Source organism: Stegostoma tigrinum, chromosome 5, assembly GCF_030684315.1.
Source record: "Stegostoma tigrinum isolate sSteTig4 chromosome 5, sSteTig4.hap1, whole genome shotgun sequence".
NCBI lineage: Eukaryota > Metazoa > Chordata > Chondrichthyes > Orectolobiformes > Stegostomatidae > Stegostoma > Stegostoma tigrinum.
Window position 1 is genome coordinate 125,093,882 of NC_081358.1, and position 288,358 is coordinate 125,382,239.

The following is a 288,358-nucleotide window of genomic DNA, read 5'->3' on the forward strand; positions in this document are numbered from 1 at the left end:
TCTATGTACATGGACACCGAGATCTCTCTGCTCATTCACACTACCAAGAATCTTACCATTGGCCCAGTACTCTGTATTCCCGTTACTCCTTCCAAAGTGAATCACCTCACACTTTTCTGCATTCAACTCCATTTGCCACCTCTCAGCCCATCTCTGCAGCTTATCTATATCCCTCTGCAACCTGCAAGATCCTTCGTCACTATCCACAACTCCACTGACTTTAGTGTCATCTGCAAATTTACTAACCCATCCTTCTATGCCCTCATCCAGGTCATTTATAAAAATGACAAACAGCGGTAGCCCCAAACCAGACCCTTGCGGTACACCACTAGTAACTGAACTCCAGGATGAACATTTCCCATCAACCACCACCCTCTGTCTTCTTCCAACTAACCAATTTCTGACCCAAACCACTAAATTACCCTTAATCCCATGACTCCGTATTTTCTGCAATAACCTACCATGGGGAACCTTATCAAACGCTTTATTGAAATCCATATACACCACATCAACCGCTTTACCCTCATCCACCTGTTTAGCCACCTTCTCAAAGAACTCAATAATGGCAGAAAGTGCAAAATATCCATAGCAAGCAGTACAGAGATGCAGTATAGCTATTTAATAGAATATAAACCTTTAAAACAAGTGGAATACAACAGCATCCACATAAAACAAAATCAGAAGCTTTACTTTATCTTTTGTCCGGATAATAAACATATAAAGCCCTGACACCGAACCCTGCAGAACTTCAGCTGTATCCTGAAGGGGAGTCTTTATCCCCCCTCTGTGCCAGTCAGCTAATCCTCTATCCTTGCCACCTTCAGGTTAAACTCACCACTAACCATCTCTTTTTCTCTCTATGGTCTGGTAAGATTATGGAAACTTTATCTTCCAACTGGTTACACTTTTTCTTTTATTTATTTATTCATTCACAGGATGAGAGTCTTGCTGGCCAGGCAACATTTATTACCCACCCCTAATTACCCAGAGGGCAGTTAAGAGTCAACCACATTGCTGTGGGCCTGGAGTCACATGTAGGCCAGACCAGGTAAGGATGGCAGTTTCCTTCCCTAAAGGACATTAGTGAACCAGATGGGTTTTTCCAACAATCAAAAATGGATTCACTGACATCAATAGATTGTTAACTCCAGGTAATTATTGATTTCAAATTCCACCAGCTGCCGTGGCGGGACTCGAACCTGGATCCCCAGAATGTTATCTGGGTCTCTGGATTAACAGTCCAGCTATATCAGTAGACCATTGCTTCCCCTCCCCTTGATGATTAGTATTATTCTCCTTGTTACACAATACTTTTGGGTCTTGTGCCGTCTGAAAATGTTGAATTGTGCCCTACATAGACACACGGGCACACACACGGGCACACACACACACACACACACACACACACACACACAATTTCACTCTCTCACACACACAGACTGATGTTGCTAATATTGACCACTGGTGAATTCCTCTGTATACCCTCTCCCAGTCCAACATCGGGACAGGGCATATCCCACGGATGGTGATGGTAGTGGCTGAGATAGCATGCCTAAAGTATGATTCTGTGAGTATGTTGATGTCACACTGTTGCTTGACTAGTCTGTGGGACAGCTCTCCCAATCTCAGTACAAGTCCCCAGATGTTGGTGAGGAGGACTTTGCAGGACAGGTTGACCGGGGTGTGCCTCAAGTTGATGCTAGGTAGTCTTTCCAGTTGAGGGCGCGGGCACCAGCCTAGATAACTAGTCAAACTGTACAAGTAAGGAACAAGAATAGGCCATTCAGCCCTTCATATCTACAACACAATTTAATAAAACTATGGTTGATTTGACTTGACTTTAACTTCAACTCCACATTCTTACGTATCTCCAATAATCTTTCATCCCTTTGGAAACCAAGATTCTATCTCCCTCTGCCTTAAAAGATATTCAAAGATTCTGCATCCGCTGCTTTTTGAGGAAGGGAATTCCAAAGACTCATAACAGGAAAAGATGTTTCCTCATTGCTGTTTTAAATGAGTGACCTCTTATTTGTAAACAGTGACCACCAGTTCTTGATTCTCCCACAACAGGAAGCATTCCTTTCCACATCCACCTGGTCTAGTCCCCCAGGATTTTGTATGTTTCAATGAAGTCACCTCTGACTCTCCTAAACTCTAGACGATACCGGCCCAGCACGTCTAACCTCTCATCAGACAAGAATTTGTTGCACAAGGCACTAGTCAGACTCCGGCTGGAATATTCCAAACAGTGTTAGAATCGGGCTCCTTATCTAAGGAATGATCAAACTGCCTCCAATGCCAGTCTGAGAAAGTCCGCTAGACTGATCGCAGGTACGGTGGATTGTTTTAGCAGGAGAGATTGAGTAGATTAGGCCTGTACTTGTTGGAGTTTAGGAGAAAGTTTAAGGGGTGCTACAGTGACTCAGTGGCTAGCACTGGTGCCTCACAGTGCCAAGGACCTGGGTTTGATTCCAGCCTTGAGGGATGGCTTGTGTGGAGTTTCTATAAGCTCTTCATGTCTGTGTGGATTTCCTCCAGGTGCTCTGGTTTCCTCTCACAGTCCAAAGATGTGCAGGTTAGGTGGATTGGCCATGCTCAATTGCCCATAGCGTTCAGGGAGGGACGTAGCCATGGGAAATGCAGGCTTATGGAAATAGGGTGGGGGGGGTGGTGTCTATCTTGGTAGGATGCTTTTCAGAGGGCCAGTGTGGACTTGATAGGCTGAATGGCCTGCTCCCACACTGAAATCCTATAACTAATGGCAAGAGATGAGCGTCATATTTCAATTGCCACGTGCTTAGCCGTTCCATTAGGCTGTCTGTGCTCTTCTGAAATCTATCACTATCCTCCCGCTTCACTGTGATGCCACCTTTTGCAGCACGAACACCCAATTCTAAGCCATTAAAATATATATTTTTTTATTCATGCACAGGGTAGCAAGGTGGGTCAGCATTTAGACCTGTCCCTAACTGGGTGAATAATCAACCACATTGTTGTGGGTCTGGAATTACATTAAGTCAGAAAACAGGTTTTGTTCCCTAAAAGATGTTAGTGAATCTCGTGATCAGAGATAATGGGAACTGCAGATGCTGGAGAATGCGAGATAACAAAGTGTGGAGCTGGATGAACACAGCAGGCCAAGCTCCTAAGATATCGCATGGCCTGCTGTGTTGATCACACTTTGTTATTTACTGAATCTCGTGTGTTTTTTTCTTCACAATAAATGACAATTGTTATTTTTAAAAATTTAATTCACATTTTGCCACCTAGCTGGACTGGATTTGAACCCATATCTTCTGGCTTGCTAGCCTAGTGGCCGTACGAGCATGCTACTGTCTCAGTAAACATCGAGGAGCCAGCATCTGCAACTAATGTGCCATTACTGTTTTTCTCTCACCAGCAAACAGCGAGCTCCTTCCCTAAGGGCATTGTGGGTCAACCTACAGCACATGGAATGCAGAGGTTCAAGAAGGCAGCTCACCCCCACCTTCTCAAGGGGCAACTAGGAATGAGTTGTAAACGCTGCACCAGCCAGCGACACCCATGTCCCACAAATGAATAAAATGAAAAGTAATGACAAACTCACTGACTTCAAGGATTTAGGACAAGATGCAGCTGTTTTTTCTCCCCCGCATTTGTATTCAGTTGAGATCCTCTGATGCTGATTTTATCAGAATACAATATCTATTGTAACAGAACACTTGCCCAGGGGATTGTGTGTGGTTGAGAGTCTTTCATATGCATCTGCTTCTCTTCAGGGAGGGAATATTTTCCAAATTAGATTCTGTGGAATTGAGAGCTGTTGCACATCCAAAAACATTCCAGCTACAGAGCTCCTAAAACTTCTCCCTCCTTCACAGCACTCCTTAAAATGGATACCCTTTGAGTATAGAAGCTGGGGCATCATGCTGGCATTGTAAGGGGCATTGGTGAGATCTTTTCTGCAATACAGTGTCCAGTTGTGGCTGCCCTGTTTATAGGAAGGATATTATTAAGCTGAAGAGGGTGCAGAAGAGATTTGCCAGGAATGAAGGATTTGAGTTATAAAGGAGAATTTGGATAGGCACGACTGTTTTTTTGGATAACAAAGTGTGGAGCTGGATGAACACAGCAGGCCAAGCAGCATCTCAGGAGCACAAAAGCTGACGTTTCGGGCCTAGACCCTTCAGAGAGCAGGATGGGGAGAGGGCTCTGAAACAAATGGTGGGGGGGGCGGGGGGGGGGGGGGAGGGAGGCGGATCGAAGATGGATAGAGGAGAAGATAGGTGGAGAGGAGAGTATAGATGGGGAGGGAATAGGTCAGTCCAGGGAGGACGGACAGGTCAAAGAGGTGGGATGAGGTTGGTAGGTGGGAAATGGAGGTGCGGCTTGAGGTGGGAGGAGGGGATAGGTGAGAGGAAGAACAGGTTAGGGAGGTGGGGACGAGCTGGGCTTTGAACTTGCCCCCTCTCACCTTAAATACATGCCCCCTAGCATTAGACATTTCAGCTCCAGGAAAGAGATTCTGATCAACTCTATCTATGTATCTCATAATTTTATAGACTTCTATCAAGTCTCCCCTCAGCCTCCACCTTTCCAGAGAGAAAAATCCCAGAGTTTTTCAGGCCTCTGCTTATCGCTCATACCCTCTAATCCAGGCAACATTCTGGTAAACCTCTTCTGCACCCTCTTCAAAGCCTCCACGCCCTTCCTGTGGCGACCAGAACTGAACATAATCCTCTAAGTGTGGCCCAAGCAAAGTCTTATAAAGCTGCAACATGACATCCTGACTCCCGACCAATAAAGGCAATTTCTGAAGAAGGATCTAGGCCCGAAATGTCAGCCTTCCTGCTCCTCTGATGCTGCTTGGCCTGCTGTGTTCATCCAGCTCCACACCTTGTTATCTCGGATTCTCCAGCATCTGCAGTTCCTATTCTCTGATACGCCTTCCTTATCACCCCGTCTACTTATGTGGCCAATTTCAGGGAGCTATGGACTTGAAGATCTGAGCATCAATGCTGTTCAGGATCCTGCCATTAACTGTATACTTTTCCTTAAAATTTGATCTCCCATAGTGCAACACCTCACACTTACCCGTATTAAACTCCATCTGCCATTTTACTGCCCAGATCTGCAACTGATATATATCCTGCTGTATCATTTGAGAATCTTCTACACTATGCACAACTCCACCAATCTGTGTGTCATCTGACTAGACCCACAGGTAATGATCTGGAGAAGTGGATTCAAATCCCACCATAGCTGGTGGGGTAATCTGAATTAACTTTAAAAATCATATGGAAAGAACGCTCAGTCTAATGCTAATGAGCAGATTATGGAAGAATTCCCGCAATTTGGACCCTGATTCACAAGACCGATTCCTTGGCTCGAGGGAAATGATTGAACAGATTAGGACTTAATTTATTAGCATTTAAAATAACAAGGGGTTATACAGCTACCAGTGATGGAGCAAGGGAAAGTGAGGGCCTGGGGAGTGCAAACGAGGGTAGAACTGGGGGCTTGAGGAAATTTCACCCAGAGGGTGGTGAGTGTCTGGGAAGCACAGCCTGGGAGGGCAACTGAAATGAGAAACCTCAACATTTAAAATGTACTTGGATAATCAGTACTTTGAATGTCATAACATTCAAAGCTGTGGGGGTAGTGTGGGAAAGTGGGACTAGTGTGGATTTAGAGTAGCTTTTGTCAGTGCAGACTTGATGGGCCAAAGGCCCTCTTCCGCACTGTATAGCTGTACGAGTCATGTTAAGAGATTGGAGCATCCTGAAATGAGGTGGTGTTCAAGTAATTAATAGAAGTAAGAGAAACGAGCAGGAACAGGTCATTTTGGATCAGGTTTGACCCACCATTCTATATGGTCACGGTTGATTTAATTCCTCTCTCATGCCAGTTCCTCGTAGCCCTTAGCTCCCGGATATTTCAAACCTCCATCAACCTTCTCTTCAAATACTTTCAGAGATCTAGCCTCTAATTCAGGGCTACGGAATTCCAGACATACACTACCCTCTGGGAGAAGAAATTCCTTTGCATCTCAGGTTTAAATGCGTATCCCCTTATTCTGCAACTGTATTCCCTAGCTCAAGATTCCCACACTGGTGTAAACAGCTTCACAGCATTGACTGTCGAGCATCCTCAGAATCTTCTATGTTTCAATAAGTTCACCCTTGAATTTTTAAAATTTTAACGAATTAAAGTCCTGACCTGGTTAGTGTTCTCGATAACAGCCCTTGATTGCAGAAATCAGCCTAGTGAATCTGCAATACCAAAAACCATTCCTGAAATGCGGGAATCAGAACTATACACTGTGCTCCAATGGAGAGCGCAGAACCAGCACCAGGCATAGCTGAAGATGGGGTACCAACCTGGTGAAGCTGCCAAACAGGACTAATTGCATGCCCAAGCAGCAACTTGATGGGCAGACCTCAGTGATCCCACAACTAATAGGTCAGATCTCAGCTTTGCAGTTCTAACACAGTCAATGTGAATGGTGGTGGACAATTAAACAGCTCATTGGGAATATTTGTGGAGCAGCTTCCTCCAGTGATGTCAGCAGTCAAGTGATCCCAGGTTACAGTCCAACACGTTTGTTGCTGAAGTGAAGGGAAGCACACAGGCACAGAATTTATAGACAGAGAGATCAGAAGATTGTACGAATGGTGTGAGTGGAGTGTTGACAGGCTGAATAGCAAGTCTCTGCAGGTGATCAAAAGTGACAGATTGTAAGAGTAAAGTGTCAACAGCTGAATAACAAATGAAGGGAGGACCTCCAATCTGACTAATTGAGGCAGAGAGATAATTACAAAAAAAAAGTGTTGCTGGAGACAGACCAAATGGCTGGAATAATATGATAGTTATAAAAGTTGCATGATGAGGCTCTAATCAAAGTGACAAATAACCCAAAACTATAAAAACTAATCAAGCTAAACTATAAAATTAAACTAAAACTAAAAGCGTGAAGTGATTCATTTTGGAAGGTCGAATTTGAATGCAGAATACAGGGTTAATGGCAGGATTCTCAGCAGTGTAGAAGAACAGAGGGATCTTGGGGCCCATGTCCGTAGATCGCTCAAAGTTGCTACCCAAGTTGATAGGGCTGTAAAGAAGGCATATGGTGTGTTGGCTTTCATTGGCAGGGGAATTGAGTTTAACAGCCATGAGGTTATGCTGCAGCTCAATGAAACCCTGGTTAGACCACACTTGGAATATTGCGTCCAGTTCTGGTCACTTCATTACAGGAAAGATGTGGAAGCTTTACAGACAGTGCAGAGGAGATTTACCAGGATACTGCCTGGACTGGAGGGCAGGTCTTATGAGGAAAGGTTGAGGGAGCTAGGGCTTTCTCCAGTGGAGCGAAGAAGGATGAGAGATGGCTTGATAGATGTGTACAAGATGATGAGAGGCAAAGATAGATTGGATAGCCAGAGACATTTTCCCAGGGTGGAAATGACTATTACGAGAGGGCATAACTTTAAGGTGATTGGAGGGCGGTATAGGGGAGATGTCAGAGATAGGTTCTTTACACAGAGAGTGGTGGGTGTGTGGAATGCACTGCCAGCAGTCGTAGTGGGGTCAGATACATTAGGAACAATCGTGTGACTCTTGGATAGGTGCATGAAGGGTTGTAAAATGAAGGGTATGCAGGGTTAACGAAGTGTGGAGCTGGCTGAACACAGCAGGACGAGCAGCATCTTAGGAGCACAAAAGCTGATGTTTCGGGCCTAGACCCTCCGTCAGAATGTTAGAGTACGGTAATAGGTCAGCACAACATCATGAACCGCAGGGCCTGTACTGTGCTGTATTGTTCTATGTTCTAATTCAGGTGGAGAGGTCATTAGCTATCATGGTGGTAGTGTCAAATTAGGACAGTAAGGAAGATTTTACAGATACAGAATTGTAGTGGGTCATATCTAGCGGTTGAGGCCATCTTCATGGGTATAGAATTTGGCTATCAGTTTCTGCTCGGCAATTCTATCTTGTCGTGTATCTCAAAAACTTGAGATTTTGAATAAACTGACGAGAATCTGGTGTTCTGTGACTTCTGACCTTGTCCACCCGAGTCCAACACTGGCACTTCCACATCATGGCTACCATCCTCAATGACGGAACAGCTCAGCTGGACTAGCCACATACATGGTGGCTAAAACAGCAGGTCAGAGGCTGTGGCAAGTCACTCACCTCCTGACTTCCCAAAGCCTGTCCCACCATCTACAAGGCACAAGTCAGGAGTGTGATGAAACATTGCCCACGTGCCATGAAAAATGCAGCTCCAGCACTCAAGAAGCTCGACTTCATCCAGCACAAAACAACCCACTTAATTTCCACCACACCCACAAACATTGCTTATCCCCACCACTGATGCTCAGTAGCAGCAGTCTGTACTATCTAAAAGATGCACTGCAGAAATTCACCGAAGATCCTCAGGCAGAATCTTCTAAACCTGTGGCCACTTCCATCTAGAAAGGACAAGAGCAACAGATACATGGTAACACCAGCCCCTCCAAGCCACTCACCACTCTCACTTGGAAATATATCGCTGTTCCTTCAGTGTCACTGGGTCAAAATCCTGGAATTCCCTCCCTAAGGGCATTGTGGGTCTACCAACAGCAGGTGGACTGCAGCGGTTCAAGGCAGCTCACCTCCACCTTCTCAAAGGACAACTAGGGATGGGCAGTAAATGCTGATCCAGCCAGACACCCACTTCCCACAAGTGAATTAAAATTCCAGACGTGCCTTTACTAACACCCTCTATAGTTGTAACAAGACTTGAGGTTTTAACCACTCACTATCAATAAAGAACGGAATTCCATTTGCCTTTTCAATTATTTCATGTAGCTGCAGCTCACCCATTGTGTTGTATGCACAAGACCATTGCAATCACACCGTGCTGCATATTTCGATGTCTCACTTTATTTAAATAGCAGTGTTCTTGAGGATTCTTCCTACAAATGACCTCACACTTCCTTATATTAAACTCCAAGTTTTTGTCCATTTGACATGTCTATAGCTCCTTTCAGGCTCCTTATGTGCTCGGCATAACATGCCTTCTCTGCTATTTTGTATCACCAGTAAATGCAAATACATTACACTCTGCCCCTCCTCCAAGTCATTAATATAGACAGTAAATAATTGAGGTCCCTTGGACTGATCCTTGTGGCACTCCACTAATTAAATCTTCCCAATGTGAAAAAGGCACATTAATCCTAACTCTGTCTTCTCTGTGTTAACCAATCCTCAATCCATGCTAATACATGACCTCAATACCGTGAGCTTCCAGCTTGTGCAATAAGCTTTTACATGACACCTCATCCAATGCCTCCTGGACACAATGAATCACAAATGGCTAGCTTGCAGTTAACAGCAAATAATTAGGAAAGTTAATAGAAAGTTATCATTTATCACAAGGGAGATTACAAACACACGTAGGGAGGTTATGCTTCAATTACACTAGCAAAACCACTTCCTGCGTATGATACACAATACTGGTCAACTTATTTAGGAAGGATCTAAATCCATTCGAAGTAGCCGAGAGAACTGATTTACCAAACTAATATCTGCAACTGGTGGATTGAACAGGAGAACCTGAGGGGTTTTGACAAGGAAGACCTAGCCATTTGCCAGATCATTGCCCACTCAACCTACTGCCCTCTGTAGTCTCGTGTTCTCTTCTTAACATAAAGACAGGTAGAAATTGCTTTTCTGCAAATTTACCAACCATAATCTACGATCCTTTCACCCAAGTCACTTATAAAACTGAGGCCCAGCACTGATCCCTGTGGTACACACCACTTGCTCCATCTTGAGGAAAAAAGACTCACTAATGGCTACTTTGTTTCCTGAAGGACGGCCAATGTTCTATCCACATTGATATGTTTTAGCAATATCCCTGCTGACAGTAATAACAGCCAAGTCAAATCTCTGAATGCAACCTGGCTTGACACATCGTAAGTTCTACTTTTTGCAGTTTGGTTACTATGGTGGTCAGTCATTCACAAGAGGCCACCAATGCACTATTAAAGAAAGGAATGTAGTTGTTTTAACAGGAATGAAAGAAAAAAAAATCCATACACCAATTTAGGAAGAGATCCGCATAAAGTAAGAAAAAGAAACTTTCAGTGCTTTCACAGCAATATTCTTTCCAGATACTGCAATCTTAGTTGAAGGGAGGCATTGTCCTAATGGTATTACTGATAGGCTATTAATCCTGAGACCTTAAATGGAATCCCATCATGTCAGATTGTGAAGCTTGGCTCCAATTAAAATCTGGAACTAAGGGGTGTAAAGATGGCCACGAAAACATTGTTGATTGATAGAAAAGCCCCTCTGCTTCACAAATGTCATTTAGGGAAGGAAACAGCCATTCTTACCTGGTCTGGCTACAGTTTTTGTCCAGTGTGTGCAGGAGGGCTTCCTGACACAGTATGTAGATAGGCCAACAAGGGGCGAAGCCACATTAGATTTGGTACTAGGTAATGACCCCGGCCAGGTGATAGATTTGGAAGTAGGTGAGCACTTTGGTGATAGCGATCACAATTCTGTTATGTTTACTTTAGTGATGGAAAGGGATAGGTGTATACCACTGGGCAAGAGTTATAGCTGGGGGAAAGGCAATTACGATGAGATTAGGCAAGATTTAGGGAGCATAGGATGGGGAAGGAAACTGCAGGGGATGGGCACATTAGAAATGTGGAGCCGATTCAAGGAAAAGCTCCTGTGGGTCCTAGCTAAGTATGTACCTATCAGGCAGGGAGGAAGCTGTAGAGCGCGGGAGCCGTGGTTTACGAAGGAAGTGGAATCTCTGGTCAAGAAGAAGAAGAAGGCTTATGTTAGGATGAAATGTGAATGTTCAGTTAGGGCACTTGAGGGCCACAAGGTAGCTAGGAAAGACCTAAAGAGAGAGCTCAGAAGAGCCAGGAAGAGACGAGAAGTTGTTGGCGGATAGGATCAGGGTAAACCTAAGGCTTTCTATAGGTATTTAAGGAATAAAAGAATGATGAAAGTAAGATGAGGGCCAATCAAGGATAATAGTGTTAAGTTGTGTGTGGAGTCAGAGGAGATAGGGGAAGCATTAAACGAATATTTTTCGACAGTATTCACGCTAGAAAACAACAATGTTGTCGAGGAGAATACTGAGATACAGGCTACTAGACTAGGTGGGATTGAGGTTCATAAGGAAGAGGCATTAGAAATCCTACAGAGAGTGAAGATAGATAAGTCCCCTGGGCTGGATGGGATTTATCCTAGGATCCTCTGGGAAGCCAGGGAGGAGATTGCCGAGCCTTTGGCATTGATCTTTAACTCGTCATTGTCTACAGGAATAGTGCCAGATGACTGGAGGATAGCAAATGTGGTTCCCCTGTTCAAGAAGGGGAGTAGAGACAACCCTGGTAATTATAGACCAGTGAGCCTTACCTCAGTTGTTGGTAAAGTGTTGGAAAAGGTTATAAGAGATAGGATTTATAATCATCTAGAAAAGAATAAATTAATTAGGGATAGTCAGCACGGTTTTGTGAAGGGAAGGTCATGCCTCACAAACCTTATTGAGTTCTTTGAGAAGGTGACCAAACAGGTAGATGAGAGTAAACCGGTTGATGTGGTGTATATGGATTTCAGCAAGGCGTTTAATAAGGTTCCCCACAGTAGGCTATTGTACAAAATGCAGAGGAATGGAATTGTGGGAGATATAGCAGTTTGGATCGGAAATTGGCTTGCTGAAAGAAGACAGAGGGTGGTAGTTGATGGGAAATGTTCATCCTGGAGGCCAGTTACTAGTGGTGTACTGCAAGGGTCGGTGTTGGGTCCACTGCTGTTTGTCATTTTTATAAACGACCTGGATGAGGGCGTAGAAGGATGGGTTAGTAAATTTGCAGACGACACTAAGGTCGGTGGAGTTGTGGATAGTGACAAAGGATGCTGTAGGTTGCAGAGAGACATAGATAAGCTGCAGAGCTGGGCTGAGAGGTGGCAAATGGAGTTTAATGCAGACAAGTGTGAGGTGATGCACTTTGGTAGGAGTAACCAGAAGGCAAAGTACAGGGCTAATGGTAAGATTCTTAGTAGTGTAGATGAGCAGAGAGATCTTGGTGTCCATGTACACAGATCCTTGAAAGTTGCCACCCAGGTTGACAGGGCTGTTAAGAAGGCATACAGTGTTTTAGTTTTTATTAATAGAGGGATCGAGTTCCGGAACCAAGAGGTTATGCTGCAGCTGTACTAAACTCTGGTGCGGCCGCACTTGGAGTATTGCGTACAGTTCTGGTCACCGCATTATAAGAAGGATGTGGAAGCTTTGGAAAGGGTGCAGAGGAGATTTACTCGGATGTCGCCTGGTATGGAGGGAAGGTCTTACGAGGAAAGGCTGAGGGACTTGAGGCTGTTTTCGTTAGAGAGAAGAAGGTTGAGAGGTGACTTAATTGAGACATATAAAATAATCAGAGAGTTACATAGGGTGGATAGGGAGAGCCTTTTTCCTAGGATGGTGATGGCGAGCACGAGGGGGCGTAGTTTTACATTGAGGGATGAAAGATATAGGACAGATGTCAGAGGTAGTTTCTTTACTCAGAGAGTAGTAAGGGAATGGAACGCTTTGCCTGCAACGGTTGTAGATTCGCCAACTTTAGGTACATTTAAGGCGTCATTGGATAAGCATATGGACATACATGGAATAGTGTAGGTTAGATGGGCTTCAGATCGGTATGACAGGTCGGCACAACATCAAGTGCCGAAGGGCCTGTACTGTGCTGTAATGTTCTATGTTCAATGAATCCAGATCCATAGCAATGTGGTTGATTCATAACTGCTCTCTGGGCAATTAGGAATGGACAATAAATGCTGATCTAGCCAATGATGCTCATAATTCCTTGAATGAATAATAAAAAGTTAAAATATTACCTCTTTCTTAAATCTGTAGTTTCTTGTCGGACAACTGAAGTTTCTTTCAGCCTTGCTGGATGTCCCATCAAATGTGATTCTCTCCATTGTCTTCCTTGGAGATACAAATCTACAGGCTAACTCATCGATTCCCTCCACTGAATCTTAAGAGAATCTTCAGTTCTTGTAGCAGCCCAAGGAAAAAGAGCTCTTACCAGTCTAAAAAATTCTCAAACCAACTGGCCTTCTGCTGATATGAAACTGCTTCTAAAACAAAGCCTCATTCTGGTCTCTGACCATCTGTCATAAAATGGTTGTTAAAGTTCCACTGAAAACATTTATCATTTAACTCCCCATGTAGGGTGCTAGTCATTCAAGTTAAGTTAAAAACCAAACGAACTGTGAATCAGAAATTAAAACAAAGTTGCTGGAAAAGCTCAGGAGATCTGGCAGCTTCTGTGAAGGGGAAAAACAGAGTTAACGTTTCGGGTCCGGTGACCCTTCCTCAGAGCTGGAGGTGGCTGCGAAAACAACTATCCATCCTCCCAGCCTGATCGTCATTAACTCTTCGTCTGTCCAACTGCTCCTCTCTCTTTCGGCTCCATCCTATTGTTTACCCCCTACCCCATCCCCCTTCCTATTTTCTGTATATAAACTGGCATTTCTCCAGCCACCATCAGTTCTGAGGAAGGGTCACCGGACCCGAAACATTAACTCTCTCTTTCCTTCACAGATGCCGCTGATCTTTTCCAGCAATTTGGTTTTTATTCAACTTAAGTTACCTGCTTTTTGAAGATGATGGCTGAACTGACTGCTCAAAAATTACTTTGGACTCTTTTTAAAAAAAAGTCACCTTCACACAACGAAACTAAAATCCATCCCGTCATCCACTTTTAGCTCCAAGAAAATAAATACACTACAAAGAAACATTATGGTTACCATAAGCTTTTCTGTAATGACACTTAATATTAAACATTAAAAATCTAATAATTCACTCGCCATTATCCACATACTATTGCTACAGAAAGACTCCAATGAATTGGTTCAACATGATTTCATTTTCAGAAAATCATATTGACTCTGCCTGATTATCTTCGACATAATCAAATTGCCCTGCTGTAACTTCTCCAGTAATACATTCTCCCTATGAATGGTGTTCAGCTAATTGGTCATTGTTTGCTGATTTCTGTCTCCCTCCTTTGATGGGAAAAAAATGTTACATCTCTTATCTTACAATCTAATGGAGGCTTCCCTGAATCTAGAGAATTTTGCCAATTATAATGAATGCATCAACTACCTTACTTGCCACTTCTTTTATGACCTTGGGATGACATCTATCAGGGCTTGTTAGGGACCTGTCAGACATACAGATCCAAACAATTACATTGGCGTCAAGTGTCACACAATCCTGATGACTCTGATCAGAGCACCTTCTTAGTTCTGAAGATCCAAAGCATTAGCTCTTCTTTTTCTCCACAGATGCTGCCAGACCTAGCATTTCTCTCGTAATTTCTGTTTTTGTTACATATTGCTCAATATTGTTAACCTGCGTTGTATTTGGTAATTTGAACACTTCCTTAAAATTAATAATGTCAAATGCATGCACTTCCTTACCCAATGTTAGAGATGTACAGCATGGAAACAGACCCTTTGGTCCAACTCTTCCACGCTAACTAGATATCCCAAATTAATGTAGTTCCATTTGTCAGCATTTGGCCCCTATCCCTCCCTAATTATAAACCCAAGAAGATGCCTTTTAAATGTTACATTTGTACCAGCCTCCACTACCTCCTCTGGCAGCTTATTCCGTACACACGACACGCTTTGCATGAAAAAGTTGCCTTTAGGTCGCTTTTAAATCTTTACCCTCTCACCTTAAACCGTGCCCTTCAGTTCTGGGTACTCATGCCCTGGGGCAAAGGCTTTGGCTATTCACCCTATCCATACCCCTCATGATTTTATAAGCCTCCAGAAGGTCATCTCTCGGCATCCAACACTCCAGGGGGGAAAAAAAAGAGCCCCAGCCTATTGAGCCTCTCCCTATATATCCTTTATGTCTATTAAGGCCCTCTCTATTTCTGACTAGCTGCTTATTATTTACAAGCCAGTTGATATCTTCCCTTTCCATTTACTGCATTCAACACGCACATTCCTTTCCCAAGATTGATTGGAACCTCCATCGAGCAGAAGATTTGAATGGAGCTGTTTTTGTAAGGTGTGTTCAGGAGGGTTTCCTAACTCAGTACGTTGACAGGCCAACGAAGGGAGAGGCCATTCTAGACTTGGTGCTCGGAAACGAGCCGGGGCAGGTATCAGATCTTGTGGTGGGAGAGCATTTTGGTGATAGTGACCATAACTGCCTCACATTCTACATAGCTATGGAGAAGGAGAGGATTAGGCAAAATGGGAGGATATTTAATTGGGGAAGAGGAAACTATGACGCGATTAGACATGAGTTAGGAAGCATGGACTGGGAGCAATTGTTCCATGGTCAAGGCACTATAGACATGTGGAGACTGTTTAAGGAACAGTTGTTGCGAGTGATGAATAAATATGTCCCTCTGAGACAGGCAAGAAGGGGTAAGGTAAAGGAACCTTGGATGACGATAGCGGTGGAGCTTCTCGTCAAAAGGAAGAAGGCAGCTTACATAGGTGGAGGAAGCTAGGGTCAAGCTCAGCTCTAGAGGATTAAGGGCAGGCGAGGAAGGAGCTCAAAAATGGTCTGAGGAGAGCCAGGAGGGGGCACGAGAAAGGCTTGGCAGAACGGATTAGGGAGAACACAAAGGCATTTTACACTTATGTGAGGAATAAGAGAATGGTCAAAGAAAGAGTAGGGCCGATCAGGGACAGCATAGGGAACTTGTGTGTGGAGTCTGAGGAGGTAGGGGAAGCCCTAAATGAGTTTTTTGCTTCTGTCTTTTCGAAAGCAACAAACTTCGTAGTGAATGAAACCTTTGAAGTGCAGGTGTGCATGCTGGAATGGATAGAGATAGAGGAAGCTGATGTGCTGAAAATCTTGTCAAACATTAAGATTGACAAGTCGCCAGGCCTGGACCAGATTTGTCCTCGGCTGCTTTGGGAAACGAGAAATGCAATTGCTTCGCCACTTGCGAAGATCTTTGCATCCTCGCTCTCCACTGGAGTCGTACCTGAGGACTGGAGAGAGGCAAATGTAATTTCTCTCTTCAAGAAAGGAAATAGGGAAATCCCCGGCAATTACAGACCAGTAAGTTTCACGTCTGTCATCTGCAAGGTGTTAGAAAGGATTCTGAGGGATAGGATTTATGAACATCTGAAAGAACATGGCTTGATTAAATGCAGTCAACACGGCTTTGAGGGGGGCAGGTCATGCCTCACAAACCTTATCGAGTTCTTTGAGGATGTGACTAGAAAAGTTGATGAGGATCGAGCTGTGGATGTGGTGTATATGGACTTCAGTAAGGCATTTGATAAGGTTCCCCATAGTAGGCTCATTCAGAAGGTCAGGAGGAATGGGATACAGGGGAACTTAGCTGTCTGGATACAGAATTGGCTGGCCAACAGAAGACAGCGAGTGGTAGTAGAAGGAAAATATTCTGCCTGGAGGTCAGTGGTGAGTGGGGTTCCACAGGGCTCTGTCCTTGGGCCTCTACTATTTGTAATTTTTATTAATGACTTGGATGAGGGGATTGAAGGATGGGTCAGCAAGTTTGCAGACGACACAAAGGTCGGAGGTGTCGTTGACAGTATAGAGGGCTGTTGTAGGCTGCAGCAGGACATTGATAGGATGCAGAGATGGGCTGAGAGGTGGCAGATGGAGTTCACCCTGGATAAATGTGAGGTGATGCATTTTGGAAGGTCGAATTTGAAAGCTGAGTACAGGATTAAGGATAGGATTCTTGGCAGTGTGGAGGAACAGAGGGATCTTGGTGTGCAGATACATAGATCCCTTAAAATGGCCACCCAAGTGGACAGGGTTGTTAAGAAAGCATATGGTGTTTTGGCTTTCATTAGCAGGGGGATTGAGTTTAAGAGTCGTGAGATCTTTTTGCAGCTCTATAAAACTTTGGTTAGACCGCACTTGGAATACTGCGTCCAGTTCTGGTCGCCCTATTATAGAAAAGACGTGGATGCTTTGGAGAGGGTTCAGAGGAGGTTTACCAAGATGGTGCCTGGACTGGAGGGCTTATCTTATGAAGAGAGGTTGACTGAGCTCGCACTCTTATCATTGGAGAAAAGGAGGAGGAGGGGACCTAATTGGGGTATACAAGATAATGAGGCGCATAGGTAGAGTTGATAGCCAGAGACTATTTCCCATGGCAGAAATGGCAAACATGAGGGGTCATAGTTTTAGGCTGGTTGGAGGGAAGTATAGAGGGGATGTCAGAGGCGGGTTCTTTACACAGAGAGTTGTGAGAGCATGGAATGCATTGCCAGCAGCATTTGTGGAAGCAAGGTCAGTGGGGACATTTGAGAGACTGCTGGACATGCATAGGGTCACAGAAATTTGAAGGTGCATACATGAGGATCAACGGTCGGCACAACATCGTGGGCTGAAGGGCCTGTTCTGTGCTGTACTGTTCTATGCTGTACTGTTCTATGTTCTAAACCTTACTTTCCTCACGTTGCTTCTCCATTTCTTGTATTTGGCATGACATTGCTCAAGGAATTCACTTGACTTACATCGTACTCTCATCCAAGATCATTAGGTTTATTCCTTGACTTGGTGGTAATGAATTGAATTGGAAGCTTCTCCTCAAAGATCGCAGTGTTCCACTAATTTCTCAATTTAGTTTTTGATTGTATTTTAGCTTTGATAGATGACTTATCTTTTTCAATTCAGCAATGTTAGAGGTCTCAAATCAGACACATTGTTAACTTAAATAGAAACCGAAGGGACTGCAGATGCCATAAATCAGGAACAAAGACAGAAGTTGCTGGAAAAGCTGGGACTATCAGTGAAGAAGACTGGTTTTGATGAAGGGTCACTGGACCTGAAACGATAACTCTGATATTTTCCTTCACAGATGCTGCCAGACCTGCTGAGCTTTTCCAGCAACTTCTGTTTTTTGAACATTGTTAACTTGTCAGCCAATCAGAAACCTTCAGGATTACTGTTATTGCTCAAAATTTGGCATTCTTGATGAAAAAAAGGAATAGGTTTAGAACTTGAAGTGACCTTTTGAAATGCTCAAGATCTGTACAAACATGTGACAATTCAGACATTGCACTTCCCATTGTTGACTGCTCTTCTGTGTTATTTGTTTAAGCCTTGATACAATGATCTCCTGTTCAGTGTTCCTACAAACACTTAGACCACTTTAATTGCCAGCACCAGATCCAGCAATGTCTCCTTCCTAGTTCGGGTTAGGTGAGTTGACCATGCTAGCAGACAGAAAAAAAAACACCCATAGCATCTAGGGATGTGTAGGTTAGCCATGGTAAAATCCCCAAGCTGTGTTATGGGAATTGGGTGTGATGGTCCAAATGACCTCCTTCCCAACTTTATGTAAGCAATTAAAATGCCACCATTTCTTCATTGTTCCACATTTTTGATTTCCTCTTTTACTTGCTTCTCTATGTTTCTTGTAATTGGGAAGTGTAGAGAATACTATTTGCAAAAAATATCCTGGAAACTCAAGATGTGATACATTGCATTGGTGGTGATAACAGCATCCCTTGGCCTTTCTTTTAAAAAAAAAAGCCAAGGGCTGTTCTGAAGAATCATACTGGTCTCGAAATGTTAACTCTGCTTCTGTCAGCTCAGACACATCCAGATCTGCTGAGTTTCTCTACCACTTTGGTTTTTATTTCAATATCCTTTATTCCTATGGTATAAATTCTTGTGATGATTTAAAATTCAGTCTTCTTGGATTTGTTCTGATGAGTCCAAGTTGGAAAACTTACGCAAAACGAGTTTTCAGCAAGATTCAAAGCTCCTGCTTGATTCTGTGACATTCTACAAAACACAGTTTGGTGTAAAAGGGAAAAAGAAAACCAGTGAGACCTACAGGAGAATTCTTTCCTAATGTCAACATAAGCGTAATAGACAGAATGGCCTCAAATTCTGCAGTGATTCACCACATGCATACACATTACATGAAAGAAACAAGGCTTCTTCAGCTGAGCTAGCAGTGAGGCGAGATTGAAAGGTCAGATATTTTGTTCAATAAATGCAGCATGGCAGGAGCAAGGGTAAAATTAATGTCAACTTGCAGTGGTTTTCAAGGTTCAATAAACGACTCAAACATTGCAGAGTCTGTAGTCTCTGCAAAAGGACTGACACACGCCAAGTAGGACATCTTTCTATGTACATAAATAATGCAATTCTATTTCAGAAGAATGCTTTGCTTTGACAAAGTTTCTAACTGGGGAAAAAAATTACACAGTTACAATCACTCAAAATATTCATTTTTAAAAAAATTATATGACTGCAACATAAACCGTAATCACTTATAATCACAGCCACTCAGACCTTATGGTATTATGTACAGTACAAAGGATTTTATTTTCTTTAAATAAAAACCAAAAGAACTGCAGATGCTGTAAATCAGGAACCAGAACAAAGTTGCTGGAAAAGCTCAGCAGGTCTGATAGCATCTGAAGTAGAAAACAGTTAACGTTTCGGGACCCTTCCTCAGAGCACAGTTTTTTCCTTCACTGATGCCGCCAGACCTGCTAAGCTTTTCCAGCAACTTTGTTTTTGTTGTTGTCATATTTTATTTTCATTGTTTTCTTTCAAAGGTGTGGGAGTCTCTAACCAGGCCAACATTTGCTGCCCATTCTCAAATTGTTCACCTTAATTTTTCCACAACCCCTTGTGTGGCCCAAAGTACCTTAACCAATGAAGTGCTTGGTCCTGCAGTGCAGTTGCCATTGAAACATACAGAAAAGCAGCAGCTAATTTACACACAGCAAGACCCCACCAACTCAGCAAAAAAAAGTAAAACAGGATGTGTAGATTAGGTGGAATATAGGAGGATGGGTCTGGATGGGATGCTCTGAGGTTCGGTGTGGGTTTGTTGGGCTGAAGGGCCTGTTTCCACACTGTAGGGTTTCTATGATCTATGCAAGATCAAGTGCTCTGAAGTTGATCAAGGAACACGATCCATGCATGTCAAGGAACTAGTCAGTGCCTCTCCACAAATTGTACTGGAGAAGGTCTGACAAGAGCCTGAATGGCCACTATTGATCCCTTGAGCCTGCTTGGTCATTCAATAAGATCAGCCAACTACATCGTATCACACTCTTGTTCTTGTGATGCAAGATTTTAAATTTATACATATTAACATTATTTATTTTTGAATTTGGATTTTGAACTGGTGTGGCATGTGGGTTTTGGTCTACATCTATGAGCAGATTTAATTATTAACATGCCAGGGCATCTGAAATAATTTTAAAGTGGTATGTATTAGAGCTAGGGCTCACCAAAATGGATAAGGCAAGATTTTTTTGCATTGGGAGATTGCAGTCACTGAAAGGCATTAACTTGGTTTTGGTTTACAACAATCACAATTTGATAGTTTGCTTAGGAAAAACCCCACAGATTGAAAACTTTTAGTTCAGCTCATAGAAGATCTGGCTGGGGTCAGATGCAAGAAAGGAGTTCGTTTACAAATTAGAAAACAGATTTGCTCAGTGTAAGGGTATTTGAAAATTTCAGATCGGAAGTGTTTGGTTAAGAACACTAAGGGCTTATTTGAAGGTTAGAAAGATTAAGCTCAGTTGTGTGACTAATCAAAACTTTTTTGTTAAATCTTGGAACTGCAAAATCTAGAGTAGAGAATTCTCTCTGGCATGGAAGAACAATGAAATGATTTTCCATAGACTTCCTGCAGTGTGAAAACAGGCTATTCGGCCCAACAAGTCTACAGCAACCTTTTGGAGAGCATCCGGCCCAGACCCAACTCTACCCTCTCCAAGTAACCCTGTGTTTCCCATGGCTAACACACCTAACCTACACACCCCTGAACACTATGGGCAATTTAGCATGGCCAATCCACCTAACTTGCACATCTGTAGAAACAGATATGATTTGCACAGCTGCTTTGAAATCTTTCAAATTGTGTTGTGTGTAAAAAGCTTTTGTGTTTTAGCTTCATTTTTGATCAATCAACTTCTACCTTATTGTTAAAGGCAAATCTGCAATATTGCACTTCAGTGAAAGACCACTTTAAATGAAACAAAAATATGATTTATCAAACTAGATTTTAATCTGGGTCCAATGACCATGGGATTGTAACACTAAACTCACATTCCTCAACTTCCTTAATGTCCAGAAGCCTTTAAGCACACATGAATTGAACATTCTCACTACTCAGAGGGTGAATTCCAAAGTGTCATCACCTCCAAATGAAGGAACTTTTCTTCACTCCAGTGCTCAATGGCCAAATCTGATCTTGAGATGGAGACTCCTAGTTCTACAGCCAGGGGAAAGCATCATCTTAAAAACCGAAAGAACTGTGGATGTTATAAATCAGAAACTAAGACAGAAGTTGCTGGAAAATCTCAGCAGCTCTGGCAGCATCTGTGAAGAGAAATCAGAATTAATGTTTCAGGTCTGGTGACCCCTCCTCAGAGAGTGTCTTGACAGAGCTTATCAAGTTCTTGTCACATTTCAATGACATTCTTCAGCTATTAACCAACTTTCAGTATGAAATGTATTTTACCCTCCCCTTAAAGGGGAACCTTCCCTCTTTTCCTGAATATTAATAGCAATTTGTCACAAATTTATGAAAATACAGTAAAATGAGTTGCCATAAGCTGGCACAATTTTGATTAAATTATAAAAAGAAATAAACTATACAAAGTTAGAACAGATTTCATCTTTTTTCCATGTGACTTTAAGCGACTATGGGGCGTTGCCACACTGACTGCCGAAACCACACCCCCCCCAAGGCCATAAAGGAGAAAGCTTGCTGAAGCAGGTGTGGTCGTAGACTCTGCCAAAGCTGCGTCACCACTGATACTCCAATGACCGTAACTAGGAGACTGTCCCAACTCTCGAGGATTGAGGTCCCAAGAACTGATTGACTGCCCAAATTAACTCCTGAAGACCAAGGGATCATTCACTCCATCACCATTGCAGACACCGCCAAAACATCGGTTGGGGGGGGGGGGGGGTGAAAAAAAAGCAGACCCCAATTCATGCTGGAAGAGTTGCCATGGCCTCAAGGAACAAACCGGATCCACCACAACCTCTCCACCACCGCAGCTGCAGAAAGGCGAAAAATGAATTTGCTTCAAAAGGTCAAATGAAGGAAAATAAAATAAAAAGGATGCAGTTGGTCATGTGAGAAGGAGCAGCTGGACTGGGAGCTTGAATATCACGTACCCAGCTGCCTCTGCCATCTAGAACCCTAAATCCTCTTGTGCCCAAAATCAAACTAGTGAGCCTTCGCTGCACAAACACCGAAGAAAGGAGAACACAAGAACATAATAACTAGGAGCACAGAGTAAGCAATTCAGTCCCTTGAGCCTGCTGCTCCATTTAATGCCATCATGGCTCATCGCATCTTGGCCTCAGTTGCACTTTCCTGTTCCCTTTAAGTCATTAGTGCTTAAAAATCTCTCTCTTCAAATTTACTGTGTCCCAGCATCCACAGATTCATCACCCTTTGTTTAAGTAATTTTAACTTGTGTCTTAAAGCTGTCCCCCTTACCCCAAAACTCTGACCTCTTATTCTAGATTGCCCCACCTTCTCTCCATGTCTACTGCTGTCAATCCCGCTTAGCGTTTTACAGACCTCAATCAGATCTCATCTAAACTCTAGTGAGTATAGGCCTAAAACTGCTCAATTTCTCCTCACTTTTGTAATTAACCTAGTGAACCCTCTCTGTAGGAGGAGAAGGTTGACTGAATGAATGAACCATTTGATTATCATGTATATTTGACAGTGAAAAATACAGTGTAAAGCTTCCATTACCATCACGGATCTGGCACCATTTTAAATAATTTTTTTATTATTGTTTTTAAAATAAAAGAAAGTCCATAACCCTTCCATCACAGCTAGCACCGGACTCAATGAACGAAGTTGCTGCTCCTCAGCTGCCTCCTTTCGCTGCTGGGCCTATCTCACCAATGTTACCTCTGCCAACGCAGCAGCCAATGCTGGGTCCCGTGCTGCCCCTCCACCAGCTGCCAGGGACCCGCCATCACACACCAGACTCCAAAGCCACCTTCCACATCGATGCCGGTGCCACCACGAACTCTGCCCAGAAGGTAAGCAGAAGCATAAAGTTGACAAACAGAACAGAAAGACAGAAAGAAAGAAAAGCAGACAGAGTGGGTGAACCCGAGCTCTGGAGCTTGTCGACTTTGCTGCCGCTATCTTGATTTGAATAAGCGGAAAATATTTGGGAGCTTGGTTTAATGTTGCTTCTTAAAGACTGTGCCTCAGACAGTGCAGCACTCCCTCAGTTGCTGGGAATATTAGCCCTGAATACTTGCTCAACTTTCTGAAGCAGATGAACTCTCAACCTTCTGAACCCAAACATTATGAGCTGAACCACTACCTGCTTTATGCAGGGCTTTATAGCAAATAAACTTAAAAAGTAGGTTTTTCTTTTTGGAGTTCATGTTGTTTATAATGCAAGTATAACTTCATTATGCTTGCTTTCATTTTTAAACTTTATGCAAAGCCAATAAATCTCTCAAATATTTAACAAAGATCCACTTTACTGTAGGGCATCTGAAAATAAAGTAAGTTTTATACAAAATAAGTTGAAAGAATCAACATAAACTACATTTCTTTAACTATAGTTATGTACATCACAATAAAAATAATTTTACTGCCTGTAGGATTATGTACAAATAAAGGAACCTGATACTAGTAATAATGCACACGGGTCAAAACATTCTTTTATATATAACTTAGGTTTGCATCTCATTTTACTATTTACTGAGCCAGTTTTAATTGGCTCAGAGGTGCTCCAGAAATTCCAAAAGGACAGCAAGTGGCATAAGGAACATCATTCTCTTTTCTGTACCTCCAACTTCCAAAACATTGGAGGCAACTATGAAGCAGCGGAGACATGAAAACTATTTCACATTTCATGTCATTACCCACCTTTACATTATGAAAAATAAAAATCACATTCTATATATTACTCAAAATGGCATCAAAATTACATTTCTATTGCAGAATATCCCCAAGGAACTGAGCTGCTTAATATACACACACATTAAAAAAATTCCATCTATCCTTAATGGGGGAAAAAAAAAACACACTAAACATCACACTGGATGTGTTAAAGTGGCTGAATAATGTTGTGAACATCATGTTGCCACTGTGCTTTAACATGATGGCCACAACTATACTTTCTACACCTTGTCTGCTCGAATCTAACAATGGGGTGGGAGGAGCAGTGAGAGAAATTCACAAGAACGCAAAAAAAAAAAGGCCATGCCTGAATCGACACCATGCAGGAATGAGGCAAATCTCTACACGGAGAGGTAGGGGCACCGGCAGGAGAGATAACAGCCGAGAAGAACCCAGTTGTTCTGGCCTTCGTGCACTCATCTCACTCTCTCGACATGATGCCTGACATCACTGCTCGCTGAGGCTTTGCTGACACACGAATGATCGAACAGGCTGGAAGCTCATTCTAAGACCACATTCGGCCTTGTGCCTGCTAAAGCAATTCTGCCGAGTTTCCTCACTTGCTTTTCAAAGAGGGCAGCTGCAAAAAAATAGAAATCCTAGGATTGGAGTTGGTCTCCAGAGACACACCCCATAAAGCGTGGGTCTTTGGCTGATGGAGGGGACCAACCAGGAAACCACAGACCCCTCTCACAAGTGCAGCAACTCATAACTTGCTCACGCATCTAACATGTGGGGAGGAGCAGAGGTTAGATGAGAATTACAAGGATTCTTTCAGATGTTCAGATAACCATTCCCATCCCTACATACAAACGTGCACCTGCTCAGCAAGGTGTCAGTTGGCAGACAATATTAAAAAGGAATGTATTGGAGGTGACCATAGTCGGTAGTGCGAAAGTAATTAATACAACAGATCAAGAACATTCTTTTGTAAGGGAAGAAGCCATGTCCAGAGTGGAAGACCTGAAATTGTAGATGGAGGAGTGCAGCTTTTCACAGAATGATTATTGAATGTCGAGCTAAGTCACCTCAAATTTGTTTCCATTTGTTATGTTCCCAGGACAAGGAATAAATAATGTCAGACACTTAGAGGATCAACAGAAAATGCAAATGAAACCCCAATTCCCTGCTTTCTTCAGAGGCAGATAGGACAGGTACCCCAAGTAAGGAACAGAATGGCTTGTTACACTACTTTGCAAGTTCAACTACTTTGCAAGTGTGGCCAAATCTGGCTCTTTGGGCAAAGGCAATAACCTGGTTTCACACAGTAAATAAATGGCTGGTTAATATCAGTTTTGGTCACATTGATTGGTCTACATGCTGGACAGGGGTTCAGGGGAACAACATCTTCAGACATTGATCCCTTTAGTCCACTTTACTTAAGAGGTAGCATGTCCAGCTCTCCCACAGTACAGCTCTGGGTGCTAAGCTACAGCGTATGCACTGAAACCCACAAAGCCGCTGGGTAAAACCTTAAACGATTACAGTTCAACAGAATCTACATGCAGTTTAGGCATATCTGTGACTCAACTTCATCTCAGATATTTACAAAAAAAGCAAAATCAGGAATTCTGAATATAATAATCAAAACACTGGGAACAGTTATCAATAGTGGGCCTCAGTTCAACTCCACACTTTTGCTAAACACGAACTGAATTACTGTAGTTTTATTTCAGCACGATTAGTAACTGACTTAGTTAAATACTCATCCAGGCTTTGTCAAAGCTAATAGTTAAATAGTCAGTGCAGTGACAGGAGCGGCATTGCTTTCTTAGGTATTAATTTTTGAATGTCTGCTGGAATGTGATTGGCTTCTTATAATGCCACACACTTCTGAAAGCCCACAGTAGATTGGTAAGCAGGCAAAGTTACAACTGAAACCCTGAAAAAGGCATATTAATTAAAGTGAAAGGGCTGGAAAATGGGAGATATTCCCTTTTCCTGCAGTCAGTGCTTAGAAAATCAAGAAAAAGGGCACTACGTCACCAGGGAATGGTTCAATTGGGCACAAAATTATTGCTCGGAAGTGGTTTAAGAAGACAGGCAAAACTAACTGGTTCAAGTCTGATATGCAAAACCAAGTCTGTGATGCAGTAATGGTTAAAACTCACTGATGGAGGGGTGCAATGTGCAAGCAGTACTGGAGGAACAGCAGACATACCCACCCTGCACAATTGGCAGCTCCAAAATCTCAAAAAAAATTGCAGGCAGGGATTTATCCTGACAGGGCAACATGTCCCAGGACAAAAACAGAGAAAGCACACCTGAGGGGAAGACGACATTGCAAGCTCTTTAACAACAAGGCGTATCACAGTTATCAGTAGGGAAGTTCAACTTAGAACAATTACAATCATACATATAAATAATATATACCTGCTCCATCTCAGTTCTCTCAATCTTTCAACAGGAGGGAACTAAATTTCACAAGTGATGCCAGAAAATTATACATAATCCACATCTTGCCTTTCAAGAATTCAGCTTCATCCTTGAAACTAAATCAGTTATACCCGTCAGTTTTCTTTAAAAATGAAATGTCATGAGTAAACAAGGGCGACCCAAGGTTCAGCGTCTCAGTTTCTAGAAGCAACATGTAGAAATCATTCAGAACTGTGTGCAACCAGCATAAATCCAACATGTACATTTTCTTCACTTGAGATAGGCTCGGTACAGGAGCAGTGAGTGTTTCCTTGCTTGGTCCTGCTCCAAGCAGAGGATGAGATCCCTGAGATTGACTCGTGTTACCCTCTGCCGTAAGTAGGGTCGGGCCTGTGTCACTCGAAGGCCACCAGCCGTATTGCCACTTCCGCTCAATCCCTGCAGGGGAAGGAAGAAGCATGTGCTTAGCTGTTGAGAGGAGAGGTGGACTGAACAGATATATAAAATGCAGTCTTAGGCTACAGTTGAAGTTGAATGCAAACACTCTAGCCCAGATCTAGAGTGCAGCTCAGACCAAAAGGACAAAGTAATCCTTTTCTGTGCTATCTTACATAAAATAAAGGTTTTTAAACAGTTCTCAATCGAGCTCCAGTGGAGATTGGTAATCAACAAAGCTTGAGAGAAATTCCTATAATTAAGGACAGTTAGTCTAACTTTAATTGGTATCAAATGCCAACATCGATATTTTAGATATTAGCTCACACCTGACACACCTGATTGAACTTTTTGGACTCAGGCTAAAGTAGTCATCCAAGAAATATCTTTGGATGTTAACTGCATCAATTTTGAGGAGGCATATGACAATGCCCTGCCCCAGTAATGATTCCGATCATTACTGGCAATTGCCTGCATCAGAGATGGAGTTTAGCAGAGCTATCATATTGGCTGTAGGTTTGTTGCGCGTTTTTGATTCATAACCTGTCCTCATTATGGAGCCTGAGGGGCTATCAGTTGTCAGCCAGTAAAGGAGGTGGCAGATTCTGGCTTGAGAGGTTGCCCTCTTGCTGATACCATTTTGGTTGTGATTAGGCAATGGGTCCCCCACATGTTGCTTTGATGGTCTTCAAAGCCTTTATGAAGATCCATCAGGTCTCTGACATTTTTCCATTGATCCATGTGAATGAGCTGCCTGATGTATGAGCACCTGATCACCCAACTCAAGTCTGACTAATCTCATGACGTTCTGCTCCATCTCAGCTGATGTGGGATTATTATACTCTCTATATTCGGCACCTATGCATCTTGGATGTTCTCACTGTTTCGTCTTTTGTTTTCCCATTCGATTCAAATTCTAAAATAATGTTGTTATTCTAGGAATTTGAAATGCAGTCTTAAAGTGTCAGTCTTGGAGAGGAGCATGGGGAGAACTAGAGCCTTGACTAAGTTTAATGTCTCAAAAACAAAGACTGAGCCCTGAACGAGAGAATTCAGTGAGTGAGGCAACACTTTTATCGATGATGTCCAAACCAGTCAAGTGTTGTTTCAATTTGTATTTAAGAACTTTAATATTCAGCCCATGCAATGAACTAAGGCTGGATGCATGCACTGTCACTCTAGTTCTACTACTCTTGTGGGTCACATCAAATAAAAATATTTTTTCCACCAGGTAACAAGATGGCCAATTAAAAACTATAGTCGTAACATGTTTTAAACAACAAGATTGATCAATTAAGTTTCTTAAACACAATTATTGGCTTATCAACAAACCCAGACATATTGAATGAAACTGCAATAACTGGATTAACAGAGACACACAGTAACATACAAGAAGTGGCATCCTAAAAATCAAACATCCGATGCGATGACTAACAAGTGGGATAGCTATCAATGACAAATCTAAGGCTGAGTGAGATTATACATTAGAACATGCATATTATGAACTGGTCTCCACGCACATGTTAACAGTCCATAACCAATGCTTATTCAAAAAACTGAGTCCATCAACTGGTGCTTTTTAGATTAGATTAGATTCCCTACACTGTGGAAATAGGCCTTTTGGCCCAGCAAGTCCACAGTGCCTCTTAAAGCATCCCACCCAGACCCATCCCCCCCATAACCCACACACCCCTGAACACTACAGGCAATTTTGCACAACCGATCCACCTAGTCTGCACATCTTCGGACTGTGGGAGGAAATCGGAGCACCCGGAGGAAATCCACACAGACACGGGGAGAATGTGGAAACTCCACACAGACAGTCCCCAGAGGCTGGAATCGAACCCGGGTTCCCGGCACTGTGAGGCTGCAGTGCTAACCACTGAGCCACCGTGCCGCCCCTAGCACTGGTGAAGTCCCAGCTTTGGGCTGAATGCAGCTTCTCTTGGTAACAAGGCAGGATGTTTTGGGTGATGACAGAACATACATAACCACCAGCTACAAAACAGATGGTATGGTCCACTTGTAACCAGAAGAACAACTCCCAGGATCTCTCAGTCAGGCTTTCGTTTTGTGGCAGTATGTGGGGAAGGCTCACGAGATTCAAATCACTGGAGCTCTTTGTTGATTCCACACTTGCGAAACCAAGGCTGGCTGGTGTTTGCAATGTGGGAGTCTTCAGGTAAAGCATGCAAGTGCACACTGACAAGAAAAAAAGGTCAGCGTTTGAGCTGCACACGACTAACTGGTACACCATCAAAAGAAAACTCTGCTCTGTGCAACTGTCTGTGAAGGGTTGAAAAGATGGTCGATAAAACAGGATGGAGCAAATGGCCCAAGGCCATATTGTAAGTGAAATGCAACCATCGGGGATCCTCTATAACCCAGCAGCGCTGTCCTTTAACGATTCACGATCATCGGCCAAATGGCATGATACTGACAACAGTACTTTCATTTCAACACAGCCATCAACTCCGGTAACAAATTTCTCAAAAATTAACCTTGAGTGAGTGAAAGTAATGACTGTCAATTCTATCCAACTCACTGACTTTTTTTGTTCAAGGAAATCTTTTGTTTTTTTTTAAAATGAGGAAGCACGTCAATCTCATTAAACATTGTTCCATCATTAGTGACTCTTAATGACCAATACTTTCACACATCTTAGACTGGGGGAAAGAGGACAGCAAAAATGAAACCAATCAAAGTTGACTGAAGCCATTTAAAGCTTCAGACTGTGAAGCTTATTAAAAACTCACAGCTCAAACCACAAGGAATTTCATTAACAGGTTCAGCATCAATTGTTCAGCAAGAAAGGTTTCAATCCACTCATGTACAAAGAACCTCAAATTAAGGATTCTCTTTAACAATTCACAGACTACAAGGTTGAATGAATTAAATCAAATGATGGCCTCCCCCTCCAACCATCAGCACAGTAATGCTTGCAAGGTCTATTTAGGAGGATTAACAAAGAGATGCCGGTGACATTCTGTCAGCCTTTGCAGCCAAACAAAACACAAGGACACACAGTCACAATTTGAAGCATTCTGAAGACTGGACTCTCAGAATGCCACTTTTCATACTCTGTTATGACCCTCCTTTTAAGAGATACATGGCTGTACCGAACATTAGTGTATTACATATCCCCTCCTAGTAAAAGAATTGCAGCTCCTGGAAGAGAAAGGGTACATAACATAGCACATATTTGCACCTGTCATAGAACATAGAACAGTACAGCACAGGACAGGCCCTTCAGCCCACGATGCTGTGCTGAACTTTTACCCTAAACCTGAGGTCTATCTAACCTCCACCCATACATACAATCATCCATTTGCCTAATAGCCGCTTAAATACCCCTATTGAGGCCGACTCCACTACCCTCTAGGGCAATGCATTCCATGTCCCCCTACCACTCTGAGTAAAGAACCCAACTCTGACGTCTCCCCTGTATCTACCTCCACTCACTTTAAAACTGTGCCCCCTCATAATAGCTACCTCCATCCTAGGAAAAAGTCTCTGGCTGTCTACTTTATCGATAACTCTGTACACTTCTATCAAGTCACCTCTCATCCTTCATCGTTCTAAAGAGAAAAGCCCTAGCGCTCTCAACCTTTCCTCGTAAGACCTTCCCTCCATTCCAGGCAAATCATGTTACAGCCAACAAAGCACCTTTTCAAGTGTAGTTTCTGCTGTAAGGCAGAAAACATGGCACAAGATGATCCCAATAAACTGCGAATCGATCACAAGCTGATAGCTTGCACTGTTTGCCATGGGTTTCATGCTGCCTACAACACCAAGGATAATGCCCCATTCTTCTTGGAGATAGTGCCATGGAATTGTTTAGCACCCACCAGAGGAGCTCTTGTTAATCTCTTATCCAACAATTAACATTGTTACCAAGCTGGAGTGTCAGCCTGTTTTTGTGATTGAGTCTGGCCCCATGGTTTGAGAGTTGCAAAGTAACAAAGTTCTGGCTCAGAAATGAGTACTTGAATTTTCATTATCGGGTAGGTGCCAATGTCACTGATGTATTGGAACAGCTCACGCAGAACTCACTGCCTGAATGTGTGGTTGAGTCAGAAATTCTACATTTAAACCGGTATTCAGATAGTCACTTACATTGCCATAGATCTCAGAGCAATGGGTCGAAAGGGGTTAGTATAGTCAGATCCTTCCAAATGTAGCCAGGCTCAGATGTTTAAAGCACAGAAGGAGGCCAATGAGCTTATCTAGGGGTGGAGAAGGTCTGGAACACATCTTTGGTACTTTTGCTGGAACTTTGCCAGGGCCCATGGCCTTTTTAGTATCCAGTACCTCAGCCATTCCTTGATATGACATGGAATGAATTGAATTGGCTGAAGACTGGCACCTGAAATGCTGGAAACGTCTGGAAGAGGCCAAGTTGGATCACATGCTTGGTACCTTTAGATCAAAACTGGTGTAAATACTTCAGCCTCATCTTTTGCACTAATGCACTGGGCTCCATCATTATCGAGTTGTGGAATGTTGGATACGGAGCCTTCTAATCCATAAAGTTGTTTAATTGTCCACCACCGTTCCTGACTTTATGAGGCAAGACTACAGAGCTTACACCTGATCCACTGCTGTGATACCACTTAGCCCTGTCCATCACCTGCTATTTATGCCAAAGTGCCAGGCAGCCCTACGTTAAAGCTTCACCAGGTTAAGCCTTTTAACCTTATTCAATTACTCTTGAACTGAGTGTTGTGCTCAACCATTTCAGAGGGCAGGTCGAAGAGTTGACGATATTGCTGTGGGTCTTTATGGAAGGAAATCTGACATCCTTGCACGTGGCCATCTCTTAACTACCCTCTGAAATTACCAGTAAATTACTCAATTCAGGGGAATTCAGGGATGTGCATCCCTTTAAACAATAAAGGAAATATCTTGAAAAATGAGAATATGTAATTTGAATTGGAAAAATGTTCCACGTTATTCCCATATTTGGTGAAAACTATTTCATGCAATAATGATGAAGATGAGAGATTAAAGGGGTACTGCACACAATAATACATTTGAATATGTTTTAACCTGCCTTGAAGTTCATGTGTGTCAGAAATATATTTGACTTCATGGAAATTCACTAAGGCTGCTGAACAGCAGCCTTCCATCCGTTCTATGCGGCCAAGGCATCACTGATTCCCCCCCATCTGACTGCCTTTGTCGGGGTGGCAGTGGGTTAATTTTTGACTTCAACTGAATTGCTTCACTGAGGAAGTTAAGTGTCAACTGAACTGTTGCATATCTGGAGTGACAGGTAGGCCTGTATAAGGACATTAGTTTCCTCAAATGACATTAGTCAACCAGGTTTTACTTTTAAATCAAATGCTCTTCCAGTTATCATAGAAATTATACTACTTCTTCCAAATATATTTAATTACTCGAAATGAAATTCACCAGCTACAGTTCCCAGTTCTGACCATGAGCAAATTAGTCCTAGCTTTTGGCTTATGGTTCCAGTGACATACCTACACCGTCACTGTGCCCACAATGATTTGGTACTGACTCAGACTGAATCAACAGCATTTCACCAGCCAATATTAATATGTACACTGAGTTACGAAACTTGAATAAAGGTTTCCATTTAAGTTTAAAGAAAATAATGAAAAGTTCACATCTGGTGGTCATTTGGTGTATTTACAGAACTTGATGCATTTTGTTGAAGCTTTTCACTTTGTACGCAGACAATTTTGCAGGAAAATATTAACGTAAAAGGGAATATAAAATATATACTATGAGATGAGTGGGCTGATTGTGCATTAGAGAGAGACCACTTTTTAAAATTTTGAATTGTGGCCCAAAACAGGAAAAAGATACTGTTCTAAACCAAAGGACTAAGGAATGTGCTACTATACTTGAAAACAAGTTAGTTGCGATTATACTGCTGACTTGCTCAAAACAGTGGGGGAAGATGTCAAAGATACGATGGAAGTGCAGGTGTGTGTACAGCAATCTTCGCCCAGTGACTGCTGACTGCTTTGTGGAAATCAGGATCAGTTGTAGAGGCCAGGAGTCAGCAATATGATAATTCCCCCAAGACTATGCCCCAAAAGGTGAACTGAGAGTTTGAGAATAATGCAGGGAAAGAAGCCTTTATACTATAGTTTTGAAAGTCTAGGTCTCTCTGCAACAAAGTAAGCAAAACTTGAAATATAGATACCTAGCTGCTTTCTCCCATCATTTACTGGAAGCTGTTAAATCAAACTAGTGACTGAAAGAGTGAACAATTGGTGTGCTAATTTCCCTGTGTCTGCAGGTAAGAATTGAATATAGAGTCATAGCACTATACAGCACAGAAATAGATCCTTTGATCTGACTTATCTATGCTGACCAGATATCCTAAACTAATCTATTCCCATTTGCCAGCATTTGGCCCCTATCCCTCTAAACCCTTCCTATTCATGACCCCATCCAGATGCCTTTTAAATGTTGTAATTGTACCAGCCTCCACCACTTCCTCTGGCAGATCATTCCATACATGTACCACCCTCTGCGTGAACAAGTTACCCCTTAGATCCCTTTAAAAATGTTTCCCCTCTCACCTTAAACCTATGCCCTCTAGTTTTGAACTCCCTTATCCTGGGGAGAAGACTTTGACTATTCACCCCATCCATGCCCCTGTGATTTTTTTTACACCTCTATGTCACCACTCAGCATCCAATACTCCAGGGAAAATAGCCCAGCCCATTCAGCCTCTCCCTGCAGCTTAAACCCTCCAATGCTGGCAACATCCTCGTAAATCTTTTCCGAACCCTTTCAAGTTTCACAGCACCCTGATAGCAGGGAGACCAGAATTCAACTCAGTATTCTAAAAGTGCCCTAACCAATATCCTGTACAGTTGCAACATGACCTCCCAACTCCTACACTCAATACACTGAGCGATAAAGACAAGTGTACTAAATGCCTTAGAGATAATAGGAACTGAAGATGTTGGAGAATCCGAGATAACAAGGTGTATTTCATTTCTGAAGAAGGGTCTAGGCCTGAAACGTCAGCTTTCCTGCTTCTAAGATGCTGCTTGGCCTGCTGTGTATCAAATGCCTTCTTCACTATCCTGTCTCCCTGCAACTCCACTTTCAAGGAACTATGAACCTGCACTCCAAGGTCTCTATTTGGCTACACTCCCCAGGACCTTACAATTAAGTGTACAAGTCCTGCCCTGATTTGCCTTTCCAAAATGCAGCGCCTCACACTTATCTAAATTAAACTCTGAAAGATGCAGCTCAGAGATCAGCAGACTTGGGAAGCAAAAGGTACACTTCATTGAATTCTGTGGATTGATGCTAATGAATTGTTTCAAAAATATCACTTCCTCTACCCTTACTATTGAGATTTATTTGCATCTGTAGGCTTGAAGAGTGGGTTGGAGATTATTAGTAGAATTGCATGTTTCATAGTTTTGTTTGCCTGTGGTTGGAATTGATTTCTTTGCAATAAATGACAGTTTTGTGTTATGTACAGAAACCTAACACAAGTTAATCAGAAAGCACAGATTCGCGTAGATCATGTGCATTTTTGTGACAGGTAGTGGGGCTCAGGTATCAATGTAATTTCCTAGGAGGGCTGTGACAACTTTGTCGACCCCACTTGCCAACCAAATCAATGTTTTCCTCTCATGTGGAATAGATATTGGGCTTCCCCTCAAATTGGTATACTTGTGAATTGTCCTGATGAGCACAAGACCAAAAGCTTTGACAACATGCCTAATTTGAGCAATACATAGTTCAGCTCTGGCTCCCATCTGCTACACAAAATTTTACATACATTCTTGATGTTTGTCCCATGTTACATGAATTACGTACCAGGAGGGTAAGTCAAACACCCACTTCAAAAGTTACATGCTACAAAAGTTACAAGTTACTTCTACTCAAGTAACCAGCATCCTTATAAATTTGGATAAAAGATTTTATTAACCTTATAATACAAGGTTATTACAATTGACAGCCATGGTGGCATTCAATCTAAATACGAAGTTCTCATCTACATAACAAAGACCAAAGATACAATGAACATGCAAACGAAAAGCAGGAGTTGGTCATTTGGCCACTGAGCCTGCTTCATTACCTGACAAGATCTGACTGCAACCTCAAATCCACATTCCCACCAACCCTTGTAACCTTTCAACACTTTGCTTACTAAGGGATCTATTCAGCACCCCCGTAGAAATGTTGAAAATTTGTACCATCTTATCATTTCATACGTTTGAGCCGATAATCAAGCATTGATGGCATTTCAGAAGAACAGCAAATTAGGAAAAGCTGAAGGGATAGTTCTGCTAATTAAGGATGACATTAGTACAACAAAAATTGATCTCTGTTCTAAAGATCAAGACGTAAAACATGATTGCAAAAAGATAGGTGACAGTAAAAGGCAAGATGTCACTTGTGGGAGCGGTTTGAAAGGTCACTTAATAGTAACCATGCTGCAGGACAATAATCATAGAGGGTTTTAATCTTATAGAAAGATTGAATAAATCAGATTGGCAAAGGTAAACTAGAATGAATTCAATGCATTTTAGGATCAGTTGTCTTTTAAAGCAAAGCAGAGAGCAGGCCTGGTAATGAGCAATGAAACACAATTAACTCATGACCTCAGTGAAGGTGTTGCTGAGCTGCAGAGTTTACAACAGGACTGAATTTCACATTCAAATTTGCTGGAGAAGTGTGTTTTAAATGAGTGTTATAAACTGAAATGAGGGCCATTATGAAAGAATAAAGACAGAGCTAGCTAAAATGGATGGGGAAATTAGCTGCAGAGCCAGATCAAGAGAGATACTGGGACATACATTTAAGGAGGTATTTTAACACTCAGCAGAGGTACATTCCAGTGAGAAAGACTGACTCTGGGGGCAGGATGCAGCATCCTTGGCTCACGAAGAAAGTTAAAGATGGGATCAAACTGAAGGGTAGAGCATATCATTTTGGAAAGGGTAACGTCAGGTCAAAAGAATAGACAGAATAGAAAAACAAAACTAAAGCAAAGAATGACTAATAGAATAAGGAGGGAGAAATTAGAGCTTCGAAAAGGAAGCAAGTAAGAAATATGCTTCTATTCTTTAGTAAGAATAAGGCTGGAAAACTCAGCTAAAACTTATTTTAAATGACAATGTTTTTGGCAAGTACGCCAAACTCGCACAGCATCTTGAAACAGCAGGCTCAACCCCTGGTGTTTTGAATACGTACAAGTATTTCAGTCAAATGTGGAAGAAAGGCAACTGGGATTTCCCTGGATCTGCTAGTAAGAGTGAAGATACACGATTTGGAGTTTGCATCGCAGTGATGTGCCATTTAGGTAGCCCCATTGAAATAAGTGGAAGCCTGAAACCTTAAAGTGAATACTAGCTAAAGACAACAAAGTGTGGAGCTGGATGAAGACAGCAGGCCAAGCAGCATCTCAGGAGCACAAAATCTGACGTTTCAGGCCGAGACCCTTCATCAGAAAAGTGGGTGGGGGAAGAGGGTTCTGAAATAAATAGGGAGAGAGGGGGAGGCAGATCAAAGATGGATAGAAGAGAAGACAGGTGGAGAGGAGACAGACAAATTAAAGGGGCAGGGATGCGGCTAGGAGAGGTGAGTATAGGTGGGGAGGTAGGGAGGGGATAGGTCAGTCCGGGGAGGATGGACAGGTCGAGGGGGCGGGATGAGGTTAGTAGGTAGGAAATGGGGGTGCGGCTTGAGGTGGGAGGAGGGGATAGGTGAGAGGAAGAACAGGTTAGGGAGGCGGGGATGAGCTGGGATGGTTTTGGGATGCAGTAGGGGGAGAGAAGATTTTGAAGCTTGTGAAATCCTTCCCCTCCTCCCACCTCAAGCTGCACCTCCATTTCCTACCTCCTACCTCATCCCGCCCCCTTGACCTGTTCATCCTTCCTGGACTGACCTATCCCCACCCAACCTCCCCACCTATACTCACCTCTACAGGCTCCATCCCCACCCCTTTAACTTGTCTGTCTCCTCTCCACCTATCCTCTCCTCTATCCACCTTTGATCCGCCTCTCCCTCTGTCCCTATTTATTTCAGAACCCACTTCCCCTCCACCATTTCTGATGAAGGGTCTATAATTTGCTTAGATTCCCTACAGTGTGGAAACAGGCCCTTCGGCCCAACAAGTCCACACCACCCTCTGGAGCATCCCACCCAGACCCATCCCACTTTAACCCACACAGCCCTGAACACTGCAGACAATTTAGCATGGCCAATCCACCTAGCCTACACATCTTTAGACTGTGGGAGGAAACCCATGCAGACATGGGGAGAATGTGCAAACTCCGCACAGACAGTTACCCGAGGCTGGAATCGAACTTGGGTCCCTGGCACTGTGAAGCTGCAGTGCTAACCACTGAGCCACCATGCCGCCCCCGTCTAGGGCTGAAACATCAGCTTTTGTGCTCCTAAGATGCCGCTTGGCCTGCTGTGTTCATCCAGCTCCATACTTTGTTATCTCAGATTCTCCAGCATCTGCAGTTCCTATTATCTCCGTGAATACTGGCAAGTATCCGGAAACCCAGAATTCACAAAAACAACGCAGTTGTCAGTTAACGATTGCTAGGTCAACCATTATTGCCTATCACCACTTGCCATGCAGACATAGTTTTAACTTTCTTGCAAAATGTGATTTAGGGATAACCACAATGCTACTGTAAGGGAGTTCCAGGTGGAAAATTTTTTTGACATGCTGTTGGCTGTAGGGTGACAGTCATTCTTAGATTCAATGGTTGATCAGGTAAACTATAATCTCAAATTTAGTTGGTTTTGTTGTATTTTCCCTGCACAGTGTAACACGGAGATGTTTTTGCTTTCTGTTTGCGGCCACTGAATTTCATTTCCCCATTCTCTGCTTTTTTTTTGCACTTGCAGCTTTTTTAAAAACACTGTACAGCTCAACAGATGGCTTCAGAGATAGTAGAAACTGCAGATGCTGGAGAATCTGAGATAACAAGGTATAGAGCTGGATGAACACAGCAGGCCAAGCAGCAGAGGAGCACGAAAGCTGACGTTTTGGACGCAGACCCTTCTTCAGAAATGGGGGAGGGGGAGGGGCTTCTGAAATAAATAGGGAGACGGGGGAGGCGGATCCAAGTTGGATAGAGGAGAAGATAGGTGGAGGGGAGACAGACGGGTCAAAGAGGCGGGGATGGAGTCAGTAAAGGTGAGTGCAGGTGGGGAGTTAGGGAGGAGATAGGTCAGTCCAGGGAGGACGGACAGGTCAAGGGGGCGGGATGAGGCTAGTAGGTAGAAGATGGGGACGGGGCTTGAGGTAAGAGGAGGAGATGGGTGGGAGGAAGTCAGGTTAGGGAGGCAGGGACAAGCTGGTCTAGTTTTGGGATGCGGTAGGGGAAGGGGAGATTTTGAAGTTTGTGAAGTCCACATTGGTATCATTGGGCTGCAGGGTTCCCAAGCGGAAGATGAGTTGCTGTTCCTGCAAACTTCGGGTGGCATCATTATGGCACTTCAGGAGGCCCAGGATGGACACATTATCTGAGGAATGAGAGGGGGAGTTGAAATCGTTCGCGACCAGGAGGTGAAGTTGTTTAGTGCAAACCAAGTGTCAGTGTTCTGCAAAGCAGTCCCCAAGCCTCCGCTTGGTTTCCCCGATGTACGGGAGCCACAACAGAACAGTGGATACAGTATACCACATTAGCAGATGTGCAGGTGAACATCTGCTTGATGTGGAAAGTCGTCTTGGGACCTGGGATGGGGGTGAGGGAGGTGGTGTGGGGGCAGGTGTAGCACTTCCTGCAGATGCAGGAAGAAGTGCCGGGTGTGGTGGGGCTGGATGGGCCTGTGGAGTGGACAAGGGAATCACAGAGAGCGTGGTCCCTCCGGAAAGCAGACAAGGGTGGGGATGGGAAAGTGTCTTTGGTGGTGGAGTCGGATTGCAGCTGGCGGAAGTGTCGGACGATGATGCGTTGGATCTGGAGGTTGGTGGGGTGGTACGTGAGGACGAGGGGGATTCTGTAATTTTCCTGATATTTCAGTTGTAGCAATTCAACTCCTAAAAATGGAAGCTGTGTCTCTTATACTTTTTAAGAGTTGGTTATTGTCTGCATTTGCGTGTCACTCAGCTCCAGGTCTTGTTGGATGTGGACTCTTCAACAGTCAAGAGTCAAATAGTGCTGAATGTTTCTCAATCGTCAGCAAGCAATACCACCGTGAGGAACACTCCTGAAAATATCTAAGATAATCACCTCAAACACCTCACCCACCCCCTTGCAGAAAAGTCCATATTTTCACCACCCACTGAAAACACAACTTGTCAGATACCAACCAAATACAGCAAGACCTGGACAATATCCAGATTGAAAAAAATGTCAAATAATACTTTTGTCACACATACCAGGCAATAACCATCTCTAATGGGAAACAGACAGAGCGATAATTAGATTGTCTTCGACATTTGGCAGCATTACCAACACCAAATCCCCTCTCATCATCCTAGTATTTACCATGAACAAGAACTGGGCCAGGTCAGAAGCCAGGAGTACCGCAGAGAGTAACGCTGACTGACTCTCCAAAGCCAGTCCAACATCTAAGGCACAAGATGGAAAATATTCTATCTGCCTAGTGTTGGATGCAGCTCCAACGACATTCAAGAAACTTGATACCATCCAGGACAAAGCAGCCTACTTAATTGGCACCACATCCACAAGCATCCACTCCCTCCGCCACCAACACTCAGTAGCAACAGTGTGTACTAGCTACAAGATGCACTGCAGGAATTCATCAAGACCCCTCATACAGCACCTTCCAAACCTACAACTACCACAATCCATAAAAGGATAAAAGCAGCAAAAACAAGGGAACACCATCAGCAAGTTCCCTTCCGAGTTATTCACCATGCTGACTTAGAAATATACTTGCGTTCCTTCAGTATTTCTGGGTCACAATCCTTGAAAACGCTCCTCAACAGCATTGATGTCTACCTACAGCACATGGGCTGCAGTAGTTCAAGAAGGCAGCTCACCCCCATCTTCTTAAGGGGCAACTAGGGACAGGTAATAACTGCTGCCCCAGCCAGTGACACCCACATCCCGTAACAGGTCAAAAAATAGAAACAGATCTTTAGGTTAAAGAAGTTTCTCCCCTGTATTTACATAGGACCTTTGTAACCTCAGGATGTCACAAAGGCCCTCACAGCGCAGGGTTTTGAAGCATTGTTATTGTAGTAATTAGGAAAACGTGATAGCCCACGAACACGTAATAAAGTACCTCAAACAGATAATGTGGTTTAGATTAGTTCATCATTTCTCTCCTTCCACCGCTCGTGTAGATGTTGCAATAGATGTAGTCTGAGACATCAGGAAGAGTAGCATGGTGCCTTCCACTTAACATATTATCAGATTGTTATGGCTGCAGAAGAATACTGCTTTGAAAATTCATTACAATCCATCAAAACTGTAGATATCTTTAAAATTGGCACTCTTGAGCACACCTAGCCAGTTCAGGGTTTATGATATACAGGTGTTAGACTGAACTGACAAAGTCAGAAGTCAAATGACACCAGGGACACCTCACCTGATGATGGAGCAGTGCTCCAAAAGCTTGTGATTTCAAATAAGCCTGTTGAATTATAACCTGCTGTCAGGTAACTTCTGATTTAGTTCAGGGCTTAGAATTTGAAGGATTCTAAAGCTGCAAAGACATCGAAAATTAAGTTTGTCAGAGATCAACAAAGCTTATATTTGTAAGTGAATGTATTTGTTCAGAAAAACCTTTATTGCTTTGTCTCCAGGGTGTGAAAGGAAAGCCCTTTACTTTCAAACAAGAACCCACCAAAGGAAAACAGAGACATTTATTGAAAAAAAATGATAACAATGGCTGTAATTGGAGACATTGCAGGATCCTGTGAGAGACAATATCTTGCCACGCAGCATACTCACCCATGGATTTTGTTTTAAAATGAAAGATTAATAAAATCTGATTATTGAACAGATTTAATTGAGACACTAGGATCTTGCATTCAAGCCCATTTTACAATGATTCTTAGTAGTCTTTGATAATGTATTACAAACTAAATAATAACTGAAGGTGTCAACTCTAATGTGTGCACTCCACCCTTTAAACAGGATAACTTGATGAACTCAGCAGTCTACACTGTACTATAACAATGCAAAGCCACATTTTATGCCTCCCTGGCATCAAGGTACAAATCCTATATCTGTGGGAATTGAAACTCTACAACTCCCTACCAAGGAGGGGAAAAAAACTAAGCTATCGGCTTCACTTCCCAAGGGAGCTACTCCATGCTGTATACTGCTTAAACCCACAGGTCAGAGACACAAAACAATAAACAACAGCAAGCAAAAAGAACAAAAATGTGACCTCATGGCAATGACACCATACTCATCTACCCTGTGAAAGTATTTTTCATTAAAAAAAACCGAGGCCTCTTGTGCCATGATGTAGCAGTGCTAATCACTGTGCCACTCCAAAGTGAGATCAGGCAGCTGATTAAGGCTCCTCAAGCTGATTCAGCTGAAAGAAAAGCCCACAGACTGATTTGTACTTATATGATGTTTTAATCCTACTTTATGAACCAAATCTAAGCTGCCTGTCTAATGATTTGAGCCCCAATATTTTTCTGTTGCAACCTCATCCACCAGGTAAGTATTATTTCAGGGCACCAGGGCATTCCAAAACAAAATATGTAGTCAGGTGACCAAAAGGTTTCCCCAACAGACAAGTTTTAATGACGGTCTTGAAAGGGAAAGATAGCAGTTTAGAAAAGAAGTCCCATGCTTGATGCCCAGATGATGGTGGGCAGTTATAATTGGTGCAAAAGGCCAGAATTAGCACATATATTTCACGGGTCTTGGAGAACACAAGAGATAGGTATGGGGCAGGCACAGATGGATTTGTAATCGTGGCGGGAATTTTGAAGTTAAGGTGCTGTTTGACAGGGAATAGCAGTAATTCATCAAGGACAAAGCAAAATGAGGGAAACAGCAAAATCGTACAAAACACAGGCAGCAGAGCTTTGGATGCCAGCAAATGTACACAGTAGAGTGAGAGAGAATAGCCATGAAACTATTGGTATAGTTGAGCTGATCGGTGTCAAAGACTTGGGCAAATGTTTCAGCAACAGGTGAGCTGAGACAAGAACAAGGTCAAGTGGTTACAGATCTGAAAGTAAACCATCTTAAATAACACAACTATGAAATCAGAAGCTCATCTTGGAACAAGCACAATTCCAAGATTCCGAAAAGACTGGCTTAATCTCAGACTCTTGCAAGGGAGAGGCATGGAGTCAGCTGCAAGGGAACAGAGTTTGGACAGGGGTCCAAAGAAATGGTCTCCATCTTGCAAAAATTTCAATACTTAATATTTTAAGACACACCTTAGAACATACCTCCATGCTAAAGTTTTTATGAGGATACAAATCAGGAACACGTGGTGGCTGTTTAGCCCCTCAAGCCTGCTCTGTTAGTCAATAAGATTTGTCTTTATAAATTCCACAATTCCTTCTACTACTCTGGTTCCTCTACCCTAAAAATATTCCACTGTATCTGATTTCCAGAGCTCTCTGATGCACAGTCCCAAATTTGCACAATACAAAATAAAAACTGCTCTAAACCTTGTCCAAAAGAGCAACTCCTCATTTTACAATAACATCCCCTCACTCTAGACTCGAACACAAAAGGAACTTCCTTTTCACGTCCACCTTGTCAAGCTAATTTAGGTTCAATATATTTGAGTTTATTTTGTCTTAGTATTTCAAGCAAGCCACTCCTCACTCTTCTAAACACCAGTGGATAAAAACACAGATAACAAGGTGGAGCGCTGGACGATCACAGCAGGCCAAGCAGCATCAGAGGAGCAGGAAGGCTGACGTTTCGGTTCTAGACCCATCTTCAGAAAAACACAGCTGGTCCAACCTATCATAAGACAACCCATTTATTTTAAGCATCAATCTAGTAAATATCCTCTGAACCACATCAAATGCATCTGTATCCATCTTGAAACAGCATAACCAAAATTGCACACGATTCAAGATGTGCTCTAACTAATCCCCTGTAAAACTTTGACGCTCAGTTGCCCTTATAATAAAGGATAGCATTCCATTAGCTTTCTTGATTTATGCTGTACCTAGCTGCAGACTGATTTCTTTTTTAAAAACAGGACTCATGCACAAGAACACTCATATCCCTCTGCATCTCAAAATTTTGCAGTCGTCATTTGCTACTTAAATAATATTGCTCTTTTATTCTCTTCACACATGACACTATCTGCCAGATTTTTGACAACTCACTCAACTAATCCAGATCCTTTTGCAAACTCCTTCCATCTTCTTCACAACACATTCTCCTACTGTTCTGTGCACCCCCTACTTTTATCTAAATTGGAGGTAAATTGGGGAACCCCGAGGCCCTGGTACAGACCCCTCTTAGTAAATCCTGCCACTTAGACAAAGACCCAATTATATATAGTTTGTTTCCTTCCAGCCAATCTTCTAGTCACGCTAACATGGGCTTGAATTTTCTATGATAATAAAATGTGAGGCTGGATGAACACAGCAGGCCAAGCAGCATCTCAGGAGCACAAAAGCTGACGTTTTGGGCCTAGACCCTCTCTGATGAAGGGTCTAGGCCCGAAACGTCAGCTTTTGTGCTCCTGAGATGCTGCTTGGCCTGCTGTGTTCATCCAGCCTCACATTTTATTATCTTGGAATCTCCAGCATCTGCAGTTCCCATTACCTCTGATACCCTTTAATTTTCTATAATTAGCTTTTATGTGGCACCTTATCAAATGCTTTCTGGAAATCCAAAGCCACAGTACATGGTACTCCTTCAAAGTTAGCGAATAAATTGGTGAAACTTGACTTACTTTTCACAAACTGTGCTATTTTGTTTAGCAGTTCTGATATCTCACACAGCTTGGTTCTTGGCTTCAAGCATTCTGATGATGATGCTTGAAGCACTGTCTTTCACTTGACGGTTATAGTAATTACGTGATGTCTTTAACAGTACATACCCAGTATCGGGCTTATATTTAAAAAAAAACAAATTTCAGATCATAGGATATAGGAGCAGAATTAAGCCATTCAGCCCAATGAGATTGCTCTCGCGTTCAATCATGGCTGAAATGCATCTCAATCCCAACTTTCCAGCTTTCATCCTCTTCCTAATCAGGAAACTATCTGTCTTAAATACACTCGATGACTTGGCCTCCACAGCCCTCTGCAGCAATGCGTTCCACAGATTAATCGCCCCAGTTGAAAAAATTCAGTGATCACATTCATTGGCTCTCCTTTGTCTACGTTTCTCATTACTTCCTCAAAGAAATTTTAAGACTTGTCAGGAACGACCTCCCCCTTGACAAAGCCATGTTGACTCGACCCTATTTTACCATGCACTTCCAACACACTGCAATTTCATCCTTAATAACCAACCTAAAGTCTCATGAACAACTGAGGTCAGGCTAATAGGTCTACAACTTCCTGTCTTTTGTCTCCCTCCCTTCTTAAAATGAGGGTGTTACATTAACAATTTTCTAGTCCTCTGGGACCGTCCCTGACTCTGGTGTTTCCTGAAAGATCACCACTAACACCCCCACTATCTCCTCAACTACATCCTTCAGAACTCAGGGATGTAGTCCATCTTGTCCCAGTGATTTGTTTGCCTTGAGAACTTCCAGCTTCCCCAGCATCTTCTCTTTCGTGATGGCCCCTGCACTCAACTCTATCCTCTCACTTCTGAAATTCTGGTATACTACTATGCAAAATACCCATTCAGTTCCTTAGCCACTTCTTTGTTGCCTATTATTATTTTGCCAGCCTCATTTTCTTGAGGTCCAAAGTCCACTCTTACTTTATATATAATCACCAAAACATTCGTACTTTTATTTTATCTTACTAGCTGGCTTACTCTTATTATTTCATCTTCTACTCTTAATGTTTTATTAGTCATCCTCTGCTGGTTTCTAAAAGCTTCCCACCAATCTTCAACATTTTGTATGCTTCTTCTTTTGCGCCCATGCTGTTCCTAACTTCTTCAGCCATGGCTGCCGTATCGTCCCTTTAGTACGTTTCTCCTTTGTTAGGATGGATTTCGGCTGTGCCTCCTGATTTCGCCCCAGAGACGCCTGCAATTGCTGCTCCACTTTCTTCCCCACAAAGTCCTTCCAATCAACTCTGGTTAGCTCCTCCCTCATGTCTTTGTAGTTACTTTAACTCAACTGTAATACCGTGACATCTGATTCCATCTTCTCCTCCTCAAATTGTGGGATGAATTCTATCATACCATGGTCACTGTTCCCTAAGGATTCCTTTATATCAAGGTTCCTCAGCAAGTGAGTGTCACAACACATCAAACCCAGAATTGCCTACACCCAGTGGGTCTACCACAAGCTGCTCTAAAAACAAATCTCAACCACTTTATGATTGTGTTGGTAAATGAACCGCAGTTGAGGCAATCTTTCTGGGGTCTTGTGGTGCAATGATAACGTCTCCTTACCTTTGAACCAGAAGACCTAGGTCAGGTCCCACCTGATGTACATCTCTGAACAGGTCAATATAGAAAATAACCACAACTGTAATTGACTTGTTTTAAAGTGCACCTCAAAATCAGGGCTATTGTGACCTAGTGATAGGTCATACCCCTAACCTGGGCGAGAAGAACTGGGTGCAAACCCCAATTTCTCCAGAGATTTATAATCAAATTGCAGAACAGATTGATTAGAAAAATACCTAAGACGAACTTTGGTGAACTGCACCAATAACAAAGCTGCTTAACAATCACATTATACAGCAGGACCAGGATGAAAACATTGTTTAGATTATGGAATTGCACCCAAAATTATGCCTTGCACATTTTTAGGCTGCAAATGACAGGATTTTCCAAACTGGGGTTTTTTTTAGTGGTAGTGACAATCACTTCATCCTGCTCTCTCAAGTTATATTTAGCAGCCTCTTACCACCTCCCACCTCCTCCCACCCCACTCCAGGTCTCTGATCTTAACAAGGGATCAATTCTTCGTAACATTTGCCAAACATCTCTAATTGCCCAAAATGGCATGACTGGTTTTCACCAAACAGTAACAGCTTCACAGCACTGTTGTGAAGTTGAGTAGAGTACTTGTGGATTGGGAAGCTGCAAGTTAGAATTTAGTGTTTATAAAGGCCAGGGGAGAAAAGCACTGACTGGTCCCTTTAAGAGATCAGGTGCTTTTTCTACGCTAAGAGATTTAAAATGGATGTCTGTGAGCAGCAGCTTGAAAGTTTGCAAGTACACAGAGAGTAACCAAATTGAAACATCTGCATCAAAAGCCTATTCGGTTAGCAGGCCAAACAGCAGTTTTCACCAAGAAAACAAGGTTTTGAATTTAGCCAATCAATTTGAACCAGGCACCTAGAAAAAACCTATTAAATTTAAATTCAATGGTTTTGACAACATAGGACCAATTTTATTGTGAGGAATATTGACAGCTCAGAGGGTATAAAAGAAGGGGGCAGTTGGACAAATCCCCAGAGCTAACTGCCATCCACCAGTGCAAACAGTCCTCAGCTCTCTCAAGAGAGGATACTGGCTCTCAGTCTCCTCTATGTCTTAGAGAAAGCACAATCTAAATAACAATATACCAACAGCACAACTAGTTAATATTCCTCACAGATGGATCAACGGAGAAGGCATTCCTAACAGCAAAATCATCCGAGAAGGCACAAAAGTTTCCAGAGACATGTAACCTGGCTATAATTTTGAGATTAAAAACTTTCCTTTTTATAAAAGTGGGACTTTTATGGAACAGCATATCATTCAAATCTTGCTTGATTTGGAAATAGATAGGTAGAAGGAATGTTTTAAGTTTGTTAATAGTTTAGTTAATTTGCTCACTGTTAGAGTTAGGTAAGTAAATTATTACTTCTTTATTTTAAAGTGAGCGTCAGGGATTTATTTTGTTTAACTGCCAGAAGTTGCTGAAAAGCAGGTTACACCACTTTCCACATTCCTTTACAGATTATAGGGAGAGGTGTTCTTCTTTGGGTGTTTCAGCTTTAGTTCTCAGAAGGGGGCCATCCTCCGCTTTAAAACTGCACTATTACCAAGACTAGGTTTCACTTCCAGTTTGATCAAGTAAATTTTAATTTCACCAGCTACTATTGAGGGATTTGAATCCATGATCCTAGAGCCTGGGCTCTGAGTTACTAAGCTCCTACTAATACTACTGCTCCACCAAATAGAATGCAAGAGAATACTAGCCACCGAGGAGCACCATGGAGAAAGCTACAATACGAGTAGTTAATTTCTCAAATTAACGTAGTGGTTAACTTGTTCAGATTAACATGAGGAAGAAATGGACAGAAGGATATATCAACAGGACAGGAACAGGGTGGAGCATAATCTTCAGAACAGTCCAGTTGAGCTGAATCACCTGTTTCTATGCTGTAAGTGTAATACTTTATAACATTACCAAAAGAGGAAATATAGGAGCAGGCAGTGGAATATGGAGTTTTGATTGGGTGCAGGGGGAAGCAGCTTTAAATAAAAAGGGTGCATTTTCCAGTTAGAAAGTAAGCCCTTCGAAAAAGTACACAGGAAACTGATGAATAAATTTATCACCAAATGACCGACTGCTTTGTTTTGCTCATATTCCCCAATTAGAGATATTAAACACATGATTTATAACCGACTCCAGATTGCCAGCAATTTTATTTAATAAATGTTATTACACTGTGAGGAGGAGCAGCAGTAATTTGCTCTTAAATGGCCATGAGAGGTAAAAGGGAAAGATGGTGTGGAATGGTTCATCGACAATTATATTTTACATTGAGAAGCGGTCTACATAAAACATTGCTTTACTATCAGACAAGTTAATCTTAAGAGGGCCCAGGTGCTTGGGTTAACATTCCCATCCAGGAACTTCCATTGAACAAATCAGTCATAAAGACAATGTCCAGGCACTTGCTCTGAAATATGTGCAGAATTGCTCCAGAGATTTATTCAGTTATTCAGCAGCTTCCTTATAGAAAACATTACAAGTTAGATTTATAAATTCTAGAACAAGAGCAGATGCAATAACTGGTTATTCAAAGGCCAGTTTCTGTTTCATTTTAAGAAAAGACAGTATTTGCGTTACTCATTGGCTCAAAGCATTCATAGGATAAGGGCATTGCTGACTTGCCCAGCATCTGCTGCTCATGCCTAACTGACCAATGGACAGTTAAATGGCAACCAACACTGCTGTGGGTCTGGAGTCACATCGGTCTGACAAGAATTCCTTCTCAATAGTGAGTCAGATGGAGTTTTATAACAATTGACGAAAGGTTACACAGTTGCTATTAGGTTAACGTGAATTCCAGATTATGAATTGGATTCAAATTTTATCGTCTGCTATTGTGGGATATGAGGCCTTTGCCTTGTGGCATGACTCCAATATCACCACTTCCACCTTGTGATGATAACTTCGAACAGGAAACCAGGAATAACTTAAACAAAAGCAAAATCCTGGGGACATGGAAAATTCAAAATAGAAACCAAAAGAACACTGGAAATACTGAGCAACTTGGGCAATGCCTGCAGGGGACAAAGCAGGGTAAGCATTTCAAGTCGACAACTTTTCATCAGAACAGAGGAAAGACAGAAAATGGAATTTTCATCTTTCTTCAGTTCTGATGAAATGTAAAAAATGTGAAACATCAACAGTTTCTCTCTCCACAGATACTGTCTGACCTGCTGAGAATGTTGCTTCCAGCATGCTGTTTTCAAACCATGAAAAACTCCCTCACTCATTTTTGAAATAACATCAGGAGATACTTTATGTCCCTTTTAGATGGGCAGAGATTAGTTTTAATGTTTCACCCCAAAGATAGACAACAGATAGCATAGCACTCTGTCAGTGCAGCAACAGAATGGCAGCCTTGAACTGGTGTGTTCAGGGTCTGGAGTGGGAATTTGACCCGAAACATTACAATAGCGACTACATTCAAAAGAAGCCTTTACTGGGTTGTCACATACTTAGGGATGCGCAGGTACCATGAAAGTTGCTTTATTAAATACATGCCCCCTGTTTTCATCCCAGCTCATCAGTTTAAGTTTCTGTTCCTTTCTCTCTAGTGTTCTTATTTGGTCTCATCTTCCATTCAGGGCAAGTAATCTGCTTCTCAGTTTGAGTTCAGAGGAAGGGTCCCTGAACCCAAAACGTTAACTCTGTTTTTCCCCTCACAGGTACTGCCAGACCTGCTGAACTTTTCCAGCAACTTTGTTTTTGTCTCAGTTTTCTGGCCTGATTTACTTTCAGACACCAGAAGGACTGCCTGCTCTGCTTTTTGAATGATGACTTCCTACTATGAGAGAAACTTAACAATAAATTCGGCACAACAGCATACAACATAGTCTCGCCCCAGTTGCTGTCAAGGAGGCGATGGTGAGCTGCTGCCTTAAACCAATGCAGCCCATCTGGTGTAAGGTACATCCCTTGCAGATCATCAAGGTGAAAGCTAACTAAAATTAAGTCACTGTTGTGAAAAGTTATAGATGGAATCCTTCATATTTAATTAAAATCAAGGCAATTTACAGCAGAAGGTCTTTTGACCCATTTCTCCTGTGAGATCTGAGGTCACGCGTGGCCCCACATTGCTGCTGTTAGCCTGTGACGTGCTCAAGTTCCTCATTCTCAAGTATTTGGCGAACTACCTGTTAAAATTATTTATGCAATGAGATTCCATCACTTGATCAATGCAGCATTTCAGAGCTCAAAATATCAGTGAAAGAACTCATCTCTCACCTAGAACTTTTGTCAATGCGTTACAATCCAATACCTTTGGTACTATACAGGGTCACTGGACTAGACAGCCAGATGCAGGCACATTGGTGCAACTCAGTCTGGAATTTTAAACAAAGCTGGTCTCAGTGATGGCGACAATGAAGCTAACATCGATTGTTACAAAAACTTAGCTGGTTCACTTATGTCTCTGGGACAGAAATCTATTGTCTTTACCCAGTTGGTCTACATGTGACTCCAGACCAATAATAAAGTGGTTGACCCTTCAGAGCCCACTTAAATTTCCTAGCAAGCTGCTCAGTTCATAGCAATTACAATCGGCAACAAATATCAGTTTTGCCAGCATCATTGAAATCCTAAAGATTTTTAAAAACTCTCTCTGCCCAAATGGAAATGAATCAAGTCATCTCCTAGCCCTTTGTTGCAAAACAGAACAGCCCAATTTTTCACACTTCTCCTCATAACTGATGTCTCTCATCTTGTTAACATCTCTGCACTTCAAACAGTAATCTGACTTGCTTTCCTTCCATAGCCCTTTTATGAAAACCATCAATTTGGAAAGCAGAGAAGCAGCGACAATGGAGAAAGGAAGTGGTTGGGACTAAAGTTAAGAGATGGGGAACGTATGACGAAGGATCAACTGCACTTCTCTGAAGGAAGGATGTAACATCATGCCATGTTTACACACAACTCAGACAAGGTTCATGAGCATGATCCATGATACGCAGGGGTTGTCTTAACAGCAAACAGTAAATAGACTGGGACTCTACCCACTGGATTTTCAAAGATTGAGAGGTGATCTCATCAACACAGAGAATTTGTAAGAGGCTTGACAGAATAAATGCTGAGATGATGTTTCCCTTCACGGAAGAGTCGAGGATCAGACCGCACAGCTTCAGAGTAAAAGTGCCCCAATTTAAGACTGAGATGAGGAGGAATTTCTTCTGACAGAGGGTCGAGTGTCTTTGGAATTCCGTGCTGCAGAGAGCTGTGGAGACAAGTACTTGTGTATATTTAAGACTGAGACAGTCAGGGAAAAGGTTTTTTTTGCTGGGGGTGATGGAGCCAGGGGGGGGGGGGGGGAGAGAGAGAGAGAAAATTGGGAGAAGAGAAACACTCATCAAGAATGTCAGATCAGTTGACGATCTTATTGAATGGTGGAGTAGGCTCAAGGCCCTGAATGGCCTCCTATATATTCTGGTTATGGTCTTAATTTAGTTACCAGTACCAACACAAATTTAGATTGAGAAACAGTTTACGCAGCAAGGTGCCACTGCTTTATTAGCAGCTACAAATCACTCATTGCTAACCAATTTATGTCAAGTTGACCGATTTAACGATAAAAAGATGTTCCAAGGGACTTCATAGGAGCGTAGTATCAGGCAATAAAAGGATATTTGACAGAGCAATTATAAGCTTTGCATGAGGTTTAAGTTTTAAAGAGGGTCTTAAAAGGGGAAAAACAGCAATTGCGAAATTTAGAAAGGGAATTCATTGGGGTTTCGGATTGTCTTTCTAAAGCTAGCTTAAACAAAGGGGATGACATGCTAGCAGTATTCCATTGAATCCAGTGAACAGGATAAAAATCAGTACCAGTCTCAGAGGCACTACATTATTTGAACCAGTCAAATCCAAACAGCTGTTAGTAGTACTCTGGGTAAATGAATATTCTAAGTAAGTTCAAGAAGAACTAGGAGCTAGTGTTGAAAATTATAGAGAGGTTCAAAAGAACTGAACATATTTTAACTAATAGCATAATAAAGAAAATCAAACATCATTTTATTTCTAAATGATGAGGTGCACATCTGAGGTGGACACAAGTCGGGAAAGCTACGCAAAGAGCTGAGTAAAACACAGGACAGGAATGAATTTAAAAATGTGCACTTCTACAGCATCTAAGACACTGCTGCACACCAAAGCCAATTAAGTACATACAAACTGTTACTACTGTCACAATGTTCAAAATGCAGTGCGCATTCAAACAGCACTTAAATAATGGAAACAGATTACCTGCTCATTTAAGTGCTATTATTTGAAGGATAAATAGGGGCTAGGTCACCAGGGCAATTAGAGGAAGAAGTCCGTTCTTGCTCCTCTTTCAATAGTGCTGTGGTCTTCAACCGATCTCTTCTTCAAAGACATAATTATTAAAAATCCCGAACTGTAAACATAACGAAGGGCAGTCAGAACGGATTTGAAGAGGAAAGGTCATGCAGAACTCACCATAAGAAACAAAGAGTGGATAGGGGTAAATCAGATATGTGCATAAAGGAAGCAATAAATCCAATCAGAAGTCAGATGAAATGTCTTTGTCTTGAGCAGTCTGCCATGTCACAGAATAGGTGGGGGCAAACAGTATAGATGTATTTAGGGGGAACCCAGATGAGCCAGTAATGAACAAAATGACAGTTTTGCGGTTTCCAAATGAGGATAGGAGAGACGAGGGTTGTGTGGGGCATTAACACTGGTACAATCCTTTTGAACTGAATGGTCTCTTTTAATGCTGTAAATTCTGAGCAATGATTTGCTAAGAATCTTTCTCGACAACACCCCCGCCAACCCACTACAAATAAGATGACAGATCAGGATGTTTGGAATTCCCTAGGATTGATAACATTTGGGGGAATTCATGCTCCCAGTTCATATTACTAATTGAAGAGCCACTTACTAAGACAGCGACAAATTTGCATCTCTGCTTACTTTTTCTTTACTGACATCTTTTTCTAATCAATCTGTTCAAAGATGTTGTTCTATACCTTGGGAGCAGGTGGAGTTTGAACGTAGGCTGCCTGGCTCAGGGGGAGGGACAGTACCACTACAACACAAGGGCTCTTACCGCAGTTTACTGAAGCTAGTTATCGATCAGTTTCAGACGTTTGCATTAATCAGATCGCTTCGGTTCTTAGCCAATATAAAACTTTACTAATAAAGTAAAATCAGTCAGTGCTCTCTGCCATTCTTTTTGAAGTAATGAGATTTACTTCCTCAATAAAAGCAAGCAAATAAGAGTGACAGATTTTAAACCGTTCCACATTGCAATGGCGGCTGTACGCTTAAGTGCCACGGTGACGGTGACGCACTCAGGCATTTCTTGCGATCAAAGATAAAGAAATGAAGGCAAGTCTTCCATCTGTTAAAAACATAGACCTTTAAATGCAATTTATAATGCAGCACTTGACACCACACACCACAAGCAAAATGAAGGGAACCAGTTATAAATGGCTTACAAGTCTAAAAAAGCTCTGGGGATCCATGCTCAAAACCTCCCAAGGAAGATGGTGGAATTTGAAATTTGAAATTTAAGAAGTTTTCAATTAAAAGTCAAATTATGACTGCGTAAACATTATCAATTGCTATAAAAACCTATTTGGTTCAGTCATGTCATTTAGGAATGGAAATCTGCTGTTCTTATCTGTTCTGGCCTACACCTGAGCCAGATATGACTGACGTTTAAGTGCCTTCTCGAGCTGCCTAGTAAGCCATTCAGTTGCATCAAATCAAAAAAGCCTCAAAAGCATGAAGCCAGACAGACCATCCAGACATTGGCCTAGGAACTGGAAATGACAATGTTAACCTCAGCGTTGTCAATCATGTTAAGACCTCCTTACTAACATCTAGGGACTAATGCCAAAATTGGGAGAGCTGATTCAAACTCTCCACGTAACAGCCTGACAGTTATTCTTATGGAATCACACTTTACAGACATCTCATCATCAGAGAGGGCAGCAAAGTGAGAGTCAGAAGGGACCTGTGCTAGAGTATGCAACACTGATGCTGGACCCCATGAAGACTCATGGCATCAGGACAACGTGGTCAAAAAAAGAAAGCTCCTAATGATTAACGTGCAACAGACACCTGTCATCAGTGAGGGTGGTTCAGCAGCACTACTGACCAAGCTGGCTTTGTTGTAAAGGATATTGCTGCTAGACTGAGTATGCAGCATATGGTGAGGGAACCAAGAGTTAAAAATAGATACTTGGCCTCATCTTCATCAATACGTCTGCTTCAGATGGTTTCTGACCATGATAGTTATTGGGGGGAGTAACGGCTTCAAATTTGTTGGGAACTTATGGATTTATGGGAATTAGAATATGGACAAGTTTGGACAACACTCGATCGCAAAGGACTGGAACTGGAATGTCTTAAAGCTAAATATGACGACAACCTATTTGCTGTTTATAAAAATAAAGGCCAGCAAACAGAGTGACAACGGTGAAATTTATCATTAATTGGTGAACAAGTGAACCAGGAAAATGCTAGTGGATCCATGCTGCTGACACTTGGGAACCATCCTCTCAAAAGTAACAGGCATTATTTTCAGTTCTACCATTTGCAAGAGGCAGTACTTGCTCACTCTCTCCAGCAGTAAGAGTCAGAGCTTGGATGTTATTTATATAGGAGTACTGTTTTATGTCTGTTTGCAAAAGAAAGCTTAAAATATCAGGACTCCAAACTAGATCTTTGCTGCATCAGACATCTAGTTTGAAGATTTTTCAATATTCTGCAACTGGATCTCTTTGACAGGAATTCAAAGGAACTTTCAGAAGCCAAGCTATTTTTATCATCCAAGATTGACCCTCAAAGATAGGAGAGTTGTGTTTTTTTCTGTTCCCCTTTCCTCCCAATTACTTCCCCCCACCTGTAATACTTCTACAGAGGGGTGTGTTGTCCTGTACATGCACCAACAGGTGTGTGTGTTTGGGATTAAGCAGGATCTAGTTTAATTCACATTGATATCCAGTTTTCCACTTGGCTGAAGTTTATATTTGTCTGTAATAAGTATTTGAGTTTATCAAAAAACCTGATGCAAATCTCTTCTGTTCTAGTTAATGGTTGAAAAAAAAACGTAAGTTCTCTCTTTGGCGAGTGAACAAGACATTACATTTTTGGTACTGGTCATGGAGTCGTGGGATGTGAATTTCATTTAAGATTGGGCATTCATGAAGAGGTATGGGTCATCAGCACCAGAATTGTACTTAAACACCCAAATAAAAGCAAAGTATCACAGATGCTGGAGATCTGAAATAAAAACAAGTGCTAGAAAAATTCAACAGGCCTATCAGCACCTTTGGAAAACCTGTTAATGTTTCTAGCCAAATAACTCTTTGGAACAGAAATTGAAACATATGATCATTTTTATGCTAGCAGAAGGGGCTGGGGGGTGGTGCTTGCAAGTGAAACAGACGGCGAGGGTGACCAGCGCAAAGGCAAAAGGGTGTGCCAAAGTATGAGTGGAGATATACATACTTTATATTGAGGAGAAGATTAGGTATTATGTAGGTGCTAACAGCAGAAAACAGGTCAGCTCTACTGACAGCGAACCCAATGCGAACAAGAAAGAAAAAGAAATTGCAGGAAAGGCTCTGCAGGTCTGACAACATCTGTGGAGAGAAAGCAGAGTTAACGAGCCAGGTTCAGTGACCAATTCCTCAGAATTGACAATAACGAGGGAAAGGTTGGTTTTTAAATGCAGAAAATAGGGTAGGGGAGGGGGTAAGGAGTAAATGACAGGTGGGGATAGAGCTCAAAGAGACAGAACAGATGGACAAAGGAGCGTAAAAGAAACAGCCAAGAGAACAAATAACTATTAATGAAAAATTAGTGGCTAACAATAGGTGGTGTAGTAGTAGCAGATAACGTGACAAGAAGGTCTGGGTGTATGGGGTTTGGGGTAAGCATATGCCTCAAGTCCTAACAATGAAGAACTCCAATGAGTTCAGAAGACTGTACTGTAGAGTTCCCAGATGTTGACCAGGATGCAAACATGACACTAGGAGAAGCAGGGAACCAAAATGGAAGAACATATTCACGGTCTGAAGCTGACATACTTGATGCCGAGTTCTGAGGGCCGTAACGTTTAAGAGGAAAATAAGATGCTGTTCCGACAGCTTGCAATGGGTGTTGCTGGAACATTGAGCACTCCCAGTACAAAAGAAATGTTAGCAAAGCAAGATGAGGCTTTGGAATGGCAAGTGACTGGAAGGTTGAAGTCATTCTTGCAAACAGAATGGGGTTGTTCTGAAAGTAGGCACGCACTCTGCGTTTGACCTCACCAATTTAAAGTAAACAGCATTGTGATCAACTAATGAATTGGACTAGACTGAAGCAACAAAAAACACAATGTGCAAGCTTGTGGATACAAGACAATAAGAAATTGGAATAGCAGTAGGACTTTTGGCCTCGAGCACATTGATCCAACAAGTCTCGTCCTCTTTCCTGAACTCTTTATCCTCCTCGATTTCTTTTGATTTATTGTGGTCACGTGCTCTTTAGTACAGTGAAAAGCTTTGTCTGTCTGCAGGTAGCATAGGCAGATCATAGTAAGCAAGGACGTACAGATCATAGGATGCTTAGACAAATGAGGTATACAGGTTAAACGGCACAGGTGGTGTGAGAAACAACAAAATAAAGATTGTTTGAAGTTAGAGTCCATTCATCAGTCTGATAATGGCAGGGAAGTAGTAGTTCTTCATATAACCTATGCCACGCAACCAGTTCCATTAATTCTGATTCTAACTCTGATTCAATGAAGATCACAGAGGTGCTTGCTTGGAGCAGCACCAGGCATGCTTGAAAATGAGGGATCAACAGGGTAAGCTGCACAAGATTACTTGCATATCAAACAGCATAAGCAGCAAGTGAGAGTGAGCCAAGTAATCCCATAACCAACAGATTAGATCCAAGTTCCGCAGTACTGCAACATCCAATCATCTGGTGGTGCACAATTCACTGGAGGATGCAGTGCAAATATCCCCACCAAACAACAGGCATCCCAACAGTGTAAAAGCCACGGCTGAGGGGGCCTGCAGCTCTCTTCAGTTAGAACGGCCAAACGGATGATCATTTCGGCTTCCTGTGGGGATTCCAAGCATCACAGGAAGCAGACTTCAGCCTCACTCAGTACACTCGATGAACTATCAAGAAATTGGTGATGAAACTAGATACTGCCAAAGTTACAGGTCAGGTCAATATTTGAGCATTAGTACTGAGGACCTGGCCTGCAACACATGCTGCTTCCCTAATTGTTCCATACAGCTACAATGTGGCAACATGGAGAATTGTCTGTTTTTCCAATACACAGAAAGCTGGATGAATTGAACTGAGCTAATTACTGCCTCAATAAAGTGTTGACGCATAGCAGAAACCTGTTCTCTGACAGTCAGTTTAGGTTCTTTTCAGGACATTCAGCTACTGACCTCAGTACAACTTTTGTTAAAACATCAACAAGAGGTCGATATAGATTAAGTGAGTAACCATCCCTTGACATCAACACATGTGACAGATCAAGGGATCAAGGAACTCTTACAAACCTTGTTGACTTCTGAAAGCATTCAATTTACACGAAAATTTTCAAGGTTAACTAAACCACAGAGGTCATTTTGTGAAATCTCGAAATTTATTAAATTCAAACGAACTTGCATCTTTATTCTTTCCTGGGATGTGGCTGTCATTGGAAAGACCAACATTTGTTGACCATCCTGAGTTACCTTGAACAGAGTGGTTGCTTGATTACTTCAGAAGCAAGTTAGAGTCAAGCACACTGGGTCTGGAGTCATGCATGGGCCAGACCAGTAAGGATAGCAGATATTCTTCCCTAAAAGGACATCAGTGAACCAGATACTTAAAAAAAAATTAACCAAAGCTAGCTCACATGATCACGATGAAGACTGGTTTGATAACTGCTTATTAACTAAATTTAAATTCACTAGCTGTTGGGGTGAGATTTGAATCCATGGCATTAGCCTCGGTGCCTAGATTACTAATCAAATGATATTACCACCATACCCAATTTTCACATTATTTATATAGCCTCTTGAACATAATAAGCATTTCAAGGTTCTTCAAAGGGTGTTATAGATTAAGAGCATATACTAATAACACACTATTAGAGCAAAAGACTGGTCAAAGTTAGAAGTGTCATGTGATCTAAAAGAAGAGGTAGATACACAGAGGATAGGAATTCCAGAGCTTGTGACCTTGGCAACTGAAGACAGGATCACCAATAGTGCAGTGAAGAATGTCAAAGACACTCAAGGGATCAAAACTAAATGAGCACAGAGCTCGGAGGGTTGTGGGGTTTGAATGTTACAGAGATAAGGAGGAGAAAGGCCAAGGAGGAATTTGTAAAGAAGCAGAATTGTATAATCACTGCCCAGAAGTAGGACATTCTTCAATTTCAGAAAGGTATTTTACTGTCAATATGCAATATCTTCAGAGTTAAGTTATATACTTGCTGTTTGATTCGAAACATCTGTACTAAGGTCTATAATTCTACATTAAATGCCCACCCCTCCAACTGAAATAGATTTAGAGCTAAATGAGTTAAAAATATTCTAAGATGGAGGTTTCACTTTATTAAGAATTGACTCAGAACTAAACTTTTTCTTCCCATTGGAGAAGCAATGGCTGGAGGGGGAGGGGACAGTTGATCTAGGTCTTTTAAATGCTGAGAGGCACAGATAATGTAGATGTAAGCAGGTTATTTAATTTGGACTGCGAGCGCAGAACTAGAGGACGAATATAAAATTAGGCAGCCTCAGGCAAGACTCAAGATTAGAAAAAAAATATTTTTCCCACACAGCAGTAGATATGTGGAACAGGCTCCCATAAAACCACTTAATATTTTCTTGATTAACTCTTTCATGATCATAAGGGAACTGGAGAAATAGCTGGCTAGTAATAGGAATGAATGGAGCTGGAGACAGATAACTGAACCTGTAGAACAGGTTAGTTCCCAAACGGATGAATGCAGAAATATCATACAATAGAAGACATGAGCGCATGGTCCTAAGGCCGTTCACAGGAGCAAACAACATTTGACAACCAGCCAGGGATAGATATTAGCAATGTCATAGAGATGGATGTTAAGCTGTGCCTTGAAGGAGAGAGGGTTTAATATGCAACAAGGACCAAGCAGGGAGTTACTGGACAGCTGAAGGAATGAATATCTGTCAGTGATGGAGTAATGAGAACCACAGACACTCAGAAGCCAGAATCTGATGAGCACAGCAGATGCATAGTGCTGGCTGGGAGACGTTACAGAGAAGGGTAGGGAGCGAGGCCCTGCAGGATCAGAGAACAATGAGTATTTTAAAATTTAAGGCATTGTTTAACCAGACATCAGCAAGCACAGCAGTGTTCGGTGAACAGGATGTAGCAGGACTGTTAAGACTTCAGGAAGAATTAAATATTAATCATCTGGACACTGACCATAAGATGTAGGAGCAGAAGCTGCTCATTCAACCCATCAAATCTGCACTGCCATCTAACAAGATGATGGCTGATTAGACATTCCTTACATCCACTTTCCTACCCTTTCCCCACAACCCTTGACTTCCCCACTGATCAAGAATCTATCTCAGTTTGAAATATCCACAAGGACTCTGCCCCCGCATCTCTGTGGCAAGCAGTTTCAAAGGCACTCAACCCTCAGAAAAAAGTCCTCACGTAGACTTAAACTGGATCCTTTTATTCTGAGATTATGCCCTCTGGTCCTAGACTCTCCCATGAGTAGAAGTCCCTGTCAGGTCCTTAAGAATCCATTGCCTTTCGTTCATTTAAATTCCAACGAATAGATCCCAACCTGTTTATTCTTTGTTCGTAGGGCACTCTCTCTCCATTCCCAGGATCATCCTAGTGAATCTTTTCTGAGCTGCCTCCAATCAAATGTTTACATAAATAGGAGGACCAAAACTGCTCACAGCAGGGTGATTAACAAAGCACAGAACACAAAAACAGAGCAGACTGTGATAGAACTTAAATCAGCCTGTTGAAACCGTGCAGGAAATTCTGGGTCTTAATAATTTATCCTTTTTAAAAAAGGTCTTTGAGAGGTTACAGAAGAGGCTTCACATGATGTTTCCAGAAATGAGGGTGCTCAATTGTGAATGAAGTTCAGAATTGCTCTCCTTGGTACAAAGAAGATCAGAGGTGGCCTAATAGAGTTTTTTGATTGACTAAAGAACGTTATTCCTTCTCCTGACTTGAAGGATTAACTGGCATCATTGCTTTAAAAATCACTGACAAAAGACCAAAGCTGAACAGGTATCACAGAATCACAACAGCACAAAAGGAGTCTCCTACCCTATCCCCGTAACACCGTATTTACCACAGCTAATCCACCTGACCTGCACATCCCTGGGACACTGGGAGGAAACCAAAGGACCTGACACAAACCTACAGACATGGGGAGGATATGCAAACTCCACACAGACAGTCATACAAGGCTGAAATCAAAGCTAGATCCCTGGTGCTGTGAAGCAGCAGTGCTAACCATTGAGATATGGTGCTGCTCCCAAAAGGTACTAGAAGAGGACAACCTTGGAGATATGGATAAAGGCACAGGATGGGTGATCAAGTACAAATGCCTTCCAAAGAGGTACTTTCTAGTGAAAAGAAACAGTGCATAAACTGGGTGAAGTTGCAGGCCTAGTCAGGACTGAGTATACAACCAAATTACTACCCTTTGTATAGCATAGGGTCTCTTTTGTCCCGTAATTTAGGGTCACACTTTAGACTTTGGGCTCAATGTATAATGGTCAAAATAAAAGCAACATTGTAGATAGTGGACCAGCTTTGGCCTCATGTTGTGTTATCCTTTACACGTAGGAGAGAGTAGCTCTGAATAAGAGTCAGGCCGCATGGCAAATTTAAATATTGTTTGCACTGAATTTTGGTTATGTAACTGTGACAAGCATGGAACCATCTTAATCAAAAAAGAAAATCAAGCTGAACTTTCACATTGAGAAACTGCAATGTAAATACCAAGATGTTCTTTCAAAGAAAAAAAGGACCATAGCAAAGTTAGTTATTTTTAGAAAAATGCCTTGGAAGTAAACGAGAAATCAGAGACTGTGAAATAGACCAGACTGCAAAAAAAAGAAAGAGTAGTGGTACAAAGAAAGCATAAAATGAAAAAGGATTGCCATCATGTGTTTGCAGCCACTATCCATTCCTACAGGTTAAATCAAATAGATTGTGTTTAAGATTGATTGCTGCTGAAGCACATTTTAAATAATCTTTCATTGTTCTTTGTTTTAAGAGAGATAACATCTTGCTAAAGAACGGCTGAGCAATAACATTTATCAAAAACAGCGCAGTTGAAATATTTCCATTTTGCTGTGAATATTTTAACTAATAGCAGATACAGTAAAAATGGGAAATCAGCATTTAAGCACTTAAAATATTCAGGAGGGTCAACCAGACATTCACACGAAAATCCTGTAGGATGCCTGAAATGTCAACTGGTGTAATCCAAGATAAGCATTCCTGAAATGCACTTTTTGCCATTCCTATTCAGAAAAAGATTATTATTCTACCTTCCAAGAGGGCTCAAACACTGGAATCAAGTGTGTTATGAAAGCCACCCTAAGCACAGCAGTGAAATACCAGCAATGTCTTTGCTACAATTTGAAACACAATACATTACATAAAGGTGCTTACCTGCTGATCCTAAACTGCTTTTTTGTGTTGATTGTTATTTAGCAAGACTTAAAACAAAACAATTTCTTTCACTTGGTTCAAAGATTCAATTGCTGGTCTCTGCCAAGCAAATTGGCTTCAGCTAGGGTACGAAGTAGCTATTCCATATCTTTCTAAATCATTAAAAGTAGCAAAATGTTCCAAGGTCACACACCATGAAAGGAGCGAAAGCAAGGTAGAAGATAACAATGGGGATTCACAATTAGAGGAATTAGATTAGATGAGGGCAGGTGTCAAGCAGATAAACAGTCACTTTACAGTTCATAACATTTATTTTGCTGAAGAGTGCCATGTTGCCATAGCTTTTAATATTGCACTCATCAGGACAAATGCAAAAGCGCCTTATTTCAAACGATCATGATTTATACTGCAGGAGACGAGGATGCCGAACGATTAGAAGGGTCAAGTGGTCAACTAGTCAACATCTTTTTCTCCACTGGTATGAACTATTTTCTAATCAATCAATCAATCTGTGCTAAGATGTTATTAGACACTTCTGGAGTAGGTGGGGACTTGAACCTGGATCACCTGGCTCAGAGGTATGGATGCTACCACAGTGCCACAAGAGTTCCTCTCCTCCAGTATAAATGGTGGAAGTTAAAGGTAGGACAGATGTGGCAAAATTAGGGAGTTTAAGAAGAACGGTCAGTCAGTGCTCCACAGACCCTACTTCTAGGCCAAGAGGTCCAGAATATGTCATACCTGCTCCAGGAGGTCTGTGAAAACATTTGTGAGCCCTATTGTGGTGCAGTGATAGTGTTCCTGCCCTGGACGAGGGAGGCCCAGGTTCAAGTGCCACCTGCTCCAGAAGCGTACAACATCATCTGAGCAAGTTGATTAGAAAAATAAATTTTTAAAAAATGGTCAGTCAATAAGTAATCCAACAGCTTTAATAAAGTACTCCCCAGAACATTGGCCTATGCCTCTGGTTTACTGGCCCAATGACATTATCACTATGTCACCATCTCCCCTCATTTCTTACACGAGGACAGTGACTGAAACTTACCTCATTTCCTGTTCGGAGACCTGGCGAATCAGGCATTTTTCTTTTCCTTGGTCCAATGGCAGCCAGTGCTGCTAGATTTGCTTCCTGTTGCTGCAGCTGTGCAAGTTCTAATTGTTGCATCTGTTCAAAAATTGGGAAAGCAATATTATTTTCTGTAACTGGATAAAGAACAGGGCATTAAGCCCTTTGAGCCTGCCCTGCCATTATTGATTACAGTTGATCTACTTCAATGCCACTTACCTACACAAGCTGCATATCCCTTTATGTCAGTAGGATCAAACTCACTGCTGAAGACAGCGATGACTGAGTTCCACAGCTCCCATACAGAACAAAGAGGAATTTCAACCCTCTGGGTGAAGAAATTCCTACTCATCTCAGCCCTAACTAGCTTGCTGTGATCCTTAAGATTACAGCCTTGGTTCTGGAGTCACTAGCCAAGCGAAATATATTATATCCTTGAATAAACTTTTTGTAAGCTTATCGGAGATCAATCGCCTCAAACTTAGAGGTGATCAGAGAATACAGGCCAAGATATCGCAATTTCTCCGAATAGGACACAGTCTCATCACCCTGGAAATTCCCTTATTAAACCTCCACTCTACTCACTACATGATGCTTACAGCATAGATGCAGGCCATTCAGCCCAATAAGGTGAAGATGGCATTGCTATCCACGTAAGCCTCTTCCCATCCAGCTTTGCTCAATCCCATTAATAAACCCTTCTACTGCTTTCTCTCTCTCATGTTGAGTTGGTTTAGTCTTAAATACTTCGCAGGTTTCAACTGCACACTCTGGCTTTGAGTGTCACGTTCTCATTGCCTTTTGAATAAAGAGGTTTCTCCTGAATCTCACCATTAGATTTATTAGCAGCCATGCTGTGTTTATTATCCCAGCTTTGGGCACATTTTTAAGTGAAAAATCTTCTCTATATCTGTTGAATGCATGTTATTATTTCAAAGGTCTCTATTCGACCAGCACACAGCATTCTCTTTACTCAAAAGAGCATTGGTTTGATCAACATTTCCTGTTAATAGCAGTAGTTAGTAAAGATGGAAGGAATGAGAGTCATAGCCCTGCAGGCTCTTGTCAATAAAAGTGCCGGGTGACACTGACGAGGAAATGCAACCTCCTAGCCATAAGACAGCAGAATACTAAAGCTTGTAGGAACATAATCTGGGTCATTTGTTCATGATGCCCTATTTAGGGTGTGGGGGGTGGTTTCTACAGGTTAAAGTAAAACCAAAATTTAAGAGCAAATGAATTTGTTACAGGAGAACTTCTGTCTAAGTTTGAATAACTAGGGTATATTACTCTACTTTAAAGGCCTCACTATAGTAAATCTCTTGAAAATGATTACTTGTATGCAGCTGCTGAGAATTAACTGAAGATTCACTTGTCCTGTCTGACATTGGAACAAACGGAACATGCTCACTGAAGCAGGCTCAATGGGCACGTTCAGATATAAAATGTTTACAGGCATGTGAGGCTCTGTTAAGTTCCAGTTCCATCTTTTATTGCCTGACTATATGGAACAAAAGATTTCTCTCACAGGTGAAGCACACATCAGATCAACATTTAGGGAAATAATCAATTGAAAGTAAATTTGGGATTCAGGACGGGGCAGAAAGCACACATGGACATTGGATATTGCTACTGTTTCGGAGACGGAGTTCCAACAGCTGTGCAAGTTGCATCAAAGGATACAACATGAATTGTTTAGACAAAGCTGCAACTCCCGAGCTTGAACAGTGTCACTAAGCCAGAGATAACCACTCGCTTACAACAATAAGGTGGAACGAGGAAGATAAAAGAAACACAGCCTCTCTCTCTCTCTGATACACACAGTACAAAGCAGCCATTTGGCCCTTCAAATCTTTTCTGCCATTCAATAAAATTGTGGTTACTGGTTGTGAATTCAATTCCACTTCCCTGTCTGATCCTCCACAATCCCAAACATTATTCGAGGAAAAAGCCCAACTCGGCCTTGAACATACTCAATAAACCAAGTCTCTACTACTTTCAGACTCTCAGAATTCCATATATTTATGACTCTCAGGAAAATAAAATCTTTTCACCTCAGTCGTAAAAGAAAGACTTCATTCTTGAGCTGCATCTCAGATATAGTCTTCCTTTCCCATGAATAGGAAAATATGCCAACCAACATCCAGTCCATAAATCCCCTCAGGATTCTGTTTCAACCAGATCAATTCTTTTAAACTCCAGTGGGTACAGGACCAACCTTCTCAATCTTGGTTCATGAAATAACCCCGACACCTTAGGGATGAGCCAAGGGAACTTTCTCTGAAATACTTCCAATGCAATTATATCTACTTTTCCCCCCTTAATAAAGGGGGCCAAGAAATACATGCTGCAGCTGAACAAACTGGGAGTTAACAAAGCCTGAGTTTAAGACCAGGATTATTGGCATGAAGTTGTCACAAGCTATTTTAAAAAAAACAATTCCAGGACACCACCACCAACTTCTAACAGCATGCAACTCATTATTGGGTTGCATCGCTACCAGGTTGGAGTTGTGACAAGCAGTGGCTAATAAGTTAAGAAGCAAACCTTTCCAGACAACTCCTAACCAGCAGTAGCAGCACAAGGAAAGACAAACAGGCAGGAGTCCTGAATGCAGGAAAAGGCATGGGTAAGCAGCCCATAAGTAAAAGGGGAAAGTTTGTCTGTTCAGGAATAAAACCTCAGCGCAAAAAAGCTATCCACCTTTTCTTCCCATGGACGATGTTAACAAAAAAGGCTACTTCCAAAAAGTATTAGTTTAAGCCACAGTTGTTTTAGTAGCTGGGAGGCTACTGGGAAGGGGTGACCATGGAAACTAATTCCTCCAGCTCCACAGCCTTCATCAGACACTAGCATTGTCTTTATCAGCATCTGTCATCAAAAATCTTTAATCATGAAACGCGAACAGGCTTGATGATTTATTCAGCGGGGAACAGAATCTGTAGGTCAAGTGAAAAATTTCACACACACAGCACGAACATTGGGCACTTTCATTTGCTTCCATTCCCCAAGTGCCAGGGGCAAGCACTAGTGAGCTCCAATATTAAGGCTCAATTAAAATAAGGTCCAATTAGTCGAGGCTTTCCTCTCAGGCAACAAGAGTCAGGAAATGGATATTGAGAAAATGTAAAAGTGAGCTATTGCGAGGCAGCAGAAGCAGCAGACATAAATGAACTTATTTGTTGGTTTCTACAGTTGCTACGCAGGACCCTCTGGGAGGAAAAGCTTAAACCAGTCTAAGCTATAAAATAAAAAACCCTTGAGCTAAACATGAACTGTGTGAAACAAGGGCTCCATCACAGAACAGAAAATTAAAAGCCACAGGCACTTTCCATTTACAACTAAATCCTAGTTCCGCCTCTGAGCCGAGGAATTATAAGCAGTAACAGATTTACAAAATGAACATTTATTCTGAAATATGTAACCCATTGTGATATCCCTAAATAACAAATCCTGAACTCAAATGCAAGAATTTTGCTCAGTTCTCAATTATCGAATTACAGCTGGGATACTTCAAATAACTTTTCTTAAAGAAAAGAGATGCCACCCCTCCTCCACATGGTGACCTTGTTTGACGTGTTGCCCTTGCCTGCAGCAGTTCCTGTCCTTGCTGCAGGCTCCACACAGAAAATGGCATGCAATGACTGCACAATTCCTGACCTAAATACTAGGAGACTGCTGCCAAAAAAAAAATCAAACCCCTTTTGCAAAAACAAGCAACAGAGAAAACAAATGGAGCAAGGAGAAAAGGTAAAAGCCACAACAGACTCACCTCTTTGGCTTTTTGCTTTAACCTAAGTTGTTCTGGGTCTTCGTGTTTGGTTCGACTCTGGGGATGATTAAGACACAGAAAGAGCAGAATGAAAGACAAATCAAATTTTCAAAATGCGCTGCCTTTGTATTTGGTTCAGTTCGATATTTCATAACTATGGTTTCTATAACTAGAATTCTGCAGTAAATTTGTCAAAATTGTTTGAAGTGAAATCAAAATGATCCTCAAGTCAATAGCCTGACTGTATTGGTATGGTCAATATCCATCTACATTTACATCCAAGAATTAATACATGCCCATTTAATTTTCTTAAAATTTTGCAGAAATAAGAATGCCACAAAAATGGAACAGATCGTTTAATAAAAAGGAAAGAAATCAGAACATAAGTTGGTTTTAAAAAATTGCTGTCAAACTGATGTCAACCATTTTAACATTCTGGCTGTGGCTAACTTTTCCACAATGTGCAACTGATAATTTCATGCCAAATTATACAATTTGTCCAGAATTTGCACTTCAATATTGCAACCATCTGGACATGAAAACACATAGCTACAATCCTGAACACAACAGAATATTGAGTGTTAACAGTTCAGTGCATGTTAAATCTGAAAGGGTCAACTCCTTGCAAGTTCGGCAACACATTTTCGGATAGTGGACATTCTGAGATTGCTACTTCAGATGCAAAAATACCTTAACTGGATGCGTGCATGGTCAAAGACCCCAACAAAGTTAAGCAATGGAAAAATGGAATTTTCAAAAAAAATTGGGAGTTCAGGCAGTCACAATAAAGGCTTTCATGTGCATTCGCAAGTGTTTGATCCACAAGTAGTTATTACTACTGGATCTAGTGTCAACATTTGCTGTGGTAGGAGCTGGGCTCCACAGCCTGTGCAATACATCTAAACTACTTCAACCACTAGGGTACTGTGCTGCTGCCCTTCGTTTTGCTGCCTTTAGCCTAGGACACAGCAACCAGCCAGTGGTTCTGTCCAATTTTCTTTTCCTACATGAAGAACTGTCATGAAACTTGGGACTGAAGTGGGTTAGCCCTCTTAACAAACCAGCACAAGCACAACTGGCAGAATGTAGTCTTTCCAATGTCTCGCAATTCCTGCTAGAATACAGATCCTGCCTACCTTGCAAGCTCCTTTAACAAAAGTTATAATTTCCTTTTAGTATTTACTGCATGATTTCTCTTCTTCCCCTACCCTCTAAACCAAATAACTTCGCTTTCAGTCAAAATTAGAACTCCTGTACCATAGACAAGAGGCTATTGGTTCCACGTGCGGAATGTGAGATTTCATGTGCGTTTTATGCAAGGTAAAACACAGCTGTAGTAATTACAACTGCACCATTTGGTACTTAACTGTATCGCCTGAACTAACACTTAAACAGATAAAATGTAATTTTTGGAACACAGCACTGACTAACAAAAGGGGAACTGAAGGCACCTTGCATTGTCTTGTAAACACGTTTCCACATGATCTCAAGAATTAATGAAAACCGAAACAAAAGTTATCTGAATTCGGTATCCCAACGTCTGCGGGTGCTCCTTTGCTCAATGCATTTAAGACTGGGATTGACAGATGTTTGGTTTCTTGGGGAAAATGAGGGATATTGGGAGTAGGAGAAGAAGTGGTAGTTGAAGCTCAAGGTCAGTCATGACAGCACCTGGGCTGAGCAGACTTGCCGAGCGACAGGTACTCCTCTTGTGTCATGCATTTTCTTTCCCCACATTCTTCTTAAAGTAACTCTTACACTGAGTAATAATACTACAGAAACCAGTCCAATGACCCAACTGGTTCTTGCTAGCACTTATGCTCTGTATGCCTATCCGTGAGCACCTCTTAGATCAGGTTGTTGACTTGCTCACTGAGCTGGCGTGGTTTTGTTCAGATGTTTCATCACCATGCTAGGTGACATCATCAGCGGAGCCTCCAATGAAGTCAGGTTATTCTACTACTCTTACAATTTATACGGTCCCCTCCGTTATGCCAAGTCATTTCCGGTTTTGATCGGTATGGGTTTATATATGGGGTCCAATTCTATACGCTTGTTGATTGAAGCATGGGTGGAGAAACGTGCTTCTAGGAATTCCTGTACATGTCCATGTTTGGCTTGGGCTAGTAAAGTTACTTTGTCCCAGTTAAACTGATGGCTTTGATTGTCTGAATGTACCGATACTAAGGTAAGCTCTTTGTGCCGTTTTGCTGCTAGCTGATATTCGTGTGTTCTGATGGCTAGTTTCCTTCCTGTCTGTCTGATGTAATGTTTGTGGCAGTCATTGCATGGTATTTTGTAAACAACGTTCATTCTGGGTATTGTGGGAATGGCATCATTAATCCTTCTAAGTGTTTGTCATAGAGTGATTGTGGGCCACCGTGATTCCTAGTGGTCTTAGGAGTCTTGTTGTCAGTACCAATATGTTCTTGATATAGTGCTGTGTGGCCAGTGTTAGGTTGTACTGTGTCCTTCTGTTGCTGTCTGTTTTGTAGGCATCAGTGAATGAAGTTGCGGGGATATCCGTTTAAAGGGAGGATCTTGTACAAGTGTTCTTCTTCTTCCTGGCTTGGTTCCAGAGCGTTGCACTGTGTCATGGCTGCAGCATCTTAGGAGCACAAAAGCTGACATTTCGGGCCAAGAACCTTCACCAGAAAAGTGGGGTGGGGAGAGAATTCTGAAATAAACAGGGGGTGGGGGCGGGGAGGAGGAGGAGGCGGCGGACTGAAGGTGGATAGAGAAGATAGGTGGAGAGGAGAGTATAGGTGGGGATTGGTCAGTCCAGAGAGGATGGACAGGTCAAGGTGGCGGGCTGAGGTTAGGAGGGAGGAAATGGAGGTGCAGCTTGAGGTGGGAGGGGGGAGGAGGGGGTAGGTGAGAGGAAGAACAGGTTAGGGAGGCGGGGACGAGCTGGGCTGGTTTTGGGATGCAGTCGGGGGAGGGGAGATTTTGATGCTATCGTCTCCCCCTGCTCCTGCCCCACCAAACTCATCTCCACCTATCTGGGCTCCACTTTCTCCCCCTTGGTCCAAGAACTCCCTACCTACATCCGTCACACCACACAGGCCCTCCACCTCCTCCAGAACTTCCAATTCCCCAGTCCCTATACACCTGCAATCCTCACGCAGATGGCCTAAAGGCCCTCCGCTTCTTCCTGTCCCGCAGACTGAACAGTCCCACTTCACCAACACCCTCATCCGCCTGGCCAAACTCATCTTCACCCTCAACAACTTCTCTTTCGATTCCTCCCACTTCCTACAGACAAAAGGGGGTGGTCATGGGTACCTGCATGGGCCCAAGCTATGCCTGCCTCTTTGTAGGTTACGTGGAACAGTCCCTCTTCAGCAAGTGCACAGGCCCCAAACCCCACCTCTTCCTCCGTTACATTGGTGACTGTATCGGCGCTGCCTGTTGCTCCCCAGAGGAGCTTGAACAGTTCATCCACTTTACCAACACCTTCCACCCCAACCTCAAGTTCACCTGGGCCATCTCCAACACCTCCCTCACTTTCCTGGGCGCCTCTGTCTCCATCTCAGACAACCACCTAGAACCCGATGTCCATTTCAAGACCATCGACTCCCACCGCTACCTAGAATACACCTCCTCCCACCCACCCTCCTTCAAAAATTCCATCCCCTATTCCCAATTCCTTCCCCTCTGCCGTATCTGCTCCCAGGATGAGGCATTTCACTCCCGTATATGCCAGATGTCCTTGTTCTGCCAGGACTGCAACTTCCCACCCGCCCCACAGTGATCGAGAACGCCCTCGAACCAGTCTCCCATATTTCGCGCAACTCATCTTCACACCCTGCCCCCACAATAACTGACAAAAGAGAATCCCCCTCGTCCTCACATACCACCCCACCAACCTCCGGATACAACACATCATCCTCCGACACTTCCGCCATTTACAATCCGACCCCACCACCAAAGACATTTTTTCCATCCCCACCCTTGTCTGTCTTCCGGAGAGATCACTCTCTCCGGGACTCCCTTGTCCGCTCCACACTCCCCTCCAACCCCACCACACCCGGCACTTTCCCCTGGAACCGCAGGAAGTGCTACACCTGCCCCCACACCTTCTCCCTCACCCCCATCCCATAGCCCAAGATGACTTTCCACATCTAGCAGACGTTCACCTGCACATCCGCCAATGTGGTATACTGTACCTGTTGTGGCTTCCTCTACATTGGGGAAACCAACTGGAGGCTTGGGGACCGCTTTGCAGAACACCTACGCCCGGTTTGCAATAAACAAATGCACCTCCCAGTCACAAACCATTTTAACTCCCCCTCCTATTCCTTAGATGACATGTCCATCCTGGGCCTCCTGCAGTGCCGTAATGACGTCACCCGTAGGTTACAGGAACAGCAACTCATATGCTGCTTGGGAACCCTGCAGCCCAATGTTATCAATGTGGACTTCACCAGCTTCAAAATCTTCCCTCCCCCGACTGCATCCCAAAACCAGCCCAGCTCGTCCCCAACTCCTGAACCTGTTCTTCCTCTCATCTATCCCCTCCTCCCACCTCAAGCCACACCTCCATTTCCTACCTATAAACCTTATCCCGCCCTCTTGACTTGTCCGTCCTCCCTACCTCCCCACCCATACTCTCCTCTCCACCTATCTTCTCCTCTATCCATCTTTGGTCCGCCTCCCCCTCTCTCCCTATTTATTTCAGAATCCTCACCCCATCCCCATTTTCTGATGAAGGTTCTCAGCCCGAAATGTCAGCTTTTGTGCTCCTAAGATGCTGCTTGGCCTGCTGTGTTCATCCAGCTCCACGCTTTATTATCTCGTATTCTCCAGCATCTGCAGTTCCCATTGCTTCTAAACAGTGGCCTAATGCAGCTTTGTTTGTGGACCTTGGGGTGGTTGCTGTGCAAGTTGAGGATTTGACCTATATGGGTTGATTTTCTGTTTACTGAGGTTTGGAACTCCCCATGTGTCAATCGTTCTACTAAAGAACCCATTCCCACAACATGCAGAACAAACGTTCAGGAGTTGAGAGGACTACCCACTCAGCTAGAGCTGACAATTACTACAAGACAATTGCTTGTTATCATCCTAGCTGATCATGATGAACAACACAGATCCTCTAAGTCTTTTTGAATTGTACATCCTTTGCTTGCTATGATCTGCCTGCACCACTTGTAAACAAAGCTTTTCATTGTGTTTCTGTAGACGCAACAACAAACTCAATCACAAAATCAAACCTGCACCAAGATTGATGGACTGCAAGTTTTATTTTTGTAATTTGTTTACGGCGATGGTCAGTTGTTCAAAATAATCATGAGTCTATAATCACAATGTACTTCTAACAGAGTTGATCCCACACAAAGTGGGGGGGGGGGGGGGAAAGAACTATTTCACTGATCAAGAACTAATCAAGGTCTATTATAAATACTAAAAATAAAGATTGAATTCTTCTATCCTCAACAGCCTTCTATAGATAGAAAAAACAACTGAAAGAACTGCAGATGCTGGAAATCAATCAAAAACAGAAATTGCTGGAAAAAAACTCAGGTCTGACAGCATCTGTGGAGAGAAATCAGTATTAAAGCATTGGGTCCAGTGACGCCTCTTCAGAACCTTATATAGATATTCAAATCCAGCAGAAAGTTACTACTTCCACATTGAAGTTTTTTCTACAACAGGAACAGTTGTCCTTTGTAACAAAAAACCAAGTTGCTGGCAGCATCTGTGAAGGAAAAAACAGAGTTAACGTTTCGGGTCCGGTGACCCTTCCTGAAAACAGTTGTTCTTTGCTTCTTTCTACAAAATTCTGCATTCACTAGATACTAGCTTCTTCACTTCACATCATTTCACTTTATCTTGAAACAAATTGCTAACACAGCTCACTTACTACTTAAAACAGATTCCTTAAACTCTTCTTCCACAGCTCCTGAAATAGAAGGCCCTCTCTTACAGACATCAAGTCACTCAGCACTTCTTTGCAGCTCAAACTGCTTTGGAAACTAAATTAGCAGTGTGTTTGTGACCACAGAGCTATCCTCTCCAACAGAAATTTGCACACTGTCTGGCCTTCTGGATTATTTTCTTTTCAGAAGGAAACTGTTTCAGTCTCAATCCTCTTGCTTTATAGGACTCCTGGTCACTAGGTAATAGGACAACATTGTACCCGCTTTTCTAAAATACTAGATTAATAATTTTTTTTAAAAGCAAGCATCATTTCCATATACCCCAGGGTCACACACAGAACTCAAAAATGAAACAGTGAGCTTCCCTTTAAATCTACACAATATGGGGTGGTGTGGAAATCAAACTTAAAAGGTTACACACAATCTTGTCCATTTTAGAACCCAAATTTTCAAATGTATATTATGAACCTTCATCAGACTTTGGATGCAACACTAAATTTTGTCACTGTGGCAAACTAGTGTTTTGGACTCATTCCAGACTTAAAATCTTCAGGCATTTTGAAGGAAAAGATGCAAAGTGGTAATTTACCACTTACAATGCCTAGAATCAGTCTTGATCTCAAGCACTGTTGACTTATCTTTCTATTCTCAATGCAGTTAGGAAATAATAATTGAAAAAATGCTATGCAACTGCCAATGACAATTCTGTATTCAATGTATTCTCTCCAGATCAGATGAGCAACCAAATGTGAAAGCAGTGATACCTTACGATTGCAATGCAAGGGTTTGTAGGATTGGTGTTAACTGCCCAGGCTTTTGGATAACTGACCATCACTGGGGTTGAGTGGGTGAATAGTCTCCTTCTGTGGTGTAAGAGAATGATAATAACTGGCCCTGTGAATGCTGCTGGTTATGAACGCAAAGTCATATTTAGAAAGCTTTCTACTGAGATTGCTAAGTGCAGAAATAAGACTAGCTGGCATGTAGCACTCAGGTTTCTCGCTCTCTCTATTAAGAGCTGGTTAGAACTAGCATGGGTGAGTATAACTCAGCATGACAAACAAAATAAGTAACACCAGTGCAGGAAGACACACAACAACCAGTAATGTTAGATTTACTAACTTCTAATCCACTGGGGCTGTTAAAGAATATTGGAAATTTTGGATCATGAGTTCACCCAGTGCCTGGTGCTAGAAGCTGGCACAGCAGCTTCTCTGCCGGTATTAACTGGTTTTATATCCTCAGTCTCAAAAGCCCCTGACTGGATACAAATAGCAGCCACTGCCACTTTGCCAGGATCCTGCAGCAAAGTGCAAGTTTGCTGAAGTTGCCAGCAGTCCTCCGAGGCTTTTAAGATGAGTCGACACTTGGAGAAATTGGTTGTGTGTCTTCCCGCACCGGTGTTACTCGTTTTGTTTGTCCTGTGGAGTTATATTCACCCATGCTAGTTCTAAGCAGCTCTTAATAGCCTGCAGCACACACCCTATACATAAAAACACCTACTTTTTGCTTGAAAACCAGAAAGAGAAAGTCAAAAGGAGCGAAAGAAAATTTAATGAGGTCTTTGTGGCACAATTCTAAAAACGCTGGTGACAGTAGCCCTTCCAAGTTACTCTGCAGTTATTTTTATTCAAGACTAATTGAATCGGTTTGTACCCACCAGACAGAAAGCCTCAAGGGTGAAGAGGAGAAAAACTACAGATACATTTTTGATTCAGACTGAGCAAAGACAATGCAGCAGTGAACAGGAGCTCGTAATGAGCTGCAGAGCCCATGGGCTTCTCTGACTGCGGTGTCCCAAACCAAGTCAGGACATTAATGGGACAAGCCAGATCTCTCACTCAAGACAGGAACAGGGACTGATCACATACTACAAAAATATATTTAGGCCTGCGCTCACTTTAATTCAGAGAGTTGCAGAAGAAATTTTAAGATGATACAAGCAGATTCCCACCCACACTACAGTTGCGATAGGGGAAAGGGACAGAAAACGAAAAGTGGGCTCATCCCAAAGCTAGATTTCAAACATAAATCAGCAAAGCATAGAATCATTCAGTACAGAAGAGGCCCTTCAGTTATGCACCAAAGTTAGTTTAAATTTAAACCATCACGTTCCAGCATTAAAGCTATAGCCTTGAATATTATTACCCTGCTATAGGAAGGATGTTGTGAAACTTGAAAGGGTTCAGACAAAATTTACAATAAGGTTGCCAGGGTTGGAGGGTTTGAGCTTTTGGGAGAGGCTGAATAGGCTGGGGCTATTTTCCGTGGAGTGGAGACTGAGGGGTGACCTTATAAAGATTGATTTTAAAAAGAACATGAAAGGCATAAACAGGGTAAATAGACAGACAATGTCTTTTTCCAAAGATGGGAGAGTCCAAAACCCAAGGGCATAGGTTCAAGGTGAGAGCGGGAAGATATGCACAGGACCCAGGGGACAACTTTTTCCACAGAGGATAGCGAGTGTGTGGAATGAGCTGCCAGAGGTAGTGCTAGAAGCTGGCACAGCTCTAACACTTAAAAGACATCTGGATGAATGTGTGAATAAGAAGGATCTAGAGGGGTATGGGACAAATGGGACTCAAAAAATTTCGGAATTCTGTTCAGCATGGACCAGTTGGGCCGAAAGAACGAAAACTGAAGTTGCTGGAAAAGGTCAGCAAGTCTGGCAGCATCTTTGAAGGGAAAAAAATAGAGTTAACGTTTCAGGGCTGGCGACCCTTCCTCAGAATTGGACTGAAAGGGCTGTTTCTGTGCTTACAACTTTACATCAGCTGCTCATCTAAGGATTCTTCAAAAGGTTGAAAGCACTACCCTGTGGGTAGAATAAATAAAAATTCCTCAAATGCCCTCTAGATGTCCTGCCCCCACATTATTGATCCTGGGAGAGAGAGCCAGAGAAGGAGCATGTGATGATACTGCAGAGCTGAAGTCAAAGCAGTTCAAGCCAAACAGGTTTGAGAAACCCGAAGCCCATTCTTATTTTGTTATTTGAGACTGCTCAATTTTCGTCAGCAATACTGGTTTGTCAGTTTATAAGAATAATACCATAAATAAAATTTGTCAGCTTAAGACTCCAGCACGATTAAAGTTCCTGTCTGCACAATGAAAGGCTGAAGTCTGATGAGAAGACATTAATTACCTGGGTGGATGATGATCAGAATTCTGGAAAAAAAAACAGTAGGTTTCTATTCAAGAGATAGTAGGAACTGCAGATGCTGGAGAAACTGAGATAACAAGGTGTAGAGCTGGATGAACACAACAGGCCAAGCAGGATCAGAGGAGCAAGAAAGCTGACGTTCTGGGCCTAGACCCTTTTCTGGAGACGGGTCTAGGCCCGAAACGTCAGCTTTCCTGGTACTCTGATGCTGCCTGGCCTGCTGTGTTCATCTAGCTCTACACCTTGTTATCTCAAGTTTCTATTCAATATTCTTTTGAAATCCATGAGGGTCACGCCACTACACAATCCTCATCAAATTCCCAGTTCTTTTGAAATGCTCAGTTTTGGTGGTTAAAAACTATTTGACTTTCTCAAACCACTATTCGTTTTCCTTACTCAGTTGACCTTTATCCAAATGATAGAAATAATCCAAGAGAAACTTAACCAAAAGATTTCAAACTCGCTAGCTTGAGGAAGGGAGTTATCCTTCAACACTTTGAAGGGTGGCATTTGCATTTCTCAGGTCCTACATGGAAAGACAACTGGGAAATCATTGCCAGTGCTCTTGTGATGATCGTGCTGACTTTGCTCAGAATCTGATCCTGTTGACTTATCAATTTTCTAAGTACAGGCAGCCCACCTAATACACCAACCAACATTTAGCTCTGTGCGGGTCACATTGCGGATGAAAGTGGCAGCATCTTCTTCCACAGTGAAGACAGATGCAAGTATACATTCAGCAGTTCAGTCAAGCTCTCTGTTTCTTGAAATTTGAAGAAGGACCAGAGGCTAATTTTGAAATCTCAGACTGAATTAGGGCATCTATTTGGCTCACCATTATAAGAGGCAGCTCCTGGAAGTTTTTCAATGGGAAGTGGGGGTAAACAGTTGCAGTCTACACAGCTGCCCTTCATGTTTGGCCCTAACAGCCTGGCCAAAAAAAAGTCCAGAGTGTGATTTAAAAGCATCAAATGTATCATACAACTGGTAATCGGTTTAAAAAGACAGACTTGAAGCAGCATGCTGGAATCTCAGCTTGCTTCCCTCCTACTACACTGTAAAATCAACAAACCTGCACCACGACCTCAACACAACACGGACACACTTCTGTATCTGCACTCCATCTGCATGGAGCTTCAGATGATGTCACCGCGATGGACTTAATGTCACTTTTGATGACACAAGAACACCAACTGTTGAAAATTTTTGGACAGGTCAAAATCTTCCTTGAACTTCCTGTCTGACAGCACTGTGGATGCGCCTTTACAGTCTACAGTGTTTCAGAGGGAGGCTCACCATCACCTTCAGGCCAGTCAGAAATAAATGCTAAGTGAACTTACAGAAACCAAATGAAACTCTCCATAGCCCTCTGTGGCAATGAGTTCCACAGATTCACCACTCTCTGGCTGAAGAGATTCCTCATCTCAGTTGAGAAGGGCTGTCTCTTCACTCTGAGGCTATGACCTTGGATCCTAGTCTCTCCTACTACTAGAAACACATCTCCATGTCCACTCTATTCAAGCATCTCAGTATTCTTTAAGTTTAATCAGATTCTCCCTCATCCTTCCAAACTCCAAGTACAGATTCAGAGTTCTCAAGTACTGCTATGATGAAGTTCTTCATTCCCAGGATAATTTTTGTAACCTTCCTTTGGCCCCTGCTTCCAAGGCCAGCATATCCATCCTTAGTTATGCAGTCTAAAGTCGCTCACAATATTCCAAATGCTGTCTGATCGGAGCCTTATACAGCTTCAGCTGTGCATTTCTTCTCTTGTATTGTAATCCTCTCAAAATGAATACTAACATTGCATTTGCCTTCCTACATGCCAACTGAATCTGCATGTTAACCTTACCAGGTTCCTGAACGAGGACGCCCAAGTCCTCCTGCGCTTCAGACTTTCCCCATTTAGAAAACGCCTTTGTTCTTCATACCTAACTGCATAACCATACATTTCCCCATTCTTTATTCCATCTGCTACTTCTTTGCACATGCTCAGCTGTCCAAAGACTTAGAACATATAACATTACAGCACAGTACAGGCCCTTCGGCCCTCCATGTTGTGCCGAGCTGTCATACCGATCTCAAGCCCATCTAACCTACACTATTCCATGTACGTCCATATGTTTATCCAATGACGGCTTAAATGTACCTAAAGTTGGCGAATCTACAACCGTTGCAGGCAAAGCGTTCCATTCCCTTACTACTGAGTAAAGAAACTTCCTCTGACATCTGTCCTATATCTTTCACCCCTCAATTTAAAGCTATGCTCCCTTGTGCTCGCCATCACCATCCGAGGAAAAAGGCTCTCCCTATCCACCCTATCTAACCCTCTGATTATTTTATATGTTTCAGTTAAGACTTGTGCAACCTCCTGCTTCAACACAACGTCTCCCTCCGCCTATCTGTGTGTCATCTGTAAATGTAGCAACAATGCCCAAGTTTCTTTGTTCACATCATGAATTCTGGTCCCAAAACTACACTGGTCACTGGCTGGCATTCTGTAAATGACACCTTTATCCTCACTCCATGCCTTTTGCCAGTCAGCCAATCCTTTATCCATGCCGGTACATTGTCTCTAATACCATGGCCTCTTGGCTTATTTAGCAGCCTCATGTGCAGCACCTTTTCAAGGGCTTTCTGCAAATTCAAACAGACCACATCCACTGGCTCTCCTTTGCCTAACTTTCTGATTACCTGCTCAAATAATTCTAAAAGATTTTTCAGGCATGGCCACACCTTCACGAAGCTGTGCTAACTCTGCCCTATTTCACAATGCACTTCCAAGTATTCTACAATGTCATTCCTAATAACGGACTCTAAAATCTTACTAACAACCAAGGTCAGGCTAACCAGCTTACAGTTTCCTGTCTTCTGCCTGCCTCCCTCCCTTCTTAAAAGCTACCTCCTTCAGAGCTCTGGGGTGTAGTAAGTCAATCTGGGCCAGGTGACTTATCTGCCTTCATACCTTTCAATCTCCCTGACACTCACCTTTGCCACTGACCTTTTTGAAGCTCTGGTGCTTTCCACTATGAACATGGATACCAAGTATCTGTTTGGTTTCTCTGCCATTTCTTGGTTCCCTAGTACTACTTCTTCAGCGGTCCAATATCCACTTTTGTCTCTCCATTCTTATACATCTAAAAAATTCTTGTAATTTATTTTTATATTACTAGCTAACTTACCTTGACATTTCATTTTCGTACTTCCATTGCTTTTTTAGTTGCCTTCTGCTGGCTTTTCAAAGGTTTCTCAATTTGTCAGCATACTGTAATCTTTCTCTTTTGCTTTTAATGTTGTCCCTGACTTCCCTTGTCAACATGTGTCAATCATTGTTGCCTCATCCTCTCCATAATATGTATCTTCTTCCTTGGGATGAATTTCTGCTGCGCCTGCAGAAGTACCCCCAGGAATACCTGCCATTGCTGCTCTGTGTTCCCTATTAGGCTCCCATTCCAATCAACTCTGGTCAGCTCCTCCCTCATGTCTTTTTAGTTACCTTTACTCAATTGTAATACCACTACATTGGATTTCAGCATCTCTTTCTCAAACTGCAGGATGAATTCTATCATGTGTTCACTGCCCCTTTGGAGTTCCTTCAACTTCAGCTACATAATCAAGACTGCCTCATTACACATCACCAAATCTACAACTGCCGACTTCCCTGTGGGATCTGCCACAAACCACTCCAAAGGGAAAAAAAACGATAGTGACATTGCTGGGATTTAATCTCAAAACACAAAGTCATACTCTTCGAAGATTGTTCCTTTTCGTAATGGAAGCAACACATCATGAACAAAAGCTGCGTAATAAGACTTGCAGAAATTAAGATAATGGCCTTTGACAAGGTTCTGCATTGGAGACTAATTAGTAAAGTTAGGTCACATGGGATTCAGGGTAAGCTTACCAACTGGATAGATAATTGGCTTAATGGCAGGAAGCAGAGTAATGGTGGAGGGCTGCTTTTTGAACTGGAGGCCTGTGACCAGCAGTGTTACAGAGGGATCAGTTCTGGGTCCTCTTTTTCGTTGTCATTTATATAAATGACTTTGACGGGAACATAGCCACCATGGTTAGTAGATTTGCAGATGACACCAAAATTGGTGGCACTGTGGACCATGAAGCTTTCCAAGATTACGAAGGAATCTTGATTAAATGGGTCAATGGGTCAAAAATTGGCTGATGGAGTTCAACTGAGATACAAGCAAGGTATTGTATTTTGGTACAATAAACAAGGGTTGGGCTTATACAATTAATGGTCAGGCACTGGGTAGTGTTGGAGAACAGAGGGAACTAGGGGTATAGTACATAATTCTTTAAAGTTTGCGTCACATATAGATAGAATGGCTAAAAAGGCATTTGGCACGCTTGCTTTCATTGCTCAGTCCTTTGAGTATAGGAGTTGGGACGTCATGTTGGAGGCTGTATAGGACATTGGTGAGGCCTCTTCTGGAATATTGTGTCCAGTTCTGGTCGCCCTGCTATAGGAAGGATATTAATAAGCTCGAGAGGGGGGTTCAGAAGAAATTTAACAGGATATTGCTGGATATGGAAGGTTTGAGTTATAAAGAAAGGCTGGATAGACTGGGACTTTTTTTTCCACTGAGGCTTACAAGGTTGAGATGTGACCTGACAGAAGTCTGTAAAAGAATGAGGGGCATATAGAGAGTTGATGGCAGCTGTCTTTTCCCTAAGTTAGGAATTTCAGGACAAGGGGGCACATTTTTGATTGTGAATGGAGAGAGATTAAAAAAGACATTCAAGGCAACTTTTTTCTTTTCTTTTAAATACAGAGTGGTTCGCATGTGGAATGAACTTCCTGAGAAAGTGTTGGATGCAGGTACCATTAGAATATTTAAAAGACATTTGGAAAGATACAGGAAAGGTTGGGAAAACATGGGCTAGGAGCTGGCAGGCAGGACTTCTACAGTTTGGGATTATGTTCAGCCTGAAGGGACCGAAGTGGACCTGAAGTTGGACCGAAGGGTCTGTTTCTGTACGACATGGCTCTTATAATGTGACTCTGTAACATGGTTTCAGAATGTTCTTGGTACTGATGGATTAGCGTCCTTTGGAAGGTTATGATCAACTCAAAATAACAGAACATAGAACATTACAGTGGAGTACAGGCCCTTCGGCCCTCGATGTTGCACTGACCTGTGAAACCAATCTGGAGACCATCTAACCTACCCTATTCCATTATCATCCATATGTTTATCCAATGACCATTTAAATGCCCTTGAAGTTGGCGAGTCTACTAATGTTGCAGGCAGGGCATTCCACACCCTTACTACTTTGAGTAAAGAACCTACCTCTGACATCTGACCTATATCTATCACCCCTCAATTTAAAGATATGTCCCCTCGTGCGAGCCATCATCATGCAAGGAAAAGGGCTCGCTGTCCACCCTATCTAATCCTCTCATCAACTTGTATGTCTCTACTAAGTTGCCTGTTAGTCTTCTTTTTTCTAATAAAAACAGCCTCGAGTTGCTCAGCATTTCTTCACAAGACCTCCATCCAGACCAGGCAACATCCTGGTAAATCTCCTCTGCACCCTTTCCAATGCTTCCACATCCTTCCTATAGTGCAACGACCAGAACTGTACACAATACTCCAAATGCGGCCGCAGAGTTTTGTACAGCTGCAACATGACCTCATGGCTCTGAAACTCAATCCCTCTACCAATAAAATCCAACACACCATACGCCTTCTTAACAACCCCGTCAACCTGGGTGGCAACTTTTAAGGATCTATGCACATGGACACCGAGATCTCTCTGCTCATTCACACGACCAAGAATCTTACCATTGGTCCAGTACTCTGTATTCCTGTTACTCCTTCCAAAGTGAATCACCTAACACTTTTCTGCATTCAACTCCATTTGCCACCTCTCAGCCCAACTCTGCAGCTTATCTATATCCCTCTGCAACCTGCAACATCCTTCCGCACTATCTACAACTCCAGTGACTTTAGTGTCATCTGCAAATTTACTAACCCATCCTTCTACACCCTCATTCAGGTCACTTTTATAAATGACAAACAGCAGTAGCTCCAAAACAGATCCTTGCGGTACACCACAAGTAACTGAACTCCAGGATGAACACTCCCCATCCACCACCACCCTCTGTCTTCTTACAGCTAGCCAATTTCTGATCCAAACCGCTAAATCACTCTCAATCCCACAATTCCGTATTTTATGCAATAGCCTACCATGGGGAACCTTATCAAACATGTTACTGAAATCCATATACACCATATCAACTGCTTTATCCTGATCCACTTGTTGGTCACCTTCTCAAAGAGCTCAATAAGGTTTGAGATGCACGACCTACCCTTCACAAAACTCTGTTCACTATCCCTAATCAAATTATTCCTTTCTAGATGATTATAAATCCTATCTCTTATATTCCTCTCAACACGTTACCCACAACTGAAGTTAGGCTCACTGGTCGATAATTATCAGGGTTGCCTCTACTACCCTTCTTGAACAAGGAGACAGCATTTGCTATCCTCCAGTCTTCTGGCACGATTCCTGTAAACAACGACAACAAAGATCAAAGCCAAAGGCTCTACAATCTCCTCCCTGGCTTCCCAGGGAATCCTAGGATACCTCCCATCCGGCCCAGGGCACTTATCTATTTTCACACTTTCCAGAATTACTAACACCACCTCCTTATTAACCTCAATCCCATCTAGCCTAATAGCCTGTATCTCAGTATTCTCCTCGACAACACTGCCTTTTTCCTGCGTGAATACTGACCAAAAATATTCATTTAGCACCTTTCCTATCTCTTCAGACTCCAGGCACAACTTCCCGCTACTGTCCTTAACTGACTCTAATCTTACTAGTCATTCTTTTGTTCCTGACATACCTATAGAAAGCTTTAGGGGTTTCCTTGATCCTACCTGCCAAAGACTTCTCATGTCCCCTCCTGGATCTTCTTAGCTCTCTCTTTAGATCCTTCCTGGCTAACTTGTAATTCTCAAGCACCCCAACTGAGCCTTCACTCCTCATCTTTACATAAGCCTCCCTCTTCCTCTTGACAAGAGTTTCAACCTCTTTAGTAAACCACGGTTCCCTCGCTCAACCACGTCCTCTCTGCCTGACAGGTACATACTGATCAAGGACACACAGTAGCTGTTCCTTGAACAAGCTCCACATTTCAATTGTGCCCAGCCCCAGCAATTTCCTTCCCTATTCCGTGCATCTTAAATCTTGCCTAATTGCCTCATAATTGCTTTTCCCCCAGCAATAACTCTTGCCCTGTGGTATACACCTATCCCTCTCCATCGCTAAAGTAAATGTAATCGTAGCCAAATTATGGTCACTATCACCAAAGTGCACACCTACCTCCAAATCTAACACCTGGCCTGGTTCATTACCCAGTACCAAATCCGACGTGGCCTAGCCTCTGGTTGGCCTATCTACTTACTGTGTCAGGAAACCCTCCTGCACACATTGGACAGAAACTGGCCCATCTAAAGTACTCGAACTATAGCTTTTCCAGTCAATATTTGCAAAGTTAAAGCCCCCATAACAACTACCCTGTTACTTTCGCTCCTATCCAAAATCTTTGAAATCCTTTCCTCTACATCTCTGGAACTTTTCAGAGGCCTATAGAAAACTCCCAACAGGGTGACCTCTCCTTTCCTGTTTCTAACTTCAGCCCGTACTACCTCAGTAGACGAGTCCTCAACAAACGTCCTTTCTGCCACCATAATACTGTCCTTGACTAACAGTGCCACACCTCCCCCTCTTTTACCATCTTCCCAGTTTAGACAACCTCTCCCAAAGTCTTCAGCAGACAGCTTTTCCCAATGCAGGCAGCCACATGACCATGCGTGCATCTTAGAGGGACAATGAACATGGTGGGCAAACTTGTCTCCCTGCACAGTTAGATGTACAGCAAGGCAGAAAACCAGCCAGCATCCCACATATCGAGCAGCCCCAGGTTATCAAGTGGGAGCTATCCTTACCTTTGCTAATCTTAGCAGTGTTTCTCTTTCATCTTCATCTTTCCGCTGTTTCTCCAGTCGATCCAACTGCTCGAAAAACTTCAGTTGTGACCGGGTATCATTCATTAGGCTGTATCGGTCATCATCCTACACGAGTACAGAGGAAAAAAAACAAAGAAAACCTGTGAAATGTTGCTCTCTTCACTTATAGCCTGTTTCTTAATTTTACCATACATTTTTAATATTCAATTGGAGGGGTGACTTATTGACCATTTCAAAATACCCCCAAGGGCACACTGCTGTTGGACAGAAGTCAGAGGACGACAAATCAGGCACGGACAGACTTCATTTTCAAAGAGATGTCAAAGAGGTTTTTTTTCCTCCTGTGTCAATGAGGTATTTGTTATGACCACCATTACTGATGAGCTTTTTATTCCAGGTACATTTAATTATTTAAATTTTAATTTCCCTTGCTGCTGTGGTGGGATTTGAACTCACAAATCGAGTTCATTAGTCCAGACTTCTTAATGACTGATGTTTTCTTATAATTAACTGTAAAGCAAGAAATTTAACCTCTACTTGTTGTCTTCCAATCCATTAATGCCTCTGAAAAATAGACAAAATTGCTGCAATACTTAATGGAGATTCAACACATTTGATCAAAATCCACCTGCATCATTTTGGGACGTAATGTCTATTGCAAACTCCAATTTTCAATCCTGGTTTCACAACAAAGTGTCAGTGACTTCAACTTGAAGTATGAGTTGCCCACACAAGGAAGGTATGCAAAATTCAAAGTTGCAACAGGGCTGACAAAAAAACAACAATATTGGCACAACATCATGGGAGATGCCAATGAGATCAACTGTTTAAAATTAAATAATTAAAAATGGCAGCTAATATGGATTGTTGGAAAAACCCATGGGATTAGTCATGTCTTCTGGCCGAAGGAGATCAGCGACCCTTACTCAGTCTGGCTGACACGTTACTGTAGACTGACATTAAATGTGGTTGACTCAACAGTTCTCTCAAACGGCTGAGCAATCCACTCAGTTCAAGGACAACTTTTGTTTTGAAAAGTTTATTCATGGTTATGTGGGCAATGTCTAGGTGTCTTTGAAAAGATGGTGGTGAGCTGCCACCTTGAATCACTGCAGTCTATGTACTGTGGGCAGATTCATAATGCAGTTAGAGGGCATCAGAACATAGAACACAACAGTACAGGCCCTTCAGGCCATGATGTTGTGCTGACCTATTATCCTACTACAAGATAAAACTACCCTGCATACTAGTACTTTGACCCAGCAACTCTAAAGGAACGGTGATATCTTTCCAAGTCGGGGTGGCAAGTGAACGCTGGCTATTGTTTTATTTCTGAAAAGTACAGATCAGGGAGCCAGCACAATCAGCGTCCACAGCTCTGCTCCCCTTTGACCTTTTCAAGTATGTACCCATACCTCTTCTAAAACTCATTAAATGTTTTCCTCCACGCACTCAGTCAGTAAATTGCTGATTATAACTCAGTGTTGAAAAATGTCACCACCCTCTGGCATTTTTGCCCATGAACTTCAATTTGTGCCTCCTACTTCTGGTTTTCAGTTGAAGTCAGAATTGGTTGTGTCTGGAAGATTTCCGGATATTCTTTACATCAGAAAACCCCCCAAGCAAATTGCATTAGTTACTCCCAAAGGCTGTAATTAGAATAGAAGAAATACAAATCTGTCCCAATGGTTGTAGGTAAATAGAATAGCTAGTGTAAAAAAAGCCAAGACCAGAAGACAAGACTTCCCAATTACTTTAATCATCTGTGGGAGATGTGATGATTTATCCAAATCCAGGAAAGGATGCTCACATACCTGATGCTGTGATTCTAAAATACAGCGACAGCCAGTGAGGATAAAGAGTAAAAGTGATGTTCACGAATATTATGTTCACTGGCAGGGGAGGGGGAACTGTGAGGGAAGGCAGTAAAAACAGATTCAACAGTGAGCCTCAAATAGAAATAGGATAAACATTAATAATTAAGAGGTTGCAGGGCATTGGGAAGGACAGAGGTTGTTGCAGCTAATTAGGCAGCTCCTTCAGAGCCTCAGCACAGGCACAAAGGGCTGAATGACACAGTAGTAATCTGGACAGTCAATTTTAAAGGAGGAAGGATTGGTGGGTGCAGAGTAGGGAAACAAAATCAGACAGCCTCCTCTTCTTGCATGATAGCTAACATGATTTGTTGTCGGTCAGCCTGCGTGACACTGGGAAAAGCCAGAACTGAGATGTACAGGATGTGCTCAGATTCAAGGATGGGCATTTGGCAATCTCTGCTCAAATATGCTTCAACTTGAATCTCAGCCTTCAGTCAAGGTAAGTTGCAGCTAATTAGGCAGCTCCTTCAGAGCCTCAGCACAGGCACAAAGGGCTGGATGACACAGTATAAGGTAAAAAATGCCTGTACAAAATCAGCATGGAATAAAAAAACATGTGCAACTTCTGTACATCTCACGTGGGAGAAAAGATTGATCATTGGTCAAACTAATTCAGGCTGATGCTCACCTTCCACATAAGCAGACAGTCTTCCATCTCACTGAGGCAATTTCTTCCCATATAATTTCAATCATTGTTGCACGTCATCCCTCAAACAATCAAACAGAAAACGAACCGTCAACTTGTGAACAAAAACAGAAACCGCTGGAAAAACTCAGCCGGTCTGGCAGCATCTGTGGAGGAATGGAAAGCTCAAATTCTGCAGGTTCATTTGACCAGAAATGTTAACTCTAGCTTCTCTCCGCAGATGCTACCAGACCTGCTGAGTTTTTCCAGCAATTCCTGTTTCTGATTTCTAGCATCTGCAGTTTTTGGTGTTTGTATCAACTCAAATTTCTCTACTGTTCCAAATATTCGCATTTAATATTCTGCCTATGTCCCTTTGTCTCAATTCCACTGCCCAAGTACTTCAGACTATTTTTGAATGATCCATCCTTTCATGACTTCAATCAAGAGTGAAAGAAAAACATCCCACTTAGCTGCGCTGACTTTTCTTTCTGCCACAGGTTAATTACATTCACTTCTTGTGAGGAGAGCAAAGACCATGAGATTTACAGAACTTGTGCTTCCCACTATGACAGGAACCCCCAAATTCCACCATAAATACAAACCAAATCATGACATCTCTAAATCAGATGAAGTAGTGCAGGAATATCACTCATCAAATGGTGGATCTCACAACCGAAAACTCAAAATTACACAACTTTACTATCTAGAAAAGGCCACTTTGCCCATCAGTTATAACCCATACTTAGGTTGCACACAAGCTTCCTCCCAACCTGCACCAGCATTCTTCCATTCTTGTTACATTCACATTTCCCTCTAATATACTCATGTTGGTCTTCTTGATCACTGTACATGGCAGCGAATTTGACATTCTCGCAGGTCTCTGGACCAATGTGTTACTCCTCTAATTTTTGTTGGATTTATCAGCGACCGTCATCTCGTCATGGCCACTAGTTTTAGAATATCCTAAGTGGAAATGTATGTCCCCCATGCCTATTAAACCTCTCCTTTATTTTGACAACAAATTAGTCAAGCTATTGTAATGTAACAAGAGATCAGATTTATTTATTTTCTCCAGCCAAGCTCAGTCAACACAGCAGCACATCAAATATACATTATCAAGTTCTGGTAGCAGATGTGATAGAATTCACAAGATGCTCAAAGGCAATTAACATAAATAACCCTCCTTTGGAAATTACTTAATTTTACTAATCTTTCTCTTTATAAAAATTATTTCAGCAGGATGTCGGCCCGAAACACATAATTGTCTGTGTGGTTTCGGAGCTGAATGGAAAAGCGCATTATTCTGGATTTGGGAATTGCAGTCTGTGGTTGAAGATGATATGTAATGTTCAGTCAGCTGCACATTAATTAAAAATAAACTTCAGTGAAGAAGTTTGAAGCCACACAGATATAGTTTTCAAAGACACAGGGAAAATTTTTGAAATAACTGACAAAAAGCATCTTAGCCAGAGAAATTCAATTTAAGACTGCATTAAAAGCAGCAGGCTTCCGTCAGCTCAATCACGTGTGGAAGGAAGCATGGGACACCCCAACCAATTCATAGTATAGCAACTTAAGTTCAGTATCTCTGGCCTCCAGCAAATTCACCATTTTCCCCTCGGCTGACAGGGACTGATATTTCTTCAGTTGCCTGTGTCGGAAGTTTCAAAAGACCCCCATTTCCTCTGGCAGCTCATTCCTTACACGCACCACCCTCTGCGTGAAGTTGCCGCCATTTAGGACATTTTTAAATCTTTTGCCTCTCCCCTTAAACCTATGCCCCTCTAGTTTTGGACTCCCCCACCCCAGGGAAAAAGACCTTGTCTATTTCCTTATCCATGCCCCTCATGATTTTATAAACCTCTAATTGGTCACCCCCCAACCTCTGATGCTCCAGGGAAAATAGCCCCAGCCTATTCAGCCTCTCCCTACAGCTCAAATCCCCCAACTTGGCAACATCCTTGTAAATCTTTTCTGAACCCTTTCAGGTTTCACAGCACCCTTCCTATAGCAGGGAGACCAGAACTGCACACAGTATTCCAAAAGCGACCGAACCAATGTCCTGTACAGCCGCAACGTGACCTTCCAACTCCTGTACTCAATGCACTGGCCAATAAAGGCAAGTATGCCAAAGACCTTCTTCACTATCTACCTGTGACTCCACTTTCAAAGAACTATGAACCTGCACTCCAAGGTTTCTTTGTTCAGCAACATCCCCCAGGACCTTACCAATAACGGTGCCTAATTCCTGCCCTGATTTCCCTTTCCAAAATACAGCACCTCATTTCTTAGAATTCACCTCTTCAAGCAAGCTTTGTCACCTTTACTGGCATTACCTTAAGTGGGTCAGTATCAAATTTTGTCAGATTTCCTGCTGTGAAACACCTTGGGGCATTTGATACATAAACATAAACTCAAAATATTGTTATGAATGCTTGGAGCCCTTTCAAAGCAGTATACAAAGCTAGGAGAGCATTTATAATTCCCTGCTCCAGAAGGTTGAGGATACACCTGTGAAACACAAGTTAGAAGGAACAGCCCTTCATTTTCAGTTTCGGCAGTTCAAGGCCATTTTATTCACAATATGGAATTCAACAACTTCAAACAACAAACTCCAATATCTAGCCCCATCTCAAATATTTCTTCCCAATTGTCAGCCCATGCCTGCATAATGTCCTGATCGTTCTACATTTGGACATGGACAACTTCGGGATCTGACAGCAAATCACTCTCTCAGTGCTGGCATTGGAGTGTCAATCTTGACTTCCTGTGAATTTCAAAAACACTATTGCTGATGGTTAAACAGGTGGTCTCTATAGATTTCATTTAAACTGCCCAGCTTTTGTATTCTGCACATCAAGTTGTAAAAGTTGAGGAACCCACAATCAATTACTGGTGGTTTTCCTAAGTGCACTGGTTATCATCAAAAGAAATGGTAAGCAAAGTGACTTACCTTGTATGTCATCATCCGGTGCTGTGCAATTACCGTGAGCTTTTCCACTAGCTCCCGTAAATGCTCTTGCGTTGCATGAGATATGGTGCTCAAAACGTCAGAGCTCACCTCTGTCACACCATGTGTTTTCCCTGCAGGAGCAGCAGCAATGCATCATTTATTACAAGATTCAAAAGTACATGCAACACTTCCCATCATGCCCAAAATACAACACCCACTCACAAATTCAACGCCTCCCATTCCTAATGAGAAGCAACTCTCACTTAGGCATCTTCCAACTGTGCAATCTCTACCAGAGGGCAGCAGAGAAATAGAAATATCACCACCCGCAAGTTCCCCTTCATGCCACAAGCCACCCTGACTTTGAACTATCTCCCTCACGGTCACTGAATCAAAACCTTGGAACCCACTTCCCAATATTACACTGGATGCAAACAAGATGGCAAAGAAAGAAAGACAGACAGATCTTATCTTCCAGAGTAGGCTTATTCATTCATGCAATCTTTCAGATCTCTGCCTCCTAGCAATTCCCCTCCGTGTTACAGCACTCTTTTCATACATACATGTACATTCATATGCTTGTAACCAAATCAACTCCAGGGAACTTAACTGAAGTTTGAACTTGTCTTGATAAAACTTAAATTTAAAACCAAGTAGGATCGGAGGCCATCAACACCCACTCCATTCACTCTGACTCTGGATTCTAACCGACATGGCATTAACACTAAAGTAATGGTATACCTACTTAAGGTTGCAGTGGTTCAAAATAACAGCTCTTCAAAGGCAATTTTTCTTTAATTCATTCACTTATCGGGTAGCCCAGCGGTTAGCAATGCCTCAGCGCCAGGGACTCTGGTTCGACTCCACCCTCAGGCAACTGTGTGCGGAGTTTGCACATTCTCCTTGTGTCTGTGTGGGCTTTCTCTCATAGTCCAAAGATGTGCAGGCTAAGTACTTTGGCTCCACTAAACTGCCCAGTGTTCAGGGATGTGTAGGTTATATGTGTTAGCCTTGGCAAATGCAGGGTTACAGGGCAAGGGTAGGGAGATTGGTCTGGGTGAAATACTATGCAGATGGTCAGTGTGGACTTGTTGGGCCGAAAAGCCTGTTTCTGCACTGCAGGGATTCTAACGGTTCATGGGACATGGGTGCTGCTGGCTGCATCACACGGCATTTTAGCATCAACTACATCACTGTGATTCCTGAGTCACATGTAGGCCAGGACAGGCAAGGATGGGATATTTTCTCCACCAAAGGGAATTGGTTAAGCGGTTATGACAACCAACACAGTCGTCATTAGGCTAACCTTCTATTTCAGAATTTTATTGAATTCAAATTTCACCATCTGCCATGCTGAGATTTACACCCCAGAACATTACCTTGTGGTTCTGGATTATAATCCACCAACATCACCACTATGCCACTCCCTGCCACAATTAGGAATGAGCATCAAATAAATCAACCAAACCAGCAATGTCTTCATCTTGTGAAAGAAAATGATTAACTGCTATGTAAATAGCAACTGTTTACGTATCTCAAGGTGCTTTACAGGAGCACAGCAACAAAATCCACTGATCACTAGAAAAATATGACAGGTGGCCAAAAGCTTGGTCCAAAAAGGTTTTAATGGAGTGTGTCTTAAAACCAGGAGAATGGTAGACAGACGGAGGATTGAGACAAAACTCCCGAGTTAAAGGCACAGCTTCCAAAATGGTGCAATTAAAATCTGAGATGCAGAAAAAGCAGTCCTCAATCAGAACCATAACATACTACATTCTGATTCAAATAGATCACAGGTCAAAATGACAGATGATGAGAGTTCTTATGCTCCACCTTCAAATAACTATTCATCTCACAACCAAAAGGCTGCTCGGAGCACTGGGAAATATACATATTTTATTTTGCCTCAAGCATTCCATTTTGAGGTCATTTGGAAGACAAGTACCGTATTAAACTGAGCACAAAATGAAAAGCATGCATTTGGGTTGAAATAGAGAAAGGAAATCAGAAACAAGTATTTATATGAAGTAATCTGTAGCCATTTTAAAACACAGGCAGAAATACACTCCTTGTTACTAACATGGAGATGACTTTTTTTAAAATAAAACAAAACAGTTAAAACAGCTCCTGAAATGGAAATGATCTAAAACAAGCTAATTTTGAAGTGTGGAATTTTAGTTTAATATAATAAATTGACAAGATGACAAAAATAGCCAAAATAAAAAGATACCACAATTGACAAGTTCGCTCTAGGCATCAAATCGCTGACCTAATGCTTAAAGTTATTTTTAGCCTTATTTACTGTTGTTGAAGCTGGTGTATTTACAGCAACAACTTGTGTTTATGTAATTTTCTTAAAGTCATCCATGGCCCTGCATAGAATGGTCATCAGCTAAAATTTGACACAATGCTACACAGGGAGATATTTGGGCAGGTGGTCAAAATACTCCAAGTTAGATTTGTCAGAAAATCTGAAGGATGTGGAAAGGTGGAGCAGTTTAGGGAGGGAATTCAGGAGCTTAGGGTCCTGGTAGCTGAAGGCACAATCACCAATGAGTAATGAAAGACAGAATGCACAGAAAGCAGGTATTGGCAGAGTGCAGAGAACTTGAAGGGCAGCAGTTTAGAGAAACAGGGAGACAAAGGAGCTGCAGAGGAGGATGGGAACTTTTCTTATGAGCTTGTAGTCTGGCAAATCTGCATGTGTCTCAGTTAACATTGGGTACTTGCTGAATGGTACTTACTGCAAATTAAGATGAGGAGACAAGTTCAAGCTACAAAATGCTGCTGAAATGAAGGACCTGGGTGTCCTTCAGTTAATAGGCAGAAAAAGGTTAGGCAGGCAATTGGAATGTTCACTTTACAGCAAGAGTAGTGAAGTATCAAAGTAATGAATACTTGCCACAAACTAAATTGGTGACACTGCACTTGAAGCATTGAATACAGTTTAATGGCTCCTTAATCAAGAATAGACAGTTATGTTGGAAGCAATTCAGGAGATTATTTATAAGATCGATTGCTGAAAAAAGAATTGTCTTGTATGGAAGATTGATCAGGCAGCGCTTATACCCACTGATGTTCAGAAAATAAAAAAAGAGTTGATGTTACTAAGGGGTGTGAGCAGGTAGATATTCAGCAGATGATTCCCCAAGTGAGGAAGTCTAAAACTTGGGGTTACACTTTTCAAAGTAAGGGTGACCCATTTAACACAGCTGAGGGAAAAGTGTGCCTACCTTCCCACCCATCTCCTGTTCACTAAACCAGATACTGAAGGAACTGAAATATATTTCCAAGTCAAGGTGGTGAGTGCCTTGGAAGTATCTGGTTTAGTGACCAGTGATGAGATTTTCTCTTTTTGATAATGGTCATTACCTCGCATTCTGTGGTGCAAATGTTACGTGCCGCTTTTTAGCCCAAGCCTAGATATTATCCAGATAATGTTGCATTTGCACACGGACTGCTTCAGAATGAGTCATTGCGAATGCTGTTGAACATGGTTGCACAGTGGGTTGAGCACTTTTAGGACAGTGGTGAGAATTTTGTTTAAAAATATTAGATAGTTGCACTACTTCATAAGTTGAAATCAGAAAGCGGTGGAGATGGCATCATCGAGAACTTTAAAGCACAGGTAGATTGATTCCCTAGTGAGAGTCTGTCCTGGAAGAGGGCTATACTTTTACCAGCAACAGCTGGTAATACCTACATCCCCAAGCTAGTTCCAGTGATTCAAGCACCATGTTTCATGATCATCTATTCCATTTCTTATACTCCAGTGTGGGTGGAAATTTTGACTTCAAAATACAAACATATCTGCTACTATTTTAACAAATGACAGAGCCAGCTCAAAAGGCTGATTGACCTACTTTTGCTCCTCATTTCATATCCTTAACACAAGTACATTAATCAAGATCAGACAGTACAGTAATCCAGAATTGACTGAAACCCGAAACTAGAGGGTGAATGGCCATCTCCACCTGTGCTCTCACCAGCAGTTGAAGCTTTATTGAGCACTTAGCTGTTTCCAAGAGTCTCCAGAGTGACTTGAATTTCTTGACAAAAGCAAAAATTGACTGCAATTTTTTTCTGTTGATAAATGACTGAGATGAGTGCGCGCTGGCTAAGAGGAATAAAGGGTCATGAAATATTGTGCTTGAACCACTGGAACTAGCTCGGGGATGTAGGCTGTTTCTGGTAAAAGTATAGCCATGTTCCAGAATGGACTTTATTTATACATTTAGGCAAAGATGTGTTAAACATGCAACAAACAACATCTCCGAATACTTGGGCAGATTGTGGTGTAGCTGTTCTATCACTGAACTAGTAATCCACAGGCCCAAGTTTTCTAGCAGATTGGGTTCAAATCACACCACAAATAATAAGTATGGACATGAAAACAAAACTCATTCATGGGACGTGGGAGTCACTGGCTGGGTGAGCATTTATTGCCAGTCCCTAGTTGCCCCTTGAGAAGGTGGTGGTGGGCTGCCGCCTTGAACTGCTGCAGTCCACATGCTGTAGGTTGACCCACAATGTGCCTAGGGAACTCCAGATTATCAAGTGCCATTCTACATCTGCTAATGAACTAGTACTCCATACCGAACAACATTTGGAGAATGCACTGGAGGTGGCAAGGATGCAAAATGCACTCCAGGTGGGGGATCTCACTGTCTACCGCCAAGAGTGGCTCGGCAGCAGTACTACTGATTGAATTGGTCAAGTGCTACATGACATGGCTGCTAAACTGGACCTGTAGCAGGTAGTGAGGGAACCAGCAACATACATCTCTCCATTACAGTATCAGTGACAGTGACCACAGCACAATTATTGTAGAGAAAAAGTCCAGTCTTCACACTGAGAAAACCCTCCATTGTGTCGTATGGCACTATCACCTTGCTAGATGGGGTAGATTTTGAACAGATCTACTATCTCAAACCCGAGCATCCTTGAGGCACCGGGCACCATCAACAGCAACAGAACTGTACTCTAGTACAATCTGCAACCTCATTGTCTAGCTTATCCCCACAGAGGCACTGCCATCCAACCAGGAGATCAACATTGGTTCAATGGAGTGCAGGAGGGCATGCTAGGAGCAGCACCACGTATACGTGACACTTCATTTTTCATGTGGTGAAGCCACCAAGATCATTTGTGTTCCTAACAGCACAAGCAGCAAATGATAGATAGAGCTAAGTGAACACATATCCAACAAATCAGATCCAGGCTCTGCAGTCCTGTCACATCCAGTTGTGAATGAAGGTAGACAATTAACAAGTCACTGAAGGATGATAGCAATTCATCTGTCAGGCCTACATACCATGGAACCAGGACACTTAACTACGCCGATTGACTTGCATGCCACTCAGGTCTAGAACAGCTAAGCATGGTCAAGGCTTTTGAGAAGATTTGTAGCTCAGGTTGTTGATGCAGTTGACTTCTTGCCGAGCTAGTAAGTTTGTTTGTAGGCGTTTCAACGCCATGCTAGATAACACCATAAGGGTGCCTCCAGCAAAGCACTGGTCCTCTAGAACATAGAATAGAGAACAGTACAGCACAGTACAGGCCCTTCGGCCCAAGATGTTGTGCCGACCTTTTACCCTAATCCTAAGGTCCATCTAACCTCCACCGCTACCATATACTATCATCCGTAAGCCTCTAATAGCTGCTTAAATGCCCCTAAATGAGGCCGACTCAATTACCCTCTCTGGCAATGCTTTCCACGCCCCAACCACTTAGAGTAAAGAACTACCTCTGACATCTCCCCTATATCTACCTCCACTCACTTTAAATCTATGCCCCCTCGTAAAGTCTCTGGCTGCCCACTCTATCTATACCTCTGATCAATTTGTACACCTCTATCAAGTCACCTCTCATCCTTCGTCGTTCTAAAGAGAAAAGCCCCAGCTCTCTCAACCTGTCCTCGTAAGACCTTCCCTGCATTCCAGGCAAACATCCTGGTAAATCTCCTCTGCACCTTTTCCAACACTTCCACATCTTTCCTGTAATTCGGTGACCAGAACTGGACACAATGCTCCAGGAGGTGGCTGAACCAGGCTTTTGTATAGCTGGACCATAAACTTCACAGCTGTTGAACTCAATCCCTCCATTCATAAAAGCTAACACACAATACGCCTTCTTAACAACTCTGTCTAACTGGGTGGCAGCTTGCAGGGAACTGTGGATATGAACCCCAAGATCGCTCTGCTCCTCCACACTGCCAAGAATCTTTCCGTTAACCCTGTATGCTGCTTTCAATTTTGTCCTTCCAAAATGAATCACCTCACACTTTTCAGGGTTGAACTACATCTGCCACTTCTCAGCCCAGCACTGCATCTTATCAATGTCCCTGTGTAACCTACGACAGCCCTCCGCATTGTCTACAACACGACACACCTCCGTATTGTCTGCGAGCTTACTAATCCATCCTTCCACTTTTTCATTCAAATCATTTACAAAAATCACAAATAGAAGAGGACACAGAACAGATCCTTGTGGTACACCACTCGTAACTGAGCACCATGTTGAATATTTTCCGTCCACTACCACCCTTTGTCTTCTCAAGAGTCAGCCAATTCTGAATCCAATCTGCCACATTTCCCCCTATCCCATGCCTCCTCACGTTCTGTATGAGCCTACCGTAGGGAACCTTATCAAAGGCCTTATTTAAATCCATGTATACCGCATCCACTGCTCTGTCTTCATCCATGTGTTTGCTCACCTCTTCAAAGAATTAAATAAGGTTTGTGAGGCATGATCTACCCCTCACAAATCCATGCTGACTCTCACGAATCAAACTGTGCCCTTCCAAGTGATCAAAAATCCTGTCTTCGAGCCCTTTCCAATAATGTGCCCACCACTGATGTAAGACTAAGTGGCCTGTAATTTCTGGAATTATTCTTGTTCCATTTTTTGAACAAGGGAATGAGGCTTGCCTCAAGTTCTGCCTGTTATTTGTGTGTCTCGGTTTGCCGGGGTGGGTGGCATCACTTCCATTAAAACATTACATAGGGCAAACTAGGAGGAAACTAGCCATCAGAATTCATGAACACTAACTATCTATCAAGTGATAGCTGGTGAAATCTCCTTATTTCAATACACATGGGCAAAGAGGGGCAACAATTTGACTGGGGATATGTAGCCACCCTAGGACAGGCCAAAGACATGCATGAGAGTTCCTGGAGGTCTGGCACTCAAGCCGGAACTCTTAATACGTACAGCTAGACCCATATATCAACCCCCAAGACATAAATCTGTAAGTGATGCCACCCTCCCCAGAAAACTGAGACACAAATAACAAGCGGGACAGAGGCACATTGATCATGTTACAGGGATGGTGATGAAATGTCTGCAAACAAATTTACCAGCTTAGCTAGCAAGTAACAACCGCAGGTTGGAGAGTCAGTGACACCCGCAACCCATGGAAGAATAAAAAGCTCAAGGTACTTTAAACAGATGGGAAAGCTACAGGTGGAGAGGGGAAAATAGAAGGACACACATATGATCTGAGATAGGAGGTGGACTTAGATAGACTATGAACTCTACAAAATATTACAGGTAATAATTTGAGGTGATTTTAAGAGAGTGGAAATACTTGGCAGGTCTGGTAGCACATGTGGGGAGAGAAACAGTGAATGCTTCTGATGGGGGGAGCACTCCCTGACAACCGACTGATTCAACAGGGTGAATGTCCTGTTTCCGTGTGCAGAACAATTGGCAACCACAGGAAGGAAAACCAATAACAAACAAAATATGAGAAAGGTAAGACAGCACATTTACAACAAAATCATTGCAATGGTAGATAAATGCTGATGGATTTCCCAGGGTGTTACTCATAAATTATACAAGGGTAGGAATGCTATGCTGTGTGATGCATAATGCATTATCCTGTTGCTGAGAAACTTGAAAAGGTTCTAAGAGCAACCTTCAAGACTGCAAGTCCACCTAGTAGTTAAGTTAACGTTGTTGAGTTCACAGTTCAATTGAGCCAAAGTATTCACTTTAATTTTTTATGCACACACAAAGTTTGACCGGCATTGAGGTAGTGGCAGATAGTCAGACTCTGGCATATCCTGTTCCATGGAGAAAAGTACAGAGGGATGTAGGGATTTTAAAAAAAAAGGATAGAAGCACACACTCTCTGATCTCTGTCAGTACAGTTTGACATTACAAATGCCAAATTACAAATGGCTTTTCTCTTTAGAACGACGAAGGATGAGAGGTGACTTGATAGAGGTGTACAAATTGATCAGAGGTATAGATAGAGTGGGCAGCCAGAGACTTTACGAGGGGGCATAGATTTAAAGTGAGTGGAGGTAGATATAGGGGAGATGTCAGAGGTAGTTCTTTACTCTAAGTGGTTGGGGCGTGGAAAGCATTGCCAGAGAGGGTAATTGAGGGTAATTACAAATGCCAAAAATTCACAGGAGAGAGATTGGCAGTGCAAGGTCAGCTAGGTGTGCAGACTAGTTGACCATAAAGGGCATCAAAAAGGTGCAATTACATAATGGAGCGATTACACTGTCAGCCAAGAGGCTTTCAATTGAGGGGCCAGGAGCAGAGCTTAGCTGAACCTGGTAAAAGGGACAAGAAAACAAACACCTCAATGGCAAAGATGCAAAGCAGGATAATTGGAGAAACAGAACACCCCAAGAAGAGGGAAGAGAACAGAATTCTAGGAAATACTTTGTTTAAAAAAATTGAGATATGAAAAAAGGTGAAATCTCATTCTTAGCATCCTTGGGTTTCATCTTTTCATAGACAGACCAAGTCTGCCCATTAGTGCAAAGTGCAGAAGCACACGCCATCTCTGACGTTACAGTGGATTGAGCCTTCTCAATTGTTCCCAGTGTAATTTCATTCTGCAAGACTTTCCTTGGCTCCAGTAATGATACATATGCATGGTCTGCTTTCTCACACTGATCTTCAACCAGGTAATCCAGAACAGAGCACTGTGCCAATCGGCAAGGCGCATGTGCTGAAAGGATGTTAACCCTCATGGATGAGTCTGGAACTAACAGCCATAGCTCAAAAACAAGGGATGTCTTATTTAAGATGGAGGCGAGAACAAATTTCACCTGAGGAGCATTCATGTTTGGAATTTTCTTCACCAGGGTGCAGGGAAGGCTGGTCATTGAACAAATTAGAAGGCTGAGAAAGATAAATTTTTGCTCACAAGGTTATGGAAGACAGGCAGGAAAGTAGAGCTCAATCAAAGCAATGATCTTACTGAATAGCCGAATAGGCTCAAAAGAACCAAATTATCTACTCCTCCTTCATTAATTCTTATCAATGTCTCCAGTGGGATACCTCTTTCCCCACAACACCAAGTACCTGGGGAATGGTCAGCAAGTACGAGGACCTTCACAGCAAAAAAAAACAGCCATTTGGGGCAACTGGTCAATGGACAACATGAGGCTCCTCTCAGCACAGAGACATCTCCATTTATTCTCAGCATTCCAACGCGCTGAAGATTGGTAAGTGACCACGAAGAGAAGTGACAAAATTCATTAAGTCCTATGAGCAGACAACACAGAAAAGCTCATCCTGATCATTCTTGTGACTAACAGTTTAGTGAAAACACTAAGTGCACTAACAGAAAGCAGCAACTTAAGCAAAAGAAGGGCTGTGAGTATGACAGGCTCACGTAACAATTTGCCGCAAGATGTGCAGGCAGGCAGGACAGACAAATGACTCAGACGGACACGGCTTCAGTGATAAGGAATTTGGAAAAAACCCGTTTATCCAGAGAATGCCAAAGGCCCTGGGAGTGGATGAGGTGGATAGTGTAGGTAAGTAGACTAGCAAAAAAAGACAGACACAAGCAGAAGCTGGGGGAAAGACAAAGGAGGTTATTGTTGATAATGAGGTGCAATAGGATGGGACCAATATCAGGATCATTCTGCATATCATGCACTGACAATTCAAAAGATAGAGTTTGGAGATTGTCCAAATTGGGACGCATCTTTACTCAAGATAAAAAAAGACAGCCACACCTTTAAAAAAAATCTTCATTCTGACTGTTCAAGCCTGAAGAGCTAAATAACAGTGAATTGAATTTTTTTTAAAAATTGTTTTTGTACAGATAGCTCATGGCATTGAGAAAGATGGGGAAAACTCAGTCATCAAGCAGTGTGTGAAAACACACACACACACCCCAGCAACAGGTACACACATTTTAGTCATGAGAAGCATCACTTCGGATCAAACAAGTGCCCTTTGGGGATCTCCACAAACTCAAGACCCCTCAAGCAGTGGAGGAATGGAATACAATTTACAATGAGAAAAAAAACACGAAATTTGTACACGTTATGCTGAAATAACCTTTTAAACTACTGTTTCAGGATATACAAGAAGCTGATGCCTACAGATGAAGAGAGTTTGCTCCTTCTGTCCAGAACACTGTTACACAGTTAAGCAATTACATGAAAAGCAGTGCGAAAATAAGAGAGGACCTAAAGAAACACCAACAGAATATAAGAGGGTGCTGGGGGAGGGAGGAAGAAAGAAACAACTCATTAAACCAGTACCTTGGGCGTTTGCTGTTTTTCCACAGAATCTACAAACTTGCTCAAGGCACAAGACAGATCAAGCTACAGCCAAAGAAAGCCGCCATGCATACCAGAACAAAATCAGACTTCCCTCTTCAGCTCCTTCTTTCTTGAAAACCAACAGCCTAACTTAAAAAAAACAGTAACAGTTTGCACATTTAGGACACATAATATACTTCCAAGCCAGCCTTACTTAGTTTTAATTGAAAGAGAAATCATGAAAGAAATTCAATTTAGAAAAAAATTGACTTTTGAAAAGCAAGGCCTCATTTTTACAATAGCCCTCTTTTCTCTGTGCAAGTAGGTGGGACACAAACCATTCCAATATCACACTTATAAACAAAAATTCAAAGTGAATTAACTATGTACTCAAAACTACCGCCTATAATACAAGGGCAATTTTAATCAATAAATTACCCGCACTGAAAATTTTACTCGAATCCAATTAGCCCCTGTTATAGGGGCCACTTTCTACAATGTATTCACTCTAGGCTTTAAATAGGGAAATGGAGGATTTTGCAGTCATACCCATAGGCTGAGTTTGGGATGAAGCTGAAATAAAGGCGATAATAACACCTGCTATCTATTATCAGGATTGTTAACTTAAGCTAAAGGCATCAAAGCTTCAGCATTTTCATATGCAGTAACTCAAAAACAATTGTATATTCCTCACCCGTTTAATCAACACTTTTTGAAAATGGGAAAACATATTGCAAACACTGGAAACAGAACAAAAAGCAACTTTCTGGGTTATTTTTGCATGGGATGACTGTGTCGCTGGCAAGGTCCCCCATCCCCAATTACCCTTCAACTGACTGATTCATAACTGTCCTCTGAAATGGTTTTAAAGATTCAATTAAATTGCTGTAGGTCTGGAGTAACATGTAGGTCAGACCAGGTGAGGGTACCAGATTTCCTTCCCTAAAAGGACATTAGTTACCCAAGTAGGCATTTAATGAGAAAATTGCTGCAAACATTCAGCATACCGAGCATGTAGTGGGAGAGGAAACAATTAACAGTTAAGCCAATGACCTTGTATCTGAACTAGATAGGGTTAGAAATGTAACAGATTATAAAAAAAAGTACATGGAGAAGCTTGGGGGACAAAACTAAATAGTATATTATTCTATGGGAAACAGAAGACAGTGACAAAATGTTTTACTGTGCAAGGCTGAAGTGAATGATAATGGGACAAGTAAAGAAACTTGGTTCTTTCTTTGCTCTCAAACATGAAAAGAATATTACTGAAACTTGTCAAAAAAGAGAAATGGGAGCCAGAGCTCCTTGTCTAAATTTGTAAGCTCAGTGCTGAGTCCAGGAGGCCGTAAAATATCAAATGGGGTGATGAGATGCTGTTCCTCAACTAAATAGTCAGCTGTACTGCAACACAAACAGCAAGGTAGAGAATTAAAACGGGCAGCTGGAAACTCAGGATCACACTTGCAGTCTCCAGCCATTGTTTGGCCTGTCCAGTGTACGTCCACTGTTTGTGGGCAGCAAATATATTGACTGCTGTATATTGATTTCAATATTGAAATCACTCTTCCACTTTGTAACGGGGTGTTTGAGGCCTTGGATGGTAGGAAGGGAGCAGGCACAAGGACAGGTCTTAGACTGCCTGCACTTTCATGGAGGGGTGCCTTGGGAAGGAGAGGATACAGTATTGGGGTAAATAACTCCATGATGGTTCTGAACAGAACACAGAGAGGGGAATAAGGCAGCAAATTGTTTGGACATAATCCACAAGCCCATCAAACTAAAACAGTAATTATGCTTCTCTCCATAAATGTTACAGACTCACTGAGCTTTTGCTTTTCATTTTGGAAAACAGGTATTTCATTTCATGAAGAACAAGCACAAAGAGGCACTGAATTAAATGAGAACAATGCTGGAACTGAAGCCATAGGAGAAGGCTATACAGCGCAGGGCCCTCTTCTCTCCAGGTAAAGAAAAAACAACAAAACAAGACTCAAGGCAGTGACACAGACAAGGCAAGGATTATGAAAATGTTTGATCAGCATCTATTTCAGCCTTAAATATATGGAACAACTCTGTCCCTCTCAGCTCTCCCTGGTAAGGAGTGCCAAAGACTGTCAACCTTCAGAGAAGAAATGCCTCACCTCAGTCTTAAATTGGGATCCTTTTATTCTGAGACTGTACTCTCTGGTCCTGGGCTCACCCATGCAGGGAAACATTCTCAGCATTTATCCTATCAAGCCCCTTAAAAATAAATGACATTTCAGGTTTCAATGAGATCACCTCTCATTCTTCTAATCTCACCTGCTTGGCTTTTGCTCATAAGCCAAAGCCTCCATCACAGGGATTATCCTGGTGAACTTTCTCTGCACAGTGTCCAGTAAAATATCTTCCCTAAAATAAAGGGATCAGACCTGCTCACATCATGTGGTCTCACCAGCACTATGTACAGCTGCAGTAAAACTTCCCTACCCTTATTTCAAAGGGGTTAGAGTCTAAGAGCCATTCCATTATCCATCCTGCTGCCCCTGTGTACTAGCCAGGGCAGAAATCAGCATAGCTCAGCAAGCACATGGGACTTAGCATAAAGTTTGGATTGAGTAGCTGGTTTTATACAGAAGCTCAGGCTTTCAAGAACTGCATGGCCAGATGCCAGCCAGGAGTATCACAGATGAGTCAAGACTAAAGGTGACCAAGGTATATCGCAGTCAGCCCCATCCCCTGTCTGTTGAAGCCAACTGTCTAAAGGGTAGCTGATTTGACATCAACTGTCTAAAGGGTAGCTGATTTGACATCAACTGCTCTTACCAGCCATACCTTTTGAAAATTTTGAGCTGTGGTTTTCCAATCCACTGGAACTCTCCCTTGAAAGGAATGAATGCTGGAATATTTTGACTAATGACTGCATGATTTCTGCCGCCACTTCCCTTGAAACACATGTACACAGGCATCAGACTCTGGAAAACTTGTCTGTCTTCAGTCCCATAAATACCTCTTCAAAAAGAGCATTCCTTTTATTAGCACCTTGTTTATCAGCTTTCTTTAGGATGTTTACAGTTTTGTCCACCATGAATACCGATGCAAAATATTGTTTTTAATAATCTGCCATTTCTTTGCTCCCTGATAATTAACCAATTGCATACTCCAAGGGGCCTCACACACACTTCAGCCAATCTCTTTTATATAGCCAAACTCTTGCTGTTTGTTTTCAGTATTCCTTGCCAATTGGCTATCAATCAATTTTCTCCCTCTATTAGCCTTTTAGTCATCCACTACTCATTCCAAAAAAAAAATTACTCAAACTGTAGTTTGTCACATTGTAGGCCTTTTGATTGGGTACTGACCGTAACCAGTGGTTCATCCTTCTCACTGATTTCTTTTTGACTGGAATAAATTTTGCTGAATGTTACAAAATATTTCTTAAATGCTTGCCACTGTTCGACTACTGACCTTCCCCATGGTCTATTTACCCAGCACATTTTAGATAACTATTCATATCTCTAATTGCCCTTGTTTAAATTGAGGGCACTATTTTGAGATCAGAGCTGCTCTCCTTCAAACTGAATTTAAAATTCAATCATGTCATGATCATTATTCCCAAGTGGATCCTTAACTATAAGATCTATTATTAATCCTACCTGACTTTACGTTATTAGATCTAAAATAATCTACTGCCAGAGAGGGGGTGCACTGAAATGAAATGAAGCAATCCCCTGATGTCTTTCATGTTGCCCTTGCCCATCTGATTTTTTCAGTCAATATGTAGATTAGTATCACCCATGACAATGGTTCTATCTTTCTGACATGGATCCAGTGTATTGTGCTGTGCTGGGACGTGGTTACCTACCTATTTCCAAAGCTTTTTTCTGCAGGGACGCAGAGGAGAGAAATGCTTCATCTTTACAGGACCGGATGATAGTGCCCACCAATTCGGAATTTGTTGCAAGAATGCGTGCACTCTCTTCGTTGACATTAACCCCAGCCATGGAGGCCACATCATTGATGTCATCCTCCTCCCTGCAGAATTGAAATAAACATTCATGTAGTAGAGAAAGGCAGCTATTCAAAGGAAGCAAACATTTCCAACAACCAACGGCCCCATGACAGAAGAAAAACAGCATTAAAGAGAACATACAGTACAGAAACGGGCCACTTGGCCCAATTAATTTGTGATGTTCAACACCACACTCTCAACTGACACTGCCACATCCAAGTCTTTCAACAACACTTCCTAATTCATTTCTCATGTCGACTCTTGCTTCTTTCATTTGCAACACTTACTTGTCTCAACCACTTTGCAGAAATGATATTCACATTCTAACCACTTTCAATAAAGACAAATCTTCTCATTGCCCGACTGAATTTATGACCATCTTGGATTTGCTTTTGTTTAATTCTTCAGCATAGGGAAACACTCTCTCATATCCACCCTTCAATTTATAAAGGTTTAAAAAGTCAATGATTTATACTTCTAGAATGAGAAGCTCCTTGAATCAATTAAATACTTTTTCAGATGCAGTCACTTAAAAGAACAAGTGTGGCAGCTACTTTGAAAAGAGCAAGCTCCCATAAACAGCAAATTGATAATGGCTAGATAATCTGTTTTAAGTCAATTGAAGGATGACTCTTAGAGTAAGGGCTTGTTTCCAAAGGAGAGCTGCTCTTCCTCAAAACCACTCAGAAGGCAAAAAGGGCCTTAGTTTAACACCCCATCCGAAAGATGATCGCGCCTCTAGTGCATGATCCGAGATTTTGTTTGTTTTCAAGATACTGCATTGAAATGCATAACTTTTCTGACTCACAAGTGTTACCCACTGAACCAAATCAGTACTTATTCTTGCAGGGAATGTGGGTATTGCCGCTGACCAGCATTCATTACCAAGATAATAAGGGATGGGCAAAGGTGAAGGCAAATTGCCTTCCTGTGGGGGTTCAGTGCACAGGCATGCAGCTTTCCCATCACTTCAGGATATCCCAACCACTACTTAGTCAATTACATTTATTTTGAAACCTATCACCAGCTGCTGTAATTCTGATACCCCAAACAGCAACAGGATACTGAATGGTGACCATGGTTCTTATACATCCATATGTGAAAGAACACATGTTCTTGGGACACTCATGTGGAAAGGCTAAAATTAGAATCTCCATATATATGTGCATAAGTGTGTGTATTAGCATCACATATGCTGGAGTGGAACTGTATAGTTAATAAACTAAAACCTGTATCACAGTTATTCCTGATCAGGTGCCCCTATACAGCACCTTGTGAAAAAAATCAAATACTTGCAACATTTTCAGATTTTACAATGATGTGAACAAAACTAATACTCTTACAGAAAAGCTATGAATAGGTTCCATTTGAGTACTTTCCTAAGTTGAAATGTACGGAAGTCAGAACACAATACAATAAAATAAAGTATGGTGCAAAATACCTGGTGATAAGTACAAGAGAATATTTACATACTAGATCTTGAATGCTTACATTAAACAGGATCTCATTTGCAAATACAAGCATTTGTAAATCAGGGACTGCCTTGAACTCAAACTGGACTTGAAATCAGGAGAAGTAGCAGTTCAGACCCTGTAGAACTGTACAGGTCAGGTCATTTGCTGTTTTATTCTCGCTGTTTAAATAAGCTTTCCCATCCATCTCATTCTATCCTGCTCTTTCTCGGCAAATTTTATCTTTGTGTAATAATTAGACTCCCTTCTCAAAATTACTACCACACCTGCTTCCAGTACCCTTTGAGGGAAACTGCTCCAAATCATAACATCCATACACTTCCCGCCTTCTAAATAGGCCTTCAGAATTCATGCTCTAAAACAGCTGAGTCGCCCCCTACAGCTTCATGAATGCTATGTTAGAGAAATAAAATCACTGTATACCGTAGCACCTCTTAGTGGTTAATTACAGCACAGCATGATTCTTCAGTAGTCACACTTGCTGCAAAAAACCCTGCATCCCAGTTTGCAGAATACTTCAAAAGGACATTGAGGGAATTGAAGGAGAAAATACATCCATTAGCTACCTTCTGGCCCGCATGATAGCGCCATGGCAGCTGGTAGCCGTGAGAATTGAGTCACGTCATTCATTACATTTCAAATCAAACCAAGCAAATATAAGGCAACGTAGGTGTATTGTTGCGCAGAAATGTCTACGAAGAACTTTAACGACAAACAGACCATTCAGCCCAATATGGTCCATGTCTGCTAGTATTCATCTCACAGTATTAACATATTCCTTTCTGTCATAGGTTTATGCAGTCCTGAAATCTATCTAGATGGTTTACCTCAACTACTCTTGTACTGGCAAGTTTCACATTCTCACGCTCAGTATAATATCTGAAAAGATACAGCAGGCTGCACAAGTTTTAAACAAAACTTGCCTCCCATAAGCTCCAATGGCAAATCACCAACATTCCAAGGCTTGCTCAGTTGACATGTGAATTCAAGTGCTTGTCGGCTGTGTCAACATGATGAAGCCAAATGCTTCTTCAAAAACACTCCAACTATGGCATGCATTGGAGGCACAGCACAACTAAGGGAACTGAAGGAAATCAACCATCTATCAACTAGCGACTTATTCAATCCCCGAAGCATTAAGTAATTCAGAGTAACAGCTGCTCAGCTTATATTTCATCATTTACTTCTGTTATTAATGGCAAGTTCAACTTTCCAGAATAGGTGGGGACCATTCAGCTGACTCTTTGAAAGAGCTGCCCAATTCATCCTAATGCCCATTCTCTTTTCCCATAGCTCGTTTTTCAAGGATGTGCCCAATTTCTTTTTCCTGATTGTGACCATTCTGCCTCAGCTACTCTTTCAGGAAGCCCATCCCAGACCAGAACATACAGTGTACAAGAGAGAAAGAATTCTCATCTCCAACCCCCTAGGAAACTTTTTCTCCTTTACACTCAATAAGCTGTTCATAATTCTCAATACCTGTTAAATCTCCCCTTAAATTTCTTTTCTCCAGCAAAAACCAAGCTCTCCACATTAAGTGAAGATCCTCATTCCTGCAGAAATTCTATTAGATCTCCTCTGCAGCCTAGAACCACCGAAATAGCACAGCATAGAAGAGGCCATTCTGCCCACCAGATCTCTAACAGTTGAGCAAAACAAAATCTATTCCAATCCCACTTTCCAGCGCCTGGTATGTAACCATGTAGATTATAGCATTGTAGGTATAGCTCCAAGTCCCTTTTAAATGGATCAAAGAGATCTCCTTCCCTAAAGCCTTGACTTCCTTCCTAAATTGGTCAGAGAACTTCAGCTAATGCATAACTTGAGATCCATATAGCCTTAGTATCATCAGCTGTGGCTCTGTTGGTAGCACTCTTCAGTTACGAAGACCCTAGTTCACCCTCAACAACTAAAGGCTTTAAGAACAAAGACCAAGGCTAACAATCCACTGCATCAAGCGTTGGAGGTTCGGTTTTTCAGACAAATCACTAATTTTCCAGCTTGCATGAATCTAAAAGGCCCAGGGAATTATTTTTAACAAATACAGTCTGTCAGCCCTGGTGACCTAACCAATATCCCTTAGTCACACAGCAAAAAAAACCGTAACATTATTAGGCTGCTGTTTCAGAGCATGCAGTATTTCCAACATTAGAAAGACTACCCTTTGAAAACCCTTCATTGGCAAAGAACTTTGAGATGTCCAGTGGTTGTGGAGTGTTATATAAAATAGCAAAATAAATACAGAATGCTGAAGAAACTCAGGTCTGGCAGAATCTGCAAAGAGAGAAAGTTAACATTGCAAGTCTGGTATGACTCTTCGGAACCATGTAAATGCAAAGCAATTTTTGGTTCATTCTGCCTCTGCTTATAAAACCCAGGTGCCTAACACAGTCCTAGATATGATAAATAAAAAAGTTCTTGACACAATTACCTTTGAAGAACTTAGAATGGTGAGACTATAGCCTGAGAACATCCCAACATAATTTTTACCATAACTGTAATTAATCAACCAATTCTGAAAAGTCACTCAAAATTACAGCATTATGACACTTATGCTTGCAATGCACACGTTTAGAAATAATACTTGCCTTGCAAACTGGCATTATAGCCGATTTCCAAATTTACTAAATACAATCTTGCATTTTACTAATTTTCCTAACATTGTTCAGTTACCTCAAGAACTTCAAAAAATGCTTAACACTGATGTCAGAACAGCACAAAGCCATTATTGCAGAATTTGAATTTACATAAATTACTGTGCTTTCCATGTCCTTAGGATGCCCCACGGTGATTTACAGCTGGTTTACTTTGGTATAGTCACTGCTGTAATTTAGGAAACAGCAGCCAACTTGCACGCAGCAAGATCCCACAAATTCAAATGATTCGACAATGCTTGAGAACGTTAAATCGCAGCATAAACAGGTGTCGGGATAACAAATGCCAGGGCTTCAAACAATTTGATTCACTACATTTGATGTTCAAAATAGTTGAAGACACTGAACACAGCATGGAAACAGAACCTTTGCTCCAACTTGTCAATGCTTACCAGACATCCTAAATAAATCTATTCCCATTTGCCAACATTGGCCCATATCCCTCTAAATGCTTCCTATTCATGTCCCTATCCATGTCCCAGGTGTCTTTTAAATGTTGAAATTGTACCAGCCTCCACCACTTCCTCTGGCAGCTCGTTCATACGAAAGCCTTACCCCTCAGGTCCCTTTTAAATCTTTTCCTTCTCACCTTAAACCCATGCCCTCTAGTTTTGGGCTCCCCTACCCTGGGAAAAACAGACTTATTTACCCTATCGATGCCCATTATGACTTTACAAACTTCTATAAGGTCACCCCTCAGCCTCTGACGCTCCAGGGAAAATAACCCCAGCCTATACAGTCTCTCCCTACAGCTCAAACCCTCTGATCCTGGCAAAATCCTTGTAAATCTGTTGACCCTTTCAAGTTTTGTAACTTTCTTCCACTAGCAGGGAGATCAGAACTACTCAACTACTCAGTATTCCGATAGTCGCCTAACCAACGTCCTGTAGAGTCACATGACCTCCCAACTCTTATATTCAATGCACTGACAAATACAGGTTCGCATACCAAATGCCTTCTTCACTATCCTGTTCACCTGCAACTCCACTTTCGAGGAACTATGAACCTGTACTCCAAGGTCTCTTTGTTCAACACCACTCCCCAGGACCTTACCATTAAGTGTATAAATCCTGCCCTGATATGCCTTTCCAATATGCAGCACCTCACATTTATCTAAATTAAACTCCATTTGCCACTCCTCAACCCATTGGCCCATCGATCCTTGTGGAACATCGCCGATTAGAGGCCTCTAGTCAGGGGAGCCCACCACCCTGTCTTCTACCTTCGAGCCAGTTCTGTATCCAAATGCCTAGTTCTCCCTGTATTCCATGTGATCTAACCTTGCTAACCAGTCTACCATGAGGAACCTTGTCAAATGCTTTACTGAAGATAGGTCACATCCATTGCTCTGTCATCAGTCTTCTTTGTTACCCATGGTCCTCAACAAAATGAGTAAGATTGATAAAGGCAGAGTGATTGTCTGTATGGACTTCAGCAAAGTGCTCAACAAGTCTCTGCATGGTAGACTATTTGGTCAGGTTAGAACACACGGGATCCTAGCGGGCGACAGCAGGGTTGGTGGGGGGGCGTTGCCTAGGTAGCCAATTGGATACAAAATTGACTTACAGGTAGGAGACAGCAGGTGGTGGAGTGTTGTTTTTCACAGTGAAGGCCTGTGACCTACAGTCTGCCACAAGATTCGGTGCTGGGTCCGCTGCTTTTTGTCATATATATAAAATGATTTTGCAGACGACATTAAAATAAGTGTAGTGGACAGTCAAGATTATCTCAGATTACAGCAGGGCCTTGATCAGATGGGCCAATGGGTTGCGGAGTGGTAGATGAAGTTAATTTAGAAATGGGAGATGTTGTTTTTCAGTAAGGCAACCTAGGCAAGACTTAGACATTTAATGATAGGGCCCTGGGAGTGTTGTCAAACAAAGAGACCTAGAGGTGCAGGTGCATAGTTCCTTGAAGGTGGAGTCGCAGATAGACATGGTGGTGAAGGAGATATCTGGCACGTTGGTCTTCGTTGGTCAGTACATCGAATATAGGAAGTGGGATGTCATGCTGTGGCTGAACAAGACCTTGATGATGTTGCTTTTAGAATACTGCATACAATTTTGGTCACACTTCTATAGGGTGGATGTTGTTAAATGCAAGAGGGTGTAATAAAAACAAAACAAAATTTATAAGGGTATTGCCAGGACAGGAAGATTTGAATTACAGGGAGAGGCTGAACAGGCTGGGACTTTTTAACCCCTGGAAATTCAGGGGATGAGGGTTGATCTTATTGAGGTTTATAAAATCATGAGGGGCGTGGACAGGGCAAATGGCTAATTTCTTTATTTTCATGTGTGGGAGTCAAGACTAGAGGGCATAGGTTTAAAGAGAGAGGGGCAAGATCTCACAAAGGACCTAAGGGGTGACATTTTCACTGAGGGTGGTGTGTGCATGGAACGAGCGGCCAAAGGAAGTGGAGGAGGCTGGTACAATTAGAACTTATAAAAGACAATTGGATGGGTACATGAATAGGAGGGGTTGAGGGGGATATGGAGTAAATGCTGGAAAGAGAGACTAGGTCAGACAGGGATGCTTGATTGGCACAGACTGGCTGGTCAGAAGGGTCTCTGAACTGTATCACTATGCGACTCTAAATTTTAAATTTGCAGTACTGGGAAATACTCCAAGGTTATGTCCTAAGCGAACTATGGAGCAACCAGAGTGAACTTTCAATACACAAGGAGTGTGGGATTTACTCACCAGTGTTAGTGACATCAGTGAACCAGAAGGGAATGTCACATATACAATTACTAAGAACTAGGAATGCTGTGCTGTTTGCCTGCTCCATCTTCTGAATTGACAGTACAAGGTCTGCAACGGTAGTAGAAGGCAAATCACCACCACTATGGCAAGGGCAAATACAGGCAAGAAATAAATGCCAGCCCAGCCAGTGACACCCACAATCCAACAGAACTAAGAAAAAATGCCCCTTAATTCCATGCATTTTATTATTTCTCCCTGGGCTCAGATTTAAAAGAGCCAATACAGTTTCAGGTGATCATAAACACATGCAAAGTTGAACATCAGATTGTATTAACTCTTTGAAGATCCAATACACACTACTTCAAACACAGCTGGTTAGAAGTCCTGTTTTCATTAAGGAAAAGACCTATGCCGGTCTAAGATTTTGCCCTCCAGCTGTAACGTGTCACGGCTGAGGGAGACACAGGTGCTCTAACCATCATCCCCAACAATTCCACATGTTGGGAATAATTTCTCATTCAATTGAGCTCAACATGGTAATTACACACAGCACATCACAAAACACTTTCATTCTGAGAGTTATCCTCAAGATTCTCTTATTTACCACATGAAGATGAGTCATGTATATGTACATACATAAGAGATCTGAACTACAGACTACGATATTAACTTTGAAATGGTGATAAAAACACAGAAAATAGGAGAAGTCGTCCATTTGGCCCTTTGAGAATGCTTCATCATCCAACAGGATGGCCGCTGATCATCCACTCAGTTCCCTGTTCCCATTAATTTTCATCCCTTTAGCCACAAGAGCTATCTCGGGCCCCTTCGTGAAAATGGTCAATGTTTTTGGCCTCAACTGTCTATGGCAGAGCATTCCACAAGCTCACCACTCTCTAGGTGAAGACACTTCTCAAGTGACAATTGCCTTTGAATAGTTACACCTTCCAACATACTACAGGAAGGATGTGGAGGTTTTGGAGAGGGTGCAAGAGAGGTTTGCAAGAATGCTTCATGGATTACAGTGTATGGGCTGTGAGGAGAGGTTGAACAAACTTGAAATGTTTTTGCTAGAGTGTTGGAGTGGAGAGGCAACCTAGTAAAGGTTTACAAAATTTTGAGAGGCACGGATAGATTGGATAGTTAGAGGCTTTTTCCCCCCCAGGGTGGAAATATCAAATACTAGGGGACAAAGGGGAAAAACCTAGAGATGTATGAGGCAACATTTTTGAGTAGAGGGTGGTAGGTGCCTGAAACATGCTACCACCGGTGGGTACACACAGATACAATAGCAATGTTTAAAAGGCATTTAGGCAGAGACGAACAGGCAGTGAAGAGAGGGATATGGACCACATACAGATAATTGAGATTAGTTTAGAATGGCATCATGGTCAGCAGACATGGTGAGCAAAAGGGCCTGTTCTGTACTGTTCTATGTTCTACGTTCAAATGAACCAAGCCAAGACAGAAACATAGTGTGTTGAGTTTGGTTGGCTCACTGAGCTGGTTTGCTGCTCTGCAGACGTTGCTTGGTAACATCCCCAGTGCAGCCTCTGATGAAGTATCAGTGTGTTTTCCCACCTGGTTTTTAAACTCTGGGGTCTGTAGCGATGGATTGCCTCACTTCTGGGTTTCCTCCGTAGTGGAATGTATATGGGGTCGAGTTCAGTGTGTTTATTAATATCCTGCTTCGTGGCATGCTATGCTTCCAGGAATTCTCGTGCTTGTCTCTGTTTAGCCTGTCCCAGTTGAAGTCGTGGTTCTCCTTGTCCATGTGGATTGAGATGAGTGAGAATTGGTCGTGTCTTTTTGTAGCCAGTTCGTGTTCGCGTACTCTTGTTGCTCGTTTCCTTCCTGTTTGTCTGATGTAGGGTTTCTCGCAGTCTCTGCAGGAGATTTTGTAGATGACATTGGTCCTGACCATGGCAGGGAGTGGGTCTTTAGTTCAGGTGAGCAGTTGTCGTAGGGTTGATGTGGGTTTGTGTGCCACTCCGATGCCTAGCGGTCATAGAAGTCTTGTGGTGAGTTCTGACATTTGGAAGAGGTAGTGCGGCCTCATTTGGAATATTGTGTACAGTTCTGGTCACCCCATTATAGGAAGGATGTAGAAGCATTGGAAAAGGTGCAGAGGAGATTTACCAGGATGTTGCCTGGTCTAGAGTGAAGGTCTTATGAGGTAAGGCTGAGGTACTTAGCCTTCTTCTCTCCAATGAGAACAGACCTAAGGAGGGGATTTAATAGACATACAAAATGATCAAAGGTTTAGATAGGGTCGACAGTGAGAGTCTTTTTCCCAGGATGATGATGTCGGCTTGTACGAGGGGGTGTAGATGCAAATTGAGCGGCAGGTTCTTTACTCAGAGTCGTAAGGGCATGGAACGCCCTGCCTGCCAATGTAGTTAACTCAGCCACATTAGGGGCATTTAAACAGTCCTTGGATAAGCATATGGAGGATGATGGGATAGTGTAGGGGGAGGGGCTTAGATTAGTTCACAAGTCGGCGCAACATCAAGGGCTGAAGTGCCTGTTCTGCGCTGTATTGTTCTATGTTCTACGCATTCCTCCTCCTCTTGGTATAGTTCCATATTGCTGCAGTGTGTTGTTGCCCTTTTAAATAGTGTTCGCATGCAGCTTCGTTTGCGTGTGCTGGGATGGTTACTATTGCAATTCAATACCTGGTCTAAGTGTGTGGCTTTTTGGTGTACTTTTGTTTGCAGTTCCCAATTTGTCTTGTGCTCTACTATGATGTCCAGGAAGAATGGGAGATGGTTGTTCTTCTCCATCGCTACGGACCCCAGAGTTTAAAAACCAGGTGAGAAAACACACCAACACTTCATCGGAGGCTGCACTGGGGATGTTACCAAGCATGGTTACAAAACGTCTGCGGAACAACAAACGAGCTCAGCGAGCCAACCAACCTCAACACCGACAACCCGAGCTACAAATCTACTCCAAAACCTTAGAGAAACATATTGTCTTTTGTGAAGTTCAAGGGAAGTAGAGGGAATGAGCATACAATCTAGGATATAGGGCAATGTGTGCTCTTCCAACGCAAGGCTGACATAGTGCTCCCAATTATATTCGGCATGAAAAGACTTTCCATACAAGTGATTCCAAGTTTTCTCCTGTCCATCTTTGCTGACCTACCACAGCACACCACCTCTCACTAAGAATCTGGTGAGTTGTGCTGTGGACTATCAGCATGACCAATCTACACACTGATTTAATATGTTTTAATGTTCCAGACTTTCCTTTTAGATATTGCTTTAGTCATGTTGATAAATGGATAAATGCAGGGCACAAGCATTTGATATAATGCAAAAAAAATGCTACAGAAACTCAGCAGATCTGGTGCCATTTGTGGTAACAGAAACAAAGTTGAGTACAGCAAGATTGTTTCCACAGTCTTTCCAGTATTCTGTGTTTCAGATTTCCGACATCTGCAGTACTTTGCTTTTATTACCACCTGGGATATCTCCCCAGCTCAACTTCGAAATACTCGAAGCACCAGATGGGGCTTTGATTTAATGTCTCACTTGACATACAGCATCACTGATGAGGCAGCATTTTCTCAGGAGGGGGGGTGATTGCATCCTACCTGATATGAGGCTTATGGAATTATTACATACTTTAATACTTATTTTTGAGTTTGGATTTTGAACTAATGGCACTCTGATTGTTGTGTGTATGAAGGGGGATAATGATTAACTTGTCAGACTGGCTGAAGCTTTTCTTAAAAAAAAAAGAGAATACGCTCCTAGAGCACAATTTGGAATATATTTGCATCAGTAGAGTTTTCATGAGTAAATAGCGTAAACAGTAAAATCAAAATAAAGTGCTGAAGAAATTCTAGTAGCATCAATGGATAGAAAAAGAGTTAACAGAGTCTGATATGAACAGAGTTCTGAAGAGTCACACTGAACTCAAAATATTAACCTTGTTTGTTCCTCTAATGATGCTCAGCCTTTACTGTCATTTTAGATTTTTAAGCATTTGTAGTATCTCACTTTTATTAGAATAAACAATTAAGTGGGTTAGGCTTCCTAATTAAATAAATAAATTCTGGATCCATTTAACTTTACCCAGGGGAAGCACCCATAACTTAGGAAACATTTCGGCAAAAATCACAGAAGTCCTGGTGGAAGTTAAATGTGTAAGTCAGTTTCTCATGGAGTAAGGAAATAGTTGAGAATTGTTAGGACATAAATTTCCTCAACTAAGGAGTTTAGTTGAAAAGTTCTAGACCAGAAGTGTTTGGCTATTAAGCTTTCAAGATCAGTGATTAAAGCGAGTCAAGTCAAAACCCATAAATGTGTTACGGAAGGGAATCTTCTGGAGTTTGAATACTGTAAATGGGTCATTTTCAGGCAGAACGATTATTGTCTTTTATGATGTGTTTCAAAATCACAATTGAAATATGTACAAATAGATGTTTTTATGTAATACACTTCTATTTTGTTGTTAAAACTAAGTCCGCAGTCCTACGTGTTTTGTTACAGTGAAAGATCGCCTTGATTAAATTAAAAAAAACTGATCTATGAAGTCAGCGTGGGATCCACCTTCTCCGGTAAAAATCATCAGTTGGAAACGTTACACAGATTTGGATTTTGTCCTAAAGTCTCCAGAGTACAACTGAGCCCACAAAGTTCTGATAGTAACCACAATGCTGAAGAATATTGGCATCCAAAGTAGTAAAAGGGAAATTGAATCCACACCATTTCAGTGTTGTAGTGCTACATAGCCAAGGAGGACTTGAGAAAACATGACTCCCCACATCCCTATTCCTGTATGTTTGTCCATTATTCACTGGGAGGTTCGAACATAGCATTACCAACTCTGGCCCCAAACTTGCTGGATTTGCACTAATCAATGTACATAAAGCACCTATGCATGCTTGTATATATATAGCATGCAACATACATTTCATTTGTTCTCAAACACTAAGACGACAAATTTTTGGATCCTTTACGTATGAACATGAGACTAAAGCATATGATTAAGAACCTATCAGCATCACTGGTTCAATAGGTTGAATGAACTTCTTCTGCGTGGTCATTTTTAAATGATTCCAGGGGTCAGGAGTTGAACAGTAATTAAAGATCTCTTGTGAAACTTCACCGTAGCAAACCTGCATGCCACCTGCCAGCTGAGATATTGTGTTTGGAGAATTCTAAAGTCCAAATGTGACATTCAAAGTTTTCATTTGATGCAATCCCTGGGACATGAATTCATGTCATCACAAAAACATTCACAGGTAACTACTACACTCAAACAGTAGTCACATGGTACCTGCAGACCATTCCACCTTGTTGCACAATTAATTCTGTGAAATCAAAAGCTTAACTCCATCACACATGCTTTGCCATATCCAATAATCATTTTCATGCCACTCACTCTCAGGTTTAACCAAAATATTTCTATTACCTGAAAGTTGTACCTCCAACCTCTTTTTTCAGTATTTGACCAGGTGGGGCTCGTAGTAGAACACTTGTTGGATTCTTGTTAACTTGTGCGAGTGTTACTTTTGTCACCAATGTTGCAGCACCTGATTACAGAAAGTTTATTATTGTTTATTATTTTAAGCATTTAACAGTTCTCAATCAATCAGAATACGTGCCCAAAAAATATTGTCAGCCCATTTCCTTGCTTGTATATCTTTGCACTTTATACAGAAACAATGATATTCTGAATCTCTGATCACACCAGTGATCTTCAGCATTCTGGTTAGCATGAGAACTTTCTGGGCTCAGGTGTGCTCCTGAGATTTGAGCACAAAATCAAAGTTGTGTTATGGTCCCAATTGATGGATTTTACTGGACAAACTATTTTCTTATCAGGCAATCATAATTTTAGGGCGAAGGTGTTGCAGATTTTAAACAAGGAGATGTGGAAGATTTACTTCTCTCAAGGGTCAGGTTTATAAAATCATGCAGGGCATAGTTAAGGTGAATAGCAAAAGTCTTTCCCAGAGGGTGGGGAGGGGTTTTCAAAACTGGGGGTGTGTTTTGAAGGTGAGGCAAAAGATTTAAAAAGGGACCCAAGGAGCTACTTTTTTCCTAAAGAGGGTGGCTCATTAATGGAATCAACTACAGAGACGGTGGTAGATGCAGGTGCAGTTACAACATTTGGATAGGTACGTGGATATGAGAACTTTAGATGGATATGGGCCAAACACAGGCAAGTGGGACAGGTTTAGTTTGCATAACCTGGTTGGTGCAGATGGGTTGGACCAAAGGGTTTGTTTCTGTGCTGTACGACTCTATGACCATGAATCTGTGGGATACTCTCTCCCAGAGTGCAGGAAACATCAGGACATTGATTGAATTTGAGGAGGAACAAAGAAACCTACAGCACAGGAGCAGGCCCTTTGGCCCTCCAAGCCTGCGCCGATCAAGATCCTCTGTCTAACCTGTCCAAGAGGAGTGTGACAGTTTTTAACGTACTAATTGACTGAAGGTTCGGGAGAGTGGGCAGGAAAACGAAGTTGAGGCTAAGATGCGATTAGCCACAACAGAACAAGCTCGAAAGACTGAATTGGCCATTTCTGCTCCTAGTTCTTGTTTTATGAACAAACCCCCAAATAACACACATATTTAAATGGCAACTAACACAACATCGGGCATAAGAAAGCACTTTACAGCTAATGAACTTGTTTCTGAGGTACTGGCTGCTTTGGAGCTATTTTCTAATTCAAATGTTCAGACGTTAATGACACACCTCTGGAGTAGGGTCGGGAACCTGATCCAGGCCTGCGGTATTGTAACATAAGAAACAGTAGCTGATTTGCAAACATCAACATTATAGAAACACAAACAGCTGATCATGCAGCCAAGCTGCTCGAAGTTGCTTGAAAACTCTTAACTGCCATGCAATGGATCTTTACATGGATTTAGGGGAGAAGAACTTTTTGGTAGGGGTGGGGAGTTCAAAGGTTACTGACTTCAACACTGCAGCATTCCCTCAGTTCTCAAACTGGGAGATCTGACTTCAATATTGCACCTAAGTATCTGGTGCAGGGTTTGAATCCACAACCTGTAACTCTCAGATTAGTGAGATAACCAGAAGGGTGGAACTGGAACACAACAGGACCAACAGGCTGCAACGCTGCAGATGGAGCAAATAGTTCACTCTCTTATGCAAAAATGCACCAAAGTAATGACACAAACAATTTCATCAGGGTAGTGCCCTAGGCCCAACCATCATCAGCTGCTTTATCAATGTCCTTCCTTTGGTCATAAGGTCAGAAGTGGGGATGTTCACTAATGGTTTTGAACATCTTGCAATCATTCGGAACTCCTCAGATACTGAAGCAAACCATGTGCAGATACAAAGATACCTGGGCAATATCCAGACTTAGGCTGACAAGGGGCAAGTAACATTCATGCCACACAAATGCCAGGCTATGGCTGTCACCAATAAGAGATACTCTAATCATTGTCCCTTGACGTTCAAACAAAGAAACAAAGAAACCTACAGCACAGGAACAGGCCCTTCGGCCCTCCAAGCCTGCGCCGATCAAGATCCTCTGTCTAACCGGTCATCTATTTTCTAATGTTCTGTGTCCATTTTCACCCTGCCAATCCATGTACCTGTCCAAATATATCTTAAAAGATGCTAACGTGTCTGCGTCTACCACCTCCGCTGGCAACGCGTTCCAGGCACCCACCACCCGCTGTTTAAAGAACTTTCCACGCATATCTCCCTTAAACTTTCCTCCTCTCACTTTGAATTCATCATCCCTAGTAATTGAGTCCCCCACTCTGGGGACAAAGCTTTTTGCTATCCACCCTGTCTATACCCCTCATGATTTTGTAGACCTCAATCAGGTCCCCCCTCAATCTCCGTCTTTCTAATGAAAATAATCCTAATCTATTCAACCTCTCTTCATAGCTCGCACCCTTCATACCAGGCAACATCCTGGTGAACCTCCTCTGCACCCTCTCCAAAGCATCCACACCCTTTTGATAACGTGGCGACCAGAACTGTACACAGTACTCCAAATGTGGCCGAACCAAAGTTCTATACAACTGCAACATGACCTGCCAACTCTTGTACTCAATACCCCGTCCAATGAAGGAAAGCATGCCGTATGCCTTCTTGACCACTCTATTGACCGGCGTTGTCACCTTCAGGGAACAATGGACCTGAACACCCAGATCTCTCTGTACATCAATTGTCCCTAGGACTTTTCCATTTACCGTATAGTTCGCCCTTGAATTTGATCTTCCAAAATGAATCACCTCACATTTGCCTGGAACAAAGTGGTGTTACTATCTCAGAAACCCTCACTATCCACATCCTGAGCATTACCACTGACCAGAAACCCAACTGGACTCACTACCAACACAGTGGCCACAAGAATAGGTCAGAGTCTAAGAATACTGTGGCACACAATTCACTTCCAGACTCCTCAAAGGCTGTCTACCATCTATTCCCCCCCTAACGGCACTGAATTAACCCACAGAAGGTGGACTGCAGTGTTTCAAGGAGGCAGCTCACCATCACCTTCTCAAGGATAACTAAGGCAGGCAATAAATGTGGGCCAGTAGCAATCCTACAAAATTTAATAAAGCCAGTTAGCTTCTATTTGTCAGTGCTCATGGTGTTGTATTGTCATGTCACAATTATTTTACATTCTATTAAATAGTGTGCGTGTGAACATACTTCACAAAATCAAAAAGCAAGATACTGAAGATGCTGGATATCAGAAATAAAAACTAAGTGCTGGAGAAACTAATTCTGGCAGCTCGAGTGGAGACAGAAACACAGTTAATGTTGACTCTAGCATGACTATTCGTATTCCTTCGTGATTTGCGGTTCCCTGAAATAAATCCAAATACCAACTACCGTCAAACCATACTTCAAGACTCAGCATTTTTTTTTTGCCCTCTGGTAGCAATCAAATAAGGGACTGCATCAGAGCTTCATTTTAAAGCTTCTCAATCTGACAATCATTTTCAACAGATTCATTAAATATTTGATTATGTAGGTGGATGGGGAGGTTGGAACTGTTTACACAGACAGTAGGTCGATAGATGCAAGAGGGGGTGTGTACAATATTTAGTGATCTGTAAAGAGGTAAGGCAAAATTGTCCCCTTTGGTGGAAGAATCAAGAACTAAAGTTCACAGACGCAAAACAATCGGCAAGAGTACTAAAAGAGAAAAAGAAAAATATGCAGCGAGTGGTCAGCATTTGTTTTCTTTTTGTTCTTGTTGCCTGTTCCTAGTTACCCCTTGAAGAGCTGGTGGTGGGCTGCCTTCTTGAGCCACTACAAACAATGTGCTGTAGGTCAACCCATAATACGATGGAGTCGTCGTCCAAGATTTTGACTCAGCGACACTGAAGGAACGGCTGCATATTTCCAAGTCAGGGTGGTGAGTGGCTTGTAGGGGCACTTGCCAGTGGTGTGTCTGAAATAATATTCACTGCAAAAAGTAAGATGGACAGAAACTGCTCTCCACCAGGTCTGTCTATGATCGCCACCAGTAACAAACAGCCACCTGGGCGACTGAGTTCCAGTCAAATCATTTAAGGTTTAGATTGCTTTGTTGGTTTTACACATGTAACAAATTTCAGGTTAGTCAAACTCTTGTTTGTCACATGAATTTTATTCTTGGAACTTCAGGGTCCAAGAGACACCAATGACAAAGGGAATGGAGCTCCTTCTTTAAGCTTGCGACGATAACTGTTCAGCCCTGAAACCATCTCATTAAAATTTCCTCTGCACTCACTCAAATCCTCTGAAAGCAAGTATGACAACCTGATTAGGATGTAATTAGCCATGACAAAATCACTATAATTATTGTTTCTGGAGGACCATTTCTAAAGTATTATCAAAGTATGGAAGAAATAGCTGGTCTCTGTTTCGAAAGATCACTGAAAAGGCACAGAACTGCAGTTTAGAAGGTGACTTCAGGTAAACGAATGACTAAGGTTAATAGACTGCGAAACTGCTTGGAATTACTGCAAGTCACATGTCTTGAGTGCATAGCTGTCAGGGCTTTGACTATTTGATACTGTTTTGAAGTTCAGTTGGGATGTAAAGATAAAGTCACTACAGCCCTACCAGACGTAGAACTGCTCACCTGTTAGAGGAGCTGGTGGTGACTTACTGCAAGAGTCACCATACCTCAGGCAAGGGGTACACACCGAGAAGTAATGTTCTTCCTGGCTACCTCAGTTGGTGCAGGAATTGAGCACAGACTGTTCATAGTACTTTGTATCACAGGCTGTCCAGCTGAGCTAAGTGATTCCCAGTTGGGACACAGCGTGTGAAAAGGTCAGCCTCCCAGCTCAGCCTTTACAACTTTTCTGCCTCTAGATGGCGTGAAGAGCAGGCATGTGCAAAGTAAATCAAATAGCTGCCTAGTGGAGTAGTGGGATCTGAGGGAGAAAGATAGTGTATGCCTCAAAACTAGCCATACCCATACATGCTCATGCACCAGCAACCTCTCAATGACATTTGCTCATTTACTCTTCTGCAACCAGGAACAACAATCAAACAACACAGTTAATACCAATTCTGCTCCATATCGCTTCACAGCCTTTGGCAGGATCAAAATCTACAAGGAGAGCAAGCTCAACACTCTATAGGGCATGAACTCATGAGTCAGGGCTTTAAAGGGCAACTCAATCATGGAGCAACCCATCAGCCTTCATTTTATTCCCTCAAGTTCTAAAAACAACATATTGAGTTAATGCAGCAAGCAGAAGTAGTCCTGTGTGCACACCAGATTCATGAATGAAGATTAAAGACACGATCCCCAAATAACATCATGCTGTCATTTTATATTTGGAAACTCTTTGCAAATGCCCTTACCTGCTTGAGTTTCTTTGGCCTGATTTTGAGGTACGGGCACAATGATATGGTTTGGAGTTTTTTGCAAAGTCACTGTCTGAGTCTGTGGCAGCGTGTTTGCTTGGGACTTTGCTAGTACTCTGGACTGTTGGACAACCTGCATTTGAAGCAAATCGTAGCAGTTAACTAGCAGGAAAATCTGGTTGGAGTACTATATATAAAATTTCCTTTTCAACAAAACTCTTGTTTAATTCTTATAGGAAAGATGTAGGAACAGAATTGTCTCACAATAATCATAAATAAAAACCGAAAGAACTGCCGATGCTGTAATCAGGAGCAAAAACAGACTGTTGAGGGGAAGGGTCACAGGACCCAAAACATTAACTCTGATTTCTATTCATGGATGCTGTCAGCTTTTCCAGCAACTTCTACTATTGCTCATAATCATACCTTCTCAAAATAAAATTCATTTCTTCATCAGTTCAAGTTTTGCCTGACAGTATGCTTTTGCAAAAAAATTGAGGTTTAAAATGCTCAGATTACTTTGCTCAAAGATACAGTCGCATCATACAAGACAGAAAAGGCCATTCTCTCAAACAAAACAACTAGCACCACAAAAATTCCATAAGTATATAGTACTCATATATGACAATACTGTGGCTGCTCCTTACCACCTGTGGCGATGGAAAGCTCTGCAGGACTTTTGTCGGCTGTGAAGCACTTGTTACAGTCATGTTCTTTGATGCCTGCCCTGGGTTGACTTGTTTTGACACACCGGACAGAGCTGCAATGGGAGCAGCTGGAGTCACAGGTTTCTGTAGGCACTGTTGAATGAAAGCCTGAGAATTCGGCATCAACTTCCGCAAGGCAGGTAAACTTCGCTGGGGAAAATTAAAATATGCAAGCATATTCAGAGAACTGCTTTCATTTAAATGGAATCATTAAAGAATGCTAACAGAGTGACCCAAGAATTCTAATGCTGAAAGGATTCTGTTTTAACAAGACTACCTTCTTTAAAAGAATCTTCATTAAAATATGCCCTCTCACCCAAGGTAGGGGAACTGAACTACCAACTTCCCTGCAAACTCCACACCTAGCAGACATATCCACATATTTCATTGTTACCCATTTTTCTATTAGATGCGCTAACAAAATGAGTTTGAGATGTCAGATGCAGCAGCTCACCGCCTTAATTTTAATTTTAGTACAACTTTCTCATACCTAGCCCTCCGACACTGCAATTAAACAAATGTAAAATGCAGGAGCCTCACCTTATTTCAAGTCCTAGATATCAAGGCCAGAAGTCTCACTGGCGTGTGCTGCCTTCACAGGCCATTAGTTACATGGTGAGAGTAAAAACTAAAGTGGATTGAAGTGAAATTCTATCTAGAAGAGTCCTCTTACAGAACAGCTTCCGGTTAAAGTCATCCAATAATAAGAAGGAGAATGGCCAATGTTCCTGTTTGATGCAAGCTTTCTCCAACTACTTCATTTCACCTCACCAATACACACTTCTATTCCTTTCTTTGTGCTCTATGCCTCTGGAATACATCTCAGTTATACCAACTACTCGTTGAGGTTTGATCACAAGATCTATATACACAGTCTGCTCATCCCAAATACTCTCTCTTTTCATTCATTTATGGGATATTGGTGTTGCTGGCTGGGCCAGTACTTCTTGCCCATCCCTAATCGCCTCTTGTGAGGATGGTGGTGAGCTGCCTTCTTGAACGGCTGCAGTCCTCCAGCTGTGGGTTGATCCACAATGCCCTGAGGCAGGGAATTCCAGGATTCTGACCCAATGACACTGAAGGAATGGCGATATATTTCTAAGTCACATTGGTCAGTGGCTTGGAGGGGATGGCATTCCTATGTATTTGCTGCCCTAGTCCTTCTAGACGGAAGTGGTCATGGGTTTGGAAGGCGGTGTCTAAGATCTTTCAATTTCTGCAGTGCATCTTGTAGATAGTACACACTGCTGTTACTGAGTGTTGGTGGTGGAGGGAGTGGGTGCTTGTGGATGTAGTGCCAATCAAGCGGCTGCTTTGTCCTGGGCGGTGTCAAGCTTCTTGAGTGTTGTTGGAGCTGCACTCATCGGGGGAAGAGAAATGGATGGATGGTGAGGAGGAGTATTCCCTGACACTCCTGACTTGTGCCTTGTAGACAGGAGACATGCTTTGAGGATCAGGAGGTGAGTTACTCGCTGCAATATTTCTAGCTTCTGGCCTGCTCTTGTAGCCACTGTATTTGTGTGGTGAGTCCATTTGAGTTTCTGGTCAATGATAACACCAGGATATTGATAGTCGGGGATTCAGTGACGGCAACACCATTGAATGTCAATAGGCAGTATTTAGATTGTCTCTTATTGGTGATGGTCATAATCTGGCATTTGTGTAGCACAAATGTCACTTCCCACTCGTCAGCCCAAGCATGGACATGGTCCAGATCTTGCTGCATGTGAAGATGGACTGCTTCAGTATCTTAAGAGTCACAAATGGTTCTGGACATTGTGCAATCAAACATCTTTTGCGCTAAAAATAAGATGGTATCTAGTAGTGAAATGGTATGACATGTGGGCATTGGTGGCAAGCTACTGCCCATCCCCAACTGTTCTTTAACCGAGTGACTTGTTGGGACCATTCCAGAAGGCAACCAGACTACTCTGGTCAAATACAGGTCACATCAGGTAAGAATGCTGAGATTTGCTTTACCATAAAAAGGACATTACTGAACCAGACTGATAGTTATGCCAGTTGATAGTGGTTAAACGGTCACACAATTAGCGTAGCTTTTAACTTCCCTTTCGACTGCTAACTTAACACCTTTGGCTTGGACATTTTCCGCACTATTATATTCAGACAGTACTATGGCAGGTTATTCAGCCCATTGGGATTGTGTTGGCTCTTCAAAACAGCTCCCTGACCAGTCAAGCGAACCCTGTCTTTTTCATTATACCACTACCAATGTTTTTCACAAAACAAGTATTTATCAAATTCTCTTTGGAAAACAACAGGAAACAACATAAAACAGATTTATGACCATCTGGGACAGGTTGGACACATTTAAAATTAAATTTCAGAAGTGGAACAGGACACATATTTGAAAAAGAAATATCCAGGGCCCTGGAGAAAAAGTGAGAATACCCAGAAACCACTTTCAAGTAGTTCACACTGCAACGACAAGCCAAACGGCCTCCTCCTGAGCAGAGATTTTGTCACAATATGCACGGTTCACCTTTGTGGATTTGCTCTTTGTTCTTCACATAGGGAAATGTTCTATACGAATGTACTTTGGCAAACAGTAATTGTGACATTCAGTCAATTGTTTTAGATATAGATAATTTGGCTCATCCATTAATTGAAAGAGAGAAGAGTAGACCATTCAGCCTTTTGAGCCTGCTCCCCCATTCAATATGATCATAGCTGAACACCCAACTCAGTCCCCTGTTCACACTTTCTCTCCCATACTTTCGGATCCCTGAGGTTGTTGATTTGCTCGCCAAGCTGGCTTGTTCTCACTCAGACGTTTCATCACCATGCTCGGTAACATCATCAGTGGAGTCTTCAACGAAGCGGTGCTATTCTACTTCGTTTGGAATTTATACCATCTGGTCTGTTTGGTGAGTAGCGTCATTTGTGGTTTTGATCTGTACGGGTTTGTTGATGGCATTATGGGTGGAGAACCATATCTCTAGGAATTCCCATGTGTGTCTATGTTTGGCTTGGGCTACTACAGTTACCTTGTCCTAGTTAAACTGATGACCTTCATTGCCTGAGTGTACTGATATTAAGGAGAGCTCATCGTGCCATTTTGCTGCTAGTTGATGTTCGTGTATTCTGACGGCTAGTTTCCTTCCTGTCTGTCCGACGTAACGTTTGTAGCCTCACCCACAACCAGAGCTACAGATCTTTGCCGATCCTTTGATCCCATTAATGCCAAGAACTACATCTAACTTTTCCTTGAAAACATGCTATGGTTTGGCATCAACTCTGTGGCAGAAAATTCCACTGACTTGCCACTCTCTGGGTGAAGAAATCTCCCTATCAGTCCTAAATGGCCAACCCTGTATGCTATAACTGTGACTCCTGGTTCGAGACTCTCTGATCATTAGAAACACCCTTCCGTGTATCCCTTTTCTACTTCGCTGTTGAGCCTTCGCCGTACTCGCTACATCACCAGAACATCCTACCAGTGAAGGAGGTAAGAATTCCACTTAATATTCCAGATGTGGTCTCACCAAGGCCATGTACAACTGCAACATCACATCCCTGCTCCTGTACTCAAATCTTCTCACAATGAAGGCTAACATATCATTCATCACCCTCAGCACCTGCCTTGTCCAATCTCAACTTTACCAGTTAACTGCTTTTCCAATAATTCTACTATTTTCGCCTTAACTGCTCAATTTGAAAGTCCATTCCCCCTTGTGAAAGCATGGTGCAAAGATGAATTTCTGACCCTCTATCAATTTCTATTAGTTCCCAAAATAGTTTTGGCTCATCGCCACTGCAAGGCACTACAGTAATTTGTAAATGAAATGGTGAACATAGAGCAATACAGATATAGTTATCATTACTTGCTACACTCCACCTTGGGAGTCATTCCAGGACCAATGATAATTTAGGCTGCCAAACCAGTGGTATACTAGCGAAGTCCAACATTGTTCAATATGCTGCCTTTGGATGGGATGCAAACAGTACAAAGACAAAGCATGTTCATGCGTATTGTTTTTGATTCTTCACCTCACATTATCTATAGAACCTCCTAATCCTTTTTCCTCTGCGCTTATCCTTTCCTTTTTTGATAATGTGCCCGTGGTGTTTGTCTTAAATAGTTCGCAGGGGAACAGGTTCTTCATTCACCACATTCAGTGACAAAGTTCCTTCCAAATTCTCAGTGGATTTAATAAGTAACTATCTTACATTTAACCATTCTAGTTATGTCACATTAGTAAACAGAGTTCTCAACGTCCCAAGTCTAACCTGTCATGTAATCTGCAAGGCACATACATGGATGAGTGCAATGCCAACAATACTGAAAATATATGACACTTCTCAGGAGAAAGCAGCCCTTTCGTTGCCTGAACATCTGGTACCATCAACTCTCACTTAACACCATCAAGACACAGCAGTAGTACAGTGTATCATCTACAAACACCCTGCGGCAACCCCAAGGCTTTTTCAAGGCATTGAGGATATTTGCACAATGCTATAATGAAAGATTTAGACACAGCAACAGTGAAGAACAGCTATTTGCACAGGACAAGATTTTAAGGAAATGTGGTTCCATGCACCCGGTGCCCTTGTCTACCTAAGTGGTGGTGGTTTCTTCAATAGTGCATTCTAAGCATGTAACCTCTACCACTTAGACAGACAAGAGCATCAGATGCATGGGACTGCCCCTCCTTCAAACCTTGCCCTGTGCAAACAGCAGTTCTTTACTGTCAATCAGCCAAAATCCTTCTTTTGTTAACAACACTGTGTAAGTATCCCCACTGCACTGATCTTGTTTTAATTCATTCATGGGTTGACGGCGTCACTGACCAGGCAGCATTTACTGTCCAGCCCTAATTGCTCAGAGGGCAGTTCAGTGTCAACCATATTGCTTGGGCCTGGAGACAAACGTCAGACAGACCAAGTAAGGATGGCGGTTTCTATCCCTAAAAGGCATTGGTGAACTAGATGGGTTTTTCTGACAATGAGCTCATGGTCATCATTAGATTTTTAATTCTAGATAATTTATTGAATTCAAATTCCAGCACCTGCCATTGTAGGGTTCAAACACAGGCCCCCAGAACATTGCCTGGGTCTCTGGATTAAATGTCCTGCAATAATATCACTAGGCCATTGCCTCCCCTAGCAGCAGCACATCAACTTGCAAAGGTAACTAGAAATGGGCAATAAACACTGGCCTTTCATTGACATCACCTTCACTTCGAGAACAAGAAACACAAACGTTAAGGCTCTAATCAGGCCACTGAATGTTAATCCATTTGCTGTTACTGAATGCTGCTGGGCATTAGCTGGCCACTGTTTAAACAGAGGCTGTAGTGCAAATGCAAATTCTTTTTGCAGATGAGGTCATCTCCTTGTTGCGTCCATCATCAGAATGTTACCAGAGTTCAAAGGGTTAACATATAAGGAGGGCAGACAAACATTTTATTTCACGAAGTACAGAACTTTACTGGTGATTCTATTGAGATTTCCTTCCCAGTTTTTTGAAAGGAATTGCCGGCATTCAGAAGGTCTATTCAACTGGTTCCTGGGCAGAAGTAATTCTATGAACAAAGGCTGGGGAGGTTGGGTAAATTTAGAGTTTAGAAGAATGCGATGATTGTATTGAAACGTGCAACTTGAGGGGGACTGACAGTGTAGACACCAAGGGGAATTTTCCTCCAGGAGGCAGTCTAGAACTGAAGAGCGCAATTTAAAATTAAGGTTATTTCATTTAAGATGAAGATGAGCAGGTCAGTCAGTGGAAATCTCTCTCCCATACAGCCATGGTGGCTGGATCATTTGAGGATGTCAGGATGGATTTTTGATCTACAAGGGAATCAAGGCTTATGGGGACAGAAAGAAAAATGGAGTTATAGCCACAGCCAGATAACCTAGAATACCAAAGGAAGCTTGGGAGTTCCAGTGACCTGCTCATGCTCCTAACTGTTGTCCACACTTGACAGAGCAGATGCAGAGGACCTTACTGTGGCAGAGTGTAGGTCAATGGGACACGACAATACAATCAGAATCAGCTCACTCAAGGCCAGGGTTGGAAATAGAATTTTGCAAAAAATAGTAATATTGCTGATCTCGCCCCCACAAAAGAAAATAGATCTCAGCTCAATGAATTTTAAAATCAGATCGATAGATGTTTGAGAGCTCAGGCTAATAATGCTCAAAGCAAGTAAATGTGGAGTTCAGGTACAGAACACCCATGATTTCACAACATGGCAGATTCAAGGGGCTGAGCGAACTATTGCTGCCACTACATCCCTACCTGAATCAAGTTTCCTCAAAAAATCCTAAATAATTGAAAAGCGAATTTCATTGCTTGCTAAAAGCTAGTACTTGTGGAGTGAGACAAGGTTAGAAATATACACACTAATTGCTCTCTGTAATATTTCTTCCTTCTCCTAATCATCTTAATAGTCCATAATCTTTCTAAACAAATGCAAAGTTGAGATTTTTAAAAAATATATTCATTTTCACACCTACATCATTTACATAGGCAGCCTACAGCAAAATGCTGAAATAGGATCCAGATACGGTATAGGACTCACTCAAGTTACAGCAAAGGAATGCTCACTGAAAACACGCTATAATGCTGGATTTGTACAACTGACTTTTCTCAGTGAGCTGTGGAAACAGTGCTCTCTACTGCCACTTAACAGGAACTGAGACATTCAATTAATTTGAAACAAAAGCATGCAAGGAGGCTAGGTCTAAACTGACTGAAGTTTACAAGATAGACAGATGATTGTATCGAAACATACAACATTTGGAGGAGGGGGTTGACAGGGTGGGCACGGAGACAAATTTCCATCCCGGAAGCAGTTGAGAATTGGCAGAATTTTAAAATAAAATAATATTTAAGATGAAGATGTAGGGAAGTCTGTCTGTGGAATGATCTGCCCAGACCGCCTCTCAACCAGCCTTAACAACATCATGGCCTCCTGTGCTCCAGTCTATCACCTGCACCTCTGTTCACCCAAGTGTTCCCAAATTAGTCATTCTTGCTTAAGTACATAAATCTGACCCATGCTTTATGTTAACTTGGGTCTAAAAAGATAAAGATTGGGAATTGTGCATAATTTAACAAAGCTTTTAAACTGTTGTGACAATTTCAGGAATAGTAGGGCTTGACTTCCAGCATGCTACACGAGTGAAGCATGATGGTTGGCAGGCTGCCTCGTAGCACTGCCAAGACAGGAGTTTCTATAGAGAAAATTGACAGGATGGAAAGTATTATCTGTAATTTCTGAAAGGTTAGTAAAAATGTTTACAATATTAAAATTTGTGATATTTTGTTATTTACCATGGCATTTATCCATTTTTAGGGAGATGGTATTACAAACCCCGAACTTACAAGATTACTATATTTAAAAATGTACCCCTTAATGTAAGAAATGCAGAGCATTATGAAAAAGGATTTTTGATAAACCCTTCAGTTTGGAGCAATGTCCATTTAATCTAGTTGCCGCAAGCAGAATAAGTGAACAGTCACTGTGGTGGGATGACAATTTCAACGTCTGGCACAGCACTTCACAGAAAAGGACGGCGCATATTTGAAAAGCAGAAAGTTGCCTATGCTGTGGCAACGAAGGATGATCTACCTTGTATTAACAACCAAGCAGAACCTTTCATACTGATATCTGTTTAAAGGGAACAGAACAGACAAGGTGGTTGATACTTCAAGGAATGGAAAATCTTTAAGATGTGCCCTGCCAATCATCAGATCCAGGAAGGTTTGGGCTTATGGGAAAGACTGTTGAAGGACACTGCATGTTTTGACCTGGCACAAGGAGCAGTAAGCCAAACTCAAAATGGAGAGTTGGAAGTAACTGGGGGACTGTTCCAGTATTGCTCTGTATCAGTCAGAAGCAAGACATTCAGTCAGTGTTTTGAAATGCATATTTTGGCTGCATTAGCTAGTTGATCAAAAGTACTTGGAATTCACCTGTTAGGTTAAATTCATTCATGTTGATTTTTGGTTGTTTGGATACAGTTAAAGTCTTAAAACAATTTTTTCTTGAATTCATTCCATCGGTTGCAAAATTCATCTCATTTTAAAAGTTATCCGTTTTTATGGTGAATCTAACACCACAGTATATTCAATATATTCATCACTGATCTTTGGCTTAATCCACATATCACCCCTGCTCCTACACCCTCAATTCCAAGGTACCAAAATCTATCCTCCTTATTCAATGATGGAAGTATCCACAACGCTCTGGGGTAGAAAGGTCCAAAGACTAGCAACATGTTGAGTGAAGAAATTTTTTTATCTCAGTCCTAAAGTGATCAGCCTTTAACTGAAGACTGTAAAGCATCGCTTTAGGTTCCCTGACCAGTAGAAAGAGTATCTTTCCCTGTCAAACCCCTTCAGAAACTCAAGTTTCAATCACCCCACTTTTGTCTGATCTCCAGGGATTACAGGTCCAATCCTGACCATCAGATAGTATGCATGAATACAGAGACAGTGGTGAAAGTGCAAAGAAGTTACCAAAACTAAGCAAGGACAACTTGAGGAAACATGCAACCCACTGGAGCATTTTTCTCTAGAAAGGTAATACAATAGAGCTGTATAAAAATATGAAACTGAAGGGGTCAAACAAGGGATCATAAATAGAAGGAAGGCATTATCAAAGTCCAGTTTTGATCATCCAGTTATAGGAATATTATCATCAAGCTGCAGCGGATTCAGAAGAGATTTATCAGGATGTCACCAGGTATTGAAAGTTTCAGTAACAATGAAAAGTTGGATACACTAGGACTTTTTCCACTGGAGTGTAGGAGGTTAAAAGGCAACCTGATAGAAACTTATAAAATACCGGGGGGTACAGATAGAGTTGACGGTCATTGTCTTTTTCCTAAGATGGGGACTTTCAAGACGAGGAGGCACATTTTTAATGTCAGAGGAGACAGAGACATTAAAAAAATTGAGGCTTTGTTTTTAAAAGCAGAGAGGTTGGTTCCCCAGGTGAACGATCTTCCAGAAGTGGTGGATGCAGGTACAATTGCAACTTTTAAAAAACATTGGATGGTTATATAAATAGGAAAGGTTTGGAGGGATATGGGCCAGGAGCAGGCAGGTAGGACCAGATCAGTTTGGGATTGTGTTCAGTACAGACTGGTTGGACCAAAGAGTCTGTTTCTGTGCTGTATGACACTGACTCTCAGTCAAGAGAATATAGGTAAAACATCTTCACTCAGCAAGGGGTGAGAATGTGCAAGTCAATGCCACAGACACCTTGAAGAATTTGAAAAGGAAAAGTAGATTAATAAATAAGACATGAAAAGAAGGGTTGACAAGATGAGAGGAGGTAGCATGGACAGAGGTTTGTGTGGAGCAGAAATACTTGTGGATTCAAAGTAAATCCTGTCCTGTTTTAAAGAAATTCTGTCCTTACATTTTATGGAATTACAAGTTTCATTTTGAATAAAGTTGGAGCTGCTGGCATTTGACATCAAAAGTTGCCTTGAGACAATTTTAAATGATAAAGATTTCTGATTAGTCAATGTATGCACTGCACAGAACAGGTAGCTCTTCAACACAAAATTCAGACAACAAAAGTGAGCTCAAGCTTTCTGACCCTCTCCTGACACACTGATTTTTATTTCTCAAGTCAAACTGGCGGGAGCAGTTCTTAATTGTCTGAAAACATTAAGTTTAGGTGTAATCTATCCTTACTGGTATTTAGGAACATTGCGTAGAATCAGTCACCTCACCCCACCTGTTTTTCCCCCAGGAAAACACCCCCACCTGCAAAATCCTCAGAGTAAGTCTCTAATTCTGGCCTCTTGCACACTCCATTTTAAATGGCTACCACCACTGGAGTCTGTTCAGCTGCCTGGCATCCAAAATCTGGAACCCACCATTGAACCTTTCCATCCCTCTCCTCCTTCAGTACGCTCTTTCAACTTAGCACCAAAGCAAGCTTTGGTCAACTGTCCCAATATCATCTTCACTGGTTCAGGGCCTAACATAGCAGGGCAAACTATTAATACATTGTTGAAGAATTTCACTACGTTGAAGAGTCTATATAAAATGGAAGCCATTGTTCAAAAGCAAAACACTGCCCATGCTGGAAATCTGACATGGCAACAGCAAATACTCAGAAGGAGCTAAGTTCCTCTACATTGGGGAAACCAAGCGGAGGCTTGGGGACCGCTTTGCAGAACACCTCCGCTCAGTTCGCAACAAACAACTGCACCTCCCAGTCGCAAACCATTTCCACTCCCCCTCCCATTCTCTAGATGACATGTCCATCATGGGCCTCCTGCACTGCCACAATGATGCCACCCGAAGGTTGCAGGAACAGCAACTCATATTCCGCCTGGGAACCCTGCAGCCATATGGTATCAATGTGGACTTCACCAGCTTCAAAATCTCCCCTTCCCCTACTGCATCCCTAAACCAGCCCAGTTCGTCCCCTCCCCGCACTGCACCACACAACCAGCCCAACTCTTCCCCCCCACCCACTGCATCCCAAAACCAGTCCAACCCGTCTCTGCCTCCCTAACCTGTTCTTCCTCTCACCCATCCCTTCCTCCCACACCAAGCCGCACCCCCAGCTACCTACTAACCTCATCCCACCTCCTTGACCTGTCCGTCTTCCCTGGACTGACCTATCCCCTCCCTACCTCCCCACCTATACTCTCTCCACCTATCTTCTTTACTCTCCATCTTTGGTCTGCCTCCCCCTCTCTCCTTATTTATTCCAGTTCCCTCTCCCCATCCCCCTCTCTGATGAAGGGTCTAGGCCCGAAACGTCAGCTTTTGTGCTCCTGAGATGCTGCTTGGCCTGCTGTGTTCATCCAGCCGCACATTTTATTATCTTGGAATTCTCCAGCATCTGCAGTTCCCATTATCTCTAAGTTAACTAAGTGTCAGGTTTCAGAAAGACACTAAGTTACTCTCTCAAGAAATTACAGACACAGCTGAAGGGAAACTTGCACAAAGTACGGCTAATAGTTTCTTGAGGCCAAGAAAAGGCAACTTCATTAAACACTGCTTCAGGGCTTTTTCTAGACTCTGAAGACTGAAAACATAGAACTAAATGAAGAATGTTCCATGTGTAAAAGCTATCTCACGAACAGTCAAAGCAAGTAAACATTATTGCACATTTCATGCAAATCAAACTGTATCAATACAGCTAGAGGCAGATCTGCTCAAAAATGAACGAGCACAGGATTTTAATAATATATCAATAGGTGCTCTAATTAATTTGTCTTATGAAATCACACCACTCACTCTAACTCAGATCACTTCCAGATAGTCACACCAAGACAACATTTCACATTACTTCTGTGCATTGTACAATGACCAATCATGGAATAGAAGACTATCTGGCTTGTCAAGTCTGTGCTGGATCAAATGAAGAGTAACCCACTTAGTCACACTCCCTGCTATCATTCCCCCTTCCATGTATGCACCCAATATCCTGCTAGCATCGACTATTAAATTGGTATCCATCACCCTATCTGACAGTGGCACTCCAAATGCTAACTACTTCAATTCTGTATTAAAATATAATGGCAGCTGCTTTCCAATCATAAAAGGTGCAAGTAAGCATAATCTACGAATGGGCACAGCACAGGAGATGACCATTCATCCCAGTATACCTGTACCCAATCACTACCAACTCACTAGTAATACTCTTCTCCCACAACCCCTGCAAACTTTCCTTAATGGTCTAATTCGCTGTTGTAACCTATGAATGAATGCGTATTTTCTTTGGTCTTATTTTTCCTGGGACGTGGGTGTCAGAATTTGTCCTTCTCTAATTTCCCTTCAACCAAGTAGATTTCCAGGGCACAGGGCAGTTACGAACAAACCACACTGCTGTGACTCCAGACTCACAGGTCGCTGGAGTAGATAAGGACAACAGCTTTTCTTCCCTAGGAACCAGATGGGTTTTCAGGACAATCCGTGGTCACCATTGACATTAGCTTTATATTCCAGATTTAATAATTTAATTCAAATTCTAACAATTTGCGTGTTGGGACGGATTGAAGCCATACCCCAGAACATTATTCTAGGCCTCTGGATTACATATTCAGGCACACGACCACTATGTCACCATCACCCTTCTATCACATTCTCCAGGAGCACATTTCAGATCTTAAACATTCACTGCATGGAAAAATGTTTTTCCTCGGACCATTGTTGATTTTGCCAAACACCCTAAATTAGTGTCAGAGATAATGGGAACTGCAGATGCTGGAGAATTCCAAGATAATAAAATGTGAGGCTGGATGAACACAGCAGGCCAAGCAGCACCTCAGGAGCACAAAAGCTGACGTTTCGGGCCTAGACCCTTCATCAGAGAGGGAGCTGGAATAAATAGGGAGAGAGGGGGAGGCGGACTGAAGATGGAGATTAAAGAAGATAGGTGGAGAGAGTATGGGTGGGGAGGTAGGGAGGGGATAGGTCAGTCCAGGGAAGACGGACAGGTCAAGGAGGTGGGATGAGGTTAGTAGGTAGCTGGGGGTGCGGCTTGGTGTGGGAGGAAGGGATGGGTGAGAGGAAGAACCGGTTAGGGAGGCAGAGACAGGTTGGACTGGTTTTGGGATGCAGTGGGTGGGGGGGAAGAGCTGGGCTGGTTGTGTGGTGCAGTGGGGGGAGGGGACGAACTAGGCTGGTTGAGGGATGCAGTAGGGGAAGGGGAGATTTTGAAACTGGTGAAGTCCACATTGATACCATATGGCTGCAGGGTTCCCAGGCGGAATATGAGTTGCTGTTCCTGCAACCTTCGGGTGGCATCATTGTGGCAGTGCAGGAGGCCCATGATGGATAGAAACGGGCCGTGCGGGGTTGGGGAACAATGAGGTTGGAGGCTATGGGTGGGAGGTCCCCTGAGGTGATGAGGTCGTGAATGGTGTTGGAGATGATGGTTTGGTGCTCGGGTGTGGGGTCATGATCGAGGAGGCGGTAGGAGGTGGTGTCGGAGAGTTGGCGTCTGGCCTCGGCAATGTAGAGGTCAGTGCGCCATACTACCAATGCGCCACCCTTGTCTGCGGGTTTTATGGTGAGCTTGGGGTTGGAGCGGAGGGCTGCCCGTTCTGCGGGGGAGAGGTTGGAGTGGGTGAGAGGGGTGGAGAGGTTGAGGCGGTTAATGTCTCGACGGCAGTTGGAGATGAAGAGGTCGAGGGAGGGTAGGAGGCCTGGGGGTGGTGTCCAGGAGGAGGACTTGTGTTGGAAGCGGGTGAAAGGGTCAGTGGAAGGAGGGTTAGGTTCCCGGTTGAAGAAGTAGGCATGGAGGCGAAGACGGCGGAAAAACTGCTCTACGTCCAACCGTGACTGGTATTCGTTGATGTGTGGTTGTAGGGGGACAAAGGTGAGCCCCTTGCTAAGGACTGACCGTTCGTCCTCAGTCAGTGGGAGGTCTGGGGGGATGGTGAAGATGCGGCAGGGCTGAGTGTGGCTGTCTCCTAGAGGTGGTCACGGTTGGGGCCAAATTGGGAAGGCTGAAATGTGGACTGTAGTCCCTTGGGGATGATCTGGTTCCGTAGGCAGGTGCTGAGGAAGGTGAAGTGGCTGTGGTACCTGGTTTGCTTCAGGACATGGTCGAGCAGTTTCAAGGCCGAAGAGATTACAAGAGAGTTGCAATGGGAGAGAGATTCCCTGAGGTTGGTCCGGAGGGAGGAGGGTAACTTCTTCAGGTTAGGCATCCCTGGAAGAGGCTTCGCAGTGAGGTTAAAATAGTATCAGAGATAATGGGAACTGCAGATGCTGGAGAATTCCAAGATAATCAAATGTGAGGCTGGATGAACACAGCAGGCCAAGCAGCATCTCAGGAGCACAAAAGCTGACGTTTCGGGCCTAGACCCTTCATCAGAGAGGGGGATGGCTGCCACAATGATGCCACCCGAAGGTTGCAGGAACAGCAACTCATATTCCGCCTGGGAACCCTGCAGCCATATGGTATCAATGTGGACTTCACCAGTTTCAAAATCTCCCCTTCCCCTACTGCATCCCTCAACCAGCCTAGTTCGTCCCCTCCCCCCACTGCACCACACAACCAGCCCAGCTCTCCCCCCCCACCCACTGCATCCCAAAACCAGTCCAACCTGTCTCTGCCTCCCTAACCGGTTCTTCCTCTCACCCATCCCTTCCTCCCACACCAAGCCGCACCCCCAGCTACCTACTAACCCCATCCCACCTCCTTGACCTGTCCGTCTTCCCTGGACTGACCTATCCCCTCCCTACCTCCCCACCTATACTCTCTCCACCTATCTTCTTTACTCTCCATCTTCGGTCCGCCTCCCCCTCTCTCCCTATTTATTCCACTCCCTCTCCCCATCCCCCTCTCTGATGAAGGGTCTAGGCCCGAAACGTCAGCTTTTGTGCTCCTGAGGTGCTGCTTGGCCTGCTGTGTTCCTCCAGCCTCACATTTGATTACCCTAAATTAGTGTCATCTGGTTTGTGTAACTTCTGTTGGTGGGAACAGCTTCTTTCTATCTACAAAGTCCAGTCCCATCACGATTCTGGATACTTATATCAAAACTTCTCAACCTTCTCTGGACAAGTTAGTCTTTTCTTAATCTACACAAAAAGCTGAATAGTTGCAAGCTTTAAAAACTACATGTTTAGCTAACTAATGCAACAGTTACCTTGAGAAAAGGCACAAGGTAAGGCTGTGGTGAAGACTTGAGCTCTTTATACAACTGGTCCGTAAATTCCTCTACTTCCATCTTCCCATCCTGAAGAAAAACAGATTGCATTCCAAATTAAAATATACATCAAGACGATAAAACAATAAACTGTCTAAAACTTGGCTCAGAGCCATTCACTATTTTAACATGAATCAGAGGTCAAGCAGTGGACCAGACATTTTACAAATTGTTCTGTACATTTGCTATAGAAAGAAATAACCTCCACAAAAGTCAAGCTTACATATGCTTCCAACACGACAGATTTACAAAATTGGATTGAAAGCCCTGTAGTCAAATTTCCAAATGATGTATAAAGTTTATATTACTGGTTCAAGTGTAATTGGGGATGGACAGCAAATACTGACCCTTTCCAGCAATGCCCACAAAACACAGAGGAAAGGGAATGCAATGACCTATTGATGTTATCATTGGACTGTTAATCCAAAGAGTCAGGTAAAGTTCTGGGGACTTGGGCTCAAATTCCACCACAGGAAATGATGGAATTTGAATTTTAAAAAACTGGAATTAGGGATCTAATGATGGCCATGAGTCTGTTGTTGATTACTGGAAAAACCCATCTGGTTACTAATGTCCTTTAGGGAAGGAAACTGCCATCCTTGCCTGGTCTGGCCTACATATGACTCCAGACCCCCAGCAATGTGGTTGATTCTTAACTGCCTTCTGGATAGATGGGGACAGGCAATAAATGCTGCCTAGCCAGTGATGTCCATGTCCAATGAATGAATAAAAAATAGAAAGTAAGTAATTCAGTGCAGGCTGGTTGACAAGTCAATTCTGATTACTCCATGGAAATGCATGGCTCAAACAACAAGAAATGATAGGCAACTCAAGCTCCAGGGTAATTAAAAATACCATGAGGCTTGAATATATTCCTTTAGCTTGTAGGGAACGGGCACCCAAGTGAGAGCGTGTCCACATAAATGAACAAATCTCATCTTAAACTTAAGGGAGAAGGTTATGAAATTTAGCATTCTTGCATTTGTCCTAACGTGGGCAGGATGGAAAGTTTCAGCAGAACTTCTTTTTTCAGCAATATCCGGTTTACTGATCTGGCAAAATGTTATCAAAAAAGAAAGCAGAGAATTGTAATAACAAAGTGAAAATAATCTTACCAACAGTTTCTGCACTAAAGCCTTCACATTACTAGACATTTGTGGTGATTGAGAACCACTGGAAGCCAGCTTAATTAATGTTGCAAGGAAGTTCTTGCATTTCTTCACATTTTCCAAAGTTTCCTACAGAAAGAAAAAGAACATAAGTACCTAAACAATATGAAGGCCAATTGAACAAAGAATTTTTGATAAAATGCCACACTGTCCCTTGATGTGGATTTATCCAGCAAAGGAAATAGTTTCTGTATCAGACCAGTCACATTTCAAGTCACCTTAAACAATTTGATTGGGACTGCATCTCCATTTTCAACCAGCAAAAAACTCAAATCTATGCATATAATACAGCCTTCCGTCATAATTGAACCTTTTTAGCCCCCAATACCGCTCTTGGGATCAGCACTGTATTGCTTACAAATGAACCGTTTCCTCTGGAAAACGAGTCAGTGAGGTCATGAATTTGAAATCATTAGGGCCATTGCAGCACTGCCATGTACCAGGTTACCAAATAACAGGAGATACATATTGGTGAAACAAATGACTTGGGGACACTGAAGAGACCTAAGGTGAAAAGAACAAACAAGAAAGCCTCCAACTGTCCTCATCAGTTCAGAAAAATGCAAAGAATGTAATAATCCTGACCAGAGTCTTTCTGAAGTCTTAAAATTGGCTGTCAGCATAATTCTTCACATAAACAGGATTTTCTTTTTACCAAATGCTACCCAATTGTGGAACCACATCAAATGTTTGACTGTTTACAAATTCTACAAGCATGAGATGGTTGCTTACATTGCAATTTCATAGCCAAATGAAGTATTTCACCTTATACCCAATAAAGCCCATTCACTGTGGTGATGCAGAAAATGAAGCAGACAATTTGCACACAGCAGGCTCCTATTAAGACCTGATGCAATAACAAACAGCTGCTTCTTGCCATGTTAAAATTGGTGCTGATGGTGGAAGTATTACAGAGGCGGCCAGGGAGAACTGACCCCCGGTCATGTTCAAAATGTTCTGTCTGTTAACATCTGTTCTGAAAGACACCACCTCCAAATTGTGAAGCTCTTTCAGTAACGCACCAAGCGACACACCTAAATTTCTGTGTTCAAGCTGATTGTAAGTCTCACAATCTTTTGATTCAGAAGTGCGATTGCTTATTCCACTGTGCTAGGGCTGACTGAATCAGGTGAAAAGAAAATATGAGCAAAAGGATGGTGAAGTCGAAACAGATCTGCAAGCCCAGTTTCAGCTGCTACTCCAAAGCATCTAACTGCACTCAGCCCCTGAGAAAATTCACTCAGCTACAGCTCACTTCACAGCACTCAACTCAAATCACTGGTTTTGAGTCCTGCTTCATCAGCATTTAAATCAAGGCTTGAACTTCATGTCCGCAAGTGAGGGGGCATTGCCTATCACAGGTGCCACCTTCCAGGTGGAATGTTAATAGCGTGGGTGCACTTTGAGTGCCCATTCAGGTGGATATAAAAGATTCCATGGCCCTTTCCTGAACAAGAGCAGTAAAATACTCCCTGGTGTTGTAGCCAATGTTAATACCACAATCAATGTCACGAAACAGATTATAATGACACACTGCCAGAGTTTGCTGTATACAAATTGGAAAATCGCAACATTGACAATACTTCAAAAGTGCTTAATTGGGAATAAAACATATTGAGATGTCTGGTAGTGATGTAAAGCACTATGAATGCAGGTCTTAACTTTTTAAGTCATTGAGAAAGAATGCGTTTAATTTCAGCTCTAGCCAATAAGCCTTACCGGAGAAGCAGCGGTCTGCACTATGGGCACAGTAACTGATCGGTCTGCTGGTGCCAATGCTTGCTTTTGGACGATGGTTGATACAGTCTTTGGTACAATTGCTCCACCTGCAGCCTGTGGCTAAATAAGAATGTTACATACAACAATTAAAAGCTAGTGCAAACACAAATTCAGGCAATTTATTTTTTCTTCATTCTTTCAATTGATGTGAGCTTCAATGCCCATCACTAACTACCCTGCAACACAATGAAATGCAAAACCACTTAGAGGCCAGCTAAGTGACGACCATGTTGCTTAGAACGTGGAGATGTAGGCAACACAGGCTAAGAATGGCCGATTTCCTTCCCTAAAGGGCATGAGTTACTGTTAGGATCTGCTAGAACAAATGGAATCTCGTTTGATGGATCACATTGTTGTTTCTTAAATTAACCTGGTGGTCTTACTAAAACATAAGCACAACAGTTCTCAGATTCAGTCTTACCAATAGAACAGAAGCTTATTATGCAAAAAGACAGAGAGAGAGGAAACAAACCAAGCTAAATATAACGCAGTTGCTTTTAACTAGCCCCTCGGTAATCAGGGATGGACAATAAATGCCGAACTAGCCACGGGCAACCTCATCCTAAGAATGAAACTTTTAAAATTTTGAACATCCAGGAAAGTAAAAACCTCATCTGGTCTCCAACATCATTACTTTACTAGTTAATTAAAATCCAGAGAATACTTCTTCCACCTCAAATCTGAAGGCTGGAATTTAATGTTTCTGTTCAGTTCGTGTCCTGTGAGCTCTAAGATAGTTTCCCTGACTGCTGGAAACTGACAGCATTGACTTCTTCAGTCCTTGGACAACCTGTAGAGTTCCCAACAATCCAGATCTAGACTTTTATTTTTAAGCAAATTACAAGGCTTGTATGGAGGTAACTTATTCCCTTATTTAATTACTCTGAACATTCTCGTTTTCTTGGGTAAACCTGATCAGTCAGGTTTTCTTCAAACTGAATTTAAAGTATTATTTCATAACAAGAAACTTGCTCATTCTTGTTTTTTGAAACAAATAGTTTCATGTTTTTTTCTTCTCCTGCCATAAAATCCCAAAATATAAACATCTTCCATTAACACACTACGAAGGCTTTCAATCATCTGCTTCTGAGTGGTTTGAAATAATGGTTCTAAAAAAAAGCCTAATTATTAAACCCCTGAACACAAACCAAATGCCATTAAAATCCAAACTCTAAAATTGACATTAATATATGTAAATATAATTAAAATCATATACATTTGATATCAGATACCATTCCTCTGGCTGGTGAATCAGATAGCAGGATAGTGGTCTCAGGATAAGAACTCAACCATTTGAGGCTGAGATGAAGAGACATTCCTTCACTCAGAGGGGCTGAAAATCTTGGAAATTTCTTAGCAAGAGTGGATGCTCAAGTGTTTGGGATATTACAACCAGAGATCATCATAGATATCTTCAAATCAATCTATTCGTAGATCTAATTACACACCTCTGGATCAAGTGGGACTTGGATCCAGGCTCCTCACTCAGTGGTAGGGATGTTACACTACACCAAAAGAGCCCAAAATTGAAGAGGGTGTAGAAACCTTGAAAGATTCCAGGGGGTGCCAAATACCAGGTTACAACACCAGCGGTCTAACCAATAAGCTACGGAACCTAAATTCTGCTGTAGTACTTGCATGCAACACCAACAGCTTCCAAGTAATCTGCTGAATGATGTTACTTCACACTAGAGCAGATGTGACTTGAACCCAAGCCTCCTGGTTCGGAGGAGGGGACATAACCACAATACGAAAGAGAGCTGTTCACTGAGTTTGATTATATACTTAGGAATTGAAGGAATGTGGGCATGGTGAGAAATGGAGGAGTTGATGTAGATCAGTTATAGTTTTATTGAATGGCAGACAAGGCTCTAAACATTCCTATTAATTTGACCACTTCATACGAAACTTGTTTTTTTTTAAATAAAAACCTCTCACCTGCACAACTGTGATCCGTTGTGGTGTAGCACTTGTCTGGCCTCCAGCTTGGAATTGGTTCATTTGCTGGGTAGATGTTTTCAGTTGATTGGGAATCCTCGGGGTTCCAGTCGCCTCGTATCACAAATCCACCAAAAAAATTAAATATTGAAAAGGCACAAAAAGGTAGAGAAAAAAAAAGTTTACAGTTTTGCATGGGGTGTAAGCATCACTGATGAAGCTAACATTTGTTGCCCATCCCTAATTGCTCTTGAATGGAGTTGCTTGCTGGACCATTTCAGACAGCAATTAAGAGTCAAATACATTGCTGTGGGTCTGGAGTTCACATAATGGCCAGACCAGGTAAGAATGGTAGATTTCCTTCCTTGAAGGATATTTGTGTATCAGATGTTTTGCCCCGTGCCCATGATTTGAATTTAAATTCCACTAGTGGCTGTGACAAGATTTGAAGCTGTGCCCACAACATCACCCTTGGCCTCTGCACCACTGGTCTAGTGATGTTATAACTGAGTTAACGGCTCCTACAATTTAAGATGGATCAACATAAATACCAACTTCCTCACCTGTATGGTAGAAATTCGGACTGAAGGTGTGCCAGTAGACACTGCAGATGAGGTGTTTCCAGCTTGTGCTTGGGCTTTAGCCTGGGCCTGAGCAATGACTTTCTGTGGAACCAACACTAACTGTCTGTCACTTCGAACAAGCACCATACCTGTAATGAAACACAGACATGGTCTCAGAATGACGCACGTGAAACAATTGTATTTGATTGCTGAGAACTAACTTCATTGCATGATGGGCTCCTTTAAACGTGTACTAGCAACACTGTTGTACCATTAGCTCACCCCAGTCAGGGCACGAACCCAGGTGCCTGCTGTACCTGCAAACCTGATCCCAAAATCTACAATGCTCTATGAATGTAAAGAATGGCCACTGTGGGCAGTAGACTCAGATGCCTAAAAAAAGTGCCAGCATCAGATACCCAATTGTACTGAATATTATAATGAGAAATACACTCATTTAGAGTGATAACTTGACCATATCCCAAATGCTTCATTATTGACAAAATCTAAATCACTATTCTAATGAAGGTAACGCTGTCAGAAGTCTGTGCACAGCAAGCTCCCACAAACAGCAATGTAATAACAAACAATTTGTTGAAGGACATAAACAAATTGCTAGAAGGGTCTAGGCCCGAAACGTCAGCTTTTGTGCTCCTGAGATGCTGCTGGGCCTGCTGTGTTCGTCCAGCCTCACATTTTATCATCTTGCATTCTCCAGTTCCCATTGTCTCTGCTGGAAAAGCTCAGCAGGTCTGGCAAAATCTGTGACGAGAAATCAGTTAACATTTTGGATCTGGTGACCATTCCTCAAAACCGGACCCGAAGTGTTAACTGATCTTTTTTCCAGATGCTGCCAGAGCTGCTGAGCTTTTCCAGCGACTTCTGTTTTTGTTTCTGATTTACAGCATCTGCAGTTCTTTAAGTTTTTATTTAGTTGTTAAAGGACATATAGTGATCAGAATGGTGGCAAACTCTCCGCTCTTGTTCAAACAAAAAGTGTCATGACCTAAGGGACTGACGTGGAGAGGGGCTTGAACACAATTTTGTAATTCCAAGGCAAGAATGTTACCAAATGAGCTACTTATGACAGTACAGAGTAAACGTTAACAGATGCTATGCACACCTGATTCAGCCATCCCTCAGAAACTCTTCTGCGTGGGCACCTTTCACCAAAGTGAAATTACAGCAGCGAATCCATGGGAAATTGGGCAAAGTAGGATGAAGAATCAGTGTTCACTCCCTACTATCAACACGACTGCTTGAAGTCAATTGTGTTGCGTAGCTTACTATAAGGCTATGCCTTCTTACAGCAATTACAAACCAATCAAGCAAAGTTACATTGATGTAAAAATATCCACACCCAAAAGACAAAGATGAAAAAAGTTTAGCAGTAACAGCGAATGTTCAGCTTTCAATCAGAAGCATCCGTGCCAATAAAGAAGAGTTTCCACATTTTCACTGTAAACAAAAAGGCCACGGTCACAGAGACTGCTCGTTACTCAAAACAGAAACTAATGTGTTGACTGAAACATGAAAGACATTTTCTAATCAACCTGTTCACGTGTTATGATGCCACCCTGGTGTAGGTTGGACTTAAACCTGGGCCTTGTAGCTCAACCCCACAATAGCCCAAGGATGCGCTATGGGTATGTGACAAATGCAAAAAAGGCAGTATTACTCGGGCCCATTAAACCTGATGCAATAAACAACTAACTGTCCTAATGTATGAGTCCCGTGTTCCTGTATTCCTGTACAGTAATATTCATCCAATTTGAAAACAATTTAGGTTGAAAGGCCTACCCTTGACAAGCTGCCACATGCAACAAACATCAGTATCACTTACCTCAACTGCACCAATCACAACACTGACCACCTACCCACTCATACCCATCAAGCTGTGGGACGCAACCTTCCCTTCCTCAAGTCACTAACAGTCCTGAATGCCTTCCAAGATCTTGGCTGCTAGCTACACCTTCAACCATCTCTGCTCTGGGCTCGAGGGAGTTCTTAAATCTTCCTCAAGACATTTCTACGAACAAGTTGAAAGGGAGGGGCGATCAATCAGCCCATTCAATAAGATTATGTCTGATCTGATTCTAACCTCAATTCTACATTTCTACACATACCTGAGCTATTTACTTCTGCCTTAATAATATTTATAGTTTAGTTATCCACTCCCTTTTGTGGAAGGGAATTCTAATGATCAAAAATGTTTCTTCTGTTTTAAATGGGAGGGTTCTTATTTTTCCCAGCTGTGATCCCAAGTTTAAATTCTCCCATAAAAGAAAACATCTTTTGCCCATCCAACCAACCAAGAACTCTCAGGATCTTATACAAGCAGGTCCCTGGGCTGTGAACTGGTTCTATTTGGAGATAATGGGAACTGCAGATGCTGGAAATTCCAAGATAATAAAATGTGAGGCTGGATGAACACAGCAGGCCAAGCAGCATCTCAGGAGCACAAAAGCTGACGTTTCGGGCCTAGACCCTTCATCAGAGAGCTGATGATCTGATGAAGGGTCTAGGCCCGAAACGTCAGCTTTTGTGCTCCTGAGATGCTGCTTGGCCTGCTGTGTTCATCCAGCCTCACATTTTATTATCTTGGTTCTATTTGGAGTCCGTTCACAAATCGACTTGAGCACAAACCAAAACACAATACAGCATAAAAGAAAGTAAAGGAAATGTTTGTCAGGTCTTGGCAATTACAGCATTGCATGGGATTAGATTAGATTGGATTCCCTACAGTGTGGAAACAGGCCCTTCGGCCCAACAAATCCACATCGCCCTTTGACGCATCCCACCCAGACCCATTCCCCTACAACCCACACACCCCTGAACACTTTGGGCAATTTAACACAGCCGATCCACCTAGCCTGCACATCTTTGGACTGTGGGAGACCGGAGCACCCAGAGGAAACCCACACAGACACAGGGAGAACGTGTAAACTCCACATAGGCAGTTGCCCGAGGCTAGAATCGAACCTGGGTCCCCGGTGCTGTGAGGCTGCAGTGTTAACCACTGAGCCACCGTGCCGCCCTAGGGATTACATTCCTAAATGCAAGTGCTCATCAGCGAGGCATTCATAGGGCAGGGATTCCCGATATTTTGCAGTTGTTACCTCAGACTTGGAAAATACATACCTAGCATGTCTAACTTTTCCTCTGAAGGCATGAGCACATTGCCTTAAATTCTACCTCGATGCAACCTTAACATCTCCAAAGCAAAATGCGGTGCAAAAAAATTTGTTCAATAATGCTTCCAAGAAATGCCTGATAAACTTCAAACATTAAGAGCGCTACAGGAAATCAAAGTCGAAGCTAGAAAAATCTGTTCACCCTGATACTACACAGATGTAAAAACAAAAAAAAATGACCGCAAAAGCCACAGATTACAAGTTCAAGTTTAGCAACTTTCTTTTTTTTATTAAAAAAACTGCAGACTTGTTACCAAAGACTACAGGTTATGAGTTTGGAGTGGGGGGGGGAGGGGATAGAGATTTACAGCCATGTGCAAGACGTGCACACACAGACACACACCCCCTTGCAGCCACGTGCTGAGGCTAGTGCTGTGTTGAAGCATGTTAAGAGACAATTTCCACTTCACAGGCATACATACACACACTTTCCTTACCTGCTGGCACCTGGAGGTTTTGCAGGAGTGGGGAAGAGGTTTTGACTTGCGGGGAAGAGACGCTGATCCTTTGGACGGTGACAGCAGGAGCCCTGGAGGCTGGGAGCGGGTTCCCGGTTGCTGCTGCCGCCGCCGCCGTGGTGCTAACCGCCACGGTCTTCATCAACGCCGGGGAGGGAGGCATCCCGCCGCTGCTACCACCGCCTCCCGAAAGGGGCCGGGACTGAGCGCTAGCGCCTGCGTGGGGTCCAGCCTGATCGGGTAGCGGCAAGACTCGGAGAGGGGCCGGTACAGGAGAAGGTGCCGGGGCCGGCGGCTGGGGAAAGGGGACAGCCGGTGAAGAGCTGACCGGTGGTGTCGCTCCTGGCCCGGTGTCGGGCCCAGGCCCGTTCTGAGGTAGCGGGGGGCACGGGCTGGCCTGGGAACTGTCGTTGTTGGAGGAGGCCGGGGCAGAGGGGAGGCCGCCGCACTCCGCTTCTCGCCGCGGGACACTCGGGGTGGGCATGAGGGAGGGGAGAGGGTGAGGGGCCTCCCGTCTGGCTCCCCACCCACCAGCCGGGGTCACTCAGTACCCGCTTGCTCTCCCTGCCGGACAATCAGGGACACGGACAGGGCACAGCCTGCGGTCGCCGCCATAGCCTCTCGGCTTCTTCCCTCAAAGCAACCGCCGCGCCGACGCCGCCATCTTTAAAATGACGCTTGGGCGGCGAAGCACGCAGGCGCCGGCCTAAGGATTGCCGTGACGAAGTCGACAACGCACGCGCGGATGTCCGTCCCTGCCGGGCGGATCATGAACACGCATGCGTTGCAGTCACCCGGCCTGCCTGTGCCGTGTGGAGAATGAATGCGCATGCTCTGCCGTCGCTCCTGCCAACAGTGCCGTGCGGTTGCGAAGTGCGCGTGCTTCAATCACTCGTCGCGTACGTTTGCGTTGTTCCGTCAAGGCGGTGCCCATTGGGGGGGGTGGGGCCACGAATAGCCACGCCCTTGCGTGTGTGAAGTGGAGGAGCAAGTGGAACACGTTGGTTTAGAGTTGAAGGCAAATATGGTGATAGTGATAGTATAGGGACAAGCTGTGAAAGAAACAAGAATAGGGCATAGATTTAAAGTAACAAATATAGAGAATGCTGGAGAAATTGAGCAGGTCTGCCAGCATTTGTGGACAGAGAAAGAGAGTTAATATTTTGGGTCAGAGATAATGGGAACTGCAGATGCTGGAGAATTGGAGATAACAAAGTATGGAGCTGGATGAACACAGCAGGCCAAGCAGCATCTCAGGAGCACAAAAGCTGATGTTTCGGGCCTAGACCTTTTTTCTGATGAAGAGTCTAGGCCTGAAACATCAGCTTTTGTGCTCCTAAGATGCTGCTTGGCCTGCTGTGTTCATCCAGCTGCACACTTTGTTATCTAATATTTTGGGTCAACTGTCTCTTATTCAGAACTCACGGCCTTGTAGAGTTACAAGTGATATATTAGCATGGATACAAGGTTAGTTTACAGGCAGGAACCAGGGATTAGAGTTAGTTGGGCGTTTTCAAATTGGAGCTAGTCCTTTAAAGTTTTTGAGAAGACGTGTAGCTCAGGCTGTGGATGAATTTTTAGATTTGTTCACTGAGCTGGTACGTTGGTTTGCAGACTTTTCATCAACTATGCTAAGAAATATCATCAGTGCACCTCGATGAAGCGTTGTTGGTCTGTCCAGCTTACTGTTCATGTGGCCCACTAAGAAGCAAAGCTGTTTGCGAGTGGCGCTCCGTCGATGGCATAGGTTTCCCACTGTCAGGCTAGTTTGAGTGTCTTATGCCCATAGGTGTTTGAAGTTTATGAGAAGACCTGTAGCTCAGGTTATGGATGAGGTTGTTGATTTGTTTGCTGAGTAGGTTGATTTGCAGATGTTTTGTCAATATGCAAGGTAACATAGTCAGTGGAGTCAGGTGTGTGACAATTAGTACTGGGGCCTCAGATATCTACAGTTTATGTAATGTCTTCAATGTAGATACTATGAGTAATGTAATAAAAAGAGAAATTGCTGGAGAAACTCAGCAGGTCTAACAGCACCTGCAGAGAGAAAAAGTTAATGTTTCGAATCTGGTGACCCTTCTTCAATTCTGATAAAGTGTCACTGGATCTGAAACATTGACTTTGCCTTCTTTCCACACATGCTGCCAGACCTGTTCAGTTTCAAATCCTGTGAATCTTCCTCAAAACCAGATTTATTCACCCAGAGAGCGGTGACCCTGTGGAATTCTCTGTAGTAGAAAGTTTTGAGGCCAAAACATTGAGTATTTTCCGGAAGAAGGTAGATTAAGATGGGATTAGAGTTATTGGTTGGTTTGCTGAGCTGACTGGTTTTCATGCAAACATTTTGTCTTCCTTCCCGATGACACTGTCAGTGCTATATTGCCTCCATTGACGCAGGTTTTCTGTCCTGCTCTGAATTTATATAGCCCAGTCTGTCATGGTGGGCTGTCTTGTTTCTGGTTTTGTACTGTCATGCTTAGTAGATGGGGTCTGGTTCAACGTTTGCTAATTGCATTGGTGGTTGAAAACCAGGCCTCCAGGAATTATTGTGCTTGTCTTTGTCTCATTTGTCCTAGCTTGTAACTTTGTCCCAGTTAAATTGATCTCCTTCCATACTGGAGCGTATTGAAACGAGGGAGAGGTGGTCATGCCGTTCTTCTGTGAGATGGTGTTCACGTATCCTGGTGGCATGTTTCCTGCCAGTCTGTCCCACATAGCGTTTCTTGCAGTTGCTGCATGGTATTTTATACATCATATTGTCCTGCTCATTGAGAGTATGGGATGTTTTTGTCTGACATCAGGAGGTGAAGTGTGGCTGTTGGTTTACGTGCTATCCTTATTCCAAGAGGTTGTTAGTGTCTTGTAATCTGTTCTGATGTGTTTCTAATATAGGGTAGGGTGGCCAGTGTGTTGGGATGTACAGTGTCACCTTGGTGTTCTTTGTTTGCCGGCCTTGGCAGACAAAGCTGTTAGGATAACCGTTGTTTGCAAAGACCGTATTGGTGCTCCTCTTCGTCTTTGCACGGCTCTGGGGTGTTGCAGTGAGTTATTGCTCATTTAAACAATCTTGACACAGCCCTGTTTACGGGCACTGGGGTGGTTACTGCTGTAATTCAGGAGTTGGCCTTTCTGTATATGCTGGTAAGGAATTCCCTATTCAAGTGTTCCACCATAACATCTAGAAACGGGAGCTGATTGTTCTCTTTTTTGTCTGGTGAACTTGATCCTGGTGAATATGCTGTTAATAAGGTGATGTTTCTTTTAACTTTACACGTTTAATGATAACAAAGGTATTGTCTTTGTATCTAACTCATACTTTAGGCTGAATCTGAGGGAGGGCTGTGTGCTCCAATCTTTGCATAACATCTTCCGCTAAGAGCCCCAAGACAAAGTTGCAGTAGTAGGACGAGCGAGATGAAGAGAAGCACGAGAATTCCTGGAGGCCTGGTTTTCAGCCACTGATGCAATTAACAAACATGTTGAACCAGACCCCATATACATATCACTACAGGACAAAACTGGAAATATGACAGGGCAGACTGTATAAAGTTCGGAGCAAAACAGAACAGAGAGAAGTGAGAGGTCTTAGTAAGAGATAACATTATGAAGAGTCCTGCCCACCAAGACCATATAAATTCAGAGCGGGCAGTGCTTCGGTGGAGGCTACACAGCACAAACAATGTCACCTAGGAGCAGGGATGAGCCATCCAACAAATCTGTTTCATCAGTTTTAAAATCTCCGCAACCCCAGCCTCATCCCATGACCAACCCTCCCTCTTATCCCTGCCTCCTTGACCTGACACAACCTGTCCACCTTCTCACCCACCTATCCACCCCATTTACCAATCCCCACAACTTCCCTATGTTCAAGGGAGACACTTAAGTTTTGGATGATGTAGATATATTCTTATTTGCTTACAAGACTGTGTTCTCCAGGTTTTGCCTCACTTGCACATGGACTGTTTCAGAATCAACTCAGCTGGTCTGTCAATCTGTCACCTGGTCAATAATTCATCTCATACAAGCTTTGTGATCCTGTTGTTAAATTCAGTTTCTAACTCGTTGTACCCACTCATCAGGGTCACCTTTGCTGATTCTACCTGTGTCAGTTCTAACGTGGAGTATAATCACTGGATTTACCCCTTTCTTTGAAATTCTTCTCCAGCTACTTGAAGCCATAGCGAGTTTTGAGAAGATTTGTAGCTCAGGTTGAGGTTCTGGATGTGAGTTTGCTCGCTGAGCTGGAAGGTTCGTTTTCAGACGTTTCGTCACCATTCTAGGTAACATCATCAGTGAGCTTCCAATGAAGCGCTGGTGTTATGTCCCACTTTCTATTTATCTGTTTAGGTTTCTTTGGGTTGGTGATGTCATTTCCTGTTCTTTTTCTCAGAGGAGGGTAGATTGGCTCCAAATCAATGTGTTTGTTGATGGAGTTCCGGTTGGAATGCCATGCTTCTAGGAATTCTCGTGCGTGTCTCTGTTTGGCTTCTCCTAGGATGGATATGTTGTCCCAATCAAAGTGGTGTCCTTCCTTATCTGTATGTAAGGATACGAGTGATAGTGGGTCATGTCGTTTTGTGGCTAGTTGATGTTCATGTATCCTGGTGGCTAGCTTTCTGCCTGTTTGTCCAATGTAGTGTTTGTCACAATTCTTGCAAGGTATTTTGTAGATGACGTTCGTCTGAGAATTCTACCATCCCCTGAGAAAAAGAACAGGAAATGACATCACCAACCCAAGGAAACCTAACCAGATAAATAGAAAGCGGGACATAACACCAGCACTTCATCGGAGGCTCACTGATGATGTTACCTAGAATGGTGACGAAACGTCTGAAAACGAACCTTCTAGCTCAGCGAGCAAACTCACATCCAGACTTGAAGGCATCCCTGAATGAGATATGGGTAGATGACAACTTTCCATCTTCTTGTGGACGGTTGTACAGGATGCACTTCAGCTAAAAACACTGCTATCTGGACTACAAGCTCCCAATTTAATGTTTTCTCAAATACCCAGGACACATTAGCACCCTCAGCTTTCCCCCTGAATGACTGAACTTTTGACAGATTTCCAACATTATTCTTTCATGGTATGTGTGATCAACTGGCAGGACCAGCATTTATCACCTACCCCTAGCTGCTCTTGAACGGAGTAGAACAAAAACAGAAATTGAAAGAAAATCTCAGCAGTTCTGCCAACATCTACAGAGAGAAAACCGAGTTAACATTTCAGAATAAAGACCTAATGTTTCAGAATAAAGACCCTTCTTCAGAACTTGAACGGAATGGCTTTCAGCCATTGCAGAGAGAGCAGTTATGAGCCAGTCCCATTGCTCTGGATCCACAGTTACATATAAGCCAGGCCAGACCAGACTTCCTTCCCTGAAAGGACATCAGTAAACCAGATTGGTTTTTATGACAGAGATAATTTTGTCGACACCATTTCTGCTATTAGCTCTCAACGCAAGATTAATTGATTTTAAATTCACCCAGCTGCTGTCATGGGATTTTAACTCATCTCCCTGATCATTAACCTTTATCTACAGATAGATAATCCACAGACCCCTATGCTACTGTCTGACATGGAACTTGTGCGTCATCCTGACAAGTATTTGGGGAAAGATATTATTTTGTTGGAGGCAATTCAGAACTTCATGAGGATGATCTCTGGTACAGAAGGATTGTCTTACGAGGAAAGACAAAACAGGCTGGGAATCTACACACTGCAGTTTAGAAGAATGAGAGGCGATCTCATTGGAACATAGCACATTATGAAGGGGCTTGATAGGGTATATGTTAAAAGGATGTTTCCCCTTATGGTTTAGTCTAGGAAGAGAGGGCATAGTCTCAGAATAAAGGGGCATAAATTCAAGACTGAGATGAGGAGAAATTTCTTCTCTCAGGGGGTTGAGTGTCTTTTGGGATTTCTTACTGCAGAGAGCTATGGGCACAGAGTCATTGAGAATATTTAAAACTGAGCGAGATAGATTCTCGATCAGTCAGGGAATCAAAGCAAAGGGCAGGAAAGTGGACGTGAGGAATGTTAAATCGGCGATGATCTTATTGATTGGCGAAGCAGATTTGAGGGGTTGAACAACCTATTCCTCTTGCTATTTTTACGGCTTAAGTGCAAGTGCATTGTCATTTGCGATCTAACCCCTGCCAGAACAGAGCAATTTCAGCAGGGATAGTCTGGCATATGACCACCATTTCAGACCATGTAACGCTGTCATATACAGTTTTTAAAAACAACAGTCAATTAACACGTAAGATGGCTTCTACGTTTTTCTGATTTATCTGCTCTAATTCCGCAACTGCCAGATTGCACAAATAATAGCTTAATGAATACAAACAAATTAACATTTCAAACAGACTTCTGGAGTCTGAGATCCTGCAAGCAAAATTCAATGTTTATTTAAACTGACGTGCAACTGTAACCACTCAATGTGTGCACAGCAAAAGTGTACACATCAATAATTAACACTAAAATAACAGCAATTCATACAACCTCTTTCCAAGATAGCAAATACATTTCTTCTGTAAACAAATATAATACCGCCATTTTTTTCATTGATACACCACTTTAAAAGTCTGTGATGCCATAAAATTCTTTCATCCCATCTTTTCCCCTTCTTTAACTTAGGGTGGTGATTTGGAGTAGTGTGTAGTTCAAGATCAACAACACCCCCTACATAATTACCCAAGTAGTGTTTCTTTTCCTGTTCTTTGTGAATGCTGGTCGTCTTTCTGTTCATTCATGTATTTTCATACTCATTCTCAACAGCCATCATTGGATGCCTAGGAAAAGCAGGTGCCCAGGATTACTTCCAACCTTTTCCAGCCACAGCAACCATCTAACACTGGGATTGCCACTTAATACAGATCAGGGACTGGACACCAATGAGCATCTTGTCTCCGTGAAACAAATTCACTGCACTGGCCACTTAATCTTTAGGGAAGTGGGTGGGAGGTGATACAGAAAAAAGGTTTCTTTTGTTTTCTTGACTATTCTTACCCCACAATTCTCTTTACCTGAAAGGATTAACTGTTCACTTAGTTATACAATCACCAAACTCTCTCCCCAACAATCTATCCACGGAAGACAATCATCTTTGCAGGGAGTGTTGGCAGTCTGTTTGACTGCAAACAAGGAAAAGCTGTCACTGTTGAGCACACAACACTTCAGCACCTCCAGGAGGGATTCCTGGACTGAGTCCAGAATAAGAATACTTGCTGATTTTCTCCCTGAGCATTCACCACATCTCAACTGCGAGAGAAACTAGTGTTGCAGAACTTTTTCCCACCATCATTCAGCAACCCTCAAAACCTTCAGGAGATGTATTTTCCAAGCCTCAAATCCCACGCTGAGTTGTATAGAGCCTGATATTTGTTTTTCGTTACAGTTCTCATTCAACGTTACAGCTAGGACTAAGGTCATTTGATGCAAATGAAAAAGGAGCTTGCATTTATATTATCTCCACAACAGTGACAAACTGGTATGGTTTGTAATTAAAAAAAGTGTTTGCAATTTTGGACATTACTGCACCCTGGTAATGCTACACATTGGTAAAAATATCCCTAGTGGAGCAGGCTAACGCACCTTTTGATTGAGTGTTCAGATGCCATAAAAGGGGGTTCAGATGAGGGCTCTTTGCTGGGCTGTTGCCAAAAGCAACACTAGCTGTATCGTGCCCCAGGGACATCACTTAGCACAGGAGGGGATGAGAAAGAAAAGGGAGAAAGAAAATTCAGTCTTTCATACTTTGCATCTCACCATGCAGCTAACCAGTCATATTTTGGATGAATAACTAAATGTCTAATTTGCAGCATCAACAAAATCACTATTTGTAAGTTAAGTTTTCTTTTGTTTCTTCTTTTCAGTTTCTTCCTCCTTTTCCTTTTCAATTTCTGTGACAAGATGCTCTATTTCTTTTGCATCTAGGAGCTGTGAAAAAGAAATCTCTTGCTGTTAATTCCAACTGAATATTAGCAGGAATCATCACTTTATAACATTATACTGTTATAGTTCCAGCTGACGGCACCAATAGGCAAGCTAGGTTCCAGATTGAGCCTGTTTGATTGACCATGAATTTTATTTTTGCAATTTGATTGTTTTTTAAAAACATTCACAAGCAGCTGTGTATCTATTCTGAACAAAAGAATATCAATGCTTACTACAAACGACAGGAAAAAGAAAATTACATGACAAGAATAATTTGAAATGGTCTCATTACAACATATTAGAAATAAAGACTCAACCTTTTTACTCTCAGCAACAATCTTCCAAAAACTCAAACTTCAGTGAAGGGTCATCATGTGTCCACATTAAAATTCCATGCTCAGCTGACATGGAACTATTTAGTTTTCATTCACTTGCTGCTAGGTTCTTTAGTTGATGCCTCTACCCGAAACCCTTAAAACAAGCTGCTACATCAGCTCACTTACTCCTCAGCCAGCATTCCCTAAACTCGTGCATTCAACAGCCTGGTCGAATGTGTTCCTCTTTGACACCTTAAAACTTGTTTTTGAGCTTTCGTCATGCTCACTTCTAAGCCACTCAGGACCTCTTTTACGTCTGTTTTGGAGACTGCTAAACTGTACTGCTGGTGATCAAGGCCTTTTCTCTCAATTATCTGTTTCTCTCAAAGAAACCTGCACATTGTCTTTCTGAAAAAATCTTGATTCTTCATCAAGTCTTGATGCGCTTTGTTCAAAAGATAATTTTCTTTCCTCTCTTCAACCACTGTTTATAAAGCACTGAAGTATTTGTGTTAGGGATTTTACAATCTAATTTACAATGCATGTAAACAAGCATAGAGGTCAACAATACAACTAAAATTATGCCTTTCCCTTCCTGACCCAATGTAGAAACACAAATTTAAATTAAAGCTATGCATCATTTCTCCTCTTTTGAATCCAAGTTTCCAAATGATAATTGTGACCAATCTTCTCTTCACCAAAGAAAATAGCTACAGATCTAAGTGAAGTTCCTCACTTCTGAAACCATTCTCATGCACCATCCTCTGCACTGTTTCCAATGCCTTCACACCTTTCCTCCAGTGCTGTGCTCATTATTTGATACAATACTGTTGAAGTTGACTCAACTTCAACAAAAGTTGACAATTCTGTTCTTGCTTTTCTACTGTGCCACAGCTTAAGCAGCTCAGGATCTGGCATATCTAATTAATCATTTTCTCATCCTGTCTTGCAAATTTTCAATTATTTGTGCTCATATACATAGAAACCCCTCTGCACCTGCACCTATACCAACTTTAGAATGATACCCTTGATTTTATGTTGCTCTCCAATCTTCACACCAAAGTACATTGCTTCACACTTCTCTACAATAAATCATCTGCCAGGTTTTTGCCCAGATTGATGTCCTCTTGAATTCTACCCCTAGCCTCCTCACGGTTCACAAAATTGCCAAATTTTGTATCACCACCAACTTTTACAATTGTGCCCTACACACCCAAATCTAAGTCATGAATACAAACTGGAAAAGCAGTGCTCCAAATTCTGACGCCACTATTTTTAGCACTTAAGAACCAACCCAACTTTGCTGTGGGTCTAGAGTCACATAGGGACCAGATTGAGTAAAGATAGCAGAGTTCCTTCTCTAAAAGGACATTAGTGACCAATATGGCCTTCTTCCAACAACTGAAGGAAGTTTCAGGGTCACCAACACTAAGCTAGCTTTCAAATTAAAATTTTAACTATTTAAATTTCACCAGCTGCTGCTGTGTATCTTACCAGATACAAGATGTGCCCCTTACAGGTTTTCCACTTACCTTGAGTGGCTGATTCCTTCTTATTATAGCTAGTTCAATGTTTTTTCCACCAGACTGTACTACCTGAAATGAACAGTACAAACAATAGGTCACACTTGAAAACAAGATATTAAATTAAATCTAATAGATGGAAAGAGTACCTTCGCTTTAGAAAAACACTCATGCATTCCAAAGCTATAGTCAAATACCGAGACAGACCTGGAGAATGAGGTATTTGTCCAAGCAACCTAGCTACGGTATAAAAAGAAGTACTGCAGAGATAAACGGGTTTCGAGAAGGAATTCCAGAGCTGGAGAGCCAAGTGGCTAAGACAATGACTTCTGGTGACGACAAAGGGGTCACAGCAGGTGCAATTGAGAAAGAACAGGAGGAAATATGTGTTTTGGGGAGGAGGAGTAGGAGGCCTCAGCTTTTCACAGAAGTTAGAGAGGGGGGAGGCCACAAAATTATTTGAACAGGATTAGTAATTCTGGAGTAGGGTGTGAAGGCAGACAACAACAATGTCGGATATGGGGTGAGGAACTGGTTGATCAGAATGCTGCGGCTGAGGACAGAGGAATTCAACCCAAGGCACATGCATGCGGGGGGGGGGCTGACAAATCAATGGATATAGTCCGACCTTTCTGGTTCAGTCTTTCTAATACAGGAACAAACATAGAAGTTGCTGGAAAAGCTCAGTAGGTCTGGCAGCATCTGTGAAAGAGAAATCAGAGTTAACGTTTTGGGTCCAGTGACCCTTCCTCAGAGCTGATTTTAGATGGGAAAATGTCAGTTTATATGTAGTGGATAGGGAGAGGGTAAAGAGTAAACAATAGGTGGGGATAGAGCCCAGAGAGAGAGAACAGTGGATAGACAAACAAAGGAGTGGATAACAATCTGGCTAGGAGGGTGAATAGCTGTTAACTGTGATTGTTAATGACTAGCAATATGGCAGACTACATGATAACAAGCCTGGTGTATGGGGTAGTAGGCTAGGAGAGTTTAGGTCCTAAAATTATTGAACTCTATGTCGAATCTAGAGGGCTGCAGGGTCCCCAAGTGGAAAATGAGGTGTTGTTCTTCCAACTTGCACTGAACTTCACCGCAACGCTGCAGAAAGCCTGAGGATTTCCTAGGAAGGGTCACTGGGCCTGAAACATATATTCTGATTTTGACTTCACTGATGCTGCCAGACCTGCTGAGATTTTCCAGCAACTTCTGTTTTTGTTCCTGATTTACAGCATCTGCAGTTCTTTCGGTTTTCATGGTGGAGCTTGATCTTAATATGGAAGTGGGACTTAGTCTCCATAAGGACTGTGCAATGGCTGTTTTTGCCAATACTGTCACAGACAGATACATCTACAGCTGGCAGATTGGCAAGGATGAGGTCAAGAACGTTTTTCCCTCTTACACAGAACATAGAACAATACAGGCGCTTCGGCTTACAATGTTGTGCCGACCTATTAGCCTAAGATCGAACTACCCTGCACACCCTACATTTTACAATTCTCCATGTGCCTATGAGTTTCTTAAACGTCTCTAAAGTATCTGACTCCACTACCATTGCTGGCAGCACGTTCCACACACCCACTACACTCTGAAGAACCTACCTCTGACATCTCCCCTATACCTTCCTCCGATCACCTTAAAATTATGCCCCCTCTTGTTGGTTCCTGTACCATCAGTCACAGATCCAGTCTAGAAACTAAGTCTTTTAGTTGCCTTTGAAGAAGAGATACCACTCAGAGCAAACCTACATGTTCTGTCTGTGACCCAATTACCCAAGATAAAATCATTCCAGAATGAGTGTGTGTACTGGTCTACTCCACAACTAGAGATAATATGCTTTAAAGGATTCTTTTGCCCCACAGTTCAGATTCTTTATAAAACCACACTACTCCAGAATAATCCTGGAGAGCAAAAATCTGCTTTGGTTAACTATTCATAACAAAAATGGCCTCCTACAACACTTTTGAAATAAAATTTGTTGCACAGTCAGCAAGGCATTCAGTTCAATTTTTTTCTGCATCTAACTTCTAAGTTAACACAGGACAGCAATGGGAGCAAAATCTGTTTCATGTTCCCAGGAGAAGGACTAAAGTGATAATGCAGGTAATAATAAAAACCACTGATGTTGCTGGTGTGACACAATGACAAGTAAACGTACTAAAGAGGTGTTCCTTACATTCTCCTGACATTATCTATTTCACTGCAGTAAGCTATGTGAAGAACAACTAACACAAATCAGTATTTGTAATTGTGTTTTACACTACAAACTGCACATTCCAGCGTGAAGAAAAATATAGGTTACACTAACAAATTTTAAATGCCTCAGCAAAACTATGTCTTAAACATAGATTAGAAAACATACAAATACTGCCTTCTGATTTAAGTAACATTCTCAAAAGGAAACTCCTCAGGTATTGCAACCAGCCAAATCATTAGAAACCATCTTTAATTACATTCTAGGTAGGGACCAAATTATATGAACGCTGATCCCTATCCATGAAATAACATTTTTGTTTCCCTCCCCCCACCCATGTATGTACAACATACCAATGAGATTCTAGACAGAGAAAATAACGTATAACAACAAAAAAATAGAAACGGCAAAATTTATACAGAGTTTATACTTAAACAGTTGCATTGAAGGCAAGACAGCCATCCAGTCATATCATTATCTGTAATAGCAGGAACTGCCGATGCTGGAGTCTGAGATAACACAGTGTAGAGCTGAATGAATACAGCAGGCCAGGCAGCAAAAGTGGAGCAGGAAAGCTGACATTTCAGGTCTGGACCCTTCTTCAGAAATGGGGGAGGGGAAGGAGCTCTGAAATAGAGAGAGAGGGGCAATGATAGAAGGTGGATATTGAAGCAGATAGGTGGACAGAAGATGGACAGATCAAGGAAGCAAGGATGAAGCTAGTCAAGGTTTGGTACGTGGTCAAGCAGTTTCAGGGCCAAAGAGATTAACAGAAGGTTGCAGTGGGAGAGAGAGATCCATTGAAGACTTGACGGAGGGTAACTTCTTCAAGGCAGGCATCCTTAGAAGAAGTTTCAGAGTAATCTCTTCGGCCCTGAAACTGCTCGACCATGTACTGAACCTTCACTAGCTTCATCCCTGCCTCCTTGACCTGTCCATTTTCTCTCCCACCTGTCTGCTCCACTATCCACCTTCTATCACTGCAACCGCGCCCCCCACCCCCACCACATTTAATTACTTCAGAGCCTCTTCCCCTCCCCCATTTCTGAAGAAGGGTCCAGACCTGAAATGTCAGCTTCCCTGCTTCACTGATGCTGCCTGGCCTGCTGTATTCATTCAGCTCTACACCTGGTTATATCATTATCTGTGTTCAGATGCCTTCTGCAATAACGTGACATTTTAGTCATACAACATAAACCTCTCTTACCACTACACACACTGTTTCAATCAGTGCTAAAAACACAGAAGAGAATTCCTCTTTGTCAGAGATCAGCAAGTGAGGAAGAATTGGCTAGTGACCTTTAGTCTTACGAACAGCATATAGTAACAGTCACTGCACGCAGTTACTATATGCTGTTTGTATGACTAAAGATCACTAGCCAATTCTTCCTCATTTACTGATCTCTGACAAAGAGGGATTCTCTTTTGTGTTTTTAGCACTGATTGAAACAGTGTGCAGTTGAAAGAGGGTAAGAGAGGTTTATGTTGTGGCCTGTCTAGGGAGTAAATGCACTTGCATGGTCTGAAATCTAATGCTATTTCTTAAAATACAAAATTGAAAATATTGATAGCGTCACAGCATCAGTAGATTTATCTGTTTGTGGTACATAATGCATGTGGAGACGTTTCTCTTCAATAGAATTAAATGTAACTTGAATTCCAACAAATAAAGGCATTTAATCCAGTACATTCTGAATAGCAAAAGGTCTTTTTCCCTGGGGTGGGAAGTTCAAAATTAGGAGGCATATTTTTAAAGGAGAGAGGAGATGATTTAAAAGGGACCTAAGAGGTAACTTTTTCCACACAGAGGGAGGTTCATGCGTGAAATGAATTGCCAGAGAAAGTGGTACTGTTACAACATTTAAAAGACATTTGGAAAGGTACATTAAAGTGAAGGGTTTAGAGGGATATTGGCCAAATGCAAGCAACTGGGACTAATTTAGTTTGGGAAACTTGTTTGGCATAGATGAGTTGGACCGAAAGGTCTGTTTCTGTGCCGTATGAATCTATGAGTATACCTATGGCATAGACATCTGGACTGAGTCAGAGAATGGTGTGAGATCGTTGAAAATCTACTGTCTGATTACACTACTCCAGAGTCTGACAAAACAGTTCTGTGCAGGAGAATTGAACTTTAAAAGAAGTCTCCTCGGTAATTTGACAAATGGAGCAGCTGTCCATAGTATTTGAGGGAAAATGCACTCAATTCGGTAGATGTTGTTTGAAGTTTAAAATGCCGGCTTCCTGCTTGGGGCTCAGACACATCATTTGTGGGAATGCATCCGTGTTGCATTAGCCCGCCCAGAACCTTCCAACCTGAATCACATGACGAGCTTGAACAAAGTTCCACAGGGCTCTGTCCTTGGGCCTCTACTGTTTGTAATTTTTATTAATGACTTGGATGAGGGGATTGAAGGATGGGTCAGCAAGTTTGCAGACGACACAAAGGTCGGAGGTGTCGTTGACAGTGTAGAGGGCTGTTGTAGGCTGCAGCGGGACATTGACAGGATGCAGAGATGGGCTGAGAGGTGGCAGATGGAATTCAACCTGGATAAATGCGAGGTGATGCATTTTGGAAGGTCGAATTTGAAAGCTGAGTACAGGATTAAGGATAGGATTCTTGGCAGCATGGAGGAACAGAGGGATCTTGGTGTGCAGATACATAGATCCCTTAAAATGGCCACCCAAGTGGACAGGGTTGTTAAGAAAGCATATGGTGTTTTGGCTTTCATTAACAGGGGGATTGAGTTTAAGAGTCATGAGATCTTGTTGCAGCTCTATAAAACTTTGGTTAGACTGCACTTTGAATACTGCGTCCAGTTCTGGTTGCCGTATTATAGGAAAGATGTGGATGCTTTGGAGAGGGTTCAGAGGAGATTTACCAGGATGCTGCCTGGACTGGAGGGCTTATCTTATGAAGAGAGGTTGACTGAGCTCGGTCTCTTTTCATTGGAGAAAAGGAGGAGGAGAGGGGACCTAATTGAGGTATACAAGATAATGAGAGGCATAGATAGAGTTGATAGCCAGAGACTATTTCCCAGGGCAGAAATGGCTAGCACGAGGGGTCATAGTTTTAAGCTGGTTGGTGGAAAGTATCGAGGGGATGTCAGAGGCAGGTTCTTTACACAGAGAGTTGTGAGAGCATGGAATGCGTTGCCAGCAGCAGTTGTGGAAGCAAGGTCATTGGGGTCATTTAAGAGACTGCTGGACATGCATATGGTCACAGAAATTTGAGGGTGCATCCATGAGGATCAATGGTCGGCACAACATTGTGGGCTGAAGGGCCTGTTCTGTGCTGTACTGTTCTATGTTCTATGTTCTAAAGTTAGCAATCTGACAGGTCTGGAAATACTGTCGTGCCAAAGGATGCATGGCATCCTCTTACACAAATCAGGGCAGACAACTGCATCACAACCATTGCCACTGCATGAGACTGGAATAAATCTGATTTCATTTCAACTACAAGATTTCTTTAATACATAGTTGGAATAAATCTGATTTCATTTCAACTACAAGATTTCTTTAATACATAGTTGGAATAAATCTGATTTCATTTCAACTACAAGATTTCTTTAATACATAGTTGGAATAAATCTGATTTCATTTCAACTACAAGATTTCTTTAATACATAGTTGGAATAAATCTGATTTCATTTCAACTACAAGATTTCTTTAATACATAGCTGGAATAAATCTGATTTCATTTCAACTACAAGATTTCTTTAATACATAGCTGGAATAAATCTGATTTCATTTCAACTACAAGATTTCTTTAATACATAGTTGGAATAAATCTGATTTCATTTCAACTACAAGATTTCTTTAATACATAGTTGGAATAAATCTGATTTCATTTCAACTACAAGATTTCTTTAATACATAGTTGGAATAAATCTGATTTCATTTCAACTACAAGATTTCTTTAATACATAGTTGGAATAAATCTGATTTCATTTCAACTACAAGATTTCTTTAATACATAGTTGGAATAAATCTGATTTCATTTCAACTACAAGATTTCTTTAATACATAGTTGGAATAAATCTGATTTCATTTCAACTACAAGATTTCTTTAATACATAGTTGGAATAAATCTGATTTCATTTCAACTACAAGATTTCTTTAATACATAGTTGGAATAAATCTGATTTCATTTCAACTACAAGATTTCTTTAATACATAGTTGGAATAAATCTGATTTCATTTCAACTACAAGATTTCTTTAATACATAGTTGGAATAAATCTGATTTCATTTCAACTACAAGATTTCTTTAATACATAGTTGGAATAAATCTGATTTCATTTCAACTACAAGATTTCTTTAATACATAGTTGGAATAAATCTGATTTCATTTCAACTACAAGATTTCTTTAATACATAGTTGGAATAAATCTGATTTCATTTCAACTACAAGATTTCTTTAATACATAGTTGGAATAAATCTGATTTCATTTCAACTACAAGATTTCTTTAATACATAGTTGGAATAAATCTGATTTCATTTCAACTACAAGATTTCTTTAATACATAGTTGGAATAAATCTGATTTCATTTCAACTACAAGATTTCTTTAATACATAGTTGGAATAAATCTGATTTCATTTCAACTACAAGATTTCTTTAATACATAGTTGGAATAAATCTGATTTCATTTCAACTACAAGATTTCTTTAATACATAGTTGGAATAAATCTGATTTCATTTCAACTACAAGATTTCTTTAATACATAGTTGCTGAAATGTCTGTTCTGGGATGTGGTCACTTAATGTTTGGGTCACTGGTTGATATTAACTGAACAAAAACTGCTCCGTTTGGTTTGAAGTATGATATTCTTGGGACTATAGGACTAATACGCAAGGGGAGGGTAAATTGGTTAGGATTATATTTGCTCGAGTTTAGAAGAATGAGGGGGAAATCTATGAAATTCTAACAGAAACTGACTGGGCAAACATAGGAAGGCTGTTCCTGATGACTGGGGAAACCAGAAAGACAAAGTGAAATTCACTACCACAGAAAGCAGTCAAGGCCAAAACAGTGTATAATTTCCAGAAGCTGTTGGAAGGATTTGGTGGGGGGGGCTCGGAGGGGGCGGTGTCGGAGAAGAAGAGAGAGAGAGGGAGGGAGGGAGAGAGAGAGAGAGAAAAACTGGGAACAGACTATTGAGTTGGATGTTAGCCATGATCATAATGAACTATGAAGCAGGCTTGAGGGGCTGGATAGCTCTTATTTTGTGTTTCTAATTTTGGACATTTTGCTAATATAGAAGGAGGTTTTGATGACTCCACATCATCAAAGAGGCAAACAGATGTGATCTTGGCAATAACGTTTCACTCACTTCTAGCAAAGCCTTAATTGCCAGCTTGATGGTGTCATTGTCTGTTGCAATCGCTTCATCAGTGTAGTTCTTTTCAAGGAATTCTCGAACTGTCTTGGCACTGCGACCTATAGCATTTGCCTGCTCATTGAACAATAACATAGTCAATCAATTGGTAGTACAGAACTTAAATCTTGCTAAAGAGAGACAAGCTGAAGCTGTTCATCTTGGACTCATCAGGACCAGTATTCCATCTGTGCCAAGCGGCTGTTCCAAAGTTCCACCCACACGTAACCAGTGTGCTAACACACTGAGGCTCCCGAAGTTGATGCCACACATTGACCTCGGAGGTCCATGCACCAACAGGAAAAATTACAGGGGCTGTTATACGTGAAAAAGACGAGAACAGAGGGACATTAGTTTATGCAGCGTGAGAAGAGGGTACTGACTGGTTGGGCCGTCATTGATGTGGAAACACAGCAAGAACTGTGAGTCTTGGTGTTCAGACCAGGCAGATCATTGGCCAGGTTGCTGTCAGAAGAATGCAGCAGAGACTAACAGTCACAATGAACCACCTTCCTTTCACGGCAAGGGGAAGGTAAGGGAGACACGAAAGCAGTCAGCTACATTAAGGATAATGACGGGGGATCTTATAGAGACATATAAAATAACGAAGGGAATAGATAAGACAGGTGCAGGGAGGTTGTTTCCACTGGCAGGTGAAATTAGAACTAGGGGGTATAGCCCCAAAATAAGGGGCAGCAGATTTAGGACTGACTTGGAGGAATTTCTTCATCCAAAAGGTTGTGAATCTGTGGAATTCTCTGCTCAGTGAAGCAATTGAGGCTACTTTGTTGAATGTTTTTAAGGCAAAATATTTTTGAAAAGTAAAGGAATTAAGGGTTACAGTGAGCAGGCAGTTAAGTGGAACCGAGTCCACAAAAACATCAGCCATGTTCTTATTGAATGACAGAGCAGGCTCGAAGGGCCAGATGACCTAGTCCTGCTCCTTTGCTTTTAACTTTTAAGGAAGTGCTTAATTTAGTATAAAGCTCTTTGGTAAGTAATGAAGTCATAAAAGATGTTACAGAAATCAGTTGCTTTTGATTCACTGCGACATGGATTTCCGTACTCCAGGCCAAATCACTCTCCACAGTAGATGAAAGGGCAGGGGGATAAACCAGAGAATAAATAAAACAAAGGATTTTTCTCTTTAGAAATGAGACAACGTAGCAAAGTGAAACATTCACCTTCCAAGCTTGATACGTCCCAGATGGATCAGTCTGGTACAACCGTGGTGTGCCATCATAATCAAATCCCACTATCAAAGCAGAAATTCCAAATGGTCTTCGGCCATTGCTTTGGGTGTAACGCTAAATAGAACACTGAAGTGTAAGACTCAAACAATTCCATTTGTTAATTCTCTTGCACTGCTCAAGAGCAACACATAAAACCACTACTATAACACGTCTCAGTTCCAACTAGTGCAAGGAGTGGAAATAGGAGACTTAAATGCGTCAGTATTTAAGCTCCTGCAAGAAGGGGTCAATTGAAAAGAAATTCAGTACCACAGCAAGACACTAGAACAATTCATCATTGCCTCTGACTACTTCATCTGCAAAAACATGTTTTATCGATGATTACTTTCATGGGATGTAGTTATCAGTGGCAAGACCAGCATTTGTTGCCCATTCCCAAATCTTTTGAAATGAGTGGCCTGCTTAGAACAATTTCATGGGGCAGTTAATAATCAACCCTGTTGCTGTGCAATGGAGTGACCTGGGGGCTAGATCTGACAAGTGGATATGGTAAAAGGATATGGTCATTGCTTGAAAATAAAGAGACCTACGGAGAATAGTTGGGGATAGGGGGCTAACCAGATTGCTCTACCTAGGGACTGTCCATGGGCTGAACGGCCCCCCTTCTGTGCTGAAATATGACTCCCTTCTAACAGTCTACATTTCTTCTGGTGTTTTAAATACTTTCTCCTTCAGGAATTCACCAAACATTCAACATGCAAGACACAGCGGGTTTGCCAAGTTATCGAGAACGACCTGTGTGCCCCATTGGAGGTTAAGATTGAATTTAATTCCCCTAAACTGGCATGAGAAAGCTGACGCATGTTTACCTGCTTCAAAGTTGCAATGTAACGCGTTATGTATTCTACAGTCACTGGATCCTCTACAGTAAGTTTGTGGCTCTGACACTCCACCCTGGCTCGGTTAATTACTATTCGAGCATCAGCTGTTAGACCTGAAATTAAAAGCAAAATTAGTCAGACAAGCAAATTTCCTTGGCAGTGTTGGGGATCTGAATCATTGCTTGAAAGCTCATATCACAAGAAAACGGATCCCACATATCAGAACAAATTCAAAAATGGGGCACTAAATCACAAATGCTAGTAAAGACACCAAAACAATTCAATCACAGCAATAAGTGCAGAATTTACAAACAGTTAGGCCAAGCAACCAGAAAATCCAAAGTTACAGTTTATAAATTCAGTGAATTACACCTAACATGAGCAAATGTTTTGAAAGACAACGTTTCCACTTTCCTTCCACTACCTTTTGAGGAAGAGTTTTACAGTACGTTTAAGACAGAGGTGAACAGATAAGCAAGGAGATGAATGTTATCAAGTACAGACAGGAATGCAGAATAATCAAATTAACCATGATCTCAGTGAATGGCAGAGCAGGAAGAGGCATTGATTCTTGCTTTTAACTGATACATCTGTATGTTCATCGCCTGCCTATGTGGTTACAGAACTTTCTTCCTCACTGTCAACCACCTAGCCAACGTTTGTGTCATGCCCCCACATCCTAATCCATATTGTTATCTTTCCATTCATTCATCACATGGAGGTTTCTGACTAGGCCAGTTATTTGTTGCCCATCCCTCACTGCCTGAAGTTGAGAGTCAAACACACTGCTGTGGGTCTGGAATCACATGTAGGCCAAGGACAGCACATTCTTTAAAGCACATTAGTGAGCCTGATGGTGTTTTTCTAACAATCAGCAACAGTTTTATGGTGATCGTTGAAGTGAAGATAAATTGCCACCAAATGGCTGTAAATTGGGAGAGGGGAGTGTGCAGTGGGACCTGGAAGTCCTTGTACATCAGTTGCTGAAGGTAAGCATACAGGTGGTAAAAAAGGCAAACGGTATGTTGGCCTTCATTGTGAGAGGTTTCTAGTACAGGAGCAGGGACTGTGCTGTTGTGGTTGTACAGGGCCTTGGTGAGACTGCACTTGGAATATTGTGTGCAGTTTTGGTCTCTCTTTCTGAGGAAGGATGCACTTGCTGTGAAGGGAGTGGAGCAAAGATTTACCAGGCTGATTCTGGGGATGGTGGGTCTGATGTATGAGGAGAGATTGACTAGGTAGGGGTTGTTTTTGCTACAGTTCAGATGAAGTTGGGGGTTGCTCACTGAGACATAAATTCTAACAGGACTGGACAGGGTAGATGCATGGACGTTGTTCCCGATGGTGGGTGTGTCGAGAAACAGGGATCACAGTATGAGGATTTGGGGTAGACCATTTAGGATGGAGATGGAGAGACAGTTCTTCACCCAAAGAGTGGTGAGCCTGTGGAATTAATTACCATAGGAAGTAGTTGATGCCAAAACACTGAATATATTCAAAAGGCGGCACTTGGGGCAAATGGGATCAAAGGTTATGGGGAGAAAGCAGGATTAGTCTACTGAGTTGGACGATCAGCAATGATCGTGAAGAATAGTGGAGCAGGCTCGAAGGGCTGAATGGCCTCCTCCTGCTCCTGTCTTCTCTGTTTCTATCAGACTTAATTCCAGATTTTGTTTGTGAAATAAAATTCAAATTCCACCATCTGCCATGCGGGATTATCTGGGTTTTTGGATTAATAACCTTGCACTACACTGTTACCTCCCCAAGGGACCAGCACTTATCCCCGTGGAACGCCAGTGGACACCGACCTCCAATCGCACAACCAGCCTTCCAGCACCACCTTCTATCTCCTACCATTAACCCAATTTTGGGTCCAACCTGCCAAGCCTACATGCTTCTACGTTCATCAGTGTCCCCTGTGGCACCTTGTCAAAGGCTTTGCTGTCCTGCAGTCAGCATTGGTCCCCTGTTCTAACTGAATAAGAGCTGAACTTGTTGACCCTTCTCAACACAACCCACTTCCACATACCTGTCTACAGCCATAAACATCATCAACACTGACTGAAATGCAAGTTATTTCTTTGGGGAAAAGATGATATGAGACACTGACAGAAACTTAGGAACAGGAGTAGACCATTCAGCCCCTTCAACCCATTTCACTGTTCAATGTGCTCACAGCTGGTCTGTGGCTTAACTTCAAATACATGCCTTTAGCCTAGGTCCCTTAACACCTTTGCTTCACAAAAAATTATTTCAAATTAAAAATTAACAACTGATCTAACATACCAGCCATTTGTGGAAGAGAGTTCCAAACATCTATCACCTTTCTGTATAGGAGTGCTTCCTAACATCTCTTCTGGATAGCCTGGCCCTAATTCTCAGACTCTTCCGAGTTCTAGAATTGCCAATCAGTAGAAATAGTTCATTGTTATTAACTCTGACCTTTCCTGTCAATATCTTAAAGGAGTCCCAATAACTTTCCAAATTCTGGAGAACACATAAACAGTGACAGTTATTAGAGCCTGAGGCGTTCAAACAGTCACATCCAAAAACAATTTCAATGATGGATGTTTCCTCAACCTTGTTGATATTTTTTCAGCCATTTTTTAGAAAACAAATAATAAAATAAAACAAATATAATTAAGTTGCATTAAAAAGCCCCAGAAGGAAATCCCAAAGTATACCTGCAAATGCCATGCAGACATGGTCATCAAGTGCACAGATTTTTCTCACTGTTCTCTCCTCCTGAAGTTTTGCAACAGACTTTTTCTCCACACCAAGAACAACTATATCTTTACCTCGAATCCCAACCTTCAAAACGGGAAGAGTAAGCACAGTGAGTGAGTAACCGAAAGGAAAAAAAACTTACAGGACTGCATGACACTGCAGACATGGTTTGCTTAGGGGATACTTGTCTTCATTAGCCAAAGCATTGAAGACGAGCAAGGAAGTTATGTCGGAACTGTATACAAGATTAGTTGGGCCACTGCTGGAGTACTGAGAGAAGATCTGGGCAGGACATTATAGGAAGGATGTGATTGCCCGAGACAGGGTGCAGAGGAGATTCACCAGGATGTTGCCTGGACTGGAACAATTAACCTACAAAGAGATACAAGATAAGGTGAAGTTGGTTTCCATACAGCAGAGAAAGCCGAGGGCAGGATTTGAGTGAAGTCTCCCAAGTTTGAGGAGCATAGACAGCATAGCTCGGAATAGACATTTTCTCTTGGTAGAGGGATTAATAACCAGAAGGCACATTTTTCAGCTCAAGCGCAGGACCTTCAGAGAGGATTTGAGAAAAAAAATTCAGAGGGTTGTGGGTGTTTGGAACTCTCTCTCTGAAAAGGGTAGAGGCAGGAACAGTTGAGACATTTAGGTAATACCAAGATGAAAACTTGAAATGCCACAGCAAACAAGGCCATAGAAATGGAATGAGAAGAGATGGAGGTTTAACAACTAGCATAAATGCAATAGGTGAAGGCCCTCTTTCCAAGATGTAAAAACTCTTGACTCTGTTCAAGTAAATATCTTGCTAGGTTACTTCAGAGAGAACTTTGGCATTTGTTCATAAATTAATAGAATATAAAAGTAGATAAGTATTACTGCAACTAGACAAGGCATTATAAGATTACATCTGGGATACTATGTAAAATGTTGGTCACTTAATTGAGGAAGAAGGTAGTTGTCTCAGACACAGATCAAAGGAGATTTACTCAAAAACAGAAATTGCCAGGGAAAGTCTAGCACCAGTGAAGAGTTTAAAAAAAAGAGAGTTGACGTTTTGAGTCCAGTGACACTCCTTCAGGGCCCTTCTGAAGGTTCACTGGATCTGAAACATTGATCATTTGTTTCTCTCTGCACGGTTGCTGCCAGACCTCCTGAATTTCACCAGAGATGAAGGGCTTGTCTTATGAAGAGAGATCAAGCAGTTTACATATAGATAGAACATTTACATAGAACATTACAGCACAGTACAGGCCCTTCGGCCCTCGATGTTGTGCCAACCTGTCATACCGATCTCAAGTTCATCTAACCTACACTATTCCATGTACGTCCATATGCTTATCCAATGACGCCTTAAATGTACGTAAATTTGGCGAATCTACTACCGTTGCAGGCAAAGCGTTCCATTCCCTTACTACTCTGAATAAAGAAACTACCTCTGACATCTGTCCTATATCTTTCACCCCTCAATTTAAAGCTGTGCCCCCTCGTGCTCGCCTACACCCTGGAATGTTGGGCACGGTCCCTTGGCATAGGGCAGCAGCAAAGTGGGCACTGTGCTGGGGCAGGGGAGGAGGAAGCATGTGGGGGGTGCCACTGTCCCTGGGAGGGGGGGGGGAGCGATGTGTGGAGAGATGTGGGGGATCACTGTCCCTAATTGGGGGTGGAGGGGGCAAAGAAGGAATATGGGTGATCACCATCCCGTGTGGGGGGGGGGGTCACTGTTTCAGGGGTGGTCACTGTCCCTTGGGGAGGGGGGGGGCGTGTGGGGGTCACTGTCCCTTGGGGGGGGCGCGTGGGGGTCACTGTCCCTTGGGGGGGGGCGCGTGGGGGTCACTGTCCCTTGGGGGGGGGCGCGTGGGGGGTCACTGTCCCGGGGAAGGGGGCGTGTGGGGCGTCACTGTCCGGGGGGGCAGGGGGTCACTCTCCCTGGAGGGAGGGGTCGTGTGGGGGGGTCACTGTCCTTGGACGGAGGGGGCGTGTGGGGGTCACTGTCCCGGGGGGGGCCGTGTGGGGGTCACTGTCCTTGGAGAGAGTGGGGGGGGGGCAGGGGGGTCACTGTCCTTGGAGGGAGGGGGCGTGTGGGGGTCACTGTCCTTGGAGAGAGTGGGGGGGGGGCAGGGGGGTCACTGTCCTTGGAGGGAGGGGGCGTGTGGGGGTCACTGTCCCGGGGGGGGGGGCAGGGGGGGTCACTGTCCCGGGGGGGGAGGGGGGTCACTGTCCTTGGAGGGAGGGGGCGTGTGGGGGTCACTGTCCCGGGGGGGGGAGTGGGAGGGGGGGGCGCGCGGGGTCACCGTCCCTGGGGGCTGTCACTGTTCCCGGAGTGGGGCGGTTCTACTACAGACTCACCGCTGTCGAGCCTTTCTTCACGGCCTCTTGCGCGTATTCCACTTGAAAGAGATGTCCGTCTGGAGAGAACACAGTGATGGCTCGGTCATAGCGAGCCGCCATAGCCGCGGTCAACTAATCCACCCCCCCTCCCCGCCCAAGACCGGCCGTAACGCACGCGCACAAACGGACGGTAGGCGCAACGCACGCGCACGAGCCGGCCGCCGGCACAGCGCACGCGCGCGCTCGAACCAGCCGCCAAACTAAAGGACTCCACTGCGCACGCCCTCATGGAAGGGGCGGAGCTGTGGCCAATGGACTTCACCAATTAAACAGCTTCTCCGGAGGGGCGGTAATATCATTTCGTTCCATTATATTATTAACGCGCAGCATCAGTAACGAAAATCCCATTTTTGAAAGGAAGTTATTAATTATTCTTCAATTTTCTTTTGTTCGTTGCGTATATTTGGTGGGACAGTGTGTGTATTCTACACATTGGTATTCCTCACCCCCTCTCCCGACTACTGGGTATAGTTTGATATGGCCTCAGGCCGGAAGAAACCACAAAGAGGAGGGGGAGGATTGGACGAAATCCAGCTACATAACATCAGGGCGATCTGACAGAAAAAACATCTATGGACTGCAAACATTATGCATCTTGAAATTAATTGACCCCCTTTACTGATTGAACATGTTGAAAAACATCTATTTTCGTTGCAACTTTGGTTGCATCACTGCCAAAAAAAAGTCGCTTCCCTGTTCCAGATTCTGGTCTTGAAACCAGAAGGAATGCACCATTTGTCTCCAGAGGGGAGGGTGGGTACTGAGGACAACTGTAGAGGCCTGGGAATGTCTGGCTTTATTGATTAGTAAAGTACACGGTAGTTATATTCGTGGGAAGCATTTCATGTCCTACTCTGGCCCAATTCGGATTTGTTGCTTTACTCTGTGTAGGAATTGCTTGCTGTTGAATCCACAAAATCCCCAGTGGTTGCAGTGTAACTGGCAGGAGTTTATCCGGAATTCTTCATTCATTAATGGGGGAGATCCTCAGCTGACTGATTCATTAGAAATTGCACCCAAAATACTGCACTGTCTCCCCAGTCACTGAAAATGCACTGGATCAGAATAATGCAGGCACTTGCAGCCCTCTTTGTCTCCTTGCACAGCTGCTGACAACTTCTTGCTGCAGCCCTGGTGTGCATTTTCTACCTTACGCCTTTTAGTGTTGGGGCTGGAGGAGGGGTGTAAACTCTGCCGTTTCCCCTTCCTCCCACAGCTACGAGAGATTTTTTTTAAAAAATATAGTAGAATCTCTTTGAAGAGGGAAGAAAAAGAGCGCTGCCTGTTTCCAAGGAGGAGGAGTTGCTACCATGTCTGCTGCATTCTGTATGCTGTGTGGGTGAAGAGAGGGGAGGGAGTGAAGGGGGGGGGAGAATAGAAATAAGAGAGGAGTGGAAGGGTGAGAAATAGACTCAACTCCATACACAGAGCAGAGCACGATGTCGGTTGCTTTTGCTACTCCCCGGCAACGCGGGAAAGGTGAAATTACACCTGCCGCCATTCAGAAGGTAATGTAGCGAGTTTTGGAACGTTGCGACAATGTATCCGCTCAGATTGTTACACTGGAGGGTTACATTGTAGCAGGCGTGCAACAATGTAACCTATACATACACACCGGGGGGGAGGGGGCATCAGATCATGAAGCCTTTGTATTCGTAGAGTCCCGTTAAGCTTCAACGGGGAACAAAAACCATTTTCTTCTTCCCTGTGTATTTTGTTTTAAAAATAAGATTCCGTGGGGAGAGGGGGTTCCTATACACTCACCCAGATACGAAAAAAATGCTTGACAGAGAGGGGGAATTTTGCTCTCGCGGCCATGATGAAGGTCTTCAACTGTTTTTGGGAGAACATTTTTTTTCTCTTTGTCTTCCCCCCCCCCTCCCCCAGAGCTTCTTGAAGCTTTTACAGCCTCATTCCTAAGTCCAACCTCGCTCAGCGAAATTCACAAGCGCCAGGAAATGATCATTTTCTCATAAGTACAATTGGGTTGGCAGTTAACTTTTAATCCGTCTCCAGTAATTTTTTTTTCTCTCTCCGAGGTTATTTTTTTCTTGCAATGTCTGGTTGGATTTGAAATGTTCCCCTTTTCTCCACCCCTTAAGAATACTTCAGATCTGCTGATGGATTTGATTTCACGTTTTTTTTTCTATTCATTTCAACCAACTTTAATTGTTCGAGTTGATGTGTGAGCTTGAGCGAGTAACACGTTCTGGGGGAATTTCTGTTACATCAATTTTACGACAAGGTCACTGCTTTTTTTTCGTTTGTTCTGAGCTGAGATGTTTACTTGTACTCCTGCGTTTTTGTTTATTGTGCTGGAAATAGCAGTTTTTGCACAGTTGAGGTTTGACTCCTGTCCTGTTTCGCGTTCCTCCCTTGGCATTTCCCCTCTGGGTTGTCTCTTCGCAGCCGAGCTATTTTGCCAAGTCACGGGCTACGTTTTGGGTCATGTTGCTGGGGCAGGTTTAAACCCAGAAGCCTAGCCGTTTCAGCTGGAGACTTGAGTTCAAATCCTAGCTTGGCAATTCCAAGTCTGGGAAGCTCGGTTACACTCGGTCTGGCCAACGGCGCAATTTTTAAAAATTGTCCAGATGAAACGAAATATTGTGGACGCGAGGAGGGTAGTCATGGACTTGGAGAGGACACGACTGGAAGGGGCAGCTGAAATTTAACACAGAAGTAGAAATTGCTGGAAAAACCCGGCAGGTCTGGCAGCATCTATGGAGAGAAATCAGTTGACCTTTTGGGTCCAGTGACTATCTCCACCCTTCCGAACTTTCGGATTTACAGCCTCCTCAGTTCGACCTGTTTTAATGCAGATGAAATGTGATGTGGAGAAGTCTGAGGAAAGCAAAGGGACACGATAAAACAAGAACACAATTTTGCTGAAGAAGGGGTGTGATAACACGGTGTGGAGCTGGATGAACGTAGCTGGCCAAGCAGCATCAGAGGAGCAAGAAAGCTGACGTTTCGAGCAAGGGTCCCGACGCGAACCGTTAACTTTCCTGCACCTCTGCTGTCTAGCCTGTTGTGTTCATCCAGCTCCACACTGTATTGTCTCTGCGATGAAATGAAAGCCCTTATTCTCCAAGGGGCTGCGCAGGATTTGGGGATTGGTGAGTGCACCATTTCTGCAAGGCAAGGAGGGAAAGTGGTTGGAAAGGCACAAAGGATCCCTCCTTTTTAAAATAAGCTTAAACAGTACAACTCATTCAGCCAGTAACTCACTGTTCCAGCCTCACCTGAAATCTAGTGCTGAATTCTGGGCTACACACTTCAGGAAGGATATGCAGGTCTTGGAGGGAGTACAATGTAGGTTTACCAGAATGAAACCTGGACTTCAGGCATTAAGTTATGAGGAGAGATTATACAAACTGTTTTCTCTAGAATTTAGAAGGTTGAGGGTGATCTGATCGAAGCCTTTAAGATGTTAACAGGAAAACATAAACAAATTACTTAACAAAAATGTACCTAAATTATTAATGACTGTGGGTCAAAGACAAGTACATGGAGTTAAGTCACAGATCAGTCATGATTTCATTGATTGGCAGAACAGGCTTGCAGGGCTGAATGGCCTACACCTATTCCTCCTTGTCAACATGTTAGATGCAGATTTTCAGAGGCAAATGGTTCATAGTTAGGGTGTAACTATAATCCAGAGGACCAGGCTATGGGGTTGCAAGTTCAAATCCCATCACAGCAGCTGGTAGACTTTAGATTCAATAAATAAAAATCTAGAATCTAAAGCTATACTCCAGACCACAGCAAAGTAGTTGACTCTTAACTGCATATTTGTCACTTTCAGAAGTTCCTATTGAATTTTTTTAATGCGATACGAAAACCAATCCTCATCTCCTCGTACTCTTTTACAAGTTTTGAAAAATTCATTTGTGGGATGTGGGTGTCACTTTCTGGGCCCAGCAGTTAATGCTGAGTTGCTCTTGAGAAGCTGGTGGTGAGCTGCCTTCTTGAGTTGGTGCAGTCTTTGTAGGGATTCTGCAATCAATTTAGGGAAGAGTGCTCCATGACTTTTAATGTAGTGACACCGAACGTGCAGCCATATATTTCCAAGTCAGGATGGTGAGTAGCTCGGAGGGGAACTTGCAGGGGATGCTGTTCCCAAGTATCTGCTGCCCTAGTCCTTCCAGATGGAAGTGATTGTGGGTTTGGAAGGTGCTGTCTGAGGATCCTTAACATGGTTTTTGTTTTGCCAGCTTCATTCATTCCTTTACAAGTCTACATTTTAATTCTTCATAGTGCTTAGGTTGTGGAGTCAGTGAACTCTGAAGAGTATGACGATAAGGTACCACAGTGTAGACACATGCCTAAAACGAGGGCACATGGAGTAAGGAGAAGCCACACAAAATGTAGAGTCAGATGGTGACCAAACAGGAGAGAACAATTCCACCGCACGGTGGAAATAGAGCTTTTCCACCGGGATCTGTGTGGCTCTTCATCCCGAGAAACGATTTTCGGGGCTTCTGAGGTCACAAGCGCAATGTGGAGATTTGCTGTTGGGAGCAAGTTGTGAAAGACTGAGCTAATGTGGAAGAGGACTTGGTCAAAAATGCATGACAATGTTCATGAACATGTAGAGCGAGCCTGCAAAGGGAGTCACTGAGTGGGAGGTGGCATCTTCTTGTCAGAACAATGAGTAGTAATCCCTGTTAGAAACAGTAACCTCGTTTAGTGAGTGGCACAGAGGGCTCTTGTGCTGCAGCTACACAAATCATTACAAGAAGCCTTCGGTCACATTCTGATGCCTCCTTTTGAGGCTCGTGTCAAATTTAGCTATGGTTTCAGCGAAGTGCCTTTTACACAACACTGTGCAAATGCAGGTTGTTATGTTTCTGCCTCTCGCAATGTCTACTTGCAGTAGACAATTACTTATTTACAAGTGGCATTCATCTTGGGAAACATGGACACTCCTCAGCACACAATCCTGAAGTTGGACATTTCATAAATACAACAGTGTTGAGCGACAGAAAGACTTGCATGTTCCCCTCCAAGCCATTCCTTATCCTGACCTAGAAATATATCATCATTCCTTCAGTGTCACTGGGTAAAAATCCTGGAATTCTCTCCTTAAGGGCATTATGCGTCAACCCACAGCATATGGACTGCAACAGCTCAAGAAGGCAGCTCACCCCCACCGCCTCAAGGGGCAAATGGGAACGGCCAATGAATGCTGGTCCAGCCAGAGACACCCATGTTCCACAAAAGAACTTTTCAAAAAAAAACAAAATTCTGTAGCTGCTTTCGTGACCGTTCAAAGTCCCAGAAGATTCCAGAGCCAATGTAATACTTCCGACAGGTGCAACACTTCAGAATGGTTGAAGTGCCGCAGCCATTTTCAGCACAATGAGCTCCCAAAAACAGCAATCAGGTGTTATTCAGACTATGACGTTTTTAAAAAAATGGCATCGATTGAAGAATAGGTTTGGCTTCTGGACACAGGGAAGTTTCACTACTGTTCACAATAGTGTTCCTGAAATCTTTTCTTGCCCACTTGAGAGGGCAGATGAGGATCTCCGTTTAATGTCTCATTTGAAAGATGGCACCTCTGACAATGCACCAATCCCTCAGGCTGGAGGCTCACTGTAGATTTTGATTGCTCAGAATAGTACAACACATGAACAGACCCCCTGGCCCACTATGTCAGTGCCAAACATGATGCCATTTTAAACTAATCCCATCAGCCTGTACACGATCATATCCCTCCCTTTCCTGCCTGTTCATGTGTCTGGCTAAATGCCTCTTAAATGTTGCTATCCTATTTGCTTCTACCACCTCCCATGGCAGCGTGTTCCAGGCACTAAACACCCTCAGTGTTTAAACAAAAACGTGCTCACGCATCTCCTTTTAAACTTCCGCCATCTCTCTCCTTAAACGTATGTCCCTTGTTTGATATTTCTACCCTGAGAAAAACTGACTATCCAATCTATCCATGCCCCTCATGATTTTATAGACTTCTATCATGACAGCCCTCAATGCTGTAATGGAAATAGGTCTTGGGGTGGGTGAAATTCTGGTACCTGTATCCGATCTCAAATCACTTTATGTAAGCAGGGTTAGCAGGCTACATTATCATAGACAAGAGAGAGACACAGTACTGAAAGTTCTGATCTTGCATTCATCAAGACTAATGCAAGAATGCCAAATTACTAATGGTTTGGAATTTTATACAATAATAGGTAAAAAGCATGCTGATTGGTCAGTAAGTCCATTTGATTGGTAAGAATTGTGGTTGATGAAGACAGCATCAACTTGCCAAACAACCAGCTCCTCTTTCTTGGCTATACATCATTTTAGATTGTTTGTAATTTGGCATTCTTGCTTTGATCCTGATGAATAGTAGGCAAAGTTTCATCAAGACTCGGGTTCTATGCGAATGGCCAAATGTTATGTGTTAAATGTTATCGTTCTGGATGGCTTGTATCTGATAGATTGTTGGGGCAGATCTAAGATTTCAAACAGTGAGTATGTTGATGCGCAGGGACTACATGAGCACGAGTGAACACATGCCGTTTGCACTCATTTCCTCCTCTACCTTTTTTTAATTAGTTACTGGATGAAAACAATCAGCTCATCCAATGTATAATGGATTACCAGAGCAAGGGGAAAACTGCCGAATGTTCACAGTAAGTTGACTTTATTTTCTGCTTTTGGGGAAAGGGCGATGTCTTAGCTGTATCGGGGATGGGTAATCAAGAGAATCCAGACTATTACTCCACGGACACAGGATCAAATCCCACCACGCTGGAATTGTAAATTGAATAAATCTAGAATTGAAAGCTTGCCTCAGTTATAGCGACTGTGAAACTGTCATCGATTGTTGTAAAAACCCATCTGGTTCACTTAGGGAAGGAAACTGCCATCCTTACCTGGTCTGGCTTACACGTGACTCCAGATCCACAGCAATGTGGTTGACTCTTAACTGTCCTCTGGGCAATTAGGGATGGGCAATAAATGCCAGTGATAACTACATCATTTGTCAGAATTTTTTTTCTTTATTCTTTCAAGTTTCAGATACCTTGCCAAGTGAACAATAGGGCTTTGACACTGTTGAGGGAGCCTCATTGGTCCATTGAGTCCATGCTGGCCATCAAACATGCATCGATTCTAATCCCACTTTGCAGCACTTAGCCCAGTGTATGTTATGGCATTTCAAATGCGCATCTAACTACTTAAATGTTGTGGAGATTCTTGCTTTTACCAGAGGAAATGGAAAGCTGTTGAATGTTCCCACCGAGTTGATTTTGTTTCAGTCAGTCAGTTCTAGATACAGAATTCCCCCTCTGTGCGCAAATGATTTTCCCCCCAAACCTCCTGTTCCTTACCTTAAATCTGTGGCCCCAGTTTTTGATCCCTCTTCCCAATCTGCGCTATTGGTGCCGCTCAGAACTCCATACACCTTAATCAGATCCCCCTAAGCCTTCTCTGCTCTAAGGAAAACACTCCAGACTATTCGGTCACTCCTTATAGTTGAATTGCTCCAGTCCAATTCTTGGTGAACCTTTCCTGCAACGCCTCCAGTGCAGTCACAGCCTTCCTATAGTGTGGCGACCAGAAGTGCACACTGTTCTCCAGGTGTGGCCTAAACAGTATTACACGCAGCTCCATCATATCCTCTTTGCTTTTATATTTAATGCATCAACTAATAAGGTCAACTATCCCAGATGCTGCCTGAACTACTTTGCCCACCTGTCCTGTTGCCTTCAAGGATCTGTGGACGTGTACACCAATCTTTAATCTTTACTTATTGAATCTAATTTGGGTGGAAAAGTAGGTAAAATTCTGCACGCTGTATGGTACCGCAATGGAACCAAATAAGACTTAAGAATGCAAATCCTGCAATGCAAGGTTGAAAAAGGAAAGGGCTTTTAGTTCAGGAAGGAGATGACTTGGGTGGCCCTGATACTGTTAGACCATAAGACATAGGATCAGAAGTAAGCTATTCAGCCCATTGATATCCTGGTTGATCTGATAATCCTCAACTCCACTTTCTTGCCTTTTTCCATTAGGCTCAATCCTCCTTACTGATTAAAACCCTGTCTGTCTCAGCCTGGAATGTACTTAATGACTCAGGCTCAGCAGCCCTCCTGCAGGAAAAAAATTCACAGATTCACTCCCCTTCTGAGAGAAGAAATTCCTTCCCATCTCTGTCTTAAATGGACACTCATCTTGAGATGATACCCTTTGACTCTAGACTCTCCCACAAGGGGAAACAACCTTTCTGCATCTACACTGTCAAGTCCCTTAAGAATTTTGCATGTTTCAATAAGTTTGTCTCTATTTCTTCTATATTCTATATGTATAGGCCCAATGTACTCAACATCTCTTCATAAAACAGTCCATCCATAACTGGTAGAACATTCTCTGCCTCCAATATCAATATATCTTTCTTTAGATAAGAGGCCAAAGACTGTTTACATTAGTCTGAAAAGCAAAATGTAATACCTCCAGTGTTTTCCCTTTATCTATCCTCCTCAAAGAATTCTAACGAAGTTCTAATATTATGCAAAGGTTTAATTGTGTAGATGGAGGGAGGATATCTTGACATTGCATGGGAATCCCCAGAACTTGGTGCCCTAAACATATGGTATTTTGCAAGTTCCAAAAGTGAAGTCAGGAAAAATCTCTTATTTCGAGATTGGTGACAATGTGGACCCACTCCCATAGAAAGTTTCAGTGCATTAAAGGGAAGCTGGATAAATACGTAGGGAGAAGGGAATAGAATGAGCTATTGATGAGGTGAGATGACAACAGGTGAAATCTAATCAACAACATAGATTTGAATGCCTTGCATCTGCATTGCACATGTTGTGCCTTTCCAGGTAGATTCATTTCTAATTGCTGGGCTGGGTGACATCTACAGATGGGACCCACAGTTATGAACTGAATAGCTCCACTCTGTGATGTTCAACTTGATTTCAACACTGGTATTCTGAAACATTTCCAACTCCACTTGAAGTGGAGGAAATGGAGGGACATTCTCTTGCAAGATAACTTTCAAGAATGTGATTCTATCTTGTTTCAGTTCAGGGTATGTGGCATTTCAGACTGACCCAGCAGTTATTGCCTATCCCTAATTGCCCCTTGAAGGTGAGCTGCCTTCACGAACTGCTGCAGCCCATGTGCTGTAGGTCGACTGACAATGTCTGACACCTGAAGGAACAGCGATATATTTCCAAATCAGGATGGTGAGTGGCTTGGAGAGGAGCTTGCAGGCGTTGGTGTTCCCATGTATTTGCTGCCCTTGTCCTACTAGTGGTCATGGGTTTGGAAGGTGCTCTAAAAGGATCTTTAGTGAATTTCTGCAATGCGTCTTGTAGATGTTACACACTTGCTACTGACAGTCAGAGGTGGAGGGAGTGGATGAGGTGTCAGTCAAACAGGCTGCATTTACCAGGACGGTGTCAAGTTTCTTGTGTTGTTGGAGTTGCACTCATCCAGGCGGGTGGGGAGTATTCCATCACACTCCTGACCTGTGCCTTGTAGTTGTGGACAGAGTTTGGGGAGTCAGGAGGTGAGTTGCTCATTGCAGTATTCCCAGCCTCTGACCTGCTGTTGTAGCCACTGTGTTTATAGATAGAGTTCAGTTCCGTTTCTGAATGTTGATAGTGGAGTATTCAGTGATGGCAATACCATTGAATGTTCAGGGATGATTAGATTCTCCGCTGTTGGTCATGGCCATTGGCTGGATTTGTGTGAAGTAAGTATTACTTGCCATTTGAAAAGGATCAAAGGCTATATGGAGAAAGCTCGGAAGTAGGATGTTAAGTTGGATGATCAGCCATGTTCCTGTTGATGGCCTATTTTCTGTTTCTATATTACTTTTCTCCAATACCCTTCTGTATTATTTATCCAAATAACCATCCAATGCCCCAAATGAACCCATCTCCAACCAGTGCATTCCAGACTCGAACTACTCGCTGAATGAGAAGGTTATTCCTCACCTCACCCTTACTTCATTTGCAAATCACTAAATCAGTGCTGCCTCTTCTGGTTTCTTTTGCAAGCAGATACAGCTTCTCCCAATCTATTGTACAACCCGCTTCTACCTGTGAAAACCTTTATCCCCAGATCTCCTCTCAACCTCCTTCTCTTCAGGGAGAACAGTCCCAACTTCTTCAGTTTATCCTCATTGTTGACGTTCCTCATCCCTGGAATCATTCTTGTAAACCACTTCTGCACTCTCTGTAATGAATCCACATCTTTCCTATAATGAGTCACCCCACAATTGTGCATTATAGTCCAGGTGAGGTCGAACAAATGTCTTGTACAAGCTCAACATCAATGTCTTGGACCAATATTCAATGCCCCGTTTAATAAACCAGAGAACAGTGTATACTTTGCTAACTTTTCTGTACATCTGTCCTGTGATCTGTGGACATATCAGGTTTTTATGTAATCATTAACTTTATCCTGACTAACTGTCTTTAGACGAGTCCATATCCTTGAAGTTAAACTGATTGGTCTGTAATTGGTGGGATTATTCTTACAGTCTTTAACATAAGACTTAGAACAATACATCACAGGAACAGGATCTTTGGCTCATTGTATCTGTGGCATCTATAATACCATTCTGAACTGACCCCATTTCTTTGCATGTGGCCCATATCCCCTCTATTCCCTGTCCTTTCATGTGTCTGTCTAAAACATTGCTATCGTACCTGTTTCTAGCATCTCCCCTGAACAGCATGTTTCAAACCTACCATGAGGGACCTTGTCAAATGCTTTACTTAAATCCAAGTAGACAACATCTATTGGCCCACCCTCAGTCGAACATCTTCATCATTTCCTATGTGTAAAAACAACTTTGTTCACACATCTCCTTTAAAACTTTTACCCTCTCAGCTTAAACCTATGACCCCAAGTATTTGACATTTCCACCTTGGGAAAAAGACTCTGACTATCCACCCTATCCATTGCTCTAATTTTGTAAACTTCTATCTAGTTTACCATCAGCCTTCGACATTATAGCGAAACAATCCAAGTTTGTCCAACCGCTTCTATAGCTATAAGAAACAGAAATTGCTGGAAAAGCTCAGCAGGCCTGGCAGCACCTGGGAAGGGATATCAGAGTTAGAGTCTCTGGTTGAGTGACGATTCCTCAGAACACTCCAGTTCACGCAACAGTCTCTTCTCACCCTTGCCAAAGCTTCCACATTCTTCCCATAGTGCAGTGACCAGAGCTGCACCCAATACTCCGAATGTGGCCTGACTAAAGTATTATACAGCTATAATGTAACTTGCCAACTTTTATGCTCGGTGCCATGACCGATAGAACATAGAACATAGAACATAGAACAGTACAGCACAGAACAGGCCCTTCAGCCCACAATGTTGTGCCGACCATTGATCCTCATGTATGCACCCTCAAATTTCTGTGACCATATGCATGTCCAGCAGTCTCTTAAATGACCCCAATGACCTTGCTTCCACAACTGCTGCTGGCAACGCATTCCATGCTCTCACAACTCTCTGCGTAAAGAACCTGCCTCTGACATCCCCTCTATACTTTCCACCAACCAGCTTAAAACTATGACCCCTCGTGCTAGCCATTTCTGCCCTGGGAAATAGTCTCTGGCTATCAACTCTATCTATGCCTCTCATTATCTTGTATACCTCTATTAGGTCCCCTCTCCTCCTCCTTTTCTCCAATGAAAAGAGACCGAGCTCAGTCAACCTCTCTTCATAAGATAAGCCCTCCAGTCCAGGCAGCATCCTGGTAAACCTCCTCTGAAACCTCTCCAAAGCATCCACATCTTTCCTATAATAGGGCACCCAGAACTGGACGCAGTATTCCAAGTGCGGTCTAACCAAAGTTTTATAGAGCTGCAACAAGATCTCACGACTCTTAAACTCAATCCCCCTGTTAATGAAAGCCAAAACACCATATGCTTTCTTAACAACCCTGTCCACTTGGGTGGCCATTTTAAGGGATCTATGTATCTGCACACCAAGATCCCTCTGTTCCTCCACGCTGCCAAGAATCCTATCCTTAATCCTGTACTCAGCTTTCAAATTCGACCTTCCAAAATGCATCACCTCGCACTTATCCAGGTTGAACTCCATCTGCCACCTCTCAGCCCATCTCTGCATCCTGTCAATGTCCCGCTGCAGCCTACAACAGCCCTCTACACTGTCAACGACACCTCCGACCTTTGTGTCGTCTGCAAACTTGCTGACCCATCCTTCAATTCCCTCGTCCAAGTCATTAATGCTGTTTCCCTTCTTTACTACCCTATCCCCTTGTGTTGCCACGTTCAGGGAGCTTTGAACTTGTGCCACAAGATCCCTCTGTAAATCAATGCTCCTAAGGGTCCTTCCATTTACTGTATACTTTCCTCTTGCATTTGACCTCCCAAAATTCATCACCTCACACTTGTCCAGATAAATCTCCATCTACCATTTTTCTGTCCAACTTTCCAACTGATTTATATCCTTTGACAAAGTTCCTTACTATCCACATCTCCACCAATTTCTGTGTCATCTGCAAATTTACTAATCAAATCTCTGATATTTTCATCCAATCATTTTGTAAATGTTAGAAACAGAGGTACCAGCACTGACCTTACAGGACACCACTGATCACAGACTTACAGTCAGAAAATCACCCCTCCACAACTACCCTCTGTCTTCTATGATCAGGGCAATTTTATATCCAACTTATTAACTCATCATAGATCCCATGCGACTTAATCTTCTGGACAAGTCTACCATCAGGGACCTTGTCAAATGCTTTACTTAAATCCATGGCCCACATCCATTGGCCCACCCTCAATCAAACGTCTTCATCACTTCCTCAAAAAAAAGACCTACCTCCCCTGCACAAAGCTATGCTCCCTTCCACAAAACCATCCCTCATTCACCCATTCCTCTCTAAATATGCGTAAATCCTATCCCTAAAAAAAACCACCTCCAATAATTACCCGACCATTGACATAAGGATCATCAGCCTGTAATTTCCCACATTATCTTTCTTGTCCTCGTTAAACAAAGGAACAACACTGGCTATTCTTCAGTGCTCTGGGACATCGCCTGTGACTAAAGAAGATACAGAGATCTCTTTCAAGGCCCCTGCAATCTCCTCACTGAGGCTGTAATGTTTACAATTGCATTTTGCAAATATGCAGTCTCAATTCCCAATTCACCAAATCTGGGGAAGAGAGACAGAATATGCCAGCACCCTGCATTTTTCTCTTTCCCTTCCTTTTTAAAACAAACCCTTTCTTTTTGTTGTTGAATTGAGTTTTCACCATCTGCCATGTCCCCAGAATGTTGGCCTGGGGCCTGAGACTATTTATCCAGTGACAATGGCACAGTGCCACCATCTCTCCAGCCTGCAGCTGCTGCTAACATTGTCATCCACTTGCTTCTACAGAAGGACATCAGTTCGTGTGAAACAAGGGCCATTTCAATTGAGCAGTGAAGGTTTTACATACTCTCTAAACCACCTCCTCCGGCCCCCATTCCCCTCATTATCTCTGCCGCCTCCTCCGGCCCCCATTCCCCTCCCTGTCTCTGCCGCCTCCTCCGGCCCCCATTCCCCTCCCTGTCTCTGCCGCCTCCTCCGGCCCCCGTTCCCCTCCCTGTCTCTGCCGCCACCTCTGGCCCCCATTCCCCTCCCTGTCTCTGCCGCCTCCTCCGGCCCCCATTCCCCTCCCTGTCTCTGCCGCCTCCTCCGGCCCACATTCCCCTCCCTATCTCTGCCACCTCCTCCGGCCCCCATTCCCCTCCCTATCTCTGCCGCCTCCTCCCCCCCCATTCCCCTCTCTATCTCTGCCGCCTCCTCCGGCCCCCATTCCCCTCCCTATCTCTGTCGCCTCCTCCAACAAACAAAGAAACCTACAGCACAGGAACAGGCCCTTCGGCCCTCCAAGCCTGCGCTGATCAAGATCCTCTGTCTAACCTGTCATCTATTTTCTAACAGTCTGTGTCCATTTACTCCCTGTCAATCCATGTACCTGTCCAAGTATATCTTAAAAGATGCTAACGTGTCTGCGTCTACCACCTCCGCTGGCAACGCGTTCCAGGCACCCATCACCCTCTGTGTAAAGAACTTTCCATGCATATCTCCCTTAAACTTTTCCCCTCTCACCTTGAAATCGTGACCCCTAGTAACTGAGTCCCCCACTCTGGGAAAAAGCTTCTTGCTATCCACCCTGTCTATACCCCTCATGATTTTGTAGACCTCAATCAGGTCCCCCCTCAATCTCCGTCTTTCTAATGAAAATAATCCTAATCTACTCAACCTCTCTTCATAGCTAGCACCCTCCATACCAGGTAACATCCTGGTGAACCTCCTCTGCACCTTCTCCAAAGCATCCACATCCTTTTGGTAATGTGACAACCAGAAGTGTACACAGTATTCCAAATGTGGCCGAACCAAAGTCCTATACAACTGCAACATGACCTGCCAACTCTTGTACTCAATATCCCACCCGATGAAGGAAAGCATTCCATATGCCTTCTTGACCACCCTATCGACCTGCGTTGTCACCTTCAGGGAACAATGGACCTGAACACCCAGATTTCTCTGTACATCAATTTTCCCCAGGACTTTTCCATTTACTGTATAGTTCGCCCTTGAATTTGATCTTCCAAAATGCATCACCTTGCAATTGCCCGGATTGAACTCCAACTGCCATTTATCTGCCCAACTCTCCAGTCTGTCTATATTCTGCTGTAATTTCTCACAGTCCCCTTCACTATCAGATACTCCACCAATCTTAGTGTCATCTGCAAACTTGCTGATCAGACCACCTACACCTTCCTCCAGATCATTTACATATATCACAAACAACAGTGGTCCCAGCACAGATCCCTGTGGAACACCACTGGTTACAGGTCTCCAATTTGAGAAACTCCCTTCTACTACTACCCTCTGTTTCCTGTTGCCCAGCCAGTTTTTTTTATCCATCTCGCTAGCACACCCTGGACCCCATGTGACTTCACTTTCTCCATCAGCCTGCCATGGGGAACCTTATCAAACGCCTTACTGAAGTCCATGTATATGACATCTACAGCCTTTCCCTCATCAATCAACTTTGTCACGTCTATTTTAATTCTATTAAGTTGGTAAGACATGACCTTCCCTGTAGAAAACCATGTTGCCTATCACTGATAAGCCCATTTTCTTCCAAATGGGAATAGATCCTATCCCTCAGTATCTTTTCCAGTAGCTTCCCTACCACTGACGTCAAGCTCACCAGTCGATAATTACCTGGATTATTCTTGCTGCCCTTTTTAAACAAGGGGACAACATTAGCAAGTCTCCAGTCCTCTGGGACCTCACCCGTGTCTAAGAACACTGCAAAGATATCTGTTAGGGCCCCCGCTATTTCCTCTCTTTCTTCCCTCAGTAACCTGGGATAGATCCCATCCGGACCTGGGGACTTGTCCACCTCAATGTCTTTTAGGATACCTAACACTTCCTCCTTCCTTATGTCAACTTGACCTAGACTAAGCAAACATCTATCCCTAACCTAAACATCTGTCATGCCCCTCTCCTTGGTGAATACCAATGCAAAGTACTTGTTAAGAATGTCACCCATTTTCTCTGACTCAGCGCATAACTTTCCTTCTTTGTCCTTTAAGTGGGCCAATCCTTTCTCTAGTTACCCTTTTGCTCTTTATATATGAATAAAAGGCTTTGGGATTTTCCTTAACCATGTTTGCCAGCAATATCTCATGTCCTGTCTTAGCCCTCTTAATCCCTCATTTCAGATTCTACATTCCTGATATTCTTGCAAAACTTCGTCTGTCTTCAGTCGCCTAGACCTCATGTATGCTTCCTTTTTTCTCTTGGCTAGTCTCACAATTTCACCTGCCATCCATGGTTCCCTAATCTTGCCTTTTCTATTCCTCATTTTCACAGGAACATGTCTCTCCTGAACGCTAATCAACCTCTCCTTAAAAGCCCCTCACAGATCAAATGTGGATTTACCTTCAAACAGTTTCTCCCAATCTACATTCCTCAGATCCTGCCAAATCTTGGTATGGTCGGCCTTTGCCCAGTTTAGTACTCTTCCTTTAGGACCACTCCCATCCTTGTCCATGAGAATTGTAAAACTTACAGAATTGTGGTCGCTATTTCCAAAGTAGTTCCCTACTGTAATATCAACCACCTGTCCAGGTTCATTCCCCAGCACCAGGTCCAGTATGGCCCCTTCCCAAGTTGGACTACGTACATACTGCACTAGAAAACTGTCCTGGACACCCCTTACAAATTCTGCTTCATCTTGACCCCTAACACTGAGTGAATCCCCGTCAATGTTGGGAATATTAAAATCTCCCATCACCACCACCCTGTTGCTCCTACACCTTTCCATTATCTGTTTACATATTTGTACCTCTATCTCACGCTCACTGTTGGGAGGCCTGTAGTACAGCCCCAACATTGTTACTGCATCCTTCCTATTTCTGAGTTCTACCCATATTGCCTCACTGCTTGAGTCCTCCAAGGAGCCCTCCTTCAGTGCGGCTGTGATATCGTCATTGACCAGTACTGCAACTCCTCCACCCCTTTTACCTCCCTCTCTATCCCGCCTGAAGCAGCAATATCCTGGGACAACTAGTTTCCAGTCATGCCCTTCCCTCAACCAAGTCTCAGTAATAGTAATAACATCATACCTCCAGGTACCGATCCAAGCCCTAAGCTCATCTGCCTTGTCTACTACACTTCTCGCATTAAAACAAATGCACCTCAGACCACCTGTCCCTTTGTGCTCATCATCTGCTCCCCGACTACTATTCCCTTTAGTCACACTGACTCCATTTTCTAGTTCCCTACAGGCTTTCATTTCTACCTCTTTTCTGTCCAATATTTGGTTCCCATCCCCCTGCCACATTAGTTTAAACCCTCCCGCACAGCATTAGCAAAAGCACCCCCAAGGACATTGGTTCCAGTCCAGCTCAGGTGTAGACCGTCCAATTTGTAATAGTCCCACCTTCCCCAGAACTGGTTCCAATGTCCCAAAAATCTGAACCCCTCCCTCCTACACCATCTCTCAAGCCACGTATTCTTCCTGGCTATTCTTTCATTTCTGCACTGACTAGCACGTGGCACTGGTAGCAATCCTGAGATTACTACCTTTGAGGTCCTACTTTTTAACTTGGCTCTTAACTCCCTAAATTCTGCTTGTAGGACCTCATCCCGTTTTCTGCCTCTATCATTGGTGCCTGTATGCACCACGACAGCTGGCTGTTCGCCCTCCCCCTTCAGAATGTTCTGCAGCCGATCGGAGACATCCCTGACACGTGCACCTGGGAGGCAACATACCATTCGGGAGTCCCGTTTTCAGCCGCAGAACCGCCTATCTACTTCTCTTACAATTGAATCCCCAATGACTATCGCCCTTCCACTCTTTTTCCCGCCCTTCTGTACAGCAGAGCCAGCCATGGTGCCATGAACCTGGCCACTGCTGCCTTCCCCTGGTGAGCCATCTCCCCCAACAGTATCCAAAACGGAATACCTGTTTTGGAGGGAGATGACCGCAGGGGATACCTGCACTGCCTTCCTGCTCTTTCTCTGCCCTTTGGTCACCCATTCCCTTTCTCCCTCAGCAATCCTAATCTGCGGTGTGACCAACTTGCTAAGCGTGCTATCCACGACTCCCTCCGCATCGCGTATGCTCCAAAGTGAGTCCATCCGCAGCTCCAGAGCCGTCATGCAGTCTAACAAGAGCTGCAGCTGGACACACTTCCTGCACGTGGGGACATCAGCCCTGTTCCTGAGCTCCCACATTGAGCAAGAGGAGCACAACACGGGTGTGAGATCTCCTGACATTATTAAACTTAACTTAGATAAATGAAAAAGGAACCAAAAGGTTTTTGGCAATCACACGATATATATAAAGAAACGTGAAACAGAAAAAGCCTTATCTTATCTACACACCACCGAGTCTTTTTTTTTTGGTTGGAGGAGGAGGGCGGGAGGGAGACGCTACACGTGTAGTGTCTCGGGTTCAGCCGCTGCCGAATAAATGAAGACTGCTCCTGCTCGAGGTAAGCTTTTTAAAGTGGTTAAAAAAAAAGTTACCTTCCCGACAGCCTCCTGTGTGGCTCTCTCGCTCTCCTCGCGAAAATGAAGCCGGCCCCCATTCCCGTCCCTATCTCTGCCACCACCTCAGGCCCCCATTCCCCTCCCTATCTCCGGCACCTCCTCCGGCCCCCATTCCCCTCCCTATCTCTGCCACCACCTCAGGCCCCCATTCCCCTCCCTATCTCTGGCACCACCTCCGGCCCCCATTCCCGTCCCTATCTCTGGCACCACCTCCGGCCCCCATTCCCCTCCCTATCTCTGCCACCACCTCAGGCCCCCATTCCCCTCCCTATCTCTGGCACCACCTCCGGCCCCCATTCCCGTCCCTATCTCTGGCACCACCTCCGGCCCCCGTTCCCCTCCCTATCTCTGGCACCACCTCCGGCCCCCGTTCCCCTCCCTATCTGTGGCACCACCTCCGGCCCCCGTTCCCCTCCCTATCTGTGGCACCACCTCCGGCCCCCGTTCCCCTCCCTATCTGTGGCACCACCTCCGGCCCCCGTTCCCCTCCCTATCTGTGGCACCACCTCCGGCCCCCGTTCCCCTCCCTATCTCTGCCACCACCTCCGGCCTCCATTCCCGTCCCTATCTCTGGCACCACCTCCGGCCCCCGTTCCCCTCCCTATCTCTGCCACCTTCTCCGGCCCCTACTCCCTTCCTTATCTTGGCAGAAATAGAATCATGCAAAGTTTCCAGCTCAGAAGGAGTCCACTCAGTCCGCTGTGTATGTGCTAAATTTTTAAGAAGTATTTGTGCATGTTGATGTACAATGACAGATGTTTTTTAGTTCGTTTGTGGGATGTGGGCATCACTGCCAATGTCAGCGTTTGCTGCCTGTCCCCGGTTGCCCTTGAGCGAGTATTTCAGAGAGCCCATTTCTGAGTGTGGGCTCATGGCTTTACTTCTCTCCTGCGGTCAACATTGTTGTCATGGGTTAAAACTTGGCAGTCTTGCATAGGTCCTGATAAGGGCAAGGTGAAAAATAGCTAGTATTTCCCTTTTAACAGTGTTTGTTTAGGATCTGTCCCACTGGGTAACTCTATAACCTTAACTCTTGAGAAATCCTTCTGGTGACTGTATGTTTCCTTGGAGACAAAATGTTGTAATCTTGATAGGCCGAGCAGGGCTCCAAACATACAGAATTCCACAGCTAGTGCCACACATACTGAATGGAAATTTTACCACAGTTAAGGAGAATGATTAGTGTTCCAGCTCTTGGGTCTAATATTAGAAACAGTTGTTGTATTAGACAGCCTGTGGGAAGGTGTCACTTACAGTGCTGTGTTCATGCTGACTTAGAAAGATGGTGGGTCCCAATATGGAGACCCCGGCCCAGGCTGACAGAGCTCCCTCGCCAGCCACCACGCACCCCCCCCCTCCCCCCCCCTCCCCCCCTCTCCCCCCCCCCCCCCCCCCCCCCCACCCCCAGCCCTGGCATACTACTGTGGCAGTGCCACCTGTTGGAGGGGCCGGTATTTGGATGGGGCTGAGTAATATCAGGGTGACTGCTACATTTTCAGCTGGAAGTGAAAGGTCCCCTGGTGTGATGTGGAAGAATAATTGGGAATTTCTCACTGGTGTCATGGTGTCATGGCCATGTCTTTTGTTCCTTATTAACATCACTTTTTTTTCCCCCCCACAAGTTGCATTGTTGTCAGTGGGATCTTGCTGTGTAAAAAGAAAAATGGATTCCCTGTTCCCTACATTGCAGCTACATTACATTGCATTACAATGCTCCCCACATTTAGCAGAGTGTTTCATGACCAATGAGCCTAGAACTAGGGGCTCACAGTCTACAGATACAGGGTGGGCCATGCAGAACTGAGATGAGGAGAAATGTCTTCACCCAGAGAGTGGGGAGCCTGTGGAATTCTCTGCCACAGAAGATGATTGAGGCCAAAACATTGAATGTTTTCAGAAGACTGTAAGAAATAGGAACAAGAGAAGACCATTTGGTTTCTCAAGCCTGCTCCTTCAATGGTTGATCCAACATTTGTAGCTCCCACTTTCCCAGAGATCATCTTTGGAGGGAGTTAGTTAAGTTCTTTGGGCTAAAGAGATCAAAGGGTATGGGGGAGAAAGCAGGAACAGGGAACTGAGATGGATGGTCAGCCAGATTGAAAGACGGAGCAGGCTTAAAGGGCCGAGTGGCCTATTCCTGCCCCTATGTTCCATGTTTCAGCTGTACAGCATTTTGGGATGTCTTGAGGTAATGGAAAGCTGCTATATGAATGCAGGTTAATTCTTCCTTGTTTGTATACATGTTCTTGCCTCTGGCAAATTTCCAGACTCTGACAGGTTTGAGACCTGTTCTGTGATTGACCGAAGGATGTGTTGATGTAAACCCAGTCAAAAAATAAGTGATTGCTGTTGCTTTAGGCATCATGGCATGTGTAATCTGCCAGGACTTGGCACTTAATGCTGAGCTGTCCTTCCATCAGTCAGAACAGGGAGGGCTGTTACAGCTGGATCAATGCTGCTCTCTCCTTATAGAGAAATAACTGGTGGTGTGTTTCACCTGAGGGGACAAGGTCAAAATGATAGGACCTTCATGGTGATCTCAGATGGTGTGGGAATAACTCTTTTGTAACCCCTGACCCAGCCGTGACAGTCCCTCTGCGGTAAACAATTCCACAGGCTCATCCCCCTCTGAGAGAAGAAATACCTCCTCATTTCTGTTTTAAATGTATGACCCCTTCTTCCGAGATCCTGGTCCTAGACTCTCCCACAGGAGGAAATAATCTTTACGTATCTACTTTATCATGTCCTCTAAGAAGTGAATTAGCTCTATTATTAAATGTGTTCAAATGACTACTGTGAAAAGTTTATAAATCACTACTTACAGAATTGAGTATGTTTCAGTAAGTCCCCTCTCAGACTTGTAAACTCTAGTGAGTACAGGCCCAAGCTGTTCAACTTCTCCTCATAAGACAGTCCATCCATACCTAGTCGTAACCTAGTAATCTTTGAAACCAATGGCAGCATAGTTTCTCTTTGATAAGGGGGCCAAACTGATCACAGAATTCCAGTTGTGGTCTGATAAGTGCCTTGTATTGTATCTGACTTGCTTTCCTTACTACCTGCTGAATTTCTGCGATTTATGCATAAGGACTCTCAAATCCCTCTGACCCATAGCTTTCTGCAGTCTTCATCCATTTCAATAATATTTAGCTCCCCTCTTCTTCCTGCCAAAGTCCACGACCTCACATTTTCTCACATTTATAATCCAACTGCCAAGTTTTGTCCTCTGACTTAACTTCTCCATATCTCTCTGCAGGCTTTTGTATGACTTGCCTCCTGACCTATTTTTGTATCATCCAGAAACTTGGCCACAAGACATTTACTTTACTCATACTAATGATTAATTATATATTCTAAAGAGTTATGACTCTAGCATTGGCCCCTGTGACACAGAGGTTTATCTAACTCATTCTAGATTGGAAACTCACATTGCACTAATTAATGGGAAACCAGAAACGGTAAAAATGTAAAATACTTAATAGGAGTGCTTCTACTGAAGTTACCATGTGAACATTTCTGCCTCCGTGTTATAATTGACTACTTCCTACGTTTAACACCGAAGTCCTATTCATCAGTACATGGTTTATAGTTGATGAAACCTCAGGCTGGTCCTCAGTCTGAATTTGAAGGACTTTCTTGCAGCAACAACTTGGTACTGTAGATAACTGCTAAGCTGTCAGTCATGATGTAATAGAACAAGGAAAAAGCTAAAACACAGGAATTAATAGCAAGAAAAAGGAATGACAAGAGTTTTACGTGTTCCTCATGAGGCCTCAGAACAGCTAGCAGCAAGGGAAGGTTGCCATCCTGACAATGCACTCATTATCCCACCTCTGTCTTTGATTCGTTTGTTATTGCTCTATATATGCGAATATACTACCTGCCGTGCCATGGGCTCGTACCCAACATCCCCTCGAAGCTGTGTGGCTACATGCACGTGCTTGCACGCAGACACACACACACGCGCGCGCGCCTTGTGATTCTGCACATAACTATTGTGGCATGGGCCTCCCCTTCCAGAAGTCATGCTATTGCACGGTCTGTGGAAGGTCTTGCAGTTGGAAACAAAATGCAATGCTGCTGTTATTTGAAGCCTGATTTGTGGTACCTTGTCAAATATCTTTTAGAAATTCAAATATATTATGTCTACCTGTTCCCCTTTAACTATCCTGCTCATTACCTCCTGAAAGAATTGTAGTAAACTTGTTGGGTATGAGTTTCCCTTCATGAAGCCAGGCTGACTTTACTTGATCATATGTATTTCTAAATGGTCTGCACGTATATCCTTTATAATTCATACATGAAAACAGAGGCTCTCACTCCATTGTGCCAGTCCTGAGGGAGTACTGTATTGTCCAGGATTGTATTCCTCTGAGGCCTTCAAATAAGTTCCTGCCAATGTTTGTGCGTAAACATTTTTGAAAAAAATCTACCTTTGTATGACTCCAGAGGAGACAAATGGAATTTTGGCATTTTTGCCAAAGGAATGATGTATAAAGGCAGAGAGGGCTTGCTACAACTGCACAAGGTATGGTGGACAGCGCCAGTCAGCTCCTGACCTCATTCCAGCCTTCATTCAAGCATGGACAACAGAGCTGAATTCCAGAGGTGAGGTGAGAATGACAGCCCTTGACATCAAGGCTGCATTTGACATTGAGTGTGACATCAAGGAGGCCGAGAAAAACTGGAGTCAATGGGTATCAGGGACAAACCGTTGGTTGGAGTCATACCTAACGCATAGGGAAATGGTCGTGGTTGTTGGAGGTTAATCATCTCTGCTCCAGGACATCACTACAGAAGTTCCTCAGGGCACTGTCCTAGGCCCAACCACGTTCAGCTGCTTCATCAATGATCTTCTGTCCACCATAAGGTCAGAAATGGGGATGTTCGCCAATAATTGTACGACATTCAGCACCATATATAACTCCTCGCATACTGAAGAAGCTCACCACCACCTTCTCAAGGGCAACCCTGGATGGGCAATAAGTGCTAGCCCAGCCTGCGATGTACTCATTTTGAGTGAATATAAATATTCAAATCTGAACCCATCATAATATGGTCCACATCGATCAAATCTCCCCTTAACATCCTTTGCAGCAAGAAGTTCAGAACCTGAGTGATAATCTCAGGATACATGGTAAGCCAGTTTGGACTGAGGTGAAGAGATAAATCTTCACTGAAGGTGGAGAACATGTGGAACTCTCTAACACAGGAGGCTGTGGATCTCCTGTCATTGAGTGTGTTTGAGAAAGAAATAGATTTGTAGAGGCTGAAGGTGTCATGGAACATGGGGAGAGCACAGGAGTATGGCATAGAGATAGATTATCATGTTTGATGGACTGAATGGCCTACTCCTGCTCCTATTTTGTGTATCCATGCTTCTAAGGAGAACAACCTTCAAGACTCCAACCTAACTCTGCCATAAAAATCCCTTGTCCGTGGAACCATTCTCCTTCTCACCACCTTGAACATTACCACATCCTTCCTGAGTATGGTGGTCAGAAAGGGACACAGTCCTCCAGCTGGGACTAAACCAGGACATTCTAAAAGTACTCTGTGTTTTCCCTACTTTTGTGTTTTGTGCTTCTGCTTGTTAGGCATGTACTTTGCTGGCTACTCTCGATCAAAGCATTCTGCCCATCTCAAAGCCCAATAGGCATGGGCCCTCTCCCTGTGTACTCTGACTGTGCCATGCAGACAATGTTATCTTTGCCCAACCCTTCTGGCCAATGCCTCACCTCACACCCAATGAATGCCACCTGCCACTTCTGTGCCAGCCTGGTGCTGACACTACATTTCATCCCCACTATTTGCCGTTTCTCCAACTTTGGTGGTATCAGAGAAGTTTGGCATTTTGCTCTGCCTTCTAAGATTGTTGACATCAATTACAAAAAGCATCTGACCTTGTACTGATCCTTTGGAAATAGCACTGTCTGACACCCTCCAGTCCACAAAACAGTCGAATACCATAAATCACAGCTTTCTGTCCTTGCGCGCAGTGTATTTTTATCCAGTTGGATATGGATCCTCCATACACCCTGATTCTGTTAACCAGCTTTTAATGCGGTACTCTGTGAATTTTAAGAACACGTTTGACAATCTTTTTACACTTCAGTCTCCAACCTCTCTCAACCCAACCTCTCCATCACTTCCTTTCGCTATTTAATTGTGGTAGTGATTTGCAACTCTCTGTTCTTGGAAACTTTAGCAAGGACCAGACAACATAATCTCGGAGTAAGGAGTCGCATATTTAGGACAGAAATGAGGAATTTCTTCTCTGAGAAGAGTGAGTCTGTGGATTTCTTTATTGCAGAGGCCTGGGCCATTAAATATATTCAAGGCTGAGACAGACAGATTTTTTATCAGTGAGGGGAATAGAGGGTTATGGGGCAAAGGCAGGAAAGTGGATTTGAGGATTATCAGATCTGCTGCGATCTCGCTGAATGGTGGAGCAGATTCGACTGGCCGAATGGCCTACTTCTCTATGTCTTATGTATGCTGAACTGGGAACCCAGAAGTCTTTTTTTTTTCTCCACAATCCTGATTGAAATGACTGGCAGATTTAATTAAATTCAATTGATTCAAACCATCTGGCTTTTAAAAGCCAGTCTCAGTGCTGGTGACCATGAACGTAGTGAAAATGCTGCCATGTTTCCTCGATCAGTGTGACTCCAGACCCACAGCAAGGTGGTCGACTCTCAGCCACTCTCCGAAAAGACCAAGCAAGCCACTTAAATGGAGGGTGAGTTGTAAATGTGGGCTTTGCAACACCCTTGAATGAATTAAGATAAAAGCCTGAGATACCGGCCAGGAAGGGGTTGTAATGATACTGTCAGAGAAGTTGTCTCCCCCATCTCCAACCCCCATCGTGCCACCCCACATTCTGTTTTATCATAGAATCCCTACAAACTCATCCCGCCGAGCCTACACTGACCCTCTGAACAGCTTCCCAGCCAGACTCACCCCCCGTAGCCCACTCCTGTAGCTCTATTTCCCATAGCTAGCTCACCTTTCCTGCACATCCCTGTGTAGGCATGGCCAATCCATCTAACTTGCCCGTCATTGGACTGTGGGAGGAAACCGGAGCACCCTGAGGAAAGCCCACGCGGACACGGGGAGAATGTGCAAACTCCACACGGTCACCCGAGGCTGGGATTGAACCCGGGTCCCTGGCGCTGTGAGGCTGCAGTGCTAACCACTGAGCCACCGTGCCGCCCTTTTATTTTCTGCATGTTACAGATTAATGATTTTCTGGAAGGTTACCAGTGTGCCCTGTAGCAGAATGCAACCTTGCATTCTCAGACTTCGGTAGTTTTCCTTCTTGCTTTGTGCTTGAAGTTTGTTTTTCTTTTCCTTTCACTTCTCACTGAATTTGTATTTTGTGATCTCTTCCAATCAGCCCTGTCACTTTTTACACATTTATAGTATTAAAATATTTCATCAGCTGTGTTCCTTGTTTCCGGGTGTGTGTTGTTGAGTTTTTTTAACTGTGGACCTGCTGTATTATTAACACCAGCATGCCATTAAAGTTCAGTTGTCACTTGCTGTTGTGCTTCAAGGTCATTGCTTCAGATTTGAATGGTATGGGATGCTGAAGTGTTTGGAGCAGAGTGAAAATATAGGTTAAAAACTTGTTTAAAAGAACTGCTGTTCTATTGTGACGTAGATAATCCCCTTCCCCGAAGCTGAATGATTGGGGTGTGGGAACTGGAAGGGATTGTGTGGTAAATCTAATAGAACTGGGCAAAGTTTTCACCAATGATCACTGTGGGAAGGGAGAGAGGTTACAAGTCGAGGATGCGGCAAGAAATGAGGCTAGAGATTGCAAAAATGGTAAAAGAGACGTGCTTGAGGCCCCCTATCTGACTGCATGTGGCATTCATAACCAAGCCGATAAATTGTTGGTCCAGATAAATTTGTTTTTAAAAACAGAAATTGCTGGAGAAACTCAGCAGGTCTGGCAGCTTCTGTGGAGAGACAAACCGAGTTAATGTTTCCAGTCAGGTGTGTCTCCTCTTCAGAGCTTTGTATGGCCTGATAGCCATCAGGGAGACAAGACTGCATGTAACTATTACTTTCATTTGCACAGTTGCTGGGATAGGTTCAGGGGAGGTGATGGCCCACTGGTATTATCATTGGACCGTTAATCCCGATCCCCAGATAATATCCTGGGGACCTGGGTTTGAATCCTGCCACAGCAGATGGTGGAATTTGAATTCAATAAAAATATCTGGAATTAAGGTTCTAATGATGACCGTGAATCCATTGCCAATTGTCGGTTAAAACTGATCTGGTTCACTAATGTCCTTTAGGGAAGGCAAGTGCCACCCTTACCTGGTCTGGCCTACATGTGACTCCAGACCCACAGCAATGTGGTTGATTCTTAACTGCCCCCTGGGCAATTAGGGATGGGCAATAAATGCTGCCTGGTCAGTGCACCCTCATCTTGTGAATGAATAAAGGGGAAAAATAAAAGGCCTTGCTCCATTTTTGAATTGGCCAGTAGCTTGAGAAACCTATAGTTTGCCTCTGTTTTCTCCATAGCAACGGCATTAACCGATCACAATTACTTTGCCAACTTTCATAGAAGCGTTGAAAATAGGAACAGAAGTAGGCCATTCGGTCCTTTTAAAACTACTCCATGGCTGATCATACTTTCTCTCCATACCCATTGATCCCTTTAGCCCTCAGAATTATATCTAACGCCTTCTTGAAAACATTCAATGTTTTGGCCTCAACCAGTTTCTGTCAGAGGGAATTCCACAGGCTCCCAGTCTCTGGGTGAAAACATTTCTCCTCCTGTCAGTCCTAAACGGTTGACCCTGCATCCTCAGACTGTATCCCACTGGTTCTGAACTCCCCGGTCATCGGGAACATCCTTCTGACAATTATGCTGTTTACTCCTGTTCAACATCCCTTCTTCCCTGCAGTATGAATTGTAGTGATGGTTTGAAATTTGGCATTCTTGCGTTGGTCCTGATGAGTGCAAGACAGAAAGCTTCAGCAACATGCCGCTGTTTTTGCAGTGCTCAGGTTCGGTGCAACCAAGTCACCGCTCAAAGCTAATGACAGTGAACACTGACAGTACCCCACCCAATCCCCTGTGCAGTCTGGGTCAGTGTATGGTGATGGCCCTGCTTTGTGACCTCTCTTAGCTGGGCAGTCATTCGGATGTCCCTCTGAGGTTCCATACCTGCCAACCGACATTGGTGATGGGGTGCGCCAATGCATTGACATTGGTTTTGGAAGTCCAGGTACTGAAAACAATACGAGGAGTGTATTGATAATAAAATGTGAGGCTGGATGAACACAGCAGGCCAAGCAGCATCTCAGGAGCACAAAAGCTGACGTTTCGGGCCTAGAGAAGGGTCTAGGCCCGAAACGTCAGCTTTTGTGCTCCTGAGATGCTGCTTGGCCTGCTGTGTTCATCCAGCCTCACATTTTATTATCTTGGAATTTCCAGCATCTGCAGTTCCCATTATCTCCGAGGAGTGTATTGCATTGGTTTTGGGATCCAGAACCCCAGGCTGTAATATTCTGTGTTCGAATCTCATCACAGCAGATGGTGAATTTTGAATTCACTTCAAAAAGCTAGTCTAATAGCCATGAAACCATTGTCAGTCAACATCAAAACCCATCTGGTTCACTGCTGCCCACTAGGGAGGGAAGGTACGCCATCCGAACCTGGTCTGGCCTACACCTGACTCCAGACCCAGAATAATGGAGTTAACTCTTTAACTGCTCTCTGAAATTGTCTAGCCAGTGAGTGATTCAGTTGAGCTGCCATCTTGAATTCACCATCATCTTCCTCAGGGTGATTAGTCGTGGGCTAACCAATGACACCGACATTCTGTGTAGAATGATACACATTCAAAGCTCCACACAGCAGCCTGTTTGTAAGATCTGGAATGTTGGGAATACGGATGGATTTTGAGGGGCCCTAAGTTGAAGCGGGTAGCTGCTGTATCCCGGTGTGGCTGTAACAATGCAGGTAGATGGGCTGGCTTCGGAGAGTTTTAATAAAGACATTCAAAGGGTTTGCATGGAGTCTGAGGACCACTAGCCATTTCCAATAACAGGAGGGTTGGTTGCTCGTCAAAAACAGGGTGATGGGAGGTTGAAAACAATTATTTTGATGCAATGACCTGGAATATATTGCCTTGACAGGGCAGTAGAAGCAGAGTTTATAATAATTTTCATAAGACCACAAGAAATAGGAGTAGGCCATTCAGCCCCTTGAGCATGCGCTGCCACTCAATAGGATTGTGGCTGATCCAATATTCCTCACAACCACTTACCTGCCCATTCCCCGATTCTCTGACTGATTCTATTGATCTCAGCCTTAAATATACATGAGGACTCTGTCCACACAACTCTCTGTGACAAGGATTTGCACAGACTCTCAACCCCCTGAGTGAAGGCATTCCTCCTCATCTCAGTCTTAAATCGTGCCCCTTTTATTCTGAGACTGCGCCCTCTGGTCCTAGACTCTCCCGAGAGGGAACCACCCTCTCGGCATTTAACATGTCAAGCTCCTTAAGAATCCGATATGCTTTGAGAACACCTCCCATTCTCCTAACCTCCGGTGAGTAGAGTCTCAACTTGTTTTGTCTTTGCTCATAAGACAATCTCTCCAATCAGGGTTCTTCCTAGTAAACCATCTTTGAACTGCCTTCAAACACGTAATATCTTTCCTTATCTGATAGCTTTCTTTCATAAGGGATTTGGATAAATACTTCAAGGGATAACATTCAAAAGAGCTGAAGAAGTTGGACCAACCGGACCGTTCTGTCGGAGAGCCAGCACCAACTGATGAGCTGAATGGCCTCCTCCTGGGTTGCTGGTATCTCCTGGGAAATGTGACATCAGGTGGCAGGGTTTGGCTTAGCTATGGTAACCAGCTTGCGATGCGGAAACTATCAACTGGCACTTAGATGCAATCCTGCTTCATGCCCAATAAGTTTGCACATAACGAGGAAGGTTTGACGCACAGTTACTGTTGTGATGTAACAAACGTGGCCTTCCATTTGTACAAGCAAGCTGCCACAAGCAAAGGTTTTTAAAAATGACTATCATCAGCTGCTCCACCAAAAGTTTATTGGGAGATACACAGGAATGTAGAGGTGAGGTACAATCGGGTCAGCCATCATCTGATTGAATGGTGAAGCAGGCTCGAGGGGCCAAATGGCCTCCTCTTGTTGGTATACTATTGGTTAAAGTCTCTTCAAAATGGAGGCCATGGAAATGTATGCAGCCACTTGAAAAGTGAAGAGGGGAGGGTTGCATGTTTTTACTGGTCACCTGAAAGGCAACATTTTTGACTTGGTGGTAAATCCATGCTGAACTGTATCTCTGGAGAGCACAACTTCGGGTAGGTACATGGATGGGAAGGGTTTAGAGGAATATGGACCAAATGCGGGCTGTTGCAACTAACTGAGTGGGCATCGCGGTTAGCATGGACCAGTTTGGGCCGAAGGGCCTGTTTCCATGCTTTATGACTCTGACTCAGTGCCCATAGCTGTAGTGATGCCTTAACAGGGACTTGTTCATGTCTGCATATGTGTTCAGCAAAGTCCAGGGATAATTCAGAGCTTTAAGTGAACCAGAAATTAATTCTTTGTTCACGATTCTTTTGATAAAGCTGCTTCCTTTCCTCCTGTAGGTACCAGCAAATGCTTCACAGAAATTTGGTCTATCTGGCGACAATAGCAGATTCCAATCAGAACATGCAGTCTCTCTTACCAGCTGTAAGTATTCTTTTTCAATAGAAATTTGTAAGACAACATTCACCTTCCAGAGATAACACACAGTGTGGAGCTGGATGAACACAGCAGACCAGGCAACATCAGAGGAGCGGGAAAGTTGACATTTCGGGTCAGGACCCTTCTGAATTTCTGAAGACGGCTCCCGACCCAGACGTCAGCTTTCCTGCTTCCCTGATGCTGGTTGGCCTGCTGTGTTCCTACAGCTCCACACTGTGTTACCTCTGACTCAAGCATCAGCAGTTCTTACTGTCTCTTCAGCTTCCAGAACCTCTGAAATGCAGGTGTTGTAATCCTTTCAGAAACCAGAAACGGTGGAAACAGCAATTTGGAGTTAATCATTTCTGTCTTCAAACATTTGTAACAGTGTGCATTGACATTAATTTGCCAACTCTCTGCCCGTTCTACATGTTTATTAATTGCTTTCTGTAATTTGGTGAATGTTCACTGATTTGGTCCTTGCCATGAGTGAGGGTTGTCTATGTGCTGAGTGATTTTGTTAATATAAATTGTATTTCATGGAGTTTAGAAGAATGAAAGATGATCTCATTAGACGAATCAAAATTCTGAAGTGGATTGACAGGGTAGATACACTGAGTGATGTAGAGCCAAAACACAGCAGGAGATATTGAACCTAGCCCAAGGTGCTGGAGAAATGCAGCAAATAGAACATAGATAGAACATAGAACATAGAACAGTACAGCACAGAACAGGCCCTTCAGCCCACAATGTTGTGCCGACCATTGATCCTCATGTATGCACCCTCAAATTTCTGTGACCATATACATGTCCAGCAGTCTCTTAAATGACCCCAATGACCTTGCTTCCACAACTGCTGCTGGCAACGCATTCCATGCTCTCTCAACTCTCTGCGTAAAGAACCTGCTTCTGACATCCCCTCTATACTTTCCACCAACCAGCTTAAAACTATGACCCCTCGTGCTAGCCATTTCTGCCCTGGGAAATAGTCTCTGGCTATCAACTCTATCTATGCCTCTCATTATCTTGTATACCTCAATGAGGTCCCCTCTCCTCCTCCTTTTCTCCAAAGAAAAGAGACCGAGCTCAGTCAACCTCTCTTCATAAGATAAGCCCTCCAGTCCAGGCAGCATCCTGGTAAACCTCCTCTGAACCCTCTCCAAAGCATCCACATCTTTCCTATAATACGGCGACAAGAACTGGACGCAGTATTCCAAGTGCGGTCTAACCAAAGTTTTATAGAGCTGCAACAAGATCTCACGACTCTTAAACTCAATCCCCCTGTTAATGAAAGCCAAAACACCATATGCTTTCTTAACAACCCTGTCCACTTGGGTGGCCATTTTAAGGGATCTATGTATCTGCACACCAAGATCCCTCTGTTCCTCCACGCTGCCAAGAATCCTATCCTTAATCCTGTACTCAGCTTTCAAATTCGACCTTCCAAAATGCATCACCTCGCATTTATCCAGGTTGAACTCCATCTGCCACCTCTCAGCCCATCTCTGCATCCTGTCAATGTCCCGCTGCAGCCTACAACAGCCCTCTATACTGTCAATGACACCTCCAACCTTTGTGTCATCTGCAAACTTGCTGACCCATCCTTCAATCCCCTCATCCAAGTCATTAATAAAAATTACAAACAGTAGAGGCCCAAGGACAGAGCCCTGTGGAACCCCACTCACCACTGACTTCCAGGCAGAATATTTTCCTTCTACTACCACTCGCTGTCTTCTGTTGGCCAGCCAATTCTGTATCCAAGCAGCTAATGTGTGGAGGGAAAAGCAGAGTTAAGGTTTTGACTCTGAATGCAATGAACGCAGGTGCGAATCTGTAACTTTGGAGTTTAAATCAATCCCATTGGCCTCATTTTGTGGCTTCAAATATCATTTTTGTTGGGGGGAGCCAGGATGAGCAGGAGGTGTATTCCTGTTTAACACCAACACTGAGCCAGCCCTCCCAACACTGTGTTGGGCATTGCTTCCTGTTATCACTCCTGAATGGACTGGCTGGAATATTTAGCTTCCACCCCCTTGTTTTGGACTCTGTCTCCTCTCTGCAGCCCCTTCTCCCACAGCCAGGGAGGCTTCTTCTGAATAAGTGAAATCTTCTGGTCTTCGTAAACTCAACTAAATCTCTCCTTCACCTTCTTAACAAGAATGCACCATGAGCCTGGGTTTGTATCTGCTGGAGTTTAGAGGGGTGAGAGGTGAACTTATTGAACATGAGAACATAAGAGCTAGGAGCAGGAGCAGGCCATTTAGCCCCTCCAGCCTGTTCCACCATTTAAAGCGATAATGGCATAATACAATACAAAATAATAGCCTCAGCCTCAACTCTACTTGCCTGCCCCCTCTCCGTAACCCTTCAAATTAAACATCTGTCTATCTCCTTCTTAACATTTATACAATGTCCTGGCATCTGCCACGTACTGGGGAAGCAAATTCCACAGATTCATGACCCTTTGAGAGAAGTAGTTCCCCCTCATCTCTGTTTTAAATCTGCTCCCCACCTTGTCCTAAAACAATGACCATTTGTTCTGCATTGCCCCACAAGGGGAAACATCCTCTCTACATCTAAAATGTCAAGCCCCTTTAGCATTTTGTAGACCTCAATTAGATCTCCTCTCATTCTCCTAAACTCCAGAGAGTATTGGCCAAAACTACACTCTCTCTCTTCATAAGGCAGATCCCTCATCGTTACAATGAATCTGGGGAACATTCTCGCAATCTGAGAGGAAGCGACAGGGTGGATGCTGAGAGACTGTTTCCTCTTGTGAGGGAAAATACAGCCACAATTATAAAACGAAGGGCCTCCCACTGAAGATGAGTTGAGGAATTTTCTCGCTGTTTGTGAGCCATTATTCTGTGAAGCTCCCTTCCGCAGGAAGCAGTAAAGGCTGTGATACTGAATAATTTCAAGACTGACACAGATGGAGTTTGATCAACAAGGAAGTTAGGTGCTGGGGGTAGTAGGAGCACAGAGCAAGTGGAGTTGAGGACTCTAGTGGAGTTTATCATTTGTATTGAGCAGTCTTAATGGGCTGAATGGCCTACTGCAGCTCCTGTGTTTAATGTTCTTCTGGACTGTTCCCCTAATCTCTCCTCCACATCCTCCTGAATAAACCATTATTAATGTTTCCTAATCACCTCACTCAGATGTTTATGGAACTTGAACCTGAGTTTCCTGGCTCAGAGGTAGGGACACTGCCACTGCACGAGAAGACATTGTGACAGTTGGGTCAGTGTTACATATCTGAAGCAGTTGCCTGGCGAAGATAAACATTGTCAAAGTGACTTCTTACCTTGAGGTGATTCCAGAGCAATCTTCCGGCCTTGTGAACACTGAGGTGAAGCCAGGCACAGTCTGTAGGCTAGCTACCACCATCAACTGAGTTAAAGAACAAAGAAACCTACAGCATAGGAACAGGCCCTTCGGCCCTCCAAGCCTGTGTCAATCCAGATCCTCTACCTAAACCTGTCGCTTATTTTCCGAGGATCTCTATCCCTCTGCTCCCTGCCCATTCATGTATCTGTCTAGATACATCTTAAATGATGCTATCGTGCCCCCCTCTACCACCTCCACTGGCAACACGTTCCAGGCACCCATCACCCTCTGCATAAAGAACTTTCCACGCATATCTCCCTTAAACCTTTCCCCTCTCACCTTGAAATTGTGACCCCTAGTAATTGTGCCCCCCAGTCTGGGGGGAAAGAGCTTCTTGCTATCCACCCTGTCTATACCCCTCATGATTTTGTTGACCTCAATCAGGATCCCCCCTCAACCTCCGCCTTTCTAATGTAAATAATCCTAATCCACTCAACCTCTGTTCATAGCTAGCACCCTCCATACCAGGCAACATCCTGGTGAACCTCCGCTGCACCTTCTCCAAAGCATCCACATCCTTTTGGTAATGTGGTGACCAGAACTGTACGTAGTACTCTAAATGTGGTTGAACCAAAGTTCGATACAGCTGTAATATGACCTGCCAACTCTTGTACTCAATACCCCGTCTGATGAATGAAAGAGTACAGAGTTGGAAGACTGTTGATCTGAACTTTTTTCTCTCCATTTTATGATTTATTCCTCAAACCTGCAATGCTGGACTTTTCGCTTTGCAACATTTCTAACTACTATACCTGAAGAAGCAGTATCTAGGGACCTTTGTACTTAAGATGGCCTGTGCACCCTTTTGAGTACATGTGACAATAACGCTAATTCTCATGTGGTTGCAAGTCTGAGTTGTGGAGGTGAGGACTAAGGCGGAACAGACCGCATATTGTTTTCCATTGTGATAATAGCTCTCCGTTGTGTTTCAGCCTCCCTCGCAGTCCATGCCGATGGGACCAGGGGGAATGAACCAGCTCCCTCCCGGGCACAGTATGGGCACAGACGGGATGGTCAGTGGTGGAGGAGGAGGGCCCCCTACGTCGCACATGCAGAACCAGATGAACGGACAAATGCCTGGTGAGCGAACACTACGGCCTACCTAACCGGCCAAGCTCCTTCTCAATACACCCGAGGGCGAGCTGCTACTTGAGGGCTCTGGAACCTGGTCTGACAATTAAACGAACAGCCTTCAGACAAATGTTTGTGTCTGCGTAATTTTGGTTATTCAATCTTGGGCAATAGTGTCATCAGAATAGCCAGCAATTATTGCCCTTGAGCAGTAGAATGAAGAGTGTTTTAAAAGGATCTGTTGAGGGGCTGGAAGAGGCAGACAGACATGGAGATTTAGGCTGGGAATTTAAACGTAGGAAGGATTTTTCCTCAAGGGGCAGTCTAGAACAACAGGTTGTCACTTTAGGATAAGGCGGGACAGATTCAAAACAGATGAGGAGAAATAATTTCTCTCAAAGGGTCATGAATCTGTGGAATTTTGCTTCCACAGAGCGCAGGGACAGGAAACACATTTTAAAAGGGGACAGATTTTTAAATTAGTAACGGGTTATGGTGAGTGGGGGTGAGCAGGAAAGTAGATTTGAGGCTGAGATGAGGTCAGACGTGATTATGGTCAATGGTGGAGCAGGCTCGAGGGGCCGAATGGTCCGCTCCTACTCCTAGCTCTTAGGTCCCGTTAACTGACTCCTGAAATGACCCAGCACGCTAGCCAGCTCAAATGTCAATAAGGGATGGACACCAAATGCTGATGCCACCAGTACGGCCCAGTGAATGAAATTTAAATAGGGATATATGTGTGCTGGCTAAACTCGTGAGCCACCAGCTGAGCCCCATTTTCTAGTACTTGGTCCATGTGTTCGGAGTTTACAGGCTGGAACTCTCCAGTAAAACATTCAAGCTGTGACCCCCTTTTCTTGTTTCAGCTCTCAGCTTATGTTTGTGGACCTTAATATTGTAATAGATCAGTGGGAATGAGGGGTTGCGGTTCATCTTTAAGGTTACCCCCAAACTGTTTTACTCTGATCTGTGTCAGCTGTTCCTCGTTGGTTACACATGTGCCTCTGAATCGTCAGGTTCTGAGTTCAAATCCCACCCCTGGGCCTGAGCACTAAAATTTAAGGCTGACCTTGCAATGCAGTACTGTTGGACTGTGGTTTTGTCAGAGAATCTGTCTTTTCGCTGAGAGGTTAAACTGAGGCTTCACAGAATCATAAAGGAGAAAAGAGGCCCTTCAGCCCATCAAGTCTGTACTGGCATGAAAGCAACTCTAAATCTGCACTAGTCCACTTCTCTTCACTAGGCCCGTAGCCTTCATTGTTGAGACATTTCAAGTGTCCATACAAGTATTTATAAGAAGTTGTGAGATTTACTGCCTCAACTGTTGAATTGCAGACCCCACCACCATCTGGGTGAGAAATGTTGCCTCAAATTCCTTTTAAACTTCTTGCCTTTCACCTTTAAATGATGTACCCGTGTTTGTGACTTTCAACTAAGGGGCCAACTGTTTTCGACCCACCTTGTCATGCCCCTCATAATCTTGAGACCCTTCTATTACGTTCCTCCTCAACCTTCGCTGTTCCAACGAAAACAGCCCGAGCTTATCCAGGCCCTCTTCATCACTGAAATGCTCCATCCCAGGCAACATCCTCTGTACCCATTCCAGGGTGTTGCTTTTATCTCCTTTCCATGAGATGAAGACATCACTGGCCAGGCAGCATTTATTGCCCAGAGGGCAGTTGACAGTGAGACACATAGCTGTGGGTCTGGAGTCTCGTAGGGCAAACCAGGTAAGGATGGCAGTTTCCATCCCTAAAGGACATTAGTGAACCAGACGGGGTGTTTTCTGACAATCAACAATTAATTCATGGTCACCATTAGATTCTTAATTCCAGATATTAATTGAATTCAAGCTCCACCATCAGCCGTGGTGGGATTCGAACCCAGGTTCCCAGGACGTTACCTGGGTCTCTGGATTAACAGTCCAGTGATAATAGCCATTGTCTAGTGGGTATTATGCTTGAAGGGAGGTGGTGGTGTAGAGGTAATTGTGGACGAGGAACCTAGAACTCCGGAACAATGTTCTGGGCACATGGGTTTGAATCCCACCATGGCAGGTGGTGAAATTTGATTTCGGTTACAAAAGGAAATCTGGAATTACTGTGCAGCCAGTGTCAATTGTTGTAGAAACCCATCTGAGGGAAATACAGCCATCCTTACTCGTCTGGCCTACATGTAACTCCAGGTGCGTAACAATGCGATCACTCTGTACTCCCAGGGCAATTAGGGATGGGCAATAAATGTTGGCTGAAGTGGCATTGCCCACAGCTCCAAAATGAATAAACAAAGTCAACATCACAATAAGCTGAGAAGATGTCGAGCAGAAGCCCATTCAGCCCATTAGGTCTGCTGTTCACATTGCTGGTCAAAAGGAGAGTTTGCTGAGTGTGTTCCATGCATTCCAACAGACACCCGAGCGCTTTAAGATGCCTGTAGATGACAAAAGATGCTATATAAATGCAAGCTAATTAATTTTTCCCTCTGATCACAAAGTCTACATGGATTTCACTGTAATCGTGGGCTAGTGTGCTATGTAAAGGGCAGTAGGGGATAAAGTAATCTGGTTTCTGTAATATCTGTTTTGTTTCTTCAAATTTGCTAGGCCCGAACCACATGCCAGTACAAGGACCAGGCCAACCCAGTATGGCCAACGCCTCTGTCAGCATGCCAACCAGTAGCCACGGTTCCATGGGCGGCTACAGTCATTCAGTGCCATCTTCACAGGGAATGCCAGTGCAGAGCCAGATGAATATGAACCCAGGTCAATCGATGAATAACTATGGCCCTCGAACAAATATGAATATGCAGCCAAGCCAAGGTGGGTAACTATGGGCTCGGTACCCACTGAGCTGCAACAACATTTTTTATCTGATGCCTTTAATGTAGCTGACACATCCCAGAGCAAAGTCATAAAAATTTAACACTCGGCCATGTGAGGTGACTGGTGACTGAAAGCTTGTTTCAAAAGGGTATTTTTAATGGAAAGAGAGTGAGGGAAGATGTTGTGGGGGGCAATTCCAGAGCTTAAGGTCCAAGCATCTGCTGACGACATTTCTGTCAGTGGTGGAGGGATATAAATCAGGGATGTTCAAGAGACCTCACTCTGGAGAAGCGCAGATGTTTTGGAGGAGGTTACAGAGGTAGGGACGGGGTGCTGAGGTCTAATCACATTAATCCAGGGCAATTGAGAGCTCCAACACCTGCAAACTCCCCAGTTTTCTCTTGAGAAGGTGGGGGTGAGATGCCTTCTTGAACCGATGCGCTGTGGGTTGACCCACAATGCCCTTAGAGAGGGAATTCCAGGATTGTGACCCAGTGACACTGAAGGAACGGTGATATATTCCCAAGTCAGGATGGGGAGTGGCTCAGAGGGGAACTTGTTGGAAAGCACTGAGATAGGAAAGTGTGTAAATAGCCTAGGGAGAAATCGAGGATGATAGCAGAAGGTGAGCTAAAGAGGGAGTTGGTGAGCACTCAATCTGTTGGTTAGTATTTGAACTGCAGTGATGCTCCAGAGTTGGACGGTGCTACTGTGCAGATGGGGCTGTTAAATTAATGCCCCCGTTTTCCATCTTCAACGGGTGTGAGAGACCCTTCTGGTGCTGCTGACATGGGGTGAGATGTATATAATTACAAAACAGCAGAAAGTGCAGAAAATGATCAGCAAGTCTGGTAGGGGGAGACAATGGCCTGATGATATTATTGCTAGACTGTTAATCCGGAGACCCAGGCAATGTTCTGGGGGCCCGGGTTTGAATCCTGCCGTAGAGGTGAATCTGGAGTCACATGTAGGCCAGACTGGTTAAGAGCGGAGGATTTCCTTCCCTAAAGTGATAATGTCATGGTGACCATCACTGGAATCAGCTTCCAATTCCAGATTTTTATTAACGGAGTTTAAATTCCACCAGTTGCTGCTGTGGGATTTGAACCTGTGTCTGCAGGGCACTGGGCTGGATCTCAGCACACCGCTGTGACATTTTGGGTAGTATAATTATGTTCAAAGATTGAATTCTCCATCCCTTTCTTTTACAATGCGTATTAGAGCCTGGGCCTCTGGTTTTTGTGGTGATTTTGATGGAGTAACTCTCTGAGTAATGATGGGGGTGGGGGGACCTTATAGAGATCTCTAAGATTGTGAGTGCCATGGACAGGGACAAGAAGAAGGGTCCAGACCTGAAGCGTCAGCTTTCCTGCTCCTCTGATGCTGCTTGGCCTGCTGTGTTCATCCAGCTCTACACTTTGTTATCTCAGATTCTCCAGCATCTGCAGTTCCTACTAACTCTCTGTGGATTGAGGTGCTGTTTCCCTAAGTCAGTAACAATGGGCATAATTTTAAAGTGAAAGACAGGAGGTTTAGAGGGGATTTAAGGAAAATGTTTTCACTCCGAGGGTGAGGGAGTGTGGAATGCACTGCCTGGGAGGGTGTGGTTGAGACAGGAATCTTCACAACCTTTAAAAAGTACACTTGAAATGTCATAATATTCAAGGCCACAGACCTAGTGTGGGGGAAATGGGACGAATGTAGGTTTAGTGACTCAATGGGCTGAAGAGCCTGTTCTGCATTGTATGATTCTATGATATGGTAAGCAGCACCTGCAGTGGAAATTGATTTTATCGTAACTTGCAGACAGAAATTGCACAAATAAGTGACCAGGGAGAAAATCACAAATAAATCCCCAGAATTCAGAACAGCACCAGCAAGCAGGGCGCATGTGGGACTGGCTAATTCAGGGAGTGGTGTAGACATATTGGCGAGGGAACTAGACCAGTGCAGAAGGGAGAAAGAGGAGGAAGGCTCTGTTATCAGGATGAGCTGAAGAGAAGTGGATGGAGCAAAGATACCAGCATGGGCTAATTGGGCCGAATGGTCTGTTTCCATGCTGCAGATTTGTTCAAGATAATGGGACGGCACAGTGGTTAGCACTGCTACCCCACAGTGCCAGGGACCCGGGTTTGATTCCATCCTCGGGCAACTGTCCACGTGGACTTCTACGTCCTCCCCGTGCCTGCGTGGGTTGCTTCCGGGGGGTCCGGCTTCCTCTCTCAGTCCAAAGATGTGCAGGTTAGGGTGGATTGGCCATGCTAAATTGCCCGTAGTGTCCAGGGATGTGCAATCTGTGTGGGCTAGCCATGGAAAATGCAGGGTTACAGAGAGAGGATAAAGGGCTGGGTCTGGGTACTGCTCTTCAGAGGGTCAGTGTGGACCAAATCCCGAGTCTATTGAAATGTGCTGATGGTGACAGAGTAATTGGATGGCTGCTTTGTCTATGAGCCAGGGTTGTCAGCTGGGTGTGGGGACCATATCGTTGAGATTCTCACGCATGGTGAACACTCTCACCAATAGCTGTGTATCTTCCAGGCCCCATGATGCACCAGCAAGCGTCAGCCTCGCAGTACAATATGCCACAGGGAGCAAGCCAACATTATCCCAACCAGCCGCCCATGCCCATGATGAATCCGGTGAACCAGGCGAACCACATGATGGGGCAGAGGCAGATGCCACCATACAGACCGGCTCAGCAAGGTGGGTGCACCACGAAACATGACAACAGCAACGTGGGGGGTGGGTCTCTTACTGGCCTCGGTCAGTTGCATCACATTTATGCACTGATGTGTGTGTTGTTCAATAATTAATGGTACACAGTGGGTTTTCATATCCCTGAAGATAGCTAACTGTGGGGTATCAGATTTGCATTTGTGGGTACCAAATTACTGGTGCAGGCATGAAAGGTGTTCTTCTGCCCTGTAACAATTTTGTGGTGCCAGTGTCGACACACAATCGCTGTAATTTGTGTGACATCTTATTGATGAAGGACAGTGTTTTGGAAGCATTTCGTTCAATAACCAATTCACTGCTGAGCACCTGAGCTCTATCCTAACATTTTTCATCACCTTGTGGGGCAGTAACGGAAACTGTGGCACTGTTTCTGCTCATGTTTGCCATGACCAGTCACTATGGTGTACTGAATGACACTCTGTGTCCCCGCAGCGTATCCCTTCCGTATGCAAATACTTCTGAATGTTTCCACCTCTTCCCTCGCTCTCAAACCGCCTGCCCTGTCCTTCCAAACAGTGTGAATGAACAGTTTTGGTTTTCTGACTGTTTGCTGGTGCTACCAATTGTTTGAGAATAGTAGCTAGGGACAGGTAGTGAATGCTGGCCCAGACGGTGGCACTCACATCTCATGACCTGTATTCATTTATATATTTGTAAAACCAAAACCAAAACCAGCACAAAAAGATTGCCTGTGCAGATTAAGAATATGTAAGAATATGGCTCGCTTGCAAAGTTTCTTTTTATTCAAACACAATTCCTGCACGCATGGGCTGGTGGTCTAATGTAAATTTTTACTCACCACCAGTATCGTATCTGTCAGTGATTTATCTGTCGCTGTGTGGAAGTCAGGAGACTACTTTCTAGAAGCCCAGGGGTCATTAGAAATGGAGAAATTAGGAGCAGGAGTAGGCCATTCAGCCCTCCGAGCCTGCCCCACCATTCAGAATGATCATGGCCGATCCTCTATCTCAATACCATATTCCCGCTATCTCCCCGTTCCTCTTGATATCTTTTAAGCCTAAAATTTTATCAGTCTCCTACAGTGATTTGGCCTCCCCAGCCTCCTGTGGTAGAGAATTTCACGGATTCTCTCCCCTTTTAGTTTCCTCATCTCGGTCCTAAAATGGTCTACCCCATATCCTGAGACTGTCCCCCCTGGGCCTGGACTCCCCCACCCAGGGGAAACATCCCCCCTGCTTCTTGCCTGTCCAGCCCTGTTACAATTTTATACGCTTCGATCAGATCCCCCTCTCATCCTTCTAAACCCTTGTGATACAGGCTCAGTGAAACCAAACACTCCTTTTCTGACAGTGCTGTTATCGCTGCTATCAGCCTGGTGAGCCTTTGCTGCACTCCTTCTACAGCGAGTGTAACCCCTCAGTCCTTGTCCATGAATTACAAAAAGCTACTATTTAAGTTCAATGGGTAATGGGGAGGCAATTGAAATGTTGACCTTTACTTCAAAGCAAATGGAGTTTAAAAGTTTCAGGAGGTTTTGCTAAAACTATACACTAGCCAGACCACAGCTGGAATACTGTAAACAGTTTTGGGCCCTGTATCTAAGGAAAGATATACTGATGTTGGAGGCAGTCCAGGGAAGGTTCACTTGGCTGACCCTGGTGATGGAAGGACTGTCTTGTGAGGAGGGGTTGAGGAGGGTGGGCCTGTACACATTGCAGTTAAGAAGAATGCGAGGGGACGATATTGAAATGTACAAGATTCTGCAGGGTCTTAACAGGATAGATGTGGAAAGGTTTCTGCCCCTTGTGGGAGACTTTAGGAATGTACAGGATAATTTCAGAATAAGGGGTCACCAATGTCAGACAGAGATGAGGAGGAATTTCCTCTCAGAGGGGAGTGAGCCTGGAATTCTTCACCGCAGAAGGCTGTCGAGACTGGGTCATAAAGTATATTCAAGGCTGAGAGAGACAGATTTTTAATCAGTGAGGGGAATTAAAGGCTGTGGGGAAAAGGCAGGAAAGTGAAGTTGGGGGATCATCAAATCAGCTGTGATTGTTTTGAATGGTAGGAGCAGATTCAATGGACTGAATGGCCTACTTCTGCTCCTGCGTGTTATGGAGACCTGGGGAGTTTTCTACCTATGTTCTGCTGAAATTGTTCCTCGATTGCTTGCCAGTTGTGTGTTCAGAAATCCGAGGGTGTTTTTAATCAGCTCAATACGTTTTTGTGTACATTTTCTCTTCCTAAAACAAATGTACCAAACAGACAAGGCTGCAGTTAATGCGAGACTGTCCCTGTCTTGTTCTAGGTCCTCTCCAGCAATATGCAGGGCAGGAGGATTACTACAATGACCAGTTCAATCACGGACAGGGGACCCCAGAGAGCATGAACCAGCAGTATTATCCTGATGGTAATATATACCTCTCACCTTCCTCTTGCTGCATTCAGTTGCGTATGTACGGGTAACTCTCATCTCAAACTGTTCTGTACATGTTCTGTCCAGCTACTGTCCGTCATAGGTCACTCCCAGCTGGTGGACGGTACGGTGAGTGTTTCTGGCCTTTCGGGCACAGCTATGTGGAATGTTATGGTGAAGAAACAGGCCCAGTCTGAGCCTTCTCCACTTCATCTCACAATGTCAGGATATCGTCGTCGGTATTTTATCCTTATCCGATCCACCCCTCCCTCCATCCTCAGTCTCATGTTAGAGCAAGCGTTGCTTCACCAACCAGGCACCTGGCTCCCCCTGCCCCCAGCCCCGGAGGGGCATCCGTCCATCGCATCACATCGTTCTCAACTATCTCTGTTCAGCTGTGTCTTATCCCAAAGCTCTAAGACCATCTTTCCAAGCGGAATCTGGACATTCCAATCCTGCGTTTATCCCAACGAACCACTTCAAGGTTTAGGGCACGTTTTAGGGTGCATGAGCTCCTTTTAGAACTCAACTTTACCATTCTGTCCCCTTTTTCTAAGTGTTCCCTCTTTAGGACCAGCGCGAGTACTTAATGAAAGTTTTGTTTTCCACGTTAGTCAACATTCTGAGTTAGCGACCTGATAACTAGCCACATTTTTGTCTGACATTGCTGGGTTGTGGTGGGTGACTAAGATTCTGGGATTGCTGATGGAGTAAACAAGGGGTTTTTTTTCCCGGCAGTGGAGTCAGTCACCACAGGAAATGGATTGTAGATAAATTGACAAAAGATGCAAAGGGAGGGGGTGAGAATTTCCTCACAAAGATTTCCTGTACAGACACGAGATAAGAGCCCATCCTTCCTGCGCCGTCATTCAAAATGATCTTGGGATTCAACTCTACTTTGCACACAACAACCTCCCCTCCCCCAACTCCTACCTCCCCATATCCTTCAATTTCCCCAAGAGACAAAAATCTGAGTGTCCCAGCCTTAAACGAGGAGGCAATGGCCTCGTGGTATTATCGCTGAACTGTTGAAACAGAGACGCAGTTAACATTCTGAGGACCTGGGTTCGAATCCCAGCACACCAGATGGTGGAATTTGAATTGAATAAAAATCTGGAATGAAGGGTCTAACATGACAATGAAACCATAGTTGATTGTCTAGGAAGGACCCATCTGGTTCACCAGTGTCAAACTGGCAATCCCACCCTTCCCTAGTCTGGCCTAGATGTGACTTCAGACCCACAGCAATGTGGTTGACTCTTACCTGGAGCGGTCAGCAAATGCTGGCCGAGCCAGTGACACCCTCATCTCGGGAATGAATGGATAAAAATAAAATTCAACAATAAGATGGTTGGTTAGCTCAGTCGGTCGGACTGTTGGCTTGTGATACAGACAACAGTCTGGATTCAATTCCCAAACCTCCTGAGGTTATCCCAAAGGAATCTCTTTCTCAGCCTCTCCCCTTGCTTGAGGTGAGGTTAAATGACCACCAGTTTGTGTCTCTCTATGGCCTGGTAGGCCTGTGGTGATTTTAGCTTTTTATATTCATCATTGGAGCAACCACTGGATGGGAGAGAATTCCAAAGTTTCACATCCTGAAGGAATTTCTCCTGGCCTCTGTCCTAAATGGTCAGTCCCATTTTCCTGAGACTGTGCCCCTACGTCCTGAATTCCTTGACCATTGGACTCTTTCGAGCCCCATCAAAATCTTTCGTAATTTCATCAAATCGCCTCTTGTTCTTTCTATTCTAACATAGAGTAACCGTTTCATCCCAGGTCCAGCTTAGTTATAACAGTGCTGCCCTGTCTCCAATGGAGGTAGCTTCTTCCTTGAATACTGAAACCACAACTGCATACACTGTTCCACCTCGGGCCTGTATAATTGTAGCAGGATTCATTCCTTTATTGCATTAGCAAATTGGATGGGTTTTTATAAGGATTGAGGACAGTTTCATGGCCACCTACTCCCTTCACTTTGAATTCCAGATTTATTCATTGAGTTTAAATTGCCTCAGTCACTGTGGTATAATTTGAAACTGTCTCCCGAGAGCATTACAGAGATAGTAGGAACTGCCGATGCTGGAGAATCTGAGATAACACGCTGTGAGGCTGGATGAACACAGCAGGCCAAGCAGCATCAGAAGAGCAGGAAAGCTTGACGTTTCGGGTCGGGACCCTTCTTCAGAACTGCTTTCCTGCTCCTCTGATGCTGCTTGGCCTGCAGTGTTCATCCAGCGTCACACCATGTTATCCCTAGAGCATTAACCTGGATTTCTAGATCAGCCACGTTACCACCTCACCAATGGTACTAATTGACTGCTGTTTGACAAGGTGTAACAAGTGCATACCACAGAGATAAGTGCTGGGACCTCAGCATATTACAATTTATCTAAATAGAGACAGAGAGACGTACAATACTAAAACAGAGTCTTTGATTCGTCTTAGGTTATCTGGTCAGCATGGACAAGTTAATCTAGATCCATTTGGCCCTTAACCCTCTAAACCCTTTGTACCCATGCAGATTCTTTTTAAATATTGTAACTGTACCAGCCTCCACCACTTCCTCTGGCATCTCATTCCATAAACGCACAAGCCTCTGTGTGGAAAAAGTTGCCCCCAGGTCCCTTTTAAATCTTTCCCCTCTCACCTTAAACCTGTGCCCTCTAGTTTTGGACTCCCCCACCCCAGGGGAAAGACCTTGGCTGTTCACCCTATCCATGCCCTTCATGATTTTATAAACCTCTATAAGACCAGCCCTCAGCCTCCTACATTCCGGGGAAAATAGCCCCAGCCAATTCATCCTCTTCCTAATGATTTAAATGGACTTGCTAAATTTGCTGATGATACAAACATTGTTCAGAAATTAAGTTGGGACGAAGGAATAAGAAAGTTAGAAAAGGATATAGATAGATTGAGGAGAAAAGGGATGATGTGTGGAGTATAATGTGGAAAGGTGTGAACTTGTCTATTTTAGCCACAAGGATAAGAAAGAAACATTTTTATCTAAACGGTGAGAGGGAGCAGAGGGATCTGGGTGTCCCAGTGCATGAACTGGCAAAAGTAAGAATACAGGTAGTAATTAGAAAAGGTAATTGAATGATATTATTCATTGCAAGGCGAATTGAATTCGAAGATTATACTTCAGCTATAAAGGGTATTGGTGAGACAACATCTGGAATGCTGTGTATAGGACTGGTTGCTGTATTGCAACGGTGTTGGAAACAGTTTGAGGATGGTTCATCAGACTTTTACCTGGAAGGATCAGGTTGTTTTACAAGGAAAGATTGGACAGATTAGGCTTGTATCAGCTGGAGTTCAGAAGACTAAGTGGTGAATTCACTGAAACATAGAGTACCCTGAGGGTCATGGCTGGGTGGATGTGGAGAGGATGGTACCTCTTGCGGCAGAGTCTAGAACGAAGCTTCACTGTTTGTTTAAAAATCAGAGTCATCCGTTTAGAGCAGATGATGAGAATTTTTCTGAGGGTTGTGAATTTTTGGAACTCTTTCTGAAAAGGCAGTATTTCTAAGCGAGAGTTGGATTGGACCTTGTTAAGCAAATAGGGTGAAAGGTTATCAGAGTAAGCATGCATATGGAGTTGTCAAATTAACCATGATGCTATTAAATGGGAGAACATGCTTGAGGGTTCAAATGGCCTACTAGCTTTAGTGTGTGTGTGTGTGTGTGTGTGTGTGTGTGTGTGTGTGTGTGTGTGTGTGTGTGTGTGTGTGTGTGTGTGTGAGAGAGAGAGAGACAGACCATATCCCCAAGAGTCAATGGGATCGATCGTTAAGGCCAGTGTGAATGACTGCATATAGAAATTTTAGGGGATGAGGGAGAGATGATATGGATTTTAAAGGATAGGTCATGTTCAATTGAACCTGACTATCAGTCTGTAACTTTCCCTCAGTAAATCAGCCTAGTAAACCCCCATTCTCCCCTGCACCTCCCCACAGCAGCTACCCAGGCAGAACATGACACAGGATCCCCTTCACTACCACACTTTACGAAGTCCCTAACATAACTATCTATTAAACTTCAGATTTGTAATGGGTGAAGATTCCTGACTATTCAAAGCCTGTCCACCACCTACAAGGCACAAGTCAGGAGTGTGATGGAATACTCCCCACTTGCCTGGATGGGTGCAGCCCCAACAACACTCAAGAAGCTCAACATCATCCAGGACAAAGCAGCCCCTTGATTGGCACCACATCCACAAACATCCCACTCCCCCCACCACTGACGCTCAGTAGCAGCAGTGAGTACTATCTACAAGATGCACTGCCGAAATTCACCAAAGATCCTCAGACAGCACCTTCCAAACCCATGACCACTTCCATCTGGAAGTACAAGGGCAGCAGATACACAGGAACACCGTCCCCTCCAAGTTCCCCTCCGAGTCACTCACCATCCTGACTTGGAAATATATCACTATTCCTTCACTGTCACTGGGTCACAATCCTGGAATTTCCTCCCTAAGGACATTGTGGGTCAACACTACAGCACATGAACTGCAGCAGTTCAAGAAGGCAGCTCAGGACCACCTTCTCAAGGGGCAACTAGGGACAGGCAATAAACATCCAGAGACACACCTGTTCCATGAATGAAATCTAAAAATTCTGAATTGGAAGGAATCATGCAGTGATGGTTCACAAGAGTCTGTGCAGAGGCCTTAACTATTCCATCAGCTTTTATTTCTTACTTGGACAACACCACAGGGAGCTAATTAAGTATATTTGACGAAGACTGGTGGGTAGCAAGTAATGAAGATGGGACAACAATTACGAGGATGTTGTCGATCGTTAATGAAGTGGGCAAGATGCACAACAGTGGGATTTCAGTGCAATTTACAGTGAACTCCAAGAAAGCATGGATCTGATTACCTTCTAAATTGTAAACTGCAGTCCAAGGGGATTCAAGAGAAGTTTAGCTGTCCTTGTCCACAGATTACTAAACTGTCTGTTACTAGAAAGATTATTGGAATGTCAGCCTTCAGATCTGGATAGCTGGAATTTAAAGAGGAGTAAGTTTTTTGATGCATATCTTGGCTAGTATTAATCTGGAGCACTTAGGACATTCCGCTGTTAAATTTGAAGCTGAGCAGATGCTCTCTTTCTCAATGGTTGTGGGTTTGGAAGGCGCTGTGTGAGGATCTTTGGTGAATTTCGCCAGTGCATCTTGTGGATAAGACACACTGCTGCTACTGAGTGTCGGTGGTGGGGGGGGGGAGTGGATGCTTGTGGATGTGGTGCCAATCAAGTGGGCTGCTTTGTCCTGGATGAAGCCAATTTGCTTTAGAAAATATTTATTTAAAGATTTGCTCCAAGCATGGAGCTCAATAATATAAAGTACTGGTGTTTAATACGTTACTACTCATTCCTGCTTTAAATGTCTGACTTGTTTTCAAATCTTCCTTGTGTGGCTGTGAATCCAATGTTGTTTTCTTATGCTTTTGCAGAGTGTCTGTTATGATTGTAAAGGCTCTCTCTGGATGCATGCTGTTTCTGGCATTAGAACTTGATTTTCCATAATGTGGGTATGTGTTGGATCATAGTCTCACAGTGCAGGCCAATTGACACCTTGTACCTCTGCTGGCTCTTTCAAACAGATATTCTATCAATGCACACAATGAGTATGAATGCGAATTGTCCCAGGATTTTAACATTATAGCCCTCACTGATATTTGTTTAATCACTTTGATTTTTCACATTTACTTCAATATATTTTTGGAAAAGGAAGAACAATTTGGGTGCTATACAAATGCACTGTAGGGAAGAAGTGCATTTTTAGTTGGTTACGAAGAAAATGTACATAATTGCTGTGGGAAACCTCTAAGAATGTGAAGAACAATGTGTTAAAGATTTTTCCTCTTACTTTCTCTGTTGCCCTGTTGTCTGCTTGGGTTTTTGTGTGTGTGTGTGTGTGTGTGTGTGTGTGTGTGTGTGTGTGTGTGTGTGTGTGTGTGTGTGTGTGTGTCGTTGGTACCTTTTTAACTCATTTGGCTGGAATGCAATGCAGACCACCTGAGGTTACCATGAAAGGACCTATCTCTCAACCTCTTCCCTCTCCTGCGGTGTGGTGACCCTATGGTTAAACCAGCACCCATCATGTCTCGCTCTCTTTTGCGAAAGAAAACCTTTCTTTCAAAAACAAATTAAACAGGACCAGCTATTGAATCTCTCAAGCTTTTACAGGAATACTATGACACAGAAACAGACCCTGTGGTCTAAATGGACAATTCTTCCACCCCATGTACAGAGTGCTTCCCGTTTCTGAGCAGCATACTGTTGGAACTTGTTGCCCTGCTGTGCTTTCCTATTTGTCGTGTAGTTTGAAGCGCATCAAAACATCTCTTTTAGAAATTAACTTTTTGGGCGAAATGTTGAAGATTTACCTTGCACGGTTTGTCTCACAACTTTTGAAATATTGTAGGATTGTAGATACAAGGCCATTAATCTTTTTCCTGTTTGATGTAGGGCCCAATGACTACAGTTATCATCAGGCATCGTATCCTGAACAAGGCTATGATAGGCCTTATGAGGATTCCTCACAGCACTACTACGAAGGAGGTATATGCATATATACCTTCACAAAAGCATATACACATGCCTTACCCCTGAAAAGAATACTCCTTTCTAAAAAGAAACTCATTGTTCCCTCACTGCACAGCTCTTGTAGAACAGTAGTTGCTGGCTTATCCCAGAATCAAAGTAGCTTCAAAATTAATTACCTTACCAATGCTTACAAAAGTAGCCTTAACATTCCTAACTTTTCTCATTTTTTTTGTGAAAATAAAAGTTGCTTTGGAAGCATATGTGTTGCTCCTAATCGAAAAGACCCTAAAACAATTAACACTCCCCCCCCCCCCCCCCCTCCCCCCATCTCCCCAGTCCATATTCTGGTGTGGAGTGCCTATGTTTCAATACCTTGCTGACGTTTTATTTTTGTATTTTTTTTACTGTGCCTCTCTTCATGTGTAGTCTAGCCATCTTCTACCTGTGTGATTCCAGTAAATGTCTGTTTCATTTTCTTTTGCAGGGTTATGGACCACCTGTGGTTCTGCGTTGCTTGACTTGCTGGATTTCTGTGGCTTTTTCCTACTTTCGCGCTTGTGTTTTGTTTAAATGTCTCCTGCTGTCTTTCCCACCACCCCCACCCCATGCACCTCCGTCCCTTCTGTTGGTTTCGTGGCTTGGAGTGTCTGCTGGATGTCCTTTTTTGGGGGGTGTTGAGCTAACACACTGTCCCCCTCTTGCAGGTAACTCGCAGTACAGTCAGCAACAAGAGACCTACCAACAAGGACCACCTCAACAACAAGGCTATGCACAGCAGCAGTACACAACTCAACAAGGCTATCCAGGCCAGCAGCAAGGTTATGGTAAGCAACCAGACAGAAAAAGACAATCGATGTTGGTACTCTTTGGTAAGTAGCATCCACAGCATAAAAAATGGCTGTTCCTCTACCACAGGAAGCTGTGGGGGCTAGCACATTAGATATGTTCAGTAGGGAGCTGGACTTGGTCCTTGTGGCTAAAGGGATTAACGGGTATGGACAGTAAGCGGGAATGGAATACCGAGATTGCAAGGTCGGCTTTGATCATATTCAATGGAGATTCAGGCTCAAATGGCCCATTTCCGCATCTATTTTTGACATTTCTGTGTTTTTCTATGTATTTGGCTCACTGCAACTCTTGCCGGCTCTTCTACATGGGATATACAACATAGGAAAAGACCATTCGATCCAAACAGTCCATAGAACCATGGAAACATTGTGGTGCAGAAAGAGGCCATTCAGCCCACAGTGCTGGAAATAAAGCTAGCCGCCCATTCTAATTGCACCTTGTAGCCAACATTCTCTCCCTGCCCTGCATGGCCAGCCTGGAGCTTCTGCGCCCACAGACCAGCATAATGCTGTCTGGTTCCATCTGAAGATGAGATGTCAACCTGGTGAAGCCATCAAACAGGACTATTTGCACACCAAACAGCTAAAACAGCAAGTGATAAACAAGGTCTGAAGAAGGGTCTAGGCCCAAAACATCAGCTTACCTGCTCCTCTGATGCTACTTGGCCTGCTGTGTTCATCCAGCTCTACACCTTGTTATCTCAGATTCTCCAGCATCTGCAGTTCCTACGAACTCCGAAACAAGCGATAGACAGAGCTAAGCGATCCCACAAGCAACGGATCAGACATAAGCTCTGCGGTCCTGCCACATCCAGTGGTGAATGGTGTTGGGCAATTAAACAACTCACTGGAGGAGGAGGCTCCACAAATATCCCCATCCTCAATGATGGAAGAGCCCAGCACATCAGTACAAATGATAAGGCTGAAGCATTTGCAGCAATCTTCATCCAGAAGTACCAAGTGGATGATCCATCTCGGCCTCCTCCAGTGAGCCCCAGCATCATAGATACCAGTCTCCAGCCAATTTGATTCACCCCACGTGATATCAAGAAACGCTGGGTACTGCGAAGGCTATGGGCCCTGACAACATTCCGGCAATGGAATTGAAGACTTGTGCTCCAGAACCTGCTGCTTCCCGAGCCAAGCTGTTCCAGTACAGTTACAACGCTGGTATCTACCCGACTATGTGGAAAATTTCCCAGGTACATCCCGTACACAAAAAGCAGGACAAATCCAACCCGGCCCATTACCGTCCCATCAGTCTCCTCTCGACCATCAGGAAAGTGATGGGAGGTGTCAGTAACAGCGCTATCAAACAGCACCTGCTCAGCATTAGCCTGCTCAGTGACGCCCAGTTTGGGTTCCCCCAGGGCCACTCAGCTCCTGGCCTCATTACAGCCTTGGTTCGAACACGGACAAAAGGACTGAATTCCAGAGGTGAGGTGAGAGTGACAGCCCTTGATATCAAGGTTGCATCCAACCGAGTGTGGCATCAAGAAGTTCTGGCAAAACAGGAACCATTGGCTGTTGGGGTAAGCTCTCTGGTGGTTGGAGTCATACCTGACACATGGGAAGATGGTCATGGTTGTTGGAGGTCAGCCATCTCAGCTCCAGGACATCTCTGCAGGAGTTCCTCAGGGTAGTGTCCTAGGCCCAGCCATCTTCAGCTGCTTCATCAATGACCTTCCCTCCATCATAAGGTCAGAAGTGGGGATGTTCCCCAATAATTATACAATGTTCAGCACCATTCGTGACTCCTCAAATGTGAAGCACTCTGTGTGCAAATGCAACAAGATCTGGACAATATCCAGGCTTGGGCTGACAAGTGGCAAGTGACATTCGCGCCACACAAATGCCAGGCTATGACCATCACTAATAAGAGACGATCTAACCATCACCCCATGACATTCAATGGTGTCACCATCGCTGAATCCCCCACTATCCACCAGAAACTCAACTGGACTCGCCACATAAACGCAGGGGCTACAAGATCAGGCCAGAATACTACCACCAGTAACTCACCTCCTGTCTCCTCAAAGCCTGGCCACCATCGACAAGGCACAAGCCAGGAGTGTGATGGAATACTCCCCACTCACCTGGATGGGTGCAGCCCCAACAACATTCAAGAAGCTTGACACCATCCAGGACAAAGCAGCCGCTTGATTGCCCCCACATCCATAAACATCCCACTCACTCCACCGCCGACACTCAGTAACAGCAGTGTGTACTATCTACAAGATGCACTGCAGAAACTCACCAAAGTTCCTCAGACAGCACCTTCCAAACCCACAACCACTTCCATCCAGAAGGACAAGGGCAGCAGATACATGGGAAGACCACCCCCTGCAAGTTCCTCTTCAAGCCACTCACCATCCTGACTTGGAAATATATCACTATTCCTTCACTGTCGCTGGGTCACAGTCCTGAAATTCCCTCTCTAAGGGCATTGTGGGTCTAACTACAGCACATGGACTGCAGTGGTTCGAGGAGGCAGCTCTCCCCCACCTTCTCAAGGGGCAACTAGAGACGGGCAATGAATGCTGCCCCAGCCAGCGACACCCACATCCCACAAATGAATAGGGGATAAAAAAAATCCCTAACTGAGCAGTGAATCCACACACCCACACCCCTCTGTGGCAAAACATTCTCCATCATGTCCCCTTCCATCTTTCTGCCAATCGGATTAAATCTGACCTCACAGCTCATCGACCTCTCTGTTTGGGGAGGGCTTCTCCTTTATGGGTGTTACTTTTAAAACCAGGCAGAATGTTTGTCACTCTCCTGTCTCGAGAGTAACTGTCCTTGTTGTAATGCAGTGACCACATCTGTGTACACAGTTCCAGCTATGGCCAAACCAGCATTTTCTGCAATTCCAGCAACACGCGCTCGGTTTTCCGTACCGTAGTTTGTCGTATGACGTAAAGTGTGCCATATGTTGCCTTGCACACTGTATGTCGCTGGTCTGCCACCTTCAGGGGCCTGTTAATGCTCTTCCAAAGCCCCTCACATCCTGTACCCCTCACAATATCCTCCCATTTCCTGTGTGTGTTCCCTGGCTCTGCTTGCCCTCTCCAAAAATAGAACTTCACACTTCCACACATTGAATTGCAATTTCACTCCCAGCAACTTTAACTATTCATGTTAAAGAACAGGTCAGCACAGGAACAGGCCCTTCGGCCCATCAAGACTGCGCCAACACATGATGCCTTTCAAAGCTGAAAACCAATTGTCTCCATGTGGTGTGTATCCCTGTGTTCCCTTCCCATTCGTGTATCTCTCATGATGACTTTTAAATGTTGCTGTTGTAGCTGGCAGATACAGATCCTCTGGCAGCATGTTCCAGGCACTTGCCACCCTCTGCGTATTTAAAGAAAAAATGCCTCTCACATCTCCTTTATAAGTTTTTCCTCCTTTTACCTAAAACCTGTGCCTCTTAGTAATGAACATTTCAACCCACGGCGGGGAAAAAATATCCAACTAGCCATTCTATCCACGCCTCTCTCAATTTTGTAAGCTTATATCAGGTCGCCCTCATGCTTCAACATTCAAGTGAAAACAAACCAAGTTTGTCCAATTTCTTCTCATAGCTGATACCAGGATGTTGCCTGGTTTGGCTGGTAAGCAGTTTCTGAACCCTCTCCAAAGCCCTCACATCCTTCTAATGGAGTGGCAACCAGAACTGTACGCAATATTCCAAATGTGGCCTCACCAAAGCTCTACATAGCTTATAGCATGTCACGCCCGTGTTTATACTCTATGCCCCGACTGAAGAAGGCAAGCATGCCATATACTGCCTTTTCCACCTTTCGCCACTTCCTTTGCCACTTTCAGGGAACTGTGGACCCAGACGCCTGCATCTGTCTGTGTGTTGAAACTACTAACCGCTCTACCATTTACTGTATACTTACCTCCTGCATTAGATCTTCCAAAATGAGTCACCTCGCATTTGTCCGGACTAAACTCTATCTCCTGTTTCTCCAACCCAGTCTCCAGCATATCTACATCCAGCTATATCCTCTGACAATCCTCCTCACTGTCCACAGCTCCCCCAGTCACTGTGTCATCTGCAGAGTTGCTCATCAGGCCACCTACTGTCTCCAATTCATCTGCGAATGTGAGCAAATCCTGTCCCTAGCGATCTTCTCTAGTAATTTCCCTACCACTGACATAAAGCTCACCGGCCCGTCATTTCCCAGAGTATCCCTGTTGCCCTTCCTAAACAAAGGAACAACATTGACATCCTGTAGCCAATGACGACCCTCGTCAATGTTAACTACCCGGCCAGTTTCTGCAAAGCTGCCAGTAGTGCCCTCCTCAATTAAGGCTGAATGAATAGCCTGTGTCACAAACAGCAACGGATCCAACATGCAGCCCAATGGGACACCACTGGGCACACGTTCTGCAAACACACACGTTAACCTTTTGTGGGACGGCCGTGAATATTAGAGACAACAGTGTGGAGCTGCAGGAACACACAAGACCAGGCAGCATCGGAGAAGCAGGAAAGGCGACGTTTTGGGTCAGGAACTCTTCTCCCTCCCACCCACCCACCACCGCTTCAGAAATGAATATTGAGAGCACAGGAACGGCTCCAGCTATGAGAAACATCAGAGATGAGGATAGATTGAAGAAATTGTGACTGCTGTCTCTGGAGAGAAGGCTGAGGAATTACTTGATAGAGGTTTCCAAAATTGTGAGCAGGCTGGACAGGATAGACAGGGAGAAACTGAATTTGCTTGTAAAAGGGTAAAGAACCAGGGAGTATAGATTTAAAGTGATTTGAAAACAGAATGACAGTGATGTGAGAAAAACCTTTCTCACCCAGCGAGTAATGAGGGTGTGGAATGCACTTCCTGGGAATATGGTGGAGGCAGGTTCAACTGAGGCATTCAAGAGGGATATTGGATGGCTATTTGGATAGGAATGGTGGGCAGAGATATGGAAAAAGGCAGGAGATTTGCACTGATAGATCCATTCTGAGGAGGTGATGGCCTAGTGGTGTTATTGCTGGACAGTTAACCCAGTGAGCCAGATAACATTCTGGGGACCTGGGTTCAAATCCATCCATGGCAGATGGTGGAGTTTGAATTCAGTAAGTATCTGGAATTAATAATCTAATGATGCCCATGAACATTGTCAATTGTTCGGGGAAAAAAACCCATCTGGTTCACCAATGTCCTTTAGGGAAGGAAACTGCCATCCTTACCTGGTCTGGCCTACATGTGACTCCAGACCCACAGCAATCTGGTTGACTCTGAACTGCCCTATGGGCAATTAGGGATGGGCAATAAATGCTGCCGAGTCAGCGATGCGGTCATCCCGTGAATGAATCAATGAATCAGGAAGGGGAGTTGAGGATTATGGGGGAAAAGGCAGGAAAGTGGTGTTGAGGATTGTCAGGTCAGCTATGTAATTGAATGATGAACAGACTCAATGGGCTGAATGCATCTACATCTACATCATACTTCTACATCTGCTCATTGCTGTTTTTCAAACCAATGAGGACAGGAGGAAAGTGAGAGGTAAGGATCTGGAACACCATGCCTGAGAGTGTGGTGGAGTTAGGGTCAGTAAAGGCTTTCAAAAGTGCATTGACTAATTAACTGAGGAGGAAGTACAGAGCGAGGGGCAACGGGGTTACGAGGAGCGGAATTTAGCGTGTAGCTCCTTCGGAGGGCTGGTGAAATCGGGACTGCTCAAGCGCTGTAAACGTTTGCGAGGTGTTGGGTTCTAGCAAGCTGCAATTGGAAGGTTGTGCCCTTGTGGTTTGGACAGCTCCCGTGTCCTGGGTGTGGATTGGTTAAGGGCGTTAGACGGTCTGATGCGTTGGATGCCGTGTTGATTCTCAATTCTATTTGCAGGTTCCTCCCAACCTCCTCCAAACCAGTACGCAAACTATCCACAGGGCCAGGGTCAGCAGTACGGAGGCTACAGACCCCCCCAACCTGGACCACCACAACAGCAGCAGAGGCCTTATGGGTATGAGCAGGTATGGGATGTATGGTGTGTTTATGGGTAATTGTTTTACCCTCAGGAACCCGATTCAGCGGATTGAGACATCAGCCTGTCCTTAATGTGAAGGAGGAGGATTCAAACAGTCCACAGAGGGTTTGAGGATTCCAGTTAAAATATAGAATTTAAAAAAAACAAGCACATTTATAAAACATCATCAAACGGCTAAGGTGGAGAAGGAGTGTTGAACTGAACAGAAACACTGGATGCTAGAAACTCAGTACAAAGGCAGAGAGAGCTGCAAGTGCTGGAGTTGTCTGGTGGGATCAGTGGAGACAGAAACTGTGTTAATGTTTCAGATCTGTGTCTTTTCGTCAGTGTGGAAAGCAGTTGGAAGTGAAATGGGTTTAGCGTGGTGAGGGGTGACGGGGGGATAACAGAACAGTAAAGGAGAAATAGGGTGGAGAGTGAGAACTTTATTAAGAAAGGAGCACAAAGGGGCAGCACGGTGGCTCAGTGGTTAGCGCTGCTGCCTCACAGTGCCAGGGACCCGGGTTCAATTCCACCCTCAGGCGACTGTCCGTGTGGGGTTTGCACATTCTCCCCCCGTGTCTGCATGGGTTTCCTCCGGGTGCTCCGGTTTCCGCCCACAGTTCAAGGTTTTACAGGTAGGGTGGGTTGACCATGCTAAATTGCCCCATCGTGTGCAGGCTAGTTGGGTTAACAATGGTAAATGTGGGGTTATAGGAATAGGGTAGGGTGCTCTTTACAGGGTTGGCTAGGCTGAATGGCCTCTATCAGTTCTGTAGGCGTTCTATGATTGTTGAAGGGACAAGCAAAAGAACAAATGTGCCTGGAGGAGTTGTGAATGGTGAGGTAGCAGTTGGCTAAGCATTTGATGAAGAGACAGGGAAATGATGGGGTGGGGGGAAAGGAGAAAATAGCCAACAAAACAACATTCACGTTAGGTCATGCCAGGAGAGACTGCTATCTGTTCTGAGCACCACATCTTCAGAAGTATGTGCTAGATTCTCTATAATATGTATGTAGATTTGTGTGCATGTTCTAAATAATATATATGTAGATTAGGGATGAGTGACTATAATATGATTAGAAATTTACACAAGGTAAAAGGTGAGGCAGTTCGATCTAAAGCAAGGGTGTTACAATTTGAATGTGGGAAGTTATGAAAGTATGTGCTCCTAAGTGGCTGAACTGGATTGGGAAATACATGGGAAGGAGTGCCTGTGTATCACCAATGGGCATTGTTTAAATAATTATCACATGGATTACAGCAACTATACATTTCCTACAAGGTGCAAAATCTCAAATGTACAGTCACCTAGGGCTGACCAATGAGCTCAAGGATTGCTTAAGACACAAAGAAAGAGCCTACCAAATGGCAAACAATAGTGGTAGGTCTGAGAATTGTGAAGTTTGTAAAACACAGCTAAATAGGACCAAGAGAGGAGAATGGCATATGAATGCAATTTAGGAAAAACATACACTGGACTGTAAAATCCTTGACAAATACATTAAAACATATTTGGCTAAGAGTAATACAGGTCTATTAAGAGCAGAGTCAGGAAAATTTATAATGGGGAGTAGAGAAATGGCAGAGAAGCTAAATGATTACTTTGTCGGTTTTCACTGAAGCAGCTAGGAAAGATGTCCCAGAGTTAGAGGTTCAGGTGACTACAGTGAGGAGTTGAAGGAGATTAGAATAGGTAAAAGTATTGTATTGAAGAAATTGCTGGGCCTGGAAGTTGATTAATCCCCAGGACCTGATCGTCTGCATTCCAGAGTCCATGCATTCCGATTATCTCCCAAAATTCCAAATGGTTCCAGTGGCTTTGGAGCAAGCAAATACCACCCTCTTGATTAAGAAAGATGCATGAGAAAAGTCTACCAGCCTTACAGCAGTGTAAGGGGAAAAGTTGGAATCTATCATAGAGAGCTTGATAAATGGACACTTGGATAAAAATGAACACAATTATAACATAGATTTGCAAACAGAAAACAGTGTTTGACAAATTAGTTGGGGTTTTTGAGTATGTTACAGTTTGGATGAAGGACTGTCAATGGATGTTTGCATTTTCATTTATAGAAGGCTTTTGATAAAGTCCCTTACAGAAGGTTAGTCAGCAACATTAAATCACATAGTATAGTAAATAATGTTACTGGTGTGGGTTAATGATTGGCTAATGGACAGAAAACAGACAATAGAAATAAATGGGTGATTCTGACCTTTACAGACTGTGCCTAGTGGGGTACCACAAGGATCCGTACTTGGACCCCAGCTGTTCACAATGTAGATCAATGAATTGGACACAGGAAATGTAATATTTCCAAGTTTGCAAATGATGCAAAGCTAGGCAGAAAGGTGTATGCTGTAAGGAAGATGTAAAACAGCTTCAGGATAATTAAGAGAGACTTGATGAGTGGGCAAGAACACTGCAGATGGAATGTAATGTGGAAAAATGTGAGGTTATCCACTTTGGTAGAGAAACAGATGCGCAGAAAATTTCTTAAGTAGTAAGAGGTTGGAAAGTGTAGATGAAGGAACCTAGGTGTCTTTATTGATAAATCACTGCAAGCTAATATACAGATGCCGCAAGTTATTAGGAAGGCTAATGGAATGTCAGCCTTTGCCACAAGAGGATTTGTGTACAAGAGCAGTGAGGTCTTGCTTCAATAGTCTGGGAGCTTGGTTAGACCCACACCTGGTGTACTGTGTGAAGATTTGGTCTCCTTACCTCAGGAAGGATATTACTGCCATGGAGAGGGTGCAGTGAAGATGTTCAGACTTGTTCCCGGGAATGGTGGGACTGGCCTATGAAGAGAGATTGGAGCTGTATCCTCTAGAGTTTCAAAAAATGAGAGGTATTTTATAGAAACCTTTAATACTAAAAGAACATGTGCTGGTAAGATGTTCCCCCTAGTCCAGAGGTAGTGAGCAACATTTAAAAATAAGTGAGATGCAACATAGGACCTAGATGAGGAGAACCTTTCTTCTGCTCAATGTGTTGTATACCATCTAGAATTCTCTAGCCCAACAGGATGCAAAAACCCAGTCGTTAAGTATATTTAAGGCAAAGATTGATGGATTTTTGATTCAGTGGCCTAAACCAGCAATGTTCGTGCTCAATGACAGAGCAGACTTAACAGGCTGAATGGCCCCCTATTAATATGTTAGGAAATGCAATTTAACACAGAGAGGGTGGTATGAGTTTTTAATTCTTTCCTGCATATGCCAATTGATTTGTTAGTTTTAAATTGGAGATTGATAGTTGTTTGGTAATGAAAGGGTCATCAGGATATATGAAGTTCAATCTGCAATCAGCCATGATCTCAGGTTCAAGGGATAAACTGGAGGCCAGATCCAGGTTGTAACACTAGGGCTAGGGGGATCACATCTCCTGGGAGTGGGAATGGTAGCAGTTGAATGGTTATTCCAAAGGCTGGCACCAATGTTATGGGTCATTTGGCCTCCCTTTTCTGTCCTATGTCTCTTTCTGCTGTAGTTTAACAGTGCAAGAATTTCAACGTGTACTGGCAATTAAATTCAATTAACCCTCCAAGTAGCTCCTCTGATTGTGGCATTCCGATGGATTCTGGTTTACACCTTGCTGTGGTATGAGTTGCCATCCAATATGTATGCTTTACCTGTAGCCTTAAGCGCACCCTCGCAAATTTCTGTGCTACATCTGAAGTAATAGCGAGTCATTTCCAGACTCCCAGTAGCCCCTGGCCCTCTGCCCACGACATCTCATCGAGTTAACGTTTCTGAGAGTTTGGAGGAAGAGAGAGGGAAACGCACCTTCTTGGTTAGCACTTTCAAAGACGGGCTGATTGACCTGCCCCAGTGCTGTTTAAGCCGTGGCTCGCACTGCGTTGTTCAAACTGGACCATTCGGGCAAGCATCTCCAGTAGGAAGAAGCTACCTCTTTGTGGATAAATAGCAGGGTACTCATCAAGAATTCTGGTAGAATTCACATAATCCGAGCCGCGGAGAGTAGAAAGTGGCCAATAAGGAATAGTCCCTATGTCCCCACGGCTTCCTTGGGGCTATCAGCTTGTGATTGGAATCTTTGTTTCTTCTTACCTCAGCTCCCTCAGCCTGCAGGTGAAAATTGCTTTTTGTTCTTTCCCCTCAATCTGTGTTCGAGGGAGAGGAATCAGGCTCAACGTTCATTGCATATCAGCCCTGAGTGGCTGTTCTTCAGGTGGACAGCGCAGATCCTGCAACATCAGAAACATTGCTGGTGGGCGAGGGGAGCAGCTGTGGGGTCGGGGAGATGCACGTTGAATTTCTTTCGGTGAATCTTTCGAGGCCCGATCTCCCTTTTGGAAGATTCTTGTTCGTCGGGTGAAGGAGTCTTCGCAGATGAATGCAAACAGGAGCTCCAACAGATACAAGACAGAAGGTCCTGGAAACTGTTAATGAAGCTGGAGCAGTGGAAGGGTGGGCAGAGTCTACAGCTGACCACTCTGTAGCTTATGGAGCTGTGAAGGAGGAGGGCATGAGGGGCGCTGGCCCCGATGAAGAGGTGAAAAGAAATCATTTAGTCAAAAGATCTCCTTAAAACGTCACAGGTAAATGTAGATCATTTTTATCTTCGTACCAAAGTGGTTACGCTCATCAAGTTGCTTGTGGAATGGAATTTGGATAAAGTATATCTTTTTAAAAATAAAAAGATGATGTAGTGTTCTGTCTGCACGTGTACAAATTCAATAGTGTTTCAATTGAACTTTAATTTGGTCTAAAGTTTTGGGTCTCTTTTGTCTCCACAGAACTTGCAATGAATTGTCTGCAGAGCTTGGGAAGAATATGGGCACTCAGCCAGAAAGTTTTTAATTTCCACATTTTGGCCCCGGTCAGCCATGGAGGAGGAAGAAAGCAAAACACACAAGCTAACCTGTCACAAAGACACAGCTGGGGACAGGGGAACTGATGACTTTCGGGCACTGCAAGCAAGAGGGGTGCATTACTCATTCTCTGACCAAGGTGGTCACCAGATTGACAAGACCAGTGGTGACCAGGCTAACCAGACCAGTGCTCCTCCCACCCCTCCCTACCACTTCACAACCACCCCCTCACCCCATTTCCCGCTGTGTCCAGCCTATTTCCCACCACTTATCCACCCCTAGTCATTTCACTGTGTCTCTCCAGTCTGTGACAGTTTCAATGACTTCATGAATCTTTTTGCACAAGAGTTGACCAAGCACTCTCTTGTGTTTTCTCAATGTGGAGCGGGTGTGTTGGAGGACCTGGATTTTGATGCTGTGGACTGATCTTTCTGTGACCGACCCTCCACTGTGCGTGCGACCCAACAGGTAGAATGTCCTCCAGCACAATCTGACCTCACCACTTGGATTCCTCGATCTGCGACTCCACAGTGTCCCTTTTCCCCAGATTTCTTGATGTTCCCATCAGCCTGGCTCATTCCTCTCAAGATCACGCTGAGACTTTTCTCAAAAATTGAAGATAACGAGGAGCCAGGATGTTGAAGAATTGCCTGTTACCAACACAAAATAGTATTTGCTGCTGCTTTTTCTATGTATTGATTTGCTACGCCATGCAGGAGAGATAAAGTGAGCAAGGCTTTTGCTCTAAGTACAAGTGTTTATGGAGACTGGAAATTATGCTCACACACAGCTTTCTGAATCAGTATTCACAAAACCCACCTCCAGAATCAGATTTAAAAACTCTGAGTGGGGAGGGGTGTGTTAAATGTGGTGACTCATGCCCAGAGGTTAATATTTAATTTATGCCAAATGCTATTTTCTCTGAAGATTGTGCATGTTTTTTTCTGACCTTCTCTCTGGTTCCTCTTTTCTGGTTTTTGAAGGTAGAAGAGCTCAATGAAGAGTGTTTACACCAAGAGCTCAAATTGTTCATTCCCTTGTGCTATAGTTCAAGCTAATCAGCTAACATTCAACTCAGTGGCGTTTTTATACTTCAGTGAAGCGGCTGTTTTTGACTTGATGGGCTGAACATCCTTTTTGCTCTAGATCTCAATGACACTGCCCCCGTAGGTTCACAGAGTGGTCAGCATTTCTGTAGCACCAGATTCGTTGGTAATCCCCTGTCCCTTTTGTACCTGGCACTCGTTCCACACATTGCTAACGCAATCCCTTTAGTTTTGCAACAGCCTCTTTATTGAGTTAAGCCAAGAAATATTGCTCCGAGAGTTGTAATTTTTCCTTTTGGGGTTAATGCATTGTGACTATGTTGCTACGTGAAGAACACAGAGGCCTAGTTTACTGATTCAGAAGCACGGATGTAGCAGCTGGGAAGTTTCAGTTCAATTGATTGATTTAGGAATAAAAAGCTAGTCTTGGCATCGGTGACCACATATTGTCGATGGTCATAAAATCCCACCTGGATCACGAATGCCCTTGAGGGAGGGAAATTCTACTGCCCTTAGCTGATCTGGCCTACATGTGACTCCAGATGCAGAGCAATATGGCTGACTCTAACCGCGCTCTGGGTGAGGAGGGATGGGCATTAAATGCTGCTCGAGCCACATCCCATGAAGGGAATGGGTAACAACTGTGAGTGGATTATTAAAAAGCAGTATTCCATATGCTGGTAACGTGTTGTTTTGCTAATCTCTTACCACCCTCTCAGAAAACAGTTTCTGGCTTTGTGTGTGGAGCTAAACAGCTCACTGTTGTTTAAGAGGAAATGGCGATTACTGTAATTTGTCAGGCACATGAGACAAGAGAATTATTTTTATCTGCTAGGAAATCTGTCTCTGTTTTCCCCCCTCGCCTCCCCCATCCTCCCCCTGCCTCCCCCTCTCTCACGCACTCTCTCTCACGCACTCTCTCTCACGCACTCTCTCTCACGCACTCTCTCTCACGCACTCTCTCTCACGCACACTCTCTCACGCACACTCTCTCACGCACACTCTCTCACGCACACTCTCTCACGCACACTCTCTCACGCACACTCTCTCACGCACTCTCTCTCACGCACTCTCTCTCACGCACTCTCTCTCACGCACACTCTCTCACGCACTCTCTCTCACGCACTCTCTCTCACGCACTCTCTCTCACGCACACTCTCTCACGCACACTCTCTCACGCACTCTCTCTCACGCACTCTCTCTCACGCACTCTCTCTCACGCACACTCTCTCACGCACTCTCTCTCACGCACTCTCTCTCACGCACTCTCTCTCACGCACACTCTCTCACGCACTCTCACGCACTCTCTCTCACGCACTCTCTCTCACGCACTCTCTCTCACGCACTCTCTCTCACGCACTCTCTCTCACGCACACTCTCTCACGCACTCTCTCTCACGCACTCTCTCTCACGCACTCTCTCTCACGCACTCTCTCTCACGCACTCTCTCTCACGCACTCTCTCTCACGCACTCTCTCTCACGCACACTCTCTCACGCACTCTCTCTCACGCACTCTCTCTCACGCACTCTCTCTCACGCACTCTCTCTCACGCACACTCGCTCACGCACACTCGCTCACGCACACTCGCTCACGCACACTCGCTCACGCACACATTCTTGCACACATACTACTCACAGACACACACACAGACAAACACCCTCTCTCTCACACACACTCGGACAGACTCTCTATCTCACATACAAACATGTGCACGCCACTCACAGAAACTCGCATCTCCTCTCTCTCTCTCTCTCTCTCTCTCTCTCTCTCTCTCTCTCTCTCTCTCTCTCTCTCTCTCTCTCTCTCTCTCTCTCTCTCTCTCTCTCTCTCTCTCTCTCTCTCTCTCCCCTTTTGTCTCTGTATCCAGAGTCTCCCACTCCCCAGAGAGATCAGGGGCCGTTCCAGAGCTAAGCGCGTTGTATGAGGAAATTGATGGAGGTTAAACAGGCCAAGCAATGATTCAGTGCGTCCCTGGCTTTCTTTTTGTTTGCTGTGTTACTGACGGGTCATGGTCATTTTTTTTAGCAATGTCTGCGTGTGGCATTGTATTCCAAAACAGATGTTTTTGCAATGACTACAGACTGGCAGAAAATGGAAGCTTTTCTTTAAAACAGAAATGTGCAGCTAATGCTTGTTGAGGAACATTATTGTGAATGTTTTGGAAAATTGGATGGTTTGTTACATGATCATTAGTGCTGAATACCACTCTGTTACATCTCTATAGAATGTGAGTTGGAATATAAGTTAAGTCTGTATGGTCAATGTGTTCAACAATTATATTGCGTGTTCTCCATTTGGGACATTGCTAACATGTAATGTGTTGAATTTTTATAAACATATCTTGAATGTTGATAGTGTCTGTCATGCAGTATCCAGATGAGAGGCATTTCCTCAAATCTCACCTCAGCTGGGACATTTGCTCAATGCAAAACTGAGCAAAGCTGTTTCACTTCTGCTACATGCCAGTGGCCTGAGATTAGACTGGGTTATGGGTCTGGTATAATAAGACCCTAAGAGATCGGAGGGTATGAAAGGTTTCATGACACTATTGCTGGAGGAGGAGGGTGGCTGGTTTCCCCTGATGGCTTGGTTGATGTTTATCCTTCAAGGGGAGATGGTGTACTGGTAATGACACTGGAGTTTTGATCTGGAGCGCCAAGATAATGTCCTGGGGACATTGGTTCAATCCCACCATCTGCTACGACTTCAGTTAAGAAATGTGTGGTAAAGAGGCAGTTCGATGGCTGTCAATTGTTGTAAAAGCCCACCTGGTTCACTAATGTCCTTTCGGGAGGGAAACTGCCATCCTTCTCTGGCCTGGCTTACATGTGACTCCAGACCCACAGCAATGTGAATGACTCCTAACTCTCCTCTGAGCCATCAGGGATGGGTAGTAAATGCTGGCCTAACCGGCGATGCCCCCAGCTCATGAAAAAGCAAGCCTTAGAAGCAGAAGGTGACATTTGACATGCTTGTCTTTATTGGTCAGTGTATTCAGTATAGGAGTTGTTAGGGTCATGTTGTGGCTGTACAGGACATTGGTGAGGCCACTGTTGGAATACTGTGTGCACTTCTGGTCTCCCTGCTATAGGAAGGATGTTGTTAAACTTGACAAGGTTTGAAAAAATATTTTGGAGGATGTTGCCAGGCTTGGAGGGTTTGAGCTATAGGGAGAGGCTGAATAGACTAGGCCTATTTTCCCTGGAGCATCAGAGGCTGAAGAGTGCCCTTATGGAGGATCATAAAATCATGAGGAGTATGGGCAGGATAAATAGACAAGGCCTTTCCCCCAGGGTGGGGGAGTCCAAAACTAGAGGGTATAGGTTTAAGGTGAGAGGGGAAAGACATATAGGGATCTATGGAGCAACTTGTTCACGTAGAGGGTGGTGCGTGTATGGAACGAGCTGCCAGAGGAAGTGGTGGGGGCTGGTACAGTTACATCATTTAAAAGGCATTTGGGTGGTGATATGAATAGGAAGGGTTTAGAGGGACATGGGCCAAATGCTGGCAAATGGGACTAGATTAATTTAGGATATCTGGATCAGCACGAATGAGTTGGACCAAAGGGTCTGCTTCTGAGCTGTATAACTCTTACTTCAATTTGTTTGAGATGGGGTTGTCACTACTGGGGGTGTTGTAACAAATTGCGCAAAATTTCAAAATTATGCCTGTATTTGGAATTGATTTTATTTTATTGATGATGATGCTGACCCACCTTTGTACACCTCCACTCAATCCATCTTTTGCTTTCTCTTTGTCCTGCTAGAAGTTCAATGATCTGAACTGTTAACTTTATTTCAGTCTCCGCACTTTCTGCAGGACCTACTGAGTGTCTTCAGCAGGATTCTTTTAAGCTCTGGCTCTGTTTCAAGGAGCTAATTAGCAGAGCTACAAGAGAAGAAGGGGTTGACTTGTGAGAGGGATTAGCTGGGCAGCTCTTTCAAAGATCCAGGACAAGAACGATGGACCAAATGGTCTGTGATTTTTAGATTTAGTTTTTATTGCTACACATACACTTTGTATTCCTGTGCTTGAGTATAATGTTGCCACAAATGGCACCATCTTGGGTAACAAAATATTTAGGTACAAATTAGCAAGACAAACAAAAGTTAAAAAGTTAAGCATTACTTCATGAAATAAATAGAAAAGTTAAAAAAACTAATAGTTAACATTGAAGTCTTTTGTAGTTTAAACGAGGAAAATAAAGGAGTAAGCAGTGGGATTCTGCAATTCTACTGAGTAATGTAAAGAGTTTTCACAGATAACAATACATGCATAGTAGCCTGTACATGTAGGCTGTGTTTTATTTAAGAGATTGTCTGTCAGTTTCCAAAGACTAAATTTGACAAGGAATCTGAGAGGAAAAATACATTCTGAAATGTGCTGAGTTTCCTAATGTTCAAATAGTGCTGTAATTAGAAAACAGGGTCTAGTTTTAGTTTCCTTCCCCAAGAATGGTGCATTTGCTTTGGAGGGAGTGCAACACAGGTTCATCAGAGAAAACTTGAGAGAGCATATGTGCTGTGAGCCCAGGACCAGAACTCACGGAGGCTTATCTTAAAGAGAGATGATCCAATTGCAACATTAAAAGAATTCTTCAGGTTCTCACGGGGATAGATGTCACAAAATTGTCTCCCCTTAACAGTGAGTTGAGAGCTAAGGTGTGACCTTTGAGTAAAATAGTTGTACATTCAGCCAAAGACATTGAGAATTGGTACAAGTTACACATAATGCTTTGAGCTGGGGGTCAGTTAGCTCAGTTGTCTGGATGACTGGTCTAATTGTCAGCCACTGTCATCCAGGATTAGTTGAGTCTTTTGTCAAGGTAAAGGCAACTTTTGCAGGATTTAGGAGTTCTATCTAATGAGTAACGATAAGGCTATTGTCTAGAGGAGGGTAGGGGAAAAAGATACAGCTAAAGGAGGGTTTGGTGTGGGGGTTGAGGGGATGCATGGAGAGGAGGAAATTTCCAGATGGAGGTGTGAAGGAGGCCATAAGAAAGCTGTGATGGGGGGAAGAAAGAGACTGTAGGAGGGAATAAATCTTTTGCAATTGAATGTGGCATCTCTAGTATAAGGCTGCATAAACTACGCTCAGACAGAATTTAGTGGATCTGACTAGAATGAGTACTGTCAATCATTAAATTTTAGTTAGCTGTAACTGCATCAGTCTGTAGAAGGTTTGTTTAAGGTAATGGCATTTTTAAATGTAGAAGTGCATGTCAATAACATTGAAAGGAGAAAAAAAACCACTTATTAGCTAATGCTTGTTGTCTTCTGCTGAATTAAATATTATGTCTCGAAAGTTAATGCAAATTCAGAAGGCATTGTTGCTGCATGACCACATCGCCTAATAAGGGAGTTAAGTGCAAATGGAAAGAAATCTGCCTAGAACCAGAAAAGCAGCTCATAAGAAAATCTTAGAGGAGCCCTCAAAAGAAAAATTTGTTTGATCCCTGGTACAATCCCATCTGGTTCATTAATTTCCTTTCAAGGAAGGAAAATCGGTCATTCCTACCTGGTCTGGCCTACATGTGACTCCAGAATCTCAGCAATGTGGTTGACACTCAATTACCCTCTGGGATGAGCTGTCAGTGCTGGCCTAGCCAGTGACACCCTTACCCTGTATATATATTAAAATAAATCCGGACTGGGTCTGGAATCAGTTACAATTTGTATAAGGATCACCATTACTTCTGGAGGAAAGCAATGGGTTAATGTGAGGCTGGTTTAGCTGCACTTGGAGTATTGAGCTCAGTTCTGGGCAACATTCTTCAGTGAGGACATAAGGGTATTAGTGAGGATGCCAGAAAAAAGCAAAGACTAAGAAACAGTGACAGGAGTAGACCTTTTGGCCCCTCAAGTCTACTCATGATCATGGCTGACCCAACATTCATCGTGCCCACTTTCCTCTCAGCTGCCCGACTGATCAAGAAACTCTCAAATCACGGGAATGTCACCAGGGTGAGGGATAGTTCTGAGGAGAGACTGGAGAAGTTGAGATTGTTCTGTCCAGAGCAGAGTAGGTCGAGGGGAGATTTGATCGAGATTTTCATGCTTGTGGGATGTCTGGGCAGAACAAATGTGGAGAAACTGTTACCATTCATGGACGAAGCAAAAACCAGAGTGCACAGATTTAAGATAATTTGCAAAAGGTAGAGTGGAGGCTCAAGGGAAAAACTGATTCAAGTGGTGAGTGATCTGGAATGTGCTGTCTGGAGATGTGGTGGAGTCTGGTTCAACTAAGGCTTTTGTGAGGGAATTGGATCATTGTTGTAAGAAGGGAGAACAGCGCCGTGGAGAGAAAGGAGGTTGTGACCCAGGTGAATTACTCATTCATAGAGCTAGCACGGTCATGATGTGTTGAAAGGCCTCTATCTGCACTGTGACCATTCTGTGGAGAGTGAAGTTCTGTGGATAGCAGTGAAACAGGAAGCCTGGCTGTGTTTGCAGAGAGGAAGACAATGTTTTCGGTGCAGGACTCAGTCAGGAACAAGGAAGGTCAGTGCCACTGTGCTCCTCTGCTGTGTTATGGGGCACAGGTTCACTGCTGTGATTCCCAATCATTTCCCAGGATTTGTTCAGAGTGAGGCCATCTCCCTGCTGAGGGTTGGAGGGAAGGAAAGGGTGGAATAACCCGAGATCAAATCTGCTGGGACGGTGCACATTTTAGTGACAGGACAACGATATTCATTCACCATTTTCTCAGGGAAAGGTATACAATACTTTTAGGTGAGTAGGTAGAGGTAAAGAAACAGATTGGAAATGTGCTTGGTGAATATATTCCAACTGGAATTGAGGCTAAAATTCATAACTTTTACATAGGTGTCAATGCAAGGTCAGGATTGGCTACCTATCCAATCATAGAACTGGACCATATAATGCCTCTAGGGCAACTAGAGACCATTCAGCCCATCGAGTCTGCACTGACACTCCAAACAAGATTCCACTCTATCCTTGTAACCCAGTGTTTATCATAGTTAACCCATTTAGCCTGCACACTACGGGGCAATTTAGCATGGCCAACCCACCTAACCTCACATCTTCGGACTGTGGCGGGGGGGTGGGGGGGATGGGGGAGATGGGGGAGCCCATGCAGACACTGGGAGAATGTACAAATTTCACACAGACACCCAAGGTCCCTGGTGCTGTGAGGCAGCAGTGTTAACCACTGAGCCACCGCACTCACCCTCTATCCTTACACCACCAATTATGCCTTTTCTCTGTGAAGTTCTGACCCTCTACCCTATCGCTCCCTTTCTGTTCTCTTCCTCCCCACCCCCTGCCACCTCTCAACCGCACTAAGCCCATTTCACTTCCGACTGCTGTCCTCTTTAATGAAAAGGCTCCGATCCGAAATGTTAACACAGTTTCTCTCTCCACTGATCCCACCAGACAACTCCAGCACTTGCAGTTCTCTCTGTCTTTATATCAAATTTCCAGCATCCGCAGTGTTTTCATTTAGTTCAGCACTTCTCCCCCTTGGTTAATTTGGTGATGTTTGGTAAATGTGCTTTACATATACAATTATATTTTAACTGGAACCCTCAACGACTCTCTGGGCCTTGTCAAAGGGAAGTTTACAGCTTGTGGACAATCATTATGATGCAGAAGAAGACCATTCAGCCCATTGTAACTGCACTGACTCATCAAATGAGCATAATTAGCTGGTGCCAATTTTGTACTTTTCGCCATCTTCCCGCACAAACAACTGTCCAATTGGCTTTTGAATGCATCAGTTCAGTTATTTGGTGCCACCTGTTGGCCAGACTGGTTATGTGCAGATTTCCTCTCTATTAGTGAACATGTGCTTAACATAATCTTATTTTCTTACAAATAGCTTTTTATTGAATTCAAATTTCACCATCTGCCGTGATGGGCCCCAGTCTTCAGAACCTGGATCTGCCACATCTGATTAAAAAGCCAAAGATGATATCAGACTTAAATAAAATACATATAATTGTGCAAAGATGGGTAGCAGGTCAGAAGATTGGACATCTTATAGAAAACAGTAAACAAAAATTACTGAAAAATTAATAAGGAGCAGAAAATTGGAGCATGAGAGAAAGTTATCCAAAAATATAAAAGCTTCTTCAAAATTTTAAGGAAAGAATAAAGTTAACAAAATAAGTGTCGGTCCTGTCGAAAATGACCTGGGGAATTCATAATGGAGATAGCAGCTGAACTGAAGAAATGTTTTATCTCATCCTTCACTTGTCAAGATGCAATTAGCATCTAGGAAATGGCTATAAATCAACAATTGGAAGGGAGGGAGGAAGATAAGTCACAATTTCCAGGGAAGTAGTGGAGTAAAACATTGGATAAGTGAGTTCACAAGTGCCCAGGTACTAATGAATTTTATCCTAAGGTCTCAAAATATATGACTTGTTTAAGAGTTGATGAGTTGTTTTTAATTTTCCAAAGCTTGTTATATTCAAGGAAGGTTCTCTTAGATTGGAAAGCAACAAATATAACTCCTTTATTCAGAAAGGAAGCGAAACAAAAAAGCAGGAAACTACAGACTGGTTAGCTTAATTTCTGTCATGGGAAAATGTTCAAAGTTGTCATTAAAGATCCTTTAACTGGGCACTGAGATAAGTTAAGGGTAGTCAGACACAGCCAACATGCCTTGACGAAGGGAAATCATGTTTAACTAACTTACTGGAGATCTTTGAAGAATTACCTGTGCTGTAGATAAAGGGGAACCAGTGATGTATTGTATTTAAATCTCCACAAGGCTCTTGATTAAGGCACCATAGCAAAAGTTATTGTGAAAAATAAAAGCTTCATGGTACTGGGTGGGGGGATGTGGGGTCACAACTGGCTTGGATAGAAGATTGGTGTGCAAATAGGAAGCAAATTAGGAATAAACGGTTTCAGAGATAGTAGGAACTGCAGATGCTGCAGAATCTGAGATAACAAGGTATGGAGCTGGATGAACACAACAGGCCATGCAGCATCAGAGGAGCAGAAGGGTCTAGGCCTGAAACGTCAGCCTTCCAGCTCCTGTAATGCTGCTTGTCCTGCTGTGTTCATCCAGCTCCACACCTTGTTATCTATGAATGCATAGGTCTTTTTCAGGCTGGCAGCATGTCCCACTTGGTGTGCCACAGGGGTCAGTGCTAGGGGCTCAACATGTTACAAATTATATTTTAAAAATTGAAAAAGAAGAGGAGATATTGGGTGCTTTGAACAACATTAAGGTTGATGAGTCCTCAGGACTTGATTAGATTAGATTCCCTACAGTGTGGAAACAGGCCCTTTGGCCCAACAAGTCCACACCGCCCCTTGGACCATCCCACCCAGACCCATCCCCCTATAACCCACACACCCCTGAACACTATGGGCAATTTAGCATGGCCAATCCACCTGGCCTGCACATCTTTGGACTGTGGGAGGAAACCGGAGCACCCAGAGGAAACCCAAGCAGACACGGGGAGAATGTGCAAACTCCACACAGACAGTTGTCCAAAGCAGGAATTGAACCCAGGTCCCTGGTGCTGTGAGACTGCAGTGCTAACCGCTGAGCCACCGTACTGCACCCCCCCCCCACCCCACCCACCCCCCCCCCCCCCCCCCCCCCCCCCCCCCCCCCGCCATCCTGAATACTGAGGGAGGAAATAGCAGGACCCTTAAACGGATTTTTTTGCATCCTGTTTAGTCACAGGAGAGGTCCCAGAGGACAGGAGCATAGCCAATGTTGTTCCTTTGTTTAAGAAGGGCGACAAGGATAATCAGGGAAATCACAGGTCAGTGAGCCTTACATCAGTGGTAGGGAAATTATTGGAGAAGATTCTTGGGGACAAGATTTATTCATGTTTGGGGAAAAATATGGACTTGTTAGCAGTAGACAGCATGGCCGTGTGCAGGGGAGTTTTAACCTCACAGACTTGATTTGAGTTTTTTTCTGAGGAAGTGGCAAAGACGATTGCAGTCAGGGTTACGGATGTTGTCTACATGGGCTTTAGACCTTGGACAAGGTCTCCCATGGCAGGCTGATACAGAAGGTGACGTCACGTGGGATCCACAGTGAGCCGGAAAGATGGGTACAGAACTGGCTTGGTCAAAGAAGACAGAGCAGTGGTGGAAGGGTGTTTTTCTGACTGGAGATCTGTGAGCCGTGGTATTCCTCAGGGATCAGTACTGGGACCCCTGTTGGTAACTTATGCAAATAGTTTGGAGGAAAACATAGGTGGTCTGATTAATATATTTGCGGACAACACAAAAATTCGGAAGCTGTGGATAGTGAGGAGGATTGCCAAATGATACCGCAGGATGTAAATAGGCTGGAGAGTTGGGTGGAGAAACGGGACATATTGTTTAGCCTGGACAAACGCGATGTGACTCATTTTGGAAGATCTAATGCAAGAGGGTAGTATACAGTAAATGGCAAAACTCTTAGTAGTATCAATGTATAGGTAGATCTAGCAGACAGGTCACAGTTCCCTGAAAATGGCAAGATCATTTGATAAGTTGGTCAAGGTGGTGTATGGCATGCTTGTCTTCATCGGTCAGGGCATTGAGTATAACAATTTGCAAATCATAGAAACTTTAGCTGGGCCACATTTGAGATATTGTGTATAGTTCTGGTTGCCACACTACCAGAAGGATGTGGAGGTTTTGGAGAGGGTACAGAAACGGTTTACCAGGACGTAACCCTTGTTTCGAAGAGAGAGTGGACACAGTTGGATTGTTTTGACTTGTGTCGGAAGCTGATGGGTGACCTGGTAGACGTTTATAAAATTATGAGAGGTGTGGATAGAATGGCTAGCTGAGCTTTCTTTTCTCCCCGGGACAGAAATATTAATTGCGAGGAGACACAGGTTTAAGGTAAAAGGGAGTAGGTTTAAAGATATTGTGAGAGGTAAGTTTGTTTTTAAACACAGACGGAGTTAAGTGCCTGGAATGTGCTGCCAGGGGAGGTGATGGAGGCAGATACAATAGAAACATTGACATCTATAAATAGGCAGAAAATGGAGAGATAGGACCACATGGAGGCAAAAGGTTTCTAGTTTAGAAAGGTGTCATGTGTCAGTGCAGGCTTGATGTACAGAATGGCCTGTTCCAATGCTGTACTGTTCCTTGTTATTTGTTCTTTGAAGGTATGCTGGGTAAACTTAGCAATGACGGAGGGACAGCCAGGAAAGTGAGTTGTGAAGAGACACAAGGAGCTGGCAAAGGGGTATAGATAGGTGAATTGAGTCAGCAAAGAGCTGGAAAATGGGGCTCATTGTGGGAGAATGTGGAATTGTTCATTTTGCCCAGAAGAATTTTTTTAAAAAAGCATATTATCTAAATGGTGAGAGATTGCAGAGCTCCGCGGTGCAGGGGGATCTGGGAGTCCTAGCGCATAGATCACAGAAGGTTAGTCTGCACGTTAGAAAGTAATCAGGAAGCTCATAGAATAGTTTGGTTCATTGTGAAGGGAATTGAATCTGAGAGTAGGAGGGTATGCTTCAGTTATACAGGGTATTGGTGAGATTACATCTGGAGCACTGTGTACAGGACTGGCCACTGTACGTGCAGAACGATGGCAATGTGTTGAAAGCAGATCAGAGAAGGATTACTGAGACTAACACCTGGAAAGAGTGGATTAGCTTATGAGGAAAGGCTAGACAGGGCTGGGGCATGTTTCTTATGGAGTTTAGAAAGATTCAGAAGTGACTTAATTCAAACGTGAGATCCTGAGGGGACCTTATTGGGTGGATATCTGGAGGAAATTTCCCCTTGTTAGAGAGCCTAGAATTAGGGGCTTGTAGTTTAAAAATAAGGAGTCGCCCATTAAAACAGAGACAAGGAAACGTTTTCTCTCAGAGGGCTGAGAGTCTTTGTAATTCCCTTATTCAAAAGGTAATGGATACAGAATCTTTAAATATGTTTAAGGCAGAGGGAGACAGATTCTTGATGACCCGGGAGTGAAAAAGATGGGGGATATGCAGGAGTGTAGAGTTGGGGTTAAAAACTGATGTTAATTTGGGATGTTTTGATTGCATTTAGACGCTATGCCAATGAAAGTTTGCTATTGCCATTGTGAAGAGTTCACCTGCTGTCACTGAAGCTATGTGAGGGCAAGGTGGTGATGGTATGATGACTGGCTAGTCACCTAGATGGATAACATTGTACACAGTTCCGATCCCACTGTGGCAGATGACAAAGTTTAAATTCAATTTTAGGGCTTTTGTGGCGCAGCAGTAGTGCCCCTACCTCTGATGCAGGAAGCCCAGGTGAAAGTCTGCCTGCTCCAGAGAGGTGTAATATTACCTCTGAAACGGTTGGCTAAGGGGAAAATAAATGTGTAACAGCCTCAGAAGTGAAAGCATCGGCATTGTTTTTGATACTTGCAGTTCTCAGTACTGACAATATTTTCTCACCTGTCCTGTATTTTTCTCTCTCTCTCTCTCTCTCTCTCTATCTCTCTCTCTCTCTCTCTCTCTCTCTATCTCTCTCTCTCCCTCTCTCTCTCTGTGTCTCTCTCTCTCTCTTTGGTTTTCCCTCCAGGGCCAGTATGGAAATTACCAGCAGTGAGTCAGTCAGGTCATTTTTTCCAGTCGCCTGATGTTCTGATAAGAGCCTTGTTTTAACCCTCTGTACAACGGGTGTCTAACTGCGACCAGCAATTCATCAAAGTTTCACCTCCTTGTGTCCAGGACAAAACCTCTGGGGCTGGGCGGTGCCCAGTCTTAACACCTAGTGGCTAATTGTAGGCAGTCGCTGTGTGACATCACCTCCAAGGTGTGAGGGCTCCGTCGAACAGAAAATTGAGAAACAGGACCCCTGTAATCTCCACTGCCCCTACCTCCCATTGTTAAATTTGGCCATGCGCACTTGTCCAGTAAGTGGGACCTTGTGCTAAATTTTGAGATTCCCTGCATTGGCCATCTGAGAGAGAGACGGCCTGTTTGTGGGGGACGGGGTTGCACCATCTGCTTTGCCAAGATGCTAAATATTTCTGTAAATTAACCACACTGTGCCATATTTGTTTGTCACACTGACTTTATTTAAACAGAATTAACATTTGGTATGAGCTCAGCAGGACTTGCTTTTTAAAAAGTGGAAGAGTAGATTTTGCTTGTGTGTGGAAAAGAGAAGTAATACTTTTGATTTTCAGGAAAGAAAATCTATTTGAAATGGAAGTCCACTGAGGAGAAAATGAAGCTGTTGGTTAGTCTCAGTGAGTCGTGAGCGACTAATATTTAAGATCTGCTCAAATTACATGCAAACCAGTAAACAAGCTAAAACTTTGTGAAATTTCCTCCCAGCCGGAAATTTTGAAGAATAATTCCATGAGGATCAATCATTGTTGTTGCACAAACTTGTTTTAATGTAAAATGATGACAATTTTGTATCGTTAAGTATTGAACAATAGACTAGAAGAATTTGTTATGCTTCTGATTTTTAACTTGACCTTTTTAAAGAGCGGGGTTTTGTTCTGAGCAGAAATTGATGTTTATTTGTCACAAGCAGATCCTCCTTCAAACATCCCCAACTCCCCTCCATGTGCCGAACCAAGCCTTTCTGTTTTTAAAAGGCGTATTTTGGAGGGGAGGCGGTGATTTCTGGACATTCGGTTAACCTGGTCATCGTGTGTACAGATTTGACAAAGGAACCCAAACAGTATTATTATTCATTTCCATACTCGTCAAAAAATTGTACATTCTGTGACAGACTTCTCCTGTAAGTGTTTTGTTGCTATTTGAAATCTGTGTATCACTGGATCATTACCAAAAGGCAAATAAATTATTGTGATTTCACAAGCTGCTCTGTGTCTTTTTCATTTCTCTATGATTAATTACCCAAGTATTTTTCAGTCTGAACTTAGAAAAGGGATCTCAGATGATACTTTCATGAGTTTGTTCAATGTAGCAATGTGTGAAATTAATGCCCAGGGCTGCATCATTTTTTGGTGCCGCTGAAACCACCGGAAATGTTCTCGAGATGAACAACGGCAGCAGATGCATGGGAACGCCACCCCCTGTAAGTCCCCCTCCAAGCAACACACCATCCTGATGTGGAAATATAAACTTTTTAAAAATTAATTTGTAGGATGTGACTATTACTGTACAGGCTAGCACTTATTACCCAGGGATCAGACAGGAATCAACCCCCTCGCTGTAGGTCAGACCAGATAAGGACAGCAGATTTCCTTCCTTAAAGGACATTAGTGAACCAGATGAGTTTTTATAAGAATCGACAATGGTTACAATCAGACTTTTCATTCAGAATTTTGTTAAATTTGATTTTCACCAGTAGCAGTGGTGAGATATGAACCCACTTCGCCAGTACATTAACCTACACCTCTGAATTACCACTATGCCATCACCTTCCTTGATATCACTGTTCCTTCAGTGTCGCTGGGACAAAACCCTGGGATTCCTTCCCTAAGGGCATTTTGGGTCAACCCACAGCACGTGGACTGCAGCGGTTCAAGGCGGCAGCTCACCCCCAACATCTTCTCAAGGGGCAACTAGGAACAGGGCAATAAATGCTGGGCCCAGCCATCGATGCATATGTCCCACAACTCAATTTATAAGAAGCTGCAGGAGTGTCCATGGATGGACTCCTAAACTTGAGACTTTAAGCACGAGCTAGTCACTGTTTTAAAAACTAACCCAACAGGAAACTCTTCAGTGAAAGAATAGGTGAGGATATGGAAGGTGCTACCATGGGGAGTGGAATGGGCTGAACTGGACAATGTTGGGGTGGGTGAGTACCGAGGCTGGGGAGTGGGGAAAGGAATGCGAGGATATGTTGATTGGATGGGGTGAAGGTTGATGATTGGAGGCTTGTGTAAAGCAGAAACAGCACTATGATCCATTTGTGCAGATTGGCTGTAAAGACTTTGCTTTTCAAACGAAGCAGGGCTCTTTGTGTCGTTGTGTAAGATCTTCCAATAGTCAGTCCCAGCTTGTCCTTCCTGTGGTTATTTATTTCTGGTCACTAGGTGGCCTACATACTCCTACATCAACAGACTTCTCTTGTATAATTATTCCACACAGGAAGAAACTGTTTGTGCTCGGAAGCTCTGGGATTTTTTTAAATCTTGCAACCAACAGTTAGGATTCAAGGGAACACCCGAAGCTGAAAGCAATCCTTTACTGCCATCGATAATATTTATTGTATACAGGCACTGTTCCAAGCTCCCCTCCCTTTCAATTCCTGGTTTTATTCACTGTGTTCCCATGTTGGCCAGTAGATGGTGTCATAAAACCAAGGTACAACACCTGTATCTACCCAACAAGGTGGGAAATTGCCCAGGTATGTCCTGTACACAAAAAGCAGGACAAATTACAGCACCATCAGTCTTCAGTAAGTTGTTGAAAACGCTACCAAGCAGCACCTGCTCAGCAATAACCTGCTCAGTGACGCCCAGTTTGGCTTCCGCCAGGGCCACTCAGCTCCTGACCTCATTACAGCCTTGGTTCACACATGGACAAAAGAGTTGAATTCCAGAGATGGGAGGACAGCTGAGAGGGCCTCAATATCAAGGGGGTTTGGAGAATGACAACAAATAACCCTGGCAAAACTGGAACCAATAGTAATCAGGGCTTAAAAAGAAAGGGATAATGAGATGTGGAGCTGGATGAATACAGCAGGGTCTAGGCCTGAATCAAAAGCTTTCCTGCTCCTAAGATGCTGCTTGGGCCTCTGTGTTCATCCAGCTCTACACCTTGTTATCTTGGATTCTCCAGCATCTGCAGTTCCTATTATTTCTAAAATGAAAGGGACTTGGGTTGGTGGGGAGGGGGGAGCTTGTGCAATAAACTCAGAAAGCTGGCATTCAGGGGCAGCAGGTCATCGGGGAGGGCTAATGGAGTGTGGGCCCTTGTTTCAAGGAGGTTGGAGTATAAGAGTAGGGAAATCTTGCTGCAACTGTACAAGGTGTTGGGGAGACCACATCCGGGGTACTGTGAGCAGTTTTGGTCATATTGTTTAAGGAATGGTATTGTTTCATCAGAGGCAGGTCAGAAAAGGTTCGCCAGGATGATACGAAGATAGGTGGGCAGGCAGGTAGTACTGAGGAGGTGGGGAGACTGCAGAAAGATTTAGACAGTTTAGGAGAGTGATCCAGGAAATGGCTGATGAAATTCAGTGTGAGCAAATGCGAGGTTTTGCACTTTGGAAAAAAGAATTCAGGCATGGACTATTTTCTAAACGGTGAGAAAATTCATAAAGCAGAAGTACAAAGGGATCTGGGAGTGTTGGTCCAGGATTCTCTGAAGGTTAACTTGCAGGTAGAGTCCATGATTAAGAAAGCGAATATAATGTTGTCGTTTATCTCAAGAGGGTTGGAATATTTGAGGGTGGCACGGTGGCTCAGCGGTTAGCACTGCAGCCTCACAGCACCAGGGACCTGGGTTTGATCCCACCCTCGGGCAGCTGTCTGTGTGGAGTTTGCACATTCTCCCCATGTCTGCGTGGGTTTCCTCCAGGTGCTCCGGCTTCCTCCCACAGTCCAAAGATGTGCAGGCCAGGTGGATTGGCCATGCTAAATTGCCCATAGTGTTCAGGGGTGTGTGGGTTATAGGGGAATGGGCCTGGGTGGGATGTTTCAAGGGGCAGTGTGGACTTGTTGGGCCGAAGGGCCTGTTTCCACACTGTAGGGAATCTAATCTAAAAGCAGTGATGTGCTTCTGAGTCTTTATAAAGCTCTAGTTAGGCCCCACACCTCAGGAAGGACATACTGGCGCTGGAGCGTGTCCAGTGGAGATTCACACGGATGACCCCTGGAATGGTAGGTTTAACGGATGATGAACGGCTAAGGATCCTGGGATTGTATTCATTAGAGTTTAGAAGGTTGAGGGGAGATCTAATAGAAACTTACAAAATAATGTATGACCTAGAAAGAGTGGACGCTGGGAAGTTGTATCCGTTAGGCGGGGAGACTAGGATCCTTGGGCACAGCCTTAGAATTAGAGGGGGTAAATTTAAAATGTAAATGAGGAGACAATCCTTCAGCTAGAGAGTGGTGGGCCTGTGGAAGTCATTGCCACGGAGTGCAGTGGAGGCCAGGTCGTTAAATATCTTCAAGGCAGAGGTCAATAAATTCTTGATCTCACAAAGAATCAAGGGCTATAGGGAGAGTGCAGGGAAGTGCAGTTGAAATGCCCATCAGCCATGATTTAAATGGCAGAGTGGACTCGATGGGCCGAATGGCCTTATTTCCACTCCTATGTCTTATGGTTTTAGGATGATCCCTGGGATAGAGGGATTGTCTCATGGACAAAGGCAAAACAGGCTGGGACTCTACTCCCTGGAGTTTAGAAGAATGAGAGGTGATCTCATTGAAACCTATAGGATTCTTAAGGGGCTTGATGGGGTAAGTTTCGAGAGGGTGTTTCCTCCCTGGGAGAGCCGAGGACCAGAGGACACAGTCTCAGACTAAAGGGGCACAAGTTGAAGACTGAGATGAGGAGGAATTTCTTCCCTCAGAGGGTAAAGAGTCTTTGGAACTCTTTGCCACAGAGAGCTGTGGGGGCAGAGTTGTTCAGCATATTTAAGGCTCAGATTAAGAGATTCTTGATCAGTCAGGGAATCAAGGGTTATGGGAACAGGGCAGGAAAATGAATGGGAATATTGGATCAGCCATGATGCTGTTTAATGGCAGAGCAGGCTCAAGGGGCTGAATAGCCTGCTCCTGTTCCTATTTCTTCTAAACAGCGGAGGCAAGAGAAAAAAATACTTTCTACACAGTGAGCTGGACCAAAAAACTGAAAGGAAAACTAAAATATGGAAGTAATTTAGTAAAAAACATAAAAAAAGACTGTAAAAAAATTTCTGCAGGCGTGATAAAAGATTCATAAAGACAAATGTTGGGGCCGTATAAGGAGGTTGCCGAGAGGCTTACAGCAGGTGGCCAGGGTCTGGAATGCACTGCCTGAGAAGGTGGTGCACAGAGGTTCAATAGTAACTTTCAGACACTTGAAACAGAGGCATTTGCAAGCCAATAGAGAAAGATCATAGTACTAGAGACTAATTGAATAGCTCTTGTAAAGCGTTGGTAGATGTTTAGTGGATCAAATGTCCTCCAGTGCAGTGCCAATCTAGGCACAGCGAGGACGTTAAAGCTAGGCTTTGTTACAGAAAGATTAAAGCTCCTGTATAGTCACTAGGGATGCCTTGTTGCATTAAAAGTGCAACTCTGAAAATCTGCTGACCTCTTCCTAATTGAGTGTCTTTTATCCACTTCCTCACTGTGCTCGCTGACCACCCTGGACTCCCTAATGAGCAAAGCATCTATCTGTAAAACTCCCTTGCTTTTTTTGCTCATCTCTGCATGGCCTCACCCCTACCAATCTCTGCAAGCTGGCCACCCACCCCTTTCATCCCTCTGAGATAATCTGCACCCTCCAATTTTCGTCGCTTCCACCTCCCTGAATTCAATGATTCCCAAATTGGCAGCTATGTCTTGACCTGCTTGGGTTGTAAGATTCAAAATTGCCTCCAAAACCTCTCCACCTCTCCTAAAAACCTGGGAAAGCCTGTGATAACAGCACACCTAGGTGTTACCTATTGGATCACACAAGCTCACGGTGGATTTATGAATGAGGAATCATGTTTGATAAGCTTTCTGAAATTTTTCAGGATGTAACTATTGAAAGAGATCGGGGACAACCAATGATGTGGTGTATTTAGGTTTTCAGAAAGCTCTTGATAAGATCTCACCTAAAGCCAGAGACCATATCCTCGGGTGGAGGTAGCTATTACCAGGGGGCATAGTTTTCAAGTGAGTGGAGGTAGATATAGGGGAGACATCACAGGTAGGTTCTTTACTCAGAGAGTGGTCGGGGCGTGGAATGCTTTGCCGGAGAGGGTAGTGGAGTCGGCCTCATTAGGGGCATTTAGCTGCTATTAGATAGGCATATGAATGATAGCATAAGGTGGGGGTGGAGGTTGGATAGACCTTAGGATTAGGGTAAAAGTTCAGCACAGCATCGTGGGCCGAAGGGCCTGTACTGTGCTGTACTGTTCTATGCTCTATGTTCTAAAGAGGTTAGCATGCAATATCAAAGCACATGGGTTTGGAAGTAGGAGGCTGATCTGGAATGAGAAACAAACAGTAGGAATAAATGGGCCATCTTTGAACTGAAAGTTAACAGTAGGAATCAATGCTTCGCACCAGGTATTCACAATATATATCAACCATTTGGATGAGAACATCAAATGCAATATTTTCAAATTGCTGATGACACAACACGAGTTGGAATTGGGAATGAGACTGGTCAGGAGGGGGTGATTTGTACAAGTAGAATGAGTGGGACCATACATAGCAGATGCTGTACATCATGGAGAAATGTGAAGTTATCCATTTATTAGGGGACGCCATGCTCTACTGTTGGCTCCTCAAATATCTCTGTTATTACTGTTATTATTGCTGGACTGTTAATTCAGAGACCCAGGTAATGTTCTGGGAGCCCAGGATCAAATCTTGCCACAGCGGATGGTGGGGTTGAAATCAATAAAATTTTGGAATTAAGAGGCTAATGGTGACAATTGTCAATTGTTGTAAAAAAAACCTGTCTGGTTTACTAATGTAAACAAGGAAACAACATCCTTATCTGGATAATAAAGTGTGGAGCTGGATGAACACAGCAGGCCAAGCAGCATCTCAGGAGCACAAAAGCTGACGTTTCGGGCCTAGACCCTTCATCAGAGAGGCCCAAAACGTCAGCTTTTGTGCTCCTGAGATGCTGCTTGGCCTGCTGTGTTCATCCAGCTTCACACTTTGTTATCTTGGATTCTCCAGCATCTGCAGTTCCCATTATCTCTGATACAATTTTAACATCCTTACCTGGTCTGGTCTACATGTGACTCCAGCCCCACAGCAATGTGGTTGACTCTTAACTGGGCAATTAGGGATGGGCAATGAATGCTGCCTGGCCAGTGATGCCCTTGTCTTGTAAATGAATTAGGAAAGAATTTACTTCCTAAGACCGAATGGCGGAGTATTGTTTAAATGCTGGGAAATGTTGACATACAGATACCCTTGTCACTGAAAGCAGGCATAAAAATACAGCGATCGGTTAGGGAGGAAATGGTATGACGGCCTTCATTGTAAGTGGATTTGAGTAGCAGTGGAAGGGAGTCTTACTTTAGCAACACAGGGCCTGGGTGAGCCCACACCTGGAGTATTGTGTTGCATTTTGGCCTCCCTATCTAAGGAAGGATACACTTACCAAAGAGGAAGAGCTGTGAAGGTTCACCAGACTGATTCCCGTGATGTTGGGATTTTCGTTATGAGGAGACATTGGTAGACTGTGCCTGTATTCAATAGAGTTTAGAAGGATGAGAGGGGGATGTGATTGAAACGTATAAAGTTCCAACAGGTTTGGACAGAGTAGATAATAGGTACGCAACTAGTTGAATACTTGACTACAGAAGGCTGGAAGCAAGTTGCTAAATGTGTTTAAGAAAGAAATTGGTTGATTTCTAGGGCAAAAAGTGTCAATGGATATGAGGAGAGAGTGAGAGTTGGGTGTTGAGAAAGGGGAGCAATCATCATCATGTTGACTGGTGTAATGGATTCGAAGGGCTGAATGGCATCCTCCTATCTTCGATGTTTCTGCCTTTCTGACCAAGTGTTTGGCTGCTTGTAACGAACATCTCTTCCTGGGTACAGCGTCAAACTGTGTTTGATCACACTCCTGTGCTACACCTTGGGATGCCTTACACCGTTAAAGGCACAGTATAAATTCAGGTAGTTGTTTTATTAACCTAAGAATTTTTCTGCGATCAATAATTTCACTGGAATGCAGTAATTCCTTCCGGAATCCAGACTTGATTTTCCATTGTTAAAATAAGAAGTGCCGAATACTGTTGCAGCTCAATCTGAATAGTTTGCAAGATGCAAATTCCATTTTCCAAAAACTGCACAGATATTTTTTGAGACCCGTGGTCCATATGGTTACAAATGGGGCAAGATGACAGTGATGTTTATCTCTCTGTTATGAAATCATCTTGACAACTGTTCCAATCCAGAATGTATTTCTGTGCCTTTTATAGCAGTGAGCTTTCTCGATAAATTATGACTAGGCTTGCATGTGATATAAAATCTATAACAACCCAAGCCTTTTCACTAGATATTTATTTGAAAACGTACAGAAGTTATGATAGGTTTTTAGTTCCATTGAATAATAGCTAACTTTTAAATCCTGAAGTGGATTTTCCTCTTTGAACCAAACACAATGCATTAAGGTGACAGTACAAACTGTGAGAGAAATTGCAATGTTTAGGAAACTGGATTTGCACTAAATCTTACAAGGCATGTTGATTACTTTGCAGCATATATTCCAGCATTTATTTTAAAAATCGTGTTTTATCTGCACCAAGCCACGTCATTGTTTTAAGAGTTAAATTCAACCCACAGTAGGAGACTGTAGCGGTTCAAGAAGGCAGCTCACCCCCACCTTCGCAAGGGGCAACTAGGGACGGGCAATAAAGGCTGGGCCCACACAGCGATGCCCACATCCCACAAATGAATTGGGAAAGAAAAATTTCAACATTGTGTGGTCTTGGCAAAAGCCAGGCTCTCAGACAGACCACGTCTAAGCTTTGCAGTCCTGCCACGCACCATTATGAATGGTGGTGGACAATGAAAGTGCTCACTGGAGGACAAGCCTCCACAAATATCTCCGTCCTCGATGATGGGCAACCATCTGCAGCCACCACTGTCACACCTCACTGCAGGAAGGTGCTGGAGATCAAACGAAAACAGAAGGTGCTGGAGAAACTCAGCGGATCTGGCAGCATCTGTGGAGAGAGAAACAGAATTAATGTTTCGGGCCTAGCTTCAGAAAAGTTACAGCTGTGAGAGAGAGAGGACTCCAGAGTGGGAGGGAGAGGTGTTGGGCGTTGGGGTAGAGGAATGGAGGGGTTGAGTTGGGGAGAGAGAGAGAGAGAGAGAAAGAAAGGACTCTGGCTGTAGGGGGACTCCAAGTGTGGGAGAGCAGGCAGTGTGTTTGAATGTTGGTTTAAATTCCAGCCTACTGAGCCACACATTGGCCATTGCTGTGTCCCCGAACAGTTGTTCATGGAGCTGAACCCTGTGATGGTGAAGATTTTCACGACTGACCTTCTAATGAAGGGACGGTCACTGAGGGAGAGTGACAAGAAACCACACTCGCAAAATGCCACTTTAGAACTGGATCTATCAGTGGAACAAAAAGGTATTAAAAGAATGTCAGCAGTTTAGTTTTAATACTGAGCTGTGAAAATAAATTTGCTGGGTCATGGCAGAGGGACAAGAGGCCATGGGAGACCTGCTCTAGAGTCATAGAGATGTACAGCAGGGAAACAGGCCCTTCAGCCCAACTCATCCATGCTGACCAGATATCCTGAATTAATCTAGTCCCATTTGCCAGCATTTGGCCCCTATCCCTCTAAACCCTTCCCATTCATGTCCCCATCACAATGCCTTTTAAATGCTGTAATTGTACCAGCCTCCACCACTTCCTCTGGCAGCTTATTCCGTACACACACCACCCTCTGTGTGAAAAAGTTACCCCTTCGGTCCCTTTTAAATATTTTCCCCTCTCACCTTAAACCTATGCCCCTCTAGTTTCGGACTCTGCCACCCCGGGGAAGAACCCCTTGGCTCTTTACCCTATCGAAGCCCCTCATGATTTTATAAACCTCTATAAGGTCACCCCTCAGCCTCTGATTCTCCAGGGAAAATAGTCTCAGCCCATTCAGCCTCTCCCTATAGCTCAAACCGTCCTGGCAACATCCTTGTAAATCTTTCTGAACCCTTTCAAGTTTAACAACACCCTTCCTATAGCAGGGAGACCAGAATTGAATGCTGTATTCCAATAGTGGCTGAAACAATGTCCTGTCCAACTGCAACATGACCTTCCAACTCCTATATTTAATGCACTGGCCAATAAAGGAAAGTGTACCAAACACCTTCTTCACTATCCTGTCCACCCGTGACTCCACTTTCAAGGAAATATGAACCTGCATTACAAGGTCTCTTTGTTCAGCAACTCTCCCCAGGACCTTACCATTAAATGTATAAGTCCTGCCCTGATTTGCCTTTCCAAAACGTAGCACTGCACATTTATCTAAATTAAACTCCATCTGCCACTCCTAGGCCCATTGGCCCATCTGATCAAGATCCCGCTGTACTCTGAGGTAACCTTCTTCATTGTCCACGACACCTCCCCTTGTGGTGTCATCTGCAAACTTACTAACCATACCTCCTAAATTCACATCCAAATCATTTATATAACTGACAAAAAGTTCTAATACGGAGATAACTGATGACCAAGAGATACTAAGATTTGAGATTTCCTGAGGCTACGAGTGTTTGTGTGGCGATGTCTTAGACCCTCCAAAACCTTTTCACAAACCCCCAGGGGGTCACAGGTCCCTATTTGAGAATCCTTGATTAATATCACATCTGCTTTGATCCCGACTGCATCTTCCTACCCTCTGACAATCTTTAGATTTTCTCACATGCTCCTGCCTTGATCATTATTGTTTTGGTGCTGAGAGAGAGAATTCTCGATGTGAGAGGGCTACAATAAAGAGCAGATACGTACTGCTGAGATTGTACAAGGCTGTTGTAAAAAAGCTTTTAGAATATTGTTTTGGGCCCTGTACCTAAGAAAGGATGCGCTGGCTTTGGAGGGGGACCCAGACAAGGTTTACAACAGTGTCCTGTGATTGAGGACCCTGGGTCTATACTCAGTGGTGTTTACAAAGATGAGGAGGAAGCTTACAGAACACTGAGAGACCTTGATGGAGTGCACGTGGAGAAGATGTTTCCCTGAGTGGGAGAGACTAGGACCTGAGGGCAAGCCTCAGAGTGAAGGGATGACCCTTCGGAACTGGGATGAGGAGGAATTTCTTCAGCCAGAGGGTGGTGAATCTGTGAAACTCATTGCTGCAGAGGGCTGTGGAGGCCAAATCATAGAGTGTACTTAAGACTGAGAGAGATAGTTTCCTGATTAGTATAGGATCAAGGGCTTGGGGAAGAACAGGGGAGAAGGAGAATCGAGTTGAGAAATGTATCATCCAAGGTTGAATGTCAGAGCGGATTTGATGGGCTAAATGGCCTTATGGTGTTATGAAATCCACCTCATGCTTTGAGTGAAGAAATGCTTCCAGATATTGCTTCTGAATGGCATGGCTCAATGTTTAAAAGTCTGCCTGGATTGTTCTAGACCACTCTCGATCAGAAGGAAAAAGTGTTCTCTTCATCCGATTGACCATCTCCTTCAATCACCTCGGTCACCTCTTCCTCCATTTAGAATACTGTGTCCAATTTTGGGCCCCATACCTCAGGAAGGACATACTGGCCCTGGAGCATGTGCAGTGGAGATTCACATGGATTATCCCTGGAATGGTAGGTTTAACGTATGATGAACGGCTAAGGATCCTGGGATTGTATTCATTAGAGTTTAGAAGGTTGAGGAGAGATCTAATAGAAACTTACAAGATAATGCATGGCTTAGAAAGGGTGGACCACGGGAAGTTGTTTCCGTTAGGCAGGGAGACTAGGACCCGAGGGCACAGCCTTAGAATTAGAGGGGGTAAATTTAAAATGGAATTGAGGAGACAATCCTTCAGCCAGAGAGTGGTGGGCCTGTGGAATTCATTGCCATGGAGCGCAGTGGAGGCTGGGACATTAAATATCTTCAAGACAGAGATCGATAAATTCTTGAACTCGCAAGGAATCAAGGGCTATAGGGAGAGTGCAGGGAGGTGGAGTTGAAATGCCCATCAGCCATGATTAAATGGCAGAGTGGACTCAATGGGCCAAATGGCCTTATTTCCATTCCTATGTCTTATGGTCTTATGGTGTAACCTCCCAGATGGAGACAATAAGGTGAGCATCAAAGATTAATGACCAGCAGTGTGAAGTGAATCTTCACTAGTTCACCATTGTGTGCTGCAATATTTCATTCCTCACTCACAGTGACAATGTTATTTACATCTTTGCAAAACTCACAGCTGGTCATTCCAGTTAATAATTGCAGCTTAAACCAGTGATGTCAACTGGCCACTTCAGCAATGATTCATCCAGCTCTTCGCTTTTGAAGCACACGTACAGAATCAAACAGAGAAATCGATAAACGTGACTGTGCTCAGGCTAAGGTGGAGAGTGAGAATCGTCAATGCCTGTGGAATTACTCAAACTGCAGCTCAGCGGTTCCGATTCGGCATGCATGATCCTAGCATTGTGAAAGCAGCTGATGTGAAAATGAGGGTTATCAGCAAACCGTTTGGGCTAAATTTTTGTGGGTTTGTTTCAGGCAAAGTCTCATTTGCGTTGACATTTTTAGAGGGATTTTCACTACCGATTTTACAGAAGCATAGGAACAGGAGTAGGCCATTCAGCCCTCTGTGATATTACTGTGCACCATTCCCAAAACAACTTGTCACTCAGTGAGATATCCACCAAAGGGCCTGAATCCCTTGTGCCCATGCGATCTACTACAGCCCCACTGTGCCACTGGATGAGCGCTGGCATGTCAACCCTGATTCTGACCTTGCGAGAGCAGGGTCCTGGGCCAGAGTGGAGTCGCACCATTGAGGCTTGTCCTCTTCCCTAAGGACCAGCTAAGAGAGAGCTGCACCAGCAGCCCCCAGACAGCCTGGCCCCAGTTGACCTCCTGAGTCACTGCAGTTCCCATGGGCCTGGCCACATGAAGGTAATTGAGTTCCCCTGTTCCACGAGTGGAAGTGATCACTCCTCTCTGCCACCTTACATTCACCTCCCCCACCTATAACCCCACCCTTAAGATGCACCCCCATCCCGCTCCACTCACCCCACATGCTGCTTGCGTTGCCTCCTCACTGCCTCAGAACACCTTTCACTTTTCCCTCACCTGCCTCAGCAATGACAGCCCTTTTTGCCCCTTTCAGCTTCATTTAGTGACCTTTCTCCCCTTCCACTCATTGCAGGAGGCCTGGGGATGCTAAGAGAGTCTGTATGGGAGAGAGAAACACTGGGGTCTTCACCTCCCATTAGCAGAGAATCCTGTATCTCACAGGATAAGATCAAGTCCACTCCTGTGGGGATGTCCGAGACATCTGTATCCCATCAACTAAGTCCCACTCTCTCTTCCACTGCAACTCTCTCAGTAACCCTATAGCCAGTCTCACTCACTACTAACCATTTTCCACGACTCCTTCTCTCCCCTGTGTCTCACAGAAATCACCAACATGCCCTCCACCACTGTCCCCTCCACCCCCACCAGAGTAGAAATGCCCAGCCCACCCAGAAGACCCAAAAGACCTCGGAAGCTAACAGGATCGACACCTCAGAGGAAGTGTTCTCACCAGCTCACTTCCCAATACCCCCATCAGAAGGTTGGGCTTAGAGAGTGTGGGAGCACTCTGAGGGAGAGGGAGGCCTTGCCTGGGTGAGACAGAGACAGAGTGAGCATCAGGGAATTTGGATCAAAGTGGGAATTTGGTGCAGATGGGAAAAAACAGGGCTTTAATTAAGGCTTGCACCCAAAACTAAAATTTCCAGATTGTGAGGTGAGTGGGAAAAGAAATAGGGCACAGATTGAGAAGAAGGAAGAAGAAGGATGGAAAAGCAACGGTTACAGGGTATTGCATGGCAGTGGATCAGACAGGCATTTCTGTGGCAGTAAACATAATTCCAAATGATACAGAGAACAAAGAAAAATCCAGCTGTGGAATGGGCCCTTTGGCCCTCCAAGCCGATACTGAAACTAAGCAGGGATGTGTGGTGTGAGGAAGTTGTTAAACAGCTTCTGGAGGATTTAGACAGGATTAATGAGTGGGTGAGGATGTGGCAGGTGCATTAGAAGTGGAAAATGTGAGTTAGCCACAATGGAAGAAAGAACAGATGTACAGAATATTTCTTAAATGGTAAGAAGTTGAAAAATGCAGATGTACAAAGGGACCTTAGTATCTTTGTTGCCAAGTCACTGAGGAGTAACATGCAGGTCCAGCAAGTTATTAGGAAGGATGATGGAATTTTAGCTTTCATTACCACAGGATCTGAGTACAGCAGCTGTTGTAAAGGTGCACAGGTTTGTCATTCAGGTCTGAGACTGGGAGAAATTATTTTACTCGGAGGATTGTGAACCTTTGGATTCTCTACCTGAGAAGGACATGGAAGATCAGTCCATGTCCAAATGTGACAAGATCAGGAAAATGCCCAGGCTTGAGCCGACAAGAGGCAAGTAACATTTGCACCACGTAAATGCCAGGCAATGACAACCTGCAATAAGATGCAATCCAACGATTGCTCCTTGACATTCAATGGCGTTAATGTCACTGAATCCCCCACTATCAACATCCTTCCAGTTATCATTGACCAGAAACTCAATTGGATAAGCCATATAAATATAGTGGCTACAAGAACAGGTCAGAGACTAGGAATCCTGCAGCGAGTAACTCACCTCCTGACTCCCCAAAGCCTGTCCACCATCTACAAGGCACAAGTACAAAACATTGGGAAGGCCACGTTTGGTGTACCATGTGCTGTTCTGGTTGTCCTTCCATAGGAGGGATGTTTTTAAACTTAAGAGGATGCAGAAAGGATTGATGAGGATGTTGCTGAGACTGAAGGGTTTGGGTTACGGGAAGAGTCTGAATAGGCTGGGGCTATTTTCCCTGGAGGCTGAGGGACAACCTTATAGAGGTTTATAAAACCATGAGGGACATGGAATGAGGTGAAAAGCCAAGGTCTTTTTCCTAAGGTGGGGGAGTCCAAAACTAGAGGGGCAGAGGTTTACGTTGAGAGGGGAAAGATTTTAAAAAAGACCTGAGAGGTAACATTTTCATGCAGAGGGTGATGTGTGTATGGAATGAGCTGCCAGAGGAAGTGGTGGAGTCTGGTACAATTACAACATTTAAAGGGCATCTGGATGGGTACATGGATAGGAATCAGATACCCCTTCAGTCTTCTCTATGGAACACAACCACTTGCGATAATTCCTCAGATCATTTCTTCCTCCTAGCCTGATGCAGACTTGCTTCATTTCCTGGAGCTCAGCTTTGAGAAGCTTTTGACTCAGCTGCTAGGTAATGTCCAAACTGCAGTGTGAATAGGAAGGGCTTTGTGGAATATGCACCAATTGCTGGTAAATGGGACTAAGTCAGATTGGGATACCTGGTTGGTGCGGCTGAGTTGGACTGAAGGACCTGTTTTCATGCTCTATGACTCTATGACAGTGCAGCACTCCCCCCGCACTGGTCTGGCTTGCCAATGTTTATTTCTCTGAAGTCAAAGTGCAGAGTGGGACTTGAACCCACAACCCTTGTTGACTTGCAACGAGAGGTCCCACCCAGTGAGCATTTGCTGGCATTGTGCCAACGCTGTGCTCCGTACAACAGCTTACTCTAACCAGCTTGAAAAAGTCCTGCTGCACCTAAGTTTTTGCAAGTTTTTGAAAGCATCAGGGACTCCAAGTCCTTCGTAGGCAACGACAACGTGGTCCCCGAGGAGCCCTCTCTCAGTTTAACCTGAGGGCCACCACAGGTGAGGGACCTGCAGGGTATCCTCAGCCAGGTGTAGGAATTACACCCACACTGTTGGCATCAATTCTACATCACAAAGCAGCCATCCAGACAACTGTATCCCTCACCAGCACTTAGCAGAATAGCATTTAGTAAGCAATTTCTGTGCGTACTGTTAAAAACAGAATATTAAGTTGATTGAAAATGTCTGTGCTGGTGGCTGCTTGAGTGATTCATCTCCACTCACAATCCGATCTTGAGATGAAATGCCTGTTGTCTCTTTAGAGGCAATATAGGATGATGGATCCCAAAGCTTGCATTCCTGCAGGGAACCACAATTTAAGGATTTTTGTACATTAGGCATTTTTTGTTTCGAGAATTATTAGCTTCTAATGCAGCTCTGTAATCAGGAATGGACTGTCAATTGTCCGTGAGAGAGAGAGAGAGAGTGTGTGTATGTGTGTGTGTGTGGCCTCTGGTTTGCTACTTGAGAGAGGGAGAGAGTTTTCTTACAAATGCTCCCATTTGTGGTAAGTACATACACCTGCTTTGCAGGGGTGGTAATTACTTGATAATGACCTTGCTTTTCCACATAAAGTTGATATTAGTGTTCCTAAATTATTCTACTAATGCTCTGTTCTTGTGAGCTTTCTAATTACCAGGAACTGTGAGGAGTTGCAGATTTCAGTAATGTGCGAGTACTTATATGCTGTAATTACAAGCTATCAGGTAAGTTTGCAGAAGACAGAAGTTAATGACAACTGTAACAGAACACAGTATTTTGAGAGAATACGCATGGAAACCAAGGTGTGTGGCAAAATTGGTCACTTAAGTCCATGAAAAAGCATAATTTTACACCTAGCAACCTGTCACATAAGCTGCGACTTGTGTTGCTATGGAAACAATACTATAGAAAATACTCTGATTTCACCTATTAATTGTGTGTAATTAGCTTCTAATTAAATCTTAAAATGAGGCATTATGGGGCTCAAATTACAGAATCGCCTAATTGCATCTATGGTGCAAAACCTCCTAGATAGTGTTTATTTATAGTGGGCTAATTAATGAGAAGGGGTGGCAGTGGGATTTACAACGGATGCTGTGCATTATACCTTAAGGGTTTCAAACTTGACCAGACAGTAAATGTTAAAAACCAACAAAAAAAAATGAAGATGCTGCCTAGGAAGAGATTACGGAAGATTATTGCTCAGACAAAGGGAAGTGTGACAAAGGAATGTTTGCAGGAAGGCAAACATTTCTCTCACAAATAAACCTGTATTGAAACATGCAATTCAGTCATGGTCCGATCTGTTGACATTTTAGACCTTGAGAAACTCGTTTTGACTTGAGGATGAAAACTTCACAATGAGCCCGCGCAAACAGAAATCGCTGTTGCCAGTTTGTCTTTGCAATCACAGAATTTAAACAGTGCGGTAGGAGGCCATATGGCCCATCATATCTACACCACTTCTATCCCCTAGGGGCTGATCTCCTGCCCTTTCCCCATCTCCCTGCTCACTATTCCTATCCAAATAACCATCCAATGTCCCTCAAATGCTTCAATTGAACCTGCCTCCACCACATTCCCAAGCAGAACATCCCAGACTCTAACTACCACAGAGACAGTAGGAACTGCAGATGCTGGAGAATCAGAGATAACAAGGTGTAGAGCTGGAACACAGCAGGTCAAGCAGCATCAGAGGAGCAGGAAGGCTGACGTTTTGGGTCAGGACATTTCTTCAGAAATGGGGAAGGGGAAAGGAACTCAGAAACAAATAGACAGAGGGGGACCCCATGAGTTCCAGATTAACACCAGCTGATGGGGCAAAGGAAAGCTTTCCTCAAATTCTGTCTTCACCTCCAGGTCCTCACCTTAAAGGCATGCCCCTTGGTTATCAATCCCTCTACTCAGATGGAGTATGTCCCCCTATCTCTGAGGCAGTGGTTATAATCGCTGCCTCACAACACCAGGACCCAGGTTCGATTCTACGTGGAGTTTGCACGTTCTCCCCGTGTCTGTGTGGGTTTATTCTGGGTGCTCCAGTTTCCTCCCACAGTCCAAAGATGTGCAGGTTAGCTGGATGGGCCATTCTAAATTGCCTAGAGTGTCAAGGGATGTGTAGGTTTTGTGGACTAACCACGGCAAATACAGGATTGCATGGACAGGGTGGCTCTGGGTGGGATGCTTTTTGGAGGATCAGTGCAACTGGATGGTCCAAATGGCCGGCTTCCACAATTCTATGATCTCCACTATCCATAGCCCATTGGAACTTTAAAATAGAACATAGAACGTAGAACATTACAGCACAGTACAGGCCCTTCGGCCCTCCATGTTGTGCCAACCTGTCATACCGATCTGAAGCCCATCTAACCTACACTATTCCATGTACGTCCATATGCTTATCCAATGACGACTTAAATGTACCTAAAGTTGGCGAATCTACTACCGTTGCAGGCAAAGCGTGCCATTCCCTTACTACTCTCTGAGTAAAGAAACTACCTCTGACATCTGTCCTATATCTTTCATCCCTCAATTTAAAGCTATGCCCCCTCGTGCTCGCCGTCACCATCCTAGGAAAAAGCCTCTCCCTATCCACCCTATCTAACCCTCTGATTATTTTATATGTTTCAATTAAGTCACCTCTCAACCTTCTTCTCTCTAATGAAAACAGCCTCAAGTCCCTCAGCCTTTCCTCGTAAGACCTTCCCTCCATACCAGGCAACATCCTAGTAAATCTCCTCTGCACCCTTTCCAAAGCTTCCACATCCTTCTTATAATGCGGTGACCAGAACTGTACGCAATACTCCAAGAGCGGCTGCACCAGAGTTTTGTACAGCTTCACCATAACCTCTTGGTTCCGGAACGCGATCCCTCTATTAATAAAAGCAAAAACACTGTTTGCCTTCTTAACAGCCCTGTCAACCTGGGTGGCAACTTTCAAGGATCTGTGTACATGGATACTGAGATCTCTCTGCTCATCTACACTACTAAGAATCTTACCATTAGCCCTGTACTTTGCATTCCGGTTACTCCTACCAAAGTGCACCACTTCACACTTGTCTGCATTAAACTCCATTTGCCACCTCTCAGCCCAGCTCTGCAGCTTATCTATGTCTCTCTGCAACCTACAGCATCCTTCGTCACTATCCACAACTCCACTGACCTTAGCGTCATCTGCAAATTTACTAACCCATCCTTCTACGCCCTCATCCAGGTCATTTATAAAAATGACAAACAACAGTGGCCCCAACACCGACCCTTGTGGTACACCACTAGTAACTGGTCTCCAGGATGAACATTTCCCATCAACTACCACCCTCTGTCTTCTTTCAGCAAGCCAATTTCCGATCCAAACCGCTATATCTCCCACAATTCCATTCCTCTGCATTTTGTACAATAGCCTACTGTGGGGAACCTTATTGAACGCCTTGCTGAAATCCATATACGCCACATCAAACGGGTTACTCTCATCTACCTGTTTGTATATCTCAATCAGATAACCCCTCTGACTTCTCTAAAGAATACAACCACATGAGATGCTTCCTCAGGTCATGTCTTCCTCTGGCCCAAGGTGGACTTTTCTCATTTCTTGAGGCTCAGTATTGAGGAACGTTTCACCCAGCTCCTCGGTGATCTCAGATCTGTTGACATTTTAGACCTTGCGAAACTCATTTTGACTTGACTGCGGATTACTGAGGATGAAAGCTTCACAATGAGCCTGCGCAAACAGAAATCGCTGTTGCCAGTTTGTCTTTGCAATCACAGAATTTAAACAGTGCAGAAGGAGGCCATTTGGCCCATTTCTATCCCCTACAAGTTTCTGCTGTGAAAACAGGGCTGTCTTCACTATTTCAGAGATAGTAGGAACTGCAGTTGCTGGAGAACCTGAGATAACAAGGTGTAGAGCTGTATGAACACAGCAAGCCAAGCAGCATCAGAGGAGCAGGAAAGCTGATGTTTCAGGCCTAGACCCTTCTTCAGAAAAAAGGGTCTAGACCCGAAACATCAGCCTTCCTGCTCCTCTGATGCTGCTCGGCCTGCTGTGTTCATACAGCTCTACACTTCTTTTTCTGCCTTCACTATTTTGTCGTTTTTTTAAAAAAAATTCACGGGATGTAGCCTTCACTGTCAAGTCCATCATTTATTGCCCATCCCTAATTTCCCAGAGGGCAGTTAAGAGCCAACACGTTGCCATAGGTCTGGAGTCACATGTAGGCCAGGCGCAGGATGGTAGCTTCCTTCCCTAAAGGACATGAGACAGTCATCAGGACATTCATGAGATCTTTGTCCTCACATTTGCACCGACAATACTCTGAGCTGCTCAAGGTGTTTGGAGTAGCCAGCCCCATGTCTCAGGCATGTAGGAGGGGAGGCCAAAGTGCAGAGATCACTGGTTGATTTATTTACTATGGGTATTCCCGGGAACTCCCCTGGCATTCTTTTAAAAACACTTCTACGAAGTGACATGCACTGTAGTCTACACACCACCAGAGGGAGTCATCAACAAGATACTCAATTCCCAGTTTGCAGACTGTGCATCACCATTGAGCAAGTGTTTGCCTTTTTATTCTGATATTTTGAGAAAACAGTCAGCAGGAGGGCTTGGCTTTACATCTCGGTAAGTTTCATTAGCTCTTAAGTATGTTATTGGTGGAGCACAGTTCTCCTTTACACTGCTCCCCCGTGTTGTCGTGCTGTAATCACTTTGCTGAAAGTGAACAGATCATCATTAACAGACAACTCCATCAAACCCTTCCCTGCACTCCCTGTCCAAAACAACTGTTACATCCCACTCTGTCTGACTCTGAGATTCCTCAAAAGTTGGATTCAGCATGGAATGAGGCCATTCAGCCATTGTGTCCATGCTAGCTCATTGCAAAAGACATTCGCCTACTCCCACTCCCCCAAACTTTTCCTCTTTAACCTGAAAATGTTTTCCGCTCAGCTAATTATGTTTGGTAAACCGTGATTGAACCTGCCTCCACCACAGACTCGGGCACTGCATTCCAGATCCTAACCACTCACTGTGTGAAAATTCCTCTTTCGCCCCGTGCCTTTGGGTTCTTGATCCTTCCGCCAATGGGAACAGTTTCTCCCCTTCTGTAGGATGTCTCATGGTATTGAACATCTCAATCCCCTCTTCTCCAGGGAGAACAGTGCCGTCTTCTCCAGTCTGGATAAAAGTCCCTCATCCTTGGAAAAATCCTTCAAACATTTGCTGAATCCATTCCAGTGCCTTAAATCTTATCAGCTGAGAATATTTTCCTGTTCAGAGATGTTATTCCACATTTCTGCATCGGGTGGGACATGAACCCATGCCTCCTGGCTCAGAGGTAGAGCCACTACTGCTGCACCACAAGAGGGCCCCTCACAAGACTCCCCCCTTTTTTTATTTAACCTGTTTTTCTAATTGAATAATTTGTTGTCAATTGCAATTCACAGTGACATTATTACACACCTCTGAAGCAGGTGGAACTTGAACCTGGGCCTCCTGTGCAGAGTTGGGGTCACTACCACACCACCACAATATAGCCCCTCACAATCGCTCCCTTTTCTTTAATGTAACCTCTTTTCCTACCTAACCCATTCAGAAATGTAATGATACACCTCTGGAACAGGTTGCACATGGACCCTGGCTTCCCAGTCCAGAAGTGGGGACACTACCACTGCACCACAAGAGGGCCCCTCACAATAAGCCCTTGTGCACTGGTCACAACAATGTTGTCTTCCCCTGAGGGTGAAAGTTCCTACCCCCCCCCAGCCCTGAGGGATATGGTCCAGTTGTAAATGACAGGAGGAGTTAATGAGCAGGTGAAAAGGAGACGCTTACAATGTTATCAAGGAAATTGGTTTTGTCATTCCAAGGAAATTGGTTTTGTCATTCCAAGGAAATTGGTTTTGTCATTCCAAGGCGAATGTTGTCCTTGAACTTGGCCATTTCAGGGGGCAGTTAAGAATGTCACTCCTCTACAATCCCACCATCTACCATCAAGTCCTTATGGCATCATCGCAGGGGGTGGTGCTTTTAGCACTCCTCAGTGTTAACCCTTTCAGACCCATATACAACATTACCCCGCAACTGCATCCCCCACCGATCCCCACTATCTACACCCACCCAAGACTCTGACTCTACAATTGCAGGTGATCTGGAAGTTTCACTGTTCGCTCAGTTATCGTTTCAATTCTGATGTGAGTAGTTCCGAAGGAGATAGTAGGAACTGCAGATGCTGGAGAATCTGAGATAACAAGGTGTAGAGCTGGATGAACACAGCAGGCCAAGCAGCATCAGAGGGCCTGCTCCTCTGATGCTGCTGGGCCTGCTGTGTTCAACCAGCTCTACACCTTGTTATCTTACTTGCGAAGGAGAGCTGGTTTTATTTCAGATTTCCAGTATCCATAGCCTTTTGCTTTTATTCGTCAAACGTAACCTTGACATCAAGGGCTGTCACACTCCCCTCACTTTGGGAATTCAGCTCTTTTGTCCATGTTTGAACGAAGGCTGTACTGAGGTCAGGAGCTGAGTAGCCCTGGAGGAACCCAAACTGGGCGTCACTGAGCAGGTTATTGCTGAACACAAGAACATAGGAAATTTGATCAGGAGTTAACCATTTGGCCCCTCAGTTCTCTTCTACCGATCAATGAGGTCATGGGTGAATGGCCCCAGCCCTCATGCTAGCTCATCATAGCCTTCAACTGCTCACCATTTCGACATCTATCCACCTCCTTTCAAAACACTTCCAGTAATCTAGCCTCCACATCTGTCTGGGGTACAGAATTCCAGTCCTACACTATCCTTTGGGAGAAAAAAATACCTTCGCATCTCAGTTTGAAATGGACATCCCCTTATTCTGTAGCTATGTCCAAAACTCCCCCAGTTGTGGAAACATCTCAACATCTACACTGCCAAACCCACTTAGAATGGTTTCAATGTGGACTTCACAGGCTTCAAAATCTCCCCACCCCCGATCGCATCCCAAGACCAGCTCGTCCCCAACTCCTTGACCTGTCTGTCTTCCCTCCCACCTATCTGCTCCTCTATCCACCTTCTATCATCGCCTCCCCCCGCTTTCTACTTATTTCAGAGTCCCCTTTCCCCTCCCCTATTTCTGAAGAAGGGCCCAGACCCAAAACGTCAGCTTTCCTGCTCCTCTGATGCTGCCTGGCCTGCTGTGTTCACCCAGCTCCACACCATGTTAGCTCAGATTCCAGCAACGGCAGTTCCTACTATCTCTTTGAATGTTGTCAGTTTCAATAAGATTACCCCTCTTTCTTTGAAACTGTACAGAATAAAGGCCTAACCTCTTTAGCTGTTCCTGAGAAATCAACACCTTCAGCCCCATGAATCCCTATTAAATTGCCTCCAATGCCGATATTATATTTCTTAAATATGGGGACCAGAGTGTACACAGTGCTCTAGGTGCAGGCTCACCAAAATCCTGTGCTGTTGTAAATGGACTGCTCTCTTTTGGAAATCCAAACCTCTAGCAGTAAACGTCAAAATTCTACTTCCCTTATTAATTAATTGCTGTATGTGCATGCTAATATTTTTGTGTTTCACGCACAAAAACTGTTCACTGTTCTGAGGAAGGGGCACCAGACCTGAAACGTTAACTCTGATTTCTCACCACAGATTCTGCCAGAATTGCTGAGCTTTTCCAGGAATTTCTATTCTCATTTCTGGTTTACAGCATCCACTGTTCTTCTGGTTTTTATTTAGATCTATTTCATTGGTGTTTTGAAGAATGAGGAGGGGTCTTGTAGGAACCTATGAAATTCTATCAGGACTAGGTAGGGTAAATGCAGGAAGGATATTCCTGATGACCAGGGAGTTCAGGACCAGGGGGTCGCAGTCTTACGGATACAGGGTGGGCCGTTTAGGACTGAGATGAGGAGAAATATCTTCACCCAGAGAGTGGGGAGCCTGTGGAATTCTCTGCCACAGAAAGTGGTTGAGGCCAAAACATTGAATGTTTCAAGAAGGAGTTAGATACAGTTCTTGGGGCTAAAGGGACCAAAGAGTATGGGGGAGAAAGCAGGAACAGGGGACTGAGTTGGAAGATCAGCTATATCATATTGAATGGAGTAGAATGGCCTCCTCCTGCTTCTATTTTCTATGTGGTCTCTCTGTACTGCACCTTCTTGGTGTTTCTCTCTCTCCGTTTGTTTAGTACAGCGTAGTGCTTGACCCCTTCCACCATTTAGATAGCAGCATCTGAAGTAGAAATAGGAGCAGACCATTCAGCCCCTTGGAGTGTGCTTGCCATTCAAGCAGATGTTGGCTGATCTGATTGCAGACTCTGCCCACATTCCTCAACCCAATGTTGTTGCTGTAGACCCATTGACCGAGTTGGATTTGTCTTGTCTTTAGTGCACAGCGCAGACCGAGGCAGCTCTCCACATGGCCCGGAAGTGGGCCAGTGATGGAGCTGGGATATAAAACGCACAGAGTATTGGGAAGATAGCTGACAACGATTAATCGTCTTGGAGGTTACACAGATTCAACAGGCATCACAACGAATTAATAAAACATTATGCATTGCCGCCAAAAATAATAAAATCAATTCAATTAAGAGTCTTGCATCAAGGACACATCTGCTGAATCATCGCTCCCAATGACATTGTGCATCTCGAGGGAAGACAAGCAAGCTTTGAATTTCTGGAGCGCCTCTCACTACCTCAGAATGCCCCGCCCTGTTTTACAGGCCGGTGACTCTTGGAATGTGGGAAAAGCGGCAGACTATCAGTGCACAGGAAGATCCCACTAAACTGCAACCTGGGAATGATCTGATCATGCATTTTTTTTCTGTGTGTGTGTGTCTTTGAGGAAAGAAGTGAAAGCGACCACAAACTTTTCTCTCATTCAAGAGAGGTGGGTCCACTGTCACCCCTACCCCAGGCCACCGCAGTGATCTCAGTCCATAACACTCTCCCCCCCCAACACTTTCCACAATCACTCCTCCAACACTCTCCCCGACTCTCCCGCAAACATTTGACCCCAACATTCCCCCATAACACTCTCCGCCCAACACCCTCCCCCCCAACACTCACCTTCAATATTCGCCCCCAACACTCTCCCCCAACAATCTCCCCAAAACTCCCCAACATTTCACCCAACACTTCCCTCAACAGTCTTCCCCCCAACACTCTCCCCCAACAATCTCCCCAAACTCCCCAACGCTCCACCCAACTCTTTCCCCCAACACTCTCCTTCAACATTCCCTCCAGCACTCTCCCCACTCCACCAAACACTCTCCCACAATGCTCTCCTCTAACAGTTTCCCCTCAATGTTCGCCCATAACTGAGTCCCCCCAACACTTCTCCCCACCACTCAGAAGCACTTTCTTTCCAGTCAAAGAGACCTTTGCCCTCCCAAAATCCCTCTGGCTCTCTCCCAGTTGCCCAGGCATCTTTTACACTTCAATGGTCAGTCCCTCTTTTGTATACTCTCAGGGGCCATCTCCCATTGCTCCAACAGCTGGTGCATTAGTGTCCCCCCCCGGGGGAAGGGGTACCTTTCAGATCCCCGTCACAGCCCCCTCCAACTCCCCCACTCAGTGGCCTTCAGGAAGTTTCCCTTCAGTATGAGGAAACAGCATATGACCCCCTCAATATATGGGGCACCAAACTACTTAGCCCTTTGCTTTGCTCACACACTTCCTCAAAGATATCACATTTTCCTGGGAAGTGGTTTCAGGCAAGGCCACTTCCGTCTCAGTGTCACTCGGTGGGGGGAACCAGGAAGGAGTGCTGTGCTGGGTTTGTTGAACAAACTGTCACTCAGATAGAGCTCTCACCTGAGAGATCCAGAAACTCAGGAGTGCCTCACCTGCAAAGGAAAGAAATGAACTAGCCCTCCATCCAGCCTGTTTCAGCAACAATGGGGTTAAACACTCTACCCTCACCCTCACCCTCGCCACCCCCCCACCCTGCAGCCACCTCCTGGGAGAGGCAGATATGAAGAGATCAACCTGAGGCCATTACTCCGGTTATATCCCTCTGCTCCCACGATCGCTCTTACCGGCCCCCCACCTCAGCGACTCCAGTCCATTTTGAAGGGTAAAAGTTGAGCCAGAGCAGTGTGCCTCATTGGCCAGGTTCACGGGTTTTCTTTCAGTAATGTACCCTCATCTCAAAATCAGGAATTCCCTTCCTGAAATGTCTCAGACTCTCCGTTCCTGCAAGATGCTTAAAGTCCTTATCACTGTGAATAAGCTTCAGCACAACATCTCCTTGCAAGGCTTGGGTGTTGCATTTTGCTGAATGACTGCTTCTCTGAAGAGATGGTGATGCTTTACCACATCGAATGTGCTACATGGATGTACATTACTATTGTATGTAGAGTGATAGTGGTCCCTATCTCTGAACCAGGAGGCCTGGTATCAAGTCCCACCTGCTTTAGAGGTTGACCAGAAAATATCTCCATGATGGCATGGAATTTAGTAAATTTGTTCTCTAGTCTGTTCTGAGTATTTTTATATTATTCAATCATGAGACATGGGCATCGCTGGCTGGATCAGCATTTATTGCCTGTCCCTAGTTGCCCCTTGAGAAGGTGGGGGTGAGCTGCCTTCTTGAACCGCAACTGTCCATGTACTGTAGGTTGACCCACAATGCCCTTAGGGAGGGAATTCCAGGATTTTGACCCAGTGACAGTGAAGGAACAGCGATATATTTCCAAGTCAGGATGGGGAGTGGCTTGGAGGGGAACTTGCAGGGGGTGGTGTTCCTATGTATCTGCTGCCCTTGTCCTTCTGGATAGAAGTGGTCATGGGTTTGGAAGGTGCCGTCTGAGGATCTTTGGTGAATTTCTGCAGCTCATCTTGTAGATGGTACACACTGCTGTTACTGAGTGTCAGGGGTGGGGGGAGTGGATGTTAGTGGATGTGGTGCCAACCAAGCGGCTGCTGTGTCCTGGATGGTGTTGAGCTTCTTGAGTGTTGTTGGGGCTGCACCCATCCAGGCAAGTGGGGAGTATTCCATCACACTCCTGACTTGTGCCTTCTAGATGGTGGACAGGCTTTGGGGAGTCAGGAGGTGAGTTACAAATGGGGAATATTCCATCACACTCCTGAAAAGCCCCATAATTTCATCAGAAACATTTTGTGAACGGATAATAGTGACATTCACTTAACCTAGGAAAGAATGATTCATCTTGCTGTCTGTGTTTGTGAGTCTTTGTGTTTTGCACTTGGTTGATGTTAGTTCTGTTAACCTCATATTGCTGACACTTCCTTCTGCCTCATCCTCCCTCAGGTACAAACCTGGTTGTCTTCTGCCTCGAAGGATTCCAGTAACGAGGAAAGCAGCTCCATTGCTGCTGTGTGCAGTCACACCTGGGCCCAGCAGAGCCTCAGTGGGATTAATGCTGTTGAGCTTTTTGACAGGTACGGGATTCGTTTGAGACTATGGTTCTCTTTGTGACATGATAATATGCTTATTCCTTTCACTTTCCTGATTCCAGATCACTCATCAAACCGCAGAATCATGCAGCACGGAGGGAACCATTTGGCCCGTCAGTTCTGTACCACCAAATCCCACCACTACAATAAAAATAGACGAGGGTCATGCCTAGAATGTTATGACATTTTAAGTGCCCCTCCAAGTTGAGAGGTTTCCTGTCTCAACCACCCTCTCAGGCAGTGCCTTCTAGACCCCCAACATGCTCTGAGTGAAAACATGTTTCCTCAAACATTCATGTTAAAATTCACACTATTCATGCCCCTCTTTGATCTTATGCACCTCTGTCACGTCTCCACACCCTAACTTTTTCTCCTTCAAAGTAAAGTGGGGAGTATGCCATCACACTCCTGACTTGTGCCTAGTAGGACAGGCTTTGGGGAGTCAGGAGGTGAGTTACTTGTTGCAGTGTTCCTAGCTTCTGACCTGCTCTTGTAGCTACTCCATTTATGTGGTGAGTCCTGTTGAGGTTCTGATCAATTATAACCCCCAGGACGCTGATGGGGGGCTGATGGTAACACCATTGAATGTCAAAGGCCAGTTGATGGATTATCTTACTGGAGACGGTCACAGCCTGACTTTTGTGTGTTGCGAATGTCACTTACCGTTTGTCAGCCCAAGCCTGGATATTGTCATGATCTTTTGCGCTTGAACGTGGACTGCTTTGGTATCTGAAGAGTTGCAAATGGTGCATAACATTGTACAATCATTGGAGAACATCCCCACTTCTTATGTTGTAGGGAGGGTCATTGATGAAGCAGCAGGAGATAGCAAAATGCAGCCTAAATGTTGAGGGCTGTCACTCTCACCTCACCTCTAGAATTCAGCTTTTTTGTCCATGTTCGAACCAAGGCTGTAATGAAGCCAGGAGCTGAGTGGCCCTGGTGGAACCCAAACTGGGCGTCACTGAGCAGGTTATTGCTGCTAGGTGCTGCTTGATAGCACTGTCACTGACACCTTCCATCACTTTCCTGATGATTGAGAGGAGACTGATGGGGCGGTAATTGGCCGAGTTGGATTTGTCCTGTCTTTTATGTACAGGACCAATCTGGGCAGTTTTCCACATTGTCGGGTAAATTCCGGTGTTGTAACTGTACTGGGCCAGCTTGACCACACGAGTGACAGGTTCTGGGGTGCAAGCCTTTAGTTTCATTTTCAGCCTGTAGCCTTTGCACAATCCATTAACTTCACCTATTTCTTGATGGGAGCCATCCAGTTGATCAGCTAGGAACAGATTTTACACAAACAGAATACTGCAGGTGCTGGAAATCAGAAACAGGCACAGAAAGTGCTGGAGAAACTCAGCAGGGCTGGTAGCATCTGTGGAGAGAGAAACAGAGTGAACGTTTTGAGTCTGGTAAGGCACCTCCTCAGAACTGGAGTAGTTTCCTTCTGACTACACTGTCCAGAACTTTGTTTCACACCTCCCTCAGCTTTCTCCGAAGACAATAACCCAGCTTCTACAACTCATCAGCAGAACTCAAGTCCCCTGCCACTGGAAATGTTCTCATGAATCTTTACTGCATTCTCTTTCAAGCTTTTACATCTTTCTCTGAAAAGTGGTCCGCAGAATTTGACTTGATATTCTAGTTGAAGCTAAACTAATGTCTTACAAAGGTGTATCAAAGCTCCCTTGCAATCAATGCTTCTAAATGATCAAACTTGGGATCTCAGAAAACTTTCTGAGCACTTTCTCTGTCCTTGAAACTCCCAGGTCACTTTTGTTCCTAAACCTCCTTTTAGTATAGTCCCCACTATTTTATTTTGTTTTTCCAGATTTGAGCTACCAACCTGAATCACTTCGCATTTCGTTGTTAAATTTAATCTGCCAGTTGGCCAACCTTGCCCTGTCTTGTGGATTGACACCATCCTCCTGACAGTAAAACTTCCAAATTTCCTGTCTTCAGCAAATTTTCAAGCCGTGCCTGGTGGGGTGCGATTAGCTCCGTAGGTTGGATAGCTGGTTTGCAATGTAGCATGCTGCCAACGTGTGTCAGTTCACTTCCTGTTCTGGCTGCAGCCATCATGATGACTTTACCTTCTCAACATCTTCACTTTACCTCAGATGTGCTGACCTTCCGTTTAAACTCACCACCATCTTTCTCTCTGTTGAGACTGTGCTCCTCTCGGACTACAGCCACTTGGCCATTACTTGAACAGTCCAGTTAATACCTATCTCCAAAGAAAAGGAATCTGCTTGCTCCCCACTTTCAGAAGCATGTGCCAGACCACAACTTAAAAAAAAGATTCCTCTGCTTTGCTCTGCTTAAAAGGATCGGGAGGATCTGGTACAAGCATATAAAATCCTGATGGGACTGGATAGGCTAGCTGTGGGAAGAATGTTCCTGATGTTGGGGAAGCGCAGAACTAGCGGTCACAGCCTAAGAATAAGGGGTAAGCCATTCAGGACTGAGATGAGAAGCTGTGGACCTGTGGAATTCTCTCCCACAGGAAGCTGTTGGGGCCAGTTTCTTAGCTATATTCAAGAGGGAGCTGGATGTGGCCCTAGTGGCTAAAGGAATGAAGGCGTATGGAAAGAAGGCGGGAATGGGATACTGAGATTGCACAATCAGCCACGATCATGTTGAATGGTGGTACAGGCTCAACGGGCTGAATGGCCTACTCCAGCACTTGTTTTCTACGTAGCTTTTGTCAATTGGACCAAATCTGTGCCATTTTGTAATTGACCCTCATTCCAAAGGAACCAGTCTTTCTCTGACTTATTCTATCAAAAAACAACCTTCCTTCCCAGGTAAAATGGAACATTATAAATTGCACTGGGCCCTTCTCTTGCAAGGATGGTCTGAAGCAGAAGTGAAAGCAAAGGTTCTGATGCTCAAGTGGATGTAAGGCTCAAGATCCAGTCAAAAGCTGTCTTACAGGAACTGCATAATACATTATACCTCTTTAATAATGCTTCCAAGAGAGGAATGTCCCAGAGGACGGTATCCTTACAAAGTAACCTTTCACTTTTATTGCCTTTTCCAGATATTGAGAAAACAAGTCACATTGCAGGATAATTAGACCAGTTATGTCACAGTGATAAAGTGGATATCTCTTTTTAAAAAGAAAACACACTGTACAAATCTTCAAATAAATGCAGTGCCATTTAATTCGGATTTGATGGGCGTGTATCATTTTGCCAGGCTGTGTTTTTGGAACAGACTTTAACTTTGTGAGTCTTTGGATTTCCTTTCCTCAAAAGGCACTGGATGCAGAATTCTTAAATGTCTTGAAAGCAGAGGTGGATGATCAAGGCGATGAAAGATAATTGGGGATGAGCAGGAGTGTAGAGCTGCGGTGAGAATCAGATCAGCCACAATCCTGTGGAATAGTGGAGCTGGCTGGAAGGGCTGAGTGGCCTGCTCTTGGCCCTGGTTTGAATGACAGGGAGTGTAAAGTAACGTTATAAGCAATGAAAACGTGAATGCTCTCAGTGCTGTAATGTTCTATGTTCTAAGCCCCCTTCCATGTTCTATACTCACCCCAAACCCAGAAAGGTCACCAGACCTGAAGCATTCTTTCTTTTAGGGGAGGTAATGGCCGAGTGGTATTTTCGCTGGACTGATAATGTTCTGGGGACCTATGGAAACCCAATCTCATATTTAAAAAAGACCAGAAGATCGCAGTCGTAGATGTCACAGTGCGGTACGAGAATGACAGTAAAGCACTGGAAACAGCATGGCGTGAGGAAGTGGAAAAGTATAAACACCTGAATGCCGAGATCACGGAAGTGACGGGAGGTGTGGTGCTCAGCTACTTTGGCTTCGTGATGGGCGCACGAGGCAAGTGGTCAGAAATGAATAACCGTCTCATGACATTCCTCGGCATCGAGAGATATGACACATTCGCCCAAAAGACCTCGAGACTCACTTTGTCACTGACACTCGAACTCTTACAACTCTCCAGTGACAAGTGAGCAAAAACCGCAAACGGTGAGATACAATCCTCCACCGAGACATAACACCATCAAAGTGGCCAGTAACATCAGTCGGGCTCCGATAATGACAACAACAACCTGCCTCATATAACACCGGTCTCACCTGGCCCTTGGTCTGTGGTGATGCTAGAGAGTACAAAAACATCGACGAGAGATGTAAAGACTCGGAAAAGGCACTTCCTGGAGTGTTCCAAGCTACCTCTAGATAATGTGGTTCTCGTCAGGTATAGATTACACCGCAAGAGCACGCTGTTAATGAATCTAGAGGATTTTTGTTGTACTCCGGCCTTGGTCGAAGAGTTAGAGATCTTGTCATCTCTAAAGTACTGGATGCCTGTTCCCTGACATTCCAGCTTTTGCCATTTTTCGAATTCCCACTCCCTCCAGCCTGCATACCTATTGGGTGGTTTCGGTCGCCTCACGTTCGCCTTCTGGAGTACCGGCATCATGTCCTGGATGTCAGTCATCAGGTCTATTTCCCCCTCACCTTTGCCATGGCTGTTGGGTTGGGAATTTTCAATTTTCTTGAGGACCTTGAGCTCGCGTAGTCCCGCAATGGTCTCTGTATTGCTCCCTCCTTTATATTGAAAGGAGGCCCGAATGACTACATCACTGGACATGTCTAGTGCTCGCGTTTGCGGATAATCGCAGATGGTATTTGCACTTCGAGTTTTGGGACGCCTAGACCACCGTTCCTGTTGCTAGCATATAGCATTCCGTCTGTGGTATGAGGTGGTAGGTGTAGGAATTCTTTGGTGGCGTTACGGATGATTTGGTCCAGCTTTACAAGAGTAGTTTGTGATGCTTCTGTCAGGATCAGATGGAAGTACAATCTGGAGATGACGTGTACTTTTAGGATTTCCAACCATTGCCATGGTCGGAGAGGTGCTGCCTGTATTCCTTTAACCCAGGACTTAAGCTTTTCCTCCCACTCCCCTTCTGCCACACCTGCCCATGGATCGATGCGGGCACCCAGGTATTTCTCTGTGTCGCCTGGGGGTATGTAGGTTATGGATTCGTCCCGTAGCTTCCAGTTTGCGAAATGGTTGTACATGAAGGTTTTCCTTTTAAAAGTGAAATGGAATTCCTTCGTCTTCGCTGTGTTAATACTGAGGCCTAGGAAACGTCAGCTTTTGTGCTCCTGAGATGCTGCTGGGCCTGCTGTGTTCATCCAGCCTCACATTTTATTATCTTGGATTCTCCAGCATCTGCAGTTCCCATTATCACTCACACATATCATGGTGGGTCTGGAGTCACAAGTAGGCCATGTCAGGTGAGGGTGGCAGATTTCCTTGCCTAAAGGGGATTAGTGAACCAAATTAGTTTATTCCAAAGTGGCATATATGTCCAATTTTCTGATTGGATGAAGCTGAATAGCTATCTAATTTTTACTCATTTCCAATATTTTGAGACCAACTAGACAAAAGCATTCAAAAAAAGAATTAAAATCATCTTCCCAAAATCCCAATGATATTTCTCCCAGGATTAGCTCTCAGCTGTGCTTTTGAAATGAATTTTTAAACCCTAGAGACACTCAGAAAATCCTGCTGGGTGAGAACACACAAACATTTGTATGAGTTTTGGCTTTTGATGCGGTTACTGATGTGGGATCTGACTCCAAATATAAACTGGGTGATTCCCACAGCACTAAGGACCTGAAGCACCATAGTTTGTGACTGATTCTGTGATGCCTCACTGGAGATGGTTATGAATGGGATTTCCTGTAGAGTGACAACAGACAGTTGTGAACATCTGTTCAGGAAACAAGTGAGCTCTGTTGTGATGAAGGGAATAGTCCAGGCCCATTATGATGTTGAACAACTTGATCAACTCTCCTCTCCACCTTCTCTCCATGGACAACAGTCTTGCATTCTCCAAACATTTGTTTTATTCACTCATGAGATGTGGGTGTCACCAGCTCGGCCAGCATTCATTGCCCGTCCCTAGTTGCCCCTTGAGAAGGTGGGGATGAGCTGCCTTCTTGAACCGCTGCAGTCCATGTGCTGTGTGTTGACCCACAATGTCCTTAGAGAGGGAATTCCAGGATTTTGACCCAGCGACACTGAAGGAATAGTAAGTCAGGATGGTGAGAGGCTTGGAGGGGAATTTGCAGGGGGTGGTGTTCCCATGTATCTGCTGTCCTTGTCCATCTAGAGGGTGGTATAAACAAGTAGGAGGAGTTTAGCTCACTTGGCTGGAAGGTTGGTTGTGAGATGCTAACAGTGTGGGTTCAACTCCAGCTGAGGTCAACCTTAAGGTGTCACCCTTCTTGACCTTATCCCCTCACCCGAGCCTGCTCTGACCCTGAGGTTAAATCACGATTGGCTGCCTCTCTCGTAGCTGGGTCAGTGGGGATCATTTACCCAGCTGGAACAAAAACCGAAGTTGCTGGAAAAGCTCAGCAAGTCTGGCAGCATCTGTGATGAAAAAATTCAGAGTTAACATTTCGGGTCCAGTGACCCTTCCTCAGAACACTGGACCTGAAATGTTAACTCTGTACTTTCCTTCACAGATGCTGCCAGACCTGCTGAGCTTTTCCAGCAACTTTGGTTTTTCTTCCTGATTTACAGCATCTGCAGTTCATTTAGTTTTTATTTACCCAGATAGAAGTGTTCAGGGGTTTGGAAGGGGCTGCCTGAGGACATTTGGTGAGTTTCTGCAGTGCATCTTGTAGATAGTACACACTGCTGCGACTGAGTGTTGGGGGGTGGAGGGAGTGGGATGTTTGTGGATGTGGTGCCAATCAAGTGGCTGCTTTGTCCTGGATGGTGTCAAACTTCTTGAGTGTCCTTTTTCTGCTTCACTCTCCTCAGGAATGAGTGATCCCAACATCTTATACAATGACACATGAAACATGGACATTAGCTGTTTCCTCTCTCTCTCGCTCCGGTCACCTGTTGAAGTGACCATGGCTGTTCGCACAGAGACAACATGAGGCAAGGATCTGCAAGTGGAATAATTGAGCCTGGGGAGACCGTTGCACTGCGTGCCCAGGATAGTCTCCGAGTCTTCCTGCCAGGCAGGCCTGTGGCTGCTGGAATTTCCACATTGCAGATTAGCCACACCAGGAAAATCCTCTTCCTTCGCTGTCACATCCCAGGCTGCGTCTTGAGCCTGGACGTGGACGTTACTCACTGCATCACATGACCCACCCAGTTGCCATGCTGGTTTTTGATATGTTATGTTGCAAAAAATGGTCTCAAAATCTTGATGACTTTCCCAATTGTGTCTGCAACTGCTGAAGGAGTGGTCGAACAAAATCTTCCCATTGCTGCAACCAGCCATGCGATAGAATGTTCTGGAAGCTCACCTCCTCCTGCTTTGCAGTGTGTGGTACACAGAGACAGACCTCATTGGTGAATTTTCCTAGGGTTTGTGGCCAGGTGACCTCAAAGCAGTTTGTAGACTGATAAATCACATTGGGTCAATATTTCCTGTTCCAGTGAACACTTCCTCCAGGCAGTTATTGTCTACTTTGGTTCGCATAGGATTGCTTTCATTTTCAGCATGAGCCCTCATTCCTGCTGCTCACTTTACCTCACCCCAATCTGCACCAAACTCTTCTTCATCAATAAGTGGGCAATTTGGGAAAGTTAGGTGCCTGTTCCTAATTTCCCCAGAGCAGGGCATGATGAATGACCTTTTTAAATGGAGCTGAGCCATTTCAGAGGGTATTTAAGAGGCAGTTACATTGTTGTGTGTCTGGAGTCACAAGCAGGCCAGACCGGGTAAGGACAGTAGATTTCCTTCCCTAAAGGTTATTAGTGGCACAGAAGATATCTTTTAAAACAACAATTTTCAATCATTATTGCTGAATTTTTAAAATCCAAATTCATGTAAGTGGCTGAATTTAAATTCGCAAACTGCTGTGAGACTTGAGTCTGTAGTGTTAGCTCATTAGTCCACATATCAGAGTTACCCACTCAACCATATAACGACTATTGCCCCAGTACACTCTCACTCAGCTGCATTGGCAATCCTTCGCTGCTCACTACATTTTTTTCCAATTCAAACTTCTTTAACCACAGTGCTATGTTAAAAATCATGTTAAAAATAAAGCTGATCACAGAAATGTATGGATCACAGGAAGACCCACTACAGTACACCTCTGAGCCCCTGCCCACTTCTGAGGTTCAAATTGCCTTTGTCACCTTCCACAATGCAACAACAGATTCATCTGGTGCTAATGACTGCAAGAATCCCTAATGTTCTCTTTCTCTTCTTGAAAATTGCAACTGAGTAAAGCAGCCTCCCGTCTATCCAGTTCAGGGATGTGTTGAGTGGCATAGATTGCAAACCTATTTAAAGATGCTGGTTGTATTTATTTTTAATAGTGTCAGTCAGCTAAATGGGTTATATTCTTAAACCTAAATGAGTGATTGTCACTGCTAGTGTGAGACTTGGTTGAATCTACGCTTATGTCCTATTTATGAGAAATGATTTATCAGTCATCAAGTCATACAACAATAGAATCACAAGGCACAGGTGGAGGCCATTCAGCTCATCAGGCCTGTACTTGTTCTTTGTAAGAGCCGCTCTCTGTGAGCCACTCCTTGTGGTCTCTCCCCCAACATAGAAACATCGAAGACAGGAGCAGGAGGATGCCATTCGGCTGCTTGAGCCTGTTCCGCCATTCTTTACGATCATGGCTGATTGTCCAACTCAAGAGCCTGATCCTGCTTCCTCCCCATAACCTTTGATCCCATTTGCCCCCCAGTGCTATATCTAGCCACCCCTTGATTACATTCAATGTTTTGGCATCAACTACTTCCTGTGGGAATGAATTCCACAGGCCTCCCGCTCTTTGGGTGAAGAACTGCCTCCTCATCTCCGTCCTACATGTTCTACCCCAAATCTTCAGACTGTGGCCCCTGGTTCTGGACACACCCACCATCGGGAACATCCTCCCTGCATCTACCCTGTCCAGTCCTGTTAGAATTATATAAGTCTCTGTGAGATCCCCCCTCATTTGTCTGAACTCCAGCGAAAACAATCTCAACCATCCAATCTCTCCTTATACGTCAGAACCCCCAGGTGAACCTTTGCTGCGCTCCCTCAAGGACAAGAGCATCCTTCCTCAGAAAAAGAGACCAAAACTACACACCACATTCCAAGTGTGGTCTCATCAAGGCCCTGTATAACTGTAACACATCCTTGCTCCTGTAGATCATAGATCATAGAATCGCTACAGTGTGCCAACAGGCCCTTTGGCCCAACAAGTCCACACCGAACCCCAGAGTGCACTTCCAAACCCTTCCCCCTATAACCCACTTAATCTACACATTCCTGGACACTATGGGTGATTTAGTATGGCCAACCCACCTAGCCTTCTTTACCACCTGCTGCACCTACATGCTTACCTTCAGCAACTGGTGCACAAGGACATCCAGATCTCAACGCATGCTGCAACTTCTTCCTTTTCAAATATTTATTCACTTCCCTTTTGAAAGTTTCATTCCCAATCACTGTGTTACTGCTGTTTATTCAGGAATTTCCAGATCACAACCACATGCTGAGTGAAAATAAGAAATTCTCCTGGTCATTCCTATAAATCTGCATCCCTCTGATTACATAAGAACTGGGAGAAGGAATAGGCCATTAACCTCTCGAGCTTGCTCTGCCATTTAATACAATCTTGGCTGATCTCATTTCAATCTCAACTCCACTTTCCTGCTCACTCTCCATAACCCTTCAACCATTAATTAATGTTAATGAATTAGTAATCTGTCTATCTCCTCCTTAAACTTAGTCAATGTCTCAGCATCCACCACACTCTGGGGGAGTGAATTCCACACATTCGTGACCCTTTGAGAGAAGTAACTCCTGCTCATTTCTGTTTTAAATCTCCCCTGTCATCCTAAAAAATGACCTCTCATTCTACATTGCACTGCAAGGAGAAACACCCTCTCTACATCTATTTTGTCAATCCCCTTTAGCATCTTTTAGGCCTCCTTTCATTCTTCTAAACTCCACAGAGTATAGGCCTACATTGTTCAGTTGTTGCTCTTCATAGGACAGATCCTTCATTTCTGCATTATCCATGGCTAACCCATCCAGCATCCACATTCCCAAACACTACAGGCAATTTAGCATGGCCAATCCACCCTATCGTGCACATCTTTGGAGTTTGGGGGGAATCTGGAGCACCTGGAGGAAACTCACACAGACACAAGGGGGAGAACGTGCAAACTCCACACAGACAATTGCCCCAAGGGTGGAATTGAACCCGGGTCCCTGGCGCAGTGAGGCAGCAGTGCTAACCGCTGAGCCACCGTGTGTTGAGTGTAGGTGTTCTAGATGTGAGTCACGTCCCACTTTTTTTCCACAACATTCTCCCCATGGCCCCGGCAGCTGGTGAAATTAGCGACTGTCAGAAATCTGTGTGGGAGGGGGCACATTTGGTCCTGCCAGGCATTTAAATGATCCCCATCATTTTCACCACTCCACAGAAATCTAGGCCAAACATCGAGTGAGGCCTAACCTACGATTTATAATGCTGTATGACTTCCTTGCTTTTGGACCTGGTGCATCTATTTATAAAGCTCAGGATTCGTCATTGTGTTTAAACAGCCTTCCTCGTCTGTACTGCCACCTCCCCACCCCCCCAGGGCTCTCTGATTCCCACATCCTGTTCAGATTGGTACATTTAGTTTACAATGCCTCACTTTAGTCTTCTTGTCAAAATCAATCACTTTACATTTCCCTGGACTAACTGTAACCTGCCTGGCGTCTATCTGCTTTCACCAGCTGTGCACATCCTCCTAAAGTCTGCAGCCATTGTCATCTCAACGTGCTTCAGCCATATAACCAGAACCTAAAGAATCATTTCCCTCTCAGAATTTCATCATCTGGGCAGAGGCTGGGAATCCTGCGCCGAGTAACTCATCTTCTGCCTCCCCAAAGCCCTGCCCACCATCAACAAGGCACAAGTCAAGAGTGTATGAGGCAACAAGGTGTGGAGCTGGATGAACACAGCAGGCCGAGCAGCATCTTAGGAGCAGGAAAGCTGATGCTTCGTGCGTAGACCCTCTGATACAAGTCAGGAGTGTGATGGAATACTCCCGACTTGCCTGGATGGGTGCAGTCCCAACAACACTCAAGAAGCTTGACACCATCCAGGCGCTTGATTGGCACCACATCCACAAACATCCCACTCCCTCCACCACCGACACTCAGTAGCAGCAGTGTGTACTATCTATAAGATGAGCTGCAGAAATTCACCAAAGATCCTCAGACTGCCCCTTCCAAACCCACGACCACTTCCATCTAGAAGGACAAGGGCAGCAGATACATGGGAACACCATCCCCTGCAAGTTCCCCTCCAAGCCACTCACCATCCTGACTTGGCTTTTCCCTCATTGGCACTGGCTCAACATCCTGAAATTCCCTCCCTAAGGACATTGTGGGTTAACACGCAGCACATGGACTGCAGCGGTTCAAGAAGGCAGCTCACCCCCACCATCTCAAGGGGGCAACTAGGGACGGGTAATAAACTCTGGTCCAGCCAGTCACCTCCCAAGTCCTGTGAGTGAATAAAATAGATCTGTTTTTCACCAGGGTCCCTTTCCATTTTCCTGCATTACTGCTGTCCAGAAGCTTCTCTCATACACTTAGCGAGCTCATTTATTTCCCTTAAGTAGAACCTAGATCTTGTCTGTGAAAGGTTTACATAATTCACAACAGAGGCTTAGCACTCTTCACCAACTCTCCACATCCTGTGTATATTTCCCAAGAGTGTGAGTCAGTGCCAGGCCCAAAATATCTTGCAGGTAGCGACAGAGCTACAATGGAGTTCTGGCTGATTATTAAACTACAAACAAAACCACTCAAATAAATCTGTCTTTCCAAAAGGAAAGAAAGTTCCCAATTTTCTCGAAAAACAAAACTCTGATTCTCGGGTTCTACATCTATTCATCATCCTTCATTGGGGCACTGGAGATCTGGGGGCTGGAGCAGTGACTCTGTTGTAATGATGTTGTCCCATGGTTCGCAATCCAGCAGTACAAACTAATATAACAAAGTGTGAGGCTGGATGAACACAGCATGCCAAGCAGCATCTCAGGAGCACAAAAGCTGACGTTTCGGGACTAGACCCTTCATCAGACTATGTATTCAAACACAACCACCACTGGTGGAATTAAATTCAGTTGCTAAATCTGGAAGATGGCTCCAAGAGCAGGTCAAAAGAGCCCTGCAGCAAGTAACTCACCTCCTGACTCCCCAAAACCTGTCCACCACCTACAAGGCACAAGTCAGGAGTGTGATGGAATACTCCCCACTTGCCTGGATGGGTGCAGCTCCAACAACACTCAAGAAGCTCAACACCATCCAGGACAAAGCAGCCGCTTGATTGGCACCACATCCACAAGCATCCACTCCCCCCACCAGCGACGCTCGGTAACAGCAGTGTGTACCATCTACAAGATGCACTGCAGAAATTCACCAAAGATCCTCAGGCAGCCCCTTCCAAACCCACGACCACTTCCATCCAGAAGGACAAGGGCAGCAGATACATGGGAACACCATCCCCTGCAAGTTCCCCTCCAAGCCACTCACCATCCTGACTTGGAAATATAATCGCTGTTCCTTCCGTGTCACTGGGTCAAACTCCGGGAATTCCCTCCCTAAGGGCATTGTGGGTCAACGCATAGCACATGGACTGCAGCGATTCAAGAAGGCAGCTCACCCCCATCTTCTCAAGGGACAACTAGGGATGGGCAGTAACTGGTGACCCCGTACATTCAGACCCATGGTTTATTGAGGCGAAATGAACTTGTACGAACTTGCACATGTTTTAAAAAAAAGGTGTTCAATATAACCAAGTTCCGCTGAATCTCCATGGCAATACTCTGATCAATCAGAATCTACTTGTCTGGTCTGAGAATTAAGACTGTTTGTTAACTGTTCTTGCCACATCTCCATGGAAGTAATGCCCCAGGCAATCAACACTGTCTTCCCATGGTCTGTAAAATACTGTCTGTCTTTTCTTCAAGACTGCTTCTTGCCTTATATTTCTGATCAGTGCAAGATGAAAAGTTTCAACTTCTAGCCTCGTTTTAGCAATGTTTGAAATGTTGATGCTATTGGGATTATGACAAGCAGATTAAACACTGCAAAATGATATATTTACTCCTACTCTCTGTTCAGCTGTTCTCGAACCATCTTTTCTCTTTTTTGATTCATCTGTGAGATGTGGGCATCACTGGCTGGGCCCAGCATTTATTGCCCGTCCCTAGTTGCCCCCTTGAGAAGGTGGGAGTGAGCTGCCTTCTTGAACCGCTGCAGTCCACGTCCTGTATGTAGACCCACAATGCCCTTAGGGAGGGAATTCCAGGATTTCAACCCAGTGACAGTGAAGGAATAGCCATATATTTCCAAGTAAGGATGGTGAGTGGCTTGGCGGGGAACGTGGAGGTGGTGGTATTCCCATTTTACCACCAGTCCTACGTGCTTTGATTTAGACCACAAGCATTTTGTGTGGAACTTCATTGAAAGCTTTCTGCAAATCTAAATATGCCACATCCAGTGGTTCTCCCTTATTTATTCTACCAGTTACATCCTCTAAAAACTCCAGCTAGTTTGTTGAGCATTCTTTCACTTTCAATAAATCCATGTTGATTTTCATTAATTCCCTTCGATATTGTTTAAGTATCTGTCACCACATCCAATATAATGAACATTGGAATTTTCCCTATTTCTGATGGTAAGGTAACTGGCCTATAATTCCCCATTTTTACCCTTTCTATTCTTTTAAAGAAAAATGCTGCATTTCCTACCCTCCAAACTGTTCCAGAATCTATGGAATTTATGAAAATGACCATGGGATGAAGATGATCAAGGGAATTTTCAACTTTTAGCCCCATTAATTTCACCAGCATTTTAAAAAATTATTAACGCTAATTTCCTTCAATTCCTACTTCCCAAAAAACATGTGCTTCACTTGAACTTCTGGGAAGCTATTTTTCTGTTGTCTTCTATGAAGTCAGAACTATAGTAATTGTTTAGATTCTCTACCATTCGTAGTTCTCCTTCATCAATTCTGCAATTTAAAATTTAGTCAGAAGTGACACGACACCAGGGTATAGTCCAACAGGTTTATTTGAAATCATGAGCTTTCAAAGCACTTCCCCTTCTTCAGGTAAAGTGAGAGAAGTAGACAGAACACAAAATTTATAGGCAGAGAGAGATCAAGGGCAGAGAGATCAAATGCTCACACAAATGGCGTGAGTGGAGTGTCAGATAATAAGTCTCTGCAGGTGATCAAAATTGTCGGACGGTGTGAGTAAAGTGTCAACAGCTGAATAACAAGTGACGGGATGACCTACAATCTGATTAATTGAGACATAGAGATAATTTTTTAAAAATTCAAAAAAAAGGTGGTGCTGGAGACAAACCAAATGGCTAGAATAACATGAGGTAACAAGGTGCAGAGCTGGATGAACACAACTGGCCAAGCAGCATCAGAGGAGCAGGAAGGCTAACGTTTTGGGCCTATACTCTTCTTCAGCAAAAAGAAGGGTCTAGGCCCGAAACATCAGTCTTCCTGCTCCTTTGATGCTGCTTGGCCTGCGATGCTCATTCAGCTCTCTACCTTGTTATCTCAGATTCTCCAGCATCTGCAGTTCCTACTAAGGCTGGAATAACATGATATGTATAAGAGTCGCATGCTGGGGGTCTAACCAAAGTAACAAGGAATCCAAAACTGCACAAACTAATTAACATAGGGAGACCATAACTAGTTATCAAGGTGACATGTCAAACATGAAAAAGATTTTTCAGATACAGAACAGTATGGTGGGGTTACATGTAAGGCGACATGAACCCAAGATCATTGTTGAAGCCGTCCTCATGGGTACAGAACTTGGCTACCAGCCTCAGCTCAGTGATTCTGCATTGTCGTGTGTTCCAGAGGCCACCTTGGAGATGCCTACCCAAAGATAGGAGGCTGAATGCCCTTGACCGCTGCAGTTTTCCCCCACTGGGAGGGGACATCCCCGTTTGGTGATGGTTTCACAGTATCCATTAATCTGTTATGGAAACGTCTGCGTGGTTTCGCCAATGTATTGTGCCTCAGAGCATCCTTGCCTGCAGACTATGAGATAGACAACGTTGGCCGAGTCACATGAGTATCTGCCGTGTACCTGGTGGGTGGTAGAACATAGAACATAGAACATAGAACAGTACAGCACAGAACAGGCCCTTCAGCCCACAATGTTGTGCCGACCATTGATCCTCATGTATGCACCCTCAAATTTCTGTGACCATATGCATGTCCAGCAGTCTCTTAAATGACCCCAATGACCTTGCTTCCACAACTGCTGCTGGCAACGCATTCCATGCTCTCACAACTCTCTGCGTAAAGAACCTGCCTCTGACATCCCCTCTATACTTTCCACCAACCAGCTTAAAACTATGACCCCTCGTGCTAGCCATTTCTGCCCTGGGAAATAGTCTCTGGCTATCAACTCTATCTATGCCTCTCATTATCTTGTATACCTCTATTAGGTCCCCTCTCCTCCTCCTTTTCTCCAATGAAAAGAGACCGAGTTCAGTCAACCTCTCTTCATAAGATAAGCCCTCCAGTCCAGGCAGCATCCTGGTAAACCTCCTCTGAACCCTCTCCAAAGCATCCACATCTTTCCTATAATAGGGCGCCCAGAACTGGACGCAGTATTCCAAGTGCGGTCTAACCAAAGTTTTATAGAGCTGCAACAAGATCTCACGACTCTTAAACTCAATCCCCCTGTTAATGAAAGCCAAAACACCATATGCTTTCTTAACAACCCTGTCCACTTGGGTGGCCATTTTAAGGGATCTATGTATCTGCACACCAAGATCCCTCTGTTCCTCCACGCTGCAAAGAATCCTATCCTTAATCCTGTACTCAGCTTTCAAATTCGACCTTCCAAAATGCATCACCTCGCATTTATCCAGGTTGAACTCCATCTGCCACCTCTCGGCCCATCTCTGCATCCTGTCAATGTCCCGCTGCAGCCTACAACAGCCCTCTACACTGTCAACGACACCTCCGACCTTTGTGTCGTCTGCAAACTTGCTGACCCATCCTTCAATTCCCTCGTCCAAGTCATTAATAAAAATTACAAACAGTAGAGGCCCAAGGACAGAGCCCTGTGGAACCCCACTCACCACTGACTTCCAGGCAGAATACTTTCCTTCTACTACCACTCGCTGTCTTCTGTTGGCCAGCCAATTCTGTATCCAAGCAGCTAAGTTCCCCTGTATCCCATTCCTCCTGACCTTCTGAATGAGCCTTCCATGGGGAACCTTATCAAATGCCTTACTGAAGTCCATATACACCACATCCACAGCTCGACCCTCATCAACCTTTCTAGTCACATCCTCAAAAAACTCGATAAGGTTTGTAAGGCATGACCTACCCCTCACAAAGCCGTGTTGACTGTATTTGATCAAGCCATGCTCTTCCAGATGGTCATAAATCTTATCCCTCAGAATCCTTTCTAACACCTTGCAGACGACAGACGTGAGACTTACCGGTCTATAATTGCCGGGGATTTCCCTATTTCCTTTCTTGAAGAGAGGAATTACATTTGCCTCTCTCCAGTCCTCAGGTACGACTCCAGTGGAGAGCGAGGATGCAAAGATCTTCGCAAGTGGCGAAGCAATTGCATTTCTCGCTTCCCAAAGCAGCCGAGGACAAATCTGATCCGGGCCTGGCGACTTGTCAATCTTAATGTTTGACAAAATTTTCAGCACATCAGCTTCGTCTATCTCTATCCATTCCAGCATGCACACCTGCTCTTCAAAGGTTTCATTCACTACAAAGTTGGTTTCTTTCGTAAAGACAGAAGCAAAAAACTCATTTAGGGCTTCCCCTACCTCCTCAGGCTCCACACCCAAGTTCCCTATGCTATCCCTGATCGGCCCTACTCTTTCTTTGACCATTCTCTTATTCCTCACATAAGTGTAAAATGCCTTTGTGTTTTCCCGGATTCCTTCTGCCAAGCCTTTCTCGTGCCCCCTCCTGGCTCTCCTCAGACCATTTTTGAGCTCCTTCCTTGCCTGCATGTAATCCTCTCTAGCTGAACTTGACCCTAGCTTCCTCCACCTTACGTAAGCTACCTTCTTCCTTTTCACTAGAAGCTCCACCGCTCTCGTCATCGAAGGTTCCTTAATCTTACCCCTTCTTGCCTATCTCAGAGGGATATATTTACTCATCACTCCCAACAACTGTTCCTTAAACCATCTCCACATGTCTATAGTTCCCTTACCAAAATGGTGTTCCCACATGTGATGGTAGTGTCCATCTCGATGATCTGACATGTCTTGCAGAGGTTACCATGACAGGGTTGTGTGGTGTTGTGGTCGATGTTGTCCTGAAGGCTGGGCAGTTTGCTGCGAACAATGGTCTGTTTAAGGTTTGGTGGTTGTTTGAAGGTGAGAAGTGGAGGCATGGGGAGGATCTTGGTGAGGTGCGCATTGTCATCGAAGACACATTGAAGATTGTGAAGAACATGGCGTAGTCTGTCCGCTCCAGGGAATTACGGGACAACGAACTGCAAGAAGCCTTTTAAAGGTCATTTGTATTCAATATAGAAGCTGTTATAGTCCACCGT

General features: G+C 43.7%; 3 protein-coding genes across 9 annotated transcripts; 1 reads left to right on the top strand and 2 right to left on the bottom strand.

Moving 5' to 3' along the window:
• Positions 1 to 22,854: 22,854 nt before the first annotated feature.
• LOC125452133 (transcription initiation factor TFIID subunit 4-like) lies at positions 22,855 to 145,550 on the bottom strand. 3 transcript variants are annotated; one of them, XR_007247474.2, is made up of 16 exons: positions 144,886 to 145,550; positions 141,255 to 141,403; positions 140,692 to 140,805; positions 138,694 to 138,813; positions 136,921 to 137,043; positions 135,746 to 135,835; positions 121,085 to 121,294; positions 120,435 to 120,570; positions 115,038 to 115,158; positions 102,635 to 102,804; positions 88,268 to 88,398; positions 82,789 to 82,914; positions 65,771 to 65,827; positions 61,978 to 62,097; positions 26,322 to 26,762; positions 22,855 to 23,057 (listed from the first exon to the last, which is right to left on the bottom strand). XR_007247474.2 is itself a non-coding variant. In XM_048530154.2 (15 exons), the coding sequence occupies exons 1-15, from the start codon at positions 145,388 to 145,390 to the stop codon at positions 26,595 to 26,597; spliced, it is 2,340 nt and encodes a 779-aa protein (XP_048386111.1). In that variant the 5' UTR covers positions 145,391 to 145,550; the 3' UTR covers positions 23,608 to 26,594. The 3 variants fall into 3 exon arrangements, 1 of the variants encoding a protein (XP_048386111.1); XM_048530154.2 differs by lacking the exon at positions 22,855 to 23,057 and having other exon boundaries at positions 23,608 to 26,762; XR_007247475.2 differs by lacking the exons at positions 22,855 to 23,057; positions 26,322 to 26,762; positions 61,978 to 62,097; positions 65,771 to 65,827 and adding an exon at positions 85,315 to 85,394 and having other exon boundaries at positions 82,809 to 82,914.
• Positions 145,551 to 151,294: 5,744 nt separating this feature from the next.
• Positions 151,295 to 169,576, bottom strand: LOC125452033 (proteasome subunit alpha type-7). Of its 2 annotated transcripts, none has more exons than XM_048529923.2 (7): positions 169,407 to 169,576; positions 167,018 to 167,144; positions 164,322 to 164,446; positions 163,444 to 163,566; positions 162,215 to 162,334; positions 154,695 to 154,757; positions 151,295 to 151,701 (listed from the first exon to the last, which is right to left on the bottom strand). In XM_048529923.2, the coding sequence occupies exons 1-7, from the start codon at positions 169,506 to 169,508 to the stop codon at positions 151,681 to 151,683; spliced, it is 681 nt and encodes a 226-aa protein (XP_048385880.1). In that variant the 5' UTR covers positions 169,509 to 169,576; the 3' UTR covers positions 151,295 to 151,680. The 2 variants fall into 2 exon arrangements, with proteins under 2 accessions (XP_048385880.1, XP_048385879.1); XM_048529922.2 differs by having other exon boundaries at positions 151,295 to 152,848; positions 169,407 to 169,575.
• Positions 169,577 to 170,259: 683 nt separating this feature from the next.
• ss18 (SS18 subunit of BAF chromatin remodeling complex) lies at positions 170,260 to 244,678 on the top strand. 4 transcript variants are annotated; one of them, XM_048528663.2, is made up of 11 exons: positions 170,260 to 170,956; positions 176,013 to 176,089; positions 199,184 to 199,268; positions 203,582 to 203,729; positions 206,323 to 206,538; positions 209,080 to 209,244; positions 211,547 to 211,648; positions 218,131 to 218,223; positions 218,913 to 219,032; positions 224,918 to 225,045; positions 244,033 to 244,678. In XM_048528663.2, the coding sequence occupies exons 1-11, from the start codon at positions 170,888 to 170,890 to the stop codon at positions 244,048 to 244,050; spliced, it is 1,221 nt and encodes a 406-aa protein (XP_048384620.1). In that variant the 5' UTR covers positions 170,260 to 170,887; the 3' UTR covers positions 244,051 to 244,678. The 4 variants fall into 4 exon arrangements, with proteins under 4 accessions (XP_048384620.1, XP_048384621.1, XP_048384619.1 ...); XM_048528664.2 differs by lacking the exon at positions 244,033 to 244,678 and adding an exon at positions 229,803 to 232,206; XM_048528662.2 differs by having other exon boundaries at positions 170,261 to 170,956; positions 243,423 to 244,678.
• The last annotated feature ends 43,680 nt before the right edge of the window (positions 244,679 to 288,358 follow it).

Coding starts and splice junctions, on each gene's coding strand:
- LOC125452133 (XM_048530154.2), bottom strand. CDS start 145,390: ATGCCCACCCCGAGTGTCCCGCGGCGAGAAGCGGAGTGCGGCGGCCTC. Junction 135,836..136,920: donor CTTTAGTGCAGAAACTGTTG/GTAAGATTATTT, acceptor GTTTTTCTTCAG/GATGGGAAGATGGAAGTAGA. Junction 102,805..115,037: donor GTTGGAGGTACAACTTTCAG/GTAATAGAAATA, acceptor TCAATTCTGCAG/GGAGGAGGATGACATCAATG.
- LOC125452033 (XM_048529922.2), bottom strand. CDS start 169,508: ATGGCGGCTCGCTATGACCGAGCCATCACTGTGTTCTCTCCAGACGGA. Junction 154,758..162,214: donor CAATTAAGGCTTTGCTAGAA/GTGAGTGAAACG, acceptor TGTTCATTTCAG/GTAGTACAGTCTGGTGGAAA. Junction 152,849..154,694: donor GAAGGAATCAGCCACTCAAG/GTAAGTGGAAAA, acceptor TCTTTTTCACAG/CTCCTAGATGCAAAAGAAAT.
- ss18 (XM_048528662.2), top strand. CDS start 170,888: ATGTCGGTTGCTTTTGCTACTCCCCGGCAACGCGGGAAAGGTGAAATT. Junction 199,269..203,581: donor TGCAGTCTCTCTTACCAGCT/GTAAGTATTCTT, acceptor GTTGTGTTTCAG/CCTCCCTCGCAGTCCATGCC. Junction 218,224..218,912: donor ACAGCACTACTACGAAGGAG/GTATATGCATAT, acceptor CCCCTCTTGCAG/GTAACTCGCAGTACAGTCAG.